The sequence below is a fragment of the Prinia subflava genome, chromosome 6, assembly GCF_021018805.1.
Source record: "Prinia subflava isolate CZ2003 ecotype Zambia chromosome 6, Cam_Psub_1.2, whole genome shotgun sequence".
NCBI classification, from domain to species: domain Eukaryota; kingdom Metazoa; phylum Chordata; class Aves; order Passeriformes; family Cisticolidae; genus Prinia; species Prinia subflava.
This window is the reverse complement of record NC_086252.1, coordinates 5,619,436-5,906,812: the sequence shown is the minus strand read 5'-3', so window position 1 is coordinate 5,906,812 and position 287,377 is coordinate 5,619,436. Positions and strand designations below refer to the sequence as shown.

Genomic DNA, 287,377 nt, shown 5'->3' with positions numbered 1-287,377 from the left:
GATGCAAGAGCCCCTTGAAGTTGGTGTTGCAATCCAAAAAAAACATTAAGAGAAGCTTGACCCTTCCAGCCATTCCTGAATGCTGTTGGAACACCCAGGCTGGCTTTGGATTCACCTTTATATTAGTGGGAAGCCCTTCTTTCCCAATTTAACAAGGCCGGAAATGGGGCAGGAAAAGGTGAGGAGAATGAAATATTTCCCATGCTTTGATTTTCCAGTTCATGAAACAATATTTTCATTTTTCCCAGCCCAGTTTTTTTAAACTACAGTTGCTTCTGCTGCAGCCACATTTAATATTCCACCTTCCAAAAAGAGGGAAAAAAAGAAAAAAATTCCCACCCGTGGATTCCCGGGGAGATGTTCCACTCTGATTTGCAATTAGTGGTGGCCTCAGGCAAATGACCTAAAATAGAAATGTTATTTTTGGAATTGTGATAGCCACCACTTTTTGCTCTCCTGCAGAACACCCGTTCTTTCTGCTGTGTGCTGTCATTAAAAGCAGAATCCACAGCGGCGACGCCTCTGCCTTTGGGTTTCTTTGCTGCTGCAAGGCAGACACTGCCAGCCCTGTGCTGCCAATGTGGGAGATTACACGGGTTTCTCATCTGGCCAGAAATCCGTGATCAGGTTTTCTGCACCCCATGCTTGAGTCAGAACTAGGCCTGGCCTAAATTCTCCTCATCCCACTGACAGTGCTGCAGATGGGAATGGGTCCCCAACAGCTTCAGGCTTGAGATCCCAACCCAAAACCCGGAGAAGACATTGCAGATCTCCTTTCTTATTCCAGAGGGGGAGAAATTCAGGCCTGACTTTAATATATCCATATCTTTAAACACCTGCCTGTGTCCTACAGGAGGTAAAAGGGCTCAGAGGCTCCTCTCCTCTCCAAGACATGCTCCAGTGGGGCAGCCATGGCTTCTCCGGGCCTCACTGCCTTTACAGGGAAGGATTTCTCCCCAATATCCCATCTATCCCTGCCCCTGGCAGTGGGAAACCATTCCCTGTGTCCTGTCCTTCCGTGCCTTGTCCAACATCCCTCTCCAGCTCTCCTGGAGCCCCTTCCAGCCTCTGGAAGGGGCTCTGATGTCTCCCTGGAGCCTTCTCTTCTCCAGGATGACCCTTGAAATTCACACCTTGCTTGGTCAAAGCTTGGATGGAGCTGCCACCTTCATAAAGGAGATGGACAAAAGGTCTGTGGGCATTTCCTGGGAGACAGGGACATCCAATGGGAAAATCTCAAAGTCCTCCCCTGGTCTTTTTTTCTGTCAGCCTCCTGCAAAGCCTTGCTTGGAAAGATCCCTATTCCCAGGCTCCTCAAGCACCAAGCTGAGGGATCCAGGTGGATCCACCAGAGCAAGGAGAGAGCTTCTACCGCCCCTCTCCTCACAGGGGGATCCAAACGCACACCTTGCCACATTTATTGCCAGGACAATCCTGCAGTGGGAATCGCTGCCCCGGGCCAGCCTCTCCTCCACTGGTCCCGCTGCTCCGGGGCTTTGGACGGGGAGGAAGCAGAAGGGAAGAGAGGGCACATCAGCTGGTAACAGTTCAGAAACAGATGTACATTCCTGCACAGAACTCCGGCCTGAGCGTATCCAATTACTTTGGAACCGCGCTCCGCTCCGAGCGTCTCATCCCTAAAGCCCCGCTCCCTGCTCCTCCCGCCCCTTATCTGCACCGCTCCTTTGCTTTTGATTATGAACTTGTCACCGCAGGGGGAGTGCTCTGGGGGACACACGGGATGAGAGAACAAAGCCCAGGCACCAGAAGTGGCAGGGACAATCCCGGCTGGGGCTGCCGAGGCTGCCAAGGGGAAGGTGCTTGCACCGGGTCACTCCCGGTGAGTGCTGCACAAGCACTAAGGAATTATCCCTAAAAAAAAAAAAAAAAGAGGGAAAAATGAATCGGCTTAATCAGATCTGGCTGTAGTAGAGGTGGTTCGATGCTGGGTGCGATTTGGGAGTGGAATGTTTCTGAAAGGAGAAGGGATGCTCTCCTCTGTAGCAGGAGGAGGAGGAGGGCAAAAAGCACAACAGCGTCTGGTTTTCCCCCAGTTTTTTCTCCAAAAATTGGCATTCCTGGCGGCTCCCCCAGCAGAGGGGAGCTGGGAGAGCAGGCTGCATGCACTGAAAGGTTATTACCTGCACTGTCAGGGCACCCAATATTTTCCTGCTTCCCGTGACAAGCAGCAGGAGGGGTGGCAGGAGGCTAAAATCCAAACCTTCTCCTCTTCAGCACAGAGAGGCCAGAGGGTGATTTTCTGGCCAAACCCAGCCAAGGGGACAAGTGGACCACAGGCTTTCTATGGAGAACAAATCCCAACCCACATTCATTATTGCCGACTAAGAAAAAGATCTGGGAGCCTGGTAAAGGCAGGGGAACAGCATGATAGTGAGTGTCACATTCAACCAGGGCATTACAATTCCACCAAAACTATTTTTTTTTATGTGGCAGTTTTTATTTCCGGACATCTCTCCCGCCCTGCTGTGGTGGCAGGAAGGATGGATCCAGCCCAGCCCACTTTGCCAGCAGCACCTTCGTGCTGCTTCCCCCACAAACCTCCCTAAACTCCCCTTTCCTCCAGGGGTCCTGGATCATGTTTCAGCCCAGGCTGGTCCCCTGCGTTTGGTCTGCTCCAGGGTAGATATTTGCAGGATTGTCACCACTGGACTAAGTCCTGGCACCAAGCACTGCAGCAGTGGAGGGTACACACACACACAGAGCAGCTCCGGAGTGATGCTTGCTGGAGCTGGGCTCATAATTACCCCATGGCCAAATCCCACCATAAATTTCCCCTAATGAAGCCTGCCTGATACTAAAAGGCTTTGCACATTTAGAGGTTACGCATAGCAGCAATTCCCTTAGGGAGAAATCCTGCCTCGATCCTGCAAACACTCTTTCAGTCTCATTTGCTGAAGCGAGGCAGGTTTTTATTTAATTTATTTACTTAATATTAGCTGTTTAACCCAGAGGAGCACGGGGCTGCTCTGCTGCTGCTGCCGTGCAGCCCAGACAGGCACATCCCAAAATACCAGGAGCAGCAGCCACTCGGCTGGACCAGGATCACACCACCAGCTTTTTCCCAGTGTGATATGCAGGAGCTGTGGCTGTGCTTGTATGGGATTATCCCAAACTCCCTGCGCCAGTTGAGAATGGGACATGTTGAGATCCATCTGCACAGTCCAGAACTCCTCTGTCATTTGTAGGATCAAGTCCCAGCCCATGGAAACACCTCACACCCTAGGAGGTCAAGCCCTGCTTTTGGTGGTCATGGCAGGACCATAAAAAGCTGGAAAATAAATGTTGGCAGGGCAGGAAGAGAGGAGATGAAAGGCACAACCAGCAGCTCCACTCGCCCTCCTCACCAGCTAGGATCATCTTCCCTTGCCATTGGTGCTCTCAAACACAGCCCAAAACATCCCTGCTCCCTCCCTGAGCAGCTTTTTGTGGGTACCTGCAACCCTTTTGGGCAGAGCAACCCAGTAGTTCAGCTCTGTATCCCACCCTACCCTCCTGTGCTCCATGAATCCCTCCATCCCCACTGCCGTCCTGTGCTCCATGAATCCCTGCATGCCCACTGCCCTCCTGTGCTCCATGAATCTCTGCAAACCCACGGCACCTTGCCCCCATAAATGCAGTGCCATGGGCTAGGAACCTGTTTGCTGGCAAAAACAGGAATGGTGCCCCTCCAGCCTTCGCTGATGGCTTCCCTCAATACTTGAGAAGGATCCCAGGCACTCAGGAGGCTCCTAAATAACCCACACACAAATCAAATAGCCCTCACAAGCAGCGGCATCTGCTGTGAGGTCCACAGGGCTGGTACTGGTACATCCCAGTCCACTTGTACTCATGGAACTCCAGGTTTCGGATGCTGGAGCAGCCCTCAGATCCAGCCCAAAACCCTTCTGGGTACGGGGATTTGGGGTGAGAGCGGGAGCAGCGCCCGCCCTGCCCGGCTCACCGGGGTCTTAAATTGGATTAAAAATCTATTTGTGGAACTGCCTCACTTTTGGACTTCTGTGCTGCACCTGAAAGGCTTTCCTTTGGAAAGCAAACACAGGCTCTCCCCGGGGGCTGCCTGGGGAAGGCTTTCCACTATAAACATTACCTACCAGCAGTGCAGCCAGCCCCAGGCAAGCCAAAAATTCCCTCTCCTACCAAGGAACACTTTCCAATCAAACCAGACATTATTTTTTTCCATTAATGAGTGTTGATACCTACTGGAAAACTTTGCAAAGAAATCCACTCCTAAGTAATTCTTCTGATACAGCATTGATGTTTGTCCAGTTTCTTTTGTCTTGTTTCTTTTTATTATTATTATTGTTCTATTTTATTTCCCTGCTCCGTATTGAAAACATGATCTTTGCCACTCAGGAATGCATCTGTTCCTGCAATTTGGGCTATGACTGAAATCAGAGGTCCAAATCCGATTTTCCTCTGCCTTAGCTCCACGGAAGCAAGCGAAGTTTTCCCACATTTCCCGACATGGTGTGATGCAGAGGGAAAAAGAGACCTGTTCTGTTGGATAGATCAAAAATCCTGCTATCACAGTTTTTGTGTGCTGGGATACTGTAAATTCAGCAGTAGGATATTCTGGAGGAGGAAAACATGTCCTCCTACCCTTGGCTGCTGATTCCCTAAAATGTATAGTTTAGCATTTAATCGAAGGGGGGAAAGCAGGGAGCAAATGGAAGTGCATGGCCAGTGTTGCCTCTCCAGGCTCCTCTCCATGGGTTTTTCCACAAACTATTAGCTTCTCTCCAGCTGATCCGTATTTTGGGTTTGTCCAGGAGGAGTTTTTCCCATGCCCTCCACAAATAGGGGTTTAGCCCCCTCGCCCCCAAGTAAGTCTCCACTGTCCCCATAGCCACTCTGAGGTCACCCTGTGGGATGAGGAGGCAGGTCCCCACCCCATCCCTGTAGGACAGGGGGTTTGCAGGACCCCCAGCACCAGGGGGCTGGAAAACAGGGCCCTATTCCATAAAAACGGGGCTCGCTCTCGTGAGTGGAGGGGTCGCTCCCTCTGCACCCTGATCTGGGCATGGATTCTCTACAGCCTGGCCACGGAGCTGGGAATGGGACTCTGGGCAGTACCCCCAAAAACCTGGGGTGGCTGCGGGGGATTGTCCTGGAGGGGTGCTGCAAATCCAGCATCCCCGGGGGCGAGTGGTGGCGTTCGCCAGCTATCTTTGATTCGAGGTGCATTCCCAAGATTTTAGTTAAGTGTAACATAAAACTGTGAAAGTTTAGCAGGGGAAAAGCCTTCCTCCCACCGACCTGGCCGGCCAATCAGGAGGGAGCCCCGCACCTCCCTCACTTCTGACAACTATTTAGCAACTGAGCTCAGCTAAAGTTTCCAAAAAGTTAGAATAACTTCCTCTCTCCAAGACCTCAATTTTTTTACACAACCTCGGTCCTTGAAATAAGAGCCCTTCAAGCAACCTGGAAAACGTTTGGTCAGCAAAAAAAAAAAAAAAAAAGGGGAAAAAAAAAAAGAAAAAGAGAGTCCTCCTGTTTTTCCAAAGGATCTGTCTCAGGAATTTAAAGCACATTTAAGACATACACACACTCACATAACATAAGGAGGGGGGGAAAGGCTCTTCCCCTCCCCTTCTTGCAGAAAGCATGGAAGAAAGCTCCAGTTCTCCTGTTTCCCCTGTGGATAGTTTGGGGACCAGTGAAGAGGAGCTGGAAAGGCAGCCAAAGAGATTTGGCAGGAAGAGAAGATACAGTAAGAAGTCCAGCGAAGATGGCAGCCCCAACCCCGGGAAGAGGGGGAAAAAGTCCAGTCCCAGCTCCCAATCTTACGAAGAACTACAGAGCCAGAGGATCCTGGCCAACGTCAGAGAGAGGCAGAGGACTCAGTCGCTCAACGAAGCTTTTGCCGCCCTGAGGAAAATCATCCCCACACTGCCCTCTGACAAACTGAGTAAAATCCAGACGCTGAAGCTGGCGGCGCGGTACATAGACTTCCTCTACCAGGTGCTACAGAGCGACGAGATGGACAGTAAGATGACGAGCTGCAGTTACGTGGCTCATGAGAGGCTCAGTTATGCCTTCTCCGTGTGGAGGATGGAGGGAGCGTGGTCCATGTCGGCCTCCCACTAGCCACCGCCCAGGCCGGGCCAGCCCAAGGGGTAGGTACCCATTTCTCTTCTCCTGGATGATGCTCTGGGTCTGTTTCCTTTCCTTAGCCCTTCGTGGAATTCTGGGGATGTTGATGGGTTTGGGGTCACCAACCTGGAGGGCAGCATAGGCACATCCAGTTCCTCCCGCTCCCCCCGCACCGGTGGAAATTCAAATAAATGGAGCTTTCCAGGAAGGCAAAAATGCCCCAAATTTGTGGGGGAGGAGGGCTGAAATAATAATCAGCATGCTTTTGCTCTGTGGGAATGTGGAGTAAGAGGGGGCTGGTGTTGAGAGCTGGATGATGAGGGACAGAGGGGAAACCGTCACCGCATGAGATTAGCCAGAAAGCGCTGCTTCAGAGAAGGACTCGGAGAGGAAAAGGTGATGGCCACAACAGGCTGACAAGGGGATCCAAAACAGCTGCTGCCCCACTCCGTGGGTGTCTGCACCCCAAAAACCCCAGTGCTGAACCCTGTGGTGGACACAACCCCTCCCAGCTGGGGGGCCAGGGGGTCAGCAGGACCCACGCGGGGCTGGGCGACGGGTTCGCCGCAGGTTGTGTTTCTCTTAAAAGAAACGAGCAGCAGATGTCGGCTGCAGTTCTGGGCTGTGCCCCTTCCCCCTCACACAGCAAAAAGCAAACAGACATAGGAGAAACTCTGCTAAATTATTGGGTTTGTCCAGTTTCCCTTCCCCAAAGTGACAGTAAAGGAGCGGCTGGCGTTAGGCGCAGTTTCTTATTTACTCTCCCCACCAAACCCTTCCTCGTCTCTTTCCATTAGCAGAAAACTACTTCCTCTTCAGTTGCCTTTGTAATATTTGGGGAGGGAGGAATAAACAGTCAGAAAGGAGGGGGAAAAAAAGCCTTTTAATAACACCCTCATCTCCAGCTAATTAAGCAGAGCAGCTCTGCATTGTGTCAGCCAGAGTTTGGGTCTGGCCAGGCGCTGTCTGGGGCTCCATACATAAAACAGAGCCCACAAACCCATTTCACCAAGCAAACACTCCAAAGGGACATTTTCCCCTGCCACCCTTGTGATACAAAAATAAAATAATTTCATCATGTGCAGAGTTGAAGAGGAAAGTTTATCCCATTGCTCATTTGCCTCTCTAAAGAGGCAAATCCATCTTTGTTCAGCCAGCAATGAACGACTCATTTGAATACATAAAATACAGAACCAGGCAAAAACCTGATGCAACTGCATTGCCTCAGTTCAAAAAGCTAAAAAATGTGAAACCAGGACTTAGTAGTGGTGTAGAACAGACTTTAAATCATTTTAGATGTAAATGTTTCACTTGCATCCTGAAATGGTTTCTAATTTGCAATTTGGTGCTGGAATAAGCTTTTCTAGTGATTTCCCAAAATATGAAAAAAAGTCTCAAAATTGGTTATTCTACCCATTGCATGAGCTGCCTGTTGTTTAGCTTTATTTTAATAGGTAACACTGTTGTGATGGCTGGCATTCTTATATTTTGCAAGTCGTGCCCCTATTTCAACTGCAAAAATCCCAAACTGAGTGGGTATTTCAAAAGCTAAACCCTCCGTTTATAAAACAGAGAGCCTTTTCCCATGCTAATCTGGCTAAAAAACTGCAGCAAACAGATTTAAAAAAAAAACGCAAAAAAAAATCCACACAAAAACCCAGGCTTCTTGTCAAAACCAGATGTAAAATGTCCCGAACACATATTTCTTCAGCAGTTTAGATTGGCTGAATAGGAAAGTGCTGGGCTGGAACAATGCATTGATTCTGTTGTTTTCCAAATGATGTGTTGCCATTAGCCAAGGATGGTTGGAAATCTGTTATCTAATACACAACCACTCCTAGCACATGGGGTAAAATCTGCCTTTTTTAAACAGCATTTTACACGCCACATTGATTAAATTATTATTAACGTTGCTTTGATGAGGCAGACTTCATAGGTAGGTGCTCAGATTGTCCCTATCCCCCCCAAAAAAAGTGACGATATAATGGAAAAACAAGATTCAGAAGCAAACCCTGGCATGTTTTGGTTTGATTTGGAATAAATCAGAATTCGGCTCCTTCGCCGTAACCCAGCCGCCAACCCAGCATTCTGAGGTGGCTCTTGCAGAGGAAGATCCCAAACTTTCCCCCTTTCCCTGTGTGCCTGAGTTGTGCAGGAACACGCGTGTGGTTGGACTGTTGAAAAGGTTGTTGACAAATGGCCTGGTGCGGTGCGGTGTCAAATTCTATCGTTTATGGCGACAGAAATTAGGGCTGCCGGAAAATAAAAAATAAAACTACAACAAGGTCCTCAAGAAACCCTTGAAAACAGGCAAGTTTAGTTGGGTGGTGGGACTTTTTACAGGTAAGAGGGGAGCAGCCTGTGCTGCCTCAATGGACAAAAAATCCATAAGAATTTGCTGTATGGGTTTGGGATCTGCCTTTCCTAGGGAGTAGGAATTGCAAAAGTGGGGTGAGCGCCGCTCGGGCTGGGCTGCCACTCTCCGTTTTCCCAAGGTTTTGGGGCGAGAGAAGCAAGGAAATGTTTTCTCCTTGGAGGGCTGCAAGCAAAACAGAAATCAGAAGAGCTGTTTGATTAGAAAATCAGAGCCTTGGGAACTGGGAAAATGCCACCTGGCCCCTGCGAATGCCAGCAGGTCACTGCTGCCCTCTCCCCTGGCCACGAGACCTTTTCCTGTTCTGCTCCACGGAATTCCAGACAACTGACTCCGGGAGTCGCAGGAGAAGCAGGCGCAGCTTTTTCACCTCTAGGACTGCAGCGGGGTGTTTCAGCCTAGCCTTCCTCCCCCCGAAATCTCCCCATCTTCACCGCCGGCACCTGCTCCTCTCCCCTCACAGCCACCTTTACCTTTTGCTTTTGAAATGTTCCACGGGCTCTAAACTGAAAAGAACAAAACAGGAAAAAAAGACAGCATGTTTGCTGATATTCCTTTTAGTAGGGAACAAACCTGTCCAGCCTGGATGGCAGGACCAGCCAGCAAAGTGTGAAGGAAAACACAGCCCAGGACCCTGGACCAGTATGACCAGTCTGCTGCTCCTTCCCACTCACTGGGGATGAGCTCTTAGCCTGCATGGGCTGGCACTGGCACTGGGAAACTCTTTTCCCACCTTTTTCATGCTGGAGAAGCCCCATTTAAGGCATGTGTTTGATCCACAGCCCTCATCCTATCGCTCATTCAGACTTGCAGGGCTTGCTTCCAGTATAAAACACTAGCATCCTATTTCATTTTCTCCTTAAAGAAGCAAGCAGATGTTATCTCTGCTGGCCCTGGGAACAAAACCTAATTCTATAGTGTCTGAGCGCAGCACAGTTAACTGGGGGTGTAGTGACACTGGAACGAAGCCCTTTTTTGTCCCAAAAGCCCCATTTTTTTATACGCATCCTTCAAAAAATGTAAATAACTTTCCTTGACAGGAAGGATTGTAAAGTTTGGTATTTACATTAATAGCCTTGTAGCGGTGGGGAGGGGTGGGGGGGTTTCATCTCAGTGCATTTAAAAAGCCCAGCAAAATGCATTTTCGATCCTCTGTTTACGTTCGTGTCTTTCCTTGGGAAAGGATAAATCTGTTACCCAGCAGACACTAAACACGCTGCAGTCAGCCAAAAAACGCTCAGGCTCAGGGATCTTTGAAAAAGAGGGTGCAAGGAAAATGCTCCGGAGAAGGAGACATGCAAAGAGACAAATCTGCCAGGGGCTAGACTCAAATAAATGAATTACCCATCAGAAAGAGATGGAGACACGCATAGCGCAGGGAAAATGCTGGATCGAGTCCGAAGGAGCGCTTAGAAAAGTGGTAAAAACATGTTATTACTTAATCTTCTGGAGGCAGAGCTGCGGTGAAAGTCCTATCGGGAGAGATGTGCGTTGAAGGGTCATTAAGGGAACAATCGAGGCAGACATTTCGGCTAAGTAGATCTAATTTGTCTCCAAATTAGTCATCCTCACACTGCTCAGCTCTGCAGAGCGGCCCTAATTTTCAAAGCATCCTCGTTAAAACAAAGGCAGAGATTGAAACGCTTCTCCTGAGCAACCTCCCCTCACATTCCTTCCTACAGTGCTTTTTGGGGGCATATTTTCTGCAGTTGTAGGTAGCAGTGATAAATGAACCCTGGAGATCACAGCGGGCTCTTACAGAGCTGGGACAGATCCTGTAACCACTGCTGAGATCTCTTTTGGGGACATTTCATGTCACTCTTTCCCCCGGCAATATAATTATTTTTATAGCCGTAGCCCGGAGAATCATTTCCATGTGCTTCAGCACGACTTTGAAATCTCCGAGCCCAAAAGCTCCAGAATTTATGTCTTGCTGGAGAGCTGCAGGAAGGGTTTGACGAGACCACGAACATGGAAAGGGACAGCACCAGAACCCCGAAACACAGAGCAAGCTGAAAAAGCCATCAGAGAATTACAGCTGGCAAGGGAAAGCAGATATTTCGGGGACCTTTTCACCTCTCCTCCCAGGTTTTGCAGAAAACTGGGAAGGGGTGTAAAAAAAAGCAGATTGCTCCTTGCAAGATGCTGATCCCACCAGACACCTCGGTGGGTTGCTTGGAAAATCACCACAGCTCCTGATTCCCTTCTTCAGGCAAATTGGGAAGTGAGGAAAACCAAGAAACCATCCAGCTGGATATTAGCAGATTCGTACTAATTAATGATCGGTTCTCGAGAATTAAAACAGTAGAAATATTTGCCAGGGATTAAAACAAAAAACAAAAAAACCAAAAAAACCCACCACACCGAAACAACAAAACACCAGAGCAACACTTGGCATCCTGGCATTAATTAGATTTGTAGTTGTGGAAGATGACCACTCAGCAACAACAACTAATCACACACAAAGAGCAAATTAACTCAGCCAGCCCATAAATCAAGGCGAGGCAGCCCTTGCCCTCAGACCCATCCCTTTAACCACTTCCACACCAGGCCCAGCCAGTCCCCCAGCCCCAATGTCCTTGTCCTTCTCTTGCCAGTGGTGCAGCAAAGACGGGGGAATCAGGGCTCTGGGAGCTCTGCGGCATGTTCTTCTCCTCCTGCCTTAGAACAGGGATTTGGCAGGTAAAATAGAGGGTCTCTCTTTGAATTTTATTTCTGATCTGCCACCCAGAGCCCAAGGTTTTCAGTGTTTAGCAGTAAAGAGGGTTTTCCCTCGGGAATGGGGAGGGAAAAAAAAAATCAGTCGTTCACGTAAAGGGAAGGAGCGTCAGGAATTTGGAGACAGGTTCCTTGCAGGAGGAGGGTGCGAACAGGACAGGGAGGTTTGGTTACCACTTCCATAAAAATGTTAAATAAGCGACAACAACTCCTAAGCCCTGCTGATAACAGAGGTCTCAAAGAGGCCATAAGATCCCTGCATTCTCCGGATTTGTTCCATGACTTCTCCGGTGGCTCTCCCCGTGGTCTGAGCCTTTTGAGCCTTTTGGAAAAGGTGTGTTGATCTAAAATGAGCACAGGAAAGGCAGCAGGGATTCTTTATTCCCAAACCAGCGGCCAGGGGGTGTCTGGCAGTGCCCAGGGGCTGGGATCCACCCAGATCCAACCCCTCTTTGTTATAATTATGTGATTCGGGATTTAAATTTTTTTTTTTTTTTTTTTTTACACCTGTGGTTTGACAAGGGATGGGATTGAGGCAGATCCGCTCTCCCCCAGATCACAAAAGTGGTCAGACATCAAACCAGAAAATAATCCTTGTGCCCTGCACTCTACGGTGAGCAACAGTCTCTCCTCTTCCTCCCATCTCCTCTCCACCTTTCAACCACAGCTTGGAAAACAGAAAAAGGAGGAGGTGGGGGCAAGAGAAGAGACAGATGTCTATGGGTTCAGCTTGCTATATATTTACTGGAAGACGTCCAGTAAGTCTGGCCTAGCTTTAATTGAATTCCTAATAAGATAGTTTTGCCTTGTTAGCTGCCATCCCCCAAGAAGTGTTTCCTTAAGAGATATTAGACCTGCCAAATGCATGCTTTAAAATGCATGAATTAGGTTTGGGGTGAGTTTAGCTACCAAAAATCCTCATGCAGTCATTTATCTGATTATGCCCTCCATTTCAGCTGTTCAGGCCTCCTTTAAAAATCATATGTTTGTGCTTAAATGTAAATAAACCAAATTGCTCTGCTGAAATGGGGGAATCACAGCTGAGCTTCCTATTAAAACTAATTAGTTAATCCAGCTTAGAAAATTCAGTAGGGTGGGATGGAGCCAGGGAGAAGCTTTCACAGAAAACCCAGTACTTTGGATGGCTGGGGATATTCCCCAAGGCATCCATACCCACTGTCCCCAAAATCAAGTTCCTCTACCAAATTAACCTGCCAGAGACACAAAAATGCACATTTCAGGCTGACCCTCATGGCAAATTTTGTGAACACCACGGTGAAATTTCTCCGTATGACGTGGCTCCTTAGGCAGAATTCCTGCCTGGGAGGGGAAGCTCAGAAATGTGAGGAATAAAACAATTAAAATTGTGGACTCAGGAGGAAGGCAAACAGGGAGATGCCTCCCAGCAAACAACTTGGCATTGATAACTGAAGGTAAACCACCTTGTTAAGGACAAGAAAGGAGCTTTTAGTTTAATCCATCCGCACAAAACCCACCTGGGCCCACAAGAAACCCCTTTACCATCACCCACAGATGCTGTCAGGACCACGCTTGCTCTGCAGCACAAAAAATCCCACCCTGAATATGGCCAGGACAAAGATGCAACAAAAATTTTTAACGACCTATTAATCAAAGGGGTTTGGATGGGGAAAATAGGTTTTCCATTTGTCCTAGCTGAGCACCTGCCTCCCTGTCCTTCTTATGTGTATCCCACCGGGATGCCCATCACCACCTCCACACCACAACCCCCTAAAATTCATCCCACAGGAACTTTTATGCCAATTCTTGTGAGTTTGAGTCTTTCTTCCCCCAAACACACAGGGGAGCTCACCCATCAGTGGGGTCCAGGGCATGGGATGTGTGGCAGGAATTGAGCCTCTGCATGGAAGCAGAGCATTTTCACCCATGGCACTGCCTCAGGGAATACTAGGGAATCACTCCCATGGAAATTTCTCAGTGAGAAACCAGGGCATAAAACCACATGATTAAAACAGGCCGGACGAGATAACACCGTTTTTTCAGATAAGTGCTCTGCACACAGCATATTAACTTGTATTTTTGCATATTGGATAAGATGGCTATCCTGCATATTTTAGTTTATTTTGCTTAATTATTTTGCCTGATGATCCCAGGAAATTTCTGATAGCACCAAGCTCTTTCTGCAGCAGTAATTGCAAGCACGACGCTCCGAGCGCGGCCCCACAGTCCCAAAGCTCCCTTCCAGCTCCGTGGGGGTTTGTGCACAGAACAACCTGACATTTTACAAGGGCTTTTTCATCCCTGGCCACGAAAGGGGCTGTTTAAGAGATCCCTGTGATTGCCAGCACTAAATAATCTATTTTATACCGGATGGGGCTGAAATGTTTGCTGTTGGAAGGGAGCTGGAGTGCGGCGGAGCAGCCACATTCTCGCCTCCATCGTGATGCGATGAGTTTCTATTTGAGTTTTGGGACTGAGAAGAGGTTCAGGCTTTTGAACTGTTTAAATCAGCTTGCAGCTCATGAACAGGGGTGATCAGAGATCTCTTTCCAGTGATTCCCTTGGAAGCTTTAAAATCAAACAACCTAATGATCAATATTTCTCATTATAATGCGTGCAAAGGAATAACTCACCACTGCTTTCCCTGCTCGTGCCAGGGAAATTGGTAGTGGAAAGCACATCAAAAAGACCCTGTCACACCAAAAATACAATTCCAGGCAACCCCAGGGCAATGCCATGTGCCCAGAGCTCTGAGGGTACAGAACTGGGAGCTCAAAACACGCTGATGTTCAATAGGACCGAGTTAATCCGGAAGTTTTCCTCCTAAGCTCTGTAACTTTGTAAACCAGGCAATACTTTCACTCTCAACGAGTGGGAAAAGGTAAATATTTTAAAGTTGCCGAGGGAAACAGACACGGCTTTGAAAATTGTAGCTATTCCTTAGCTGTACATATTTATGGAATTATAAGATTTTTCAGGCTAATAATGTCAGAATTAGTTCATGGAATCATATGATTTTTCAGGACAATCATGTCAGAATCAGAAAGAAAAATGCCTGGCCTTAAATGCAACAGTCTGCAAATCTATTGCCCCTTTTGCATACTGGTTTATTGTTCTCATATATGCATCACTGGCTAATTTTCAGCTGCAATTATCAAGGTTTCCACACTCACTGCAATGCCCGAGGTAAATGTACAAGTCCCAAGGAGATCAATTCTTAGATCTGCCCACTCATCCCTGCTCCTCCAGAAAATAAACCTCTTGTTTAGAGCACATTTGGAGCTATTTCCTAATGCCATCATTTCACCAGCTGTGAAATGTATTTGTGTCCCCCAGTGCTGTTTTTCCTTAATCTTTCGCTGAAATGCTACTGCACAGCTACAGCCACATTTGTGTTGTTTGAAGATCCAAGAAAGCTCTTTTGGAGAGGAAACCCATAAGCCCCCCTCCCTTGAATTACTCATCCACTGCACTGCTCAGGCTGCCTTGCAGCTCCTCTGAAGCTCAGGCACATCTTTAAAACTGCACATGGGGCTAAAATATTCCAAAACCAGGAGGGTTTGTGTCATTTCTGAAAGAGGTAGAGGAGGAGATGAAGGTTTCCTGGAGCTGTCACAGGGAGCCCAGGCCAGGAATCAGTGCCTAAAGCTTTTCAAGGGTTCTGGCTAATGGGACAGTTTGGGACTTGGGAGTTTGGAGCTGCTCCATTGAGGTGCAAACAGGGGTAGAGAGGCACTTCCAGCCCTGCAGCCACGGCAAGAGAAGGGAAGAACTCAGGAGAGTTGTTGGCCCAGTGGTGAGCTCGCTTTTACCCCCACCTCCAGCTGGTTACCTTCTCCCAGGGGTCTGGGATTGAGCTGGGAATGCCCGAGACAGGAACACCAAACCACCCCCAACCACAGCTCCAGCCCTGTGCAGGCTCTGCTGGGATCCCAACCCTTAACCCCCCCAGCTCTTCAGAGCCAGACAGGAGCCCTGGAATTTGGGCTCTCCCTCTCCCTAGCTGCCAATATCCCAGCGCCACGGAGGGATGCAGGGACACCAGGCTTTACTCCAGCAGGTCCAGGAGGCATTGGATGGGGCTGGGAGGCAGATGAGGCTGCTCCATTTCCATTCTCTTAGGAAACTTAAGAATTTTTATAAAAAACCGAGCGAGGATTTGGCAGTGAGTGGAGGGTGGGGATGCCTGCCAAGGCCTGGACAGCTGTACCTTCTTCACTAGCAAGTTGTGTGATCAGCAAGGGCTGTGCTGAAAGCTAAGAGGAGTTACCAGAGCTGCCACATCGCATTTGGCTGATCCTCCCTCTGGGAGACACCTTAAAGAAACAAACCCACCCTAACAGCTCCGCCGGCGTCAGCACAGCAAAACCAGGGGTCACCTCACAGGCTTCGGGTGTTGTTCTGGTGTTCCCCCCCCGCGCCTTTCCCCAATTTTGGATCCAAGACGAGGGGACAGGAGGAGGAGGAGACTTATCCAAGGCTGTTTTTCCATTTTTTCTTGCGTACCAAAGCCCTGCCTGCCCCTCCCATGCACGGCTGGACCTTCCCGACAGCTTGAAATAACCCAGGAAATTGTGCAAAACCTGCGGCGGGTCCCGTCCTGCCCGGCTGGAGGGACACCCAGCCCAGCAGCCAGCACCAAGGGGTGGCCTTACACTCCAAATTCCAAAGCTTTGGTCTGTTGGGGTCTCCAAAATAGCAGGAGGATCACAGCAGAAGGAGGGAGTGTGGTGTGAGAGGTTTGGAGGAGATTTGGGGAGCACTGATGTGCCTCCAGACCCCAGGCAGTGGCTGGGGGAGCCTCCCCTCCCAGCAAAGAGGGTGACCAAAGGCTCTCAGATGTCTCACATGTCTTCTTAAACAGAAAATTATCCCCCCTTTCTTTCAAGAGAAAAGCAGGAGATCTATCTCAAGGTGTTACCCCATCCCCTACATCTCCAAGCACTTCCCAGGCTTGAAGATTTCATTTTCAGCTCATCACTGAAACAACCTCCTGGCCTCCAAAGCCTCCCTTTGCACAGCCTGCCACGTGTATTCCCATTTCCCTCACAAAGCTCATTTTCCTCCTTGCAAACATCTCCAAAAGGTCCTTCCAAAAGCAACCGTGCTCACTCCAAAGCTGCGCTGAGGTACCCGTTCCCCACACACCCCAGCGGTGCACAAATATTTCTGGCCAGATTTCTTCATCTCTCCCACCCTGGCAGCCCCAGCAGCAGCAGATTCCCAGGCTGGGAGCTGGAAAAGGTGGAAAACGGCAGGAGCTGCTGACTCAGCACCTGCTGGCACTAGAGGGCAGGGTAAACTGCATTAAATAAAGAATCAGGTGGGGTTGGGGTTGCATCCAAGGGGAATACCTCCTGTGAGTCCAACAGGGAGAACATGGAATGTCTGGGAGCAGCCAGGAGCTGTCTCACTGCCCAGGAAAAAGGAGAACCAAATTTTGCACTGGGCATATCCCACATCAGTGATCATCAGGAAAGCAGATTCCCAGGTTATTTAATTTAAGGTCAGAGTGTGGCACCAGAGGTGCTTCCACCTTGCAGTTGCAGCTGTCTTTCTGATAGGAAAACTCTTAAAAAAAAATCTCATTTCTCTGCTGTGTTTTCCCGAGTATGTGATTAACCCTGCCCTGTCCTCCTCTTAACAGGAGATTTTAAATTAGCTCCAAACACAAAAAACACAGGTCTACTCCATTCCTTTATCAACAGCCACTTCAATGAACAACCTAAATTTTAAAAGACGGCTCCAAGAGGGTTGGGCAGTGCAGTCTTCTCATGCGGGGAAAACCACACAAAGCTGGCAAGGCAATTTGTGGCCTGAACACAAGGAAAGAAAAACCTCCCAGGTCAGCCCTAATCCTGCAGGACAAGAATTCTCCAGAGCTGCTGGTACCCACAGAAAGCATCTTCCCTTCCCTGAGGGACTGGAGTCCTTAAAAATCTAAAGATTGGGGTGCATGAGAAGCGGCTGGACCCCAGAGAGATGTTCACCTCAGCACAGGCCTAGACCCAGCTGAGACCCCCAAAAGCTGCACAGGAGAGCTGGCAGGGCCATCCTGAGGATCCTGGGGCAGGGAGAGGTGAGGGACAAACTCCCAAATCCAAGAGATTCCCCGGGTTCCTTAGAAGACAGTAGCTAAATGCTGCTGGGTAGGGGAAATGCAGGGGTTTGGTTGCGATTCGGGCGTTGGGAAGTCTCAGGCCTGCTTTGCTGCTAAGGAAGAAGGGTCGATCTGTAACTCTACGCCAAAAAAACAGAGTTTGAAGCACAGCAGGTTGCAGAGGTGATGGGCGAGGAAGGAGCCCCCAGCTTGCTCCCACCTGCTCTGTTCACCCCCAGCCTGTTTCCCACTGGTTTTAGCAGGCAGCAAAAGTGCCATGGGATGCTGGGGCTCTTTCCAGCTCATGCTCCTTGTGGGGACACCTCCCACCAGAGCTTCCGGGCTAACTGAGAGGATGACACCTCCCCTGCGGCCATGGATCATTTGATAAGGTGGCAGCAGTGGGTTTTGCTCTCCTTGCATCCACAGCCCACCCTGGGCTCATTTCTACCATGCCCTTAAACCACCTTCCCCTGCAATTTTGGCTGCTGGATGGTGCCTCAGTTTCCCCTCCAAAAAAAAGCAAATGTTAACACTTGCAGTGCCCACCTTGCCACCTCCCCAGCAGGCAGGACCCTGACCAGGCTGGATTTACATTGAGCCCTTTATACTCCTTTCACAGCTTCTCGTTTCAGAGATCTGAATTGCAGATGTTGCTGCGCCTCAGATTTGGAGAGGGACAAAAACGGAAGGAAAAGGTTAAGCAGCACTGTGAGTCACTCCAACACACAACCTACTGTTGATTTAGAAACCTACCTCGGCTGTAAATACAGAATAAGCTTCTCCAAAGTGTTTAACCTCTTATTTTCTGGCCAGAAAAACTAACAAATGAGAGCAAAACATCCCTCCTGAGTCACAGAAGCAACAAAGCTGGAAAACCCTGCCGTGGGGTCAGCACTGAGAATAAAGTGACCCAAAACAAGTGACCTAAGGAGGGAGAGGAAAAATAAAAACGAGGTATTAGTGGGGCAGATAATGAAGAGAGCAGGCTGTGCTGCTCTCTGGGATCTGCTCCAGGCAGCAAAGGCGGGGAATAACTTCCCAAAGAAGCAGAGACAGGCTGTGCCATGAATAAAATAAAATACAGCTCAAACCAATAGCGGGACTCTGGTTCCACAGGCACCCATTTGGTGCACCCAGACTCCCCTTGGAGTTGCACAGGCTCATCACATCCATCACGATCCCATATCATTTTTGCACAGGCTGCTTTTGGGGGGCAAAGGACACCTTAGCCTAACTGGGGAAGGGCTGGCAGAAAAATTGCAAACAGGAGAGTTAGCTTTGCTACGGGTCTTGCCATGCATCAGTGCCAGGGCAGCTCTGGAGAGGGCAGGCTGTGCATGGAAATGTCCTGATTCCAGCTTTGGAAAGCCCTGTGAGTTTTGGAAGGCAGCTGAACCATCCAAACTCCCCACCCCCCCTTCCAACTTCAAATATCTTGTTGAATCATCTTTTGTCTTCAAAGCAGAGGGTGTAGCAGCGGAAGGAGAGCTTTCCCTGGGATTTGAGGCACTGAGTGGGAGTTGAGAGAAAGGCCAGCATCTGCTGATCTCAGGGTACCACCAGGAGAATTCTGCACCAGCATCCTGAGGAGGTCACTTGGGCCGGAGCCATCCCAAGGCCTCCGGTTCGAGCAGGATCCTGCAAAGTGACCAAGGGGGGCTGGTCTTCCAGCCCTTCCACCAACAACCCCACTGATTAGGGGAAAGCTGATGAGCAAGCAATTCCAGCATAAATCAGGCTCACATTAAATATTTAGGCGTGATTTAAACCAGCAGAGCTGTGGTTCACAAACCACCAGGGGTTTTTGTAGGGATAGGGATGCTTTAAATAAAAATAAAAGTCACTGTTCTGGTCAGCACACAGATGTAAAACTCAGGGCAGGAAAAACTGCCTGGGTAGTGCTGATGGATAATTCAGGCCTAAATACCTCTTGGAGTAATTTTCCTCCAGTTCCTCCCCATTCCAAGGCAATTTCCAGCCCTAATCAGACACGAACAGAGGCAGGATTCCAGAAAATGTATTTTAAGCTCTTTTTTGCTAGTTTAGAACTCAAACATTATGTGCTCAAACTTTTCCACCTAAAAGCCAAAGGCTGGAAATTTACCCCATTAAAAATACTACATTAACAGAATTAATTAAGTTGATACTCTGTTGGGGTTGATGATGAGCAGACTGAAGCCAAAGAAATTTAGGGCCCCTCCAGAGCTGGGAGTTTTTTGAAAGACACCAAGTTTTCTTGATCCTTTTGAGGACTCCAGCCTAAACTCATATCCAGCAGCCTTTATCATTTAGTTACTTTTTGGGTCTCTCGGAAAAATTAAAATCCCTAACACACAAGAGCAGCATAAGTACGAACGAAGCAGCACTGTCACATTTGGAATACCCAGCTCAAGTCAGAGTGATGGCACAAGTTGGTTCAGAGCTGTCCCCAAATGTCCTGGGCTGTCTCCATGCCTGGTCCCTGGACTAGGCCTCAGCTCCTTTTTCCTGAGAAGGAAAACCCCACAGGCATTCCCTTGCTCAGCCAACAAGACGACTTGGCTGGATCCCATCAGGGGGCCAGGCAGTGAGTCCCCCCAAATTAAGCCAGTCATCCCCAGCCCATGCACACAGGGAGGATCTTGGCATCCATGGAAAAGGGGAGCAGATCCCCTCAGAGCAGATACAAATGTCCAATTCCTGCAGTCAGGGCCCAGCTTGTGTAAGCAGGCACTGGAAGGAATAAACTCAAAGATCTTTAAGGTCCCTTCCAACCCAAACCAATCCATGATTAATGGAGCAGAGATGGAAATCATTTGGATGGTGCTACACTGGAGAAATCCAAGAGCTTCATTCCCTGGACTTAAGGCCATCCCAAAAGCATGGGTGGAACAGCCAGGTGAGGAGACGGGAGCAGAATGAGGATATCTCTGGAAGGAAAACCAATGCCAGCAGTTCTCCTTAGGTCTCTGGAGCTGGCAAAGTCCTGCCAGCCTCCTCATTCCAGCCCTACCTAGTTCGGGAGCAGCATGCAAACACTTGGAAGGGAAGGAAGAAAGCATTTAATAAGTCTGAAATAATTTTTTACAAATTCATTAGCTATTATTTCAGCTGCATGACCTCCTGAAGGGACTTTTTAGAGGGCCAGATTATGCAGTCAACTGAAAATATAAATAAGTATGGAGAGGGCAGAGATCACTTTGTTCAGCCAAACCGTGTGGGATGTCAGGTTAAGTTTCCTGTCGGGTGCATCCGTGCGCTTCCAGGAGGGAAGCGTGGCCCAGCATTTGCATTTCTTCTGCCAACTTCAGGGAAGATTGTCTCATTTATTGGTGTTGATTTCAATCACTGCTGCTTTTAGGGACCCTTTAATCTGAATGTCTGTGCAGATTCACACTGACATTTGCTGATGGGGAAGTGCCGTGTTAGGGGTGCGATGTGTAGTGCACGTATGGATACAGACCTTCCCCATTCCTGGGAGTGTCCAAGGCCAGGCTGGATGGGGCTTGGAGCAGCATCTCTGCCCATAGCAGAGGGTACAGAAGATGAGGTTTAAGGTCCCTTCCAGCCCAAACCATTCTGTGATTTTATGGTATGATGAGGCCCATCTGTGCCTGTGTAAGAATGGCAACTAGAAACTTCAAAAGTAAACCAAAGCATTTTTAGTGGGTAAAAAGCACACAGAGGAGTGAAAAGTTCTTAATTTAAGTCACCCCAGACATCCTTTACACTCAGCTATTTAACTGAATCTGAGACCACAGATGATTCTGTGTGTTGTGTGCAGAAGCGCAAGCACATTTCTCTAGACAGACAGATCCAAGCTTCCCTATTCTCTCCCTGCATTCAATCTGATTCCCTAATAAGCCTCTAAACCCTCATTTCAGTCACCAAATGTAACACCCAGCCTCTCTCCCTTCACAAATATCACACGCCTGTTTAACCTGGAGAATACGAATCTTAAACATCTTGTACTGCAAATAAAAAACGCATGTAAGATGCGGTTGCACAGAGCAGAAAAGCTGTTCAGCATCAACCAGAGGTTCCTTTCACCCCTGGAAAATTCCAAGGCCAGCTTGGATGCAGCTTGGAACAGCCTGGTCTAGAGGAAGGTGTCGGATCAGACGACCTTTAGAGGTGCCTCCCAACCCAAACCATTTTGAGATTCCCTGAGCTGCAAACCCGAGCAGAGAAGCCCATCAGCAACTTCCGAGCAAGCCCCTGACTCCCAGGAGCAGCAGCTCAGCTCAGCTGTGCCCGCTGTGGAACCCAGGGAGGAGCAGCACTGCCAAAACCCAAGCAGGGAGCCTTTGTTAGGAGCAGATGCTGCGGAGAGCTCCTCCAGCTCGCCCCCAGAGCGGGGATTGCATCAGTGCCACAGGTTATTATCCCAGCGGGAACCTCGCAGGGGTCACTCGCCGAGGTTCAAACAAGTCCAGCTTTTGCAGCTGGCAAACCTAAACAAGACCAGCCAGCTGCTGCTGAGCTGAGTCAGCCACACTCACTCGCCTGAAAGCGTCCACTTAACCCGTTCGTTTAATCACCCAAACCCCCAAAACCTGACAACTGCAGACAGGAAAACACACATCTGCCCTTCTGCAGCATGACAGGCTGGAAAAGACCGTGGAAACCGATTTTCCAGGGCTTCTTTTTTCCTAGGCTGCTGAGTGCACGCCGCTCACAAATCATCTTCCTGGGAGTCGCTGGCTGGGCTGCTCTGAGTCAGCAGAGCATGTGCTAAATCCCAGCCCGGCCAGCGGGGCAAGCAGCACGCATTTAAATATTAAACTTGTGATTAAATCCTCTGCTAAGCACAGGCAAGCTGGCCTGTTTGCTCTTCGAGCAGAGAGATTCCACCTCTGCACACTCCTTCCTCCGAAAATTTGAACTTGCTGGAGCAGGGCTGTTCGTTCCCCTTCCAAAAACAGCAGCAAGGGAAGTGATAACTTTGTTTTACCTCTCGTGAAGCCATAAAATCTAGAAGTGCGATGAAAAGGTGACACGGGAGCTCTGAAGGGGATAATTTATGGATGGGAAAGGAATGTGGATCAGCTGCACGGACAGCAAGCAGAATAAAACAAGATTTTAGAAATCATTGCATGGGGAATTAAACCCCTCAGGGTGCTCATCTATGGCAGTGGAGGCTTTTGGAGCAGAGCAGAGGGTTGGGAAGCTCCTGGCGCTATCTGGGCTGGAAACTGAAGAGGTTGTGAGTAAGATCTGGCTCCCTGTCCCACTCCCCGTGGTTTGCCTGCCCGGCATGACCCGTGGAGAGATTTCAGGGAAGCCCATAAAGCAGCTGGCCAGCCCCATGCCAAGTCCAAGGCAGTGATGCTGCGTGTCTTGGAAAAATGATTCATGGATGCTCAGAGCCCTTGGATGGGGGACCGGGGGTATGCGCTGACCACGCTGCTGGAGGAGGATGGCAGCATCCAAACCCACAGAAATAAAGACAAAACATCCCCACCCTGACCAGCCCCCAGGGAAATTCACAGACACTCTGCTGTTACCTGCATCAAGTCCAGCCCCTGGCCCTGCATAAGAGACCCCAAGGAGCTGGGCACCCCCAGGAAGCCCTTGGGAAGGGACTGGCAAGGAGAGGAGGAGGAAGAGGAAAGAGGGATAGAGCTGATTATAAACACCAGAGCAGGGAACGGGCTTGGAGGGCAGGGAACCTTAGAGGGCTGGGGCTGAAATCCACAGGGCTTGGTTTAAGAAGACTAGTTTAAGAGCTTTAAACCATGCTTAAAGGGGGTATTCTGTGATTCTAAGCATGGGCAAAGCCATCTGCAAGGAAGGCAGCAGCTGTAAAGTTTAGGGAAACAACCGTACTGTGTGGTACTTGAATTAAAGGCTGGAAGAAACATGGGACTGAGAAGTCCTGTGGGACCCAGGGTGGATTTTGTGCCGTGCTGATGTGGCTGCCAGGCCAAGGAAAAAGGAGAGAAAGACCCCCAGCCAGGAGGAGATAAGGAATACAGGGCAAGCCAGGCCTATCACACCTATTCAAATTCCAAGCCACTGTCATCATTCCCAGGGTGCCAAAGCTGCCAATCCCAATGACTCACCCCAGCCCCACAAAATCCAGAGTGGCTCACTCCATGCCAAGGATTCCTTCCTCCCCCGGCAGAATTGTTCACCATATAAAAATATAGCTCCCTCTTCACGAGGGCAACACCCTCTAACCCCAGGTATTTTAAAGAGTTGAGTGATTCTTGCCATAAAAAAAAGATCAGAGGGCCTTTATTGACTGCAGCAGGGTTAAGCTGGTTTATTCCAAGTGAGAATTTGGCCCCTTGACTTCAAGGAAGCCGTGCTGATTAATCCCAGATGGAGACCTGGCCGGGTACAATCCCTTCCCAAAGTCCTGGGAGTGAATCACCTCCATTGTTCAGAGCCTGTGGGGTTACTGAGGAACAAGGAACAGCACCTGCCCTGTGGGAAACATTGAGGACATGGACAGGGAATTGGGACTGGGGAATTCTGTGACCTCAGGGTGTGCTTTATAGTGGGGGGAAGATGCCAGAGTAGCATCCTTTCTCCTGCAGACATCTGGGAATGTCACCTGGGATGGGAGTCCAAAACCTGGATGTTGGGCACAGTGGGCAAGGAGATGGGGAATTTTCCTGGCTTCTTCCCTCTAAGGGCTTTATACAGTGCTCTGGGAGGATCCATGAGTGCAAAAGCAGGATTAGATCCATCCGTGCTTCAGGGAAGAGCCCCAGCATCTCTGGCAGTTTTGAGAGGCAAACACAGCTCCATTCCTACTCCAAATGCCAAGAAAAAGGATCTTTTCTCAGCAATCATCTCCAAGGCTAACTCAGGACACGCAAGATTTTGTTTTGCAAGAGTTGTAGGCACAAGTGCCATACTTTTTTGCAGGAAAAACTAAAATCCTTTACACGTGTGCCCATGCAGAGATGGCAAAACTGTGGATAAACACCAGAATACACCAATTCCAAGGCAGATGTTGATGGGTTTTTGGGTCTGAAACGCAGAGGGAGTGGTACCTCCCCCACCAGGTCATTCATGCAGAGGCATTAAAAATTCACAGCTAGGAGATGCCAGTGTGTCTCCCCAAATTTCCCCTGAGGGTCTCTGCCCCAAATTTTCATCCTGCAGGCCAGGGAGCCTCTGAGGGCTCGGCTTTGCGTGCGGAGGAGACTCCTGGGAAGAGGGAAATGCCTGGGCTCGCAGCTCCCTCGCTCCAGCCCGGCCTTCCCAGCCGTGTTTGTGAGGGCCAGCATCTGGAGCGGGGTGGGAGCCGAGGATGGATAGGCAGCAGCACACGTACAGCTGTGCACATCTGGCCCACAGGTGTCTCAGCTGCTATTTGTCAGGGACATGAAAAAGCACCCCGAGCTCCCGGGGCAGTTGTACCTGTCCCATGGATTGTTCCCAGAAGCCTGCAGAATTCTATGGATTTTATGTCTCTGCTTTTTAGTGGGTGGCCCCCATTTTTTTATTTGTTTGTTTTTCTGTTATTATTTTATTTGAAAGAAGGAGTTTAAACCCTAGATGCTTTTAAAACGGGGGGGAGTTGTTGTTATTAGTTCCACTGGCATTAATCCATGAAGTTGAGTCAGTCATAATGGATGGTTGTCATCCTTCCCCTGATTTACTCCTAGGAGCAGAGGTTACTACAGAACCTTTGTGCTCACTGATGAGAAAAACTGAGGCTGCTCCTCCTTGTGCTCAGCCACAGGTACAGCCAGACTCGCACGCAAAGTATTTAATCTATGCAAGGACAGGTAAAGTGGGGAAACAAGCAGGAAAAGGCTCATCCGTGGGGTAGGAACATCCCGGAGCAAGCATCCCACGGGGATCCTGCCGCTGCTAAGGTTTGGGAACTGCAGCTGCACACAGGAAAACTGTGAGAGCAGAGGAGCTGCTGGCTGAGAGGGCCAGACCAACAGAGTTCCCTTGGAAAAAGAAGAAAGCCACAGATGTATATGTTTATTTTTAGAGAAGGTGTCTTTCCTAGAATTTGTATTATTTTGGCAGGAGCGCCGAGTGGGAGGAGGAAAGGTTTCCCTTTGGCCAATGATATCTGCTCTCCTAAAACAGGGTGGAGGCAGGAGTGTGTTCTCACAGCCCAGTTCATATCTCAGTTGTGTTAATCCCTGCAGAGGCAGACAGGGACCAGAGACCATGTCCCAGTGACTGCCAGCTTCATTCTAAATTAAATTAAATTAAATTAAATTAAATGCCTCCTCGGCCTGCAAGTTGTGTCTGTGCAGGGTGGGATCTGTCATTGTGAGCATCTCAGCAGAAGTGGATGGGCCACCTGCGACAACTCCATGCCTCTTCCCTGATTTGCACCCATTCCCACTGTTTTGGCCCCATTTCGGGTGTGCATTTCATGCAGTGCCTGCCCAGAATTGCTGGTGCTGTGGCAGCTGGAGCCCGTCTGGCTCTGAGAAGGCTGTAGGATGTGGGACTCAGGAGGCAGAGGAAGGTGGGATGTGGCTGCTCTCTCCCTTGGTGCGAGCCTCAGAGCTGCTTTCTAGGGACACATCTGTGTCTGTGCAAGCTCTCCTCCCCAGCCCTGGGTATTTTTTCCCTGGAGCTGCACTAGGAGAACACCTCATTCCCTGCCTTTCCCCCTCTTTGTTCCACACCTTTCTCCTATGGCTTGTGTGGGGGAGTGGATTTGAGACAAAGAGATGATGAGCTCTGCTAGCCAGGAGGGCTGGTCCTGCTTGGCCTGTGGAGGAGTGCAGGGCTGGGGGAAATATGACTTTGCTGTTTAAAGCTTTTTTATTTTTTTTCCCTTGTTGGTTTAAAGCTGTTTCTATGTTTGTTTGAATTTTCTGTCGAGGGAGGGACACACCACCTTAAGGCAAACATTCCTGACTGCCCAAATTTTGCTGCAGGGAGGCAGAACCTAACAGAGCAACTCTGAGCATCCCAGCAGCAAAATGGTTCATTTTTCAGCATTCCCTTCTCCTCCCTGTGGTGAGCACAGCCCCACAAAACTGATTTTACCTGGGCTACCACCTGAAATGTTGAAGAATTGGCTCTTTCTAGGTGTTTTGGGCCCCAAAGGACAAGTTTTTCCATGGGAAGTTGTTGAGCCCACAGGTAGAAGCCATTGAATTCCTCTCCTTGGTTAGCAAACCTCTCTTCTTCTCAAGGGGTCCTTTCCTTTCAAGGCCAGTTTGGATGGGGCTTGGAGTGACCTGGGATAGGGGAAGGTGTCCTTGCCCATGGCAGAGGATGAAACTGGATGAGCTTTAAGGTCCCTTTCAACCCAAACCATTCTGGGATTCTACGGACACCAATAACCCTTTTTGTGTGAGGGGAAAATATATTTAAAGCAAAATTACAGAGTAATTTCTGGCAATATGTGAGAAGAGCACTCACAACTGGAGCTTTTTGTCCAGTCCCCAGCCTCGTGGCCATGCTCCATCCTGCTCCAATGGCTGGGAGCAGACCCAGGCAGGAAGGACCAGGGCTCTCCCCTTGGCTTCTTCTTCTGGCATCATCTCTTTAGGATCCTCTGTTTTCCAGGAACAGCGAGGTGTCAGCAAACCATGGGCCTTCCTCAGTGATGCACAAGAGGATCTGGAGAGGGAGAAACACCCTCAGGGGGGAGGAGAAAAGGCTTCAATCTCCATTTCCTCATGCCACATTCCCATTGAACTGCTCCTGATAACAAACTGGGGAGCTGCAGGATACAGGGAGGATGTTTCACCTCCAACCAGTCATGGGCAGATAAATCCCCCAAGCTCTGGAAGGGCTGGGATGAATCAGAAAGAGGCTGAGGAAGGGTCTGAGGGGGGCCCCACAGCTCAGGAATGAGCCTCTGCCAGGGATGTGTTTTGAGATGGTTTCCCAGTTGTAAGATGCACATAATTGTGGCTTTCCCTTCATCTGGGGGACTTCAAGAGCGGATGGTTGATAAGGGATTGTAGCAGCAGAGGCAGCGCAGCTGAGCCAGGGGATCTGGTTTCAGTCTGTCCCTACCCGCAGCATTAGATCTGATTTTGGCCTTCTCTCCACCCCCTCTCACCGACACAATTATCTGAATTCCTTTCTCTGCTGCTTCCTCCCCTCTGAAGCCTTGCAGCCTGGTCTTGCTGCCTTTTCCAGGGCTCCCTCCTTTCCTGGTTCATGGAAATCAAGGGATTTCTGCTGGGTTTAGCCTTCCATGGTGGGAAACACCCCAGAAAATCAAGGAAATTCTGCTGTTTAAAGGTGCCTCTTTTTGGTTTGTTTTTTTTGGTTTTTTGGGGGGTTTTTTGTTGCACCACCCAAATTGTGAAAAGGTTTTACATTTAAACAAGGACAGGCTTAAACTGAAACAGGTTTATACTTAAATTAAACAAGCATAAATTTAAATAAATTTGAGCAATTTAAATTTAAACAAGGCCAGATTGGATGGGGTTCTGAGCAACCTGGTCTGATGAGAGGTGTCCCTGCCCATGGAACGGGATGAGCTTTAAGGCCACTTGCAGCCCAGACCACTCTATGAGGTGGCTACCATCAATTTTGGCTCCAGGCACGGCTCAGAACTCCATGAAATAATTGGGGAACATCCCAGTCATGGGGATGCCGTCAGCAATTCTGGAGCACGGCTGGTTTCCTCTCTCCCCATACCCTGAAACAGCTGGGCCATTTGTTTGCCCAGAAAACAAAAACAATGGCAAGAAAGAGGAATCACTGTTGGGCATGGAAAATTTTCAGCTCAAGCAGCAAAAGTTTCAGGAGGTTTTTGAGCAGATCACACCCCATGGGGTGCCGGGAGGCAGTGTCCAAACCTGACTGTGGATATTTTTATTAATCCATGCCATAGGGCTTTTTAGAGGAGTTATCCCCAAAACAGCTGGGAATGATGGCCCCTGGACTCAGAAATGGGATTTTAGTGATTTTCTAAAGCAGGAGCATCGCCTTTTGTGCTGTAACCCAGCATTGCTTGGAGCTACTGGTGGAGCTACTGTAATTTTTACACTAAAAAGAGGAGAGATTGGGTGAGGAGGAAAATTCTTCACTCTGAGTGTGGTGAGAACTTGGCACAGGGTGCCCAGAGAAGCTGTGGCTGCCCCGGATCCCTGGAAATATTTAAGGATGGGGCTTGGAGTAACCTGGGATAGTGGAAGGTGTCCCTGCCTGTGGCAGGGGTGGAACAGGATGAAATTTATGATTCCCCCCACCTAAACCATTCTCGGATTGGTTCTATGAATGTCCCATTTTCCTCACCTTGACGTGTTTGCTCTGTCCCATCTTGTTCAGGCCTCACCTCCAAGAAGAAGCAACTCCACATGGGATTTCTCCTTCCCCTTTCACCCTAAAATATACCTTGGATGTAGGGTGAGAAAATAAAAAAGGCCCTGGGAGCAGACCCTTTTTTCTACACTCTCAGCTTTAAAAGAAGTTGGAAAAGCTACCTTAAAAAAACCAAAATAAAACAAAACAAAACAAAACAAAAAACCCAAAAACCCCAACAACAACAAAAAAACCCCACCCAAAACAAAACAGCAAAACCCACCCAAACCAAAAAACCCAAACAAACTCCAACAGTTTTCCTGCATTTCACATTTTATTTGCACTCTTGGCCATGTCATGGAAATGATTTCAATCCTTTTGTAACCAAACCCATCCCAATCCTATATAAGCAAAGGCCTGGGGGACCTGTTGCGAAATTTCCTGCAACCAGGGCCGTGCTCTTGCTGTCACCTTCCATCAGGCTAGCAGCTCTCTGCTCCTGTGATATCCATGGAGAATGCTCCTGGAGGGGCTGAGAAATGCTTCTAAAGCAGGGAAAAATGGATCAGCAGGGCCTCACACAGAGGGAGCTGGGCTGGGTTTGCACCAGGGCAGCACATCACAGCGCAAGAGAAATGCTTGGAAACCCCCCAGAAATCCCAGGAGAAAGCAGTTCTGTGGATAGCCCCCAGAGGTTTTTTGGGGCATTTTCCCTCTTCCTCAGCCCTTCCTTCCCCCTTCAATACCCGAAGTGCGGCAAGCAGGGGCCAGGTTGCTGACATGAGGATCACGAGCCGGATTCGGTGTCTGATTTCAGAGCCTGATTTCGGAGAATCACGGCACGGTTTGGGCTGAAAGGCACCTCAAAGCCAGCCCAGTTCCACGGACCTGGCATGAGGTGGAACGTGGCAGAGCCACTCCCGAGCTCTGGGAAATCTGTGACCCTCAGGGCAGGCTGTCACCATCGCCTCACCGTGACAGGGAAGAAAATCGGCCTGTTAGTGTGGAACTGCTGCAAAATTCCCAGTTCTCCTGCTGGAGCTGGAAACCAGAAAGAACCAGCGGGAAGGAGAGGCCTCAGGGCAGCAGCAGCCAGAGCAGGGGGTCTCAGCCAGGGTTAAAGACGTCAGCTCTGCCCTGGGAGCAGCTTTGTGCTGAGCTCTCTGCTCTTGGGTGGGATTTAAAAAAATCCCTGGAACTAGACCAGCTTTTTATCTGGTTTTACCTCGTTTTCATGTCAGCCACATTCAGAGAAGAGCAGGGCACGGCAAAACCTTGTGTGGCCATCCTCCACCCCTTTCTTCTGCTCACTGGGAAAAAAAAATCAGCAAATTCCTCCTCCATGGATTTTATTTTCCTTTCCTGGAGCCCTCCCTAGGTGGGGAAAGGGTCAGCCTGTCATCTGTCAGACGTGGGCATCCCCAAACCACCGGGAGAGGTGGAGCTTTCCTAAGTGGTCCTGGGCAGCCTGACAAGTCCCTGAGCTCGTCTGCAGAATGTGGTTGTAATTAGATAATTAATAACTTGGAGAGGGAAAGGAAAGGAAATCAGCTAAATGGAAGCTTTCCTCGGTGGGAGGAAATAATTATATCTGCTTTTTGATATCTGAGCTGAGGTGGCTTTGCTGAAGGCAGGAACAGCACCTTGCCTGCAAAGCCATCCCTGCCTTGGGCGGGATGGGGGATCCCGTGGGCACTGCTGGGCCGTGCAGTTTGTCCCACAGAATTTATCCAGTTCCTGGAAGTGTTCCACACCAGGTTGGAGCAACCTGGGATAGTGGAAGCTGTCCCTGCCCATGGCACGGGGATGGGATGAGATGAGCTTTAAGGTCCTTTCCAACGCAAACCATTCTGGAATATCAGACTCTGAATTCAGGCTGTCTATCCAAAAGTCTAAGGAATTGTGCTTCCACTTGCTCCTGGCACACTGGATCTTGCCCAGTGCCTGGGTTAACGCCACACTGCTGGAACCAGGGGCAGGATTCAAGATATGGTGATGAGCTACGGCCTGGGTTTGTAGGGAAAAACCCCTTTCCTACACAAGGTATCTCAGAAAGGTGCCCTGCATTCGGTGTATTTATTTTTCTTCTCTTTTCCTTTCTTTTTCCTTTCTCTCCAGACTGCCCAGTGTCTGCGACTGAAGTGGAATTGGGATGTATCCAAGTTTGTAGCTTCTGAAACCTTAAAAACCTCACGAAAACTGGTCCAAAAGACCCCTCTTGACCTCCCTCGCTCTGAACTCTTGCGGAGCATTTTAGACTGAGCAGCAAAACAGCACCGAAGAGAAGGGGCTGAGACTTTGCCACATCTCTCCCCAGAATGACTGACCAAAGAGAGAAGGAGAAGCAACATTCCTGGTTCTTTGTTGTTGTTGGGATTTTGTGTCTGTCTGTGTGTGTGTTTGATGTTTTATAGCTTTTTTTTTTTTTTTTCTGGAAACAATCTTAATTCAGGAACACATTTATGAGGCATCTTTGGGTTTGAGTTTTACTTCCCCTTAACTGTATTCTTCTTCTTTTTTTTCTTTTTTTTAATTTCAAACCTGATTTCTTGTGCAGTCATGGCAAAACTGGACCAAGGCTCTCGGCAAAAATAGGAAAAGAAGGAAAAAAGCCCACCATGCCCCCAGCTCCCTGCATGATTTGTTTCAAGAACAGCCTGGATTACAGACTGCCCTCCACACTCTGCCACCTCTCCCTTATTGCTCTAAGATTTGCTACCACTCATCCCCTTCCTCCTTTTTAATTTTTTTTAAAAATATTTTTGTTTGTTTTCATTTTCTGTTCCAGTGTATATGTTGCTTATTTGTTTTATTTATTGAGATATTTTTAACGAGCTAAGACACTGCAATGTCGCTGTGTATACTGCTTCTCTTGCCAGTAAAAATAAAGATGTCATGCAGCTACCGGGGGTTTGGGATTTATGTTCTTGACTCCACAGCCCCCAGCAGAGGCTGAGACTCTTCCTTGCGCCCCACAGTGTTTTGACACTCAGAAATTTGGCTGAAAACACTTTCCCAGGGTGGGAAGTGGGGTGATGGGGTGCAGAGGGTGTGAGCATCACTTGTCTGGGCTGATGTCTGCATGATTTGGCTTGGAATGGGCCTTAAAACCCAACACAATCCACTAGACTGGGATCTGGAAATACGGGGCTAAATTGTCCCAAATGACCTTTTCTCCCCATCAGCTATGGGAAGAAAAAAAAAAAACCAAAACAAAAGACTCCCTGCTGTGGTGTCTAGGGCCATTAAAAAATAAATCATGTCATTCCATCCAAACCAGCTTCAAGGGAAAACATTTTAAGATGCCAAATCACGGGCCTCTCTGCGTGTGCATCAGATGCATTAATTCACTGATAGGTTGCCGAGACCCAATGTCAAGTGTTTATTTTAAAACAAGCCTGGTTGCATGGAGGAAAATTCATCACATCCATTAGAAGCTCTCACTTAAAAGTAAATGACATCTCAGTCTGGGCCCTGGGTACCAGCAGAGCCAAAAACACCATTTTAAGAAGGTGAATTTAACAGCTGTCAGATGATGCAGCACATGGAATGACTTTTCCCCCTTCTGAGGAATGTGTGGGGTTTTTTGCATCAGTTACTGCACTTTTGGGAACCTCTAATGGTGCTCCAGGTTGTGATTTCACCACACAAAGTGACGTTTTTCCAAGCACGGGCACCCAAATCCCGCTTTTCTGGCGGCTTGTCAGGGAGCCTGTGGTGCTGCTCTGCTGTGCCATGAGGTGCTCAGGAGCAGGAGGACATGGCTGGATTTTCCCTAGGATCTGTGCCATGTGCCTTCCCTGCTGCTGCACAAGGTCAGGGCTGCTCCCCCTATGCTCCAGTACCATGCATTTAAGGATCTGCCTCAGTAGAGCAAAGCCTTTGACCTCTCCCTGCAACTCTAAACAAAAATCAATGGTTGCAGACACCTTTGGAACCTCTTCCATGGATTCTGGGGGTTAGCCAAGGTTCCTGTGGGTGTATGGCCTTGCAGAGGTAAATCTGAACCCTGCAATTAGGATACAATTTTTGTTTTCAGGCAGAAAAGGGAGTAACTGTTCAAATGATCAGGAGAGAGAGGTGCTGTGGGGTTTGGATGGAGAGTTCAGCTCCTGAGGAGAGAACCAAGGCCATAAAATGCTCCAAAAAGTTTGGGAGCTGTGAACTCTCCAGGTAACAGATTTTTAGCAGCAAACACACCTGACTCCATGAAGAGGGAGGCAGGCAATCCCATCAGCTGCTGGAAAGGCTTTTTTGAGCTTGGAGTTTGTGTGGTGTGAGCTGGGCAGTCAGGAAACCCAGACCCCAGACTGCAGCTGTGTCCTCATGGCCAGCACATGGATATATTTATATTTTCTTTTCCATACACAGCAGTCTTTTCCAATTTATTTAGGGCATCTATCACCCCTAATTTCCAAGGGGATTGAAACTGTCCTTCCCAATCCCATCTTTGATGCCACAATGCCCTGTGAGAGATTAAGGGATGTCACCAAGGGCAGGGACAAGGTGGCTCATGCAGAAGAGGATGAAAGAAAGAGATCCCTAAAAGCAGCAGGATCAGATGAGTCCCAACAATGGGATTTCTCCTCCACAGCAGCACACACGCCCATGTGGAGCCTGGCTAAATACTGGTCCTGGATTGCTTGGTGTCTGTGCACATGAAAGGCTACAAAAAACCCCCCACAAATCAGTACAAACTATTCCAGCAAACCACAAAGCGAAATATTCACTGGAAAGAAGCCAAACACTGAGGTGAGGATGCAAAACACATTGATTTAGGTAGGTTTTTTTTTTTTAATAATTTTTTACTCAATCCTAGCTCAGCTTAGCACCTCTACCCCTCCATTTGTAAAAGGGTGGAAAAAAAAAGGTTTTTTGCTTTTTCAGCCAAAGTCCACATGAAAAAATAACTATAAAAAAACTTCCAAACAAATCCAACCTCCAAGTCTCACCCCTTGGGATGTCTGTTCTCCCTGGCTACCCCCAAGGCCACCCCGTTTCCACATAGCCAAGGAGTGCTGACAGCAGGGAGGGATGGGGAAAGGGGGGAGCCCTGAGGATTTTTCCCAGAGATCCCTGTGAACTTGGAAGCACTGGGACCACCCAGGCACCATTTCTGGGATGGCAAATCCAGGCCCCCCTAGCAGGGTGACAGCAAAGAGAGGTCAGTGTCACCTCAGCACTGACATCTTGGCTGGGGGAACCTGCATCCCACACAAACCTGGGAGAGGAAGGAGCCAGGGGAGGACCCACGAGCAGCTGCATGCTCAGGACAAGAATAAATCCTCTGTTTCCTGCTGTTGGGAAGTGCAGTGACAAAAGGACCTGAATCAGAGTTAGGCAGAAAGATAAAACCTGAAATCAGACGTGATGTGAAAGTAACTCACTAGTCCTGGAGGGATTCAAAACCCATTTGGGGACGGGAATTAGTGGTGGCCTTGGTAGTGCTGGGGGATGGTTGGACTCTGCTCTTAGAGGGCTTGTGCAGTCTAAAGGATTCTGTGATGCTTCAAGCAGACAAAACCTGCTCCAGCAGCAGATGGACGGCTGGGAAGTGATGGAAAGCAAAAGGAGAGAGGTCTCCTGCTGGTCTCCAGCAGGAGACCCAGCCCATCCTTTGTCACTCAGACACACTCTCTTTTCTTTACCATTAAAAAGTCACACACTTATGTCCCGTCTCTAAACCTTTCCCCCACTTGCAGCACCAAAACTGGGCAAAAGCTGCTCACCTAAACCACAGAAAGAAGCAAACACCACAAACCGAGGCCCTGGCAGAGAAAATGTTGCTGGAATCCCTGGAAGTGTCCAAGGCCAGGTTGGACAGGCCTTGGAGCACCCTGGGATAGTGAAAGGTGTCCCTGCCATGGCAGGGCGTGGGATGAAGTGAACTTCAACCACCCTTCCAACCCAAGCTGCTCCATGGTTCAATGATTCCATTATTGCCAGCCCTTTGCCCATGTTTTAACAGAGTAATTCCAGGTTTTTCAGCTGCACCTTGATGCTCTTTGTGGTCTTGATGCCATTCCCTCGCCTTTGTAGTCTCAGGATTTGTTTGGAGCATGGTAAAGTGCACTCAGCCCTTTTATGATTTCCTGTCCTGTTTCAGAGCCCTGCATTGAAAGACTTTAGTTGCCTCCTAAATCTTTTTCCAGAACTCTCCTGTCACTTTAAATATGGGCCAGCATTTTGTTAGCTTCAAGACTTTGAAATAATATCAAAGTAAACCTCAAAGGAAAATAATGCAGTAAAGGGGAAGGTTGGGGCTTAATTCATATTTAAATAAAGATCCTTCACTTCAGCTTGGGTTACTGTGTAAAACGACTGGGAGCAAATGGAGCTTTTAAAGGCCTTATTCCCCCCAGGGGTCTATTTTAAAATGATCAGGGAGCCTACCAGGCCCAGGAACGAAATTGCCTTCCCAGGAAAAATTCCCTACCACTGGGAAGAAAAATCCTTGAAGTTTTCCAGAACTTCTCGAGCCCAAGATGGGCTTTTTTCCTCCCTTGCCTCCCGAGCTGTGACCCAGAGCAATGTTTGTGAATGGTGGGAAGGAAGACAGGATCCCTTCTCCAAAGGTCAAAGCCTTTGGAGAAGGAGACCAAGGAGCTCAGGAATGATTTGCATGTGATAACATGGTGCTTTTTTCTCATTTTCTTTTCATTTTCTGGGCTAGCCACACATAGTAACAGGAGACACTGCCCTTTTCCCCTCCCAGAATGCTGGTTTCAGGAGAGAGAGGAGGACCTGAGGGTCCTGATTTCCAACAAGCCCCAGCAGCTGGCAGGGATTTGTCCAAGTGTCACAATTCCAAGCTGACTGCCCGGCACAGGTACCTCTGCAAGGGCAGCCAAGCACTCAGCTCTGCTGGACTTTATCTGGGGATCTCCTTTGAAATTCTCCCCTAAGCTCCACATCCTGCGGCAGCGCAGAGCGGGAGTGGTGACGGATTTAGCCTTCCACATCCCCTCTGCCTTTATTCCCTATTTCCTATTCCAGCCCCAGGAGCAGTGGGCGGGAGGGACAGATTTTGCTAACGCCAGCAAACTCCAGATCTGCCAAAACCCTGAACAAAGGCTGTGAGAAAAATATTTCTGCAGGAAGCACTTGCTGAAACATGATTCATTTCTCCAAGATAAGTCATATTTGCCCCGGCCAACACTTACAAAAGGGTTCTCCTCCCTCATCCCTGCTCTGGCCTGGATGATGGATACGGCCTGAGCACGTGCTTCCAGTTGAGGGCTGTGGATTTGCTCCCATGCCAAAGCAGTTTGAGGCTGGGGAGGTGCATGGTTCACTCTGGCTTTCCCTCATTGTCACCCGTGTGCTCTTCCCACTCCACACCCCCATTCCCGGCTTCACCCCACCACTTCCAGCGTCATTGTTTTCCAGCCGGGTGTGAGATCCCTGCCTGGCCGCTGTGGCTTTGTCACCAGCTCCTAGAGACAATGGGCTCCTCGGGTCGTTTGCAGTTCATCACGTCTTTGGAGCTGTCCGGGCACTTGGTTGACAAAAACCCCCATTCCTGCTTTGCACATGGCCGGGAGATCCATAATGGAATTTCCTAACATCCCTTATTGCAGAAACCCTCGTTCAAGAGGGGCCTGCCAGACCATGGCTTGCTTTCCCAAATTAGTGATCAGATGGGAATTCAGTAGGACTGGGCGAGGAACCAGCTGGCATGGCCTGGTGACGCATGGGACAGCAGCTCATGGTGGGAAATGTCCATCCAAGCATCAGGCATGGCAGTCCTGGTGGGGTGATGGACCCAAAATGCTGGGCAGGGACCTCCATGGACACAGTTCTTCTCACCAAGAAATCATGGAATGCTTTGGGTTGGAAGCGACCTTAGAGGTCATCTCATTCCACCCCCTGCCATGGGCAGGGACACCTTCCACTGTCCCAGGCTGCTCCAAGCCCCAGTGTCCAACCTGGCCTTGGACACTTCCAGGGATTCAGGGACAGGCACAGGGACATTCCTAGGACACAACACCATGTGCCAAAGCTGGCAGAGTCCCCCCACGGGGCCGGATATGCAGCTGCCACACCCAGGGTGAGCCACACACAGGCCAACCTTGGCCGCCCTTTAGATCCATCCAAGGTGGTCTCCTGGTGCCTCGTGGCATCCCAAGCCCCCCAGGTGGGATTCTGTCAATTGATTTTTTTTTTCCTTTTTCTTGTTTTCCCTCTGATGGAGTCAGAGGAGCCGGCTGGAGCATGAACATGTTCCCATGAGTTATTGCCTGGGTCACTCTCCCTGCAGGCATCGTCATCGCCATCAGCAACATCCAAGCATCCTGTGTGTCACCATCACCTCTGAGGACATTGGAACAGCTGGTGGTCCATGGGCCCCTCCTGCCATGCTTTGGGCCCGTGCCTCATTTGCCAGTTGCCACCACAGAACATCCTGGTCTGAGGAGACAGAGATGCTTGGACAACTTGGACCAGGTAAAAGCCAGCAGAAGAATTAATATCCCTCAGATCTGGAGCCCCAACCTTCTCACATAAGGGCTGAGGTGATGTCTGTCCCTCCTGGACACACACCACAGGAAAAGAAAAAAAAGGAAGCAGGAGTCTGAAGGAAGAAAGAGGTGCAGAGGAAGAAGAGGATTAACATGAAGTACAAGAGGAAGGAAGGCCTCTTCCAGACCACACATGCAGACCTCAGGGTGGAGATGGAGGAGTCGTTTTCCATGCATCCATACTTCAGGTGACCATTTCATTCCTGCTGAACTCTGCTGCTCTGCACTGGGACTTGAGCAGTGCCTTGCTAAACCCAGGTTTGTTAATGCTGCTTTAGAATAGAACTAAATCAAAAGGAAAGTATTTTTGTTGCAAACAGAGCAGGAGCATCATGTTGGTGAGAAGGGATTTTATGTTATTAGAAGCTGCTCTTTCCTGCTAGAAATTCACAGAATCACAGCACAGCTCAGGTGGGAAGGGATGTCAAAGCTCATTGCACCCCACCCCCTGCCATGGGCAGGGACACCTTCCACTGTCCCAGGCTGCTCCAAGCCCCAGTGTCCAACCTGGCCTGGGACACTTCCAGGGATCCAGGGGCAGCCACAGCTTCGCTGGTCAAACTCCTCAACACTCCTTGAAATGTCCATGAGATCTGCAGGGCTTTCACTCCACATACTCCACAACTGGGATGAGCAGAACACAAAGGCAAAAGCTCAGATCTGAGAGGTGGCTGCAGGACACAGCCCCTGCCCTGTCAGACCACCTCTGGCACAGCTTTGTGACCAGATCTCAGCCCCTGAACCTCATGCTGTGACATGTTTATACAACCAGACCCTTTCCCCTTCATTAGTGTTGGGGTCGGGGGAGCCAAAGGTCAGGCTCGGAGCCGATGATTTCACTTCCAAACAAAACCTCTGCCTCCTCCACCTTCCTACTCCTCCTCATAAATTTTCATTTAGTACCACCAAGATGACTTCCCCCCTACTTTACATTCTCTTTAACTAGAGGGACATTTCATTCCCCAAAATCAGATCGTTCTTACCCCCAGTCCCAATATTTTTGGGATGTTTGGCCAGGATCCTGCCGCATGCCTCAACTTACCAGTGCTAGAAAAATAAAATAAGTACTAGAAAAATAAAAGTGGCAGAGATGGGAAATCCCACAAGTTGTCTCTTGGTCCCACTGCCTGGTTTTAATGGCTCTGCCACCTGTGTTCCCACAGGATCAGGGCCCCGTTTGACGTGCCAGGGGCTGGAAAGTGCAAAACCAAACCTCACTGCCCAAAACATGTGCTTGTTTTGCTTTGGAGAGAAAACAAGGGAAAAAAAGCAGGAGATGCAGCTGGCTTCCAGGCTGGCTGCCTGCACTTGTTCATGCCCTGGAAAAGGGCAACCCAAACTGCACAAGACAAAGTGCAAAGCACCATCTGTGTTTCTCCTTGTTCTGGACCCCTCTGTTTCTGTGGACCTCTCTGAGACTACCAAAATCTGAGCCCCAACATTGTTTTACTGACCTGAAATCTCTTCCAGAACTTTTCCAGCAGTGGTTCTCAGGGCTCTGCCCTCCTCTTTCCAGGGAAATTTCAGAGCTCAGCTGTTGTGGGGAAAGAATTTGGTGATTTAGATAACCTCAGGACAGGTTTAGAGATTTGGCTGCTCAAATCCTGTCAGTGGGTGATTTCTAAGCTGCAAGGTTCATGTTCAGGTTGGAACAGGGCTTGGAGCAACCTGGGACAGTGGAAGGTGTCCCTGCCCATGGCAAGGGGTGGGATGAGATGGGCTTTAAGGTCCTGTCCAAGCCAACCCCAAACTGTTCTATGATCTTCCCACATCACCTTGGCCAGGGAGTAAACTGTTGCTTTGTCTCTGCTTTTCCAGCCCTCTTGGATTGGTGTCAAGGAAACTTTGCTCCCTCTCTGGGTCATCCCCAGCTCCCCTTCCCAGCTCAGCATGAAGGACAGTGCCTGGGGGCTGGTGCCATCGTGTGGATACAGCTGCAATGAAGAGGAGGAAGAGGAGGAGAATGGGAGGCACAACGCTGGGAAAAGGACAAACCTGGCATTGTGCAAGTCCAGATCTAAATCAGGTTCCCTCCTAGAGACACCAATGGGTTTAAGTTCTGCTTCCTCCAGCAAGTGGATAAATAAATCAGTGAAAGGATGTACCACCTGCAATGTTTCTACCCCATGAAGTTTCTTGGTGCCACAGCAGATCCCCAGAGGGAGCTTTCCCTAAGGAAAACAGCAGTGGTTGAGATTTAGATCCCTGCCAAAGGTCCAGAAACTGAAACCACTGTACCTTACTCTGCTTTCCTGCTGGACATGGGGCTGGAACATAACCCATGCATGTCTCATCCCCTCCAGGATCTCCGGGACTGTCTGGTCAACCAACACAAACACACTCCTGAACCTGGAGGAGAATCAGGCTGTGGATTTTGGCCACTGGCAGAGGGTGGGCTCTGCACTCTGGGCTTGCATCCTGTCCTGGAAGTCACAGAGTCCTCAGCCTCCAACTCTCTTGCAAAACTGAGGAGCAATCCCAGCCCAGGATAAAAATAAAGGGTCCACGGGGCCCTGCCGCTCTGGGGTCAGCTGACACAGTGGATGTGCAATCAGGATCCTTCATGTCATTTTTTCACTGCCTTTTACAGCCTGCAGCTGAAGCGGAGCCAAATGACAAGCAGAGGGGAGAATGGATCAGGAGCCTGGGGTTTCCTTTGGACAGTCAAAATCCCAAGCCAGGCCCTGCTGGCTGGGATGTTCCCATTATCCTGCAGAGTGGAGCACTGAACTCCAGTGGGCTCCTTCCCAAACCCCATTGCCTGGGATGGAGAGCAACCTGCCCCGACTCCTTCGGACACATGGATGTGCGGATGAGCTTGATCCCACAGGAAGGCAGGAATCCCCTGAGGGCCCTGGCCAGGCTCTGCCCAGCCTCCCTCCCTCCGACCCCTGCACCTCCCACAGGCACTCCAGGCCTGTCCACCCCTGCCATGTTTTGGCTCCCCCACCTCCCTGCCCTGCTCCCACTGCCAAGGTCTTTGCAGAGCTCTTGGCAGAGTGATTTCCCCTCAGAGTCCTGCTGGCTCTGCCAGGATGGCTCTGGATCCTGGCTCTGCAAGAGGCACAAGGGATGCACCCGGTGGTCAGGGCTCAGCCACGAGCCCTCAGTGGCTCTGTGCTGGCTGTGAGGGGCTTGGAGCACCCGTAGGTGCAGGTGGGATCCCCTGGATCTCTGCTGATCCATCGGGGCACATCCTTTCTCAGCGAGCTGGTGCCCCGTCCCAGCCAGGTTTAGCAGCACCTTCATCCAAAATCCATGAACAACTCCAGCTCCACGGTGCTGCTTCAGATGAAATGGTTCCCATTGTTATTTGGGAAATGTCTGAATTGTTCCCATCTGTCTTTGACCTATAAAACGAGCATCCCTCAGAACTGAGAGGTTATTGCCAGCGACGACGTGCTTTCATTTCTGGTCTTTAAGCACATTTCATGGCTTGCCAAGACTTTTTAGGAGGTTAAGACTCAAGGCCTGGACTCAGCAAAGCGCTCCCAGCACGTGCCAAATAGGATTTAGGTGCACACTTGTCTCTGAGCACATGTTACAGGCCTGTGCTGGAGGGAGATGTTTGCCCAAAGTGATGCCAAAAATCATCTTCATTAACTCCTCAACTCTCCAATTCTGTCCTGGGCTTTACTCACCTACAGGTGAAATTTGGCTGGCAGATGTGCAGCTCCTGTGCTGCAGGGAGCAGCTCACTATTCAGGGAATGCTGGCTAGAGATTCGGGAAGATGGGAAATCCTGGGGAAGTAGAGGTGGGTGATGCTTATTTTAAAAGGCTGGTTTTGAAATCACAGCAAATTGCAGAAATTTCATGGAGTGTTTAACAACAGCAAAACCGGGCAAAAAATTAAGAAGGCATATTTGAAGTGCCTCTAAATGAAAATTCTGATTTAAAAAGAAATTTTACAATATAAACCACTCTTCAAGTAAAATTTTTAACTTCAGGCTGACTCAAATATCTCTTTACAAAGAATGTATTTCCCTTCTCTCCTTTTCTTTTTTTTTTTTCAATTTTTTTTTGCCAGAAACTTCCATCATTTCATTTTTCACCCCAAATCATTATTTCAAGTTTTTTGGAGCTTTGCTGCTAGAGAAGTCAAGGCTTGTAAATCTGAGAACTGAAAACAGAGCTGGATAAATGAAGAGGGAACACAAAATTCCGGCTCTCAAGTTTGTCTTTAAGAACTTGCCAGTCATCCCGGAGGAATTCAAGATACCACGGGTATCAAAAGACACTGGAATCTGTACTCCAGTTCCAGGAAAGATACATTTCATCATCACAGGGAAAAATACCGGATGGCAACCACCCCCCTCTCAGCATTCCTACCTGCACTGCTAAATCCCAAAATCCAGCCTTTTCTGCAGTGTGCCTTTTATCTCAGCAGCCCTGCCCTCAAATGCAGATTGCAGAGGAAAGGCGATGCTAGATTTCATGGGAATTAAACTTAAAGCTTTTAGCCCAGCAAGGCAAGGGTCAAACAAATTTATTTGGTGAACCTCCCCATCAGATCTGCCTCATTCTCTCTCTCCTGCCCCATCTCTGGGAGCGTCCAAGGCCAAGCTGGACAGGGCTTGGAGCCACCTGGACTAGTAAAAGGTGTTCCTGCCCACCTGAGTTGAGCTTTAAGGTCCCTTCCAACCCCAAACCATTTGAGATTCAATGCACAGAGCTCCCATCAGCAAAGCAAACAGAGCTCTTCCACCCACACTGCTCTTACAGAACAAGGTGACCAGCAGAGAGTGGAAAAATGCTCAAAATCACTCTTTTTTTTTTTTTTTTTTTTTTTAATATCCTTGAAATGATTGTTTAATTCTGAAAGCAATTAAAACTGAGGAGGCTTTAATAGGGAGTTGAAAGCAGCAGTGGGGTGCGTCACTCGGGGTTTGTTCCTACTGTCAAATGGTGAAACCATCCTGTTATTTAAGATGTCAAAAGCCTGTGAACCAAACAAAACAAAGGCCAAACTTCCCAGAATCCGACCACAGCGACACATTGATGCACACCAGGAAAAGGGCTGCAAGCACAAACCAAGCAAACCTCCCCGAGCAGGGCTCTGCCAAATTTAAGGGGAAAAGAGGTTACAGGCTTTTTGTGGGAAACGCCGCTAAGAGGGAAGGATAAAAGAGACCAAGAACAAAAAATAAAGAGGAGGAAAGAGCAGAGGGAGAAAGGGCTGGGATAGGGCCGTGCCAGTCAGGAGGGATTTGGCCGGATGATGGTTTTACTGCATTGAAATGTGAAAGACACACTTTGATTAATTCTAGGAGACTTACCCCAAAGTCATCCTCGCAACTCCCAGCATGCTAATTACGGAGGAGAGGCGGGCAGTGACTCATGCTGGAAACTTCCCAACTTCCAAAGGGGAAAAAGGGAAAAAAAAAAGGAATTTCAGTTCTCAAGCAAACACAAAGGTCCCTGGCCCCGTGCTGGGAGGAAGGCTGGGGACAGCGTGGTGGCAGGGAAGCGACCTTGGATTGGGTGATCCCTAGGAGGGCTGGCAGAGGAGCTGCCCCCAGGGAGGATGAGGAGGATGGGGAGGAAGGGGGTGACAGCTATGGGTGCCTCTCCAAGGCTGGGCTTGTCCCAGCACCTCCTTGTCCAGGCAGGACAGTGTTTTCCCATCCCTGGAGGCAGGGATCTGCCATCCCAGCAGAGACAGCCGTGGGAATGCACCAAAAAAGCTGCTGCCAGCTGGTGAAACATAGGAGCAGGAGCTGTGGATCACTCTGTGTCTCTCCACCACCACCTGAACCAGCTGGAATGCTGGCACCATGGTCTGGCTCTTGGCTGAAGCCCCCCAGCTCTGGGGTGCCTCAAATCCAGGTCTGCTGGATCACAGAGGGGAAAACAAAGTCAGAGCCCCCGTGTCAAGTCTCGGGTGTTCTGCTCCCTCCCCTCTGCTCGGGGAGTGCTCAGCAAGGAGGAGACACAAGCACAGAGATGTTTGCTGAGCGAGGATCAGCGCCAGCTCCAAGAGAACCTCTTGGGATGACAGCGGAGAAACTGAGGGGGGTCTTGCCTGATATTTATTATCCCATCTCAGCTCCGTTCTCATCCTCTCATTTTCAGCTCTCCGGGTAGCTGACAGCACCAGGAACTGAGACCAGAGCATCAGATTAACAACATCTTTCTTCTGCAGGCTCCTGGTCACCTTGCAGTTGGCTCAGCCCACAGACAGAACCAACACCCTGAAATCTCACGGGCTCACGACAGAGGAGGGGGAGATGGTGACAACAGGGTTAATGCCCTGTGGTCATTTTGTTTTAGTTTCTCTCTTTAGAGAGAGAAATATTTTTTAAAAAAATTTTTTTTGTAAAGAAAGGAAGGCTCAGGGTGTGACCCCCATCTGCACCACCCTGCCTCAGCCAGGGTGGGTCACACAGGCTCACGCCTCTCTGGCCCTGAGCAGGAACCTGTCTGTGCCCTTCAGATGGCATCAGTGATGGACAAAAAGCCACTTCCCTGCACCACCAAGCTCCTCTCTGCCTCCCTGGCTCCACCACCGGCTCCATAACCACTAGAGGGGAGTGGAAGGTAACGAGTTGAGGAGATGGTTGTGTCCTCCTGGGAAGCACAGTGCTGGTGGGATGGGAGGTTCTGTAGCTCTGGGTGCCCACCACACCCAAAATTCACAGCATCCACGTGAGGTTTTCCCCATAACCCCACGGCACCAGCAGGATGCTGGAGCAACCTTCAGCACATGTGAGGAGCCACATGGGATAGGAAAATTGTTGTCCAGATCCTTCAGGCAAAAGGAAAGCACCACAGGCCTAGGAGAGAATGGGTCTTTCCCCCAGCAGGGAAACAAGGCCATCCTTCATCATGAGCTGTGAGAGGCCAGCTGCAGGTTTTCCAGACCCTTAGCTCACCTTTTCCCAGCAATATCCAATGGCACAGGCTCCACAGAGGTCACTGTGGTCAATCTTGGCTTCTTCAGGGTCCCAGGTCTCCATGGTCCCTCATCAGAGGGGATATAAAGCCACAGGGTAGCCCAGGAACTCCTCTGACCATGGGATTCACCAAGCAAGGTTTTGCCCAATGTACTCCCTCAGGCAGAGCTTGGGCTCCTTGTCCTGTTGGCATCGTAGAAATAAATCAAGAAAAAGGTTCAAATGAACTCTAAATGAAGGCTTGTGCTCATTAGAACAAATTTCCTTGTGGAGGAAACATGGAGAAAAGACGGAACACTTTTTTTTTTCCCCTTAGTCTGGAAGCCCTTGAAGTGATTTTTATTTTTGCTCTCCAAATAATTTAGTGTGTGTCTCAGTGTGTCCGAGCCAGCCCGAGCACAAGTCACCAGGAAATGCTGGGGGTGGTGGAGATGTACATTATGTACAGGGAATTTAGTACCAGGCCTGGGACACCAGGAATAGTTCAGCTTTTGCCATTGGGAAAACATGGATTTTACGTTTTACTGCCCTGAATCCCCAGCCCACAATGAGGCCATTATTAAAGAACTACAATATTAAGACATAAACCAAATTTAACAGTTCCCTTTGCAGAAATGTGGTGGGGAAGGGAGAGTTATCCCATTCATTTGGTATTTTTGTGGAAATGGGAAATGTGGGGGCTCCTCCCAGGAGGATCTTTCTTTGTCCACTGGGGAACAGGCCAATATTTTGCTTGTGTCCATCCATCCATGCATCTATTCAAGGCTGGATGGGGCTTGGAGCACCCTGGGATAGTGGAAGGTGTCCCTGCCCATGGCAGGGAATGGAACTGGATGAGCTGTAAGGTCCCTTCCAACCCAAACCATCCTGGGATTCTGTGATCCCCCTTAGGTCACTGCAACATTTCATTTATTACCTCCTCCCCGCTCCCAGATGGAAAGGGCTCCGTTTATCTGTGGAGGTGATGGGCTGGGCTCTGTCCTGAGCAGACAGCTCTCCCTCTTATCTCTCCCCAATCTGTCCAAGCAGCTCTGGAGTCCATCAGCCCCGTGATGTGATATCATCCCTTGGCACAGCCCCTGCCTGCTTGCCTGCTGCCAGGATGGATCCTGTGAACGCTCACAAGGAATTGCGCTGCTCCCGAGGGGAGAGCGCTGCTTTTCTCCTCCGGAGAAAACAGCCCATCCTTCACCCTTCATCCCTCGTAGCTCATCCTTCTTCCTTCACGGCTCAGGGAGGGAGAGGAGGAAGTGGAAGCTGATGGGAAAGCAGGAGGAAGGCTGGGGATGGAGAACCACATCGTGTTTTTTCCAGGATGACCTCGGCGACTATGGAAAACAAACAGACCTGGGGAGGAAGGAGCCAGCTGCGTTCTCTGCCAGTCACTTGACTTTTAGTTGTTTGGTTTGGATTTGGTTTTTTTTTTTCAATCTTTTATTTAGTTCTGCTGGTTGAAAAGGCTTTTCCTTGATGTGTCATGAGTTCTGTGGTGCAAGGGGGCAGCCAACACCCAGCTGGGACTGAGCCCAGCCTGGCAGCCTGGGGCCGGTTACTTAAGCAGAAGAGATTTTGGGGATTGTATCTGTCCGCTGGTTTCCTTATCCCTGCCACCCAGATAACTCCTGAGCCCATTCCCTGCTCACCCTGTTCAACAAGGGCAGCAAAAGATCAAATTTCTGGTCGCCTCATCTACTAGCCCAGGTTGCTCCAAGTCCCATCCAGCCTGTCCTTGAACTCTTCCCAGGATCCAGGGGCAGCCACAGCTCCTTGGAGCTTCCATCCCTCCCAACCCTTCCCATGCAACGGGGAAAGGAGACAAAAACACCCCAAACCTCTGAGCACCATCAAGATTTTATTATAAACGAACCTCTGGGAGCGTTTTGGGAGCTGGGGTGATTAACATTCCCTAATGAGGAAGGTGGGGGTGCTCAAGGGCTGGGGGAGGGCAGGCACAGCACCCTTCTGAGGGTCCCACCTTCCCACCTAATCCCCCCGTTGCCATCTGGCAGATTTACTGGCCCCACTGACGTGGCTCCCACTGAAATAATGAGGAATTGCAGGCTGGGCTGTATTTCCTCATGAATTTCGCTTCCCTGCCGGAAAAGTTCAGGGCTGGGTCACATTTTATACATATTTATGCATATAAAAATATATATCTATAAATATATATATATTTCTCCTTTCCAGGTGATTTCCACCCTTCCACACCCAAAGACTCATTCACTCTCATTTTCCCTACCCATCATGTTTTGTACTGTTGGGCTGAGTTTGGGTTAAAGAGAATAACCCAAGGGCCAGAGCCCACGTCCATCCCCTCCGGGGCGGGGATGCTGCTCGGTGCTGCTTTCCGTGGCTGCCACAGGAGCACCGAGTCTGCCCCCGCCCCGCTTCCAGCCGGGAAATGCTGATTTAATCAAACTCAGCCTCGCTTTAAGGGGTGGAAAGGGAAGGTGGGTGGCTGGGACTTCAAACAGCCCTGTCCCTCCTCCCACCCCTTCACAGGGTCACGATCAGAGAGGGACATCCCCCAGCATCCCAAATCCCTGCCCGCCGAGCTCCTCCAGCTTTGCTGCACCCACCTCAAATCCTCCTTCCCTGGCCATGGCCAAGCTGCCCTGCTCCACCAAGCCCCTTCTTTCAGGACAGCAAAGCCTCGAATGTGCTTCTAGGTGAATTTTGTAACAGGTACGATGTTTCTAGGTGAATTTTGTAATGAATAAAAGCTCCTGGCATGGCTGCTCTTGAAGGGCCCTCCCCTCTAGGTTTAGCCAGAGCCCTGTCAGGAGTCAGGGGTTGCTGGCACTGCCTCTGCTGCCTGAAGGCTTTAGGATGCAAATTCCAGGCACAGATTACTGAGGAACTTGCCAACCCCACTGATTTGGGGTTTCCCGGATCCTTTCCATGGGTCACCCTATTTCACAACCGAGAATTCCTGCTCTGCATGGAATGCAGTCAGGGTCTAGGAGGAGGTGAAGGGGGGTGTCCCATGGTGCAGGGGGGCCCAGGGGGGGCCCATGTAGCTCATGGGAACAGAGCTCATGGAAAATTTCAGATATAATCCTCCCCGCTTTCCTCTCCATGCTCAGAATTAGCCATAGCTGCCTGCTGGAGGGAGGCACCCTTCACCCAGGGGATTCTCCCATTTCTATCCGGAGGGGAAGGGAAGGATCTGTTGTACTCAAGGCACTCCAGCCCCTGCATGAGATGACTTTTTTTTTTAAGATCTTAGAATGCCAGAATGGTTTGGGTTGGAAGTTTTAAGGTTAGAACCTTAAAACTTATCTCATTCCACCCCCTGCCACGGGCAGGGACACCTTCCACTATCCCAGGTTGCTCCAAGCCCCATCCAGCCTGGCCTGGGACACTTCCAGGGGTGGGGAAGATAATCCAGCTGGAGCCTTTGCTTTTCCAAACCCCATCCCTGAAGCAGCCGCACACCTTCTCAGCAGAGGCTGCCTCTTTAAGCTGCCTTTTTTCCCACAATTTCGAAGTTTTACGGCCAGCATTCCTCATTTTCCATGTCATTAATCTCCACAGGCCCTGGCTCCAAGCAGCCAGGAAGCCAAACACTGCCAGACAGGTTCCAAGTGAAATCCAAGTTGTCTGGAAAAGAAGAAAATCCAGCTAAAATTTGGGAAAGCACTTGAGCCTCAAATTGGCCCTCCCCAGCCACCCAGCAGGACAAGTGCGATGCTGCTCAGTGGACAGATGGATTTGGTGGCAGCCAGGGCGTCTTTTCCCATTTCACTTGAGTTTTCCAGCAACCAGCCAAAACACAACGTGTTCCTTTGAGCTCACAGATTTAATTGTGCCCAAGGGGGGGGGGGGGGGGGGTGGGATCCACCCAACCCAAACGAAACTGGGAGATTATTTTTAAGTTTCTTTAGAAAGATGTTGCTTTGAGAGCTGCTCCTGAGCACTGTCAGCCAATGCATTTTTCAGAGCGTTATTGCTGCGAGTTCTCATTTTCTCATTTTGGAAGTTGCTCTGCTGTGAATCTTCAGCTCCCTGAAGTCTCAAAGCTGAGGATGACACAGGCAAAACCTCTTTCAGGTAGGGCAAGGGAGGAGAAGAAACCTGTCCTATGGCAGGACAAGGGGGAAGAGCGAAAACTCACCTGGCAGTCTCCAGAAATACCTTTAATCCTCCTGCAGGCTGTCCACAGGGCTCAGCTCTGCTCAGGAGGACCAGAGAATCCCAGAATGGGACTCCCTTCATTCCCTCAGGGAAGGCTTAGGTTGGATATTAGGGAGAATTTCTTCCCAGAAAGTGAGGTCAGGCATTGGCACAGCTACCCAGGGATACGGCAGTGGAGTCCCCATCCCAGGAGGAATTCAAAAGCTGTGAGGATGTGGCACCTGGGGACACGGGTCAGTGGTGGGATTGGCAGTGCTGGGGGAATGGTTGGACTCCGTGGTGTGGGACCAACCAAAGCGATTCCACGATAAATCCCAAGGCACTGCGTTTTCCGACTGAGGGGAGGTTGGGAGCTGCCAAGTTCTGTGTTTTTGTGTCACTTCCCTGCCTCCAGACAAAACTCCAGCATGGACCTGCGCCAGGGAGGATTGGCTGAGCAGCCCAGCATGGGCATGGTGAGCCAGGATCCTTGGGACCGAGGGCATGATCCAGCTGCCTCCCAGAGCAGACCCTGATGGAATCTGCAGACATTTTCCTGCTTGGATTCCTCTTCCCTCCATCCCCCTACAAGCCTCTCCTACAAGCAGAGCTGGGAAGCAGCCCTGGATACTCAAGCCCTCAGTCCTGCCTTTCTTGCCTCACAAAGGGAACCGAGAGGAATTGTTTTGGAATAACAGTGCAAATCGAATTTCCCGTCGCAGATAAAGGGGAGAGAGGTCAAATATGAGAAGGTTTTAGATGAAAGAGGAATTAGCCTGCAGCCCGCTCGGAATAACTCAGTTCCAGTCTCGTTTTCAGCATTCCCAGGATCTGCCACAGCACGGGGCCCCACTGAAGCCCAACACATAAACCTGGCCAAGGCAATTTGTTATCCCCAACGTGGAGCTGCTTCACCAACCACGGGCTAAGCATCTCCTAGAACGGGGCAAAGCATCCCAACGAGTCAGGGGCCACCGTCCATCAGCCCAGGGGGAGCCAGGCAGCCCTGACCAGCTTCCAGCCGGAGCTGTGGGAAGCCTCTCTGTGCTTTGGACGGGCAGATATTCCGCAGCCTCCTGCTCCTGCTCCTCCCAGGCTGCATCCCACGGAGGTGGGGTTGGACACCTGCCTGCCCCAGTCTGCTGACATTCCCCAAAAACAGCTGGGGGGATGCAGCCCCTCTTCCCTTGGCTGCCCCGGCTCTACCCAGCCTTGGCAGGGTTCGGAATGGACTCGGGATGCTCCCAGCGAGGTTTTCCCCCCACTTTTGGTCCCGGTTTCCCTCCTGCCGGAGTGCAGCACAGAAGGATTTGGGAGCAGCCTGGAGGCAGAGCTGCCAGGGCTGGGCTGGGCTCGGGGACCCTCAGCAGCGCCGGGACCCCCTCCTGGATAAATGGGCTCCAGAAATTCCTGTCGCTCAGCACCGGCTGAACCCGGCCGGCTCAAAGGCGGCTGCTAAGCCCGCGCTGGCGGCATTATCCACGGGGATTGGGGGGGATTGCAGGAATTGCTCTCTGCTCGTGGGGAAGGAGAGGTTTTTTTATTTATTTCCTCCCCTTCTCCCCTTTCAAATTCAAACATGTAATCGAAGAGTGAAATTCTGAAAGTTTGCTCAACGACTCTGGGTATTTAATCGCCTTTCAAGCCCAGGAATTGCTCCCCATTCCCTTCCTGATTTAATGGAAAATAGGTTTCTTGTTCCTGCAGGTGCTCTGAAGCTGTTGACCATTGGATAATTGTGCCTTGATACAGCACAAATGCACAGTTCTGTCTGCACCCTCACCCTTCTAAATACAGTAAAAAACTTTTTTTTTTTTTTCCTTTAATTGCACTGAATTTGAAGAAGTTCCTGGCCATGGCAGGGGGCTGGAGCAAGATCATTTTTAAAGTTCCTTTTTGTGACTTCATGATTCCAAACCTTCCCCCACCTTGGGGCAGGGGAATGAATTAATAAAAAAATAGATGAAAAAGACCCATAAATCAGATAAAGGGCACCTGTCTGTGGCTAGTGCACACTGATGCTCTGACTGTGTGATCCAATCTATCCAATCAGGAAATGTTTTCCCCACTTCTGCTGTGCAGCAGTGAGATTTTGGGGTGGTTTTGTGTCAACCCCAAACATTTCCTTCTGCTGCTGAATAATTTAATTTGCTGTAAACGTGGGCAGAGGTCTGCTTTTCCCTCGAAGGCATCCAGAAGATACCTGGCCCCTCTCTGTGTCCGCCAGCCAGGAGTTCTTTCCCTCAGAGCCTATAATTAGGTTGGGATTTGCTCCGTTCCTGCTGAAGCCTTCCATTAGCACAGCCACAGAATGGGAACATATTCCCCATCCTCAGCAGGAACTGGCTTTGCCAGCTTGTGCTGCTGGAAAAAGGCAGACTGTGCCTTCCCCACAGCCTGGGGAGCTGGGGGGTTTTTGCCACAATTCTTAAAATATATTCTCTGTTGCTCTGTGAACAGCCCTGCTGAGGAGCCCTGGTTTTTCAGGCAGGTTCAGCCCCTCCATGTCCCTCTCACCATGAACTTTCTCCTGCCTCGGCCCAGCTTCAGCCTTTTCTCCCATACCCAGACCAAAAGGGCCTAAATTCCTGGGTGTGACCCTGTCACTGCACCTTTCCATCAATGATCACAGTATTTTCCTCCAGGGGAACAGCGTGAAACACCTCCCAGTCTCTTCCTGCCAGGAACTCCTTGTCCCTTTGACATCCCTGGAATTTCACTCCGCATGCTCTTTTCCCCCTGCATTTTCTCTATCCCAGGGCAGCTTTGCAGGTTACACCAATGCATCACATCCAGGCAGGGACAACAAATGAGTTTCCAGGTCCCTGAGAGAGCCTCAGAGAATTCCCTAAGAGATCAACCCTAGGAGAAAGCTTCTACTCCCCACAGATCCAAATCCCATCATAAATCCAAGACATTTTGGTGGCACAGCCTGGACCCCTGCCCCCCATGCGCTCAGGTTGTACACTTAATATTGGACCCTTTTCTTCCCCCTGCAGTGCTCCCACTGCCACAGGTGTTCATCTAAAACACAAAGCCTTGACCTGCTGCCCAGACAGAGAAACTGCCTCTTCCTCCTTCAAAAATGTAAGGAAAACAAGAGAAATTAAGAGAATTAAGCCCAGTGAGGGTCCTGGGAAGGGCGTGGCAGTGCCAGGCCAGGCATCCATCCCTCACACCCAGCCATGGGCACACACTGGAGAAGCCATGAGGGAACCACCTCTAAATCCTGTTGGATCACATTCATTGCAGCACAACATCGTTTTCTTTGGGATTAACAGATTTCTGGCTGTAAAAGTTCCCATGGCTAAAGCAATGGGTGCCACAGCACTGAGGTCAACCTTCCCCTTAGGTCCATGTCCCTGTGAGCCCTGTCCTGCCCACGGTGAGCTCAGAGCATTCCAAGTGAGATGATGCCTGGCACAGGAACTGGGATCATGTCTGAAACAGCCCCCACCCCTCAAAACAAGGCCCCTGCCTCAGCTGGATCACCCAGCAGTGGGATTTCACTCCCAGAAATTAGCTCCCCCAGCTTGTGGGAGCTGCAGGTACTGTCCCAGCCAGACTGAAATCTTCAGATCATGGTCCTAAAACATCACCAGACTCACAATCTGCACACAAATACAGGCTCCAGGGAGACCCTAGAGCCCCTTCTGGGTCTGACGGGGCTCCAGTAGAATATGAGAGGGATTTGGGACTATAGATGGAGGGACAGGATATGGGATGGCTTCCCACAGCCAGAGGGCAGGGATAGATGGGATATTGGGAGGGAATTGTTCCCTGGGAGGGTGGGCAGGCCCTGGCACAGGGTGCTGTGGCTGCCCCTGGATCCCTGGCAGTGTCCGAGGCCAGGCTGGACAGGGCTTGGAGAAGCCTGGGACAGTGGAAGGTGTCCCTGCCCATGGCAGGGGGTGGAATGAGAGGGGACCTCCCAGATCCTGCCAACCCAAACCATTCCACAATTCCCATGCATCACACTGAAGCAGCAGGGGACCCTTCACTGCTGAGACACTCATGAGGATCCCAGGTTCTCCCTGTGAGCTCTCTCCTGCCCTCCCACGAGGAGCCCTTGGTGAGTGCCAACCTGCTGCTGCTCCTGGGCAGTCACTGGAAGGAGCCCAGAACTGAAGCGTGGCCTTCCCTGTGACCACAGGACAATTCCAGGTGACACTCATGGAGTGGATGGATTTTGGATGGTCCAGAGGGCTCCAGAGACAAGCAGGAAGCCAACTGGAGGGAAAACACATACGAAAAAGGCCGTGAAAGGTATAAAGGTGGAGCTGCTTCACCTGGAAACTCAACTGGTTTTTTGCAGGCACTTGTCAACATGCACCTGGGAGCCACAAGGAAACTGGAAAACTCCAGAACTTTTCCATGAACACTCCAACGTAGACATGGGTATATTTTGCCCAAAAAACCATCAAGACCCCCTTCCACAACACACCAAGAACCCAGTAGATGAAACATCCCATCCCAGCAAAGGAAGGAAAGAAGATCAGCAGCAGAAACCCGGGTGGTACTATAATTAACTTTTTTTCTTTTATTTACACCACAAGAATAACAAGTTGTCATAATGTGGTACAAAATACTGGACTCCTAATAAAGTTGAAATTGAAGTCGGTACTGTCAGAGAAAGACACCATTGGCCAGTAAAAAAAAAAAAAAAAAAAAGAAAAAGAAAATAAAGAGGAAAGAAAAAAAATTAAAATAAAATAAAAACAAAGAAAGAAAGAACAAGAATGAGAAAAATATTCCAACTCCACCAATTTAAAAGAAAGGACCATCGGAAAATTGAGCACGAAGAATGCTACCATCACTGAAAGTAGGGTCCATACAAGAAGAGTGAAACTGTGTCTAAATTACAGCGTAAACCGGTAGCTGCTACCAATGGTGACGTCATACTGAGCATGTATAAGTATAAAGTAGAATATAATATAGTTACAACTTTTTGATACTACATATCTGTAATAAGCTCTCGGGTGAATAATGTTTCAACCCCTTCCCCCCCTCCCCACCCCCACTTTTATATATATATTATATATATAAGTTTGTCATCCTCATAAATTGGAAAATAGCGCCTCCACTATGGAGCACAGAAAAAGTGTTAATTTATTTTCTTTCAATAGGATACTTTTTTTCTTTTTCATCATCAATATCAAAGACAAAGTGAAGATGAGCTGAGAACGAGCCCAACTTCATGACAATGAAGAAACACGTTTTGCCTTTCGCTGTAAAGTCTCATTTTTAAACCACAGTGTTGCACAGTACACGACTGCTTAAAGTGAAACCGAGCAATAATACATCATGTAAAAGTAATTTCTTAAAAAAGTTAACGCAGCTGTGCTGAAGAGTTAACTCTTTAAAGTCCTCCTCATCCATCCATCCATCTGTCCGGCTCCTCGGAATGAACGACTCCGTGTGTTGACACAAGGGTTGCATCCAACCTCCCCACCCAGCCTTTGAGAAATCAAAGCAAAAACACCAACCCAAGGGAAAATAATAATAATAACAATAATAATAATAATGACACAGGCAGTTTACTTGGTGTGTTCGGCGTAATTTCCCTAAAAACACTGTTTCCACATAAATACAATAAACTCTATTATTGGTTAAGTCACAAGTGCTAGATAAACGTCTTAGTTTTTTTTTCTTTTCTTCTTAAAATGAGAAATGTTTAAGTAGTCCTTTTTGTTTTTTATTTATTTACTCTTTTTAACAATAAAAAGCACAATTTCTTATTATTAAGTTCAGTAAGACTCCAAAAAAAAGAAAAAAAAAAGAAAAAAAAAAGAAATCCCACTCTCCTTCCTTGGGGTGTAGCTGTGTGGGTGAATGTGTGTGACAACAACATCCCAACCTTTAGTCTCCGCAAATGCCACGAGAGGAAAAAAAAAAAAAAAAACAAAACAAAATAAAACAAAACCCAACCCAAAGAAACCCCAAACCACCTCCTTTTTTTTTTGTTTGTTTGTTTTTGTTTTTTTTTCTCATTATCATTTTCAAAGCTGCCAAGTTTGGCGTGCAAAATCTGTATACAATATAAAGACATGCCAACCTTACAGACCATGCAACCTCAAGGTGTAGGAAACTTAAAAAAATATATTCATATATATTTATATATATATTTATATATATCAATGCCCATAAAAGAACGTGGGCCCAAAAAAGTTTACAAAAGGAAGTATGGAATGAATACATGACCGTGACTAATAAAAAAAAGGAATGTTTTGTATCGAAAGTAAAAAAAAAACCCAAAAAACCAAAAAACCAACCAAAAAACCCCCAATGGTTACTTGTGTACTGCAAACTGGGCCTCACTTCACTGTGAAGAGGATTGAAAGATGTTTCTTTTCTTCCCAAGCAGGTACAAAGGATGCCCTAGGCAGCACGTGCTGGGATGCGGGAGCATCCCAGGCTCCCATCCCGCTGGCACGGCTGCTCCATGGCAAAGTCATCTGAAATGAAGAAGCTTAATGGCTCAAAAAGGTGAAAAATCCCCCTGGAGAGCCTCAAAACGAGGGCTCCCTCCCCTCTCTCCGTGCCTGCACTGGCCCCAGAAAGCATGCCCGGGGAAGAGCATCGCCAGGTAAGGTCACAGCCCAGGGAAGAGCATTCCCAGGGAAAAGGGGGATGCTGCGAAACAAATCCGTGCTGCCAGGAGCTTGGAGGAGACGAGCTCTGTCGTCTTGGGAAAAATCTTCCCGTCCCGGCAAAAAGCTGAGGGAAAGGAAGGAAGGAAGGAAGAAAGGTGGCATTCCGACAAGCTCCTCCAGATTTTCCAAAGGAACTGGCTCAGCACGGTCAGCCAGTGGCTCCCAGGAACGCAAAAAGGAAGGAAAAAGCTTTGCCACGACCAGGAGGAGAAATGTCAAAAACCTTCTGGGGAGGAGCTGACAACACAAAGGGAGGTGTAAACATGGGCACTGCCCACGGCACAGGGAGCAAAACCCCACATCAGTGACCAAATTCGGCAGCCAGATGGATTTGAGATCACAGCAGCAGCGTGGTTGGATGGAAGAAAATCCCAAACCACAACATCCCCAGGTAGGCGGTGCTCTCACATGGGGGGATTTTTAGGATATGCCGAGGACGGGCCTTGCCAATGGGGCTTTTTGGGGTTTTAGGATGTACTTGGGTTTGCACAACTCAAATACTGTAGTGTCTGGTTTTGAAACTGCACTAGAAATGCAGAGGAAGGAAACAAAAACCTCCAGCGTGGGGTCATGCTCCCGATTCCTCCCGTGAGCGAGTCCTGAACAGAATGAAAGCGGCTGCTTCGAGAACTGGAAAGAAGAGAAGTTACTGGAAGCAACCCCACCAGTCCCCATGGGAACAGGATAAAAGAAGGAAGGGTGGTTACAGAGAAGCTGTGCTGGGACGAGGGATGTGCTGTCCTACACTGCTGGAGGAAGGCACGCGGGGAGCGCCGTCTCCACGAAGACGTTCCGCTCTCCATAGCAGGGCTCGCGGCCTCTCCCACCCGGCATTCCCGGGAGGCAATGACCTCCTCGGGGTGGGGGGGTGAAAAAAAAATGCCTCCAAAAACCCCTCCCAGGGCTGGGAAAAAGAAGAAGAAGAAGAGGGGAGAAAAAGATGGAGAGAGGAGGTGGGGAGTTTGCAGGCGTGTCCGGCGGAGAGAAAATGCTGGCGGTCCCAGAGTGTCCAAGAAGCCTTCCCGAGGGCAGGCAGTGCCAGGAGCCACAGGCCGGACAAAGGCATCGCCCACTGAACGTTACCAGGTAAGAAAATTCCTTATTTTCTTTACAAAGCTACTACAAGAGAGCTGAAGAAATATACAGTCGGCGGAATCGGTACAACAAAAGAGCCCATGGCGGTCCCTTCTCCTCCTCCTCCTCCTCGGTAAAACGCCCTTTCCCAGAAAAAAACAAACTCTGTCGATCTGCCCACAGTTCCTTACACCTGCAGAAAGCTGCTCACTGTACAAAAGAGTTGAGGAAAAGGAGAGAAAACAATACAGAAAATAATAATAAAAGAACTAAAAAAAAAAAAGAAAAAATAAAGGAAAATCCATGTATTATAAGCAAGAAAAGAGGGAGGAAGAAAGGTTTAGATGCTATTGCCATTCGGAAAGGAAACCTGCCAAATGGAAAAGAAATGTCAGAGTCACACAAACAAGGCTTCCGGAGGGTTTCAGGAAATATCCATATAAAAATTAACAGCAAATTCAGCGTCTTCGCTATAAAAAACTCTTTTTTTTCTCATTTTTGTTAGAAAAGGATCACAACTAAAAACCTTAAATTAAAATACAAATGCTTAGGGTAGTTGCCCAGTGGCTAAAGTGTTGGCTTTCTGAAAAATTTCCCAATCTGTCACCTGAAAAGTCCTCGAGTTTCAACCTGGATCCTTTTCCAAAAGCACCTTTGATGTTCCAATTCCCAAATCTGTCCCTAGGGAGCTTCCAATGGCTACTGTTAGAGTATGCATTTATTACATTTTTTTTTCTTTTTTCTATAAATGCATCATAAATATTTTTCTCAATAATTCATAGGAATCCGGTTTCTAAGCTTGGAATACATTTGGAATATACATTATACACATATATATATTTATACCTAACAATTTAAGCAATATCTCATGCTAGTTGCTTTTAATAAAAAGCATTCCAGTCTTAAAACCTGCATTTGTGTCTAATACATGCTTTGACAACCAAATTGATAAGTTCAATTACTAGATAATGTAGAAGAGAGAGAAAACATTTGAAAATTGGTTGTTAAAAATGGCTGAATTTCAAAGACCCAACAGTATTTGCCACTTTTTTGGCAACTACCTTAATTTTTTTCCTTTTTTTTTTTCCTTTTTTCCTTTTTTTTCTGAAACAGCAATGAAAGAAAACAAAACAAATCCAAACTTGTCGACAGTTTTTGGAGACACTCTGTTCAGCTGATGCCTGCTTCCCACCATCATGCCAGCACAAGCCAAAAAGTCTTCCTTCCTGATGGCAGTCCTTGGCTTTCCCAACCAGAGGAAAAATATTCAGGAACTGCTGTGTTCTTTGTGTTTGTTTGGTTTTTTTGTGTGTGTGTGTTTTTTTTTTTTAATTAATTTTTACTTAAGGCATTGTTCCTCAAACTTCAGAAAATCCAGCTGCACCAAATCCATCAATTAAAAAAAAAGGCACAAACTCATCTTCAGATGGCTTTGGAGACAATAAAGCCGACTCCATCTTGGCTACCATTCCCCACTTCTGCTTCCCTTTCCTTTAGGTGTCAGATGAGTCCCTCATTCCCTGTCCCTCCCCGTTAAAAATACAGCATCATCTCCCAACGTTCCTGTTCCGACAAGAGCTGTCGTTGACTCACAGGCAGGCAAGAGCTATTTCCAAATATCCAAGAAATGAAAGTACACGATGGGTTGAGTGGTTCAAGCAGAGATTGCTCAGTTGTGGGTAATCAACTTTGTAAGCACCAGTTTTATGTTAAGGTTTGTTTGATTTGTGTTGTTGAATCTTTGATTTCTTTATTATTCTTGTGTTTTGTTTTTGTTCTTTTGTTTGGCAACTCTGCCAAAGACTTCCCAGGCGTCGTTCCTCTTTCCGCTCCCGGTGAGGACCAGAGGAAGAGTGCCCAATGTGTCAGTCCTTTGCTGCTCTTCACCAGCATTTTTTTTCAGCAAAAAGAGACTCAAAGATGTGGAGAGATTTGGTTTTTTGTGTCGCTTGCTTTGCTTTACACCTGGCTGTCCTTCCGTGTTCAGGAAATAACCGTGACAGGACGCAGGAGTAACAAGAGAAAGCTTCTTGGCAGAGCTTCAAGACGAAGACAAACAGACAGGAGAACTCCAGCTCGAAGGTGTGTGCTACAGGGGAGGCTCCTCTTCCATGGGTTCGTCCTCAGGTCTGAAGGATTGCGCAGCCAGGCAGGGTGGGAGAGGGAGGGGAGACAAAAGGGTTGGGCATGACATAGTTAGACAATTCGTGGTGCCAAGTCTCACGCCTTACGTTCCCACCACCTTCCCACCTAGCCAGCTGGGATCACCTGGAATTAAACATGCCACCAAGAAGGGCTTTTGGACAACCTCACTTGGGAAACATTAACATTTTCCCAGCAAAATAAATTCCTTTTTGTGGCCCAAAACCATGTTTGGAGCAGAGGGCTCAGGCAGAGGGTGCATACACAGAGCTCATGGCTCTGCTGCTCTCCTACAGCCCAGGAGGTCTTTTGGGAACCCATGAAGGACAGGGCATGTGGGGAACACAGTAGCAGTGGCTGAAAGGAGAGGATTAACCTGGAAGGCTGCTCCTCCTGCCTGGGCAGACCTGGAAATGTGATGGGAAACCACTGACCTCTTCTCCGCCGGCTTCACGCCCACCGACAGTGATGCCATGGCCGTCACCGTCTCCGCCTCCTCGTTCTCACACTTCTGGGCCTCCACCAGGGAATATCCCACCGTGGAGGCGAAACGCTGGAGGGAATGCCAGTACTTGCCTGGGAGAGAGGTGACAGCAGGGCCATCAGGGCACCATCCCAGCTCCTTCTTTCCCAAATTCAACCTCCAGGTCAGAACTGCCCAGGGAACACTCATCTGATCCATACTCTCACTTTAAGGGCCTTAGGTGTTCAAAAAATAATTCCTTTTCCACTTCAAAACTCTCAGAAACTTCTAGACCTAAGGACGAATGCATCTGGAAATGTCTCTCTACCAAAAGATGCAGGAGAGGGAAGGATGCAGTCCAGGTCTGGATGTAACTGCTGACTGCCACGTGCTTTCAGTGGGCAAATCCCCATAGACTAAAGAAGTCCAAGGTCTATTTAGAGCCATTAAAGTTGGAAAAGACCTCCACAATCACCAAATCCAAGCTTCAACTCCCAATGTATTTTTTTATGTTGGCAGTTGGACACCCTTTTGCATTAGGAAGAGCACAGGGAAGGCTCCAGAGGAAAGGATTTCCAAGAATTTCTCCAGGCAAGGTTTGACACAATGATTTTAAACTTCTTGGCTAAAAAACCTAAAATACCAACAACTGCCAGCAAAACTCATGGAATATCCTTGGAAGGGACCTAGAAGGTCGAGTCCAACTCCTGCACAGGTGCTGCACAGGACATCCCAAGAATCCCACCTTGTGCCTGAGAGCCTGCTTCACTTCCATGCCTATCTGCTCCTAATCAATGTGTGCCACAGCACCCAACAAGACCTTGTGTCATTCAGAGATACTTAATTGCTTTTAAAGAAGTAAGGGCACCCTCTAATGGCAGGACACTCTGTCCTTTACAGAGCTTTTAGAGCTTTTAACTATTGCTGGGTTAACAGCTGGACCGGATCATCCTGACTGTCTTTTCCAACCTAACCTGTGCTCTGATTCTGCAATTCCCCCTAAAGGGCTAAAGCCTTGCTGGGCATGGCTCCATCCACAGCAACGCCAGTTTGTGGCTGCACAAAAACCCAGTTCAGGGTGCAGTGACCACCAGGAAACTGGGAAATGGGGGCATGAAGCTGGCAGAAGGACGGAGAAGCCCGAGGGGTGTCCCCAGGGAACGGCTGGGTCGGTGGCGCTGCACTCACTGTGGATCTCGATGACTTTCTCCATGGAATGCACCGCATTAGCATTAGCTCTCTGCTGGAAAACCTTCTCTGGAAGAGGGTCAAGCTGGAGAGAGAGAGAGAAGAACCCCAAAGGAATGTTACCATTGAATACCAGAATGGTTTTGGTGGGAAGGGACATTAAAGCTCATCCCATTCCATCCCCTGTCATGGGCAGGGACATCTCCCACTAGTCAGTTCTGCAGTGGGAACATGTCTGTGCCATCCCAGGTAAAGGCCTGACAACACCGCTGGAGGAATGTTTTAGGATTTATTTGATTTCCTTTAGAAAAACCCAAGAAGATGAGACACCTCTGCCCTTCCAGGTTCTCCACTAACAAATTAATTAATCCCAAACCCCCAAGGTGGGCTGTCCAAAACAAGAGACGCCCACTGCTGTTAACTGTGCTGAAAACAGCACTCAAGGCCCAACCAGGGATGTTCCCCAGCAAAGAACAGCCAGAGTTAGTAGTTAAAAATATCTATGGCAAAGTTTAACCTCTGTTCAAAGGCAAGAGTGGCTGCAGCAAAGACTGCTCTTACGAGCACATGGTAGCCATTCCATAGGTACTTCACGGGATGCTGCATTCCAGATTCAGTAATTATGGATTGCACTTTTTATTAATTCTCCACTCTAAAAATAGTTCTGCTCCAAAATGGTTACTGTATGACATTAAGTGAACGCAAAAGCAACTCTTGGATAAGTCTTTGAGCAAGAGCTTTCCAAGGCCTCCTGGTTGACACTGAGACAAAGCATGTTCCTGATTCCAGAGCACACTGCCCCTCCTGAAATAACACACAAACTGCCTCAGCCTGTGCAAAAGGGACCAAAAACCTCTGGGCATGAGGCACCTGGCTGTCCTCACCTTCTTGTTTGAAGGGCAGAGGCTGGTGATGCCCACAATGGACTGAGCAGCTCTGCAGAGTAATGGGTGAGGAACAGGGGCTAACTGGTCTGGGCTGCCAGCAGCAGACCTCAGAATCATGGAATGCTGGGGGGTGAAGGGATCTTAGAACTCATCTCATTCCACCTTTTGCCATGGGCAGGGACACCTTTCACCATCCCAGGTTGCTCCAAGCCCCATACAGCCTGGCCTTGGACACTGCCAGGGATCCAGAGGCAGCCACAGCTGCCCTGTGCCAGGGCCTCCCCACCCTCCCAGGGAACAATTCCTTCTCAATATCCCATCTAACCCTACCCTATGTGGTTAAAGTGGATTAAAACCATTCCCCCTTTTCTTGTCCATCAGGACCTTGTCCAAAGTTCCTGTCCAGCTCTCTTAGACATGCTTTAGGCACTGGAAGACTTCTTCCTGGAGCCTTCTCCAGGCTGATTAAGCCAAAGTCTCAGACTGTATTGAAGTCTCTTTCTGCACCAAACCCACCTCTGATTTCCACTGAAGCCCTGTGAGCTTTGCACACTTCTGCCACCACAGCAGTGCAGGTCCATACCCCAGCCCCGACCCCCTCCCCCAGTGCAGTAATCAGCTACACAGCCCCAGCTCGGGTTTAATTTCCTGGCCAGTTGGAAAGGAGCTGGCTCCTGCGCTCACCCCGTGCTCCTCCCGACGCGGGAGTTTTGATCTCCGCCGGTGGATGCCGACGCTCGGTGGACTGGCACCATTCCCCTCATTTCCTACCAGCCCCACTGGAGCTCCAGGACGGCTCCTGAGCCACTCCAGCTCCCTGCAGCCCGCCCTGGCCACAGCTGCCTGTCCATGTGTGTGCAGGCAGGATCCTCCGACACGCTGTAGATCAAACCGCATCAAAGGGCCGCAGCACAGAGCTGCAGCCGTTTCCCCCGACTCCCTTGCCTTCAAAAGGTTCGAGGAAAGACCTGGATAAAACCAGTGTTTCCTGCTTTCTGATGTGTGGGTAAGCCAGGGAATATTACCCTATCTGCACAGCCCACCTAGGAAAAGTGAGAGCAGGTCTGTGCTTAAGTGTCCTTGTATCCATGATTAAAATAATCAATGTTTTTTACCTTTAAGAATCAATATTGCCTCCACTCAATGAAACCACTCAGACAGCTCACAACATCCAAGGTATCCTGAGTGCTGAGCGCTCTCCACAGCCTTATACTCCCTGAAACATCCATGTCTTGGATCAAGCACTTATTTACTGCATGTGGTTGCAGTCAGCCTCCTGTGATCCTAGGAGCACACTGAGCAGGAGGAACGACATCCTCCAGGCATTATTCCCACTGCTTCCCTTTCGAAGTGCATCCTGCACTCAAAGGTGGATAGAGCCAGAGGAATTGTCTGTTATGGAATTGTCTTGAAGCAGATGGGTGCTGCAATAAACACCTCACAGGATCCCAGGATGGTCTGGCTTACAGGGTACCTTATAGTTCATCCAGTCCCAGCCTCAAGCCAGGGACAGGGACACCTTCCACTATCCCAGGTTGCTCCAAACCTCATCCAACCTGGCCTTGGACACTTTCAGGGATCCACGAGCATCCACAGCTTCTCTATGGATCCTGTGCGAGTGCCCCCCCACTAGAACCACCCTGTTTCCATGCTGGTGTGGCAGCTGCCTCCCAAGTTTTCAGCTGTCCTGAGGGCTGAGTGCAGGCTGGAGCCATTCCCCGTGCCCAGAGCCTTCTCAGAACTGCCTGGCCAAGATAAGGAGCAGGATGCTCCCTGGACACTGGGAGCTGGGATGCTGGATGATGGAAGCAGGTGCTTCTGATGAATCCCAGCTGATTTATCTCTTGGCCTGGCTACTCCAGCCTCCCCCTTAACGCCGAGTGAAGGCAGAGCGCTTCTCCGACAGGCTGGCAGTCAAACTGCTCCACACCTCCATGCAGATCCAAGCTCCCTCTCCATCTCTGCAGACACCTGATGGTCACTGAACTACAACCCTTCACAGAATCACATCCCTCTGGAAACAGACCCACTTCTTGTCTCCTCTGGTGCTGTACCTCAGACCAAACTAACCATACTCAAAAGCCCTCAAATATGATTTCAGGTTGCACCAGAGGAGGTTTAGGTTGGGTATTAGCGAAAAATCCTTCACTGGAAGCGTGCTTAGGCACTGAGTCAGCCTGCCCAGGGCAGTGGTGGAGTCACCATCCCTGCAGGGATTTCAAAGATGTGTACATGTAGCTTTTTTTCTTTCATCCTGCTGACACTAAAAGCGGCGGGGGGGGAAAGGCAAAAAAGATGGAGTATCTAAAGTTTTCTTTGTAGGAAAATAGCCTGAGTTCTTCCGAATCCAGCATCTTGCTGTACTTTTCTGTCTGGCTCTTATCTTGCAATCACCCTCCCTAACCTTTCTGGCCAATTTCTCTGACACAGCCAAGGTTTTTCCTACACAGCAACATGCAGAAAATAGGAAATTTAACTCCAAGGAAAAAATCCATCTGCAAACCATGTCAAGCAAGCTGCCCCATGCAGCAGGCACAGGCTGTAGGACTAGAGAGGAGAGCAAAGAGAAGGGAGGGCTTGCATAGCGAATTCAGAAATTAATTAAAAGAGGTTTTTTCAAAGAACACAAAACAAATTATTTGGAGAAAGAACAAACCCAAAAAATCATTCCTAGCTGTTTCCCTCATCACACGGACTGCAAAGCGCAGGTGGTTTTTAAGCATAAAACAAACACTCTTTAAAGCACCAAGTGTCTGAAGGACACAAAACAATGACAGGAACTTGGCAGACGGGAGGATGAGACGCCCAAGCTCGAGGGGGGAGGAGGTTTTGGGGGTGCCTGTACCTCGTTTCCCAGCAGGGCAGACACACAGGCCTCCGAGGCGTCGCAGATGGCCGTGAGGTCGTGGCCACCCTCGAGGGCCAGCACGACGCGGCCCCCGGCCAGGCCCATCAGCTGCTTCGTCAGGTACCCAAAGCCTGCAAGGAGGGAACAGAGGAAATGCAGGAGAAGGGCAAAGGTGGCAGCTGGAATCGGGCTCCTGGCGGAGGATCAAAGAATTAGGGAGAGGAATTACATCATATTAAAAACCCAGCGGGGATTTGAAAGGGCTCAGCGCATAACACGAGCCAGGTTGGGCTTTAACGCGCTCGCAGCGCAATTCCAGCCGTGGCTTCCCTGGGATGGATCCATGGGTCCCCACCAGCACTGCCCTAGCTGAGAGCATCACCATCCTCCCCTTGCCACCCCTCAGCACCCCAAATTAAAGCCAGCAGCCAACATTCCCTCTGGAAGCAGGGAAAGGGGCAGATTTCTGCTGGATGTTGCTCTGGGGGAGGGAGGAGGAAGGGCAATCGGCCCAGTTTGGGTTGGGATAGCAGCAGTGCAGTGCCCCAGAGAGATTTAGGTTTGACATCTCGTTCTCAGCAGACGGCTCTTCCCGTCCATAATATGCTATAAAAATTCCAGGGGCACCCGGCACTTTGATCAGATGACACACAATACATTTCTGCCCCCTTTAAACAAAACAGAACCAAGCGGTGAGGATTTAAAAAACGTGTCCTCAAAGCAACCTTCCCCCTTCAGGAGAAAAAGAAAAAAAAAAAATATCAAAAAGCCAAACAAAGGAAAAGCTGGGGAATTTCTACCCTCCATCCCCACACCCTGCTTTCTGCTTTGGAGCAAACCCCTTTGCGAGTCGGCAAATTAACAAATTAACAGGCAGAGAAAAATATCCACTGCTGAGCCCATAACTGGTTTTGTGAGAGGAGCAGAGCCTGGCAAATTCAACCAGCAGGTAAACAAGACCTTCCCTTTCCCAAGTGTTTCTGGATATCTCAAGGAACTTGTCTCTTGTAAACCTATTTCACTTTATTCTTATATAAAGTTTATAGGTTCAGCTCCCTTACGGGGTTTTAAAGTTCACTGTAGAGAACAACTTTCCTGGCTAGAACTCCTAAAAAAGAATAATAAAACCCTTTTTGCAAGAAAAACTGTCTTCTGGATCGATTTGAATGAAACAGTGCCAGGTAAACTCCACATAACCTGGTGGGGAATTTCAGTGCATCTCCCAAAAACATCCCCGACTCAAAGAAAAAGAAGGGTTTAGGGATCTCTGTAATTAATTCAAAAGTGGAGAGCAGAAGTATTCAGCTCAAAATTTTAATAAGGTATCCTGGAGAAAGAAATGGACCTGTGGTAGCAATGAGAGTGTTTACAGCTGGTATTGTCTTTTCCTGCAATTTTATATTAAAACCAGCATAACTCTCTAATTCAGTAGAGATGTGACTACAAATAAATCACACAATATTACATGTTGAATATTTCAAATTTGAAATATATAATGTTTCAGAAAAAAAAAAAGGCAAAAAATAAAAAAGAATTAAGACTTCAGCCAGGCCAAAATTGTAAAATGCATTATAAAAAGATAAACACCTTGAAAATTCAAAGAAAAACAATGGAAGTTTTGCCATTGAAATGAAAGATCTGAAATAGACCCCACAAAGTACAATCTGGGAACGCTGTCCTTTAATCCCTAGGACAGCAGCAGAAGCAACTTACACTTTGCACTTACATTTTGCTGACAGATTATATCCTCCGAGGGGTGTGGGGTGCCCTTCCACAGCATCAAAACCAGATGACACCAGCACAACGTCTGGGGCAAACTCGTTGGCAATGGGCATCACTACTGTCCTGCAACACAAAATATCCATGGCACACACATTAGGGTGGCTCCTGGGCAAAGGCAGGGGTGCTTAAACCCTCTCACCAGACCCTTACTCCATGGCAGCAAGGCCCATCTATTTCCCTACAAGGTGAGAGCCTGGCTGGAAAAACTCCTTGCACTCTCTGGGATTTCTTGCACCTCATGTTTTGAGCAGGGAAATGAGTTGTCACCACTTGTGTTTCCCATTTGGGATCATATCCTGATTTACATGCATGGGAACAAGGGTAAAATAAGAGGGCATCAGGCACAGGCTGCAAAACTACCTGGGAAAACTCACTCCAAGGCATTATCTCTAAGTCCTCCCTCAAAACATCTCCTCTAGGCTTTGCAAAGTGATTCCTGCCTCCGGAGAAGTGATTCCTGCACTTCTCATTTCCCACAACAAAAGGCTGGGAGTGTCCCATGGGGCAGCACTGCTTTAGAATGCAAATATCCCACCCAGATCCACCTCTCCCATCGATGCTTCCCCACCCAAATCCACCTCTCCCAAGGCCAGTTTCCTGTCCTCTAACGTTTTGTTCACTAAAAAATGGATGGAATTGCTCAGCATCCCCATCCTACGAATTGTTAAAGTTGTATTTAAATTAAATAAAGGGTTTGTGTCTGCAGTTTCTCACCGAAAGACCTTTTCCGCCCTCTGGTTTCTCTTTCTCCCAAACTCCACAATTTCTCCTCAAAACCTACACAAGGTTGCAAACATCCCATCCCCACATCAAGACGCACTTCCCAAATTAGGTTTTTTCCATTGTAACTGCACCTATTGAATTCTGAATGTATTCCTAGGGCAACCTGACCTGTAATTTTCTCATTTCCCTATCCTAGGAACAGCCACCAGCCAGGATAACTTTCTACAGAAGGAACTGAAGTTATTTTACCCACATCCCAAAGCACGGACCTGTAAATCTTTGCACACACGAGTACCTCACTTTATTGAGTCACGTCTTTATTTGATGCTCTAAAAACAGCCCAGGGGGGCCTGTTCCGTGGTGAGATGGCTCAAGTGCTATCAGGACGCTCATAAAAGTTCCCAGTTTTTGCCACTAGGATATTAAACAGCCACGTGACATCTGCCAGAATCAGCAGCTTGTGACATGCAGCTGAGCTTGTGCCCCTCTGCAGAGCTCATTTTTAATGGGGCATCAACCTCTGCCAGGCACTGAGCAAACCCATCCCCAAGTCTCCACGGTCACCACGGAGCAGGGACAGGCACCCAAACACCAAAAACCCACTCCCTACACCTCCCAGCTTTACTTCTTCCCCAACTGTTTGCCACAGCAACCCCAGAGCCTCCTGAAATCGCTGCTGATCTCCGCATGCAGACACGGAGACCTCTGCGAGAAAAAGGGCATGTGATTTTCCCTTAATCTGCACAAAATCTAAACAAGGAACTTGAATTTTCTCCTCTAATGATGTGATTTCTCCATTTTGTCCTTGGGGGATGATTCCACGAGGAAGACGACAGCACAGTTCTGGCTGGTGACTTTACAGTTTGGTGGAACCCACAGGCACTTTTAGGAGAAACCACCTCCCTCACTGAGGCCTGAAGCAGCAATTCCAGAGCAAGTGCAGTGGCTGAGGGTTTATTTTCCCTGCGCTTTGAAGTGCTGCTGAGCTCTTTCATTCCTAACCCAAGGAAAACCGCTCAAATCATCAGATTTATTTCCCCCCCTCCCCAAGTTACGACGCCGTGGGAGCTGCTTAGGATCTCAGTGGAAGTGTGGGGTCACCAGAGCCAGCCCAAACCTGCACCCTCAAGGTGTGGGGATGGTCCATGAGCACTGAGCAACGCCAGGAATCACAGATCCAGGGGGATTCTCAGCCATGGGACACAGCTCATGGAGTACAGAATGGTTGGGAAGGACAATCTCATTCCAACCCTGGCACACGTGTCCGATCCTGCCAAGAAGCTCCTGAGGAATGGGGCAGCTGGTGACGCTCGGCTGGAGGTGGCTGTGGGTGACAGTGACAGAGTGACCCCTCCAGCACTGCCACACGGCCCCCAGGGCTAACCTTGAACCCTGCCACGGGCAGTTTCAGGAGAGAAAAAGCCCTCCTCCTAATTCCAGCACGACACCAGCATCCCAAAGCCACAGCCCCTGCTCTGTTTGATGGATGTAAACAGCTCTCCATGGATGTAAAATTTGATCCAGGAGCGCCAAAGCCAGCACTCCCTCACTTTGCCTTTTTAATTGTAAGAAAAAAATGACAAAAATCCGGTGTGCTTCCGAGATTCCATCTGTGGACAACGTTTTGGACACGTCTCATCCAGCTTTTTGCTTTTTAATTTTCCCTTGTCTGCAAATAAAACCAGCCCCTTCGCTCAGATCCACCCAGTAAAGCCAAACTCTCCAGAGGAACAAGGAATAAACTGCAAACAGCCCTGTGGCTTTGCCCTGATGATGAGACTATAAAAAAGCCAGAAATTCAAATTATTACCCAGGAGATAAGCAGTTCTGCCTGGAATTGGGTCTTTTAAGGAATGGCTGAGGAGGCTGTAAAGTTATTCACTGAGGAATGAATATTCCTAACACTGAATATTCATCCAATCCATGTATATTTTTTTTAAAAAAACAAGGAAACTGAAATTTCCCAAATTTCAGAGCTTTGTTTTGCTTGCTTAAAATAAATGAAATACTTTTATTTGCCTGGTTACAGCTGAGCTAAACAGCTCTACACGAGAGCAAACTGATGGCTGCAACCAACAACCTCTCCATTGTGTTTTGCAATTGCTTGGGAGAGAGAAAACAAAAATAAATGCAATTTCAGATCTATTTTCCAGAAGGCTGAATGAACAATTTTTAGCCTGGCAATAGCCAATTCCCCAATTAAATGCCTTATAAACAACAGGCAGATGAAACAATCCTACAGAAGATTATTTTGGGCTTTAAATGCTCAATTGCAGTGAGTAAATTGGTGAAACTTAGAAGGCTGAATACTTTATTAAAGCCTTTTTCCCTTGCTTGGCCACATCTATGTTTTATACCTATCTGTATGTGTGCTATGTATATATTTATATACTTTACGTGTATCTATATTACACATATATTTATATATCTATTGATATATTATATATTTTATATGTAACTCGTATATGTTTCTATATGTGTTACGTATCTATAGTTTTATACATGTTATATATTTTATATATATAAACTAAAAATGTTACCCACTGCTCCTCAGGCTAACCAGCTTCCCGAAAATTCCGGTCTTTGCTTCTCCATGGTCATTTACTGTGTCAAAAGGGATTAAGAATTTGGGGATGAAATCGGCGTGGGGAGAGCATGAAATTGAAAATACAGCAACAACCGTTCCAGGCAAAACATCATCATCTCTTCCCCAGCCTCCTCTTCCTCGCTCCTGAAGTGGTTTATGGATTGAGGGAAAAACCCAAATCTCCCTCAAATTGGTTCCTGAACTTGTTTAATGCTTTTTGAAAGCGGCAGGAGGAGGGGGAAGCGCAGTCCTGGCTTTTTCCTTCTGGTTGAGGTGTTTTAAATAAAATCGAATGTGGAATTGTGCTGTACATAGAATTATGACTGTGGAGGAGACCTCGGGACAGGGGAAAAAATTCTCAGATACAACACAACTGCTGGAATCACCAGGAAAACTTCCATGCAGTAAATTCAGAGGGAAATTCCTGCGGATAAAACATTTTTAATTTCAGTAATTGCTGTTCCCGTGTAATAAGGAACCAGCCGGAGCCTTCCCATTTCTCCTGCAGGTCTCTTAGCTGGGTTTGCACCTGGATCAGGAGGATTGAGAGAGGCAAACAGGATTTCTGCTCTTGTAAAATGTTAGAGAAGAACAAATCCTGGTCCAAAAAACCCCTCCAAATTTTACAACTGTTTGTTTCTGTAACTACGGAACAACAGCAGAGACACAGGGAACGTTCTGAGGAGTTCAGGACTTTGGGAATGACGTGCCCTGCATTTTTCCCATTAAACTGACCCCACTGCTGCTTGACCTGTGAAATCTGGGATTGCCCACACGCTCCGGGGGCGAGTTCAGGCGCGAGATGTGGAGCTGACTCCGGCGTAGCCGCGGCTACCACGGCATGCAGGAGCTCCAGGCTCCCAAAAAACTCCCCAAATCCCTCTTATCACCCCCCCCACACACACCAAAACAGAGCACCCAACCTGCAGCAGGGGCAGGCAGTGATTTCAGCTCCAGGTTAGGAAGGTAACAAGCGACAAAGTGTAGGGAAAAGCACATTTTAAACTCTTCTTCTCACTTCTGATATGTCTGGTGGCATTAAGGACCATCCAGAGGTCAGGAGAGCTTGAGTACCCCAAGACTGGCGAGATGATGTTTGGAGACAGGATAAAAATCACTGATGGGAGTTTCCACGGTTTTTTTGGATGGAGCAAACCCACATTGAAACAGGTTTTCAGCAAGGGGATGAGTGGTTTCGCTGGGATTTATTTATTTCCTCACTTCTCTCGTTGAGGACAATTATCTCAGTTATTTTCATTTCTCAAACCCACACATCGTGTCTTCCTGAAATACACCAACAAAAAACGAGGAGCACATTGCTTTTTAAAATCTGCTCCTTTTACACACAGAAAGGACTTTTGTACCCTCAAAACAGGCAGGTATGTGAAGAGTTAAGGCTTGAAAAAAAAAAGAAAAAGTCTATCAGTATCTCTGCCTAGCTCAAAGGATTTCCACTGATTCCTCTCCAGACTTCAAAGCCTCACAGTTTGGCATTCGGACTGGTTTGAATTAAAGCTCAGTTCTCCACTGCGAGTTTCCAAGTTCATGGTGAAAATGCCTCCTGCTTCTGGAGTTCATTATGGCCAATTTTCTTATCTTTTCTTCATCTTCGGTTTGATCCCCAGCAAATGCAACGTGGCATTCGACGGGGTGGAATAACAAGGTGCTGCCTTGAAGGCATGTATTGTCTCAAGGGGCTAAAGCAAGAAAAGAAGGGGAAAAAATAGGATATATGACCCATTCCCTTCACTTTCTAACTCTCGGGGGGCTATAAATTGCAAACTTCAAAGCGTTATTTTACATTAAAATCAATAGAAAGATTCAGGGGGTGGGGATGAGGGTGGGGGGATGAAATGTTTTTCAAAGGAGCTGGTTAAGATTTAGAAAGGTCACTTGATAATGTATTGTCATGGCCAAACTTGCTGTAGGATGAAAAAAAAGCTTCTCCTTTAACTTACGGTTAAACTGAAGGTGTGCAGGAAGAGCATCCCTCGGCTCCCTCAAAACTTCCCAAAATAAGAGCTGTGACCAGCTCCAAAGGCTGTTCCCTAAATAGCTGCAGTGTCCAGTCAAGCAGACCCCAGGAATGGCTGGCAAAGGCTTCACTGTGCAGCCTGAGCCTTTTCCAGGAGCCTGGAAACTCAATTAGTATTTAATGTCCCCGTGTCCCCAGCTCCGGGTGGGTGCTCTGGCTAATGAAGAGATCCATCCTGGGCTAGCCAGGCTTCCACTCAGGAGCAAAGTGCTGCCTTCCTGGGCCAGGAGTGACACCAATGGCAGTGATTTGGTGTCATTTTAAGTCATGTGTGTTCTCTGAGGGCTTTTTGATGGCTGAATGAAGAGGAGGGAAAAGGCGCTTTTTGCTCAGCGTAATAGGACATAACAGGGAAGAGCAGAAAATAATGCTGCTGGATCTAATGCTGTTCCACGGAGGTGACATTCCAGAAATTCACATCCCATGTTCTGGCAAGGGTGTGCCTACCTGAATTTAGGCCCCCAGAGGTGCAGTAAACCCACTGTGAGGACAGAAAACCACTTCAGATTGTTAAAGGAGAGGCCAAGTGGACTCATGGCACAGGGGAGCCAGGGGGTGGGACAGGACAGTGTCTAAGAAAGATCACGGAATGGTTTAGGTGGGAAGGACACCTCAAGTTCATCCAGTGCCACCCCTGCCATGGGCAGGGACACCTTCCATTGTCCCAGGTTGCTCCAAGCCACATCCAACCTGGCCTTGGACACTTCCAGGGATCCAGGGACAGCCACAGCTGCTCTGGGCACCCTGTGCCAGGGCCTCTCTTGGATGAATAATATTAAAATTTTAAAGCTTATCCAAAGCAAAATCAAGGAGGATGGCACAAGGAGAAAGAAACCCAGCTGAGGTGAAAAATACAATTGTGAGAGGGAAAATTCAGTATTACCTGAAGGCAGTTAAATATTCTGTGTCTCCCATGGGCGGATCCAGGCCACCAGTAAATGCCATGTTAACATTGAAACCAACTCCTGCTCCTGTGCCAACCTGGAAAAGGGAAATGGGACTCTTAATTAGCAAATTCTGGCAACACATCTTTGCTGTTTTGATGTTCTCCCAGTTGAATTTGGATTTGGATTCAGTAGTGAGGTTGATGAGTCCCTGAAACAAGAGGGAAAATAAAAGCTCCTCCATGCTCAGATCTTTATGGAAGCTGAGGGCCAGTGTTGTTTGACTGCTGCTTACCCAAAAAAACCCACCCCATCATCAACTGCACCCTCTTGATTTTTTTACATCAGAGTGTTCTGCATGTAATACCTTTCCATAATTCATTTTCAGCTTGATTCAGGAGCTTATTTTATATTTCACTACAGTTGCAACTGGGGGATTTTAATCAGCGTGAGCTCCCCCTCTGCTGGAGAAAAACAGGATTCACAGAGAAGGGATTTTGGCTGCTTGAGGGACACGTGGGTGGGAGATGTAAATATATCCCTCTCCTTGCTTGTACTGCAAATGTCCCCATCTGCCCTGCCTGCAACTACCTGAGAGAGGGGAAAACTGAAACCATGGGTTTCCACCTTTTTTTTTTTGGCAAGAAAAAAATGTCTTTGCACATTAAAAAAAAAATTAAAAGTGAAAATTACCATGTTGCACAGCTGGATAAAACTGCATGGCTTTTATTGCACATTATTTCTCATACTGGTGCAATTATTTTTGCTAGAAAAACACAGGGGTGGGTGTTCATCTACCCACGGTGGTTTGTCTATCCATCGTTGGCTTAAATCAAACTTGTTTTTCATCCTTTTATTTGGTCTAAAGTGACACATCTAAAAAGGACTCCTTTTTTAAACCAGATTGCTGAAAAGCAGGAATTAAGCCTCACACAAAGGGCTGCTGTTCACTTACTACAACAGGGTGATGGAGCAGCATCACATCCCATTTAAGTTTCTTTAGAGGTTGAAATGGAAACATTGTTTTCTCAGTCAGAAAATGTAAAATTGACAGGGCAAAAAGTTTTCAGATGTCACCTGGAGAGTCTCAGAGCACTCTAAGTATTCCATAAAATTTCCCTTTGCTAAATCACTCTGAAGGACCATATTTCCTGACAGCCCAGAGGGAAAGGAAGGATATATCCATCCAGAGCTCAGCTTTCAGCTTCACTGGCCCAGCCCTCCTGCTGCAGACTGAGGACACCAGGAAAGGGGGATTTGCTCCAGCAGCATCTGTGACTGGCCCTCAAATCCCACAAATTTGGGGTGGAGGTGCAGCCTTGATGGTGGTGAGTGACGCCTGGGCAGGGCCGGGAGAAAGAAGAGGAGGTGGAGAAGGGCCAGGAGAAGGGGAGATGGAGAAAGGGAAGTGGAGAAGGAGAGGTGGAGAAGGGGAGGTGGAGAAGGGGAGGTGGAGAAGGGGAAGTGGAGAAGGAGAGGTGGAGAAGGGGAGGCGAACAGGCTCCATGGCTGTGCCAGGAAAACCAAGCGTGGGTGGTGCAGCCATGGCCAATCTGTTCCTTCTGCATCTAAGAAACAACTTCTGCCGAGGAAGGAGAAATCTGAACAGGACATGGAGTGCTGGGACAGCTGGCAGAGGGCTCCTCTGGAACAGGTTGTCCCACAGGGGCTGGAGAACTTAAATGCAGTGACTCATCTGCTGCTGTCCTGCCAGCTCCAGCCAGGACATGGTGCCCACGGCTGTTGGATCGCACGGACCTGGCGTGTCCTTGGATGGGAACACAAAACCCAGAGGAGCTCTGGCAAGGTGGCAGGAGCTCCTCTGAGCCCAGGATTCTGGGATCCATGTGCTCACCTCGTCCGGAGCGCCGCTGCCTGGAAAGAAGTTGCCATCATCGTAGCGATGTAGTGAGATATAAAGGACGTTGGGATCGTTGTAGAAGGCCTGCTGAGTACCATTCCCGTGGTGGACATCCTGCAGGGACAGGGATCACAGGAGGGAGGTTAATCCTTCAGTAAAAACATGGATTAAAGGCATCAGTTTGGGATTTGAAGAGGTTTTCCTAGCTGTTGAGCTTTGTTTCCTCCAACCTGGCTGAAGCAGTTTATGGGGAATGGGAATAACCTGTTTGGCACACCTAGTTTGAGATTACACTCCTTGTTTAACAAATGGGATAAACTCAATCCCAAATGTCTGTCTGTCAAACTGAGGACTCATTTACCTGGATGGAAAGAACTGGATTCACACCAGTCTTGGGGGATAGAGATACTGGGACATTTGTTGCCCCACATCTGCACCTTTAGTCAGTGTGTGGGGTGAGCACTGATACAAATAAAGCTCTGTTGGATCCAGGTTAAACAACACAACCCAATGGGAGCTCCCCTGTTGAGCTGCTGTGTGGTGCACAAGCACAGCTTGTGACAGGACAGGTATTCAAAATTCCCTCACACGAAAAACAGCTGGGAAGTGAGGGGAAAGAACATCCATCCAGTAGGTCCAAAAGAAAAATAAATGCATTTTAACTTCTGGGTTTAAGCCGTGGGTGATTTGTGGCAACGGAACCAGAACTTTTGGCTGATACCCAGTGACTCCAAAGCCTTCCCAGCCACATAAAATCTATTGAAAAATAAACATCTATACATTGCCACAGCAGAATCACAAAAAAGCCCCTTCCTTTTATTGGAAAATGATGGTCTCTTTAAGAATTTTTTCTCGGATTAGAACACTTTTATTCCATTAAAACCCCAAATTTTGGCTTGCAGACAACAGGCAAGAAGTTTCTCACTAACTTACAGAGCTTGCCCTTGCAAGAGGAAACCCACCCAGAATAATTGCCACCTGCTCTCCAAAAGGGAAAGAAGGGACATTTACTCACCCAGTCCACAATGAGGATTTTGCTCACGTTGAGCCTTTGCTGGAGCAGCTTGGCTGCGATTGCCACAGAGTTAAAATAGCAGAAACCCCTGGAGAGGGGAGACAAGAGGAAAGAGAGGTGTTAATTACAGCTTCCCATGGTCCCAGTGCATCCATGACCTAGACAGAGCACAGGAGGGAGGACACTTCCTTCTGCTCTCACTCTTCTTTCCTCCCTGGAAACATGGAAAGGCTTGTGTTGATCATCTTGTTCCATGGGCAGGGACACCTTCCACTAGATCCCATTTCCCATTGGAAGTGGTGTATTCCACACTTCCCAGGCTCTAAGGAAACAGGGAACATCCCACATTTGCCCAAACCCACTGCTGATGCTTGCTGGAAAACACCCTCTGAAAGCACTAAGCAGGATCTTACCCTGCTCCAGAGAATCTGGGGAGCTTTGGACACCACACATCTCATCTAGCAACAAACAGGAATTCCATAGTGATAACCTAACAGAATTCCTTTGGAATTTCCAGCTGTGGATCCCCCCTCAAAGGAGCTCTGGATGAAGTCAATGAGCGCCATACTCACATGGGTGTGCTCTCCTCCGCATGGTGACCTGGGGGCCGAACAACAGCAAATCCATTCTGCACATAAAAAAGGAGGAAAGCAAAAGGTCAGAGGGACAAGGATGGATGCAGGGGTTGCTAACAGGAGCCTTAATCCTGCTTGGGAACTCTGGAGTTGTTCTTGGTGGTTTCCTCACAAGATCAAAGCAGTGGATGATGCTTTCCTTTGTTGTGGAGGAGGAAAGGGTGCTGGAGCTGCTGCATGGCAGAGCCCTGAGCAGAGCCCTGCACAGAGCACAGCTGAGGGCTGTTCCCATACCTTCAGCTCTCCTGTGGCCACTTTGAACACCAGCTCGATGACACAGCCCACGGCCAGGCGAGCAGCGCCAGACGAGTGCACCTCGTTCCAAATGGTGTCACTGTCGACCTGATGGGGACACACAGGAACCAGGTGAGGAGCAGGGAGGGCAGCCAGGAACCAAGAGATCCCTGTCTTACAAAGACATCACTCACACGGGGTGATAGGACAAGGGGAATGGCTTTAAACTGAAAGGAAGGAGGTTATTTCAGGTATTGGGCAGGAATTGTTCCCTGGGAGGGTGGGGAGGCCCTGGCACAGGGTGTCCAGAGAAGCTGTGGCTGCCCCTGGATCTCTGGAAGTGTCCAAAGGCAGGTTGGAGCAACCTGGGCTAATGGAAGGTGTCCCTGCCCATGGTAGGAGATGGACTGAAATGGTCTTTAAGGTCCTTTCCAACCCAAACCATTCTGTAATTCTGTGACTGTGACCACAGAACCAGCATTTAACTGCTGCAGGAAACTGATCCCAGATGAAATAAAGAAGGTTTATGAAATAATTCAATGATTCTCTAAAATAAAAAAATCCACAAGAAAGAGGGATGTTTAGTGTGGGGCATTTAAAAGACCAGGAGTGACAGCAGCTTCCCTGGGGACCCACAAGCTCACCCACCCTGACAACACACCTTCAGCATCCCGTGCTGATTACACAGATTCGCTCCAACACTAAAGATTTGACAGAACCACCGTATTTCTCTCCCTGAAAATGTGGAAACAGGCCACAGGCAAGGCAAAGCACCCTGCAGGCAGGCCAGTGTTGCTGTTATTCCAGATCGTGTCACCAGGTAAATGGGACATGGCTCACTGGGAAGGATCACCAGCTATTTTTCACATATTACTCTGCCCTGAGTGTATTTATGGAAACAATGGCAAAAGGCACAGACAGGAAGAAAGAGATCATTTGTTGTGCCTGGCTCACTGAGCAGTGAGGAGACACAAGTGGCCCCACAGAGGCCTGATCCACCTCCTTCCCAGCCATGTTGAAGCCATGATTGGAAATGATTCTGGCTCTGTGATCATGGATGGTTTCTGGCAGTATCCACCCTGAGAATGCTTTGGAAGCCACAATAAACTAGATAAGCACTTGGAGAAGACCAAGAAGCCTCTGGAGAATGCTACTGCACTGTGGGAGAGCCCTGCAGTGAATACTTGTGGCCTCAGGGCTCCTCTGGACCCCTGTAAGTTTGGGCAGTAACATGGGAACAGCAGGAGGATGGAGTCTGAGTTACACATGACAGCTCCAGGAATCCTGGATCAGGACTGCACACATGCACAAGATGGGACTGACCTGACCAGGTCTCTCCAAAAACCCCTAAAGAAGTGGGAGGAAGCCCAAGCTGCTTCTCCTCCCCACTGAGCAGTGCACTGGGGCTCTAGGAGGCCTCCTGTCCCTGGATGTGACTACACGTGAGTGCATCTACCCCATCTTTGGGCATGTCTAACCCACCTTTGAGCAAACCTAAGCCATTTTTTTTGGTCTTTGGAAGAAAATACCTCAGGACACCAGCAGGGAAGAGCCTCCCTTCCTGCCTGGACACAGCAACTTCAGGGCTCCTTCCATGGGCCCTCTTCATTCCCTGTGTGGCACCAGAGGAATGGAAATGGAAAATACCCAAATTCACATGTCCTAAGGGGCCAACAGACGCTCAGATGGCTGCTGGGGCCAGTTTTTCCCATAAAACAGACAGGATTCTTCAGTGCCAGAGCCAAGCACTGCCACGTTCAGCCCTGTCAGGAGGATTCCAGGAAGAATGACCAAAATGAAACCTGAGGAGTTTTTCCTTCTTCATAATAAGAATTATAATTTCTTTACAATTATCTCCTTCCTTTAAGGAAAACTCAACTTTTTTTATTAATATCCACAATGAGACTCCTACTCACACTATAAATTCCTCCTACTCACACTGTAAACTTTCCTATCCACTAATGTGCAGCTATCTCGGAATTAAATGAGCAGCTCATGAAAGATTTCATTATTCTACTATTTAATTTAGCTGAAAAACTACACAGGTAAGAAATCAAGCACCCGGACAGCTAGACACAGGTTGTACCAGAACTCCAGAGCCTGCAAAGTAAAGGAGTTTTACTCTTCCCTCGCAGAGGAAGACACCCCACTGTGTCTCCTCCTGTTCTCAATTAAATAATCCTCACATTCTGTTCCTCTGACTCGCTAATTAGTTCCTCCTCATTTCCATTCCATGGAAGTCCTTTCTGTGCTCTCTGCTCTGCAAGAACTTACTTTGCTTGCACACTTAAAATTGTTGATATGCTGTAATCAAAGCCCTTGCACCCAAAAATAGAATCACCTACTCTGGAGGAGATCAACAACATAAACACCTCTGGAGTTTTTAGTACACGTGCAGGAAAATGATGCAGATCTTCAGATATTTTTAGAATGTGCACAGCAAAACACTACACAGGGAAGAAAACAAATTTATCAGCTATTCTAAAATGGAGCCTTTGAGTGTTTTGAAGAATCTGGACGCAAGTGTGCTGGGATGGTCTTGCAGATTTTCAAAGCCTAAACTCCTTTCTCCCAAAACCTTCTTCTAGTTATCCTGGATTAGGGAAAGCCATGGTGCATGGAAGTCAGACGTTGAAAAAGAGGTGTGAGCTGCAGAGGAGTGAAGCTGAGCAAAATTCCCACATGATCAGCAGAAAAAAATGAGAGATGTTTCACTCCAAGCTCACATCTGTTGATTTCAGTGCTTCTGTGCTTTTTTTCTTCCTCTCCTGCTAGCACCACACAGCTGTGGAAGTGAGAAGGCTTGTCAGCCATGGGAAGACTTCTTGGGATAAACCAATGAGGAAAAAGAGTTTCCAAGCACCCGGGAACAAATTTACCCTTTCTCTCCTTGATTTCAAGTCATTGAGACTTTTTAATTTAAAGAGAGTTTGAAAGGGGTTATGAGATGGAGGGATTTGCTTTGAACTGTCTTCCTGCTGCTTCACTCTAAGAGCTCTGGGAGTGTTTGGGCAATGCTCTCAGAGATGCACAGGGTGGGATTGTTGGGGTGTCTGTGCAGAGCCAGGGGTTGGATGAATGATCCCTGTGGGTCCTTTCAACTCTGGATATTGTGATTCACTCTCTTGCCTGTCCTTTGTCTTGCTTGTTGTTGAGGACAACTCATGCCTGCCCAAGCTCCATCCTTGATCCTGAGGCAAACCAGCTCTCCAGGGGCTCCTCCCTGCCAAAACTGCTCTGCACTCCCCCCCCCAGACCCATCCTCCCTTTTCATGCACCCAACATCCCTAAAGGAAGAGAGGCAAGCTGACTGCTTGCAGGAAAAGAACCTGTTTCAAAGCTTTCCAGCCCATATTTTCACACAACACCCTCAGCTCCTGAGTTCCAATCATCAGCCATCATTCCACTTTATCCTGCTCCAGTATAAATCCACAGGAGGACCTGTCCCACATTACTCTAGTGATTATTAATTTTTTTTTTCCTTTCCTTTTGACTTTAAGACATCATGTTTGCCATCTAAAAAATATGTGGCAAACAAAGGTTAATGGCTTCCCACTGAGAGACGATAGGGTGAGGTGGGACACTGGGAAGGAATTCTTCCCTGTGAGGGTGGGGAGGCCCTGGCACAGGTTTTGCTGACAGGATTGCTAAAACACTGCACCAAAGTCAGAAAATATTCAATATTAAGGGTCTGTGGATACAAGCAAGCAGCAACCACCATCTTTAATGGGAGCATATCAGAAATACCAGCACTGAGGCGTTTCCTGCCCCGATTTGGGATTTAATGCAAGACTTCTGGGCCCGTGCTGGGCTCAGACACTGTCTCTACTTGTTACCATTCAGTCTTCATTTGCAAATGATAATTTTTTTGCTTTGAATGGCATGCCTGACTGCAGGGCAGAGTAAATCCAAACCTTTTAAGCTCTGGCCAAAAATTTGCCATGAATTAGGCGACTGCAGCATATTTACAATACAAAATAAAATATCTCCACGAGTGGCGGTACGAATAAACGACGATTATTCTCTTTTTTTTTTTTTTTTCTGATGGGATAATTTTCAAAGCAGCGATTTTGCAAAGACTCAGGAAGAAAACAATTTTGTTTCATTTCCATAACAGAATCCAGACCTTGAAAATTCAACCTCATGAGCTACAATTATGCAGCAGAACTACCACTGTGAATTTTCAAACACAATGCCTTTTATTGTCTCTTCTCATTCTTTTCCCCTTCCTGTTCTTCATGATTTTCTGTCCTGTCACCCTCTACAGAAACTCTGGAGCAGAAAGCCCAACTTGAAAGGGAAACTTTCAAGCTTTCAGGCTTCAAAGAAAAACAAGAAAACCTTCAAAACAAGGTATTTGGGGTTCGGGGTTTTTTCGGCTTTATGGGAACAAACAACAGCAAAAAGCCTGATTATATGGAAATTTGACAGCTGAAAAGTGATGTTCAGCTTTTCTATGAGGGATGGAGGGGTATTTTAGTCACCTCCAAGAGAATCCAGTGGATTATCCTGGAGCTGGAGAATAAAAAGTGCCAAATGCTGTTCCATTCCAGGGCAGCGATGCAGCAAACTTGCTATTCACAGGAATATGGACATTCCCAAGAACTGTCCTATTCTGTGGCCACGTTTCCCACCTGCTGTGGGAGGCAGGCAGCTCTGGAGCCCCGAGACTGAGCACAGAATAGCTCCACAGCACGAGCACGTCCTGCATTCCACGGAGCAAAAAAATCACTTTGGGATGCAAGGGCTGCTTCCAAACAAGCCCCTCACCCTTAAACATCCCTGCCTGGGAAATGAGGGGTTTTTTTTCCTCCTAAACATGCCTCTGAGTGTCACACACTCCAGAACAGCTCCGAAATCCTCACGCTGCTTTTGAAGAAAGGCACGTGAGGCCGAGGCACCCCGTGCCCCAGGCAGGCCCTGCTCAGGGGCAGCATCTGGCTGCAATTACCCGCCCGACGGAATGCAAGGCAGTGATTTTTGGTGCTGAGGGGACCAGGAGAGAACAAACAGGACATTATTTACACATTAAAGGGAGTCACTCACCCCGACACCACCGCAAGGCAGCCTGACAAACATCGACGTTAAGGAACCTGTGGGGGGACAAGAAATGCACTCCGTGAGTCAAGAAGTCAGAGGTCACCAGATTCTGGGGCCAGCTTTGCGGCAATTCTGCAATCTTTCTGAGCACAGAAACACAAACTGGGCGTTTTCTTCCCATTTTCAGCCAGCCCTGTTACAACTCACACACACACACAATGAGCACACTTGGGCTCCTGCAAAAGCTCTCTATAAATCACTCGTTTTTAAGCAAGATTTGGGAGTTGTCTAATGTTTTGAGACTGTACATGAAGAAGATGCCACCAACAATCACTCAGCATGTCTTCTCAGATGAGCACTTTAACCCCTTCCCACTGAGGGAGGACAGGAAATCACAAAAACATCCCAATTATCACTCATCTGCAGTTACTAGATGACTTTGTAGAGCATGGGCTTCATAAAAGAGGAAGACAGAAAAATAAACCAGTGGCAAGAAAAGAAAAACATGTGTTTTGACTGGAATAGCAAAACCAACAAGGAGAATTTGAGAAAAATGGAGAAAACCATCTGCAGGGCTAATTTTGGATCTGTAGGAAATGTAACATTGCTTTCTGGGCTCGTGTGTGAGCAAATTATCCTCCATTCAAAATGCTGAGGCCCTGAGCAACCTGGTCTGGTGGAAGGTGTTCCTGCCCACAGCAGGGGGTGGAATGGGATGGGCTTCAAGGTCCATTCCCACCCAAACCATTTGGTATTCTGTTACTGAAAGAGGAGTTCATGCATCTGGACTCATCTGAGCTCAAAGTGAGATGCCCTCTTTGATTAGATCCACATGGAAGTTCTTAGATCATCCTACCTCAGACCTTCTGTCTCATCTCTCACTGTTAATCCACCCATTATTTCCGTATTTATCTTCTTGACAACGATTTATGATTGCTCCCGACAAATTAAAGGAGTCTTATTTGCCTAAGTTTCAACTTGTCCAACAGGTTCCAAGTATTTCCACTGTACAGAGAGAGATGAGTTTGTATTTTGTTACCTTGAAAGGACAAGGGGGAATGGCTGTAAACGAAAAGAGGGCAGGGATGGATGGGATATTGGAAGGAATTGTTCCCTGGGAGGGTGGGCAGGCCCTGGCACAGGGTGCCCAGAGCAGCTGTGGCTGCCCCTGGATCCCTGGCAGTGTCCAAGGCCAGGTTGGACACTGGGGCTTGGAGCAGCCTGGGACAGTGGAAGGTGTCCCTGCCCATGGCAGGAGGTGGGATGAGATGAGCTGTAAGGTCCCCTCCCACCCAAACCGTTCTGGGATTCTGTGATTCCATGAAGGCATATCCCTCTTTTCATTTGCAGAAGCTTAACAAGAAACATCCTGTGTCCTTAAAAGCCTTTTCCCTTTCAGGCTGAGGTTTCTCAGGCTTTTTTCCTCTTCACAGAGGTATCAAAGGCGAAGAGTTTACACGGAGTCATCAGCCTTAACAAACTCCCATTTGCATCCCTAAACCTCACACAAAGCTTTGCCCTCAGCCTTCAAACCTGTCCTAAACCCACCCTCTAACGTGCTTCAAAGAACTCCTCAAAGCTGGTTTGTAAATTTAAAAGCCTTTCAAACCCCCAACGGGAGAGGATGGCTGAAGGAGGTTTTTTTTTTACTGGCGTGTTCCTCTCTCCACATGGAGCTCTTCCCTGAGATCCTCACTCACATTCTGCCCTCTGGAAGCCATCAGGAGAGAAGGGGGTCATGTGGGTTGGCAGCCAGTGCCATTGTCAGCATCTCCAGGGTAAAACGGTGCCAAGTGGGCCTAACAAACCAGGTCTAAGCTCAGTTAAGAGCTACTGGACATTGTCTTCTACTGGAGACCCTCAGGGACCTGACCTCCTGCAGCTCCAGGGCTTTTCTGCCAAGTTGTATCCAAACAGGGAATGTTCTGTACTGGAAAGCCCCCAGGTGTTAAAATTTCTCCTCCCTACAGGATTAAACTTGATCTCTACAAACACTTTAAAGCGAACAATTAAAGCCACAGGGGGCACAGAACCACAGGAGCTGAGGCAGATCAAGAGTTGCCTCCCCCACAGGTTCTCTACAGAAACTATCAGGAATGGTTCAGCAGTTTGGGTGTCCCCCCAAAAATGCTATCCAAATAAACTGTATCTCCACAGGCATATGTGGAATTGTTGAGACAGACTGTGCCCAGAGTCAAGAAGGGAATGGAAAAGCATCCCAAGAGAATCTTCTCAGATCTCCCAGGGAAGATTTACGGAAGTTCCTTCCGACTGGCAGTTTTCCACTCCTGAGTATATGACATCATAAATTCCTGAAAGTTTACATCCTAATGGAGCTATCGTTCAGCTGGAGGTGTCTACTTTTGGGTTCTCTGGCTTTAAAGAGGTGGAAGTGAGCTATAAATACCGTGCTAATTGTGTGTCTAACTACTGGCTAATGGCTTCCCTCTCTGGGAGATCATGGGCACACTGAGCAAAATCTTTCCAGATTCTTTGCTGTGACCTCATGAAGGCCATGGAATTAAACCTCTTTTTACATCATCCAAAGTCAGGCTAATAAACTTTCTCAATGTCTAGGTTCCAGAACTGTCTTCTTTTTTTTTTTTTTTCCTGCTGATCCCCATGTGAGAACTTCCCAAATTGCCCCTCCAGCCTGCTGCTGCAAAAAGGCAGGAAGTAAAGGGAGGTGATGATGACTCCACAGAGATGCTACAATCCACGTTGTTTGGTTGTTTTGGAGGGTTGGTTACCTGAACACTCATCCCTTAGAATTTCTGCTGGGAAAATATTTTTGTCTGTATTTTACAACAGACACAGCCCTGTTTCAGGCAGATTTGGTCTCCAGTGAAAGGGATAAACAGTCCCACTCCAGATTAAACAAATGCTGAGGCCCCTTCATCTCTCTTGCTGACTGTCCATACAAACTTGACAGGGGTTTGTTGATGCCTGTGCAGCTGGCTGGGGGCTGCAGATCCAAATCTTGGGAGGGTGTTACAGCTCCTTCCCTAGCCATGGATAACTGTCTAACACACAGGGTGCCCAAGGATGAAACAAACTGCCTGAACTATCTTTTCTCCTCAGGAAAACATCCTTTTAAATTCTGAAGACATCAAAGAAAGGAGGTTTAAGCTTGTCTAGGGTTTAGGGATCTTGCCTGAAGAGAGGGAGATGGGAACAATCCTCTTGGAAGTGCACAGGGCTAAGGATGAAGGGAGCCCCAGCATGTCACGCAGCGGTCAGGAAGGGGCATTTCCCCCCAGGGAACAATACCTAGAAGCTTCTTGCTGTCCAGTTTCTGCCTGTTCAGAGGGTTTGTGCCATAGAGCAGCGTGTGGGCTTCCGAGTGAACTGTCTGCAGCTCCTCCAGCGTTGCCTTTCTGCCACGGATGCACTGGAAGGGGAAGGAAAAGGGTGGTGAAATCACTGCTGAACTGCTTGACTCCCTTCGCTGTTTCCTCAGCATGACATCAAGACAGACTGCAAAACACTAAAATGGGTCCTCAGGTGGAAAAATTCACATTTTGGGTTAATCCTTAACTCACAACATTTGTTTGCTCAACATAGAAAGTCATGTTCAGATTCATTCAAGATAAAAGGTGCTGGCAGGAGGCTGTGGGGATGAAGGAAAGGTGGAAGACCAGAGGGATAAGGGAGTGCATCCTGAAATGGTAGGGCAGAGCTTGAAGAAAGCCAGCAGGGAATTAAGGCAGAAATTTGGCATTTTTGGGAAAAAAAAGAACAGTCTGGTGATGCTGAATGTCACCGGTGGTCAGGAGGGAAACCAGGTGAAGATCAACAACAGCTCCCCTCATGAGAGCAACCAAAAGTACCAAGGTGAGCAAGGAAATTAAGGAAAATAAATCTTCCTTAAGGAAACCAACAGGAAATAAGGGCCAGTAATATTGCCTGGGATCTTACCATGATGAACTTATACGTTAGAAAACATCTGCAACACCCATTGAGGAAGCCAGGCAACTAGCAGTGAGGTTTATTTGGTCCCAAATAATCCTGAATTTCGATTAAATGGGTATCCACACACAAAGACAGGTTTGAAAGCAATAAAAGATGGCAGGATAGGGAAATTCAGGCAATGGCAATGCTGCCACCACGTGGATGTCTTATCTGATGGCTCAGTAACATTCCCAGCCAGATCCTGACTTTGATGAAATATTTACGCTCTGGGATTCAAACCCCTCAGGTGCTCACAGAATTGATGAACACAAACTTATACTCCCATTTATCACCACTGCTGTTAGTTGTAACTAATAACCACTTGTTAATTTTTATTATTAATCTTCATTCCTTTTGTCTAATATCTGAGCTTTTCTCTCCATTTGCTTGCTCTTAAAATCTAGCAAATAAATCTAATTTAACCTCTTGTGATGGAATGGTGCTCAGAGCCGTTCTCCTACCCCCACTCCTTTTACAGCATAGCTTGACCATTACTTATTAAAGAGCATAAAAAAAGTTATTAAACCACAGAAAAGCTGTGGCTTCACAGTTTTTGCTGGGATAGAGGTATCTACCCTATCTCTATCTAGAGGTAGATAACTAGAGGGATAAAAAATGAGAGGGCTACATCATATCTTGCTCTTTTCTTTGTCATAATATAATAACAACAACAATAGCAATAATAACAATAATAACAGTATAATATTGTATTGTAATAATGCAACAATAACAATAATGCAACAATAATAATACTACTAATAGAAACAGTAAGGTGGCCTTTTCTGGCATTTCACTCACCTCACACTTGCCCCGCAGCCCCGTCTCCTGGAGCCTGGACCAGATGCTCTGGATCCTGCCCGCATGCTCGGGGTGGCTGTTGGTGTTTCCACAGGTGCACTGGTGCTTCAGCATCAACGTGTCGTACACAAGGCCTGCAGCACAGGGGACAAAATTGCTCTCGGATTAAAAAAAAAAACAAACCAAAACCAAAATTTGCCAGTTATAGTGGAAAAACAGCACCTTGCACTTTGCAGTCAATGGTTCTAGGCCAGAATTTTGTGTTCGACCGGGAGCCCCAGAGAACTGAAAACCCAAACCTGCATCCACCCCTTCCCATGGAAATACTCAAGGGATATGAGAAGGAAATCTGTCCCAAGATGTGAAATTAAATGCCGGGGGGAGGTGACACCTGAAAGCACCGGTGTGACAGCACAGGAACAGATCTGGGGCTTTTCAACTGGCTACCCAAATGCCTCCAGAGCTTGGGATCAAACCCCAGAAGGACCAAGTCGTTCGCTGGCACTGTGCTTCACAAGCGGCTGTGCTGCAGTCTGGCACCGCGGTTATTCGCTAATTAAGGCCATTAGCGCCCACTTGGGCATCGTCATTGGGCTCGGCACCGAGGTGTTTAGCCGAATGAAGGGCTCGGGCAGCTAAATCCCCCTTCATTCCCAAGGATTTACGGCATGACAACAGCGCAGGAGGCTTTGATTCATGCTCCAGAATTGCCTGGGTACGATTTTGGAAGGGTAGCTGGGATTCCACAGCCAACCGGAGGAAAACGGCAAGTCCTCCCCAGTGACAGAATTGTTTCTCTCAAGCAAAAGACACGAACTCAAAAGTTAAATCCATCTTTCCTTCAGCCAGAAGCTCCAGGATACATAGTAAAAAACATTTGTTTGGGTTTTTTCCCCAAGAAAAAGCTTTCTTGCAGGAAGTATCTGTATGAAAGTTTGTCCAAGGGCTGGAGCCCCTCTGCTGGAAGGGCTGGGGGTGTTCACCTGGAGAAGAGAAGGCTCCAAGGAGACCTCAGAGCCCCTGCCAGGGCCTAAAGGGGCTCCAGGAGAGCTGCAGAGGGACTGGGGACAAGGCATGGAGGGACAGGACACAGGGAATGGCTTCCCACTGCCAGAGGGCAGGGATGGATGTGATATTGGGAAGGGATTGTTCCCTGTGAGAGTGGAGAGGGTCACAGGGTGCCCAGAGCAGCTGTGGCTGCCCCTGGATCCCTGGCAGTGTCCAAGGCCAGGTTGGACACTGGGGCTTGGAGCAGCCTGGAATAGTGGAAGGTGTCCCTGCCCATGGCAGAGATTTAAAACCAGATTAACCTTTCAGTTCCTTTCCACAATTTCCATGGAATGCAAATGTCCTGATGAGAATCTAAAGCCTCTGAAGACAGCAGTGGCAGGAGGTGGTTCCAGCTCCCATGTCCAAGGATGTGCACCCCAGCTGACAGCACTCCTGGGAAATCCCGGGTGAGCATAGCTGGATCTATGTTCCCATCTCAAGCACGGGATCACAGCACAATCTGGGACTTGCAGGGAACCCCGAGAGCAGCTGGAGCTGAGGCTGTGCCCCTGCACGTTCCCAGGCCTGGCTGCAGCTGCAGTCCCACCTCCTGGCTGGGTGTGGGCACGTTGTGCCACCGGGAATCTTGGCTGCCTGCTCCGGCCCTGGCACTCGCAGGTCTGCAGCCTCAGGGGAGGCGTCTGGCAGCTCCTCGCTCTGCTGTAGGTGAGTGCAGAGGGAAAAAACACCCTCCAAAAACCAAACCACGCTGGGTTCCAGGGAGAGAACAGAGCCCTGGTAATTGGCTGCCCTGGGGTCAGCCCAAGTTCACCTGGAGGAGGTTGTGCTGCAAAGCTCTCTCAAGGTCTCCCATGTTTGATTCATAGCATCAAACACCACCCAGAGCTGCTGGGCCAAGACAAGCTTGGAATTCACCTGAGGAGCAGCTTTCACCCCAGTCTGAGTTTAACTGAACTAGTCCAAGGTCTTAAATTGAAAGAAACTTAGATTGGATTTATGGAAGAAATTCTTCCCTGTGAAGGTGGTGAGGGCCCTGGCTGACCCATCCCTGGAAGTGTCCAAGGTCAGGTTGGACAGGGCTCAGAGCAGCCTGGGATACTGTGGGGTGTCCCTGCCTATGGAACTGGATCATCTTCAAGGTCCCTTCCAGCCCAAACCACTCAAGGAATCTATCTCACCCCAAACCTGTTTGCAGAACTTGGTTCATCAATGGCTTCTCCTTTCCCAAGGGTTCACTGATAACAGCAGTGTCTCAGTGAAGTTCTGTGCAGCAATCACGCATTATTTCTCTTTCCTAGAAACCAGTCCAGTGGAAAAGGGAGCTGTTCCCAGTTCCTTCCTGTGGCTGGGGACACTCAGCTGCACACACACACTCTCACACACAAAGGGAAGCTCGGCAATTTAAGCTGAAAATACAAAACTACACTGGCTGTTACAAGTTAATTGAAGTGGTGCTGGAAGCAAGACTCTTTTCAGACACAAGAACAATCATTTTTAAAGGTCAGCACTAAAGCAAAACCAACTGGCTTTTCTTGGCAGAACAAACATATGATCTGAGGTTCAGATAATTATATTGCTCTGCACAGGAGAGAATAAATGCCTTCATCAGAAAGGAAAAATCCTTTAATGCAGAACATCAGAATAATTTGTGGACCCATTTTTGCAGGAGATCAGAGACTGGATAATTGGAGCTATGCAAATTAATGGCCTAACCTGAGGATCCTTATTCAAGTGTGTAGAACAGGGCAGGCATGAGTATTCATTAAAGTCACGGGGCTGCTCGAGCTTGAGAGGGCAAGTTCAAGGACCGGCTTTCTGGGAGGAAGGAAAATTAAATGTCATGCTTCGGGACATCAAACTGATTGCTGGAAGGATCCAGGAAGGGCACGGCTTTCACTTTGATGTGGAGTAATGGACATCATGTTTGAGAGCTGCAGTATGTGGCTCTTTCCCCTGGACCTTTGAAGTCTCAGGTTTGGTCACCCAGAGAGACAGGAAAATAAAATATACATCAACCCCAGAACTTCCAGCTGTCTGGAGCTAACTCAGTCCAGGGAGAGCATCAGCTTTCTGTATTATTTCTGTAAAATATCACAAACATGAAAGGGAAGAACAATTTCTTTTTCTGCTGGACAAGGACTGATCTCTGAAGGGCCACGTTCACATCCAGAGTGATCATGATTGACTTAATTAGGGCCATTAAAGAAGTTTGCTTCTTGCAGCCCTCTCACCAAACCATCACACCAATTCCAATCCTCATTCCTCTGCCTTAGGATCACCCTCCAAAGCAGCCACTTATCAGCCAGATGGATTTTCTTCGGCAAAAAGAAGCCTGATGCACTTCAGCACTGCTTGCTTTTGAAAAACACCCAAGACTTTAATTTCCTGCCTTCCAAAGAATAGCTCAATCCCAGTGATTAAGCTTTAGTATCCACCTCCAGAAACACAATCTCCGACACGCCACTGTGGACAACTCCAACAAAACATGAGGCAATTTAACTCACACACATGCTCAGCAGCTGAAATGCCTTTCCCCTCCTTTCTCCTGCTTCCATGCCCATGGCAGTGGACTTTTTTTTCCCTGCTTCTCCTATGCAGGTTCATTAAAGCAGACCTAGGACTAGTTTTAGGACTAGTACAGAGGTCTTACCTTTATGCTTTGCACCTAAATTAGTGCCAGTGAATGCCTGATTTTATTGTGTTTTTCCTTCTCCATTCACCCAGCATAAATGCAGAGATGGAAGGGAAAAGTCATGGGAAGGGAATCTTATCTTGGATAAATGCTGTGATTTTTTTACAGGTGAACTACCTGGAGCATTCTGCACCTCATCACTCTGTGCAGTGCTGGATAAAAGCAGTGTGATACTCCACCTCTTATTTTAAGCCACTTTTTTAGTTTTTCAAACCCTGCCTCCAAGGAAAATAAATCCTGATACTGGAACAGCATCTTTTCCAAGCAGCACAGCTCTCAAATTGGCACTCTTACTGCAACCTGCAATTTTGAGTGAATTTCAGAGGCACAGATCTGAGTCAAATATAGATCCTCTGGTAGGAAATGTTATTTATTGTATGTTCAGAGTCTTGCATGTGATTGATTGGGCAGCTTCAATACCGGAAGAGGAGGACGAGGGAAGAAAGAGAAGGAATGAATAATCCCCTCAAGCAGGGCCAGGCTTCCTTGTTTTGGGGTTAAGTGTATTAGAAGCTCAAGTTTCAACTGCTCTGACCCTGAGCCAGGGGACTTTTCCTTGCATCCTTGGCAAAAGCCAAAATCTTTTAATCTGGCCTGAACTGACTGTGCTAGAAATGCAGCTCTGATGAAATTCTGGGGTTCAACATTAACAACAAACAGGGACTTTAAAGATCTGATTTGCAAAACTTGAGCCATTTCCTGGGTTTTTTCAGAGCTGACAGCACACGCTTCCACCCTGCCTGCAGCCAGGAACTGAGGAACAAAGTCACACCGAACATGCCACTATTACTACACCACCAGGGCCTGAAAATAAACCCGATTCACAGCACTGAGCTGAGTGATGCAAGAAGTGTAGGTTAAAAATGGAATAAAAGCAGAAGTGAAAGGGAAATAACATCATGAGTCGCTCTTATTTGGGCGTTGTGGATTCCCCCCCCGCTCCCTTTTCCTTTTCCCAGGGAACACATCACGTTGAAGACTGTTCATTCACAAAGTAAGAGCCTGACATTTGGGGAAGAAGGCGGACCTTGAAATCAATCCTCATCACCCAGCATAGGGCTTGAGGAGCTGCATGGAAAATCAACTTTCAGCTGTTGCTAAGGGCACTGAAGAAAGAGGCAGAAAGGATTTTGGAGAAGAAAAGTTGGCTATCAGGGTACAGGAAGAACAATTAAGTTTTTTGCTTTTAATCTTGGTGGGGAGATCACAGAATCCCAGGATGGTTTGGGTTGGGAGGTACCTTAAAGCCCATCCTGTTCCACCCCTGCCATGGGCAGGGACACCTTGCACTATCCCACGCTGCTCCATCCTGGCTGTGAACACTTCCAGGGATGGGGATAAACACCTATTTTGCACTTGTGCTTTCCACCAGACAAATGCAGGACTGCACTCATCATCTCCCTCCACACGTAAGAAAACACTCTTTGGTCTCTTTGAGATGAGTTGAAATCACCAGCTCACCTTGCTTTTCCTAACCTGCAGGCACAGAGTCCTGTGTGACAGGAGCAGGGGAGGCTGGCAGGGAGCACAGAGTGGATAACTGATGGCATGTGATTATGGAGGGACTGGAGAAGGTGGAGGAAACACAGCCAGCATTGCATTTGCACTCTGTCCTTCAGGAGCACTGGCTCTCCCCGCCTTGCCTCTAAATCAGCTCTGTCACAGCCTGGGACTTGCTCTGTCTGCCTGCAGACACAGCTCCAGGCTGTGCTGCTGCTGGTGTGTGCAGCATTGTGGTAGTTTTGCTCTGGGGAAGGGACAAGCAGGATAACAGGGGTGACTCAGTCTGCTCCTTGAGGAAGGCAGGATGTTATGGAGTACCCAAATGGGGATGAGATGCAGAGCCCACGCTTATGGATTTGCAGGGACAGGGAATCATAGAATCATCATCATGAAATGGTTTGGGTTGGAAAAGACCTTAAAGTCCATCTCGTGGGCAGGGCAGGGGCACCTTCCACTATCCGAGGGTGCTCCAAGCCCTGTCCAACCTGGCCTTGGACACTTCCAGGGATGGGGCTGCCACAGCTGTTCTGGGCAAACTTATCAACCTCACAGGGAAGGATTTCTTTCCAATATCCCATCTAATCCTACTCCCAGCCTAAATCCCATTCCCCCTTTTCCACGCCCTTGCAGAACAGCTCAATGTAAAACAACCCAGTCACCACAGCACCCCTGCAGCCCCCAGCCCCCCAGAAGCTCACCTGTTGTGAACCTTGGCTTAGTGGGTGGCTCCTGCACGGACATGGGGAAGGTGGCCGAGGCAGGGGAGGACTGTGCCCGGGACAGGGGCCGGTGTCCCCCGAAGGACACGGGCATGCCAGCCGCCTCCAGCGACGCCTGGTAGTTCCTCAGCTGGTGAATCCGCTGCTGCTCCAGGAGCAGGGCTTGCTGTGGGCAAGAGAAGCAGGCAGTTGCTGAAAGGGCCTTCCCAAAAGAGTTTTTGAAGGCTCTCAGGCTTGGACTCTTCCCTTGCACGCAGCAAAGGAAGGTAAGATGTTTGTAGGACCAAGTCAGGCAGGTACAGCACATGGAGCCCCAGTCCCGAGCCTGGTGCACACTGACAGGGTCACTGGCAGAGGCAGCTCCAGCCTCCCCCACAACTCCCTCATCTTCCTCCCTCCTTGTGCTCCCACCCCACTGCACTGGGACATTTAACAGTGAATCAGTCCAGGCCATGGAATGAGTCACACAACTGGATCCCAGGCTGGAGAGGAAGCTCCTAACTGAGCTGGTTCTCTGTGCATCCACACCATCACCTGGACAGGCTCCTGGTCAGAAGGGATGGCTGGCCCATCCCATTCCCTGTACTTATTCCCTCCTGCTTTGAGGCAAAACAGTTGCAAAGGAGACTACTTTAAACACTCCTGAGGTGTGACCACAGATTCAGGATTAAGGTGGAGAGCCTTCACTTTCAGAAGAATGGTATCACTGATAATGGTCCATCATCAGCAACACAGAATTAGAGAATCCCAGGATGGTTTGGGCATTAAAGCTCATCCCTGCCACAGGCAGGGACACCTTCCCCTATGTCAGGTTGCCCCAAGCCTCATCCAGCCTGGCTTCGGACACTTCCAGGGATGACGTGAGCACAACTTTCCTGGGCAAATGTAGCTCCTGGGCAACAACCCAATAACACTCCCGAAATGGATCAGCTCCATGTCAGGAAAGTTATTGGGTTACACTGTGCTCCCTTGCTACTGGATTTATCACCTGCAATCCACAAGCCTCAGGTGCTTTCCCTCAAAAGTGAGCCTGGCTGGAGGCTCCAGGATCTCTAATTGTGAAGCAAGAACACCCTCCACTTGTCCCCTGTTCCCTTACATGCAGTCTTTCTCTGGAGAAATCAGTTTTAAACCACTAAACCAAAACACAGTGTGCTGCTGGTGGCTAGAATCATTGTGGTGCTCTGGTGCTCAGAATCATTAGGATACACTTAATCTTCCCAAACAAACAGCCATGGAAGTGTCTCAGTAAACAGAGACTGTGTTCCATGCAGGTGATCCAGACTCTCCTCCCTGGGGTTTGTCAGCTGGCAGGTGACTCCAGGGAAGGGATCACCCAATTTTACATCGGGTTCCCGTAACCAGCCAACCCTTGGGAGCTGGTTCCCCTCAGAGTCTCCCCCTCGGAGCAGCACAAGCCCAAATCCAAGTTTTACAACAACCCAAGCGCCAGACCTGGCGGAAGAGCAGCTCCTGCTCCGCCTGCCTCTGCCCGGCCTCCAGCTCCTGCTGCGGCTCTGCCTCCTCCTCGTCGCTCTCGATGGGCTCCTGCTTGACCTGCACCACGCTGGCCAGCCCCGGGGGCTCCTTCTGGCCCGCGGCCCTGTCGCCATAGGGCTCCTCCAGCAGGGCCTGGTGCTCCCGCAGCTCCTCCTCCGTCTCCTCGGGGTGGCTCTCGTGCTGCCGCGCTGGCTCGGTGGGTTTGGAGATGATCTGAAAGAGCCCCAAACGCATCAATGAACTGCACCCCGCCTCTCCAGGCTGGCGGGAAAGAGCAGTTCTGAGTTATTCCAGCTCACAATCCAGGCCCCAAACAATCTCAGAGGAAGGTCAGGGCAACCTTGGCATTAAGGACTCCAAAGTCCTGGGTCCCAAGTAATGATGCCTCATTTTTTTCCACTTCATCTTCCCTCGGAAGGAATAAGAGCCTCTTGTTCCTGCACGCCTCCAGATGCTACTCCATTCACAAACCCACAGAGCAACCATCAAGATGTCTGGCAATTAAATTCTGAAAGAATACCGGGGACACAAACTCTCCACCAGGGTTTTTGCTGCCTGTTTGCTCAACATCACCTTGAATCACTCCCTGAATTTCATCTGTGAGGCTGAAGTAATGATTACTTGAAAATCTGCGCTCTTATGGAGCTGGTTAAGAGGAAACTCAGGACATGCAGCTGAGAGCAAACCTCAAGAGCAGCACTGTTCTAACCTGACCTTCCTAACCAGACACAGTCAACATCTCAGAGAGCAGCTCCTATAAACCAAAAGGAACAATTTAATTTTCACTGTAATTCACTCAGACTTTTTGTATGTTCTTTGGCAAGATAAAATTCACCGTTCTCTGTCTCAGACTGCTTATGATTTTTATTTGGGATAAAAAAAAACCCAACCCAAATGTGACCTGTTTTTAACTCCCTCATAGGAAAACCAATCCATTTCCTCCCTTTCAAAGAGCTCAGGCTGTCCCTGTTTCACAGGCTTATAAAGAAACTGCTGCACTTTGAAAGTTGTCAGGGTAAGGTTTAATGAGGATTAGGTCATTGGTATGGAAAACAATATTGATTTTAAATCTAATAAAGCTAAATCAAAACATGGTTATTGAACACATGCAGAAGGAGGGGCTATTTGTCAGTAACTTGCTCTTTGAAGAACAGGGGCTCCAACCTCGAATTAAGCCTTTTTCCCCCCAAAAGCAGGAAGGAAGGCTCTGCCATATAACCTAAGCAAGGCAGAGAGGCAGAAATGGAGCTGAATCTGGCAGGGCACATGAAGCAAGAAAAGAGGAGGGCTAAGGAGATCCTGGTGCCACTGCTGAATGAGGGAAGGCACCCAGTGCACATGAGATAGAATTAATGCTATTAATAAGAATTAATGTCTTATGTAAGACAATCCTTCAGGAATCCCAGGACTGACACCAGAGGAAAAGTCTTGACAAGGAAAACTTCCCTTGGTACAGGAATTACCAAGTTTAAGCAACACTTAGAAGACCTGGACATCATTAAGTCCATGGGACCCTCATGGGTTACACTCAGAGATGATTGGACAAGAGGCCAGGGGCACAAATTAAAATCCACAAAATTCCTTCTGAACACAATAAAACTTGGGTGTTTTGGTTTTGGTTTGGTTTTTTTTCTTTTTCCTGTGAGGGTGGTCAGACACTTTAACAGGTTGTTCAGAGAAGTTCTGGAGCATCCATCCTTGGGAGATCCTTGAGCAACCTGCTCGAGGAGGGACATTGCCCTCTGTGACCTCAGGAGGTCCCTGCAAAGATTCAGGGCTCAAAACCCCGCAAGGATTTTTGTCAGGTTGCCCCTGCCCCCCTAGTTTCATTCCTTATAACACACACTGAATAACCAAACCACATTCTCTAAAAATTCTTCCACCATTTTTCTTTAAGCCTTCTTAGTGATGAATATTATCTGTTTTGAAGATAATTTAATCATCATAAACCATCTGCTGCTTGTTTTTTGTTTTCTTTTCCCTCTTTGGATCAAAGGTCTCAAGCTTTTGAACTTAATACCTTTTGAACTTCTGAACTGCACGAGGTAATTGCTGAGAAAAATACAGTGCCATTGTCATACCTAATGGGAACAAGAGGCAGTGTAATTCCCTGGAAGTTTTAAATTATTCCTACTCCTTAAAAATATAAGAATGAAATGACAACCACGGTGAAGGTTGAGAAGACCAAGTGGTCGATGACAAGGACATTTCAGACATTCTGTCTGCAAAGGGAATGTCCTGGTCTGTCACCAGTTCCAGCTGCTGCAACTCTGCTCTTAAAGGAAGATTTTGCAGAGAAGACACTTTGTCACCAACACATTCCACGTAACACATCGAGTATCTGCATCCCAGGCCCATTCGAACTCCCTAAAACATCTTCCATTTGTGCAATTTTACAAGCATGTACTCATGCAATTTAAAATTGGAGGGAATAAAAGTGCGAGGGGCTGGCTGTAAAGGTAGCACTGAGAATGCCTGTAAATATATCTGAAACAGTAAGCACAAAGCACCATAAATAACCCCTCCATCCCTTAATTAGCTCTCTGGCTTCCTCTGCCACGAGGTTACTCCTCTGTTTTCATACCCAGTGGCCTGTGGCTGTCACAAACTGCCACCATAAACCTCTGGTTAAGGCACTGTCTCTCCAGCCTTGGGGAGATAACGACTTCACTCTGGAATAAATTACAGCTCTCTAGTCACAAGCATTTTTAAAAGGCTCCATGCAGTTGGCAAGATTTCTCCTCCACAGCTTTGATATACAAGGAACAGAAATTAAAAAAACAACAACAACAACAAATCCCACACAGCCAGGTCATAAATACAGGGAAAACCAAAGGGTTCATTATTTTTGTGTCGAATGTTTCATGAGAGGAAAAAAGCTGCATTTTTCTCTAGTGACATTTCAGCTGGCATTGGATTTGTCCAGCAGATGTGATAAATAGAACCACAGAATCATTAAGGTTGGAAAAGACCTCCAAGACCATCAAATCCAACCTCTGAGCATCACCATGCCCATCAATCCATACCATCTTTTTCAGAACACCTTTCTCCATAGTGGCAAGTTCCTGGGAGACAAGAGACCTTGAAGGTCCTTACAGCAGGTCAGAGACATCTATTTAGACATCAGAGATCAATGAGGAGTCCCCAGCAGGAAAACCATAGAATCCCAGAATGGTTTGGGCTGGATGGGACCCCATCAGTGGAGTGGCACAGGAGGAAGGCCAGAGGAAGAGCAGAGTCGGAAAGCAAAGGAGGATGTCAGCTCAGCCCTGACCATGCCATGACGTGCAGAAGCCAGCACAACCCTCCCTTTCCTCCCTCTGGAGGTGAAGGATGAACTCAAGGAAGAAACAGAACAACTCTGGACAGCTGGAGACACAGCTTTGATGAAAATGACGAAAAAACAGAAAAAAAAAATAAAGGATGATAAAGGCTGAACTCATTCAACTCGATGTGGCTCTTCCCATGTTCCCTTTGGGTTCTGATTTTTAACTTTTATAGACCAAGGAGAAACAAGAGATGCTACGGGATGATGGGGAGAGGCTGACTTGGGCACCAGCCATGTAGGGAGCTGGCAGAGCCTCCTGCAGCAGCCAAAGCCTACAGAAATTTCTTGATCTGTTTTTTTTTTTTCCCTTTAAGTGATGTGACACCAGGAGAAAAACAACTGTCTGAGGCAACCTCAGTCCTACAGCTGGAAGGACCAGGAGACTGTGCAGCTTCTGTGCCTGGAGGAGAGGGAACAACCCACCTGGCAAAGCTGGATGGAGCTTGCAGCAAAACTTCCTCTGATGTTACAAATCACAGAAACCCTAAGGCTGGAAAAGCCCTCTCAGATCATGGAGTCCAACTCTGTTCCCCCAGCACTGCCAATCCCACCCCAAACCCTGTTTGTCAGGTGTCACACCCACAGGTTGTCTGAACACTTCCAGGCATGGTGACTCCTCCACTGCCTGGGCAGCCTGTGCCAGTGCCTGAGCACCCTTTCAGTGCCAAATTTTTTTCTGATCTTTTCCAACCTAAACCTCCCCTGGCACTTCCCTTTGAACATTAAACATGCAAAAAAGGTGGGAAACAGAAGCACAGGCTGATGGTGGAATATCAGCTCAACGAGAATCACAGAATGGTTTGGGTTAGAAGGGTTCTTAAAGCTCATCCTATTGCACCTGTGCCAGGGGCAGGGCTACCTTCCACTATCCCAGGCTGTTCCAAGCCCCATCCAGGCTTTGGACACTTCCAGGGATCCAGGGGCAGCCACAACTACTCTGATGATTATTGTTACTATTTTTACGTAAAACTACACATTTTTCCTTAGTTGCCTTCCTGGAAACTGCAAGACTTGTTTGGCTGCAGTCCCCTCAAAAATTTCATCTGCTGCAGACACCTAACAGGGAACGTTTAGGGCCAAAATATCAAAGTTTGGAAAAATCACATGGAATTAAGAAAAGCCTGATTTACGAGTATATAAATATATAAAATACTTCAGAAGTATTATTTATGGGAAATCCACAAATAAAAAAATTAACAGGCAGTGCTATCGGTCCTGTTAATAATTAAATAATATTTTATTTTATTTTTAGTCCTGCCTTTAACTCTCCTACACACACAAGGGTCCTAAAATATCCTCACATCTGGGAAAAGTCTTTTCCCATGTCAGCACTTGGATGCTATCCCATGGGATAAATCTGCCACACGCATGCAGCGCTAGCACCAAAGTGATTTTAACTCGTGACTCCTATAAATCAAACACAGGGAAATCAGTTTAATTAAACCCTCTCTGACTGAATTTGCTGTGGAGAGTGACGGACAAAGCTGGAATTCAGAGTGCTCCAGTGGCTCTCCAGCTCCTGGGAGGTCCAGGATAAAGTCTGAATGAGCTCAGTGGGTACGTCACAGCCAAAGCTTTGGAAAAGCTTTAAAAATCTTCCTGCAAAAAATCCCTCCAGCTGACATTTCCCCAAACAAAGAACCCCAACTTGCTGCCCCACACCCCATGGCCCTGGTCCCGAGGAGTGTTTGGACGGGGGAGGAAATGGGATCCCTGTGGAGCAGCAGCTCCCCAGGGCCCCGTGTGCAGGGCTGAGCTGGGGCCAGGGCTGGCACCCGTGGTGGCAGCGCTCCAGGAGGACAGCATTGACGTCAGTGACTTGTGTAATCATCCTGCCTCAGCCTCGGCCCGTAGACACGGGTTTGGGGGTGGTGTGTGTGTGAGGAGAGGTTGTGGCTTCTTTCACTCCTTGATCCAGCCCTCGGTAGTTGTGTTTTCTCACAGGACTGGAACGGTGGAAATACTTGGAGGAACCTCTGCTGTCAATGAAACAGCAGTGATCTGAACAGCCGCCTGCCCCGGGCTCATCCTGAACTCCAGACCTGCTGCTGGAATTACTGCTGTCCTAAGGAAAGCCTCCACTGGAACTTCTTGAGAGGAGTGTTCAGAAAGCCTCCAATCTCAAACAGTACCAATCCCAGAATGGTTTGGGTGGGAAGGATCCACCACTGCATCGTAGAGATGATGCAGTGCCATCCCCTGCACAGGCAGGGACACCTTCCACTGTCCCAGACAGGCTCCAAGCCTTGTCCAGCCTGGCCTTGGACACTGCCAGGGATCCAGGGGCAGCCACAGCTGCTCTGGGCACCCTGTGCCAGGGCCTGCCCACCCTCCCAGGGAACAATTCCTCTCCAATATCCCATCCATCCCTGCCCTCTGGCAGTGGGAAGCCATTCCCTCTGTCCTGTCACTCCAGGGCTTTGTCCCAAATCCCTCTGCCGCTCTTCTGGAGCCGCTTTAGGCCCTGGCAGGGGCTCTGAGGTCTCCCTGGAGCTTTCTCTTCTCCAGGTGAACACTCCTAAGTCTCAGCCTTTCAGCAAAGGTTTCAGTAAATCTGAATAACTTCCATCACCAATACGTGCAGGTGTTATCATGCCTGAGAGAGGTCCAAGGATGAGAGACCCAGGGATGTTGGAGGTAGAGCCCACAAACACTCCTGCACTAGAGACTCTGAAATCGCATGCTTCAAGCTGCTGTGGAGGAAAAAAGGCATTGAAAGCTTTGTGCCTACCTTGTTGATGTGCAGCTGCTGCTGCTGGAATTGCTGTTTGTGTTTCTCCAGGAACTGCTGGTGCTGCTGCTGGATCACCAGCTGCTGGAGGGCCTGGGCGTTCTGGGGCAGGGGAGCAGACTGGGTGCGCCCGAGCGGGCGGTGCTGCCGCAGCTTGTGGATCGAAGGGGAGACCCTCTCTCCACCCACCAGGGGCTGTGCATGCAGGGGCAGTCCTGAAAGATACCAGTCTGAAGATAATATGGAGGAAAAAACAGCAGAGGAGAAACAAAAGGAAGAAGAAAGGAAGGGAGAAAACGGCTGTTGAGTAACGCTGACGATGACAGTGAAACCATGTCAAACCCAGCCACCTTGCTGGAAGTGCCTTGAGAGAGAGCAGATCAATTAATCACGACTGCACAGAGCAATGCTTTGCTTGTTTTGTGCCTGCTTGGTGACTCAGAGACCCTCTGGAAACATCTTATTTTTTGAAACCAGCAACACCTTACTGACCCTTCTGTTGCTACATGAGACCACAGTGGTCAGGAAAAGTTTAAACCTCACAGCTCACCCTGGTTTAGGGACTGATGCCAGGTTCAATTCAAACTGGGCTAGGGCTGCAGTCACTTTTGGGCAAGAAGCCCTCTGCTCTCCTCAGGCTTTGGTTTAGGAGAGGGAGAAGCCGCCCAGAAGTCTGCAGCCAGCTGGATGCTGAGGATTGGAAACACCTTGGCATTTGTGTCCCAGGATGTGACCTCCTTTCCCACCAATTCACAGAACTGCCCTACATGGAAGGAGCTGACTCATGTGAAAGCCTCTTTTCTCAGAAGACTTGCAGAGTTTCTCCCACTCTCTGCTTTTTCTGAAAGGCATCATGTGAAAGGGTATTTGATTTTATAAATGCATATCTCTGCAGATGTCGGTGTGTACACAGAGGTCTGCGTATGAATACATGGATAATTGGGAAAGATGTGTTCCTTTTCCCTGACAGCACAGCTTCTCCTCCCAAAAGTTCAAATCAGACAGCAGAGCTTGCACAGGATATTTTGGAAGACTACCTTCCTCCAAGGCAACAGCCAAGGTGCTTCTGGGAAAGCTTTCCAGGAGACACCATGTTCACAGAATTCTGGAACAGCTGGGCTTGAGAGGGACCTTAAAACTCATCTCATTCCACCCCCTGCCATGGACAGGGACACCTTCCATCATTTCAGGTTGCTCCAAGCCCTGAGTATGTTCCATCAGGAATAATGAACATCAGGACATGAAGGATACTACCCGGAGTAACCATTCCCAAAAGGAATGGCACAGCTAAGGAATTCTAGTCTAGCTTCCCAAACTGGCAATGTCTACCTTCCAGCACAGAGAGAGCCATCACGGCTGGATAATTCTGCACCTGTGAGGGGGACTATCTCCAGAGCTCAAGGCTCTCCAGCAGAATCCTAATAAACTCCACACTTTTGTTTCCAGGAGTTTCCAAATGTTAGCTGCAGCTTGGCAGCATGTGCACTCAAGGCTTTGGGGACCACGTGTGAGCCCGCTGCCTCTCAGCTCTGCCTCTGGAACATTTCTCCTTCTTTCTGTGTCCTGACTCCTTCTCCTGAGTGTTGGGTTTAACACGTTGTACTCGCTCAGGAAGCACTGCATGGAGCAGGTGGAGTAGAAGGAATTTGTTTGGAAGCAAACACAGTGTGCTGGAAACAGCAAGAAGCAAGCACCACACTTCTCTGCATCAGCCTCTCCATATCTACCTGCTCCCAAGCTTATCCCAACCTTGTGGATAATCCCAGGGTCTGGATGTACAACAAGCCATGGGTTGCAATGCTGCAGGGGCTGACACCTCCCAAGAATTTCCACTAGAAATGGAAGGAAGGGAAGGAAAACCAACACGTCAGCAACTGAGGCAGAACATCCTTTGTCCCAGCACCACACATAGGAAACCAGGAACGCATCTTAGTGGGAATTATTGCTTTGAATCCAGCCTATTTATAGCCACAGGCCTTCCCACAGGTAGTTCATTCTGAAAACCCAGCACCAGGAGTGACTCATGGCAATTAACATCCTGGAAAGGGAATGCACACAAATAAATACAATCTGTTGGGAGGCAGCTGATTTTGCCACGGTTTTGCTATTTATATTAATGATGGAAAGGAAGTGTTTTAACCTGTGATTTTCTCAGTGCGTGCCTTTCATACTTTCATAGAATAGAAACCATCCATGGAAAACAGGAATCGTTAAGATGCAATGTTTTTGCGCTCGCTTTGATCCAAACTGGTCAGAACTCTTAACAAATAGAGTTTTCAGCTTTTACCAACCAACTTTTGCTATCCTGATGGAATAATAGCATTTATTTTTATCTCACTAAAATGAGGTGGGAGATCCGACTTTGGAAAAGTCACCACTAATCAATGAATCAACAAACAAAGGTTTTGTGTTCTACCTGCGGGGTGTAGAGGTGATGCAGGACCTAGAGGCTGCCTTGAAAACAACCCAACAGATTCCTGCTGGGTTCCTCTCTTTTCCAGGTGCCCAAGTGCTGCCCCCGGAGCGCTCACCTGTGACCAGGGGCGTTTGTGCAGTTGGCTGTTCCAGTAGGACCATGTGCTGCAGGAGAGGGTTGTGTGCAGTTCCCCCATCCCTCTCCAACGTTGTAGTGCTCAGGTAGGGAGTGAGGTGAGTGCCAGGGAATAAGGAGATCCGCTGCTGTAAGGCTGGGATTGCGAGCCTCTCCGCGTCCTGCTGCGCTTGTCCCGCCTGCAAACGACCCACGGCACACGTGGTTAAGAGATATCCCAGAGGCTGATCCCAACCCCGCTCACATCCAGAGGCTGATCCCAACCCCACTGACATCCAGAGGCTGATCCCAACCCCACTGACATCCAGAGGCTGATCCCAACCCCGCTGACATCCAGAGGCTGATGCCAACCCCGCTGACATCCAGAGGCTGATCCCAACCCCGCTGACATCCCAGAGGCTGATCCCAACCCCGCTGACATCCAGAGGCTGATCCCAACCCCGCTGACATCCAGAGGTTGATCCCAACCCTGCTGACATCCCAGAGGCTGATCCCAACCCCGCTGACATCCCAGAGGCTGATCCCAACCCCGCTGACATCCAGAGGCTGATCCCAACCCCGCTGACATCCAGAGGTTGATCCCAACCCTGCTGACATCCCAGAGGCTGATGCCAACCCCGTGACATCCCAGAGGCTGATGCCAACCCCGCTGACATCCAGAGGCTGATGCCAACCCCGCTGACATCCAGAGGCTGATGCCAACCCCACTTACGCTGGAAGGGCCGGTGGCAGGCAGTCCTAGCGTGATGTTGGGCAGGGAGGGCGAGGTGTAGAGCGGGAGCTGCGTCACGGAGCCCTCGCGGTTCACGAGCCTGTGAGCCAGGCTGGTCTGGAAACGAGAGTGACCACGGGTGAGAGCCCATCCCCAGAGCCTGCCAGGACATGGCACTTGGCAGGACAAGGGAGCAGGAGAGGTCACAGAGTCTCCAGAACTGCACAGGCACCCCAACAATCCCACCCTGAGCATCCCTGGGAGCGCTGTCCAAAGGCTCCTGGAGCTCTGGCAGCCTTGGGCCATGCCCACTCCCTTGGGAGCCTGGGCAGTGCCCAGCACTCTCTGGGGGAACAATCTTCCCCTAGCACCGAACCAAAGCCTCCCCTGGAACAGCTACGTGCTATTAGTACTTATCCTTCTCCAGCATTTGCCTTTTAAAAGGTAAAACAGACTATCTTAAAAAAACCCACCACTTTACAATCGCTGTTTTTCTCTTTAGCAAATAACAGACAATTTATGTTATTTACTAGCGTGTGTTAGCATAAATCAGACTTAAAAATCCCATCCAAAAGCCTCAAGGTTGCATTTATGGAGCTATTTCCTGATTTTCAGGGTGAAATGCAAGACTTGCTCAGTTATCTTACAGACATTTGAAGGAAGAACACTTTAGTAAAAATACCTTTAATTTCTAAACAAGACTGATTTGAAATACGCACTAGAAAACCCATTATAAAAATTACAGTAAAGTGCCTGATTTTCCTGTTAGGAAACCAGTGTTCTGATCACCCTGAGGTCCCTGCAGGTGATTTTCCAACGTAAGTAGAATTTAGACTTCAAGAAAACTTCTACAGAAGTCTGTTAAACTCAGGTGCTGCCGTGAAAAAGGGGATTTTGTTTAATTCAAGATTCTATTATGGAGCAATCTGTACCTAAGTGGCTGTCCCATCCCTGGAATTGTTCAAGGCCAGGTTGTTCCACCCCCTGCCAAGGGCAGGGATACCTTCCACTATCCCAGGGTGCTCCAAACCCAAAATCCAGCCTGACCATGGACACTTCCAGGGATGAGGCAGCCACAGCTTCTCTGGGCAGCCTGTGCCTTTTTTTAACAGACTCACTGTAAAAAAACTTCATTTTTCTCTCTAATCTAAAGTGACTCTCCATGTGATTACTTGTACCCACACACTTCTCCTTCCAAGTGATTTTTAGCACTCCTGGCAATTTTGCTTTAATTTAAATTACATAATGTCAGTGTGCCATTGAAAATAAGATACTTATTGTCAGCAGAGGAATGAAATATTTTACTGATATCATAAATGAAACAAAACTACATCCATTTTCCCTTTGAACAATCAATACTCTGGAGTTGTGCCTCAAAGCCTCTCTGGGGATTTGATATAGAAAACAGAGGAGAGAAGAACACAGCGGCTTGATGCTCTCAGCATATGGGATTTGGCAGCATTATCATCACTTTAAACACACAGCTCCCATCTCTGGGCTGTGCACAAACAGGCCTGAATTGCACACAGCCCTTTCTGAATGCACAATTTGCAGCTGTACACAAGGAGTTTTTACAGGCTTCTACCAACTGCAATGGCAGTGAATGCTGTGTGCCTTTCAGAGAGGGGAAAACCCTTTAAAAACAGTATTTCAAAACAGGAAGCGGCTGTTTTAAAGGAGGCAGGGCTGCAGTCTTTCCCCACTGAAGGCACTCAGATAATGAATTTGGGTACCATCCTCCAGCATACCTGGTTCAAGGGCTGATGCAGCAAACTAAGAAGCAATGAGATATACTTTTCATTTAAAATAAAACATGAAGCTAAGAACAAAACACAACATTATCTTTTCAGATACACTCAAACATTTCCAAACATTTAATAGTGGGAGCATGGGAAATCCTGGTCCATTGGTATTAAAGGAATCTCCAACACCTGGGCTCCCAGGACATACAACTCATAGTGAAGAAGACGATTTTAAAGACACCTACTTATTTTTTCCCCAAATAGAGACCAGTGGACCAGCTAGGATCACATGACATGAATGCTGAAATAAAATGCAGAGTTGTTTTTCTTTGGGAAAGGGAAAGGCTTGGGCAGGACAGGGTTTTTTCTTCAAATTGTTTGCATTGCTTATGCCTCAGCCTGAGCATTACAAGCAGTAATGATGGAAAGACTTTTTCTTGTGGTCAGTGTCCATTTGATTGGGTGTTGGTGGTCTAGTCCCAGATGGTTGAAAAATCAAATGGATGACGAGGATGCTCCAGCTTCACATTCACCTGCAGGAGCTCACTCCAGCTTCATGGAATGGTTTGGGCTGGAAAGGACCTTAAAGACCACCTGATTCCAGTCCTCTGCAAGAACTTTGGGAAACTGCCTCCACTGCTTATGTCACAAAAACCCTTGTCAAATCCACTAGTTTTTCCATCAGCAGCAACTGGGAATTTGCAGTTTGCTAAGGACAGACAAGACTGACAGCTCCTGGATCAGCAAAACCAAAACTCAGTGCTCGTCCTCCTGGGGCAGGTGAAGCCTCCACTTCCCACCATCTTAATCGTCACACTAATTACCTAAATTTGTAAGGTTTGCTATGGACTAGAGTGGCTGGAATGTGTGCTGGATCATTTGGCAGGGCAGACGGTGAAGAAGGAGGCATGTTCCCCACATTAAATACTACACTACATTAGAAATAAAAACAAAGTGCAAATCTGTACAAAACTAGAATGCAATAAGGACTGACATTTCCACCATGAGAAGGCCTTTTCAATTCTAAAGGAATATTTGTGGAGAACAAGCCTCAGCCTGTTTTTGGAGCCTGGTGTTAAGACAGACTCTATTCATGGGGAGAACAGCTAATGGGAAGCTGGATAAAAAGAAATGCACCAGTAACATCAGACAACCACACTGGTTTCCTACAGGCACAGTTTATAGTGGGAGCCAGCTCACATGGCCCAGACCCCTTGGAAAAGCTTGGCTCCAGGATTCCTGAACACAGGAGCTGCTGTGCTCAGTCCAACCCCACCTCACCCAGGCCAACACCCTGCCCTGGGCATCCAGCGATGCCTCAAGTGATGGTGAAAGTTTATGGGATTATAAACCAGCACATGGCACCAATCTTTCAGATCCCCAATTGTGGAGGAAAAGTTTAAATGCATTCCCTTTAATCCAGTTATGGTTTGGTCATATTTAGACCAGCCTACTGCACACAATAAATCCACCCTATATACAGGAGTAAATTCTCCAAACATTAAAATACTTGCATTTGACCTTGCTGAATCACTTCACTTTTACTTTCTCCTCACTACGAAACCACTGCAAGTTACCACAAGCTGCCTGTGAGCTGGTTCAAACCAGATTTAATAAACAGATAAGGCATCCTGTCAGCCCAGGCTGAGAGGTAATTCCCAAAGTCTGCTCTAAGTCACAAGTCAGGGTTTCCTTTTGTGTGGTTTAGTCCTAAAACTCTCCCCAAGCTGATGGGTGTTAAAAACCAGAGGGAAGGAGGGCTCTGTACCTCTGCTTGGATACTCGTGACTGATCCTGCAATTCCATTCTCAGTGCTGATGTTGTTGGAGCTGTTGTTTGGAGAGCTGGGACCAGATCCAGGAGCACTGTTGCATGCAGAGTCTGGAAAACACATCCAAAAACAACTTTTAACATCAGAAACCATCTCTGTGATGGTATTTAGACAGATAACAACCCTTCAAGTTTTGTTTTGGATGAAAGCAGCCCTCCTCCTCCTCCCCTTCTTCCCCCTAAATCTTCCCAGGGCTCTTAAAATACCAACAAACACTTTCAAACGGTTTATCCAAGTACCTACTCAGCATATTTAAGTCTTCTCCCCATGGGGATTTCTCTTAGAGTGTATTAATAACTTGAATTATGATTGAAAGATAATAAAAGGCATGGAAGGTTTGAAGAGGTCAGACTGGAGGAGGTTGGAGTTGTTCTGCTTCATTTTTCTGGAAGTGCCTCACTCACCCTCTTTCCCTGTAACCCTAAAGACACCTCCTTGCATCAGGCCTCCCTCAGAAAGCCTCTCACCTGCTGCATGGCACAGCTGCTAGTGTTCCTCCTTTTATTTGGGAAGGTTAATAACATTCCAACCTTTTCTTTTGAACTTTCCTTGTCCCCAAGCATTTGCAGCAGGAGACTCTCCCAGCAGCTGCAATGGCTCAGGCTGCAGCAGGCTCCTCACTACTCCAGGAGGAATAAAAGCTAATTTTTACAAGGCCCTGGAGGGACAGGACAGGGGAATGGCTTCCCCCTGCCACAGGGCAGGCTTAGAGGGAACTGTAGGAAGGAATTCTTCCCTGTGAGGGTGATAAGGCACTGGCACACACTGCCCAGAGAATCCACGGCTGCCCCATCCCTGAAAGTGTCCAAGGGCAGGTTGGAGCAACCTGGTCAAGAGGACGGTGTCCCACCAGAACCCCCTGCACTCTTTGGGGATTAAAAATAATTTCTATTCCCCAAAGTAGGACTGTTTTCTAAACTTATTTTCCATTTTAAAGTCCCCTCTCACCATGACAACTCTGATACTTTTCCAACAGGCTCCAGGCTGGCTTCTTGAGCCCTGTTCATGCCAGTGAGAAATGGGAGCTTCTGCTGCCATTTCTGAAGTCATTGCAGGGAAAAATGATCAGCCAGCAAGGAGCCGTGTGCCATATAGCATTGTGTGAGTGAAGGAAATTGGATTTTCAGGTCTGAAAGGCTGCCAGAACTCATGGAGTGTTTGGAAAATGCTCTCAGGCACAGGCTGTGATTTTTGGGGTGTCCTGTGCAGGCCTAGGGTTGGACTGGATTCTCCTTGTGGGTACCTTCCAACTCAGGATGTTTTACAATTCTACAGCTTTTAGCTCTTGAAATCCTCCTTCCCCTCTGCAAACAGAGGGGCTCTGACAAGGAGAAGTGCTGAGGACACCTCAGGGTCTCCCAAAACTACCCTGCTGTCTAAAGAGAGCTCACTTTGAGTTTGATGGAGTGACGATCGTGGGCCTTGGAGTGAGACAAGCCTGGCAAGGCTGTCACTGGGTGGTACTTACACAGAGACATCCCTAGATGGTGCTAGGAATTAACTTTATGGTAATCTCATCACATTCTTTCCTCTGATCCTGCTTGCAAACGTTGGTCCTGGAAGGACAGGACTTTTCAACAAGAAACTGTCAGTTGAGTAGTCAAAAAAGAAAATTCATACAGCTGTATGTATAAAACCCCTGGGTCAAGAACCTTTTCCTATTTTCCGTCCTAACTGACACAGCTCCAGGTGTGTCCCTGGTCACAAGGAACAGAGATGGGAGCTGCCCCTCCTGAGGAAGCTGCAGGTGAGGACAAGGCCTGACCTCATCCTCCCCCAGGCTGGACAATTCCAGTGCCCTCAGCTTGGTTCCAGCACTGTTGAAGCACACGAAGGAGACAGGAGTGTGTTTCGGGAAAGGAGGAGGGGATGAAGAGTTGAGGAATTGTCGCTTACCCGCTGTGCCTGTGACGTCCAGTGGGCGCTTCTTGAGCGCGGTCACCACGGGCCCGTCCTTCCTGCGCAGGAGGGGGCTGCTCCTCCTCTCAGCCACCTTCTGCTTTAGTCTGGACCGCAGCTTCAGGTTGGGTTCAGAGGCTGGCCAGGAACACGAAACAGTGTTAGCAGTGTCTCAGCAGTGTTTTACTCAGCCTGCAGTTGAGTTGAGTTGAGTTGAGCTGAATTGAGTTGGCTGGCTACAGTCGAGCATTTGCAGGACGCTAAACTAAATTAAATCATTTGCTAACAAATATTTGGAACACAGATTTGTAGTGTAACAGGCCCCACCCCATGCAAGGTCTGGATTCAACAGCAGGCATTTGAATTAAAAATGTAATAATCATCCTGCAAAGTCCTCTCTGAACGAAGACGCAGACTTGAGATTAGTGCAGAGTTTCCCACCTCTGCTCAACTTGCTCCCAACCCAGTGACAAACTCAGCTGATGGGATCCAGGGAAGCAGCAGAGGAATGGCTGAGCCAGCTGAGATGCTGCTGTTGGTTATCACTGATGTGATATCACGGTGTTGGTTATCACTGATGTGCTGCTGGAACAGGCAGCTCCACACCTCAGAGTCATCCGAGCTCAGGGTGATCTGGCTCAGGGAGGGACGCCAGGGCAGGGGGAAAGAAAACACCAAAATTGAACCCTACAAGCAAACCAGGTGATTGTCTCCCTGCTGACTCCCTGTGTCAGCTGGAGCCAGGTCAACTCAAGGAGAAGGGCATGAGAGTGTGGCCAAGGAAAGCAAATGCCAGGGAGGAGGAGGTAGGTTTGTTTGGGAAGCATCTTGGGGTTACATCATCACAGCCCCACAGTTCAACCCTATCTAATGAGCACCTATCAGACACCTAGGAAGTTCCAGACTGCCCAGGGCAGGTGTGGATGCATTTCCTGTGACCACAGCCTTGTGTACACCATGCTTTTGAGAGACTCCCTCCAAAACCCAAATCCTGACATCCCAAAAAGCCAAGGCAGAGCTCCTGGAAAGCCCCAGCGCCCCTGGGGCCAGGACAGCTGGTGACAGCGTACACATTATCAAGTCTCCATCAAGGTAATGAAGCTTCAATTCAAGACTCCTCCTGCAAGATGATTTCCTCTGGGAGCTTTCTGATCTCCTGAGCCCTGAGTGCAATACCTGCTGTAGGGTTTGAGGGCTCCTGACAGAGCTGAGATGAGTGAACTGGCCCCATCCTTTCCCTTCCTCAACAACCCTGCTGCTTAATCCCTTTGAACCAGCAAATCCTGTGCTCACTCCATTACCAACCAACACACTCCAGGGTGAATAATCTACATTTCTTTAGAAGAATTAAAACAGGGTTTACAAACTGATTTGAATTAACTCAGTCTGGCTGCAGCTATATTTCCTTTGACCACTGTGTCACGTCAAAGATCAAGCCTGTCGACGTTAATTGCAGGGCTCAAAAAATCAGAAGGCTGATGAATTCAAGATCAAATCCTTCAAGTTAAGCCATCAACACAGTGCTTTGATGGAATTTTTCGGAAGAAGAAGAAAAAAATAAGAAAGGCAAAAGCTTTTTCACAAATGTTTTGGATAGAAAAACACCAGCAAGAGGTAACGGGAATACTAAAAAAAAATACTTCCTCAAGATGATGCTTCAAATGCTGAATGAAGTGCATTAGCAAGGGGGGAATTGTCTTAGAGAGACAGAATTTGCATATAAAATGCCAGGGGACTGAATGCAAATCTGCTCCCAGGGCAATATTAAAGACTGGACCAGCTCAAACACAAGCTCAGGCTCCAAGCAGCAACTTCTGCAAGTCCTCTTGAAAACAGAAGTTGACTTATGTCAAAAAAGCAATGTTTAAAAAGCAGTGTTTAGGTACCTCATCCCACGTCCTTACATTCTCAGCTTTAATTTGTCCCAATTTCTGAGCATTAATAGCTGCCTGGATGCCACACCTATGGCTGGAAAGAGATGATCTTTAAGGTCCCCTCCAACAAAACCACTCTGGGATTCTGCAGAAGTGGAAGGTGTCACAGATGGATGCTGATATATCCATTTTAAATCAAGGAAGTCTAAGCCTATGCCATAGCTGTTGGAAGGATCTGTCCTCCAACAAAGGAAAACACGGCAATAAAAATTTCAGCCCAAATTTTATTCCTGGTGCTCAGATGAGGGATGGTTTCTGTTTGGAACACACAATTACTTAGGTGGGTTTCAAATACAAAGAAGGAATGGGTCTGAAATACCTTAAAAATGGGCAGGGAAACAAAAGGTTTGGGGCCACAGATTACCTAACACATCCTATATTTAAAACCATAATAAAAACCTCCTTCCATATAGAAAAGAGGTGAACAAACATAGAAAATTGCCGCCTTAAAAGAGAAAATACCTCCAGCGTAAGTGATTGCCAAAGCAACGTATTGGAATTTGTCAGATTGAACTATTTTAAGGCAAAATCACTCTGTGTTTTCCCTTTCTGCTGGGGGATCAAGTTTCGAAACACCAAAAGGTCTATTTAAAGCCTTGCTCTGATTTTGTTGTTTATCCCTCAGATATAATCCCAAATCTAACATAGCATCAGGACCTCAGAGAGCATAATCCCTACACGGATTTAATTGGGTGCTCCAGAGCCCAAAGTAGGTGAATTAAAATTCAACACAGGCAGTGCAGTACAGCCTCAAATTCACAGAATTTACATAAAACCTATTTTATAGTAAAAGAATTTAGGCTTGTTCAGATGGTTTTTAAACTATTATATAATAAAAAGATTTTTAAGCTGAAGAGAGCTGTCTTTCACAAGGGTAAAACAGGAATGTGAACAACACAGAACCATCAATACCTGACAGTCTGTGCAGGTTCAGTGGACACCAATTCCTCTGGAAATCTCCCCAAATTCAGCGTGCCAGTCAATATGCCCAAACAAAGCCTTGCTAACTGGAGTACATTTAAAAACTGGAGACTAAATTACAAAACCTAAGTTAAAAAATTACTGCTTCTCTGCATCTCAAGACGAAATACTTAAAACAAATGCCATGAAATTATCAAAATTCCCCTCCAGCAAACAAATGAAGCCCATGCCCAAATCTGAGTCAGCTTCCACAAAGCCAGTGGGATTTCTTAAGCACTGACATACTTAATTTGGCCTATAATAAGGATTTATACAAAGAATATTTTGTTTTCCTGCAAGTAAATTAATAACCAGAACATAAGCCAAAAGCTCTGCTGGTTTTCACAGGCTTCAACCCAAGTTACCCCACTTACACATCATTGAGTGCAGCAGGACCCATGTAACCCAATTCTTCCAACATATATGTCATTCCCATTGTTTTTTTCCTAGAATTGCAGCCCCTAGGCTGCTGAACTAATCGGACATTAAGTCTGTGGAAGTCAAAACCTCACCAAGTCCTGGGCAGAGTTTGCCCTGTTCCCACTGCCCATCCACATTTGTGGAATAAAAATAAACAATGCAGCATGAAACCCTTGCTACCAGTCCTTGAACATCTTCATTTTGGCAGGTGGGAACTAGAAAGGGATTTTATGTTTTTATTATTATTATTATTATTATTAAGTTTCAGACTAAGTTTTACTAGTCAGGCAAAAGCCAACAGAATTACCTTGTCTCCCTTTTAACATCCATGAGAAAACTCCATGGGGAGAGGGAACTTAAGCTGAAGGAGGGAAAGGGTTAGATGGGATACTGGGAAGGAATTGTTCCCTGGGAGGGTGGGCAGGCCCTGGCACAGGGTGCCCAGAGCAGCTGTGGCTGCCCCTGGATCCCTGGCAGTGTCCAAGGCCAGGGTGGACACTGGGGCTTGGAGCAGCCTGGGACAGTGGAAGGTGTCCCTGCTTGTGGCAGGGGTTGGAATGAAATGGACTTTGAGGTTCCTGGGATTCTATGAACAGTGCAGGCTCCTGGCAGCCCCTGGGAAGCAGAGCTGGAGCTGGGAGGACCAAGGAGGAGGACAGTGGGTTCCTTGAGTGACTGGGATCCCCCAAAGGTGACACTAAACCAAAAGATTTTGTTTGATCTCCTCCTGCAAGAGGTTTCTCTTTTGGTGCACCACTCACAGGAAGTGTCTTAATGATTCCACAATTGTTAAGGCTGGACAAGACCTCTGCGATGACCAAGTCCAACCACCAATCCATCACCACCACAAACCATGTACCCCAGTGCCATGTCCCGTTTTTGGAACACTTCCAGGGATGGTGATTCCACCACTGCCCCAGGGAGCCTGTTTCAGTGCCTGACCACCCTTCTAACAAAGAAATCTTTCCCAGTATCCAAGCTAAGTGTTATTTTTGGATCAGACAGACTGACGTCCTCCAGTTGGAGCAGACAGGGTATTTCCAGCAGGGATTTCTCTAGGAGTCAGAGCCTCCTCTCAGTGCGTGGGTCTGTGGGAAGCCAGGCTTCCAACCAGGCTGGCTAGAAGGACAGCGTAGGTGGGAAGTCAGAGATGCTCTTGAACTGGAGTGACACTCCATACCACACAGAGCTCCAAGATTTCCTCTGGATTATACTCCCCTGTTCCACCAGGGTTTCTGACTAGTCTATTTTCCTCCAAAAAACCTTTTGTCCTAAAACAAACCACTCCAAACACTCCAATAATCAGAACCAGCTCAGAGGGACATTACGCTTTCCTTGACAAATGCAGCACCATAATTGTGGACAAATCCTTTCATTTTCCCTCTTATTTCTTTCTAATTGCAACAAGTTCACACCAATTTCACCTGCTTAGCTGCAAATAATACCCAAATAACTCCAGTTTTCTGCAATACCAACAACATCACAGGATGCTGGATGGTTTCGTCTCTCAGGCTCCTCTCTTTTGCATGGAAAAAGAATTATGGAGTCACGGAATCATTTAGGTTGGAAAAGCCCTCTAAGATCATCAAGTCCAAGAGGAAAAGCATGTTAAGAAGTGAAATAATTCCCTTTAAATCTTCATGATGGTGGTGGTGTCAGCTTTCTAAGTAACAGCATGTTCTAATACATCCACTGCTCGAGTTTCAGAAAGCAGGGAATGCCATCAACAAGCTTGTTCCTGGGAGAAAACGAGGACAGGATTCCTTGGAAATGCAAAACTGAAAAGCTCTGCTAAAACCCATTTCAGCAGCTCCAAGAAAGGTGTTGACAAACAACTCTTGGGGTTATCAAAACAGGCTGCCCCAACCCAGAGTCTAAAATCACTCTGTAGGGATTCTCTAGATATTTTCCTTACAGGACCCCAGTGCAGCACATAATGAATGTTATTTAATTTGGAAGACACCAACCTTGATCTAGGAGCAGAAAAGGTCACTTAAGAATTTCTCCTCTCAAAAGCTGTCAATAAAACCCTGACACTAAATCCTACACAGAACAAAGGAAACTCCCCAGAAGGGGAAATAAAAATCCGTGTGCTAATCCAGGTAATTTAACAGCAAAGGCAGGGGCAGCACCAACCAAACCAATCTTAGCTCAATGGAAAAAAAGGAAAAGCCCCAAAATGCTTGAAGAGAGGGAGCAGAGTAAAATTAATCCCCCAGCCAGGCTAAGAACAGGATTCAAGCAATTAGTAACTGCACCAGGAAAACAATTTCACGCTGAAACCAAACAGCCAAGAAACTGGAGCATAATTTAGGAAAACAAATCAGAGAGAGTTGGATTTCAGGGCACGGGAGGCATCAGGAATATGCTGCAGGAGCCGACTGTTGCATCTGCTGAAGTCTTTCAAGCACTCTGAAGAGATCACTCCTGCACGCCCTCCCTCTCCCATAACCTGCAACCATCAGGATGCTTGAAATAAGAGTAAAGACACAGAGTATTGCTAAAATGCAGGGAAATGGCAAATTTGATGGAATCATGGAATGGTTTGGGCTGGGAGGGAGCTTAAAGCTCACCTTGTTCCAACCCCCTGCCATGGGCAGGGACACCCTCCTCTATCTCAGGGCACTCCAAGCCTTGTCCAACCTGGCCTGGAACACTTCCAGGGATGAGGAATATTTATTCTTCCCAAAAATGTCTCAACCTGCAGGACACGCTCCCAGCTCTGCAGACTGGGAGAAATGATAATTCCAAATGCCTTCCCACCACCCCCTAAGCCACCTTCTCCCCAGCAATGGTGCTGGTTGGATTCCAGCCCTGGTAATCAGAGCTGTATTGTGATGGGCTCTGTTATTTGAGCTGCAAATATTTAATCAAATTTAATAAAATTGGACTACACTATATGGTGGTTTTAAATTACCAACACAAAGCCAGAGTGTTGCCTGGTGCCAAAAATCTGAAAAGCTCACCCGTAATAAAGAACTTTATTTAGGATGGGCTCCAGCCTTCCCTGCCTTTTGTTTACACCAGATTGTTCAGGAGCCTTTCTTCTCCAAGCAACTTAACATTCTTGGCACTGGGAATTCTGCAGGATATTGCTGTGCCAGAGCCTGACGTGCTGTTGCGTTGAAAGGAAAATAAAAGAAAACAATGAAAAAAAAATCTCCCCTGAACCTTATAGAAGTGAACTCGTTTGTATCCTAGACCAGTGCCCAGGAGATTAATGCTGGTGTCCAAAAAGAACAAGCACTAGCGTTCTGGGAAACCAAAATCAGCTGAACATCCTCCTGCTGGAAAACAACAATGAGTTTGGTGGCTTCCACTCTTTAATAATGTGATTAGCTCCATTTATCATCCTTAATTCCCTCTGTCTGACAGCAGGAGTTCATTCAGCAGGAGCTTTGGTGAGATCCCAGCTTGGGAAGCGGCACAGGTTGAGATGTGCAGATGTCTTCCTTCTCCTGCAGGAATTCCCTTCCAAGACCCTGGGAGCAAGAAGGGGGACTGCTGCTCAAAGCCAGTCTGACAAGGTGCCCTGAGGTGACAAGCCAGACATGTTTGGGAGCATGTCAAAGCCCATTTTTACTGTGAGAATGCTAACAGGGTAAGAACAGATCACCTGGCATCACAAGGCACAGGAAAGAGCTAAAAATCTCTTGGAATCAGGCTGCCCACAGGTCCTAAGCAATCGGTTTGGTGCCAAGGGATGCTTTCCCACGTGGAAATGCTGTGATTCCCCAGGGCAGCCTGGACGCTCTGCCATTACCCAGGGGCAGAGAGGAAAGGATGCCCTGTCCTTCAGCAAACCCAGTGTTCCAAGCTCATCTTTTGGAGCCCTCCAGGAAGGGCACAGTCAAAGGTACCATCCCCAAAGCAACAGGGGCACCTTTCCCAGGGAAAACCCACATCTTGGAGCCAATTTCTGACTGGGTTCCCATGCAGCTGAAGTGTTTGCTACTCGTCAAGCAACCAACCCAAGGGAGAACAGGAGAGAAAACTGCACAGATGGGAATCCATCCAGCAAGGCAGGTGCTATGGTTCCTAGTGAGAAATTCCCAAAAGGGGAAAATTTCATCACTGAAAGGCTGGTCAAGCATTGGACCAGGCTGCCCAGGGCAGTGGTGGAGTCACCATCACTGGAAGTGTTTAAAGAACTTGTGGATGTGGTACTTGGGGCCATGGGTTACAGGCAGCCTTGGCAGTGCTGGTTGAAGGTTGGATCATCTTAAAAGGGCTTTTCCAACCTTAATGATCATGTGATCTTTCCAGAGAAGCTTTTTTTGCTGTCCTGAAACGATTCCCAGCACGGCCAGTGAGCAGAACTGCTCCCTGAGCGAGGCTGAGCTCTCAAAGCTGAGCCGTTCCCCAAAGGCAGCAGCCCCAAGCTGGCCGGGTTGGGAGCCCAGGCTGTGCTGGCTCAGGCATGTGATACGGAGCTGAGGATCACAGCCAAGCCAAACAACCTGGTTTACATAATACAGGCTTGAGGAATAACTGACCTGCCCAGCCACCGTGCAGGGAGAAGCCAGACTGAGAGAGAACTGTCTAGGTGTGAACCAAACCCTCACAGGAAGCCCCAGTGCGCGCCCTGGCACAAAACTCCTTATTTACCTCAGGTACAAACTCGTACATAAAATGCAAATCCCCCAAGAAATGAACTTTTTCTTGGTACTTTTCTCACTCAGCAAAGCATACTTGGGCTAGAGACACGCAGATCTCTGTGCGAGCTTTGGGTTTGGGAAAACATCTCCCAAACTTTGACACGAGGCTCCGCTGTCTCCCGCGCTCCTCGCACACCCTGGAGCAGCACCAGGCTCCCTGGAATGCTGGGAGCACAGTGACAGGTGAAGGGGAAGCAGATGGAGAGAGGGCTTGGGAGGCAAAGCATGGCCTGGAATCCAGCTTTTTGGCAACATCCCTTCTTTTTCAGGAAAATCAGCTCAGAGGGCCAAGCGCGACGGCAGGGACGGCTGGCAGCAGTGCGAGAGAAGGGCAGCCTTACCTGTTTTTCTGAGAGGGAAGTCGTCTTTGGAATCGTACATCCCCAGGACTGGGTGGTTGTAGGTACCGGAGACGCCGCTTTGGGGTGGGGAGCTCTGGTCCAGAGAGCTGTGCTGGGTCTTCCTGCATGGAAGGAAAGAGAAGGGACAAGTTTTACACCGGTGACATGCAGAAGAGGTGAGCGCAGTGCCTGCCACCCCAGGGAGTGGGGAACGGGGCAAAGGCAAAGGGAAAGGCTCTGGCTTTCCTCTCTTGGGCACTCCTGAAAAAATGCCCACTGAAATCCAACATACAGGAACACAGCTTAGTTTTCAGTATGAGGCTCCACCTTGGCTCAGCTCATGCAGGTATTTAACCACGAGTATAAATTCAAGACTGTAACCTGGGCTGGCTTTTGCTAAGTCATGTTCCTGAATCGCAGCACAGGTGAAACCTCAACTTCAGCACAAGGGAACCATTTCCTTCCCCAAAATAAACCCCAGGCTTAGCAGACAGGGTCCAAGGCTGAAGCACAGAACCTGGCCAGCAGCAGCCATGCCACACAGGTGGCCCACTGCCTTTCCTCCTGCCTGTCCTCCCATCCGAGGAGCTCAGCAGAGACAGGGCCAAAGCACTCAGCACCTTTCCAGCTGAACTTCCCTGAGATGATAATTTATGGCTTTGTTTGAGCAGGCTGCTGGAAGTAAATTACAGTCTGTTTGCTGAGGATATTAAATAATGAATGAGTTTTCTCAGCCTCCTACCAGTTTGTTGGCTGCATCTTTCCTGCTTAATGACTTGTGCCCAGCTTTGCTGCTTCTCAGGAGCTCCACCAGCCTGGGAGAAGGCTCCAGTCAGCAGAGCAGCTCCATCAGCAGAACAACTGATTTAGCCATGCAGGTGACAGTCACTGGGCTCTCACAACCTCACTTTAAATAAATAGAATTTAAGCCCTGTATTTCTTCTAAATACTAAAGGATTTGGGATAAGAGAAAGCACTTTGTAAAAAAAAAAAAACAACGAAGTGAATATTTGAAATTTTATACTGCCTAAAAACCAAGCTGAAAATATTCTTGTACAAAAGGTTCTTAAAGGAACCAAAACAAGCCATTCAGAGCTGCAAATTGCACAAATTCATGCCGTTTCTCAAACAGTGCCAATCCCTTGAGTGGAAGTTCAACTCAGAAGCTGTCTGTTTGCTGAGATCCAGAGCATCAATTCCACTGCAATTTAAAGCCCTCAAAAAACATGGGGCTAATGAAATACTAGGAAAACACATTGAATTTTCCACATAACTACAAAAAACAAAAACAAAACCAAAAAAAACCCTCTGCAAATTTTATTTGAACATCAACATATTCTACTCCCACAGATCTTCTAGTGGGAGATGTCCCTGCCCGTAGCAGGGGGTGGAATGAGATGGGCTTTAGGGTCCCATCAACCCAAACCATTCTGGGACTCTATGGAAGTATGAATGACTGTGGTTTCCCCATCATCCCTCTTCATTATCCAGATTTCTCTGTACATAAAGAAAAAATTATTCTGGGGGCTCTTGCAGGGCTGCGTTTCCCACACCCACTCCGTGCTGTGCCACATCCCCGCCCCTGAATGCCCCCACGCACACTTCAATCTTCACCTGCAATCAAAACAGAGCCAAACTGAAATCAAAAAATAATCCCTCCTGGGAAGAGACGTGGCTTTTTCTGCCAAGATCTGCTCATTCCATGGGAAGGCAGCATGCAGAGATGTTTCATTCCCAGGAATCCTGGATGCTGTGATCCAAGAGCCCTGAGCCCCATCTAGTCACACAATGACATTTTTGGCTCTATATGAGCAACAGATTTTTTTTTTTTTAATCATGACCTAAGCAGCACAATCGAGTACATTGAAGCAATTTTCATCTCTTTGTCAGGAGAAGTGCAGGAATTCAAAGGGCCTGTTTAGATGTATCCCAGGGCTGCTGAATGACAGATATTGAGCTCTGCAAACAGGAATACATTCCCTGGCTCCAGGACTGGGGTCTGACGCTGCTTCCAGTAGCATGCACTGGTCTGCATGCCCCTTCAGGAATGTCAGAGCTCTGGGAGGAGAGGAAATTGGACACTGCACAGAGCTTGCAGGAATTCCTGAAAGCACATCCCTTCATTCAAGGCATCCCCTGTTCCCTGAGCTCCTTCAAACACCCATGTGCACAGACAGAAAGGTTGGAGTGATGACCTTGGAGGTCTTTTCTAATCTTAGTGATTTCATGATTTGATATTTCATCCTTCAATCATGGTCAGCAAGGTGCACTGAATAAACATTCAGACATGTGTACCTGTGCTGGAATGTTTTGTGCTCACACCCGTGGATGTTGGGATCATTCAATGTAGAACTTAATGTGTAATTTAAAGTATAACTTTCTACCTTGCCACCATGAAAATACCCAGTTAAACTCCCTTTCATGGCTACTAGCACATGGACTGGCTGCTTCCCAAGCACTGCTGACAGCCTCCCAAGGGAATCACAGCAGAAATTCCTGGGAGCTGGGCTGCCCGGTGGGTTCAGAATCCAGCAGAGGCACTGTCTGACAATGCAGTTCCAAAGAACCTCCTCTGCTGTTGCCTGTCATAAAATCACACGGTTGTTTGGGCTGGAAGGGACATTAAAGACCACCTTGTTCACCCCCTTCCACCATTCCAGGCTGCTCCAAGCCCTGTCCAATCTGGCCTTGAGCACATCCAGGGATGGGACATCATCCTAGAAGTCTTTTCCAGCTCTAACACTTCTGTGATTCCAGGCCAGCAGAACATTTTTCCTGTCACAGCCACTGACGTCACACCATCATAGTGCTCAATACCCTTAGGAGACTATTTTTTTCTCCAAGCAACGCTTTCCATTAAAAAAAAAAAAGGGAATTCACAAACCTTCATAAGACCAAGGGAAGTGCTTAAAAGCAGGCGTGTCGCTTCGAGAGGCTCTCCCAGCATCTGTTAGCACTTAATTGCCTCGCCTGCTCCCAGCAGGAGCGTGGAGTGGATCTCCTGTGAGCCCTGCTCGCGTGTGCTCAACCCAACCACCACCCAACTGCATCACAGCACAGCTATGTGGGGACAGCAGTGTCTCAGCTGGAAACCTATGTGATGCCATATAAATAAATATTAATACGTCAGGAATTTAAAGGTTGATTCTCCTTTTGGAAAAAAAAAATAAAAGAAAATTATTATTTTTTAAAAAAACAGAACGGAAAGGGGAAAAATCCCAAACTTCTGCCTTAACAAGTGAAGGGTGCTTTTAAAAAATTCCTGTGCTGCTGCCATCTGTCCTCCTTGAGGGCTCGGGAGGACAATTCAGCACTGAGAAAGAGCTGAGACACCCCAAGGCTTTGTTCATCTTGGCTTAGAATCCAGGACACCAATCTTCACCCCACCACAAATCAGATGGAAAATGAGTGGACAGCATGACCTGAAATCCTTGTGCAATGGTTTGGGAGTTGTCTCTGTGTGTTGGCATCCCTGGAGCATCACAGGGAAGGAGTGTTTGGATTAGTAAGTGCCACAGCAAAATCAAACCATGCATTGGTGCTCAGAAAGTTCTTGGCATCAGCTGAGGGAACATCCTGAAACCCCAAATGCAACATGGCTAAAAACCTGCAGCAGCCCTGGTCTTGCACCACAGAGAATCCCAGGATGATTTGGCTTGGGAGGGGCTTAAAGCCCATCTCACTCCACCCCCTGCCATGGGCAGGGACACCTTCCACTATCCCAGGGTGCCCCAAGCCCCAGTGTCCAACCTGGCCTTGGACACTGCCAGGGGTCCAGGGGCAGCCACAGCTTCTCTGGGCAACCTGAATTCTAACTGACCTTGTACCACTCCTGTAGCATTAACTGTTATTTTAACCAGCTTTTAAAGAAATGGAGGATCAGGATCTTCAACCACCTTTAATGAAATCCCCAAGTCTCAGATTAGATTTTCGGAGATGTATTAAAGCTGCTCGATCTCACTTTGCCTCCAATAACATCTGACTTCTTCTGCCAACTCCACTTCAGCATTTCTGTCCTGAGTCAGAGCTGGGATAGCTTTCAAATTTCATTGCAGCTCAGTTTCTGGAATTTGGAAACATCTTCTGGCTATGACCTCATCCTCCCTGTACACACGTTCATATCTTAAGACTTAAAACACTGTTAGTGCTTCAGCTTGAACACGAACTTCATGGCAAAATGAAATTACTTTTGTAACTAAAAATTTCATTAATTTTACAGTCACTAAAGCAAACATCCAAAGCACTTTGGTTTTTTATTTAATATAGATAGTGACAAACTCACAGCAGTGGAACCTTTCAAGTCACATCAAATTTTCTGATTGTCTTTAGTACAATGAAAAAGCTAATTTCTGAAATTGAAACTGAAGACCAACAGTTGAATATTTTCAGTTGAAAATGGAGATGTTGGGGCAGTTGTGACTAAAAGTGCAGACCACTGGATGTTTCCAGTAAGTGCCAAATAAACCAAACTTTCAATTCTGTGAGATTATGAAGAGCAGTAAAGTGTTAAAAGCTTTAAAATGCAAAGCTTAACTATCCTGAACTGCAGGAATTCACTGAATCACAGAATATCCTGAGTTGGAAGGGACCCACAAGGTTCATCAAAATCCAGCTCCTGAATGTAAAAAACTACTCCTCATCTGACTGAAGTTCAGGTTTTATAACACCAGGCAGGATCAAATCCTGGGTGAATAGCTGGAAGACTTATAAAAACTGATCTCTGACTGTAGAACTTGTGAGTTTGAATAATTGTAGACTACAGATGACACAAAGACCTCTCTCTACACACAGAGCACCATGACCATCAGAGCAGACACAAAAACCACTCACACTGGAACGCTCTGGAAAACGCATTTTGGGAATGCACAGTGTTCCTGTCACCACTCTGGTTCATGCCACAAGCACATCAGGTCCATTCCCTCAGGGAATTGGGGACAAAGGTGGCACTGGCTGAACCCTGCAGGAAGCCCAGCACCACTTACCCATACCAGAAGCGAGGGTCGCTGGATATGCAGTGGTTGAGATTCCGGTGGGCCAAAGCTTTCTTCTTGTTTAACACAAATTCCTGCAATTTCATCTTCACTTCTGTGCTTGCCACTGCACCTGCGATAAAAAAAAAAAAAAAAAATTAAAAAAGGTTATTAAATCAATTCACATACTTGAAGGAATTTTAAATTGCTGAAATAGATCCCAAATCAAATCTTTCATTTCGAGTCCAAAAAAAAAAAGAACTTTGCTTTCAAAGAGAGAAGAACAAAGTGCCTCCAGTAAGGAGCTCTTCCTTTTTATCCCTTTAGCTTGGCATAGGCTCACAAGTTATGTTTGAAAACACAGATGAAATTGGGTTTATTTCACCAGAAGAGGATGTTACACTTGCGTAAAAGCAGACTCAGAATAAAGCACTTGTCTGGGCCATCTTATTTCTCTTTGAACCAAAATTATTTAAGAAAAGGGGTCTTGTGCACCCTCAAGTTGTTAAATGTCACATCTAAAAGCAGAAGGGGAATGAGCCCAGTGGCTCATGTGTAGGTTTTGTCTCAAAAACTCCTGTAAACAGGGACCTCTTTGTTCCCAAGTCTCTGTGCACACCCCAACCGACGTAACATTTTGCTTCATTTACAAGCACACAGATCTCTCGCTTCAAATAGAAAACCTAACATTAAAAAAAAAAATTAAAAAAAGAGTCAGTCATTCTGCATAGCTAAAATGTCAACTGTGTAATCCCTAATCATGATTTCCTGCACAATGGAGGTTGTTCCCTTGCCATGATGGATCCCAGTGATCATTGGGTTGACAGCCCAGACTCCCAGGCAGGGCTCCTGATGGAGCAATGCATCCCAAGTTTGGCAAGGGGACACGTGGAAAATGATGGTTCATGCACACCGTGGCGTAAGGCAGGAGCTCCAATGGAAAATATCTGGGCTGCAAGGAAAGGAAAAGGCCAGGGAAGCTCCTTGCTCTGCTGGGAACAAGAACTAAAAGATCACCCCACCATGTTCTTGTGTCTTGCACCCTGCTTGATGATGAGGTGGCATTTGACATGCTGGGAGAACAATTCCTGGTATTTCCCCAAGAGCAAGGAGCTGCAGGATCCTCACAAGGCACTGCTTGGGGGTGTAAAATGGTTCAAACACCAAAGCGAGAAAATTCCCTTTTGTTAGAGCCCTGCATTTCTCACCAGCTCCACCAACACAGGTTTGGTGGAAAGTTCAAGCGAAGAGCTGGAGATAAACTCCTGAGTAGCAGAAGAGGTGACAAATCCATGCTTGAAAGCCTTCTCTCTCCTAAATGTGTCATCCTTAATGCATTAGCATCCCTAGAACACTCAAATCTGGCTGTGTTCTATCAGTTTGGCATAAACGTGTTACTTAGAAGACCTGAAGTTAAGGATTTTTGGAGTGTAAGGTTCACTTCCTTTACTGGAAGCTGAAAGGTATCACGGAACCTCAGAGAGCTTTGTGTTGGGAGGGACCCTAAGGATCATCTAATTTCAACTCTGTGCCACAGGCAGGGACACCTTCCATTATCCCAGGCTGCTCCAAGCCCCAGCGTCCACCCTGGCCTTGGACACTGCCAGGGATCCAGGGGCAGCCACAGCTGCTCTGGGCACCCTGTGCCAGGGCCTGCCCACCCTCCCAGGGAACAATTCCTGCCCAATATCCCATCCAGCCCTGCCCTCTGGCAGTGGGAAGCCATTCCCTGTGTCCTGTCCCTCCATCCTTTGTCCCAGGTCCCTCTCCAGCTCTCCTGGAGCCTCTCTGGGCCCTGGAAGGGGCTCTGAGCTCTCCCTGGAGCCTTCTCCAGGTGAACACCCCCAGCTCTCCCAGCCTGACTCCAGAGCAGAGGTGTTAACAAGGAAGGAGAACAAACTCCACCTCTCTCACGTTCTCTTCATGTTTCAGATCAGGACAATTTTAGCTTCCCTTTGCCAAATTTTGTGATGTGAGAAAAATAACTTAAGTATCCTTAAGAGCTGAGGTGCGATAATGATTCTACACCACAGCACTTCTTAAATAAAAAGTAACTTAAAAATAAAACTGTAGCCATGGGAACAGGATCTTCAACTTAACATCCCTAAAATCTGAGGTTTTTCCCTCTACACCTCTGTGTTTCACCCAAAAGATGCTATGCTCCCATTTTCCAGAGATTCAGATGATTTAATTTCTTTACAGATTACTTTAATGACTGGCCAGGTATTGGTTCTGAGGAGAGGCCCAGTGAAACTTGAATCAAACATCAACAGCTGATGGGAGCAGCAGGGAGAAGTGCAAATGCTTAGGGATTCTGAATCTCTGGTCTTTCTAGCACTTAAAATGTCTCCCAGACACCAGACTTTTACTACTGGAAAAGTTCTTGGACCTTTATCTTATTCCAAGTTCCCATGCAGCATCCCATCTTCCTCTCACCACTTCTCCCGTGGTGAAACCAGACCTGAGGAGTTGATGGCACAACTTGGGAAGGTATTTTGAGGCATTTTTCCCCCCATTCACTTGCAGAAAAAGCCTGAACAAACAGCCCGGAGTGTCTCTGATAAGGGACATTGTGAGGCCACAATAATCTCCTCAAGTGCATAATGACACACAGTGGGGAAGGCACCCACAAGCTGTAACCTCCTGAAAAAAATCCCCTCATGAATGGAAATGCTTCAAAAAGGGGAGAGCTGAGAACTGGGCTACGTCTTGAAAAGAGTGAAATTCAGAGCAGCAGAAAGAGAAAAGGAGTGCAGCGTGCATCTGGTGTATTTTATGGGCTTAATATTCTGCCTCCATTAGGAATGCTGCCAAAAATACTTCAAAAAATGTTAAATCAAGGGAAGAGAGGATACGCTTCCTTTTGAAAAACGCTAAAATGGCATTTAGTGAGACAAAAATGAAGATAAAGCAGAGAAATGCATTTCCCTCTTCCCCTCAATTCCCACAAGCTCCCTGTGCCCTCAAGAAGGTTCCTCCAGCTTTCTGAGGCTCCATCATGGCTCCCATCTGCCTGTCACCACCCAAAGGAGTGGTGCTTTGGCCACTTACTCTCTTTCCCTTTCTCTTTGTTTTTCAGCTGCTGCAGTTTCTGCTCTCGGTGCTGCTTCTCCAGCTCCTGCTCCTGTCGGTGCTGCTCCAACTTCCTCTGGTGCTCCAACAGCTCCTGTTGATGCTTCATGGCCAGCATCTCCTGCTGCTGCTGTGGAGAAGGGAACAGGGAAAAGGAGCAAATTAACACCATCAGCCTTCCCAGAGCCAAAGCAGAGGCTGCAGGCATGTGACAGTGACAGTGCTTCATTCACGGAAAGAAGGACAAGCATGGGCCTCCTTTTATCTCCACCATCTGATTTGAAATAAAACCCACTAGGGCACCCTCAATATTATTTGTGGCACAGAGAAAATGTAGAAATTGTGGCTGCCCCATCCTTGCAAGTGTTCCAGGCCAGGTTGGATGCAACCTGGGATAGTGGAAGGTGTCCTTGCCCATGGCAGAGGGTGGAATGAGATGGAATTTCAAGTCCCATCTAACTCAAACTATGCTGAGATTCCATGATTAACTGTAAAAAGAATTGCTCCAACAGATAAAAAAAAAATCCCCCAACAATTCCTCCAGGAAGTATTTTCCCCGGCCCTCTCAACTCACCCATATTCATGGGAATAATCAGGAGGCCTGATGTCTAATTAAGGTCTAATTTGCAAAGGTTCCATCAGATGGGACATTCAAGGCTGGAAGCACCAAAGGCTCCTGCCCCAGTGCAAGTCTCCCCCTGGGGTCCCCAAGTCCCATCAGCTGGGGGGTGTCAGTGTCCCCACAAACCTCCTGGGAAATTTGGGGTGCACCCCCCAGCCCAGAGCCCCTCTTTGGGTGCAGAGGGGTTCTAACACCGACAGCGTGACTTTGATGTGCCATGCCCTGGGATAGTGTGAGGGGATGTCCGCTGTCCTGCGAGGCTGCGGAAAAGCAGGCGACAAACAACAAGTCCCAGCAGCCTGGAGAGGAGCAAAGAGATCTCTGTGGCACTAAAAACTGCTTTTTCTTGAACAAGCAGAGCCAAAAGGACAATTTCCCACCTCGCAGTTTGATTTGCACCCTGCCCAGCGAGGCGCTCCTGGGCCTCCCGTAAAGCCCTGGAATGCCGGGGCCCTCTGGAGCCTCCAGAGCCCTCCAGAGCCTCCGGAGCACGGCGCCCACCCCGCACTCTTTACGTTGGCAGCTTATAAACCAAGGGATTGATCGGGAGCTGGCAGGCTCCAGCCTCAAAGGCCTGAGCTCTCCGGGGCTGTGCTTAATGGGGGCCTGTGCTCAGATACCACCCACCGCTCCTGCACAGCCCCCGAGGCGGAGAGGCAGCGGGAGCACGGAATTGTGGAATGGTTTGGGTTGGAAGGGACCCTAAAGATCACCCCATTCCAAGCCACTGCTATGGGCAGAGTCCAAGCCATGGCTGTTGATACAGGGAACCTGCTTTCTCCAAGAACATCTCAATCCAGCCTTCTCCAAACGCTGCCAGCTCCTGCATACAAGAGACTCCCACCCCAGTTTTTCCTTCTTCTTGAGTGTGTTTTCCTTTTAATCCCTTTAGCTGAGATTCTTGGGGTGTCCTGTGCACGGCTACGAGTTGGACTTGATGATCCTTGTGAGCTCCTTCCACCTCTGGATATTCTAGGCTCATCTGAATAATTTGTGGCATTGCACACTTGAACCGCCCAATGCTTCAGCCATGGATGCACAACAAATACAAATAAAATCACACCATTCTATATAAAGATGCAAAAAAACCAATCTAAGAGGTAATTATAATCTGCCTGACTATCTGCTGGAAACTCTCCATGGAGGAATCTCTGCTGCTGCCTGCCCCAAGCAGGCAGGCTGTTGTAAATAACCAGAAATCCAGTTATTTTGCAGTGACTGCACCTATGCTTCTCCTCCTAATTCAATTGAATTATATGTAAACAACTGAAAATCCACACTGAAAAAAAAAACTAGAAAAGGAAGAAAAAAAATAGAGGAAACCAGCTATTTTTGTTTTCTAATTAAGCAGCAGCTTCTACTAACACGTCTCCATTTGGGGAAAGAGTCTCTTTCCCGACTTCCAACAAGTCCACCACATGGTGGGCTTTGAGAACCTCGCCATGGAAAGTATGCAAATGAACAATATTTAATGCACAATATGGTAAAACAGGTTTTGTTATTTTTATGGAATCAGGAGCCTTTTCTCTCCATCTGCAGTCTCCTAGGCTCTGCGGGCTCTGCTTCCTGCGATGGTTTACATACATTAGGCTGCTTTAGAAGGAGCTGTGCTTTCATTGACATCTGGAGTGAAATGGGAATGAAAAGCCCAATTTGTCACTGGATGGTTTAGGGAAGTTTCATTAGGGATGTATTGTCTCTGCTCATTTTGACCCCAGTTTCCACAAAGCCTATTCTTAATATAGTTCTTAAATGGTTTCAAAGTTGAAAAAAAAAGAAATTTTTAAAAAATAGAATAATGAAGCCACGTCTCCGATTGTACCCATGAAAAATGAAAAGAAATCAGTGTTGGTGTCTGCTGTAGCCTGGGAAAACAAAAAGAAAACCCATCCGGATGTCTTCTCAGGGCTATTTCTCCACGCTTACCAGGAATGTTATGGGGAAACAAAAATTTAGACTGGATATTAGGAAAAGGTTCTTCCCCCAGATGGTGCTGGGCACTGCCCAGGCTCCCCAGGGAATGGGCATGGCCCCGAGGCTGCCAGAGCTCCAGGAGAATTTGGACAATGCTCCCTGGATGCACAGGGTGGAATTGTTGGGGTGTCAGGAAAAACATCAGTTTCTGGTTCATTTAAAGCAATCATGGCAAATTTGAACAGGCACTGCCCACTCAGACCCTGTGTGTTCATCACACAGCTGGAGCAGGGGGTTTATTCCTCAAGTCTATTTCCCAAACACTGAAATTTCATTACAAAGTGATTCACCGAGGGAAATCCCTGGATCTGAGACTAACTCAGCCTCAAGTCTGAGGAGCACCGTGTGACAGACACACACACCCTGCATTAGGGAGCTCAGAACATCTGAATTAGGTGCTCTTGCCAAAATCAATATTGGTAAATATTCATAACTATGGGGATTCCTGCATATGTTTAATGTCACTGCTCCCACTACTTCTGAAAACTGCACAAACGTTCAACTGTACCTGCAGTTAGCGTTGCTGGTGCTTCTTTAGCATATATTAATATTAATAAAGGTAACAGGGAGAATGCAGAGCATTTCCAGGTATTTATCAACCATCAGCCTACCGTGAAGACTCAGCGATCCAGAGGATTTTGCCACCACATTCCTCAATTGTCATCAGTGCTCCAGCTTGTCTGCCTGGGAGGGGGACTGACACCTTATCAGTAGGGAAACTGTCACAGAGAAACCTCTTTTTAAGGGAAATGAAGCTAAAATGGTTCTCTTTAGTCTTTGCAGTGCCCTCCCAGGAAGCGTGGAGTGCTGACACCAAGATCCCATTTCCCAGAGAGAACCAAGACAGATTTCAGGGAGACAAGTTGCATTAGGACTTCCACAACCAGTCCTGCAGCTGCCAAACAAGAAGCCAAGCACAGAAATCCCTCCTGCCCCTCCAGCTCAGACTGGCTCCTGGATGTTTGTAGGAGATATTTTGAATAGCTGCAATTAGTGGAAGGGAGAGCAAAATAATTGTGGAGATAAGCACAAGCCTGGGTGAACGGAAGTTGGAACACTTCTGGCTGATAAATATTCCCTGGCACCCAAAGTTGCTGCGTCTAGCTCCCAACTTGCATCTTAATCCACACCTGAGATCAGCTCCAGCACAGGGGGATATCAGGGAAGGGTTCTTCTGCCACCTGTCCAGGCCAAATTCTACAGTTTTGGCAGTTTAAATCAGGTATTCAAAATGATCTTTGGGCTCAGGCTCTGTAAAAATAAAGTCACAGCTGAGGATGAAGAAAAACTCGCCAAGAACATACACATCAAATCACCCCCCGAAAAACTCTTAGCTACGGGTGGGAGCAAAGCACAGGTGCTGGGATTTCTGGGAGATGGGTTTCTGGGAGCACTGCTCTGTTGGGTTGTTTCACAGTGATCCCAGCACTGGCTGCATTCTGTGCTTCATGTTCCCCCCATCCTGTTTACTGAAGTCTCAGGCTCTGGCTCCAGTTTCAGGATCCGCTCTCTTGGCTCCCTAGCAGCATGTTTGGGATATCTCCTGGAGCACCAGGCAGAATAAATCAGCTATGCTGGGAGACGGGGAGGGGGGAACATTGTGGCTTCCAGCAGCAGCCAAGACACAAAGATCTGGGAGAACGAGCACCTCTCATCTCTTTTCTGGGACATGCATCCCATGTGCCCTCTTCCCGCCATCGAGCAGCTGACAGACGGCTAATCCCATGTCAGAAATTCCCATGGGCAGGGAATTTTCTGCAGGGAAATGATCCCTCCCAGCCAGCAGCTCCCTGGGCAGGAGACTGATCTCGGTCAGACAGATCCTACTGAGCATGTCTGGTGCTCAGGTTTAGGAGGCTAAACCATCTCCAGGACCGAGAATGATGGTGAGGTTCCCTTCCTGCCAGCTCCGGGTGATAAGATCCCATGTTTTTACTTTGGCAGCTTTATATATGGATATGGAATTTTATAGAATAAAATACTGGAATGGTATCCCAGTCCTTTCTGCGCCATTACCTCTCCTAACAGGCTGGAAGCTCTCTAAGCCCTGAATATCTGCAAAGGTTTAGCCCCAGGAATGCTTTTGTATGAGCCTTTTGCTCCCTGATTCCCACTCCAGCCTAACTTTTCCTCCAGAAGCAGAATATCCAACAGCTTTTCCAGAAAGTGGCAAGCTCCATTTGTAGTACCTAGCATATTCAGCTCCTTCTCCAATTTTCCTCTTTAAAGCTGAAGGAAAATTCCTTTGAGTTTGCCTCTGCTGGGCTTTACATTGTTATTGTCAAAGGGGAGGGAATCAGGTGCAGGGAGTGCCCATCCCAGCATGGATGGCGATAAGTAAACCAGAAAATGCAACTTAAACCAATCCCTGTAAACCACAGAACCACCTAAATTCCTGTAAAGGAGGAGGTCTAGATGTTGATCTCCTAACACATAAGACTTCGGTCCTTGGAGGAGCAGTTACATCCTCTATGAACTGTTTTGGGGTGTTTTGGGTATTACAGGAATTCCACATTTCCAGTTCCAGGAATTCACACTGGATGTGAATGGATCAGCAGTGCTGTACATTAACAGGTCAATATTCCTGGCATAACAACAGGATCCAGTGGGAAATCTTTTTATTCCTGCCCTGATTCTCTGTGTTCTCCTTGACTACTCCCAATTATTTTCTAAGTTCAAAAAAAAGATAAAATTGGAGTTCAACATTCAGATGCGGGAACTGCCAAAGTATCCCTTCTGCTGCCATTTACTCTGAAATTCTTAACTGACAAAAAAATAACCGTGGCACCCCGCATGCATTTCACTCCTGAAAAATCTGGAGTTCCCATTGTGCTCCTTCCAGCCAACCAACCATGGCCCATCTCAGAAGAAACCAAAAAGAAACATTTCTTCTACCGATTTCCAGTAGCTCTGTAAGGCCCAGAGCAGACAAATTTCCCTGGATGAGCATTCCAGCTTCACTCCTGACACCACCAACAGTGCTCGGATGGCAGGAAGATGCCTGAATTATCCCAGCCTGATGCAGGACTCTTTCAACCAAGAGATGGGGTAAAAGGTGTCCAAGCTGCTCCATGGATTTGTTGACAGAACCCACTCCTCCATGTGCAGGTTTGTCCTCACCGCTCTCGCAAAAGATCCTGACTTTGAGGCTGAGGAAAAGTCACCACCCATCCCCTTCAAAGGGAGCGAGAGCTCTGATCTTCCAAAAGTTTTCCCCAGGGTTGCTTCCATCAGAAGTTAAGTTTTCCAGGATCTAAGGTGTAAGTTTTGGAGTGGGCTCGGTGTGCCAGAAAAGCAAGGCAAGGTCACTGAGAAAGAACAGGAAGCCGTCTGGAAATAGCGCGAGTTCCAAGGCGTTCAAGTAGTAACGAGGCACAAAATGTTCAGTCTGGCCTTTTACCACTGACTGTACCCAGCTGCAGCTTACTAAGATGAATAATCCTGTCATCCCAGAATCCAGACAGAGGCGGACACCTGGTATCTCCGGGCTTTTCAAGTTCCTCTTGAAAGGGACATGGGCTGCGAGGAACGTGCGCGCTGTGGAAGAGCGGCACAAAAATGAGCAGAGGGAGCCCCTCCATGCTAGCTGCTGTAGGAAGAGAGCACGGAGCAGACAGGCCCAGAAACAGAGCTGGGATATCAGGGCATGGGATGGAAGTTGGCCCTTCCAGAGCCCAAGCGAAGCGGGTGCTCTGCAGGAGCCACGGTGCTGCCAGCAGCATCCCTGGGGACATGGGGAAGGTGCCACAGGGGATCAGCAGATGACACCAGCCCCAGCAGCAGAACTGAAACACTCCCAGCTTTCCCTGCTGAGCAGGAATCAACATGCAATCATCATGGAGAGGTCACCAAAGAGAAGCTCTGGGCACTGTCAGGGCTATGCTGAGAGCAGCCCCACTAAAGGACGATGTGATTTGGTGAGCTACCATGGAATCATGGAATAGTTTGGGTTGGGAGCAACCTTAAAGATGATCCAGTTCCACCCCTTGCCATGGGCAGGGACACCTTCCTCCACAGCCCCATTCAGCCTGGCCTTGAGCAGCTCCAGGGTTATCCTGCAGGCAAACTTGACATTCCATGGGCAGGTGCTTCCACATGAAAGCAAGGAGCAGTTTCTCCTCTCAGCATCAGCATGACAACTATCAAGTCTAGACATCTTTGGGAAAGAATTACATTTCTTTACAGCACAGCAAAATCTGTCTGAAGATTCCCTGAAAGATTTTCACTCTCTGAGACCAAAGGAATGGCCCAAGAATTTCACCCTGTGTCTCTGAAGAAGAGGCTGATCCCTCAAATGTGTTACTATCCTTCACTCAATGTAGGAATTCATTCTGTCAGAGGAAAGAACAATTTCAGGATCACTGCACAGCAAACATCCTCACAAAGCTCCTTTCCCTGCTGCTGCTTCCCTGCCCATCCTGTCTATGTTGGATGCACAGCCCAGCACTCCCAGTGCTACAGATGCACAGTCCTTTCTCAGATGGTGGGAAAACTGGGAATGGGATTGCACACCCACAGGCGAGGATTTCAGGGCCACGAGGAGCTGGGAAGGCTCAGCTGCTTGCCTGTGCTGTTATCCCACCACTGATGTGCGTCAGCATCCCTGAGAAGTTTCCGGCTGTGGCTATAAAACAGCCAGAGCTGGGAAGAGCCCTGCTCCAAGCTCGGACAGAGGAGATGAACCACATTCCCCACGACGTCCTTCCCTCCCCACTGAGCTCACAGCACCCGAGGTGCCTCTGGCCCTGTCAAAGTGCCCATCCTGCCCCTCTTCCATCCAGCCCTTGACCAGAAGGGCAAACGGAAAAGTTTTTGGTGACTTCCAGCTGATCTTGGCTGGGAATGAGTGACTCACAAAGGAAAAAATTCCCTGCTGGTTCCTCCGCAACCAAAGGTCAAGCAAAGCTTGCAGCAGGACCTGTGGAGAGGCTTTCCACCATCTCACCCGAGAGCCAGGCCCCTTATTCCATCCTTGGTTTTGTTTAGGAAGGCAGATTTGAAGGCCATAAATATCATCCCACATCTGGCAATGCATGGAGGAGTGGAAAATCCGCCTGGCTGAAGGTGAGTGGCTACAGGAGAGAGGAGCAGCCGCCATTGCCTCCAGCCTCCGGTCTGTCCCTCAGTGCTTTCTGCAGTCAGGCCCGGGCAATCTGCAGAGCTGCTCTGGAGCTGTGAAAGAAACAGCCTGCCCTGCTCCATATGGTGTGAAGCCTTCAAAAGGCTCGGCTTATTTTCCCCAAATATGTCAGGGTTTTCACAGAATCGCCATGGGTTTTTGGGTTGGGAGGGACCCTAAAGCTCATCCCTTCCCAACCCCTTGCTGTGGGCAGGGACATCTCCCACTAGCGCAGTAGAGCAGTTTGTTCCAAGCCCCATGCCTCATCACTAATTTCTTCCTAATATCCAATCTAAACTTACTCTCTTTCAGTTCAAAGCCATTCCCCCTTCTCCCATCTCTCTCTCCATGCCTGTATTTTCTCCTTACCCTCCCACTCCTCCCATGTGCCAAGCTCTGTGTCCATTATAGAGCCCTTCCACAAATATTGTTTCACTCATTTCCTGGCTTGCTCCAACTTGCACCATCTTGGGGAATCTGGCACTTTCATGTGAAGGCCAAAACACAATATCTATAAAAGCAAGGACTGGGACACGCCAGGAAAAGGATCACATGTTCAGGCAGTCATCGCCTTCCCCTCCTGCACTAGGTCAGATGATTAAAACCGAGCTGATGGAAGTGAGTCCAAGCTCTGGAAAAAGCCAAAACTTCAGCTCTCAATAGGAAAAAGTTATCTACTGGGATAAAAAAACAGGAAAGTCATGCCAGCATTTTCCAGGCCAAACTTCACTCACTTAAGTGTTCCTCACACTCCTGATTTGTTTGAGGGGTGGATGGAGGGGTGTTCAACCTTTCTTAGTTCCTGTCAAGTCAGACCAGTTCCTCTGTTCCCACCAACACCACGGCAATAGAAGAAATAAAACAACCCAAATGATTCCTCCTGTACCAGCAAAGGAGTCAACACTGAAACAAAGGAGCTGTTTCAAAGCTTCACCAACTGGGAGAGCTGGGAGTGTTCAGCTGGAGAGGAGAAGGCTCCAGGGAGACCTTGGAGCCCCTGCCAGGGCCTAAAGTGGCTTCAGAAGAGCTGGGGAGGGACTGGGGACAAGGGATGGGGGCACAGGACACAGGGAATGGCTTCCCACTGCCAGAGGGCAGGGATGGATGTGATATTGGGCAGGAATTGTTCCCTGGAGGGTGGGGAAGACCTGGCACAGGGTGCCCAGAGCAGCTGTGGCTGCCCCTGGATCCCTGGCAGTGTCCAAGGCAGGGCTGGACAAGGCCTGGGATAGTGGAGGGGGTCCCTGCTCATGGGAGGGGGTTGGAATTAGATGATCCTTAGGGTCCCTTGCAACCCAAAGCTTTCAGGGAGTCTATGAAATAAATGCTGTGCACTCATTGACTATAATGGTGGAGGCCAGGCTGTAGGGGAAAAATCCAAACTAACCAATTCTAGACAGTACCACATACACAGAACAGCGTAGAATGCAGAAACTCTTCCCCCTTCACAGGAGCAGTTTCCAAAGCAATTGTAGGTTTAATATTATCACAGAATCACAGAATGGTTTGGGTTGGGAGGGCCCTTAAAGCTCATCCCATTCCCAACCCCCACCATGGGGTGTCATGCCTCTGTTCACATGGGATTAAAAAAAACCAAAAAACAAGTAAATTTCTCCAAAAAGATCTCTACATCTTCTCCCAGGACTGTTTCTATACCAAACTGTGTAACTCAAGTGCTTCACTTGCAGAGGATAAATGGATTTTATTTGCTTTAACATCCCTGCCCTGCTTTCTTCATGAGCTGGACAGCTCCAAGTCCAAATTTAAAGTTATATATTTTAATTCTCTGGGCAAAATAATCGCTTCCCTGCACTCACAGCCACTGGATTTAACACAGTTTCCAGTTCTAAGAGTCACCTAAATGTGGGCTGACTCCTGCACGCAGAGACAAGCAGGATGTTTTCCCAGAGAAAATGCACCACAGTCACATACTGGGGTAGGGTTTGGGGGTTATTTTCCTCATGAGGCATCACAGGGTTTATTTCAGTAAGGTGCTCTTTGATTTCTAAAGCACTTCTGGTCCCACTGACACACTTACTACCCAGAGATCACCTTGCAGGCCACTCTTTGGTAGAGGATTATATCATCCCTATTTTAAGGCTCTCATTTAGCCAAGCTTACATACGAGATGAAGGACTTCATTACCTAATGGGTTGAATGCACTGTGTTGTCTCAAAATTAGAGCTCAGCTTCCTCCTTACACATATTTTGAGCAGAGTCAGTCAGAGCTTTGACATAAATGAAAGCAAATATGTTCCTATCACCAGTGCTTCAAGCTTGGCCATTAAATGGGAACGAGACTGACTGATTTTTCATAGACAAACAACTACAGGCACGGGCAATTACAAGGGAATAATGGCAATATTTGTCACAGGAATTCCCCATCTTTCACCCCCTGCTTCTGAGCGGTTGTGACAGCTGTGAGCAAATATGGAACTACAGAAATGTGGGGATATGTAAACACTCCATACACACACCCAGAGATGCACACATTGTGCATCCATGTATAAATATATTCACACCCAGGCACCTCCTCACCTCTGCCCTGGCGACAGCACAGAGGACTCACCAAAGGCACAGGGGTGTTTGCTGTTAATCCAGCCTCAAACAGGGACACTTCTCATAAAGCCCAGCTCCTCTCTGTACTAAGAAGTCTGTAAATAACACCCCATTAACTTTTAATCCCATCTTCCCCACTCTGACATGCATTTTGTATTGAAATGAAAGTTATATAAGGTTGAATCGAGGTTGCTTTTTAATATTACATTAAGGCTATTTACCATGTGCAGCACTAATCCCCCTTTGAAAAAAGGAGCCCATTAGCAATTCGGAAAGCTTACGTTGCCATAGCAATAGTCCAGCACTGGGAAATATTTATATAATGTCTCATGTTTCCACTCTGCAACAGCCATCTTCACACTGGACTGCCCACTGACCCTGCCTGGCGTTTCCTCCCTATCCCATGCAGGGCACAGCACCTGCTCAGTGCCTAACTCTGAAAAATCTGCGTGTGTGCACACCCACCTGCAGGCACTGCCCCTGCATTCCCTACTCCCACAGTCCCACCACGGTCCACGTGCTCAGTTTGCAGCTTGTGCTGATGGCAAATGTCCAATGAGAAGTTCCTGTGCCACAATTCCCAAAATGTCTGACCACAGTAACAGGCAACCTCCTGCTGGGGTCAATTCCACGGAGGCATTTTTTGTGTCCAGGGAAGGGAACGGAGCTAGGAAGAGGCTGGAGCTCCAGGAGCGGCTGAGGGAGTTGGAAAGGAGCTCAGCCTGGAGAAAAAGAGGCTCGGGGGAACCTTGTGGCTCTGCACAACTCCCTGACAGAAGGGTGGAGAGCAAGGGACAGGCAGGGCAAGAGGAAACAGCCTCAAGTCGTGCCAGGGAAAGTTTAGATTGGAGATTAGGGAAAATATCTTCCCTGAAATGGTGGCCAGGCATTGGAACAGGTACCCCACGGCAGTGCTGGAGCCACCACACCTGGAATTGTTCAGAAGGTGTGTGGGATGCAGCTTGGGGACTGTGGTGGTGCTGCTGGTTGGAAAGTTGATGGTTGGAACGGGCAACCCTTGAAGGCTTTTCCAGCCTCAACAATCCCACAGTGCGCTCATCCCCGGCTGCCCTTACCTTGATGTGCTCGTGCAGCTGTGCCTCGTGCTGCCGGGAGAGCTGCTCGTGCTGCCGCTGGAACTCTGCGATCAGGATCTGCCTCTGGATCTGCTGCTTCTGCTTGAGGGCCAGCAGCTCCTGCTGCAGCTGCTGCTCCCGCAGCGTGGGCTCCGTCACTGGCATGGAGAACTGGTGGTCCAGCCGCAGGTCCATGGGCACCGAGCTCGGCGCCACTTGCAAGGGCAGGGCTGTGCTCACGTCAACTGCAGGGGAGAGAGAACACAAGAGCAGGGCTGAGTGAATTCCTCATCCAGCAAAGGATGGAGGAGCCATGGTCTGAATCAGGAGTAGCACCATGAAATTCACACCGTCCCTTTAGGTGTAACCAAGGACTACAGGAATTTGGGGATCAACAAGTTTTCCACTAGGCACCACCTCCTACAAACCCGTGTGTTTGCTCCAAGCAAAGAGCACCATGTGTGACCCATCTGTGCCTTCCAAACACACACACAGACACCTCCACTTTATTCATCCAGCACCACTGGAAATAATAAGGACAAAGAATAATCTGAGACTTCACAGAAAGGAATAATCTTGACTTGTTATGGATGAATTGATGGACTGCCCTGGTCAGGAACAGAAGGCTCTCCCTTTAAGGAACTCATGCAGGAAACCACGATGTGTTATAAAAGAAATCCCAAAATGGTTTGGCTTCAGAGGGACCTCAAAGCCCATCCAGTGCCACCCCTGCCATGGGCAGGGACACCTTCCACTATCCCAGGCTGCTCCAAACCCCATCCAGCCTGGCCTTGGACACTGCCAGGGATCCAGGAACAGCCACAGCTTCTCTGGGCACCCTGTGCCAGGGCCTCCCCACCCTACCAGGGAACAATTTCTTCTCAAATTCCATCTACCCCTGCCCTCTGGCAGTGGGAAGCCACAACCCCTTTGCAATAACTGAACTCAGCTTGTTCCTCCTAAAAAAAAAAATTACTAAATGACTAAAAATCTTTTAAATTCCACCTGAGTGCCAGTTCTGCCTTTCACAGGTATTCTGTGTTTGCAATATTTTCTCCCTCTCTCTCTCTCCAGAGCAATCCCTCAATAACTCTGCTGAGAGTTCTGAATGAACCTCAGTTACAGGATAACAAAGGCTAATCCCTCAGAAACACTGAGCCTCAGCAAAACAGGAAAATAAGGTGGGGTTTTTCTTCTCCATATCCTCTGTCAGGACATTAATCTTATCCATCCCAGGGAGAGAGTTTCATAGAGTTTTTCCCAAAAAGTCTTGTGGAGCAGAGGTCCAGGAGTGTGTTCAACCCACACTACATCCAGCTCAGCCAGGGAGGAGGAGGAGACTTTCTTTTTTTGATGGAAACATTTTCAGCAAAAGGTCACATTACTGGAAGTGTTGCTATTTTTCAACCCACGAGTTCTTCCTTCCACTTCCCTATTGTTTTCCTTCCTGTGGCCTTTTCTCCACTACCCTCTCTCTCCCACAGGACCAGAGTGAGGATTCCTCACTGCGGATTCCTGAGCTACAGCCAGGGATTTGAGGGAGAGCAGCGTACTCTGACCCACAGATAACCACTCAAACTCACCTCAACAGAGTGTTTGAGGTCTATGGGGGGACCTCAGAGCCCCTGCCAGAGCCTAAAGGGGATCCAGGAGAGCTGGAGAGGGACTAGGGACAAAGGGATGGAGGGACAGGACACAGGGAATGGCTTCCCACTGCAGAGGGCAGGGATGGACGGGATATTGGGAAGGAATTGTTCCCTGGAGAGTGGGGAGGCCCTGGCACAGGGTGCCCAGAGCAGCTGTGGCTGCCCCTGGATCCCTGGAAGTGTCCAAGGCCAGGCACGACAGGGCTTGGAACCACCTGGGACGGTGGAAGGTGTCCCTGCCCATGGCAGGTGGCAGATTGGACGAGCTTTAAGGTCCCTTCCAACTCAAACCATTCTGTGATCCCATGTGTTCCCGTTGTCCTGTCCCCCCAACCCTTGTCTCAAGTCCCTCTCCAGCTCTCCTGGAGCATCTTTAGGCAATGGAAGGAGCTCTGAGGTCTTCCTGGAGCTTCCTCTTCTCCAGGTAAGCACTCCCAACCCTCCCAAGCATACAAAACTCAACCCAGTTTCAGGTAGAAGGAACACCCTGCCACTTGAGATCCATTCCTCCTACTTTACTCCCCGAAAAAGGGCCTTAAGTTGCCATTGCCTGCTGGAAAACTTGACAAATCCCCCATTTCCCACCCAAAGGGACTCATCTCCCCACAGCTGCAGGGAAGAACACCACAATTCCCATTCAGGGCTCTGGCAGAGGCTGCGTCATCCCTGACTCTCAACTATTTCAGGCTCCAAAGAAGCCCCTCTTTGCCCTGCCGGGAGCTGCTGACCCACAGAGCCCTGCCGAGCCCCAGCCAGCCCTCCCCGCTCAATGGACACAGCCCCACAACAAAAACCCGCCTGTGTTCCAGGGAGTGTTTGATGGGACGCTCGAAAATTGCTTCTCTAGGTTCTGCCTCGAGAACGCACGAGCACAATCGGAGTTGTGACGTGAGCCAAGGCACAAAGACGACATTCAGGGCTGGCATGAGAAATGCCAAAGCCATGAATTAGGAGACAAGATCCTGATTATGAATAATAAACTATCTCACGGTCTCTCCTTCCTTTTTTTTCTTCCCTGTAGGAACAGAAAAACATTAATTTTTTCATTTCTTTTCCCCCCCACCCTTGGCATATAGGGAATTATTTTTTTCCCTGTGGTCAAGTTAGCTGATTTAGATTCCATGGTCATGTCACGATTATTTTTATACTAAGTTAGAACCACTCTGCTGGTGTTTCCCTTCCCAAATAAATAAAACATGGCTGTACATCAAAGCCTGCTTGCATGCTGCACGTTAATTAAGACCTAAAGCACTTCAGTCCCCCTCGGCTGCTGATGGAGATTGGAAATTTGACATCTCACAGCTCGTCCATAACACACTGAGGGGAGTAACCCAAAACACAGGGAAATGAAGTGACAAGCTCCGACCTAAAGGCAAAGTGCACATCCTACAAAAAGTATATTATCATGGAATCACAGGATGGATTGCTTTGGAAGGGGCTTTAAAGTTCATCCAGTGCCACCCCGGCCATGGGCAGGGACACCTTACACTGTCCCAGGTTGCTCCAAGCCCCAATGTCCAACCTGGCCCTGGACACTGCCAGGGATCCAGGGGCAGCCACAGCTGCTCAGGGAATTTCATGCCAGCCCCTCCCTGCCTTCACAGGAAAGGATTTCTTCCCAATATCTCTTCCATCCCTGCCCTCTGGCAGTGGGAAGCCATTCCCTGTGTCCTGTCCCTCCATCCCTTGTCCTCAGTCCCTCTCCAGCTCTCATGGAGCCCCTTTAGGCCCTGGACAGAGCTCTGAGGTCTCCCTGGAGCCTTCTCCTCTCCAGCTGAACACCCCCAGCACTCCCAGCCTGGCTCCACTGGAAAAATTAAAAACATTTCACTTAAAGGCTGTAGATAAGACATTATCAGGGGAATTTGTATGTTTAAATTCTTCCACACTCCAAAATAGAAAATAACTTCTCCCTAAGTCCCAAGTGTTTTGGAAGGGATTAGGGGAAGGTGATACTAAACCTGTGAATACACTTTTCAATAAAACTAACATCTATAAAGGAATTTTCTTCCCCTTACCTGATACAGCATTTTTATGCTGGTCTTTAAAGGATGGAAATACAGGATTGAGTCCTGAAAACACACTAAAATGTTAAAACAAAAATTCGGTATGAGAGGCACCAAATGAATATTTAAATTCAAACCTTGTTTCAGCATAACCTTTACTTAAGGTTAATTTAAAAATATTCACAGAATCCCAGAACCACAGAGGGGTTTACTGGAAGGGACCTTAAAGACCATCACATCCCAGGCCCCTGCCATGGCTAGGGACACTAGGGACTAGACATCAAACTGAGGAGTTTTTGTATCAAATGCTGTTGCCAAAATTACTCGTTTCCTTTTTTGTTTTTCTTGATCTTCTATTTTGTTTTAAATTTAAATTTAAGCAGCACAGAAAACTGCCTCTCACATTTGAAATCCAACATCACCTTCAAAGGGAAAGTGCAGGAAATGCTTTCCCTGAGCTCTCCCTCCCTCCAGCACAGAGCGAGTCCTGCTGAACACAAACAGCTCCTTCCCAGCTCCTCTTACTTCAACAATTCCCTTTGGAGAAGGGAAAAAAATCCCATCAACCTCCCCAAATCTGTTGCAAAACCCTGGGGATGAGAGTCTGGTCAACGCTGGAGGAAGAAAGCAGCTCCCACTCCAGGACACATCCCACCTGCCCATGACAGAGCTAGTCTAGGAGATTCCCAAAATCCCAAGAGAAGAGCATTCCAGCCTCTTCCAGTGACTCTCCAGTGCCTGGTGCCCTCCCAAATCGCTGCCCATCAGGAATGAGATGTTCCTTGGGCTGGCTGTGGTTGACCCTCTCCAGCCAGGCTTTCCAGAGCCCATAGACTCAGCTTCTTCCCCTCTCCTATCCTTTCTGGGATGGGAGAGGAGATAAATAAATAAAGCTGGGGCTTTATTCCCAGCTAATGAGTTTGCTTTTCATTACTGCTGTGCCAGCCGTGCCCTCGGGCCAGGGTCTGCCAAGAGCAGCACGTCAGCCTTTAGGCACCCACAAAAAGCACACACAAAGCCAGAGGATGCTCTTAGTATCCCAAACGCTTGGCTGCTGCCATTGGATCGTCCCCATCCCACTGAACCACCCAGTGGGGTGCTGAGGAAGTGTGTGCATGGATCTCTCCCTCTCAGCATTATTTCCAGCTCTTTCATCCCCAGGGAAAAGCAAAAAAATCCTGTGTTTATTCCCTGACTTTATTCCTCAGGGCTGTCCTCAGTGTCCAGCAACAGTTTTGGATTTTTAAATAATTCCCTGTGTTTTGAAAGATATTTAAGCACCAAGTTGCTGCCGGCAGGAATGCCTTGGGCACGTGGGGAGCGTGACAGCAGCTCCGAATCCTTCAAACACCGTTCCTATAACCCATCACCCCAATTTTCCTTCAGTCAGCCAGAAAAGGGAGGCGAGCGCCTACTGCTGACTCTGAGCACAGCCAAAGGAGCACTTGGGGTAGTTTATTCTGGCAGGAAGAAGTGTGTCAGTCAAGCATCACTGGATTATTGTGAATTAAATCCATCCCCCCTCCCAGCAGTGGCTGGAGTGCTGGGATCCCCTCCACCACCCAGCTGACCCAGGGATCCTTTTCCAGTGGGGCTCCCACTCCTCAAATTGCCAAAACTCCCCGAAACACTGTGAGACGGTGAGATCAGAGCTATAAATAGCACTGAGCTACTGCAGTATCTGACTGCAGTGCTGGGATAAAAGCAGCGGATTTTGTGAGGAAGCGGAATGAAGCCGCAGCGCAGCATCCTCAGAGCTGGTTCCATCTCCAGCAAGGTTTATGTCCCATACAGAAGGAGAAATGAATAGCAGAGAGGGGAAACAACACATTACCAGCTTCATTCAATTCTGAATTTTTGTTCTCTAGACAAAATTGTGCCAAGCTGGACTAGAGGAACCCCAAACTTGTCCAAGAGCAGGTGGTGGGAACAGGTCACAGCAGGGCAGCTCCCAGGACACCAACATCCTCAGGAGCACATCCCAAGCATCACTTGAGGGCAGGATGAAGGCACAGTCCTGCTCCTCTGTGGATCCACACCAAACTAAAGAATTATCACAGATTTACAGAATGGCCTGAGTTGGAAGGAGACTTAAAGATCATCTGGTTCCAAGCCCTTGCTGGATGGGACAGCAGGAGGAAACAGTTACTTCTTTTCACTCAGTTCTTACCTCTGTTATCCCATTTCCAAGGACCAGGATCCCAGGGAGGGTATTTTGGGCTGGAATTAGCCAAAAAGCTTGAGCATCACAGCCCAGCTGGAGCCTAAGGCAGGTCAGCACCCTGCAGTCCCTGGGAATTTTGGGACAGCCCAGGTGGGTGGCTGCAAAGGCAGCCTGGATCCTGTCTGGGAGTACAAGCTGGGAGTAAACAGCAGCCGAGGTTCCCTACGAGCTCCACGCACGCTGCAGCTCGGCAAGGGCTGGAGTCACTCCCTGCTCAGGGAATATTTCTTGCTCTGTGAATGGGAACCAAAATTAATCATCCCATCAGCCATGGAAACACGTCGTGAGGCACCACTCCGCAGGCAACAGATGGAGCTTTAAATGTCACTCACTCATTCATTGCAAGGAAACTTCTCCCTGATTACTACCGAGACCTGGAGACATAATAAGGGTGCAGAGATTCTGGATTTCTACATATCCAGCTTTCCTGAGCCTAATTCCTTCCCTGAACAGAGCTCATTAGCATTAGGCACCTACACAGAAATTTTATTCATGGTGATAAGGAAGCCAAAACTTCCAAGGGCAGACCACTTATCCTACTGTCTCCATCTTAGATTTAAAGCATTATAAAATGTCTCTTCACTTGAAGAAAGTGAAGCTATGACCACAACGGACAGAAAACAACATTTTCCAGTGTTTGCAAGGAATCCCAGAATGGTCTGGAAGGGATCTCATTCCAACCCCTCTCGCCTCAGAGCAGGACATCAGAGTTTGAAAAATTACAAACTCCCATGGATAAATATCCAGGGGTATTTCCTCAATGAGAATATGGAGTATTCAAGGCCAGCACCAAACACTTGATGGCACGGGCGTCTCCAACAGAGATGTCTCCAACAGATGAGCCTGTGCCGGACAGAGCAGCTCCAAAGGGAGACACTCCAGTTTCTCCACCTCCTTTTCAACCATTATCCCACTTCATCTCCTTGCTGGTTTCATCAGTGACATCTCTAACAAATGAGTGTCTCAGACAGAGCCAGAGCTTTCTGTGCAATTAAAGATAATGGAATGAAAGGAGTCAGCTTGGACTATTCCTCATTTCAAACTTCACACAATTGTGGGAAATCTTTCCTTGCACAGTTTCCTTGCACCAAGTGGATAAGCAAAACCCACTTGAGTTTCCATTGAAAAAGAAAATCTAAATAAATAATAAATAATAAAACTGAAAACAACAAAAATAAATGTATAGCTATTCTTAAAAGGCTCGGGAAGCTGTGGCTGTCCCTGGATCCCTGGCAGTGTCCAAGGCCAGGCTGGACACTGGCCATTGGAGCAACCTGGGATAGTGGAAGGTGTCCCTGCCCATGGCAGGGGGCGGGACTGAATGATGTTTAAAGTTCCTTCCAAACCAAATCATCCTGGGATTCTATGATTCCTGGGAATGTAATTTCACCTGCCTCTTTGTTTCAGGCATTACCCAGCAACTGAACCTCTTTGATGCATCTATCTTGCTTTCGGAACAGGAAACTTCTCCCCTCAGCAGAACCCCAGGACAAAAAGCGGAGTTGAAAGAAGCCCAGCTGCACTTCTGTAGAGCCAAACCCACGTGGATTTCTCACATGCTTCTCTCTAATCTCACTCTGAGCTTCCTTCAAGGGAAAATGACACTTTGGAGAAGAAAATTAAACATGGAAGAGATGGAGCAGGAGCCAGAAAGTCTCATCCTGAGATTGCACATGAAAAACTTCCCATGAGAAAAACAGTAATCCACCGGGTTGGGTCAGCATGGGGGAGTTGAGGGATTCCCAGTGAAGCTGGGGTTAGAAAAACACCTGGACATTCCCACTGATCCTCTGGAGTTTTCCCTGGAGCCTCCCAAGGGGTGAGCCCTCTGACAGCAGGAATAAAGCCACCTGATGAGCTGGTGGCACAGCATGGTTTGGGTTCTAAAGCCCATCCTATTCCACCCCCTGCCATGGCAGGGACACCTTCCACTGTCCCAGGCTGCTCCAAGCCCTGTCCAGCCTGGCCTTGGACACTTCCAGGGATCCAGGGGCAGCCACAGCTGCTCTGGGCACCCTGTGCCAGGGCATCCTCACCCTCCTAGGGAACAATTCCTTCCCAATATCCCACCTAACTCTGCCCTCCCTCCCTCAATTTAAGGGACTACTCCACTACTCTATGTCAAAAGAGAAGGTGAAGTGAAATTTTGAGGAATTACCTGTCCCGCTGCATTTCAAACAGCAAATAAATGGTTATTACTAGCAGGAGAGTGAGCTCACGTCTGTCACCAGCCAGGGGACTCCCAGCTGTCCAACAAGCCCCAAAATGTGCTACACCATCTCCTCCACCATGACAGAAATAAAGCAGCAAAAGGAACAGCTAAACAGCAAATTGTAATAGGAATGCTATTTCATAGCTCTTGAAAACCCATAGATTGCTCAAAGGCTGCAGTTTTGAGTAGAAATCCAGACTGTGGTGGAAGAGAAGCCCATCCAAATGGACAAGGAGCCCACAGCTTCCTGTGGCTCCTCTGGAAGGGCTTTACTTCCAAATAATGGATATACTCAGGTATCGGCTGTGTTAGGACCAGGATGCTACTTGTCATCCATTCAATACAATGAAGATGCACATGAAAATACAAAAAAAAAAAAAAGTCTTTAAGAGAGTGTCAAACACAGTCAGTTTCCTAGAGAAATTCAAGTAACCCATTGTCCTGGTTTGAGGGGGAAGTGAGTTTTCCAGGAAGCTGTGGGCAAACCAATCAGTGGTCAGGTTTTATGTTGGCACCTGGAGTAGCCACTGTGAGGTTGGACACGCCTCTGAGAACACAAGGAGTCGAAAGCAAGGACTTCCAAGGATTGCCCTCTCTTTGGGTTCCGGTTAAGGTGAGCACACATCTCTCCCCTTCCCCCCAGCTCGCGGGGCTGGGTGTGGAGGGGAAGAGCCATGAGGAGACTCTTCAGGATGGGAGGGTGGAAAACTGTGGAGGTGCCCTCTGTCCCCGTTCCCCCCTCCCCAGGAGAGAGACTGCTGCTTCGGAGCTTCGGAATTGATATTGGCGGCAGCCGGCAGCGGAGAAAGAGCAGGGGGGAGAAAAAGGTTCCTGGCTGTGTAAGAAAGTGCCGAGCCTGCAACCCTGCTGGGAGCCAGAGACTTTTTAACTCTTTCTTGGCAGAAGAAAACTCTTTCTAGACATTGTGGCTGGTGGTTTGTGAGAAGAGAGAGAGAGACAGCATGGGACTGAGATGATAAAGGAAGATGAAAAGAATCCCAGATGGGCAGTGATGAAGAGGAGTGGCTTTTTGGGCTGGACTTTTCTTGCATAATGTTAGCCATAGACTGAACTTGAGGCCCTTTGAACATAAACTGCATTTGGGTGGATGCAGCCAGCTCGACTTTGCTGAAGTGACTGACACTGTAGGAGTGGAGTGAGCAGAGAAGAGAGGAAGAGGGTGTAGTGGTGCCCTCTGCCCTCAGGGAAGATCTCTGTTCTTGGAACCCTCGGCCCCAGGGGAAAGATGGGGAGAGCTCGGCATGCAAGCATCCTTAAAAGAGCCCTGTATGCAGCTTTAGCCCATGGAGAGTGGTGAGAGCACTGGACATGGAAAGGAGGGTGTCACCCCAGCAGACTTCTCCGGGCGGTGCCACGGGTGACATGGAAACACATAAAGGGTGGACCCGTGTTTCCTGGGGAGCAGTCTGTGGTGCGAGAGAGACTCCTCTGTCCCTGGATGAGTTGAAGATTAGTTTTGTCTGAGTGGTGATTGTTTTGATTGAGAACCCAGGGTTTTGGTTTAAGCAAGTAAGATGGAGGGTAATGTGTAAGGGGTGGAAATTGGCGGAGGAGAAGAAAATGTTCTGAGAGGTTTTCATTTCTGTTTTTGTGTGTTTAGGGGTTTTTTTTCTTTTTTATTTTCTGTTCTTATGTAGTTTAATAAAGTTTTCTTTCTATTTTCAAGTTTTGGGCCTGCTCTGCTCTGTTCTTGATCACATCCCACAGTAGTTTTAGGAAAAGCATATATTCATGAGTGCATTAGCATCTGGCCAGTGCCAACCCATGACACCCATTCAAAGCCCTGGACAGCAAAGAGAAATGGCACTAAAGCACCTTTGTATTCTGGCAGAACAGGCAGGGGTTGCCCTTCCTGGATGCACACACCAAAACACACACCTGAGCTAAGATTTCTCTTAGAAAATAGACATTTTCCACTTTTTTCCCCCCAGGACCCACCAAATGAACTGAACACATTAAAACCCAGAAGCCTGCTACCCAAATCCTAAAGGATGAGGGCAGCTGTTCCCTGCATTCCCTGTGCCAGCAGTGATCCATGCATGACAAGGATTCCCCATGTCACGGATGGCTCTCCTCAAACTGAGCTTTCTCTTGGCATTTATGCCCAAACCACTGACACCAGGTGGCCTTTTAGACACGGCACAAAAACTCAGTGCTGCTTCTGCTGAAAATCTGCCCAGCCTGTGGCATTTTCCTTCAGCACAAGCAGCCAGGTGCTGCTCCTCAAACAGAGCCAGAGCCACACAGGGGTCAGCTTGAAGGTGAGTTTTAACATAACAACACAACAGGTTAAATCCAGGTGTGGTTGTAAAGAGTTTTAGATATTTCTCATAAGGAATCTCACTGGGATTCTCCATCTCTACTCTGCTCTGGCTAGAGCCCACCTGCAGAGCTGCTTTCAGCTCTGGAAACCCCAGCATAAGAAGGATGTGAAGTTGCTGGAGCAAGTCCAGAGGGTGCCAAAGGATGGAGCCCCTCTGCTCTGGAGTCAAGCTGTTAGAGCTGGGCGTGTTCACCTGGAGAGGATAACACTCCAGAGAGAACTCAGAGCCCCCTCCAGAGCTGGAGAGGGACTTGGGACAAGGGATGGAGAGACAGCACAAGGAGGAATGGCTTGCCACTGCCAGACAGCAGGGTTAGATGGGATATTGGGAAGGAATTCTTGGCTGGGGGCTTTGAGGGTGCCCAGAGTAGCTGTGCCTGCCCCTGGATCCCTGGAAGTGTCCAAGGCCAGGCTGGACACTAGGCATTGGGGCAACCTGGGATAGTGGAAGGTGTCCCTGCCCATGGCAGAGAATGGCACTGGATGATTTTTAAGGTCCCTTCCAACCAAAATTCTGTGATTCTGTGGTTCTCTGGATGCTGTTTTTCAACTCGGTTTGAACTCGCCTTCCTACGGAATAAACACCTCTATGAATGAACAGAGAACATCTTAATAATGTCCCTGGAACCTTCTAGACTTAAACCTCCCGTTTCTTCTATTAAAAGCTCTGAGTCGGGTGGTTGCCTGCTGAGCATGGTAAGCAGCTTCCCAAACCACAATACACCTACACTGCATCTACTACAACTACAGCAAGAGGAGAGCAAGTCCTCCCTCAGAAATTCTTATAAATTCTGGATTATCTTGCTTAAAAGTGCCACTTCAACTGCCAAACTTGGACCTAATACAGGGTTTAGGGATTCTAACAAATAAAATGGTGCCTGCCTTTTTCAGTGGGAGGCTACAACTCTGCTCCAGCTACGTTCAGGCACCAAACTTCCCTGCCAAGGAGTCGACTGCAGCCTGATCCTTCCACAAAAAGAAACAGGATGCTGTGAGAAGCTCGAAGGTGAGAGACATAAAATATCTATATAAGGATGGAGCTCCTATACGTACCCAAAATAACAGTGACTCACTTTTCAGAGCACTGGGAAAAGATAAAGGACTTGGAGAAGGAGATGAAGAGGGTTCAGGGATTCAGCTGAGGGAAGCTTAAGAGGACCCCACAGACAAAAGACACTGGGAAAGTTGGAAGGAAGAGATAAAAAGGACATCCAGGCAGCAGCTGAGGAACAGCTGCAGGAGGCAAGCTGAAGAGGAAGGCTTTTAAAAGCAAGCCTAAGGAGGTTAAATCTGATTCAGTGGTTATCTGGAGGCAAGCAGAGATGTCTTATCTGCTGCCTCCCTGAAGTACTACATTCCCTGGGCATTAGCAATAAATGATGGAAATGGCACATACAGGTTCACTTCAGCATTCCTGACCAAAACACTGTGTAAAGAAGCTCCAAAGAATACAGATAATCACTACCAAAACCTTCTTTAGGTAGAACTCCAACTTGATACCAATAAACAACTAATCCCTTCTCTGCTGAGCAAACCACACCTTACATTAACTGATCTTCAGGCCACTCTGCACTCTGCAGGGTCATCCCTCAAGTTTAGGAGTCCATTCTTCCAAAAGATTACAGAAACAAGTCATCCTTCCAGGGAAAACCAGACCAGCTGCAACATTCATAGATCAGAACAACGTGAGTGGAAGCACTACCCAGAGCAGCTGTGGCTGCACCATCCCTGGCAGTGTCCAAGGTTGGATGGGGCTTGTCCCATTGGCAGGGGACACCTTGCACTAGTCCAGGTTGCTGTATCCATATTTTCCATGTGAATCCCAGACTCTGCATTTCCCAATGTTCCAGAAGCCCACAGGACGTGATGCCTACGAAAGCCCCTCTGCTCTCCCAGCTGATCAGCCAAGGAGCCAGCAGAGGGAACAGCATTTCCAAAATGCCGTTATTACCATTTTTTTGCATATAGAAAGGTCTGCAAAGAGATGGATTGCTGTGCACGCCTATGTCAGACCACCCCTCTTAACAAGGGAGATAACGAGCCAAACTCCAAGTGCGTTAAATCCTGCGTCAGTGTTTCCATCCTGAAATAAAGCTGCCTTAAATCACCGCAGCCTAATCCTCCCATGATTTCGCCTGTTTTCATTTCCACGTTTCCACTTCACAGCCGATTTGCCTCAAGCTTGCTTCGCTCAGGGCAGCAGCCTTGAACTGCAGAGCCCTGCTTTGGCTGGGACCGTGAGACAGCACCAGCTCCTGGCCACAGATCCCAAGCCCTGGAGATTTCATAAGGGCTTCACTGTCTGTGCACGAGGTACTCAGGGTCCAGAAGTGATGCTTGAAAAATGAGGAAGGGATGAAGCTGCAGGAGCTGGACATCGAAGGGCTGGAGTGTGTCCAGGGAAAGGAACAGAGCTGGAGAAGGGCTGGAGCACCAGGAGAGGCTGAGGGAGCTGGAAAGGGGCTCAGCCTGGAGAAAAGGAGGCTCAGGGGGGACCCTGTGGCTCTGCACAGCTCCTGACAGAAGGGGATAGCCGGGGGGGGTCGGGCTCTGCTCCCAGGGAACAGGGACAGGAGGAGAGGGAACGGCCTCAGGGAGGAATTAAGAGAACTTTCTTCCCTGAAATGGTGGTAGGCCTTGGAATGGGCTGCCCAGGGCAGTGGTGGAGCCACCATACCTGGAAGTGTTCAAAAGCCATGTGGATGTGGCTCTTGGGAGATGGTTTAGAGGTGGCAGTGCCGAGGGAACAGTGGGACTCAGGTCTTTTCCAATTTTGGTGATTCCATGATTCTGGCCTGTGTGAGGAACTAATAGAAAAGAAGATGGACCAATTTTCAGAGGAAAATAACATGAACTGTCCAGACCAGTGCTCTTGCCCACAAGACACTGAGATGTTCACATCAGCAGAGGCAGTTTTAGATAATAACTTGATTTACAGATCTAACAGAACCAGACAAACCCAAGCCAACCATGTCCCAAGCAGGAAGAAACAAGAGGCTGAAGCACGTTACAGTCAGTTTGATCACCAGTGTGTATTTTAGAGGATGCAAAATTCATTCCTGACCTTACATAAACTTTGACTTCCCTGTACGATCATCACTCTGTCAGAAATGCCATCTCGGTATTTTTAGGTGACAGTACATTTGTTTGTACTGTACATTTCTGGTGAGAAAACTTGTTATGTTTTGTAGGTCACTTGGTTTTACCATCTGCCTTGATTTCTGCTCAAGGAAAGTGTTGTTTCTGAAATCCTTGGTGCCGTACTCAAACTGGGAGATGTCAGAACCAGCAGCAGCTTGATTTTGCATTATCCCAATGGAAATATAGAATACTCCTGGATAATGGGAAAAGGGCTCAGCAAAAGCTGGGAGATGGCCAGTGGGAAGCCATTCTCTCTTGTCCTGTCACTCAGTGTCCTTGTAAAAGGTCCCTCTCCAGCTCTCCCGCAGGCCCAAAGGTTTGACAATATTCTACAATGACCTTAATAAACAATAAAAAAGATATGAAGCTTATTAGTAAATGAAACCCGAGGTGGGAGAGACCCTTCACTGCAAGGCCTCTCCTCCCACTGCCAGGCCATCTCAGATGCCTGAAGGAGCTTTACCACACTGACAGCAACAAAATAAAGCACTGTGACAACTAACTGATCCTTGGGAAGGCAAACACAAAATTATTCAGTCAGGTCTTGGAATTTTATAGCGGATTTGTCCTTGTTTTGACCATAATCTCACAAGTGATGCCAGCAGCAAACCCATCTGGTGCGTGTAAGACTAAATATCTGCTGCTCGTGGAGATCAACGTCTCAAAATTAGCATTTGTGCCGAGATCTGGTTTGCAGTGGCTTAAAGAACAAACAAGTTCAGCTTCCTGCAAAATGCTGCACTCCTTCAGGTAGCTTTGCCCAGGCAGTCTAAATTTTTTTACAGAAAAAGGAGAACCTGGAGTGATGGGCTGCAAAGAATCACGGAATGATTTGGGTTGGGAAGGAAACCTGTCCTCAATACCTGCCATACCCACCCAGAGAGGCACAGCTCAGGACTTCGGATGTAAAGCAGCATTTGGGTAGAAACCAGCAGTTAATACTTAATTCCAAGGTGTAAACAGCAACCTGCATTATGTAACAGCACCTCAGAAGCTGAAATTCTCATCCTGTGCAAGAACTTCTTTTGTGGGATAAAAGATAAAGCACATTCTAAACTGCACAAAAACTTAATATCCACCATACTCCAGGACTCTCTGAAACCCTTGTTAAAGCTGCTTTGAAAGAACTAGAATTTGTCTTAATATGATGGTGATTTTTAAATCACCTGTAATTCTTATTCGTCTGTCATCTCATGCCCTCACTTAAAAAGTCATTTTTCTCTTGTATAACAGAACTATGATATATCCCCTGCACCAGCATCCTGACCAGCAGCAGTAACTTCGTTGGAACACATAGCCAAAACTCTGCACGGAAGCCCAAATTACTTAAAAATAATAATAAAGAAATAATAAAACTAAAAAACAAAGCAACCAGGAAAAGTATACACTGCTAAGCCTGGACGAAATAGTGCAAAAACCCCTTTTGCTTGGCAAAAGTCCATGAATATTTGAGCATATGAGTATTTACAAGCTGCAGGGATTTGGTGGGGTTCGGTGATGTACAGAGACAAGTTGCCAAGTAACTGCATTTTCTATTTCTCGCTGCAACGAGCCTTTCCCAACCCAGCAAAGAGCAGCACAACCCCAAAGCTCCCCCTGTGTGCCGAGGAACACAATTTCTGCTGAAACTAAAGAGAAAACAGAGATTATCCAACAAATGTGGAGTGGTTGAGATATGAGTAAACCCCACATTATTGACTCTGACAGTGTACAGATGGCACCTGCAAGCAAATATTTGGGAAAGGGAGAGGGGAATGGTGTCTTGAATGACTGAAATCCCCTTCAGAGTGGATTAATGCCCGTGTTCTCAAATCAAGAAGTGCCAGTTTTGGTAGTGGTTCTCAGTGCCCTGTTGCAGTGATGGAAGAGGAAAGGCTCCTTATGGACACACTGCATGTTTGGCGGCACATGGAAGAAGATGAAGTTTCCTGGCTGCTCACCCAGGACACCTGATACTGGTGTCAACATAGCCAGTACCTTCCCTGCCATGTCATTCCCATCCCTTATTAGCCTAGGGACACGGCCAGATCATGTCTCCGGAGTCCAAACAAAAGTTAAACCTTTCCCTGCGCTGCCATCCTGGAAAGGAAACTCTGGAGAATTCTAGAATTTCCTTCTCTGCAATTTTAATGTTTGCTCCATGCCAATGTGGGGTCACCAAGGTAAAGCCCTCAAATTCTCAAGAAGGATTTTTTTTTAAATCTATTTACTTATTTTTTAGTGACAGCCTTTTCTTCTGCCTTTTCCACAGAGTTATCTCCTAACCCACCCATTCTGATCGGCTTTGAACTCCTGAGGCTTTAGAGACTTTGTTACAGGCACAGCCAGGGATGGGGGAGAGGGATCTGAGTTTTGTTGAGCACTAATTCAAGACATGATAAATCCCTGGGACAGGGATTATACAAGCCTAATACAAATACATACACATATATGTACATATATAAGTATATACAAATCCCTGTATTGAGGATTTACATGGAATGTGAAGGGAATTTTATTTTTTCTGTCTGTAAAAATGTTTGATACCTCCAAACAAGGTATCAAACATTTGATACTGTGGTTAGGGGTATTTTTTTGACAATATTCCAGTGGTACTTTGCCAGCACAACATTTGGTCGAAGGTCAGGCCTGGTGTTTCCCACCAGGAAAAGCTGGCGGCTTTTCAGACCCCATAGACTATCAAAGGCAGGACAGGAGGACAAGGAGCCGTTCCCTCTGGAACATTTCAGCTGGCGTTGAAGCCCTAAACATGGTTTGTGAGGTTAAATGCCCTCACACACACAATTCCACTGCAGTGGCAACCTGGACACCATGGTCTGGCTGAGGTCCAGGGACAGAACTGGGAGCTGCTCCCAAGATCCTGCTATATCCCCACTACTTAAGCCATTGAGCAGAAGAAGGGGCAGGGTTAGATGGGACACTGGGAAGAACTTATTCCCTGTGAGGGTGGGGAGGGTCTGGGCGGAATTCCCAGAGAAGCTGTGGCTGCCCCTGGATCCCTTGAGGTGTCCAAGGCCAGGCTGGATGGGCACTGGAGCTCCCTGGGACAGTGCAAGGTGTCCCTGCCCATGTAAGGGGGGTAGGATGAGATGAGCTTTGAGATCCCTCCCAACCCGAAGTACCCTGGGATTCTGTGATTTCTGAGTGTTTGGAGGTACCCAGTCAATGGCTGCTGGACCCCAGGGCTCACAAGCCAGCCACGCTTGTGAGGGGAACCTGTCCGAGTGCTGCAGCATGTTGTGTGAAGGGAATTCCTGCCACGCTCTGAGCTGAGTTTTACCAGCAAAACTCTGCTGCTCAGCTCAGCAAAACCCCTCTGATCCACCCTGGGCTGAGGCAGACAGGGCAGGCTTAATGCCACCCTAAGAAAGATCCCATTTAAGTGACAGGCACAGCAGCTCCCAGGATCACTGCGGACGGGCAGGAGTTGGCTGCACTCACATTCCCCTCTCAGTGCATCACAAACACCTTCCCAGACCTGCTGCTGAGCCCCAGAGCTGGTCTCAGCCCCTCCTGCCAGCAGAAAACAAACAGAAAACCCCACTGCTTGTCACAGGAGGGCTTCAGAAATGGAGGGACCAAAACCCACCTGTGCCTGGCCAGAGCTGTATCATTGGAGTCCAGCACTCCTTGGGCAAACGCTTCCAACTCTGCCCTGTTAATATTTTCAAAAATGTATTATTGCAACTGCTTCATCTGTTTCTTTGAAAAAAAATTGTAGTAATTTACTTAATGTGAGGAACAATTTGCACACAGGTGGCAGATGACTATCCTCAGTGAAAATAGAAAGTCTCCCATATGTCACTTAAGCAGGACAACTCAGGATCTTCAAGAGATTCATTAATATCATGACAGTGTGACTGTCTACAAGCAGGATTATAAATGGGTCAAAAAAGGCAAGTTTTGACCCAAATTTCACTGTTTGGTCATTCAGTGCAACTTGGAGAAGTCTATAGTAGCTTGGGAGTTCCTCTCTCCAATGGAAAACATCATTGCATTTCATCAGAAACTTTTTTTAAAAACTCAATGTACACAATTCACTGGCAAGAACTGTCAAAGCTTTAAAAAGTACCTAGGAAAAGTATCATCAAAATATGCAGTACATTTACTCTGCATATTACAACTGCAGCTCCAAATCAGTGATTCCAAAGCCTTTCATTAGATCATAAAAATTTCAGGCCAGCTTATAATGAAATCTCTAATCAAATATGAATGAATCATCTGATATGACACAATTCCTTGAATGAGAAACAGATGGAAAAGTAGTGATGATTAAGTGGTTTGGATCACAAGATATTAGTTAAGCCAAACCAGGAGATACTTCATCACAGAATCATGGAATGGTCCGGGTTTGAAGGGACCTTAAAGCCCATCCGATTCCAACCCCTGCCACGGGCAGGGACACCTTCCACTAGCCCAGGTTGCTCCAAGCCCTGTCCAGCCTGGCCTTGGACACCTCCAGGGATTCAGGGGCAGCCACAGCTTCCCTGGGCAACAAGGAAAGGTCTCTTTAATGAACCATCAGCAATTCCCCAAAGAAGCATCTGGAGACTGCTGCTGTATTTTAGGCATCGCTGCACAAAACATTCACCTGATATTCCCTCCACTGCCCAAAGACAAAGCAGAGCCAAATATAGCCCTGAAAATCAATATACACTGGGGAAGAGCCTCCAGGATCTTGATAAACGTGTGTTGTACTAGAATAGGAATTCCTAAAATCCTGGGAACGCAGGTGGCTGCTCTTTCCCCTTCGGCAATAAACTACCCCCAGTTAATTTTGGCAGAAAGCACCCTGGGGAGCTATGCAGTGCAAGGCACAGCCATGGAAAGGGCAGGCAGACAAAGGAAACATGGCCCCTGGAAATAACGAGACAGTCCATCCTCATCCTCCAGCCAAAGCTCACATCCATCTGTCAGGGGAAGCTGATGGAAAAGAGGAATAGAGTACAGGGTGTGTTGGAGCACTACAGGACGAGTGTTACCCCGAAAAAGTGAAGGGACTGAGAATGAAACAAAAAGCAAAACAACAAAGATTTCACCCCAATTACCTCTTTGAGGTTGCAAACCCAGGTAAAACACCCAGGCTGAAAACACATGGCAGACATGATGTGGCCTCCAAGATCCCATCTGAAGCACATGGAATTTTTTCCCCAAGGAAGGCCTCAATCCATGATCAATTTCCATTAAACATTTATCCCTTTTCATTCACCACACAGTACTGTTATTTTTAGCAAAGCCAGAGGTAATGGGAACAAGTTCCTGACTAACCATCCAAGGGAGCCTTTCCCCGCCTGCTTGCACCCTGCCATCTCCTCCTTCCCTAAGTTTTCTTCACAAAGTTTTAGCATTCAAAGGCTATTCCCTTCATCACCTACTTTTATAAAAATGAAAAGGACAAAATAACCTTTCCTGTGGTAGGGAATCAGTGAGAATTCTTATTTTTGAAAATGACACTTGATGAAGAGTCAGGACTAAGAGAATCCGGTGAATTCCAGAGCTGATCGGTGTGAATTAACGAACTAAGCAAGGTGAGGGAAGAAGAAAGGAAAACAGCAAGTTGGGGCTTGCAGCAGAGCAAACTTTCCTGCCTTTCATCCAGGAAACCAGGGCTGCATTCAAGAGCTTCACATTTAAGTGCCGCTTTCAGCTGTTAAAAGAGGGATAATCATTAATAATTCATGCCAGCTCCTCCAATTGATAACCATTTCCTCATGGGTAAGAAAGGAGACAGATAAATCATGACAGATAAATACGTTTTCTGAGACAAAAGACAACAAAGCAGAGTTGAGGAGCTGTGGGCTTCTGCTTTTCCCAACCCACAAGGATCAGGATATCCACATTCTGGGCTCCAGCATCAGATCAGTTCAGAATGGCCCCTGGGTCCCTGGAAGTGTCCAAGGCCAGTTCAGACAGGGCTTGGAGCAACCTGGGCTAGTGGAAGGCGTCCCTGCCCATAGGGTAAGGGGGGTTTTAAGGTCCTTTCCAATCCAAACCACTCTGTGATTCTCTGATTCCCAGCTTGGATAGAGGAGTGGTTTAATTCCATGTGGAACATGGATGTTGAAGTTGAGACAGAAGCGGCCAAAAAGCTCATCCCTCTTCCATACACCGCTGCACATGCACAAAGTGCTGAGGCAGAGTTAGAGGGTCATTAAATTATCCCATGACCAACAAAACATGAACTTGGGGACAGTATTAGTCCAGAAAAGAGGTTCTGAAGCTTGAACTTCCCTGCGTCTCTGCAGGGAGCTGCCCAGAGCCTCTAGATGTGGCAATTCCCTCCCCTCTCCTGCATAAATAATCCCAAATTTACTGGCTGCAAAGGCATTTTAATAGAAGCACAGAATCCTCTGTGAAAATCGGGGAGCTGGCTGAAGGGCTGTGCAGGGCTTTCCTTGCTGAGGAATGGCTCTGAGGCTGGGGTCCAGGAGTGCCTCCAGCAGGTGAAACACTCCTTTTATCACCACAGCATGCACAGTTTCTCCATTTAGCTTAGAGTAGGAAATGAAAGACAAATATCAACAAATGATAAATGTTGCAGGAAATATAAACTTGAGCTGATTTTAACCCTCAAGGCTTTAAGCTGCAGTTCCTCTGTGACCCCGCAATCATGGAATAGTTTGGGTGGGAAGGGACTCAAAGCCCAACTACTGCCATGGCCAGGGACACCCTCCACCAGCCCAGGTTGCTCCAAGCCTGGCCTTGGACACTTCCAGGGATCCAGGGGCAGCCACAGCTTCTCTGGGAATCTTATCTTACACCAGAGCATCTAAATGGTGGCAAAATTATTACACCAAGGCTGACAATAAGAGCCACAACCTTTTAATAACCTAACGAGAAGACAGGACTGAATCTGTTTAGTGTACGGTTGTGACATCAAAATGTATTTTTCCCAGAACTCACTTTTGATGATAATTTGGGGGGTCTGGATGGATTTCTCCCCCATCCTGGGCTTTGTGTACATATCCAGATTATATATCAGGATATTTTTAACACTAAAGGAAAGCCTTTCTAAGGGTAACTACTTCTGGCGCACGACAAAACCTCATGTTGTTCCTGAGCTGACACGGATTAATCTCTGACTGCAAAATCAAGGGACAATATTAGTTCAGAGTCTCGTACAAACCCATTTATTCCTACATACATCAACATCTTTTTTTTCTTTTGCAAATGACTGTGGAAGTGAGAGTGGATAATTAGATCTGGGAAGCAGAAAAAGCAGCTGGAGGCTGAAATCTCCCACTTAATGCTCTGTTTTGGAAGGGACCTCAAACCTTTCCAGCCCCTTTCCACAGGCAGGGACACCTTTCAGTACCCCAGGCTGCTCCAAGCCCTGTCCAGCCTGGCCTGGAACACTTCCACAGATGCAGGGACTGCCACAGCTTCTCTGGGCACCCTCTGCCAGGGCCCCACCAGCCTCAGATTATTTAAAAAAATAAGAAGAATTAAGGGGAGCAACGTTGCTCAATAAAGTTAATTTATTCCTTTTCCTCCCCCGGGCCAAAGGCACAGCAATCCTTGGGAGCCTGAGGCAGAGCAGGCAGAGTTATCAAACTGGTGATTATTGTACTCCTGAGCAGGATGTGGGCTGTGGGGGCTTTGTCTTGTTGTACTTCTGCAAGCACCTCAGAAATTCAGAAGCGCCAATTACAGGTGATACGTCTTTGAAAAGGGAAAATGTTTCCCTTCCTCCAATTAATCTTTAATTTACACAGAAAAGGAGATAGAAATAATTTCCACTGACGATGACTGAACTCAGTTCTATTCAACCAAATTCACTCCTAAAAACCATTTCATAAAACTGCTGTAAATATTTCTTGGTTTGGAGTTGAAATGCTCTGCAGGGCAGAGGATTTTTATAACTTTCTCACCATTTCACATCAGAGAAAAACAACTAACAAGGGTCAAACCTCTCTTTCACTTAGTTCTTGGTGAAGAGAAAAACATTTTGGTTTCCTACAAGCACACCACAGTGATTTTATCTGAAATAGAAATGCAGCATAAAAGCTCATCAACCACTCAAGTTTATTCAACCTTACTGTAACCAGGGCAGGAGAATGTTTTAAACAAAATATACTAAGACATAATCAAGCAATTTTTTTCCCTATGCTGTTTTTTAACACCATTATTTCAGTCATGCCTGAGACTTGGAACACCACCCGACAATCCCACACACAACTTGTTTTTCCAGAGCAGTGCTTGGTGTTACTTCTCCTTTCTTCTCTCAGAAAGATCTGCAGCAAACTCCTAAAGACAAGAATGATAAAAACCGGATATGGCAATCTCAGACTGGGTTGGGTGGGAAGGGATCTTCAAGGTCTTCCACTGTCCATGGGAAGGGACACCTTCCACTGTCCCAGGCTGCTCCAAGCCCCAATGTCCAACCTGGCCTTGGGCACTGCCAGGGATCCAGGGGCACCCACAGCTGCTCTGGGCACCCTGTGCCAGGGCCTGCCCACCCTCCCAAGGAACAATTCCTTCCCAATACGGCATCCATCCCTGCCCTCTGGCAGTGGGAAGCCACTCCCTGAGTCCTGTACCTCCACGCCTTGTCCCAAGTACTTCTCCAGCTCTTCTGGAGCCCCTTTAGGGCCTGGCAGGGGCTATGAGCTCTCCCCAGAGACTTCTCCTCTGCAGGTGAGCACCCCCAGCTTTCCCAGCCTGAATTCCTTTCCCACAGTTCAATTACTGGGAGAACCATTTGACAAAGAGGCAGTGCTGCCCATCTCTCATTCCACCCACTTCACACCAGCACAGCTCCCCAGGGATCCCTGCCTCATTGTTTTCCCAAAAGCACAGAGGTGAGCTATTAAAAATACTCAAAATGGAATCCAAACAGCAAGAACTCCCTAAATCCTGCTCCATTAAACAGCCTCATTTCACCAGGGGAAAAACAGCCAGAACAGATTCTACCATCAAGTCCCCAAGCTATCAACCAGCACCAGCCTTTGGCCTGAAATACCTCAAAAAGAAACTTTAGACTTAACCAGCAAGCAAAATCAATACCAAAATAAAGGGATAGAAGACTCAAACCCATCCCTTCCACAGTCCTGGCCAATGATCCACAGAGCCACAAAATCCAGCCTGGCTCACGACCAAGGTGGGCAGTAAAACCTGTAAGTTGACCTGTAAGCTACCACAGTGACTTTAAAATGAGAATCCCTCTGAGCGTTAGGAAAATAGAACCTCCCTTACCTGACAGACATGTTTGGGAGCACACGGAGGGAAGAGGGATTTCTCAGAATCTGAAGCCAAATGCCCATGCCTGGTAAACAACCATCTCTTCCTTTTTTCCCCCCAATGCAACAACTCTATCTCCTGGAAAGTTTCCTTCCCCAGATAGGCATTTAAGTCCACAGAAATCTAGGTTAGGCCACAGCCCACTTTTTCTCTCCCCCTCCCAGCCTACCAAAGTTGTTTTGAATAAACTTCGTTTACATCTTTCCAACTGGCATTACGAGAAGTGTTCAGATCTTCTGCGAGATCTCATCCTTAATAGAAAAGGGCCTGAGGGTATTTTGGAAAGCAACAGAGAAGGGAAAGTTGGGGGTTTGCAATATCTGAGCTGCTCCCTGCAGAGTAGATAATGTTTGCTATATCCTATCACCCCTGGTATAGATATCTGCTTGTACGTGGAAAAGAGAAGGGGGAAACACAAAAGCCAGCAGCAGATTGTTTCCCACAGAATTCCATGTACTGGGAGCAGAACTTTGGTTTCCATCACTTGTAGAGCTGCAGCCTTGAGCTGTAAGAGCTCTCCCAGCTCAGCAAGGAGCAGCCATGATGACGAGCAGGAGGACAAGCCCCAGGAGATGCATGGCAGGATCATTAGGAAAGGGAGAACAGCAAACAGCCCAGAGCCCGGTGTGACACGCTTTGATCAGCCTGGCCTTGGCTCCCTGTTCCTTCTCCCTAATGAGAGCAGCAGCTCCAAAACCTCCTGGGCTGGGAAAGGACTCGTTCAGATGCTGCTTTGTTCCCTTTTCCTCTCCTTTCTAAGGCAAACCAAGCATCTCCCACCAGGCTGAGCTCCCCTCAGTCCCCTGCAAGACTCCCAGGGCTGCTGTGCTCCATTCCCAAATCCCACTATCCCAGCCTGGGAAAGCAGATGTGTGCAAGTCCTAACAGACTCTGTTCCAGCACTCGGCATTTGCATTCTGCTCTCCCACTCTCAAGGCAGAGCTGCAGAGCATTTTCCTGCACCCCCCAGAACAGAACCAGGTTTAATAGGAGGTTTTTTTCTTACCAGAGCTGGGCATGTGGTTCACTCGAGGTGGATTCAGCAGCTCCACTGGCTGGTCTCTGCCAGAAAGCCCATCTGGAAAGAGGGGAGGGAAAAAGAAAATAAAATCACATCAACACTTTGGGTAGCTGAGCTATTTTTAGCCATTCCAAGCAGAAAAAAAAATCAGTAACCAATTATCAATGCAGATCAGAAACACAAGTAGCACAAATCAATGGAAATGAGAACATTCCCAAGACAGCTAAAGCAGAAAATAAAGGAGACTCTATCCCAAATGACACTCAGGGTTTCCTGGTCTTTAAGTCCACAAATGGTGCTCATCCTAGGCTGAGGAAATAGGCATGTCAACTCACAAACCTTACCAGATAACAACTAAACTTTGATTCCTTCCTTGCTGGGAGAACTCAGCTAAGACAGAGATGCAGCCTCACAGAGCAAAGTTGAAGAATGGCTGGAATATGCCAGGGAGATGTTAAGGAAAACTGACAAATCACTGCAGGAGATTAAAATGCAGAGACATGCATAACAAGCTCCATTTTGCATAAGTTTGGATTTCAGAAAGGCATTAAAAACATACTTTGTAAATGAGATGCACAAATCCATCTTGCTGAAGCAGTTCCCTATTTAAAATATTTCCAAGATTGTATCTTGCATTCAGGTAGAGTTAAATAGAACAACCAGTGTTGGAGATTGCCACACCTGAGTTTCTAGTCACCCGTTCCCCTCCCAGAAGAGCTGAAGCAAAAAATTCTAAATTATGTTTTCAGTGTAATTATGAACCCTGGGATACAGAAAATTTATCTCAAACCTATTTGTTCCACCTTTGCTAGTCTGTCTCACTTTTCCCCTCCAACCCCTTTCTGTGCTGCACCTCTGATAGGATCAAGCCAAACCCTGTCTGGAGACATCAAAGAAGCCACCCCATCTCTCTCAGGCAAAGGACAGTGTTAGAAAAACATCAAGATTTGTTTTCTTCTCCCTGCTTTCTCCGTTTTTCTGGAGAGAAAGCACAGCTGGGGACTTCTCCACATCTTGCCTGGGTTCACCTCCAGTGACCATACCCAGATGGAAGGGGAAGAGGAAAATATCACTATTTTGAAATAATTGAGCCATCGGGTGCTTCAGAGTCAGTGGAGAGCACAGCCCAGGAAAATAGCCAGTTTTCCTGGGGAGCAGAGTATTTTCAGTTTCTCTGCTGACCAGTTTCAGATAAAGATGTTCCTTCAGAGAAGAACCCATGGACAAAACAGAGCCCTGTAGCAGCACCCAGGTGCTCTGTGAGACAAATCCCATTTGGGGGATTTTTAAGACTTGTTTAATTCTAAGAAATAAAGTACATGAATTTTTCCACTCATTTAAAAAACACTCAAACCCACAAACCAACACGCTACAATCTTTATTGCAAAATGAGTATTAACCACAGCAGACCATTAGGAACATCTTTTAAAGCACAGACACCTGAAACACTTGAAGCAAAACCGAGCTATCCAAGACCAAGTTTTGTCTTTGCTGTCCAAATAAAGATAAATAAAATAAAATATATAAAACAAAATATAAAGTTCTAAATCTCTGGCGTTCTCCCTCAGCACAAGGATGTGCAGTGCTGGATCAATGCAAAGAGGTCAAACCATGAAATCAGGGTTTGACTCTTCTCACAAGCCACAAACCCTGGTTTGAATACTGAGACAGCCCAGACAAGCTACAAAATATTCCCCAGCTCTCTGCTGGCCAAATTGGTCCTAAGCTACTAAACAGAATTGGCAAGAAAACATGCTCTCAAATTGGTTCTGTGTGAATCAGCCTGATGATTTCCCCAAAACTCTGCGACAAAGTGCTCTGTCCACCGAGCCTGGAGGGAAGCAGACACCAGCCTGGCTGATTCATGGCTTGAGTCAGGGAACATTTAGTGTAGCTTAATTTCCAGATGGGCATTTCTACTCATTAATTAACAAGACGAAGCCATAATTCATTGATGGAAACTTGAACACTTTGTTTTTTATCTTAATCTGTTCCAAAGAGTTGTTTAAGTTATTCAGAAAATATAGCTAGGACAGGTTTGGAAGTAGCTGAGCTTGCAGGATTTAAAAATGTTGAAAATAGCAAAACAAAGGCAAAGTGTTTACAAGTTCAGTCCAGAATAAACCAGAAACATGACAGATAAAAACCCTCAGAAAAGATGAAGCAGAAAAATTAACAATTTTACAGAACCAGAGAATTGTCAAGATTAGAAAAGGCCTCTGAGATCATCAAATCCATCCAGGGCAAAACCAAACCGGACGAGGACAGGGAAATACAACTTCACTACTTAAAAAAGACAAGAAATGAAGAGAAATGGAAGGCTGAAACATTCAATGAGGTCTTAAAGAAAACTGCAAGCAGCCCGACTATAATTAACTCTGATGAGCTTAAAAATGAAGGGCAGAACTGGGAACGAAGACGTTATTTAAATAGTTTTCCATGTATTCAGATCTTTCAACCTGATGCAAATCACCCTGGCCTACCTGAATTCCTGGAGCAAAGTGATGAGCAACTAAAAATTATCTTTAAAGGACATCCAGAGTAGAGCAGAAGTTCTACAGAGGTGCAGAGGTAAAACTTCAGGAAAGACAGGGAGAAAGGCAAGAGCAAGAGGTAGAGAAAATCAGCATTACTGACTCAGATTTGTCCCTTTGGAGCTTGAAATGCAGAATTAAAGCTAAAAAAAAATCAGATGGGAGTTGCAGTGACAAAGGAGTAAAATCTTCCCATTGTGATAATGACAGAAAAAAGTAAAACTGCAAATGGGAAATACCTGGTCAAGCAAGGCCAGAAGAAGGAAAAGCCAAAGGATTTCCCCAAACCAAGCTCTCCCCATTCAGTGAGAATGTAGAATATCCAAGTTCCCTCCTGGATATGCCGACAGGGGCATGTGCAAGGTCAGCCCTTGGGGACATGGCAGCCTTAGCGGGCAAAGTTTTAGCTTCAACACCTGAAGATGAACTGTGGGCAACCAAGGAGAAATCTCAGAGAGAAGATTTTTAAAAATGAGACAGAGGGGCTGCAGAACTCAATTTTGCCAGCATCAGCTTGTTCTCCATTGAGGGAAGACAACCGAGTGGCCCAGAGATGTTTTTCAGGATGAGCAGTTTTCTATTAACGTTGCAAGTTTTGAGACCACTCGACCAACTTCTGTCTCCTTTGCTCATAAATCTTCTGGACAGCACCCCACTGCACAACAGCAACCAGGGGCTTCTGAGCAGGCAGGGAATTTACTCAGAGGATGGGGAGACCCTGGCACAGGGTGCCCAGAGCTGCTGTGGCTGCCCCGGATCCCTAGAAGTGTCTGAGGCCAGGCGGGATGGGGCTTGGAGCCCCCTGGGATGGTGGCAGGGGGTGGAACGAGATGAGCTTTGAAGCCCCAAATCATTCTGGGATTCTACAAGCCAGCACAAGCCTCATCCCCTTCCATCAGGCTGTTGACAGACAGGCCCAGGCTGCAGCACGAGAGCTCCTGGCTGGTCCTGGCCCTGCCCAGCAGTTCTGTGCTGTCTCCATTACACATGTCAGCCCACAGCAATTCCGTGGATCTCTTCCAGGCACAGGAACGTGGGGTTTCTTTCCCCCCTGCTCTCAGTATCCACAGTCACATTTAAAAAGCGCCTTGCATTTTGCACCTGAGCTGGGCTGGGGGGAAGGACGATGTGCAAACAGGATTTCTCTGCGTTACTTCGTGGCAGGATTTGGGGAGGGTCTGTGGGTGGCTTTGCTCGAGCGTCTGGCTGAATGTAAAACCCAGATCATGCACTGCCCTTGGAGCCTTGGGATGCCAGAGAGCTAAAACAGGCTGGCTCAGGAATAAAAAGTCTCCCCCTGACCCTTAAGCACAGGCCACTGGAACACCCTGACTTGCATATCGAGCGTGTGTGACAAGTTACAATATTAGTAATGAGAATGCTAATTATCACGGACGCGTTATTTATTTGTCTGCTCACTCAAAATTTATGGGGGGGGGGGAAAAATCCTTCAACATTTACAAGAAAGCAATTAGGGCAGCAAATGGATTATTTCTCTTTAAACCTATGAGAAAATGCTCAGTGCATATTTCCTCTCTAATTTGTCTGCACTCAAGGATCTATTTTTGGAAGTCTCCCTAGACTGTATTGTAGCACCACATGTACTGTAATGGCATTTTAATTAGCCCAGAGAGCTGGAAGATGCACTCTGCATCCGAAAGAGAAGCAGCCTAACAAAATGAGAGCATCCTTCTCTTCCCTTCTTGGAGATTTACAGCAGCTATCAAGCCGAAATACCAATTATGGCTTCAACTGGAACCGACTGCGAGTGCTGTAAAAACCCAGCGCCTCAGCCCGGCCCATTGGAACTCCACAGAAGCAAACCCGGGGTTTAAGCACTATTTACTCATACTTTAAAGGTGCATGGTAAAAATAAAAACGCTGCAGCCACGCATGGGCAGAACGGGGGACAGGAGGAAGGGAGACAAGTGAAAAAGACACAGATCTGTTAGAGTTTAGAGTTTCACCCATTTAGATGAAAGTTAATCCATATGAGGTATTTTTTTAATTATTAGGATTACTACAACTACAGCTAATACAGAAATGAGCCACCTTGCCTTAACAGTGGGTGACATCGTGCATCACCATCACCAGGATGGTCTGGTGTGTATATATATATATTTAATTTGCTTTCATTCTGACTCCTTGCTTTGGATGCGGTAGAAAGTAGGTCAGTTTGGTGGCTTCCTCAGTTTTGGAAGAGGCTGGCACACCTGGAATAGCACATTCCCCCTCATGTCGTTGACAATCCTGATGGCTCCAGAGACATTCCAGAGTCCAAATGTCAGTAGGGGGGTTCCACCAAAGCCAGGAGCCCATCCCAGCACTCAGCACCTCATTAGAGAGCACCAGGATGGGGTTCAAGCCTTCTTCTGCACTAGAATCTACACAAACACCTCACAAGAATCTGAAGATACTCAGGTGCAATATTTACAAAAGCTTGGTACTGCTCTCCTACCCTGGACCTTGTAAAGATAAATCCAGCAGGTCACAGTTTGGTTAACATCAAGGTAAAAGCAGAAAAAGAAAACTAAAAAAGTTCAAGGCTGGGCTGGATGGAGCTCTGAGCAACCTGATCTAGTGAGTGGTACCCTGGCCATGGCAGAGGCTTGGAACTGGATGGTCTTGAAGGTCACTCCCAACCCAAATCCTCCTGGGACTCTAATGTTCAGCAGCTGTTAACACAAAAAGCAACATTTAATTTATTACTAGGAAGTTATCCTAGAAGCCAAAATACCTAAGAAGCGTTTAAACAGGAAGCTGTGGTCCTCAAGGTGTCGACAGACTGATATCCAAATGACACCACTTCTCAAATGCTAAACCCTGGAAGCATTGTGTTCCACTTCCTATGCCATTATTTTCCTTAATTCTTTGCAGTGGGAGGATAAAGCAACTCCTCCTAAACATGACAATTTTCAGCCTCCTCAGCAGACTCCGATGACTTCATCGCACAAAACTGAGGAGATGTGTCACTTTGGAAAGCCACAGGAATAGAATAATACTTTACATGCAAATGCAAGTGAGCAGAGGTTCCGAGTAACCATCCATCCCATCAAAGAGGTTAACAATCACTGGCATATTACAGCAAGAAGCAGGAGCTGCCCATTCCAGGAGATTTGCTTCCCTTCCCCTTTGGGCAAGGAAAGCCAGAACCCCCCAGAGCCAACCTTCCCACGGCCCCCCACCAAAGAATGCAGGGAAGAAAAAATAAAACACCTTACAGAAAGACATTATTTTCTTTTTTCTATTTTTTCTTCCAAGCAAAAACCCCCTCACATATTTAATGCTGGTTTTCATTCCATTTTACTATAACTGGTTTCAAAATCAGCTCGTTTGGTCCACAGGAAGTAACCACGGGAAGCCAGGTAAAGTTAGGGCTAAGCTCAAGCACACACCTGAAGCAACAACTTCCCGATCACCTCTGGCACCTTGGACACCGAGGATGGCTTGGGAAAGGCAGAAACCCAAGGAATTCACTACCCCACACGCACCTGGCAAACACAGCCTCCCACAGGGGCGTGTGGGCCCGTGGAGCAGCGGTGTCCTGACCATTCCCCAAGACACAAGAGCCGGGGTTCAGTCCCTCCCTGGGCGCTCTGCTCCCGCTCAGCCCCAGCCCGTCTGGCTTCTCTGGTGTCTGGCAGTGTTGTGAGCTCTGATTTCCCCTGGCAGGCAGTGCCCACGGAGTGACCTTCCCAGGCATGGGGCTGTGTCCCAGACACGGCTCTATTTCAGGCTCTCTCCTGTGGACAGTGCCAGAAGGCCTCTGCTGGTGGCCACTCAACACCTCCTCCCGCCCAGTGCAGAGCAAACCCCAGCACACAGCTCGGGGCTTCCATTGCCATCATTCCCAGGGTCCCCAGGGCTCTGGGAGACTCAAGGTGGGATCTGCAGCATCCACTGTGCCCTGATGTTCCATCAGTCTCAGGTGAGATGTTGTCTGCAGGATCAGCCTGGCACTTTGCACAGCTCTTCCCCCTTATCCCAGCCTCATTCCATAGAGAGCCAATCAGGATCAACACCAGGCAGCAGGAACAGCATCCCTATCTACCTGTTCCTGACATAATTTCCTTATCACAAGGGCTGGAGCCCCTCTGCTCTGGAGCCAAGCTGTGAGAGCTGAGAAGGCTCCAGGGAGACCTCAGAGCCACCTCCAGGGCCTAAAGGGGCTCCAGGAGAGCTGGAGAGGGACTGGGGACAAGGCATGGATGGACAAGACACAGGGAAGGGGGCACTGTCAGAGGGCAGGGACAGATGGGATATTGGAGAGGAATTGTTCCCTGGGGGGGTGGGGAGGCCCTGGCACAGGGTGTCCAGAGAAGCTGTGGCTGTTCCTGGATCCATAGAAGTGTCCAAGGCCTGGGCTTGGAGCAACCCGGGATAGAGGAAGGTGTCCTTGCCCATGACAGGAGGGTGGGACTGGATGAGCTTTAAGGTCCATTCCCACCCAAACCCCTCTGGGATTCTGTGATTCCACAATACCTGCCATTATCTGCCAGCTTTAGATTGTCTGTATATATCATCTTCATGTCAATTATGTACAGATTTCTAAAATTTGGACTTCAGATATTTTTAAATCCTGCATAAAAAAAACCCCAAACCAACAGACTCCCATTTCAAAGCATCTAAAAGTAGATTTCACTTTCACAGACTTGGTGGAACAGCAATTTCCCCACTTGCAACGAAGGAGCCGACACTCCGCTGTTCATGACTATAAATATATTCATAGATATTTTCCCTGGCACAAAGCACTTCAATTTTAAAGGCAAGAGATTCATCAACTCTTCTGGAGAGCTTCATCCTTTTGCTGCTTTGATTCTGTCAGTGAGCACACGCTCCTGGCAGGAGTGGAGGAGGGCACAATCTGCCACCATCTGCAGGGTGCAATCCATCTGAAAAGGTGACTGTCCTCAAGAAATTAGCATAGTCCAAGCATTTAACTTCACTCTGGAATATTATGTTCAACCAACAGGCTCTTCCCAGAGCCATTCTGCAAAATGTTCCTGTTCCCTGCATTGTGGTGGGTTTTGTTTTCTTTTTTTTTTTTTAGTTTTAATGCAGCCTTTTCACAAAAGTGGGTAAAATTTCCCATCCTTCTCGGGAGGCGAACAGGGTAAAGGCAGAATTCCACCCTCCCAGTTAAATGTTTCTCCAGGAGATCAGCGTTATCAAAGTGAGGTGTTTAATCTGCTGAGACAGGTCCTGTGAACTTGAGCACAGTAAAAAAAGCCAACTCCCCAGGACTCCCTTGGCTTTCTGCAGGAGAGGTGCTGCTGGCACCCGGCCACTCCCCAATCACCCACTATTCAGAGCACATGGATTCCCATTGGAGAGACACAAATCCACAGACAGAATGCCCCTTTGATCCAAACTAATATTCCAGCAGGTTTTTCAAAACTGATTGCTGATACAAGAATGAAGCAAGGAAAGAGGGGGGAAAAAAAAAGGTGCCGTGAAATTATCTGCAATTGTCAGCAGCGGGAGAGAGGCGAAGCACATTTTCGAGGCAGGAGAGAAGGTTCAGTAACCTGCTTAATTTTCCCTTCTCTCCGGATGAATAAACTGTCAGGAAGAAATGCAGCTGAAAGATAGCCTGGCTCTTCCACAGCTTCAAATGAGGCTTCAGCTCCTGCCCACACGCTCACAGGACATGATGTTCAAGCTAATGAGATGCCACGGAAAGAAAAGGTTTCCCTCCTTCCAGGAGGGAACAAACTGTATGTGATGGGAAGCAAAGAGTATGGACTGTCTTCCAGGCCTGTGCTTGGCTAGCACACGAGCTAAATAAGGCTGATCCACACGAGTGATGATTCTGGGGAGGATTAAGATGGATTTTAGGAAAAGGTTCTTCCCTCAGAGGGTGCTGGGGTACTGCCCAGGCTCCCCAGGGAATGGGCACAGCCCCAAGGCTGCCAGAGCTCCAGGAGCATTTGGACAATGCTCTCAGGGATGCACAGGGTGGGATTGTTGGTGTCTGTGGGGCTGGACTCTCTGATCCTTGTGGATCCTTCTAGCTCTGGAGGTTCTGTGACTCCATGAGCTATTTCCAATGCAGGCACCATCCAAAGGTTCTGATCCTGTCCAATGCAGAAAAGGGAAGTGAGGACACTTACTCAGCAACCCATTACACTCATGCTAACCCTGGAAAAATTCCTGGGTGCAGCAGAGAGCAGGGAGAACAGAGGCAAAGGAAACTGAGGCTTGCAGCCCTCCCTGGACACTGCTGGCAATGGGAACCATCCAGGATTTCATGAATAAGCAGATGCCTTCTGGCCTTAGGAGCTGCCTGAGCACATGGCAGAATTGGAAAGCGCAGAGGGAAAAACGGGGAGATTTTTCATCAAGGAAAATAAATATGGAGACATGGAAACAGGATGCTCAGCAAACAGATCAGGCCTTGGGTTTGATGGAGCAGTGGCTGTCAGGCTGCAAAGGCTTCCAGCCCCAACCTTTCCCTGTGCTCCATCACCCTTTCTGCTGCACTCACCATCTTTCAAGGTGGAAAACTTGGAAATACCACACCCAAGCCTGTAACAGCATAAAATCTGTGGCTCACCAGGGAAAACTACTTTTGGCCTAACGTTTTTAAGATCACAGGCCAGCTGACTGTGCTAACGAGCACCCTGAACTGCAACCACCCTACACCTGTTGAATGACATGTTCAATGACACTCAACAATGACATGTTTGAGTGCCACCCTCACCCTCAAAAAGGGAAGAGGACAAGTTTTCTCCTTGCTTTGCTCAGACATCAAGCAGGTGCATGTAAACATTGAATAAGTTTGTGTACAAAGTTAGGACCAAAAATTACTGGCACCTAGAAATCAAAATCCTGTCCCAACACGCTAATTCAGGGTGCTCAAAACAAAACTGGAGATAGTGCTTGGTCAAAATCAAAATCATCAGTTCAACAATCCTGGAAGTACACAAACAAACAGCAATTAAAGCAATCATGCAACTAAAACCAGTTATGTCCAGAGTGACCATCTTCCAAACTTCACGATTGGTTCTTCACCCTCAAAAGAAACAAAGACTCCAAAAGTTCCAAGCACCAAAGGTTATTTTTAACTAAAGATTAGAAAGTTCAGTCATTCATCAAAACAACTTTTTTACTGTAAAATACTCAAAGTATTTCTGTGGGAATTGCTGCCCTTAAACTAGAGCCATGAAGAAGTTGGACACTTTCTACAGAGAACTCTGGATGGAGACTACCAAATCCCAACCCAAAGGACAGTTCCCAGCACCTTCCTTCAGCACCTCCTTTGACTCATCCTGATGACAGCAGAAAGCTCCAACAGAGAAAAATGTCACCACTGCCACCAGAAGGGCACAATCCACAACTCCCTCACACTCAAAAATTCCCTTGATTCTGGTTCTATGGCATGTAAGGGGTTTGCACAAGCTGAAATGCTCCTCTAAGGCATAATGGGTTTTCCTTACCACAATGGATCATTATTCCATGGCAATCTAATATAGTAATAGTAGATAATACCAGTAATATGGATTTGCTTTAGTAAAAGCACTTTAAATTGCATTAAACACAGTAACACAAGAACGGCACATTTTGAAAATGGGTATTTCTAATTCCTGGTCTGTAGAGGAGCAACTCCTGTTTTCAAGCCAAGGAGAAGTAAGTCCATCTTAACCCAAGGCAAATCCAAAATCATGGAATTACAGAAAAGGTTGGAAAGGCCCTCCAAGTTCATCAAGTCCAACCATCAACTCAGCACCACCGCTAAACCTTGTCCCCAAGTGCAGCCTCAATGCTGGACTTTATGTTCAAAATAGTGTGACAAAGAGGAGAAAAGAAATCAAAATGCATTTTAATGAGTATTATTGTCTGTTCCTTTAGGGCATAAAACCTTTACCCACAAGGTGCAGCCTTCACAAAGGGCTGAACAGCACCAAACCACTTCATGGGCTGCACTTCCATAAGTGGATTGCTCCAGGTGTGTTTGGAGACAGCCTTCATAGCGAATCAGGAACGTCAGGAGCTGCAACACCCAGGGGACTTCTGAGTCCCTGAGGATCCTTCTAGTGAGCATGATGAAATGCTTTTTGTGTGTTACAAAAGAAAACAGATGTTCTAAAAAGGACTCAGCAGAGGTCTACAGATGAAATTGTGAGTAGGTGGTTTGGGCTGGACATTAAAGCTCATCCAGTTCCAACCTCCCTCCACCTTCCACTAGGCCCAGGTTGCTCCAGTTCATCTGAACTCATTTCTCTGTCATTATGTTGGGTTTTGCATCACCACTGCAAGTGGAAAAGTGTAAATTAAGATACTTGGGTTTACTCCTTAAAGGCACCATTTACTCAGAAGTAGTAAGGCAAAAGAAGTGATAATTTGGGGTGTTGTTTTCAGGGCTTTTTTCTTAATCTGGAGTTATTTCTCTCCTATTTCTTGCCTTAAGGCCATGCCTCCCGTAGCCTTCTGTGTGCCCCAACCAAAATCCAGTTGGTATCTCTCAGAAATCCACCAGAATTCCTTTAGAGCTTTGGCAGCCAAGAGGTGCCTGCTTATCATGGGAAGGGAAAAACATTACAAATACAATCAGCAAATGGAGGAGTGGGCCCCATATAATTAACCAGAATGTGCTGGGCCTGGAGAAATAGAGGCTCAGTTTCTCATACCCTAGAACCACTGCATATTGTGAGCCTGAATATATTATCCTACCTGGATATTATTTGAAATAGGAAACCACAGTGACTACAAATTTGCTAAATAGCAAATAACTCCATCAGTTTTGGCTGCATCCTCCTGTGTTTTACACCAACAGCTACTTCTGGGTTGCCTTCCTCCAGCCACTGATGGAGAATCCATCCCGTGCCTTTGCTGGCCAGAGGCAGTGCAGTGATGACATTCGCATCAAGCCAGCAGTGCCAATCAATGTCCTCCCCTCAAAAAATCAATCCTGGCCCACAGTTCAATCCCCTCCCCCGCCCCAACACCCAGCCAGGCAGGAATTGTTCATCCTTTGTGCACCACGAGCAAAGGAGCAGCTGAAAACACTTGACATTTGTCAATGCGCATGAGATTCCCTCAGCTCTGGGTACGGGTGCTCACTCCTGGAATTGGAAATGCATCAAGGCAGAGCTGATCCCAGCATCTCTGCAGTTCTGTACAAGGACTCGTCCAAACAGAAGCCTTTCATAGAGCCAGAGAACATCCTGAAAGGAATCCACAAGGATCCAGTCCAGCCCCTGGCCCTGCGCAGACACCCCAACAATCCCACCCTGTGCATCCCTGGGAGCAGTGTCCAAACACTCCTGGAGCTCTGGCAGCCTCAGGGCCGTGCCCATTCCCTGGGGAGCCTGGGCAGTGTCCAGCACCCTCTGGAGGAGAACCTCTTCCGGATATCCAGCCTCACCCTGTGGTTTGATCCCTCTCTGCTGCATGTTAAAAAGTCTGCAAGTAACACAAATAAAATCCTCTAAAAAACACAAATAAATCCTCTTTCCCTTAAACTCCTTCTCGATACCCAAGGCATGTCCTTGGACAGGTTTTTTGAACATCTTGTTCTTGAGCCAAGGTTTAAAATTCACTGTGCCCCTGCATTGCTGTCATCCTGTTCTCTTGTCTCTGGCATACATGAGGTTTGACCTTTTCAGATTTACATTTACAGTGTCCACAATCCTTGTGAGCTTTGCTACAGACAGGAAAAAAACGAGCTGAGAGGAATTTCTGGAATGGTGACTGGACTGCTGATGTTTCCTAAGGCAAAACACATACTGCTTCAATTCCAGCTTCCTAATACCCTGGTAAACAAGAGAAAATTGATTGACAAAGGAACCCTAACTAGCTGGAATCTTCTGGAAGATGGAAAACAGACTTCCAGGGCTGCCCACACAAGTGAAGAAGCTTCGGCAGTCACTATTCAAGGGTAGCACAAACAATGCTCCAAATGAAGAATGCAGCAGGGAAAAAAATGCAGCCCAGCAGCTGATTTCCAACCGAAGGAAGGAAAGCCAGGCACTTCCAAAAGCATCCCACCGCATATGCAGCCTCACGCTTCTCCCTTCCCTTTGTGCTGCAGATGCCATGCTTGTTTTCCTGGTATCCTTGATTTATGTGGATCCCTTCCACCCAGCTGTCTCGGCACCACACAGAGCCTCAGTGTGTTCCCAGGCTGTGGGAACCCACAGCCTGGAGCAGATCTTCCCCTCCCATCCAGCCCCCAGAGGGAGTCAGGCACACTTCTCCTAACACATCCAGCACTTACAACACACGCACAAACCTCAAAGCTCCAGATTTTAACAAGGCTTGGAGTGACAGGACACAGGGACTTCTGTGTGGGTAGGGCTTCCCCACTGCCAGAGGGGAGGGATAGATTTGGTGGTGGGAAGGAATTGCTCCCAGTGATGGCAGTGAGGCCCTGGCACAAGGCTCCCAGAGAAGCTGTGGCTGCCCCTAGATCCCTAGAGGTGTCCAAGACCAGGTTGGATGGGGCTTGGAGCATCCTGGGGTAGTGGAAGGTGGTGGAACTGGATGAGTTTTAAGGTCCCTTGCAACCCAAACCATTCCATGATTCCATGGCTTGCCAGCACTCCCATCCTGTGAGGCCATATGAGAGCAGAAGCAGGCTCTTGGATAAGGATCATCAGCTCTGGGTAACAATGATCCTCCTCAGACATTTGTATTCCTGGGCTTGGCTCGTGAAGGTACCACCAGCTTTGGCTTCCTGAGCCCTAAGTGCCCTTCAGTGCCACAGAACACCCATGCCCAAATTACCCCTTTCGATGTGTCTCATTTTTAACATGGAAAATAACAGGCATGAAGAGGAAAGGCTGAGTTCAAGGAATGGCAGCATTTCCCAAGCCACTTTTCCAGACCTCCTACACCAGACCTGCCACCTGTCAATCACTGGTCTCCTACCAAATCATGGAATCATTAAAGCTGGAAAAAACCTCTACAACTAAGCCCAACCATTCCCCCAGCACTGCCAACTCCATCACTAAACCATGTCCCCAAGTACCACATGCACAGTCTGGAATAACTTTGCCTCAAAATAAATTCACCTGCCATTTAGAATGAATGTGTGAGATCCAAAATATTTTATATTTAATCACCTGTTGATATTTCCAGCACAAAACATCAATGTGCTTGTACAACACTGTTACAGATCAGAAGCATATGGCTCCATTTTTAGCAATTTTATTTCCTAAAATGCTCCCACTATGCACACTCCATCCATCTTGTCCACCACCAATAAAATCCATTGATCAGTGTCAGCCACCAAAGCCCAGCAGAAAGGTAAGGAGAGAATAAGGAACTGAGAGCTGACTGCAAAGGAGGCTGCTCCTGGGGCAGAGGACACGGAATTACTGTGAGAAAGGAGATGGGCAGCACAAACTTTAGGAAAGGTGAAAAAAAGTAAGAAAATAGGACACAGCTGGTTAAAACATCTTCCTAATCCTGTTTGGGGGTAAGAGATGGATTTCAGCTTTGCTTGGGAAGCTCTGCCTGTGAAAGGGAGACTTCACAGTACCCACAAGTTTTTGAGCAAAGCAGCCAAAGAAGTGAGAGCCATCAGCTGAGCTTTGTTCCACCAGAGGGGGGATCACCCAGGGACTGGCTGCTCCTACTCTCCCCTGCCCTTCCAAAAACCAGGCAGCAGAACAGGTCATGGGGGTTTCTCTGGCAGTTTGGGATATGCTGTGCACACAGTTCTCTCAATCCAGTGCCATCTCCTGCAAAAACGCAGCAGGAAGCAGAAGCAGTACCTTGAAGTCTTGAAAGGATGGCTAATTTTTTCACCCCAAGAAATTAAAAACTGTAGTGTGCCAAGAAGAGCACAAAGTATTAACAGGCTGCCAGGTTACTGTACTGCTTCTTAAATCATGATTATCACCACAAATTCCATCATCTGGGGCTAAGTGGAGCTCCGAAGAGATGTGTGGGATTTGAGATTGGTTCAGACAGTTTGAATTATTCCCTCCATGCTTGGAAGGAAATGTAGAAGAGACGAGAGTTTGGGGTGGCTTTTTTGAGTTTGTTTAGTGTCCTCCAGCCTGGTCTCTCCTTGTTTCACTTCATTTCCACTCAAACAAGCCCTGCCTGTTCATGGGTAGGATGGACTTTGCAGGACATGAAGCTGTGACCACACGGGCCAGCTCCATGGCTGGAGACACCAAGCCCTGCACTGTGCCTCAGCTAATGGGGGAAGGGCAGTGCAAAAAAGGCACCAGGAGAGGGGCACAGGAATGGGGGTTTACAGAACAGGCCCCAAACCAGGCCCCCAAGTGCCACATCCACACACCTTGTCACTTCCAGGCATGGTGACTTCACCACTGCCCTGGGAAACCTGGTCCAATGCTGGACCACCCCTTCAGGAAAGAAATTTCTAATATCCAATATCTTAAACCTCCCCTGGCCCAGCCTGAGGCTGTTCCCTCTCCTCCTGTCCCTGTTCCCTGGGAGCAGAGCCCGACCCCCCCGGCTGTCCCCTCCTGTCAGGGAGTTCTGCAGAGCCAGAAGGCCCCCACTGAGCCTCTTTTGTCCAGGCTGAGCCCCTTTCCAGCTCCCTCAGCCTCTCCTGGGTCTCCAGCCCTTCTCCAGCTCCGTTCCCTTCCCTGGACATGCTCCAGCCCCTCAGTGTCTCTCTTGTCACGAGGATCTGAGTGTGCTTCCCAGAGAGGGGGAGCTGAGCCAGCTCCCACCCGGGGCAGCACCTTAGGCAAGGTTCCCTAAACACACATCATAAACCATGAACAAAACCACCTGAGGCAAAGCTGGTTTTACTCTGTGGACACCATTAGAAACACAAGCTGGTGGGTTCTATTCTGCACACACAAAATTATCATCTCCCTACCCTCACAGGGAAGGATTTCTCCCCAGGACCTCATCAAAACCTGCCCTCCTTAGGCTTAAGGCCAATCCCCCTCAGCCCATCACTCGGTGGCTTTGTGAAAGGTCCCTCTCCATCTTTCTTGTAAGAATCCTTCCCTTCCTCATCTTGCTCCTGCATCTCATTTCTGCCTCTGCAATAAGTTTTTGATTGAAGCAAAACAACTGTGCCTGCAGACCAGCAAGAGGATTAATTAAAACAAAATAATAATAAACAACTCCTCTCCACATAATCTAATACAATCTAATACAAATTAAAACCCATATTCTGAAGTACCAGGACCAAGTCAGTCAGAGCTGAGTTTGTATTTCCAAAGGACAGAGAGCATTTGCAAAGATTCTCAGAAATAAACCATTTTAATTTCAAGTCAAAACCCCAGCTGGAGATTCTAGTCATACGTACATTGCCCAGAGCTCAAGGAGCGTTTGGGAAACACTCTCAGACACAGGGTGGGATTGTTGGGGTCTCCTGTGCAGGGCCAGGAACTGGACTGGATGATCTTTGTGGCTCCTTTCAACTCAGGATATGAGATTTTATCATTTGATTTTTCACCACGTTTTGTCTGTCTAATCCCTGGGAAGAGCAAGGAGCCAGGCTCCAGCCTGCCCTCCAAGAGCACTCCAGCAGCTCTGCTACCAAGGGGTAACAGGGTTCTTGAAGCATCTGCAGTTCTCAAATCAAAGGGAACATCACTCACTAAATGAGCATAAAACAGAAGGCCCTGGCCTATGGATTCCGTGTTAATATTGACAGGTTGGAGCTCAGAAGTAGCACTTAGAAGAAGTGAAAGAGTAAAGAAAAACCCAACACAAAGACGTTTTGTTGTGAAGAGCTTAAAAAAGTTGAGGAGCAAATCAAGGACTCAGAAAATGGTGAAGAAAAGCAGAAACATCCCCAGAAAACTTCCAAGTGTAGTCCTAAGTTCCAGAATGACAGCATCCCGGAGTATTTAACAATTTCCACTTAAGTCAAGTTAATACAAAGATTGAACTTTAATTTCCACTGAATTACTGCCAAAAGCTTTCCTTTAGTCAAGGATGGAAAAAGCATTCTCCCTCCTGCTTTTTCAGCTTGTGCAGGATAGACAGCAAGGAAAGGAGATTTTCACAAGGGCACAGAGTGACAGGACAAGGGGGAATGGCCTTAAGCTGGAGGAGGGCAGGGTCAGATGGGATTTTGGGAAGGAATTTCTCCCTGTGAGGATGGAGAGGCCCTGGCACAGGGTGCCCAGAGAAGCTGTGGCTGTCCCTGGATCCCTGGCAGTGTCCAAGGCCAGGCTGGACACTGAGGCTTGGAGCAGCCTGGGATACTGGAAGGTATCCCTGCCTTTTTGTGACAGGCTGCCCTTTTCCTCACTCCTGAGCCTTAACTGCAGCCATCCCCAATTTCGAAATGCAGCTGTTCATAAACCAAAGGTCAGCAGGGGCTTCAAAACAATCCAGTCCCTGCAGCTGTGACTGCTGAGCTTTACAGCTCTGGTAACTTCTGGGCAGGGGTGCAGCAGCAATCAGTCTGGGCAGGTCTCAGCTCCTCTCTGGCTTTAGGCTGTGTCCTTGAGGCTTGGGGAGCCTGCAAAAGCAGTGTTAGGTGGCCAAGAACCTGTGCAAACACTGGGGGAGATTAAGCAGCCGCTTGTCCTGCATGACAAGGTGAGTCAGAAGATGCTAGAAATCCACTTGGGTGCTTCATTAAGCAATTAGAACTTGCTGAATAACCCACAAACCCGAGCGGAATTTCTGCCCTAGAGATCCACCTGACTGAAAGGGCTTTCCTGTCCCGTTTCTCACCCCAGCCAGGCTGAGGAAGGGCAGCTCCCTGAGGGGCTCCTAAACACCTCTGACACACCTTTAGACAGAGACAAGGATCAGTACAAAATTCCAAACAGAGAAAAGACTTATTTGATAGAACCATAAATCCCCAAAAAGCCCTCTATGATCATCAAATGCGCATTGCTAAGGCCACCACTAAACCATGTCCCCAGGTGCCACATCCCCTTGTCTTTTAAATCTCTCCTGGGATGGGGACTCTGCCACTGCCCTGTGGACAGCCTGTGCCAAGGACTGCCTCCAAGGAGTAAAACCAGCTGGAAACAAGATCCCCAAGTGTGGAGAACAAGGCAGTCGGCCTGTGAGTGTTCATTTCCATGGGGAAACTCTGAGGTCGTCCAAAACCTGCCAAAATTAACCATCAGAGAGTCCAGAGCAGGAAAAGATGGGTGGAGGGGAAAAACCCTGCATGCTCTCTAGTGTTTTATCAACACTTACTGATTTATTTTAAAAGCTGGGTGGAACACAGGGAATTAATAGACCACCATATGCCCATGTGCTGCATCTGCTACAGTGATTTATTCTTATAGTTCTTTTATTACCTTCTTTGGGAACTGAATGAGAGAAGGATCAGCATCCTGACACTTAGAAATTAGCTCGTTTTCACTACTGTCAGCAGGAAAGCAGGAATTAATCCTCTAATTTCAGCCTGAAAAATAGTGAGAGCAAGCCCAATGAAGAAAGTAAAAATAAAAATTGTTTCTGTGTTTGTAAGAGGAGGGGAAAAAAAGTGCTTGGAAGAGCAGTGGCCTTATTATGCTGGCAAGGCTACAGCCCATGAGATCAATGTTTTGATGAGCACAAGGACTTGTGCCAGAGGGGGACGGGAGGCAGAAGAGACTTCAATGGGCTGAAAGCGCAGAGAAAGGAAGAGGCAAGAAAGTGGTCTGGGAATGAACTGGGTCAGGGGTGCATGCAGGACAAGGGAGAGCAGGGAATGCCCAGACAGGGACATGGGAGTGGGGCAGGAACTCAGCTACCCTGAAGGCTGGAAGGAAAGATGAGAGGAGGGAATGTGGTCACATTCACCTACAAGTGAAAGGAGGATACTCAGAGGTGGAAAAGAAAGCAGAAGGATTTCCAGTGGACTTAGCACACAACAAGAGAAGCACCATCTGCCCAAGGTAGCCCTCATCAGGCAGGCTTAAAGGGAACCCACTAAACCTCAGCCAGCTCCCAAGAACAGCTCTGTATCCACTTTGGAGACCTCTCTAAGGTACCAGAGCTTTGAAGTGAAGAGCAGATAAGACTCTTGTGAGGTTTGGCTGCTTTTTGGCATTTTTAGCACCTCTCCAAAAGCCTTCCTGCACAGCAGCAGCAGCATCAAGTCGTGTCCCACCCCAGGATTGAGTTTGCCAATGGGATTTATTTCTGAGCTTGCAATCCCCCTCAAGCTGGGAGCTGCATTTCGGTGCTGCCTTTGCCTGGCTCGTGATCCCATGGCAGTCACAGTTTCTATGTCAGAAAGAGGATTCTGCTACAATCACAGAATTTATTCAGTTGGAAGACACTCACAAGGATCATCCAGCACCTGACCCTGCACAGGATAACCCCAAGAATCCCACCCTGTGCCTGAGAGCGGTGTCCAAATGCTCTGGAGAAACTTTAATTCGACTGAAATTCTTATTAGGGAAAAACAAGAAACTGAAATCCACGAGTGATGAAGTGCAAAGACAAACTTGCATCCCTTCACCCAAAAACACTCATCACAGCAACCTTGGGCAGAAACCCTGCACTTCCACACTGAAACCTCACAGATCAGCCTCTCGAAGCCCAAATGTGGGAATTCCAAGATGAATTTCTGCAGGCAGCATCCAGCGGGAGAGGGCTGGAAGGGAAAGAACAGCAAGAACAGCTCTCCTTTAAAGCACAGGCTCTGTCTCCGGAGCTTAGCCCGGGCTGCCGGAGAGGAGCCGCTGGAAGCAGCGCTGCCCCGGCCTGGTGTTCCAAACTGCGAACAAAGGCGCCCTCAAATGCGGTCTGATTGACGCAAATCAGGAGCCGAGCGGGTGATTCATCGCTGTCAGAGCACAGCCGGCGCTTGCACAAAAGCAGCGCGGGGACAAACGCCGTGATGTGCCCCGACAGCAGCACGGCCCGGCCGCCCTCACGCCGGGCCCCTCCAGGGAACCGAGGGGTTATTCCCCCTCTTTCTCCCCCGTCCCCAAAGACAGTCTGGATTTTCCCGGGTAGAAATAAATCCTCGGACACAAATGCGTAGTTAGCAGCTCGCTGTACCTTCCCACAGCTCCGCAGGGAAGATCAGTGTGTCAAATAAAGTAAAGGCATAATCTCGGCGGAGCTGAGGGATAACCCATTGCCACACCCCACCCCATTCCTGCTGTTTCACCGATGTGCTCTGACCTTTCCATGCCCATCCCCAGCCTACTCCCTCTGTCTCCATGGTAAATACACTTTCCCTCCTCTTTTCCTATCCCCTGAGCTTCTCAAGAGCGGGGCCAGGCTGGTTTGGGGCTGGCACACAAATGTTTCCCCCCATTCCAGAAGGCGGCCTTTGGAAAGAGCCCTGAACTGCGGCTCTTGTGCTGACCCCGAACTGGCCCCACTTTCCTTCCCCTTCCCCAAGCTCTGCACAGGGATGTGGACAAAGCTGGGATCACAGAATGGGTCAGGCTGGAAAGCAGCACCGGCCTGGAGCACACTGCACAAGGAATACTCTGTGAATCTCAGTCCCACGCACCTAAAGGATTTCCAAATTTGAGAGAAACAGCACGGATCACAAACAGCTAGTTCTCCTAGCTGGAAATTGAGGGAAGAGCTGCTGGGCCGCAGGAGGGTCCCTGCCACCAGCAGGCTGGGGCTGTGCTGCGGCAGCTCGCGCACCACACACAAAGACAGCAAACAAACTTCTACCATAATTAACTCATGAAAATGACACCATTATGTTCCTGCAAACAATTAGGAGACAAAAGAAAATGTACAAAGATCCTGCCAACACCACAAAATAAACTGAAGACATTGTTTCATACTAATTTTCTCATAAACCATTTCAAGACAAATGTGACTGTAGGTAAAAAAATTCCAACAGCCGTGACTTCTGAGGTCACTCTTCAATCCAAGGAGCACCTTGGAGTGGAAGAGTGGATTTCAGTGGATTAGGGGTGGAAAAGGGTGTCAAGATAAGATCAGCCTTCAGTTCTGCTAGCACAGCAATCCAGGCCAAAGCCTCTGGATCCTGAGCTGGCTTTGATGGAACAAGCTCATGTTTGCACCTGAGGTTCCCAAAGAGCTGCCCTGATCTGTGCATCACTCACAGCCCTCTGTCCCGGTGCTTTGAGGCCTCTCCCAGCACCACCTGGATTTCCCAGCCGCTCATCTCTCATCCCAGTGGGAATCTGGGCCCAGCTGCCCTGTAGTGACCCAGGGAAAGCAGCTCCATTCAGGACGAGCAATGGAAGGGTCCTCCCTCCCAGTTCCACAAGGCTCACTTCCTCCCACCTCTGCCTTATGCTTAGCTGGATATAAACCCTAAGCCAAGCTGGCAGCAGCACCCAGGATCCTGGGAGAAAACAGACTCCAAGCAGAGAGTACCAGAGGCAGGGTACATCCACAGCAAGAGCTCCGCTCAGTGCACTCCAGACAGACAGCTCCTGGGACATGGCACCTACACCGTGCTCTGCTTTGTGTCTCAGGGCTTGGGCTGGAGGATCCTTGTGGGTCCCTCCCAGCTGTGGAGATTCTGTGGTTCTACAAAACAGAGCTACTCCACTAGGGAGGAGAGATTTTAAATGAAGGGCAAAGTCAAAAAGAGCTTCCAGTGACACACAGCCCTTCCAGCTGGTTCAAAAATGCCTTCAACCTCTCTGCGCTACTGCAGCTGGAGCAGCCTAAGGAGAAGTCATTCCATCAGCTCCAGCATTTCAGAACTAACTTCTGAGGGTGAAAATAGAGAGGGGGGGAGCAGAACACAAGGAGAGATTTCTCAGAAACATATTACCACAAAAGAGTGAAGTACACAAAGTTTAATCCCGCAGCACTGCAGTTGTCACCCCTTCTCAGGTTCTGGCTTAGTCATCACTGAAAAAAAACAAAACCCAAATACGACTCAAAGACAAAACCTTCCTGAAGTTTAGACTGTCCAGGCAGTCCTGGCAGGAGTTTTCCCCCCGGCACTGCTGCCCAGGAATCTGGCAGGACGTGTCCTCAGCTGTGCTCTCCAAACAACAGATCACTTCTTATCCTTATTTCAGGAAGGGATTCTGCAGGCAGGACCCTACAAGCAGCTGCCTGCAAGAGTCAACAGCTGGAAGCTGAAGCAAATTACTTTAAAAATAGAGAGGGCAGCAGGAGATCAACATGTGAAGATCAGGACAAGGTGACAGACAAGAGCAAATACATTCATATACAGGATAAATTTCTATAGCTCTCAGGGTCTGGGGCTTAGGAAACTGTCAGCGTGACTAACATCTTTAGGAAGTCCAGAAATGAAATCTTGCCTTGTTTTTGGCTTAATGCAGGAAATCAGCTTTAATGACAACCTACAGTTAGCTCTGGAGTAATTTTCTTTCTGCTTCATTGACATACATGACAAGACTTTATTAGCAGGGCTAAAATTAAAAACAAAACATTTTTCCCAGCTGCACAGAATGCTTAATGCACACACTGACACCTCAAGAAGAGAGACCAAAAAAATTATTTCAAAGCAACTCCATCACCTCTTTGTATTTCAGCTTTCCTTAGTATTTTACATCAGAAGTTCTGCATTTTGCACAACCAGATTTTTTTATCATCAAGAATAACCACTGCCCAACTTGTTTGCATGGAATCCCAGAATGGTTGGGGTTGGAAAGGACCTTAAACCCCATCTCATTCCAAGGCAGGGACACCTTCCACTATCCCAGGCTGCTACAAGCCCCAGTGTCCAACCTGGCCTTGGACACTGCCAGGGATCCAGGGACAGCCACAGCTGCTCTGGGCACCCTGTGCCAGGGCCTGCCCACTCTCAATGTAAAAAATCCTTCTTTTTTATATCTGATCTAAATCGATCCACTTTTAGCTTAAATCCCTTAACCCTTGTCCTATCAATATTCTACATATCCTGCATTCTTCAACAGTGTTAAACTTTATGATGTAAGCATTCAAAAACTTCAAATTCATGAGGAATCACCTCAAGTTACACTCTGTTAAAAAGAATCAAGTCATTTAAAAAGAATTTTTAAAAATCAACAGTTTTAAAAACAGGGTTTTAGGCCAGTGAACTAGTTTGCTGTTTGGCACCCAGTAATCTTTCCACAATTTTCCAAGTGGAAGCAGCAGGTCCCAAAGGTTTCATCCTGACAGGCATCCCTTAAACCTAGTATGGTTTCCAAAATCTTTTTGCACACAATATTTCCTAAAATATATTCTTATAAGAATCCTTCATCTATTCAGATGCTTCTTCTAATGATAGGACTTGGATTGTGTGAAACGCTGAAAATACTGAGCCGATTCAGGATCCGTGCTGCCCAGTGGGTTTGGGTGGTGAGGCACTGCCAGAGTCTGCCCAGGGAAACTGTGGCTGCCCCCGAATCCCTGGCAGTGTCCAAGGCCAGGCTGGATGGGATTTGGAGCACCCTGGTCCAGTGGAAGGTGTCCCTGCCCATGGCAGGGACTGGAATGGGATGGGCTTTAGGGTCCCTTCCCACCCAAACCATTGTGGGATGCCACAGGACCGGTCTATATAACAGCCACATTTTAAAATTACAGACAATAAAATGTACTCTCTCTAAATATGAGAAGTCTATTCAGGATGCAGATATTTTTTAGGGTGTTCCATAGCACCACCTTAATTAACATTAAGAGGTGGGGCAGCACTAAGGGGTCTAATCCCACACTGGATGTTTCATGTAAAAGACGCCAGCCCAAGGAATTGTACTCACACCTCTGGAAGAGCCCATGTGGATGATTTTCAATTATCCAATCTAAAATAGAAATATGGGTTTGCTTTTTGCTTTCTTTTAGAAATTTTAACCAAGAGAGATGGTTGAAAAACTTCAGGAAAAAAAAAGGAAAAATGCAAAACCCCTAAAAAATTTTGCTTGACTCTGTCCAGCATTAGAGAAGAGAAAGGAGAGGAAGAGAGAAAGAGTAAGGAATTATGATTGTCGACAGAAAATTTGTTTTTGCTAAGCTGTCAGAATGCTGCTGCAGAGAGGAGTTACCCAAAGAAGTGATCCTGCAGCACAGCAAACCCCTCCCAAGACTCCCCAGTCCACCTCCAACAGAAACATTCACGTAAAAACCTCCATTATGGTAAAAAACACAAATCCTAATTTACAGGAGGTCAGCAAGAGCAGAGTCCTTGACACGGTCAGCAGTGTTTTCCCCTGGCTCCAAGGAGCTTCTCCTGGAACTCCAGCTCATGGCACGATCCAGGAACAGAACTTAACTGCCTGTGTAATGAGTGACCAGACCACGAGAGGAGCATGGGATGAAGCCATTAAAGCCCAGGGATCACCACAAACGCCGTGGCTCAAGGCTGCAGTACCTCGGCTCTGCTCTGCACAGCTGAAACACTCTGTACAGGTTTGTTTGTTCACTCTGTGCCTGCTCTGTCTGATTAAAAACATGTCAGTCACCCAAATAAAGCAAATATTGCCATCACCAAGCAGGAACTGTCTGCAGAGCTGACCCCAGTCATGTTCCTGATATGCAAGGCTTTGACTGCGATATAAAGAATCACCAAGTCCAAATATTTACACTTAAAAACTGCACAGAATTTTCTAGATACGTCAGGGATGTGATTCCCGAAAAGCTTTGGCTGATCAATCACTTACATCACTTGGGTACCAATTTGGCATTTAGGGGAAGGAGAGAGCTGGGGGTGTTCACCTGGAGAAGGGAAAGCTCCAGGGAAACCTCAGAGCTCCTTCCAAGGCCTAAAGGAGCTCCAGGAGAGCTGGAGAAGGACTGGGGACAAGGCATGGAGGGACAGGACAAGGAGGGGTGCCTTTAAGCTGAATGAGGCTAGATTTAGAAGGGATATGGGGAAGAAATCCTTCCCTGTGAGGATGGGGATGCTCTGGCACAAGGTGCCCAGAGAAGCTGTGGCTGCCCCTGGATCCCTGGCAGTGTCCAAGGCCAGGCTGTGTGGGGCTTGGAGCAGCCTGGGATACTGGAAAGTGTCCCTGCCCATGGCAAGGTGAGGAATGGGATAAGTTTTAATGTCCCTTCCCACTCAGACTGTTCCACAATTCCCTGAAATTCAGTGCAGCAGAGATCCAGGTAGGGAAGGGGCACTTTCCCAAAAAAATCCCCAAGGAGCAGGGAGACTCTGAGCCCCTGCTTTCCCCGCAGCAGGAATCACTGCCAGTTTACAGAGCAGTTTTCCACCCCAGCAGAACACAAAGGCCCTGGAGCTGGCCCTTGGAAGAGGCACTGGAGCTATTTATAGCAGCTCAAGGTGTGTGCTGCCACTGCTGCTGCTGCAGACAGGGAGCAGCTTGTTTTCCCAGGAATTGATCTGCACGGGCGGCTTATATAAACAGTTGTTTCTCGCTCATTTCCACACCGCCGGCATCTCCCGGGGTAAAAACGTGCCTGTCAATACAGCAGCTGCTCGCAGGCAGCGGAGCTGGCAGCAGCTGCGACGCCTCGAGCTGGGGATTCTAGGTGAGCTCGGGAAAGATGTTCCAAAAATACAGCTGCAAAAGCCGTCACGTGCAGCTGGATGCAGGCAGAGGAGAGCCATAATCTCCTTCCACGCTGTTCTGCTGTTTAAAAAACCCTAAAGCCAATTCTCTCAGTTTCAGTCACCATAAATCCTTGTTTAAGCCTATCTGCATGAGCCTTTTGGATGATTACTATGGGAAGCTCTGTATCCAGCTTCTGTTTTGGGAAAGTCCAATTTCTCTGAAGGCTATTCCTTCTACTTCAACAGTTACTTGCTCCTGCCTCACTGCTTTCTCCAGCTATTCTATTGGAGCCAATGAAGGCTGGGAAGCTGCTATAAACAGGTAGAGAAGCAATGTAAGCTCACACATGTGAGTGCTTGGCTTTATCTGGCATCATCGAGGGCACACCTCATCTCTTTCAGGTTAATCAGATTTTCAGAGCAGGACCCAAAAGCTGCAGTTTAACTCCACGGTATGAGGAACGTTCCCTGCACAGAGATTCCTTATCGCTTTTCCATTTTAAAATTTAATGACAAACTGGAGGAGAGAGCCAAGGCTGTGGCCTGCTTACTGTACACTCGGAGCTCAGGGCCCTGAAACTCACTTTCATCTACAGCAGAAGCCACTGGAAAAGAGGGGAAAAACCACCATGAAGCCTTTGTTTTCCCTGCAGTCATGTACCCAGGTTAATTCTGCTGGTTGTGCATTGCAAAATCAGCACTCACCTAAAGGGCTGCTGGGCTGTTGAGCAACGCTCCAACCTCTGTCACAACTGCAGAAGTTAATGCTGAGCACAGCTAGAGAAAATTCATCTCTTCCAGTTGAGGCAGCAGTGTATTGCATTAGGGATCCCAAGGTTCCACCTGAGCAGCTGCTTTAAAACCCAGAGAAGCTCAGCCAGCACCAAAACAGCAGACCCACCCCGACAGAAATCCCTAAATATCCATTTACTACACCCTCTGAGCCTGGAAGAGCCTTCCCAAAGAGTCATAAACCCTTCGACCTCCAGGCTAACACACCACACACGTCCTGCTGCCGCCTCAGCAGGTGGGAAGGCACTTTCCTCCTCACATCTTAAGAAGCGCCCAGGAGACCTTTTTCATTTCTTTAGATACAAAAAAGGCAAGCTCAAGTCAGCCTTGGCCAAATGAATGTGAAATATTGTGTTTAACCAGTGCTGTCCTCACTGCTGACTGCTGTCCCTCTCTGGGGATGGAGACGACATCATGGAATCACAGAATGGTGTGGGTTGGCAGGAACCTTTAGGATCATCTCATTCCAACCCCCTGCCACAGGCAGGGATGTCACCCAGATGCTGCTTTCTGCACAGGAGATGCACACATGCATTGGTATATTTGTGCATAAATATCCATATTCAGTACGTGTTTTGGACATACAAGCATATTTAACGCCAGTAGAAATTCCCATTTATCAAACTCCTGTACTACTGACTGACCTTGCAGTCTTCATGCAGACACTTATGAAGCAAGACACAGGAAAAGCTGGAATTTGGGGGGATGGTGACAGGGAATGAAAGCAAGTCCTCCCTCCCAGCATGGATGCCACCAGACAGCAGCTCCTCCCAGCTCCCTTGTCTTTTTAAGGGAAGATTACAGAGGTTTAGAAAGGAGCAGCTGCCTCAGGTTGAGATGTGAAACAATCAGCTTGACTCCGTGCCATGCTCCAGCTCACAGAGAAAACATCGTTTGCAGCAGTGGCAGCGAGCCTGCAGGTGAGTGCAGCCCAAAGAATTGCTATTTGGGGAAAAAATCTCCAAATACAGACAGGTTAGCAGCAGAGATAATGGCATTTCACTCCACAGGTTTCATCCACTATGAAATTGGGGGAAAATCTGTTCCACACGTACATTACCAGCTGCCTGAAACCAGCACCAAAATGTACTCCTGTGCCAGCAGGCTCTGTGTCCAGGATGTTAATTAGTGCTCCTTTCCCTCCTGCCACGGGATGAAGGCCAGGTAAAAGCTCTGCACAAGCCAGTGTGATTAATCTGCCGAATCCATGATTGGCTGCCCATCACGTCGGAGTCCCACAGTTAATTCACAGCTCCAGAAGACACTAACACATTTCATGCCTTCCTGAAGCCAGCCAGCATCAGCTGCCTCCTCCCTGCAGAGCTGACAAGGCTCACGGATTTAAACCCACGATTCTTTGGAAAACAGACTGGAATAGTCTCATAAATTGGAAAAGTCTGCAAGTTAATTTATATCAGCCTTTAATTAAATTCGTTTCTAGAGGTTTCCCTTTATTATTGTCTCTGTGTCAGGGATAAATTAAATGTTATTCCAAGTGCATCCCCATAAAACAGGCACAGCTTTGAGAGCACTTGACCAGAGGAGCTGTGGCTGTCCCTGGACCCCTGGAAGTGTCCAAGGTCAGGTTGGACACTGGGGCTTGGAGCAGCCTGGGACAGTGGAATTTGTCCATCCCTGCCCATGGAACTGGATGGACTTTAAGGTCCTTTCCAGCCCAAACCATTCTGGGATTCTATGGAGACTTCTTTTTGGGAAACCTTATGCTCCAGGAACCGGATCTTAGATAAGAGTGCTTATAGAAAACTTAGTGCTTTCTGCTGCTGTTGGAACAGTGGGGTTTGGGGCCAAGGAAACCCCAAGAGTTATAATTAAAGCTTTTAAAAAAGTGAATTACAGCAACTACGCTGGATGAAAACATTCAATAAGTGACAGAGAAATACACTACACTCAAAGCTATGCTGGGCTGAAACTATTCATGCTTTTTCCTTCCTTTTTCACACTTTGTTCACTTGTTCAGGATCTATTATCTATAATACCTATTTGGAGAACATCCATTACCTGTCTATTCATGGAGCCATCCAGCCTGGACCCACCCAGGCTCATACCTGATGCTTTACCAAGTCCAAGTCAAGCTCAGCATCTTTCTGTCCTTCTCAACTGAGCCATCATCATCATCATCATCATGCCTGGACCTTCATGGTAACATGAACACCTAAAACAACCCTCCAACACTTTGAAAAATCCCCATTGCAGTATGGAATGAAGCAGCATGGGAGAGAGGCAGAGTTCAGGAATATGGAGGGCAAGGACACGACTGGGGCAGAGCTGTTGCTTGTTCCCCCCACAGTGGACAGAAATATCCCCATTTGTGTAAATACAGCCTTAGTCAACAGGGCGACAAATCCCTACAGAGATAAATGTCACCTGCTGACGTCAGTGCCACAGCAACCTAATCAAAGTACAGCCTTCAGCTATTTTTAAACCATAGTTCAAGTATTTTTCTTTAAAAAGGAAAAAAATTTGCTAAAATCCATCTTAAAGAAAAAAAAAACCAAAACAAAAAAGAAAAACAGGGAAAAAAAAAACCTCTTGAAAAGTAGATGTATTTAGCAGTAAAAAAGAGGTGAAATATTCCTCTCTGGTGCTGTGGCCATACCAGCAAAGCTTTACCCAAGCCTGAAACTTGCTGTTCCATCTGATGCGTCAGTGCACTAGAAAGCAAAAGATAAGGATTAGGGAAAGCGAGCACATCAGATTGGCACTGGCCTTTGTATTGGAAATTTACCCAGACAGGTTAAAAATAACATGGGGAATGTTGGGAGCCATGCTGAAGGTCGCTCTCGGCGGAGCTGCTGTTTTTATAGTACGAGCTGCCGGTGACATGTGACCGCCACTGCCAGTATTTGTGTCCCCAGCACACAGCGGCATCCCCGGCTCACGGTTACAGTGCGGAGCCTGCTCGGGGCCAGTGCAGCAGAGGAGCTGAGCCCAGCGCTTCCTTGATGGACCCGTTTTCCTTCTCAAAACCTGTGACTGACACTGAAGGGAGTCATTCCTGTCCACTGGCCAACATTCCTGTTCTGCATTGCCATGGTTTTAAGGCCTGGTGTCAATAACGCGGCGCTGTTTACGCAGCACTCGGCACAGAGCTCCCCAAGCTTGCAGAGCTCCATGAGAAGAGCACCACAGACACCGTGACCAGCCTGAGGGGACGTCCTCCATGGTGACCACATCTGGGGTCTCTATGGCCTCCATTCAGAAAAAAATCACAGAATCCTCAAGGTTGGAAGAGGCCTTCAATATCGTCCAGTCCAAACACCAACACAGCACCAACATAATTGCCCCTAGTCATACCCCCAGGTGCCACATCCAGGTGCCTCTGCAATGTTTCCAGATATTGCACTAGCTCCCTGGGCAACTAATTGCAATGTCTGATCACCCTTTCTTTTTTTTTTTCTATATCCAATATTCAGTATCCAGTCTGAATCTCCCCTGGTGCAACTTGAGGCCACCTCCTCTCATTCTTTCACTTGAGGCACGGCAGAAGAGTCCAACCCCCATTTCATCACAATCTCCTGTCAGGTACTTGTGGGGAGTGATGAAGTCTCCCCTGAGTCTCCTCCAGAAGGAGAGTTGGAAAGGAAGCAATTCCAAACTGGGAACACCTGATTCTGGACTTCATGGGTGCAAGAGGCTCTGCTGCTTCCTTGCAGTTGTGAAGTTTTCTCTAAATGCTTCATGTGGAGGAAAAGTGTCTCCAACAGTTAAATCTTCAGTTTCAGCTCAGACTCCACAGGCAACTTGCAGAAGTCACTACTGGGTGTTGGCAGAGTTGAGCAGTGACCAATTGTCATTCACCCCAGTCCTCTTTCCATGCTGTCCTTGAAAGGAGAGGTGGTATGGATTGGATGCTACTGGGATGGCTGTCAGCAAGTATTCACACTGATCTCATCTCCTTGTTTGCTGGTTTTAAGGGAAGAACCTTGCTGTTTAGGAGGAGCAAGAATCTTTCATTCTTCCTTCAACTGGAATGTACAACTCATTTAAGGGTTTCTTGAAGTTAACAGAGGGATGCCCAAACTGGGTTCTGCTACCACAGAAAAACTGGATCTCCAGCCCCTGTGGCCTCACCCAAGCCCAAACTCCACCAGAAAGGTTCAGCTGGGCTTCCAAGCTTAACTGGACAGAAGGAAATAAATTTTCAGCAGCAAAAGAACAAACATGAGCGCAGGAGGATGAAAAACACAAGGGAAGAGAAGAGGAAAATTCCCGTCAGCTCCCACTCGATGAGATCACACACACGCCTCGACTCATGAAGATGCACGTGAAGACCAAGACAGATGTGCATCAATCCCTCTCTCAACAGAGGGCTTGCCTTGTTTAATGGAAGACAGCAGAGATAAACCTCTGGGATAAACTAGCAGTGGAAGAATCTATTTCCCCACCAGAGAGAATCAATGATTATCCATTTTCCTTTTTATCCTCCTTGTCGTACGGCGAATTGGAGCAAACGAGCTAACTGCAGCTCCCATCTGCTCCCCTCCCAGATGTTCCTCCAGCTCCAGAATCCCCGGCAGAGCCTGCACCAAACCTGTTCTGATGGGATTCTCTTGCCAAATTTAAACATGACAAGCAAAGCAGCTTCCCTTGGAATGCTAAATTTAGTGCGGCTTGACCGTGTAACCCACAGAGCCGGACACACAGAGGGGCTCTCCCGGGACTCAGCACTTGTGTCCAGCTCATATCAAGTTGGGAACAGACTGGCTCGTGGATCTGGAGTAGCACACAGACTCTAATGACATAAAGGAACACAAGTAAAGAATAACAAAGTCTTTAAGCAAGAGCCATGCTGAGAGCTCCGAGGTCCCCTGCAGCACTTTCCCAAATAAAACCCCACATTCGGGGAGGGGGGGAAGGAACACAAAGTGCATTTACTGTAACACTCGCAGATGAAAAATTGTAATTGCTCTGCCTTGACATCTGGTTTCTATTTCGCTCCCATTCTATCAGGTTACATAACAAACAGATGATGCACCAGAGCCCCGGAGTTCTTCAGCAAGTCTTGTGCGGATTTGGTGTTTACATTCCTCGGCATAAAAATTCAAGCTATGCCACACACAGAGGCATGTTCGAGGCAGACAGAGCGCTCGAAGACAAATGAGCAGTTTGCAGAGGAAAAGTAAGGCTGATTGGGGAGTGTGGGCGTGTTTTTAATAGAAGATTCCGAACAGAAAATCCTCTGCTGTCCCAATCCAGTTCAGGAATTGAGTCTGCACACGACAGTGCTCGCAGCTGTGCAGACGGAGTTTACAGGAGCGAGCCACAGGGAACGCACGAGTTTACAGCCAGGCGAAACACTCGGGTGAAGCCAGTGCCAAATTTAATGATGCAAACACAAATTCCACCCTGCCCTGTTATCTAACCAAGCACGACCTCTGGGGCCTTCCTCCACCTTCTCATTTGGGTTTGTTTTTTTTTTTAAAGAAAATGGCACTTTTCACTCACTTCTGCTGTAACAGTGATTCACTGCCTCAAGAGCACGCTGAAACTCAGGCATCCCCTTTGCTGACCCTGTCCCCAGACATCACAGACTTTCTTCTGAGTCAACAGCACATCCTTCCTCGGCAGCAATTCAGGAAGTCGTGCAGTGCTAATAAAGCTGACTCAACGTAGCACAGGTTCCAGAGAATCCCCCTTCCTTCGCCAAAACACCGGCATGCAGGAATGAATGCACCAAGAGCTGGGAAATCACAGAGCTCACGATGCTCCAGTGCTTCTCTCTGAAATTTGATCTGCAATAATCCCGAATTATTCAAAAACCTCATATTAACGGAAAATTTCGCTCACAAAATGTTTTCCGTGGTTCACACATTGTTCACCAAGTGTCGCCGAACTTTAAGTCTTCCCCAAGCTTCCCACTGCACATTTAATTGCCAGCTTGGCCTTCTTTACCCTTCACTTTTTGGGCCAGCAACAGCACCAGATTAGCAAGCACCAAAATAGCCATAATTATGAATTCATCTCACATACTATTCTATATTCTGTTCTCATTTTGGGTTCTCTGTTTTGCTTCTTAGAGGCCATAAATACCTTGTGCATCTCACCGTCAGAACACTGGTCAGGGTCAACATTCAGCTTCCTAAGGTACAACCCAGTCTAGGACTGGATTTATACCTTCAGGGTCAACCAATTCCCATGGGGACTTGCCAACCTCACCACCACAAGATATTTTTGAAGGAAGTGAGCATGGGACTCTCTCTGAATTGCAATGCAAGTAAAATGTATCCTGTAAGAGGGTACAAGATCCCCGTGCTGTGTTTGTGAAACGCCTGCCAAGGCTCCCTGTGGATGGGACCTCGCCGAGCAGGAGGTCACTGACATTTAAGCTGGAGCCAAATATGAAAATAATAAAAGCCCTGATGGACATTGCTGCAATGTCTGCTGGTTTCCAAAGACCAGTGGCTGGCTTTTCTGCTCACATCACCCTCACACCAATCTGCACACATCCACGCACCGTGGTGCAAGGATGACACCAGAAATGGTGCAGGCATTAGTCAGGGGCAGGCAAGTGGAAAAATGCTCCAAAATGCCAGGTTTCAGGAGGCCTGTTCCTCAGGTACTACAAGTATCTCTCCACTGCCAGCTCGGGCAAACACAACAGCAAAAAGGACATTTTCCTGGTCAGAGAACCACTTCTGGCCACGTCTTAACAAGTTTATCATTAAGCAGCAAGAAAGCAATTAATAGCATTGACTTGGAAGAAAAACATAGCACTACTTACTATAGTACTACTTACATAGCACTACTACAGCACTAAGGTGCATTCCACTCCTTACCATGAGGTGTTTTTCCCTGTTTCCACCCTGGACTAGGTCCTTAGAAAGCCCACAAAGCAGCAGCTTAGGAGAAGAAAGAAGGGAAAGGGAAAAAACAAAAGGAAAAAAACATCCTAACAATGTCACCTCCCATTACAAGACTCAAACAGCTAAAATACTTAAGATGTCCCACGGAAATTCCAGGGAAATTAAGCACAGAGGACAAGAGCAAGGAGCAGAGGCAGAGCTGCTGTAGTCAACAGTCCCAGCACTGAGACCTCAAGGGAGAGCAGTCCCTCACTCTGCTGCTCTTGTTCAAGCATGCAAATTAATGTGTGTATTCTTCCATTGTACCTCCAGGAGATCATCAGGTGTCCATCCACTAAAACACATCAGGGATTTAGTCCGTGCTGATGAGATGTTTACAGCAGGTGAAGGAGTTCATGGATTGTGCTTCGGATATCTCCTCCTGCTGCTGGGGGGCAAACCAGTCACCGAAGGGGTCCTCTCCAAAATCAGCACACAGCACAGTCAGAACGTGTCCTGGAGCATGCCAAGGGCAGAACAGGGAACCCCTCAGGGACAGCAGGACAGGGAACCCCACAGGGAGGCCAAGGGATGTGGAGAGAGTTTTAATTCCCTGCTTCCCAACACCTGTATTTCAAGCATCAGGCGACACTCTGAGTAAAGGGACTGCAAGACTGACTAGCTCAGGGGCCAAGATGGAAAAGCTGTTTCTCCAGCACCAAAAATTTTAAGTGCTTATTCATCCCCACTTGTCATCTGTAAGCAAACTACTCCTCCATTCACTACAGACTGGCAGAATGCAAAGGCGTCGCGCAGGAGCCTTCACTTTTACTATTATAAATGATGCTATTTTTGCCTTTGAGCCTCCAGTATCACAGATCCCACATCCTTCACATGCCTCACCCCAGCTCCCTGCACTCTGCTATTGTGTCTTCCCGAGCCGGAGGTGTTTTCCTGCCGTAGCTTCACCTGCTGAGAGCAGTGCAGTGCCATGTGCCTGTTCCGTGTACAACCGCTCATTTAGGGACAATGCATCCAGGGCCACACATGCCCAGCGAACCCCGGTCCCGTTTGGGCTGCACCCCCCGAGCTTTTGGCACTCATGGCACCTCTGGCAACTAAGGGAAGAGCTGCCACGGCCATGCCAGGCACCGCTGGCCACCCCAAACCTGGCACGTGCCACACATTCTGCCCTCTCAGCTCTTCCCACCAGCACCAAGCTCTCCCTGCTGCCAGACAAAACATCTCCCAGCTGCCAGCACGTGGCCGGGCTGGCACGGCCAAGGGCACTCGGCAGAGGTCAGCAGCTCCAAGAAGCCACACAGCAAGGCATGGGATGCTTGGAGTGAGCCCTTGTTAGATGTCACAGCATTTATCATCCCGCTCCCACAGCAGCATTTCGTGAGCCCAGTGCTGAGGGGTAAAACACCCCACACACTTCAGTTCATTTTCCCAGCATCTAAGAAAGGGCTTGAGCTGAAAATTACAATTTGAGGACCAGAGATAGCACAGCTCAAATGCCTCTGACTGCATCCAAGGCCTGAGCCAAGAGGTGTGGAAGCTTCAAGTCAGAAACGTTCTAATTAAAGGATGACCAGTGAAAATGGCCAGTAGTCTCCACTAGTTTCAGTTTGGGAGGAGGAAGAGGAGGGAGGAGAAATATCCCGGGCAGATTTTTCCTCCCTGCATCTTTCCCTGTGCACAAAGGTATCCTTAGTCAGGGAAATTATTAACTTGGAAGAGGCAGAGCGGTAAATAACACGGATCTAAGCAGATAAATCACGGAGAATTTGCCAATACTGAGAATATATTAACAAACCGAGATGTTATTAGCAACTAGCAAATGTGACAAAACCATCGAAGCTCGCAGACACGATGGAAACACAGGCTTGGTGGGAAATAGTAAGAAAAAACATTAAAAGAGCAAATACTGAGCATTCTGCTTTTTCCAAAATCTTTGAAAGCTGTTGGTGAGATGGTATCTTTGGCAGATACAACCTCACCAGCAACGGTTCCTAAACACAACTTACTGCTTCTTATTGCAAAATAAAACCAGTTGAAGATTTTGGGGGTGAAAAACCCACTGATGTTCAAAAGAAATAGTGCCACAGTTGTTTGTTGCAAGAGGAAAAAGGAGTTTCTAGCAAGACAGAACTCATCTCCCAGCACAAGTGTGTCTCATACCTCTGCCTGCTCAAGCCACAAATGTTTATGTGCCTAAACCAACTACTGCATCATTATTTCTGAATAAAAACAAGCCCCTTCTGCAGAGCTCTCTAGTTTCAGGAGCCTGAAAAGCCAAACGAGACACCACACTCCTTTATCCCAGCCCACCTTCCCTGGTGGGAGGGCTCATCCCACGGCAGAGCCGGGCTGCTGCGACTACAGAACTCGGCTCTGGGGACTGCTGGCTCCTGAAGGGACTCTCCTCCCTGCCTCTCCTGAAGAAAGCAGCCCCAGCAGTGAAATACAAACTGAAATAGGAAGGAAATAATTAATTTTAGAGTCCACATTTTTTTTTAATACTTCCAGGGATGACGACTCCAGCCTGTTCCAGTGCTTCACAAGAAAAACAATTTTACCTCAGGCACAAAGGAAGTCCAAGACTTCTCAGTGTGGCATCCCAGGAGCTCCAAGAACCAATCCTCACCTCCCTGGGGGGAAACAACCACCCCACAACCCAGCCTGATCAGTGGGGATAGGGGATCTCCAGCTCTCCAGGACCCACATCCTGGGGGGAAGGAAAAGCCAAGCACCCTGAGCTGACACAGCTTCCCTCAGCAAACTGCAGGTCTGTGTTTACCCCAGCATCACTCAGTGCCCACAGCATGCCACGTGATGCTCTGTTCAGAGGCAGACAGACACCTGAGATGGGAAAATGAGAGTGTGTGTGTGTGTAGGATCAGCAGGCTCCAACACCCTGACCTAATGCCAGGCTGTGGAAAAGCCTAGCCCCAGCCCAGCATGGCCCTAAGGAATAAACTCTGGCTAGTTCAGACAGGAGGAGCCTGGACAGACACACAGCAGCCACATCAGGGGAGCGAGAGCTGCTCTGTGCCCGCTGCAGAGCCAAAACACCACCCTGGCATCAACAGTAAGGAAGAGAAAAGCAGGGAAAGCCCACACAGCCTGCACCCCGACACAGGCATGGGCAGGCAGCTGCCAGTGACACAACCATCGCTGCCTTTTCCCACAACCTCAACCCCTCGTGGCTCCTCCAGCACTGCCCTGTGCATCGCAGACCAAGGAATAAACAAACTGATCAGGAAAACACTTTTAAACCTGGACTTTCACTCTCAAGCCTTGAGCTCTAATGGGAAAAAAGGGCAGGGGGGATATTCATGGCACACATTCTGTGTTTTGGCCAAAATCCATAACTCTCCTAGTGAATATTAGTTCGCAGCTCCAGACAGGAGGAGGAAGACCAAGGGAACAAGAGGAGAAATCCTAGAAAATACAGAGTATATCACATCCCCACATGAGGCTGAGAGCAAGCCATGCTCTCCTTTCTGTCAATGCAAGTCATCTTTGAGCAGACAGTTTTCTGCTCAAAACAGGTGTTCTACCTCTGTAATTTCTTCCAAACCCAAATCACATCAAGGCCTGCCCTCCCACTGTTGATCCATTAGCATCCACAGGCTGGTTGTTTTTCAAGGGACAGAAGGAATATAATAGAAGTGCAGAAGTTTATAATGAAACAGTTTGGTTTAGAGCAACTACAGCTGGTTTCTCAAAACTGGCAAAAATACCTGCCAAGGGTTTCCATCCACAGGTGGGATATCGAGGAATATTCCCCTGCCCCTCCACCAGCATTTTGTGTTTGTATTTAGGTGTAGATTAAGAGAATAACAATAAAAAAAAAGACATTTAAATTTTAGAAACATTTCTAAATCATTCTTATTCCCAAATCTGCTCAACTGCTCCATTTAGAGGCAGGGCAGCTGCGGGGGCAGCCTTGCCAGTGGGAGGAGGAACGTGCTCCAGGAAAGCCCAAACGAGCAGTTTCATTGGGGCACTCTCCAAGGAGAAACCTCTGGAGAGAAACAGCAGCTTCCATCCCACTCCCTGACTCAGAAGCTGCCAATGGATGGTCCCAGCCTCTCCAGCAGCTCCCTCAAGCTTCCCTGAAAGAATCCCAAGTGCAGAAGGATGACCCACTTTCCAGGTTTCTCACCCCCCTCCCCATTTCCAGCAGCATTCAGCACCTGGTTTGCACAACAGCCGTTCCAGCAAATGGCTTTGCAGAAAGTTTCTTTCATCTGATGGCTGGAACATCTAAAGATCAAGTCCCCTGTTGCCCAATGATTTGGGCAATCACTCCCAAAACATCACGTTCTTTTGTGCAACTGCTATCCACGGTTTCCCCAACAAAAGCAAACACCAGAATTACCAGTAAAAAATAAATAAATTTTTAAAAAATTAATAAAAAAGGGAGTCTGAGCAAGCAGCTTGAAAAGGAGGCTCCCAAGTGATGGGAGGTGAAGCAGTGAAATGAGGGCTGGGAGTCACTGAGCAGATCGCCCTTGATCACAGCCACAAACACACTCCTGTTTTCCTAGCAAATCAAACAGATGCACCCCAAACCATTATGCTCTAAGCTACAGAATAAATGCCTTTATAAATAGAGTAGAATTCCAGAAGCTAAGAAGTTAAGGAGGAGTGGGGGGGGCAGAGGGGCTTGCAACACGAACTGCTGCATCTCTGACACCCCAGCCATGCACTCTTGGACTTGACCACCCTGCAGCTGCAAAATTGGCAACCTCTGGCCTACTTGGGGGCATGTTAGAGTCCAACTGTATTTACGCTGACAGAGACAAGCGAAGGCTGTGACGGTTTATTGACGCAAGAGCTATTTTGTGCTCCATGCCAGAAATTAATCAGTGGAGGAGGAGGAATTCTCCTTAAGCGCTTTGGTGAGCTGCTAAAAACAACAGGCTGAGGTCTCCCATGACAAACACCATCGAAAAGACAGGAAAGAGGAAAAAAAAATTAAAAGGACAACTTTCACAGAGCAGCTTCTTTAGAAAGACTCAGGGATCAGCCAGTGCCTGAGCAGAACCTGCCCTGCGTTAACTTTCCTTGTGAAAAAGAAAATACATGAGAGGATTAAATCAGAGCTTTCCCAAACATCTGTCAACACGACCTGGTGCTGTGTTTGTTCAGGTCAACCTGTCTCAAGTTTATTTTGGGGAGGTGGAGGTGATGGTGAAGGTGTAGTGACCCTTCAGGTTGGCTCTACCTGCTGCAATTCCAGATAAAAGAAGGAAACCATGGGCAACAGTCCCATCACCTCCTTGAAAGAGCTACTGCACAGAGCTCCCCTTTGAAGGGAAAAAATAAAAAAGAAAAGAATCTTTAATGCAGGCTGAAGGAATAGCATCAGCCCTACCTGCCAAGAAGACATCACGATAAACCTGTCAAGAGTTACGAGCCTGCAGAACAGGCCTTGCACCTGCTGGAAGGGAAAAAAAGGAAGGGAAAAAGCTATCTAATGCCAATCAGATTTCAGATTCTTGCTGCTGGCAGGGAAGAGATGCCAGAGCCCTTCTCCTGGGTTTGGTAAGCTGTGAGGATCACATGCTTTCCCCTGGCAGAGGTTCTGTGAGACCACTGGCACCTTAGTTAGAATAAAGCAGGTTCTGGGAAGTTTTAGAGATTTTTCCTGAAGCGACAGACATCAGGGATTCAGTGCTTGGATGGACTTGTGAAGTTTGGTGCACAATCTTTTTCACTGTTTCAGATGATTTTATGACCAGAGAAGAAAGGATTGGTCTAGTTCAGGCTTTTATGTCTTCCCACAGGAGCAGCTGAAGCATTTTCTAGATCAGGAGTGAAAAAAACGTTTAAAACTGTTTCTCTTTACAGGCAGCATAAAATAAAGGTCACAGTTAACAGAGGGGGTTAAGCCCATTTGAGTAGAAAGTGCAAGTTTTGAATGCTGAAACAGAGGAGCAAAATATCATTCTCAATGGATTCTTTTAACATCACCAGGCTTTAAGGGTTTCCTGCCTGAAGAACAGTCAGTTGATCAGAACCAACGAAAACACCTTTCCAGCAGCAGACAAAAACCCACCTGCCCTCAGATCTCTGAGCAAACAACCCACCCGAGGCAGCTTTTCCCATCTCCCAGCTGCTCCCGATTTGCGGGCCGGCCGCAGCGCCCGTGCGGCCGAACACCCGCATTGATCCGGGGCCATTGATCACAGCCCAGACAAAAAGTCACCACATGGGAGTTCATGGACAGCAGCAGCTGTTAAAGAAAAACTCAGAACCCACAGCACAGCAAGCATAGCCCACAGGGGGCACGCAGAGCCCACGGCCCCTCGCCCTGTGCTCCGTGTTTTTGATCCTGCTGGGGTCACACGGCCTCAGCAGCTGCCGTGGAGGACAAAACAGGTACCTGAGGCCAAGGCTGGCAGTTCAAAGCTCCCAAAGCAGACCTCGCCCCCATCACAATTTGCCCCATAAAGCTATTTATGTGGTTTGGCAGCACAATGGCTACAAACAGCGCGAGTACACGGGTTCCAGAATAGCTAAAGGGTCAGGATTGATTTTTTCTTTTTAAAAACAAGTGATTTCTTTGAATTCGGCTGCAACTTCTCCAACACGCTGCTCCCAGCACTCCCACAGAGAACAGGGGGTTTCCAGCAGTCCCCTCCACTACAAGCAACTCTACCTTGGCTGGAAGCTTCTCCTGGAGGAGATGCACTCTGCTTGTTCACGGGCAAGTCAGCAAAATAAGTTGTTTTTCAGTTCTGGGATTGTTCAGCCCGTGGTACAACCAAAATGACAGAAAAGAAACCCCCCAAAAAACCAAAACAACAAATAAAAGTAAAATTGACTCTTATCAGCCGCGCCAAAAAATCCACATCACACATGAGCAGAAATTGAGAGGGTGTACTTAATGGCTGTTGTCACAATCCTGCCTGTCCTTCCCCCCTTGCCCAGGTATCCACAGGTTGCTGTGGTCAGGCTCCTGTCTCCCCGGGCTGACCTTGCCCAGCCATCCTGGCAGAACCTCCTCACGCTTGGCAACTCAAGCTTTCAAAACATTTGTTGCTACATCAAAGTGGAGCAAGGCAGCTACAAACACAGGGAAGGTCAAGTCTGGCCTGTGGATTCCCTGGCAGAGCCTGTGCTGCCAGGGTGCAAAGAGGAACCAGCAATGCCCCACTGAACTCCAGACACAGTCAGGGGCTCCTGGACACTCCCACAAGCACTGCTGCCACCAGGAGTGGCTTCCAGCTGAGACAGGAGGGCCTCAGAAAAGCCCACCTGGGGTTATTCCCGTATGAAATTCACTTTTCAATAGGTGTGAAGTTTAATATCAGCCTCATCCTTCTGAAAGGCTAAAAATCTGCTTAAAAAATCACTTGAGCAAATCAGTCCACCAAGCCGAAGGGTGACAGCAATCCCCAGAGGGAACCCCAAGAGCTGTTGAGCACCTCAAAGCAAACAAGGGCATTGCAGCTAAAATTTTCCCAGTAACTGATGAAACAACAGGATTTTGGGTTTGGCTATGGAAACAAAACCTTTAAAAGAACTGCTGATGTATTAATTTTAGTCGTCTTAGCGGAAGAATAAATTGTGTGCCCCATTTCTCGGTGGTTTGACTGCTTCACCTGGCACCTGAAACCATGCAGGTGTCAAGGGTTGCCTGTGTGAGGGGGAATTCCTGGCACATGGCAAGCTACAGGGAGAAAGGGTCTGGCAAAGCCTTTACTGAAGGATGGGAGAATTACCAATTCCACAATTGTTCATTCTCCAGTCAGGCACCTGCTACTCCATGTTCACTCACTCCTGGCTATCCTCTGACTGTAAAGGCAGTTTCTGCAGATGTCAGAGGATGAAAAAAATATACTAAACACTACACTAAAAGAAGAAACGTCATTGCAATTGTTTATCCGCTCTTCCGCTAACAAATTGAATTTGGGGAAGTATGAGACGCAGGGCAAACTGGGGTTGACCAAAAATGAGTAACAAAAATGGGATAACCTCGTGGAAAAGGGTTTGTCTCCTTTCCAAGAGAGACACAAGATCCCAAGGACTATCTCAAACATTATTACAGAATCACCTGAATTTAAAGGTACAACCTTTCTTATATCCTTTGCCTACCCTGTACTTCATTCAAAATAATCCAGAGTTCTCTGCCTCTCATCACAAGTACCTGCTTCTCATCTTTGCACTGCAGGAAACATCACAGGCTAAAAAACTTACTTTAGAAAGAGGCTTTTAAAGAATTCCTAAGTGCAAGAACTGCATTTAAAGAAAAAGCAGAAATGAGAAGAATGTACTTGGCAGGGACACTGACCTAGCAGGGACTTCAGCTTGAACCCCAAGTTGAAGCACAAAACAATTCTTCTCTTTTGAGGGTACAATCAAACCCTTGCACAGAAAGTCCCAACTATTTGATGCTCCAGAAAGTGAAAACTTCACAGGTTTAGTGGGAGCAGACTTAAAACTTTCAAGGTCCTTAAAATGACACCATTCCTAGGGAAAATCCAGGACAGGCTTAACTCCCACATGCGTAAGAACAGGAATGAAGTGGAATAGGTGTTCTGTCACAGGCTGGAGAAGGAAAAGTGAATGGAGACATAGCCAATTCCATCTGCTGGAGTTTTCAGCTCTTCTAACCAGAGCTTGTTGCTGAGTTTACCCCACAGCCAACCCCAAAATCCCCACCGAAACTGAGGGACTAGGCTGCTCAGGAGAACAGCCTCTGAATTCCCAGTCTAGAATTATCCAGTAAAACCAGAGCACCAGACTGCTAAGGGGAAGCAGGGCTCCCTAGAAGTGTTCCAAGCTGGGATGGACGGGGCTTGGAGCAAACTGGGATAGTGGAAGGTGTCCCTGCCCATGGATGGAGTGGGCTTTAAGGTCCCTTCCCACCCAAACCATTCCATGACTCTGTGATACACCATGTCCAGGTGTTCTTCTACAGCCACCAAGTACCTGCCACAGCCTAGCCCTGCTACAGGAGGGCTGGAGTTTACCCCCAGAATCCTTGTGTTTATCAGAAATGATGCTCTTGCCCCCAGATAACTTCCCCAGACAGCCTCATTGCTGACAGAAGGTAGGTCAGTGTCATTTAAAGCCGCCTTGAAATGCATCTCCACAAAACTTCTTAATCTTTAAAAAGAGAATGCATGAAATATTTATCGGGCGGTGCAAAACGTTGGGAGATGCTCACGGGGAGAGCTCTTCTGTGTGTGCTGCATGAAATGGCTTTCCATGCCTCGCTGAGCCATGGAGCAGGGCAGGAGAGTGGCTGGGTGCAGATAAAGCCCCGTACAAAAGTCCTTATCTGCCCAGCAAATCACAGTACGTGACTCCCCAACTCGTTCTCCCGGTGCCATGTGATCCTGGAGCTCTCTGCTTCCTCCGGGAGCTCCTCTCAGCCCTAATGATCCCTGCTGCAGATTTTCCTCTATCAGCCAGGCAGCTCATTCTCACAACTTCAATATTCCTAATTACCAAACATTCAGCACTGCAAAATGTAGCTGAAATTTGCATCTCTGCAAGAGTGGCTCTGAAGAAAGGATGGAGCATTTGCATTCAGACTGGTTAATTCCTGCAAGATAACATTTCATAAACAAAATGCTTCATTGAACATGGAGATTTTAAGCTTTTACAAAGGAAAGTGAACTTTAAACAAACACAAATCAGTTGAGTGATTAACTTTAAGTGTTTTGGTTTTTTAAAACTAATCTTTATGTATAACTAGTATCAGCAGAACAATCTTTACTGATTAAAGAAGAGAACGATACTGAAACTCAAGCCATTGAAGATTAAGGGGGGAAGTAGAAGGCGACTGCAAGGAATCATTTAAGGTCAATAAGAGAGGGAAAAAAACCCTAAAACATTTTTAAAAAGCCTTTTAAAAACCCCCACACCTATTCATAACCCAGTCAGCCCAGGTAAGGTGAGCACGACAGGTTATGTAAGGCAAGTTTAAATTGTGGCTAACACGAACAGGTTAAGGAGTGAAACTAAACATGCTTTTCCCCCGCCCCCCCCGAGCTTTGTCATAATCCTAAATGTTATCTTAATTAGCCTAATTTTCTTAATTATACTTCGCAGCAACTTGAGCCTTCACAGCACAATTTCAGCGTCTTTTTTTCCAGCTTTGTTCCACCACTGGAAGAGGCAGCGACTCCTCTGCCAAAAGCCAAAGGCCACGTGACGCCTCCCAGGAAGTTTTCTCCTACCTGGGTATTCTTCTTCTCCAAAAGCTATTTCTTATTCCCTACGGAATCTTACTCCAAAAGACAACAAAAGAAGAGGCAGTGATGGGGGAAGAAGTCACACTTTTCTTAGTCAACTTAAATCTTCTCCTTATTTTTCCACCATGTTTGGTGAGAAGCCCTCGGTGCCCAACACTTCTCACAAAAGCTTTGCAGAGCAAAATGAAAAATCAAAAAAGCACGGAAAAAAACCCTACCCAAACCACTTCCATTCATCTATGCCGCAACAATTTCATGGCACTGCTCCTAAAATATCCCATTAGTGCTGGCCTTGGAGAAGATTAGAGAAGAAAGCTTGAACCCACTGAAGCACGGCTTAATAGGCTCTCGAGTTAAGCCAGAGCCTTCCCTTAAACAATGCCCATCATTAAGAATAATTACCTGTAGCTGTATAATCAACATGGCTATGATAACTGACATGAGAAGTCCAGATGTCATCTTTGGCAAGGCTTGAGAAATATTTCTGCTCCTTATTATACAACTGACTCTTGAAAGAGAAGCAAGCACCGGGACTAAAAAGCCACCACGAAATGCTGCACAATTCCAGAAATACAACCAAGAGTGAGAACCCAGCCCCCAGGAAGGGCACAGGGATATCCAACACCATCCTGCCCAGCTGCCACACACCTGGGTTTTGAGCAGACTACCCTTCTCAGCACCATTCTAGACAGGGTTGTTAGAAAAACAAAGCTCAAGCTGATTTTTGGATCTACAGAAATGGTGAGCCAAAGCAGCAGAAAGAGGCAGGAGAAGCAAGTGTTCAGTGATGAATTATGAAAGGAAGCAAGGCAAACCAGCATGAGGCTTCCTCTGCATAACAGCCCAACCAGGAAGGACATCACCACTTCCCAAACCTCTGGAGAGCTCCTCCTTAAGGAGCCAAGAAATACCCATGGTTGGGTTTGGACTGCAGGTGGGTGTTTAAGGTGTCCCACCAGCACAAAGAGAGAAAAGCAGGTGGCCAAAGCTGCCCAGCCTCACTCCTGAGTCATGGAAACACTCAAACAACAATTACCTGTTATCTGAAGAACAGAGCTCCTGAAAAACACCACTTGGCATTTGTATCTCCAGTAAACACCTACACTCATACAAACACACTTAAGTTTCTCAACTCCTGATTGTACCAACAAATTTCAAAATCCAAGAGAGTGCTACATTATGGAAGCAGAGGCCACTTTTTTTTTCTTTTTGATGATTCTGATGATTTTAGAGACTCATAAACTCATTTCAGTTGCAAGGAGAGGGTCAGGTCTACCCCTGCCACCCATAGACTCCAGCATCCCTATTTATTGCAGGTTTTCTTCCCCCCCAAACAAGCAGTTCCTTAAATCTTAGGAGCTGTTCTCTGGCTTTTAGCACTTCAGCCTTAATTGTTAACCCCAACCTGATTAAACTGAAGTCACAAAGTAATCTCTCAGAGGCAGAGTGAAATAAATCCTTCCACATGCCTTGTTGTTGTTGGATTATTTGCTTCCCAGCAGCCAATTCTGTACCATAAACTGAAACAGCTCAAATACAATTAAAATTCCTCTTACAAAGCTCTGCCTAACACAAAAGTTGCCCCAAACTCCCTAAAAACAAATGTGTGAGACATCTTTAAGCTGGAAAGCATGTAACTGAACAGCTACAGATCCTCCTGACAGACAGAAATGCACAGTTTGGTAGTGATGAATCATGCCTCAAATTACAAGACACATTAGGGATAATCCCCCAGACAGCATTGAGGTGCATCAATTGACTTTTGCTCCAGCAAAACTATTCCTTCCTATTAAAAAGTACTTTAAAAGTCCAAGAGTTTTCTTAAATATCAATAAAGGCACCAGCAGAACCGTGCCCGTTCCTTGGAGGTACACTCCGTATCATTAAGGGTCATCAGCACAGATTTAACAAATTAAACATCTGGTTAATGACTCAGAAAATACCAATTCTCACCAATGCAACAATTAGAAACGCAAATTTTAGAACCATCAGAAACCTGAAACAGTCTAACTTCCTTGTAACTCTTGGTGACAGTGACAGCACTTTCCACCTTCACACAAAGGTCTGACAAAAAAGCAGGAAAGGAAGGGGGTCTGCATGATCGTTTCAGCACGATTAAAAGGGGTGTTCATGCAACAAACTGCATTTTGGGGTCACTGCTGGGACTCCAAGTGGCCTTACCCTTACCTGGATGGCTTTGGGAGCTCATTGCTGGCAATGTCTAGTCCTTGGGAGAAGGGATTCGAGACAGATCAGTTCCCACGGGAGTAACAGCAGCTCAGAAGAGCTCCAGTGCTTCACCAATACATAGGAGTGGGAAGTGGGGATTAAATCATGGCCACCTTGTAAAATCCAGGGCACAGTGACATGCTGAGTCGTATGGGAAGTAATCCAAGAGGGTGGCAGAGTGTCTTCCAATGGCTTTTAAAATGGGAACCTGCAATTAAAGAAAAAGATGTCTGCGTTAGCAAATGAAGATTACCAGCCATTTAAATTGTACATTATATAACCTATTTATCCCCAAGATTAAACTACAATGCTATTTTGGGCATTGAGGGCTGCAGAGAGAGTAATTTTCAGAGTTGTAAATCTTACTTTGATTAATAACCATAAAGATGCAGATTAATACTTAACATTAAAAAAAAAATTAAAGAAAACAACTTTCCAACAACACATTCAAGTCTCAGCAACCCAAAATTCCGTGTTAATTTTCATCCTCCAACAGCACCATATGAAGCCACTTCAGTCCAACAGCTTCCATATTTTAAAAGCCATATGTATGAGTGGTAACTGTACTTCATGCATCTGTTCCCCAAAGAAGTCTAAAGAAAAATTCCTCAGTGCCAAGAAGTGGTCTTGGAGCAGGAAGGAAAAAAACCCACACAATCAATTCCACTCCCACTCTACCCAAGCCTCCAGCAGATTACTAAGAAGCAGCTCCATACTGCCCCAGGGGAAAAAAAATCCACCATTCCCAAATATTTTGAAGCTGTGTATTAGAGGGAGGGAGAGAGAACAAGGGGAAATGACAGAGTCAGCAACCCCTGGCCCTTGCTCCCCAAAATATGGAAGAAGAAGTAGATACCCTGGCTTGGAGAAACCCCACCTGACACCTGTGCTGCACTAACCAGCCACCCTTCCATCAAAAGAACTTGCTCAAGTTCAGTTTAGGCAGGGGGTGGGGGGGCAGGGGAGTGTTTCAGGGGGGTTTTTGGCACTATACCAAGCGACATCCAGTATTTCCCATTCTTGGAAGTGTCCTAGGCCAGGTTGGACACTGGGGCTTGGAGCAGCCTGGCCCAGTGGAAGGTGTCCCTGCCCACAAGGGGGTGGAATGGGATGGGATCTGAGGTTCCTTTCACCCGAACCATTCCGGGATTCCTGAGCATCCCTGTTTCACAGGCAGGCTATCTCAGGGACTACATTGTGCCACTGGCACAAGCTCCCACACTGAAGCCAGTTGTGTCCTTTATGCAGAGTATCCCACTGCCACAGGTGATTTCCCTTCTCTGCACCATAAAACACCAGAGAAGCAGCAGCCCAGCCCTCCTGAGTACCCAGGGGAGCTCCTCCTGCCTGGCCACGCATCACCCAGCGCTGGGGTGAGGTCACCCTGCTGGCAGCAGCCAGCTCCAGCCCATCCCCACGGATCTAGCTGACTCTGCTCACCCTGAACTGCTCTGGCAGCAGAAGCCAAGGAGTGGTGCCCTGCAGCACCGCTGGGGCGGGGGCTGGCTGCGATGGGAGCTGCCACGGGGACTGCTCCTGCCTTGCACAAGGAGCATCTGTCCCCAGCGTGGCTGTGCCACAGCATTCCAGGCAGTGCCGGCTATTCCTGGAAGAGCTCTTAGCAGACTCAGATTGGAGTGTTCCTTTCCAAGAAGCAAAACCAGGTCTGAGATTTCCAGCGCTGGCACAGTGGCTCGGGATGGGCTTTCTGAGGTTACTGCCCTGATGTGCAGGAAAATGCCCTGGCAGGCACTGCTGAACACAGTTCCTTCCTTGCTATGCTTCATTAAAAGCCCTCTTTAATAGGCTGTTTCTCTGCAGCCCAAATGTCTCAACATCACCACTCTCCAAGTTCCTCTCTGCCCATCTTGCATTCTTAGACACCTGGAACTTGTTCCATGTTAAGCGACAAATTCGAGAGAAAATCACTTAAATGTCATTTCTAACCCCTGCAGGTCTCTACCATCCCCAATGTTCAAGATGTTCCAGTCCCATTAATCAGCCCATCCTGTTAAACAGAGCTGGGTCAGCTTAGACCAGGCATTAGCAAGATACTAACATAATTTATTTCCATTAAAACCAGCAGGTACTGTTGTAACATAAGCCATCTCAGCTGTAGACAAGAAGGATTTGGAGTGGAGTTACCAGATCTCTGTGTCCTCATTTTCCCAGCACAAGAATGAAAATGTGAGTGTGAACAGTGGAAAGTTTCCTAAAGAAACTGGGCTGAATCAGTAGCAACTACCAAATCCACTCAAGAGCACCTGTCTATTCCTGCTATTAATCTTTTCCTCCTTCTGCCCCATCCCTTCAAGTGTCCAAGGCCAGGGGTGTGGAGCAGCCTGGGATAGTGGGCAGTGTCCCTGCCCATGGCAGGGGGTGGAATGAGATGGGTTTTAAGGTGCCTTCCAATCCCTCTCTGATTCCATGATTCTTTCCAGGACACAGCAGTCACATCCCAAATTACCTCCCTCCAAACTGTAGTTACCAGGTAGCCTTTGCACTGATCTCCATGCAGACCAATGCTGCCAGGCCTCCACCTGCATCAGTTCTTCTGTACATTTGTCCTTCTGCTGTTATCTCAAGGAAAATGCTCCTTAAATTAAAAGGAGCAAAACGCTTTCTATCCCTATGTCTCGGATATCAGGAGGTCTAGAGGGTTTTCCAAGAAAATTATCTTGGAAAAAAAAAAAAAGATTAAAAAGAAAAACAAACCCGACTTTGTTTAACTTCTGCCTCAGTGTCTCCCAGGACAAGGACAATCACCTCTGACCTGAGGAACAGCGAGTCCACCACGAGCATCATTCCAGAGGCACGTTCCCATCTGGCACGGGCAGGGGCTGGCTCAGGGCCGCCTGCCCACTGCCATCCCCACACAGGAGGAACCTCAGGCCCCACTGCCTTGGCCAGATGGATCACAGCAAGGCTCACCCCTGGCTTTTGGGGGTCAGGGGCACTTCCAGTTCCACTGGGCTCCAGCTGGGAGCAGAGATGGGCACAGGCAGCCGGAGCGTGCCGTGAGCCTCAGGATCACCTGTCAGCCATGGGAACTGGCCCAGCAGACAGCAGCAGGACCACGGGGACCCTGCCAGGATTGGCACAGCCCTAGGCACAGAGCAAAGGAAAGGCAAGGGAGAGAATCCACGGACAAGGCAGAGGATGGCACTGCAGGAATTGCCCAGCAGAACTGCAGGCTCAAAGGAGCAGGTTTATCCAACACTATTTAAGCAGGACTGGGATCATCAAGTTTCCTTCCATACAGGAGAATTTTCAGAGTCTGGTCACTGCTGGATTTTTAAAAATCTCAGGAGCAGGCACACAAGAAACCACTATTAATGCCTGTTTATTTCAGCCTGCTTCTGGCAGGGCACACCTGAGAGCACAGGCTCCTTAAAACCACGGGGGCTGGTGCAGCAGCAGCTGTATCTTCATCACATCCCTGGATCAGAGGGTGACAATGGTCTGAGAGTGCCATCACCCCCTTGTCACAGCCCCAAACGAGCCTCTATTCCTGCAGGACAGGCTGAGGGGCTGCAGCCCCTGCCAAAGAGCCTTGTTTCCCCCCTGGTTTGGTGCCTCAGCAAACCACCAACCCTCGCAAGGCGCCTTCCCTGGATTTAAAGTAATTCCAGATCTTCTCTAAACCCAACAGAAACTTTTTTTTTTTTTTAACATAAGAATCTTACAGTTCTGCCACAAGAATGATTTGTTGATTGGACGCCTGGAGCAGCTCCCCTACAAAGACAGTCTGAGAAAGCTGAGGCTGTCAGCCTGGAGAAGAGACGGTCGTGTGTAGACCTCAAAGCAACATTCCATTATCTGAAGGGGCTGTGAGGAAGCTGAAGAGGGACTCTGCATAAGGAACTGCAGTGAGGGGACAAGGAATTATGGGTTCAAACTTGAAAGAGTGGGAGTTTAGGTATTAGGAAGGCATGTTTTACTGTGAGAGTGGTGAAGCACTGGCACAGGTTGCCCAGGAGTTTGTGGATGCGTCCCTGGCACTGTTCAAGATCAGGCTGGACAGGGCTTGGAGCAGCCCGAGATACTGGAAGGTACAGGGGAGCAGGACAAGATGATCTTTACGGTCCCTTCCAAACCCTTATGGGGTTGTGACTCTGTGGCAGCATGAATGTTCACCTTTCTCCTCCCAGCCCCTTCCAGATGTGCCTCTGTCTCAAGTCCAGATGCGGCAACCACTAATGACAGTCACCACAGAACTTTATTTACAGAGCTTTAATTGCTCTTCAGCCCCGATAAGAATCTTGGCCTGGGGCTGGGGCTTCAGAGCTGAGTCAGACGGGTTTCTCCAGGACCAGGAGCTCTGATGCCCGGGCTCTCTCTGGCACAGCAGCAGCACTGGATCCCTTGGAGCCCTCTGTGGAACAAAGGGATGCTAGAAGGCCTTCCACACCCTGGCTCTCCTCCAGCAGCACTCCAGGGTTTGCTCTCCAACACTCTCCAAAAGCCATGGAAACACCACCACCACCACCTTCCAAAAGGTGTCACCGCCAATCCTGGCTGGCACAGATCAATTACAATAAGATCATTACTCTTTTCCTCCAAAATCACCTCCTTCTCCACATTTAGAAGCAAACAGCCCTGAGTTTACACAAACACACTGACCTGAAGGGAGGCACAGCCTCTCTCAGAGCTTTATCGATTAAATCTCTCCTTTGACAAGAGATCCTGCACTTTAACCAGAGGGGGGAAAAGCTGCCTTTGCTTCTTAGGGTTTGTTTATAAAATGCTGCCAATAGAGGATCCATACATGAAAAGAGGAGGGAAGGAAAAGGCTTCTTAGAGGTGCCTGGAAATAATTCACTGTGACCACAGGGAGATTTACTGTGTCTTTATTTAGAATGATGGAACGGCTTGGGCTGGAAGGGGCCCCAAAGCCCACCTCATTCCAAGCCTCTGGTATGGGCAGGGAGACCTTCCACTAGGCCGGGCTGCTTTATTTAGAGCAGAGCCAGTGTGAAACAGCCTCCCGAGCTCGCCTCCCCTCCCGGGACCACATTTCCCAGCCACCACTCTGCAAGGTGACAAAAAACAGTGGCAGCAGTCCCCAGGACCCCCACAGCCCTGTGACAATATCCCCTCACCTCCTGTTTCTCCATCGGGATACAGCTTCACTGGATCTGTCCCAGGAGAGCAGGTTTCACAACCACTGCCCACTGCCCAGAAGTGCTGCTTTTCCTACAGTTCCAGCAATACTCAGACCTCTTCCAGGAAATATATTTGCAAACCTCAAACACCATCAAACACCTCCTTCAAAGGGTTTGGAGTCTCTACTCAGTTTTCTGTCTCTAAACACACACCGTGAGAATAGCAGGTGACACCGTAAAATCTACTATTACCTTAATGCTCAGCTGTGGCCCGAAGAGCAACTGGATTACCACGAAATAATGAAAAATAAGAACAAAGCAGCAAATCTGCTGCTGTGTCAGCCCTGTTCCTCCAAAACCACACATATTTTGTGCAGATCTGGACATTGCCCCTCCTTTTTCAAGTAGGTGGTGTAAGAGTTTCAAAAGGGTAAGAAAAACACCATCTCAGGTGTGGTACAAATTCTTCATGCAGGTGAAGCAGGTTGTAGTAAACTTGCAGCCCAGGCAGAGGCAACTTAAAGATATCACAGTGACACAGAATCATGGTTAACACAGACAAATCATTGATCATTCCGCTTTCCATCTGTTTCTGCCAGAACTAGAACTTTTTCCCCTACTTTTGCTGGGTGAGAAGCTGAGTAGACCCAGGAGGAAGGGAAGGGTCCACAATTTGAAGTGTGCTCTCCACATTACCTGCTCCTCCTTAGCTGCACTGAGAAACTCTGACTTGGGGTGCTGGAGAAAACAAAAGTTCTCCTGAAATCCAAAAGCAAATGGACAAATTTCTTATGAATGAGGACAAACACCAAGTGCACACAAGGCAAGGAAACCCATGAGACGAGTCCCTGTTTGAGAAGTGTCACCACATGCATGTCCTGTTGTGAAAGGCCTCCCCAGGTACATCCTCTTGGATGCAGCTGGAGAACGTGGCAATCAAGTACTTTTAACCACCTTAAAAAACCTTAAAATCTCACCTGGACACCAACCTACAGTCACCAAACCAACTCAGCTTTGCGTTGCCCCCCACAAATATGGCAGCCCCATCTCACAAAATATAAATTCTGCTCTGTAAAACTTTCTATATATTGCACTGAAATCACATATCAGATTCTTTCCAGTTTCCACACCTGCACTCAGTAACTTAAGGAAAATACTGGCAAATGGAAGAGTTGACACAAAACTCAGGAATCCTGATGGAAAGGGGACAGGGAGCACAAGCAGAGTGAGCACTGAAGCCTTCACTACAGTCAGAACTGTGTAAGTAAGGATTAAACAGGAAATCCAGCCTAGTCCAGCTGCTACCAACAGCTCCTCTCCATGGGAGCACCAGGTACAAACATGCCCCGGTGAGGAGGATCCTGACTGACCAGTCCAGCCCTCTCTGCCAGGACATCCCACCTTTGCCAAACTCGTGGTTTCCCTGCAGCACGAACACCAGAGGTGCCTGCCTTTGAGATCAAAGGCTCAGCACAGTGATTCAAACACAGAGCACCTCAGAAACACAGCAGTACTTCAGGGAATCAGTCCTCGGTGCATTTGTTTAGCAAATGCTGACATTTTCCTGCCAGCCATCAGAAGAGGTTCTCTCATGACAGCCCAGAGCTGACCAAATGCTGTGCTTCCACCTCCCTGTGAAACTTCCTTCCACTCTCCAGCTCACACACACACTGAAGATGTGGTGTTCACACCAAACACTGGGACCTTGTGACAGGTTCTGTGTGGTGCCAGGGTCAGAGATCCCATCTCTGAGCACATTTATCCTGTGTGTTAAATTACAGTCTCTGTGTGTGTGTGTGTGTGTGTGCACACCAAGAATCCAGGACTAACCAACACCTGCTCTGAACTCCCCTAGTCCATCCAGGACCTTCCTGGACCTGCCTTTGGGAGCAATCCTGCCACTGTTCCATAAGCAAGTCCCTGCAGTGTAAGCAGTGCTCGGTGATTGAAGTCACCGTCAGAAACAAAATTAACAACAGCCACAAATAGCAAGACACTGTTAACTAATTATGAGCTGCTTCATTAATACGCAACTAGTCCTAGGCAAACCTAGGTGGAAATAATTTATCTAATTACACGTAACAGAAATTCTCTGCAAAAACAATCAAGGAAAATGCTTTCTACAGTTTCCCATCCTTTTGCTTCTTATTGTCAAGGAATGCTCCACAACTGATTTCCAGGGCATACAGATTCCCTGAGTAAAGCTGCTTTTCCCAGGCTCTTTTCCCAGTTGTGTCTCAAAGTTAGGGACTCAGACTGATCTCTGATGGCAGTGCTATACTTCACCTCTGGATATCCAAGCGCTGAGACACCAGCCCAGACTGAAAACGTGGTACCTTAGACACACTTTGCCCATTTCTATGTTAAATTAACACAAAACTGACATTACTGAGCTCACCCCTGGCAGTATTTTCCTCATTAAGTTTCAAACTGAGGAAATCCCTCATGGTACCTTGCACAGACGCTTTTGCAAATCACCACCCTGACCAGCACTTACAGCTGCTCTGCAAACCAAAGGTGCCTCCACAGCCTAGAAAGAAAAATCTTCTGGTGGACACCCAAAACCACAAAAGTTTTGTGCCCCTTCTCCTTCCTTGCTAGGAATACATGGGAGTCTCTACACGATTTCTGCTTCCACAGATTTCACAGCAATACCGCCTTGCAGATCTCTCATCAGTTTTTAGACCTCGACAAGTACTGATGTCGAAACCACTGCAGGTATCGCAAATACACAGAGAAATAAAACCACTTTGGGAACAACCAAGTCCGTGAGGAGCGAACCTAAATCCTCCCAAGCATCACCCAAGATTCTCAACAAAAGATCCTGAGCAAAATTAGAAATACCACCTCATGCTCACTCCGTGGGAGCTCCAATTTAAAGTGGCCAACAGCTTGGAAATTATTTTTTTCAGAGTCAAGCAGGAAGAGCTGCAGATTCAGAAACGCAAGCGACTGTTTGAAACCTGGGACTGTGCGAATCTGCAGGAATACAGAGCCCTCCTTGACTAGCAAGACTCTGGCAGAGGGTCTGAAAGAGCAGGATGCTTCTGAGCTCGATCCAGTTTCTCAGCAAGAGCAGCAAGAACAAGCAGTCTCACAGATGGATCCGCGTGGGAGGGAGAAAGGATAAAAGTCTGCCTCGGGAGCCTGTTCCAGCTGCTACCGGAGCCTCGCAGGAGTCGGCACAAATTGGGCAGAGATACCTATAAAAATCTACGGTCTTGGCTTTTTCTGAGGCCCTCTGCTTTCCCAATTCCATGTTTTTCCTCCATCCTACTATTTCCACATTTGAAGGAGTCCAAATCAGATAGCTGAAAGTAGTGCTTGACAGAAGGTAAATGCAGACTGGGAGTTTATCCCATTTCTTCATCCCTGCCTTGCAGATCACCCTCACTACACACACTCAGAAGCAGAAAAATCCAAACTCCTTTTAAGTGCTTGACTGAGAAGTGATTAAAAATGGAATATTCGAGGTCAGGTTGGAACCTGAACCAGTGAGAGGCAGCTCTGTCCATGGCAGAGGTATAGAACTAGATGGTCCTTCAGGTCCCTTCTGTCACAAACCCTTCTGTAACTCCATAATTCCATATTATTTTTAGCCAGAATCCCCACAACATTTTTCAGTGCCAGGAAGAGGCTGTGGCTGGCAGATAGGGAGCTCACCTCACTGGCTGAAAGAAATTCTTTACCTGGGGTTGTTTTTCAGCTCCTCAGGTAGGCAAAAGCAGAGAGAAAACATTTACCTTTTCTCTTCACGTACTTGAGCTGTTCCAGCCACATCTGAACTTCTTGTTCCTTCTGACAAAGAATCAGAATTACTGGTCACTAGCTGTGCCTAACCCATCTGGTCTCCCAGCATAAAATAGTTGAGTACATGTGTCATCAATCACTGTTAATTACTTCATTAACTTGGAAGAAGAATATTGACTTTTTTTAAGAACAAACATTGTTTAAGGTCAGCCTAGTTTTCTCTCTCTCTTTTTTTTTTTTTTAATTGAATGCTATCTGATTACCAAGAGAAAATAATTTGGTCTGAACACTCAAGCAAGCCTGCCACACAACTCGTGCAGTTCTTTTGTCTAGTGAGACGTTTCCTCAAGTCTTTTTCTGGAAGGGCCAGTTTGATCCAGAAGCTTCATGCTGCTGTCCAGTGCCCCGTGTTAACCTCGCTGCCATTTCTACCTACTGCCCCCGTGGCTTTGGCAGTCCTGACCTTTGGCATGCTCTGGGAAAGAAACATGCCCCAAGGTCTCCACAAACACGTTGCATCACTGTGGAGTGGACATTTAGCCCTCTGCTGTCGGCTGCAAAACAGTGGCACAGACACAGAGCGCAGCGGTCTGCACCTTCTCATCTGCAGCACAGCCGCTGCCAGCACGCCACACCAGTCAGGAGCCACCCAGTGCCATGCAAAGCTCCCCCTAGACTGTCCCCCTGCTCCAGAGGCTGACTGGCATCACCTTGTGAGCCCAGCAGGAGCTCAACTTCCTTCCAGGCAGAGGGGTGCCTCTCCACACCTGCTCACAGAGCCTCGTCCAGCCACGCTCTCTGGAAGAGCCACTTTACCTCAGTGTTTATTACATTTTTTCATGCCTCAGTTACTTGCTCAAACACTGTCCACCTCCAAAAAGCTATTTTGTTTGAGGACATTCGGTGTCACTCCTGTCCCCCAGTATCCCCTAACTCTGCCCCCCTGACCTGGGCTGTGCTTCCCAACCCACACTGCAGGAATGTGTGTGGAGCTCAGGCGAGCACCCTCAACCTTGGCTGATGCCCAGCTCATCGGGCACGGCACACCCTCACCCACAAAAGCTTTGGGATCCCAGCACAGGCTCCAAGGTTTACATTTCTGCAGGTTTTATTCCTCCTGTCTGGCACTGAATGTCAGTAACGATACCAAAACACTGCCCTTCCCACAGCCACCCAAGCAGCCAGACCCCAGTCCCAATGAACTGCATGGAATCATGGAATCCAGAATGGTTTGGGTTGGAAGGAACTTCAAAAAGCATTTAATCCCAACCCCAACGTGTGGTGCCATTCTGCCATTTCTTCTCCTGAAGGGCCTGTTTTCCTACAATAAAAACGTCTTACAGCCTATGAGTGCATTGTGCACTTGTGTATCTTACTCCAAGGATCTTTACCTAAATCCAAATTTTACATAAGATCATGAAGGATAATGCACCAAACAGAAAGCAACAACTCACAACTTCACCTTTAAAGTGCAATATAATTTGCTTTTGTTTGCTGGGAAAACCTGTAACCACTCACAGCATCCCTCTGCAGATGGGACCATCCCTCAGGACGCAGGGCAGCCTTGGACACTCTGTTCAGTCCCCAGCTCCTCTGCCAAAGCTGCTGAGACTCCAAGCCCCAGACTGCTGATAACTAAACGGGCAGGAATCCCCACAGGAAGCTGAAATAAACATATGACATAGTATTCACGAGGGTTCCACGATTTCCAGTTCTAAATTACAGTTAACATTTTCCAGCCACATCCCTGGCCAGGAGAGAAAACCAAGTCAGTCATCACAAACCTGTAGGTTCCTCTGTTGTACCCCTCTGAACAGGGCCATATTTTTCATTACCAGCATCACGTTTTAATGAAAACTACAATCTTCAGGCAAATATTTCAGTCTTAAAAGCTGACAAGCAAGAAAAGCAAGGAAGGATCAACTGGCACCTCTCAGACTCCAGGTTTCAGGTTGTTTATTATATATTTATCTGTTTTATAACACCATCAAAACCAAAGAGGAACAAAATCTTTTAAAGAAGTACCTGCAGGTTACCTTGACAGAAAAAGGCCAGCAAACTTTTGGGAACTTATTTCCCAGGTGTTAATCCCAACATCACAGTGGTTCTTCAACTCGGTGTGAAGGAAGGGCTCAATTGACTTTAGGATTTACATTTTATATGGCCCATTTTGCCTGTTTGCTCAATGTGAACACAGCAAGACAAACTGGAATTGTTCTTGGAAATAAGAAAACTGGACTGCAAAGCAGCTGGGGCACCTCTGCAGGTGGGGTGTCACCTGTGTGGGGGCAGAGGGGCAGAATCTCCCCTTCCCTGCTGGTCACAGTTCTCTGGATGCAGCCTAGGATTTGGGACTTCTTGGCTGCAGAGCACTTTGCTGGGTCAGGCTGAGCTTCTCATCCACCAACACCTCCAACCCCTTTATGGTTTTTCACACTAAACAGCACAGACAGAATACTCCTCCCAGCAACACACTCCTCTTTCAGGGTGGGAATGAAATAAAGTAATTTACACCTGCTTTTGTCCCTCTTCAGCCTTTTTAAACATCAAAGCCCAACCTTGGGGGGGGGGGGGGCGGGGGGCGGTCTTTTATTTGCTTTCCTGGAGCTTGGGATTTTGCACCTTTGCATGCTCCTAAATCTCCTCCTGTAACTTCTGGCTAACAGCTCCAGCCTCCCAACCAGGAGGAATTGCTCGGCTTTCAAGATAAGCTGCCATTAGTCACCAAAGCTGTGCTCTGCAGGGTCTCCTCTCACCTTATCCATCTTATCACCTGCTGCTTGGGATACTCTGAAATACATGAGCAGGAAAAATACAAGGTGAAAACAAATCCAAAGACTCTGTATGTAAGCATTCATCTGGATCCATCTTGTACCTGACAGGAGCTTATACTGAGGTGGGGTTGGTCTTTTCCCCCTGGTAACAAGTGACAGGACAGGAGGAAACAGCCTCAGGTTGTGCCAGGGGACGTTAATGTTGGATATTTAGAAAAATTTCTGCGTGGAGAGAGTTGTTAGTCCCTGAGCAGCAGTGGAGTCCCCATCCCTAGAGGGATTTAAAAGCCACATGGATGTGGCACCTGAGGACATGCGTTAGTGCTGGGGGAACTGTTGGATTTGATGATGTTACAGAACTTTTCCAACCTAAATGATTCTGTGTTTCTATGAGCATGATTAATAAGTTACATTATGGCAGAGGGAAAAAAATGGCCTGACAGCCAATGCCTGCAGCCACCTCCAGCCAAGTGCAGCCCCTTCCTGAGGGAAACCATGCACAGCCTCAGCACACTCTGACAGACAAACACCTCCTCGGGATGTCAGGCGGCTGAAAATTTACATTTCAGCACCAGTTTTACATTCAAGCAAAGCGCGGGGCCACTGCAAAGCAAACACGAGTCCCATTACCTCAGAGCACTCGGCATGCAAAGCACACTCCAAGGCTGGGGCGGGGGAAGGAGATTGCAGGAATTTTTTCCTGAAATGGAATGGCGAGATAAGATCGAGTGAAAAGGAGCAGAGGCTGCTGACATATCTAGACTCCCAGAAGCCAGTAAATATGCAAATGGGCTGCCATTTCTGCCAGTAACATTCAGAACCAACTTTGATTCTGCTAAAATATATCGCATTAAACAAGGGAGATAAGCCCGGCACTGAATCCACACAGAGCAGCTCCCTTTGACCAAGACAGCTTTACTTCTCACTCCAGGAAATCCTGAACAAAGCTTTCTATTCAAAGAGTCTCCACTCTGACTGTCACAGTGTTTATGAATAACTTTGGCCATTTACCTTTCAGCAGTCTGATTTGCAAGTGCCATTAAAGACCTCTACATTAAGCCATAAACCACCCTGGCAAAGCTGCCCCCATCCAGTCCCAGTCCCAAACCCTTCCCCAAACCAGGAAAGGGCTTCCTGCCCCGAAGCCACAAACAGCAAATTTCACACGAGATGTCAGACAGGAGAAAAGAAAGGGTGTATTGAATGTGCGTCCCTGGAGACAGAGATTACAGAGCAAGAACTGAAGTTGATGTGACCTGATAGCAATGATAAACTCTGGAGATGATAAAGGCATTCCCTGGATTTTAATCCATCTGTTGTCCTTGGGGTTTTGACAGACACACCAGGCAGAAATACGGATGCATGAAAATATTAAACATAGACATGATTTGTTTTCATATACATGAAGTACATACCTGTGAAATAAACAGATGTATATTCAAACACCAGAGGCAAAGAAAGCATTTCTTATTTTCACTCCATTTTATCTGCCTATCACCTCTGAATCAACAAGATGAGCTCAAAGGCCAGTGCTGGCCCTAGTCTGAGATACATTATTTTGTACATTGCTAAGCAAGAGCAAAAGCAGCTCTACCCTGCCATGGCAGGGGCTGAACTCAGCCTCAACAACCGATTCCATTCAATGAGGCTGTTCCCTAACACAGGGAAAATAGTACAACCTGCACCTCTCCTCGACAGCCCTTGGCTGCTCTTCCGAGACTCCAGCACACAGCAAGAGCATCGAGAACTTCAAGCAACCGCCAGCATCAAAAAATAAGCATGTACAGAAGCTAGGGAGATGTGAAAAATAAAACCCAGACCTTTGCAGGCTGAATAAGCCTCCCACGTGCAGCACAATACCACAGGAGCAATTTCTCTAGCAATGCCAGGCACTGCAGGGAAATGAAAGCAGGCTTCAGCTCTCCAGGAGCAGGACCTGCAGGCAGCAGGGAGGCCTCAAGGGTTCTGAGGAGCAGGAGCCCAGCCCCAAACCTGTGGCAAACACAGCAGAGAGCAATCCAACAGGAGGTCACTGGGGAAGGCTCCCAGTGCTGCAGGAAGGTTATGACAAAGCAGCTTTGCTGGCAGGCAGGAGAAGCAGAGACACGGACAGGGCTGCGGGGGCCAGCTCCAGGAGAGAAGAGCTGAGGGAAGAGGGAATAGCACAGCAGCTGGGAAATGCCAGCCCAAGGAACACCTGTGCTCACTGGAGCTCAACCCATGCCCCTTCCATCGCAGGCAGCCCCAGCACTGCCCTGGCAGGAGAACACCAGGACCTAGCCTGGCTTTGCCTTGGTTTCTAAGCCATGCTCACTGGCTGGCTCCAGCATATGCTCAGAATTCCCTTATCCCTATTCCGAGGCTGCCATAATTCCCATTTTTGCTGCCAGTGCTAGGAAGGAGCCTCAGAGCTATATGCTGAGGCCCTGGAATTTAAATATACGATAACACTGTAAATAAAAGGAAACAAATTCCTTAAGGAAAACCTTTTCATATGCCAGATCAGTTCCCAATAGTAACTGCTCAGCTTTGACAAGAGATAAATATTTACAGTCTGAAACAGAGAACACCTTGTGTTGCAATACTGGAACGCAAACCTTGTCAGTCCTGGTATCCTGAAGAGAGGGTTTTGATATTTTAAAGAAAAAAAATTTAGAAATAAACCCCCAAGCTGAGCACTTAGAAGCACACACACATTATTGTGCTCATTTACCCCACCAAACAAAAACCTGAAGGTAGTCACACAGAGAAATTGTCAAACATGCTGAATCCAGAACAGATTTTCTCAAAAGGAGACCTCATCCCCCAGGGAATGTAGACAGTTTACAGCAAAAGTCTAAATTATTGCCAAGAATATGCTGCTTTTTATTTATTTATTTATTTATTTATTTATTTAAATATAGTCTAAGTTGCTCCCCTTAGACAGTCCTCTAGCAAATGCAGACATTGAAGATTTTTCCTACTGGAGCTCCTACTGAAGCAAAAAGGTAGCAAGGAGGATCAGATGTCCATACCAGCACCTTGGATTGGGGCATCCCACACCAGGAATACTCTTGGGAAGAGGGAAGAGAAAGCCCAACAGCTAAAGCCTGAGCTATCTCTGAGCTTCCAGCATGACTCCCAACCTCCTGGCCTGATCAGCTCCTTCCAGCTAAGGAAAGAATGTGGGGAATGTCATTCACACTGGCACTGGAAGATCGAGGAATGGGAAGTGTACAATGGCTGGATATCCCTGTCCTGGGGAGGGCTGATAAGCCTGTTGCAAGGAGATGCTCTCATCTCTGCCTGGCTCAGGTTGCTCGGGTTTGCTGCCATTTAGACGAGGTAAGCATCTCATTAAACATGAGTGCTTTTTTTTTGCTGCACTGTCTGTGCAGTGCAAACTCCTGGTTCTGAGAGGACCCACATGAGGCCAGCCTGGCTGAGCTGCTGTGCAGCAGGATTTCATATCTGAGGTGCAATTTTCCTCACCCAACTGCTGTTGGGGCTTTTATGGCCCGCTCCCTTTGAAGTGGGGCAGCCCAGTTGCCAGCGGCCGATGGGAGAGTTCAATGTCTACCTGCCACTCTCAGTTCCTTACTTCCTCATTCCCTTCCCAGAGAATTATTCCCCTGGGCAGAACTTTCCTGCCTTGGCCTGGCTGCTGCTCCATCATCCCATCCCTGCAGTCAGCCAAGCCTTATGTTCCGTGCTCAAGTTCTCCATTTGTTCCCCTGCTTCCAGCATCCCTGCACAGCAGTTTATTTTTAGACCGGCATTTTTAGAGCAAAGCCCAGAAGCAGCACACTTTCAGTGCCAAAGAGAATTCAATGACTCTAATGCTGTCAGCTGACAGGAGGACACTTGGGTTTGGTGGCCACACCACACTGGTGTGACTCTGTGGCTGCCACGCAGGGCCACTGCTGGCCCCTGAGCTCTGCCAGCTGCACACACCACTGGCCCTGGGCTACCACAAGGGATGGTGACTGCCGCGCCCTGGGCTGCTCCTTTCAAAGCCTGACAACTCTTTCAGGGAAGAAATTCCTCCTGATGCCTGCCCTAAATGTCTGGACAGAGAACTGTGCTGGCCCAAGAGAGCCCAGAGCCTCCCCCTTGGGCCCACATGCATGTTTGCAATTTGGGGTCACTGCTCACAGGCAGCTCAAGGCAAAGGGGAGATCCCTGCTGCCTTTACCAGGTGCTGGATCAAGCCCTTAATCACCAATACCGACAAGGAGAAGTGCCCCAATATACAAAGTGAGGCTCCTGCCCAGCTTTATCATCAGTTTTCTGGGGTCAGAGGTGGTTTTCAAGTTCTAAATAGTAATATTTGCCTTCTTTTGACTACGGCTTGTTGTTTCAGTGCAATTATAGAATAATAGAATCAGAGCCAGCAGGTACCATCACCACCTTTTTCTGTTGACATAACACAACCTAGTAGAGGCAACAGCAGCAAGAGACACCCAAACACAGCAGCTGAGATGAACAAGACCGTGCAATCTGTGTAAATCTACCCAAAATCTGCAAGGATGGCTCAGAAAATGGCACAGTAAAAGCCTTTTCTCCTTTTAACAGCTTACAGAATGTCCTCCTGAACAAGATTGCAATGACAAGGCCATCTTCTCTAAGGCACAAAGCAGCCAGTGACAGAGCCACACTTTGCCCTGAAATCACATCAAGCCTTTTTGCCCACTGACCCAGAAGCCTCCAGCTTTTCTGCAGGTTCGATAATTTATAACACAAAACCTCAGATTACTTTTCCCTGTCACGAGTTGGTGGTTTTTGCAAAGCTTAAAGCAGGAAGTGTTTTTCCTAACGTTAAATATTTCATTCACTGTTATGATTAGGCCCATCCTCAAAGGCTCCATCCGAGGCACCGAGAGCAGACAAGGCAGCAGGGATGAACAAGGGGATGAAGAAAAGCCTGACAAGGAGAGGCAAACACAGCACCCAAAGAAGCATTAGGTACCTACCATGTACAATCAGAATAAATACTCCTTTCTAGTCCTCTCCCTCCTCCTTTGATCATGCTTCCAGGTCAAGATCTTGTGAGAGGCAGTCCTGACTCAAATGCATCCTTCAGTCTCCACCAAGATCTGACAGCAGGTATCAGTTGTGGCAATAAATAAGTAAAGAACATTTCCTCCCAACCAAAGCACTGCTATTTGACTCAAATAGGAAATCTGTCTTGGGTAGGAGAAATGCACAACAGAATCCTCATAGAGAGTAATTTATTTTGGGAGGTTGGACTGAAATGTAAATGCACATCACAGTAGCCAGTTTCTGTCCTGGCCCACTGGAAGGGCTGGTCACTCACAGGACATCCACCACCAGATCCCAACATACCTGACTCTGTGTGGCGTCTTTGCCTTGCCTTTGCTTCCTCTTTGGCACAGACCAAGGACAAGACATGAAGTTTTAGCATTCTCACCACCCAATACCCCAAGGCCCTCCTTGCCCTGTAGAGTAAGAGCAGCAGCAGCCCTAAAGCATGGAAAGTTCGGGTGATCTGTGCAGTAATTCCCACCCACAGCAGGGCTCAGGGGCATAGAATCCAGAGGCTGGTTTGCTGACCAACAGCAGAAAGAAGAGTGTCAGACCAGGCTTTCTGCTTTGCATGGGGAGCAAAGGCGGGCTGAACTTTGCAACAGCCCAGCAGAAATCCTGCTCACATTTATGGAATGATTTAAGGTTGGAAAAGACCTCTAGGATCATTGAGTCCAACCATTAACTCAGCCAGGTCTGTTTCTCTCCCTACCCTTGAAGATGTTCCAGCAGCAGAAGCCACACTCAAGCTGCACCATCTCCCTGGGAAGGCAGCAGGAAGCTGCACTTCACTGTGTTCCTGCCCTCTTTAAAAAGGTGCCAGCCCTTTTTTAAAAAGGTGTCATCCCCTCCACCAAGACCTCCACAAGAAACATGATCCAGTATCCTTTGAGTTGTTCCAAAGCATTCTGTGCTCCCTTTTTCCCCAAGCAGACTGAAGAAATAAGCCAGGCTTCCCTGCAGGACACACACCCCGCCGTGCTGCACGAGGCCAAGCTCGGTGTCACCGTCCTGGCGACCTCGTTCAAGCCATGCCTGGGACAGGTCCCCTCTCCTGAGTCACCCACAGCACTGGGGACAGCAGTTTCTTTTTATTGCAAGTCTCTGCTGGCTGCAGAAAAGACTCTTCTCTTGAAGAGATGAGCTCCCCATATGCAGTGCTGTAAAACATAACCCAGCCTGCAGGAAAGCTCAGTTTCACCTTCTTCCTTCAGGACCATGCTGATGAAAGTCTGCACACAGCTCTTCCCTTTCCAATGCTCCCTGGGAATCCTGTGATCTGTCTGCAGTTGGACCCACTGCATCCAAAGTCAAGGCCAACAGCCCATCTTCCATCTCATCCCACCTCCTTCTAAACCAGCGTTCTCAAATACCTGCCCACTTCTCCCTGCCCTGAGCTCCCAAGGCTGAGGCTCACAGACTGCTCCAGTTTGCACAACCCTCACTGTTATAAAGGTGTGGAAAATGCAGTTTTTCTTCACTCATTATTTGAGCAGAGAAGCAAATCTCACCACTCTACATGCACATGAAACTGCAGCAAAAGGCAGCCCATTTTTTTGGCTCTCTAGGAGAACCACCTGTATTGAGGATTTTACCAGAATCCACCACAAACAGTAACAAGAACTAGGTAACTGTAGCTCCCATGGGAGAAAATGTAACCTCCCAAATGCTTTGAAAAACACTTCTTTTCTGAGAATTTCTTGGGAACAGCACACACCAGGATTAATTCCTTGTTTCAGGCATGCATTGAGGACCCTTTTTTTGAAATAATGTTTTGTCAACACAACCCCAGAACCAACCCGAGCATTATTTTCCCTGAGCAAATGCAACATAAGCTGTTGGAGCACATGAGGAAAATCCAGGCAGGAGAAGGATGTGAAGTGACTGGTGACAGCCCAGTTATGAGTAACTGCTATTCCTCAAAGTGGAGTTAACACAAATTCTATCAGCAAACCAATGCTCCTGCACACACGTGACAAATGGAAGTTCATTTTACACGGAACAAGACACACTGTACTAATGCTCCTAGAATTTAACTGTAATTAAGTCTCGCTGACAGACACCTCATTAAAGCACCACTTCTCCAGAAAAATTAATAAAGTGACTTATTTCCTACGTGTGAAATATCAGGGTTTTTCACTGCTCATGAAAGATACATGGAGTTCAGTTCAGCTGGATGTCAGTGCTCCCCGGAATGAAGGAGTGACACGCTTAAAAAGACATTTAAAACAACACATTGCTGTGCTGCCAAAACCCAGGCTGAGATGCTCAGCCCCTGCACGTTACTTTATCCTGTGACGGCAGAAAATAAAACCCCTAAAATACAATTCTTCCTCCGGCAGACACAGATAGATAGATAAACAGATAGATGAAATAATTATTAGAAAACCAAACTAAATTAAAATAACCTAATTTTGGCCAAACTAAAAACAAAACAAAACAAAACAAACAAACAAAACCAAAAAAAAATTCTCATGACCCAAAGATCCAGTTTTCAAATTGCAGCTTTTTGGGGTTTAAATGCTTCTTATGTGAGGAACAAAGGTTCAGTCATTGATGAGGGGGCAGAGGGCTGAGTGTGCCCAGGACCACGAGCCAATTCCTCTGCACTGGGAGATGGCTCTTTGAGGCATATTTTAATCAAACTTCTCTGAGGTAATATCCAATGCAAAGATGAGTTAAAAGAAATGAAGTTGATCAAGATATACCCAGTAATGAATGCCAGAGAAAAGGCCTGGATTTTCAGAGGGGAAGGCCAAGCTGTAATTCCTTGCAAAGGGAAAACCACAGAAGCTTTCCAAGAGATTTTACAGTCTTTTTCTAATTGTTCCCTTTTTCAACATCATTATGCAACCTCCATGTGCTTTCCTGCTTCTCTACCCCCCCTTTATTTCACCCATTCTCCCCCCACCAACTTCTTCTAAATGCTGTGAGGCAGCTCCTTTAAGACAGCCAGAAATACAGTGCAGATTTTTTTCTCCTCCTCCTCCTCCTCTCAGTTTAAACTGCCCAAATCTTTCCGGTGAAGAAGCATTGCCCAAAATCTGCTCGCTATTCAAGCAGCCCTGGCAATGACAAGCAGCACTTCATGAATCATCTGTTATATATTGCCTTATCAACATGGTCCACTGCAGGAGAAAGTAAACCTGGCTCACTTTGGGCTTGTGCATAACACAGTCAAAATGCAAGTGGCATTAATTACAGGAGGGCTCTGAGGAGTTCCCTCATTCAAGGATTCAGTATAGGCTATATATATTTATATGTATATATATTTGAGGCAACCTAAATCAAACCAAAATGTTAACAGCTATTTCCTCCCCCACCACATACAGCTTTTACTTTAATATTTTAAAAGACTATTTATCCCTTTTGCTGGTTTCCAATATTACCACATTTCTAATTATTAAATCAGACAGCTTTAGTGTTTCTGCTGTTTGTCAGCTTCAGCTATTTGAGACAAATACACATATTTTTATGGAATTTTTCCCCCCAAGCCAGACCTGCTAAGCTCAGCAAGTGAGGGGAACCTTGCACTGCTCTGGAGAATTGGCATGCTTGGACCTGGAGAAGCTGGGAGCAAAGGTAAATGGAAGGGAGAAGCTATCTGTAAGGGAAGGGGGCTCAAAACTGAAAAGCAATTGTGAATTCAGTGACAGAACACATCCCATTGGCTTCTCTGCCTAGTGAAACACACCCTTACAAAAGCGCAAACTCAAGGGGTTCCAGCAGGGCTCTGATAAAATCTAAATCCATGTAGACTCAGTAGAAGGATTGAAAAAGATGATGGAAAAGTGATGGCATAACTGGAAACAAGCTAAAGGTGAACTGGCAGAGCAATGAAGTAGAATGTGACACCTCTGAAGAACCAGCATGAAGAATACTTGGCAAATATTTAACAAATGTCATTACCAGTGGCCCAATAACATGTTCAATTAATATTTCCTTGTGGTTTGTGACAAGCTCTGCCATTTGGAACAGGCCAGCAACAGATCCCACTGAGCAAATAAACTCCTCTGTGTATACTCAACCATGGGTACGAGAGGAGTGAAAAACAGTCCCAAGAGCTGGGGTTCATTTCTTCAGTATATAAATCCACAATGCCAAGGAGTGCACGAACACTTCTTTAGCTGGAGAAGAACACCAAAGAAGCGTTTTAACCCCAAGATTAAGCTGGCACAGCTCAGCAGGGAGCACTCAAGTTGTCAAACCCTGAAGGGACCATCAGGTAACCTGCACAGACCCAGGGTAACCTCGACAGCACATGGGGACAGCGGTGACAGTGACCTTATGAAGGCACAGCCTGGCATACCAGCAAGAGGGGAATGCTGGAATATGAAGGAAAAGTCTCTTGAAATATTTGATTTATGCCATCTTACATATTTATGAGCAAGTTTTAGTCTCAACACTTCATCTGCAATGTGTTTGGGCACTTCAGGTATAAAAAGTCTGCAGCTTCCCCTGATTTGAAACCTGCAAATGAACCTCAAGGACAAGTTTCAGGCACTGCAGCAAGTTTCTGGATCACAGATACACCTCAAGCTGGCTTTAAAAGGTCTATTCCCCAAAAAGCACAAAGCATTTGAAAGAGAGATAAAGAGGGTGAACTAAGCTAAACTCAAAGGCAGTTTTAACCTTTGTTGCAAACAAGGCCTGCTCTTCACCCCTGCAGTCCCACAGGGGATTTAATGTTTAAGACTCAACTCTAGCTTTTCAGCAGGCTATAAACAGGCAGCTCCTGTGCTTCCACATCTGCCCATGGAAGGAAGGAACCCACCCAGGAGGGTGGGGAGGCCCTGGCACAGGGTGCCCAGAGCAGCTGTGGCTGCCCCTGGATCCCTGGAAGTGTCCAAGGCCAGGCTGGACGGGGCTTGGAGCCACCTGGGACAGTGGAAGGTGTCCCTGCCCATGGCAGGAGGTGTCACTGGATGAGCTTTAAGGTCCCTCCCAACCCCAACCATTCCATGATTGTATGGCCAGGAGGAAAACAGGCACTGACCATGGGGGCTGCAGTCACTCCACTCAAGCCGCTGCTCTCCAGGAGTGGGCAAACCACAAGGCTGGCACATCACAGGCTGCTGCTGAAAGCAGAACAACCTGACAAGTTGGGCAAAGCCTCCACCCAAAACCATCCCTCAGCTAACACAGGTCCGTGGGACTTCCCAATCCAGATGTTCCAAGGGCTCAGGAGGCTGTCTGGAGTTCAAGCCCTTAAAGATTTGGGCAAAACACGTTTCTTCAAGACAACCCACTGCCATCTGCACCTACCCAAAATATTTCCTATCAGCTCCTGCTACCAGGTAACTTCTTCAGGAGTTCATCGACCTCCAGGTGTCTGTAAATACATTACTACTAGTTTAAGAAAAAAAAAACCTCATTCATGTATTTACCTGTTCTTGTATTTACCTTTCCTGCTGTTACTGCACTGCTGGTTTTTATCTTTTCTGCATTAATGGGACGTTGCCTGTGAAACATAAGCACAGCGGAGAGTTGCATCTTACACAAGATTACACAAGAAACTACTCTTACTGTTTTAACCTACTCTTGGAATGGTTTGGGTGAAAAGGGACCTTAAAGCCCATCCAGTCCCACCCCCCTGCCAGAGGCAGGGACACCTTCCCCTATCCCAGGTTGCTCCAAGCCCCGTCCAACCTGGCCTTTCTTTATTTTCCTGGTGATTCACCATCAAAAGACAAGCGAGAAAGTGAAACTAATTTCCATTACGGAGTTCACCTGCACCCCACACCATGACCTGGGTCTCCTCCACCTGTTATCTCCCACCCTAGATTCTCCCTGGGCTTCTCAAGAACTTGGTAATTCACACCTGGCAGTTCTCCTCTACTTTAGGGTGGTCTGCTTAGGAGATTTTAGGAGATGGTAGCACACAAACACATGCTGCCCAACAGACATCTCCTCTCAAGGGAGTACAAGCTTTTCATGCCATGCTTGTGCCTTCCTTCCACACTTCATCCTGCTGAGCAAATTCTTCTGGTGTTCTGAGCTGATTTTCAAACTGCTTTCTCTAATCTGTCTCCTTTCTTAAAGCTAAGTCCTGAAGCAAAACAAACAAACAAAAAAAACAAGGTGACAAAGTTTAAATTGTGAAGATTTAAAGATATTTTTCCCTAAGTTTAGACCACCAAGGGCACTTAATATCAACACTGGGAATCTGTCAGATGCACATGCTAAGGCATGCCATCCAGGGACAGAGGGAAAAAGCAGAGAATCCTGGAAAGCTGCATCTTCCACATTTCACTTTACCCAGAAAATCTGCAGTCACTAAAACTTACTCTTTCTAACTGGGTGGCATTTTACATTTCCAAATGTAATTGAGTGAGCGTGTTGCCATGGCGACAGCAGGGTTCTGCAATAACTTTGTTGCTTTGTAATTGCTGTATATTTGTATACAAGCAGCTGAGCTTTCTTTAATTCAATGCCCTCAACTCTTCCAGCAAGGCTGCAGAGCGACGGCGGCAGCTTTTTAGGCTGAGAACTCTGAACAGTGGTGCTGGAAACATCAGAAATGATTAAAACTCAGCGCCGCGACCGACCGCATTACACACACACACACACACACACACAAAAAAACCCCACCACGAAACCCTGCCAAGAACCAGATTATTATATAAACTTCAGAGCTCCTTAGCTTTTAAAAATGTTGCCGTTACAACAACAACAACCAAGAAAAAAAAGCACAATTCAGATAATTAACTCCAGGTATATTTGGCAACGAGCAAAGCACTTTGAGGGCAGGGAATAAATGCAGCACGAGTCCCATTTATTGACAGGGCATAATACCAGCAAATCAAAACGTGTCGGCCAGGGGATTATTCACTCGCTGTGGCTCCCGAGGCCAAAATACTGCTTGCTCCATCTCCCCGGCCTCAAATCAGCGCTGTGAGGACAAGGGGATGCAGCTGTGGGAAACGAGCACGGCACCGAGCTGCCTGGTGGGGAAGAAGCGGGGCAGACAGCAGAGAGCCAATGCCTCGCCGCACGCCCCATCCCGGAGTTTTACAAGGCATTTGCACACCCTGAATCCACCCACACCTTACCGACACCAGATCCCCACTCCTTGGGAGCGTTTTCAGAGCTGTAATCCAGCCCGGAATATGAGGCAAGGCTGGAACGCGAAATCCGCTCGTACGGGCGTTAGCGGCGACGAGCCCGATGTATGCAAATCTGCCTAAAGAGCTATTGACGGGCAAAAACGCCACCAAAACCAGCACCTTCCCCTGCCGCGGAGTGGGCGCACAACACAATTACGCAAGTGCTTTGAGCGAAAGGCAGGTTCCCTTCCCCTCCAGCCGCTGCCCAGCGCCGAGCACTGACAGCGTCAAATTATTGTTATGTAAATCCATCCGCTCCGCCGAGCTGTCACAAACACCCCGGAGAGCACATCTGGGCCAGCGGGCAACATTTTGGGGGAGCGCCGGGATCGCGCAGCATCTTCCCCTGATAAATCCCTGCAGCAAAACCCACACGCGGCTGCCGGGCAACACCTCCCTCTCTCCGAGCTCCTCCGCCAGCCCCAAACCTCGGCTTTTTCTGCTTCATTTCGCCCCGCGCAAGCCGAGGCTTGAGGTTTCGCAGCGGCACACGTGGTGTATGCCCCCTGGAGCCCCCAAAAACGGAGTTCTGGCAGCGAGGCTGCAGCCCCCGGGCCTCGGACCTGTCATTGCAGCGCCGGGCTCCCCGAGAGCGCCGCGCTGCCGAGGGCAGCACCCCTTATTTTCTCCTCCCCGGCACAAAAATAAAAGGCCATGCTGGGGCTTTTTTTCCAGGAGGAGGTGGGTGCCGCGGGCCCTCGGCCGAGCCCGGCAGTCGCGGGGAGCGGGGCGAGAGGACGCAAACTTTCCCCAAGTCCTGCGATATTCCCAGGATAAGGACAAGGGAAGGAGGCGCGAGGGGAGAGGATGGAAGAAGCGACCCCGGGCCGCGGCCCGCCCGGCGCCGCAGGGCCCCGCTGCGGGCGTCGCCCCCGCCGCAGGGCCGCGCCCGCCCCGCCGAGCCGCGGGGCCGGGCCCCGGCGCGGCGCTGCCCGCGGCTCCGCCGCTCGCTGGGCCCGCCGGTCACTCACCGCTGCCCGCATCGCCGCGCCGAGCCCCGCACGGACCGAGCGCCGCCGCCGCCGGGGGGGACGAGGCGGAGCCGCGGCCGCCCGGGAGGGGCGGGGCGGGCGCGGGGGGCGGGGCCGCCACCGCCTGCGGCCCCGCCCGCCCCATTCACAAAAAACCGGGCCCCGCGCGCTGAGTGGGCGGTGGCGCTGCCCGTCACGCCCCCCGCGCACCGCCCACCCCGCCCGCCGCGCCCGGGCCGATGGCACGCGGCGGCCCCGCCCCGCCCGGCGCACCACCCAATCAGCGCGCGACCTGGGGCGCCGCGCGGCTCAAATCCGCCCGCCACCGCCGCGCGGGCGCCTCCGATTGGCTGCAAGAGCTGCCCGTCACCGCCCCCTCCCACGGCCGCGGAGCAGCGGCGACCAGCGGCCCCCGGGAGCGGCCCCGCCGCGCTGCGAGCCCGTCGGGCGGGGAGGCGAGCGGCCTTAAAGGGCCCGCGCCGGGGGCTGCCCGGGTGCTGCGGCGGGAGCGGCGCGGCTCGGCGGCGGCGGAGCGCCGCGTACTGACCTGAGCGTCGGGCGAGGTGGGGACGCTGCGCGGTGATGGCTCCCCCGGCGCGGAGCGCGCCACCGACGGACTCAGCCCGTGACGGGTTCCGCCATCTTGGAAATTTTTTTAGATGGGGGAGTCACGTGGTGCAACCATTTTTTCTCTGTGGCCAATCAGCGGGCGTGGGTTATTTATAGCCTCGCGGGGGGAAGGGGACCTAAGCGGGCCCCGCCCCTCGCGCCCCGGCCACGCCCCGTGGCGCGCGGCCCGTCCCCATGGCGACCGGGGGGCGGGGCGGAGGCCGCCATGTTGGCGCCGAGCCCGCGGCCCCGCCGGGATGGGGATCGCAGGACCGGGTTCCTGACCCCCCACTCCGAGGCCACAGCGACTGCGATCCGCACCGTATAGACCGTATTGCGAGAAAAGGTGGAACTTCGGTGGATTTTAACCTCCCGGTCTTCCGCAGCCGCGATCCCGGTCCCTCATGGGCCGTTTTGTGTTATCCGTCAGGTATCGTCTGTAACAGCTAACAGCTGAAGCGAGGGGTAGACGACAGAAAGGGCACGGCATGGTTCAACATATTCGCCTGAATTACCGAAAGGAAATAAATAAAAATAAAAAGGAGTTGTCCAGCATGCTTCCCTCTCTCCCCGTTTTCACAGCGACCATTCAACATTGAATTATTTTTTAGTTGTATGTGGAATTGCCCCGTTGAACTGATGCATCTCGTTTCATTCATGTTCTGTTGGTTCACGCAGTGCCCAAAACTCCCCAAGTCCTGCTCCCAAGCATCCCAGACGAGTGGAAGGAAAATGTTGGCAGTGCTGGGTGCAAGGAGGGACAATCTGAGGGGAACATCCCACTGGCGAAGTGTTATTGCACTATTTCTGTTTCCCAGAGAAGCTGTGGCTGCCCCATCCTTGTAAGTGTCCAAGGCCAGGTCGGATGGGGCTTGGAGCAACCTGGGGTAATGGAAAGGAGATTTCCTGCTAAGCTTCCAAGGAGTTTCTTCCCATCCTTGCCTAAGGCAAGCTGAAACATGACATTCCTTATTTCGGCAGCCATCCCAGCACGCTGCTGTTGGGTTTGATTAATTGGCTCTTGCTAAATTGTTTTTAAAACTTCCAGATTTCCCTTTAAGCAAAAAAAAAAAAAAAAAAAAAAAAAGAACTCGTGTCGTTCAGCCATCTGGATTTACATAAATTCTGGGACCTGATGGGAATTGCTAACAACTTTGTCCCTCTCTCAAATTCTGCGTATACATGGTAGTATATAAACACTGCTGCTTTTCTCTTTTACCTTTTTGGAGATACCACCTACGTTTTCATTTAAAAGGGCCACCCTTTAAAAATCCTTGGCATATTAATCAGATCCTTAAAGTTGGAGGGTTTTTTTCTACATTGTCAACAGGCTCCCAGGAAGTGGTCACATTTCCCTGGAATACACACCTGAGAGCACCACTGGCATTAGGAACACCACTTCTGCCTAAAGCCGAAGCCGTTTTTGTTTGATTTGCAGCTTCTTTGGGCTCGTGGGCTTGTTTGTTGTTCTTTGGCTGGTGAGGTTTTGCAGAGTTGTTCTGCCCTCTTCACTCGGGGCCAGCTTGTGTGCTCGGATGGATGGGTGAACGTGTCTGTAAATAACCTCCCAAATTATTTCTGAGTGTCGAGAGACCTGTGGCTGGAAGGGCTTCAGGGCCAGAAGGTTACCAAGGCAGGGCAATATTTGCTAAGGCAACAGATTTGCTACTGGTGGTTGGTGCATTGCACGGCTGTGACAGCCAGGTGAGTGTCTGCCCTCTCCTGTGGTCCCCATTTCTGCTCCAGCTGGGGGGCGGGATTTGGTCCCAAACCCTTTAAATACTGGGTTGCAACCAACCCAGTTCCCTTCCCTCCCTGCACTGCTGGAGCAGTTTGGAAACAGAAAACGAGGGGAGAGAACAGTGCCCTGAAAGTTGCCATGGAGTGTAAGTTCTACCTTCAGGTTTTGATTGATGCTGTACCTGTGGCTGTGGGTGTGAGTACGTGTCTCTATTAATACCCAGTCTAGGCTAACCTGTGCATAATGGCAGAAAATTAAACCTTTGTCGTTTTTCATGGAAATTAGACCTCAGAGATTCACAAGGGAAAGGCTTCTTGCTATATGTTAAATTCAACATATTGGCTATAGCTGTATATAGTCTGTTTTTACTGTATTTGCAGCTGAAAAACTTACTCAGAAGCCAGCTGAAGCAAAAAATAAAAATCTAAAATAAAAACCAACACCCTGGCAGAGCTAATTCATAAAGATTTAAATAAAAAGCAATTACAGAACTTCCCGCCTACCTCCACCTCATCTTTAGCTGAACTCCTTGTTTGTCAGGAATGATTCCATTTTTTATGTTCTCAAGCAGGAAACAGCCATCACAACACTCCAGCTAATTTCCCTCGCTAGTCACAGGGAGCTGGTGAAAGTAAATGGGTGCTTCAGCTTTCCACTCCAATCCTGCCACTCTACAGCCTAAAAAAAAAGGAGAATAAAGTTAGGAAGAGAGCCAGCTCGAACTTCCTCTGGAGCCTGGACACCAAGGATGTGCTGGTGCCACTTGGTTCCATGGAGGCAGTAGAGCCTAGACACAATTTCCAACTTGTTGATGGCTTCCTCTTCTTCCTCCTGATCATTCAGTCTCCATCACTGACCTCCCTTGGTTTTCCTGCCCCACCCATCACCCTTCTGGTCTGTATCCCCCATTCCCTGTTCTCCATCTTTCCCACAGTGGACTGGTTTACTCCTTTTTGCCATCAAAGGGAAAACCCCATCAAACCCACCTAACCTACAGCACAGCTGTGATGGGACAGGGAATGTTAAATTTACATTGCCCCCTCCTGTGTTTTCCTCCGACATACCTTTTATTGTGGAGTTGTATTTTGTTACTGTTTTTTTTAAATCCTGGTGAGTTTTGTTTCAGCTGGAACTCCTCATTCTCTCCTTGCCTCAGCTCACTCTGAGACAGAACAAGGTGGTTCTCCCCCACTGCTGAGCCCCCCACGCCCGTGTTTGGCTGCAAGAACTGCTTCCCAGCTTGTCTGCACACCCAACACTTCATCAAGTCTGCAGCACTCAGGGCCTTGAAGAGCTGAAATCCTGAAGCAGTAAGAGCCAGACACTCAGAAACAAGTCATTGCTGTTGCTTTGGGCAAAATCAAGTCCCTGTCTCCCACTTGGGGGTGGGGGGAAAAACAAGTAAGTGAAGTTCAAAGTGGAGGTCACAATGTAAAGTTTGCTTTCTTTTCTATATTTACACTTTATTTTGCTGATGGAGATACATTGGATTATTGTGGCAGTCATTTCACAACAAATGAGGACAATATGCTTTTAAAATTAAACTGCTTGCTGAATTTTGTTTTCAATATTTTTCTGGATTTCCATAATCTTCCTAGTTATTTAGCAGCTATGCTCTCAGCTATATTATGGAATATCCTGACTTGGAAGGGATCCACAAGGATCATCATTCCTACTGCAGAGAGAAAAATTATTCTGTGGCCATTACAAACCACTGCCCAAAAGTTTTTACGGTGTCATCATCTCTCCAAATTGACCTGAAGAATTAAAAGTATGAAAGAAATCTCTTTTCCCCCTCAACTGGTTTTTTTTGGTTTTTTTGATTCAGCCAATTTTAGTAGTACACTGAGGCTTAAATTTAGATAAAAAGCAGAAATAAGTGTAAGACGAATATGGAATCTTTGTGAAGTTGAGGCTAGAATAACTGCTGGATTCACTTCGTTTATCAGCGCTCATTTTCCGGTTGTTAATATTACAAATAAGGGAAATGGGTATCAATTTAATATATTTACTTTCATCCATGGCAGCTGCTGGGAGAAAAATGTGGGGTGTGTCTCTCTATAATGGGAATGTTTGAGGAAATATTGATCCATTTTTCTATTCTGTCTCTTCCAACCCGGTAAAACAACAACAAAAAAAAACATTGTCCAGGGTGAAAAACAATTAAAATCTAAATAAATGTAAGAAAAATACAACAACAAAAAAAAAGAAATAGAAATAAAAAAAATTTGCAGCCTGGCCCCTGAAGTGAAGATACTGACTTGCAGCTGAATGACGAGTAGGATATTTTTCTACTGAAATATTGATAGTAGATTACACTAAACCACAAACTATCTCCAGAAAGCCCATCATTTCTAATCCTAATGGTGTTTTCTTTCCCTTGGCTGACTACTACATTCATGAGATGATGGCTTTATTCTATCTGGGGGAAAAACTTTTTACCATACAGCTAAATTAACTTGTCAAAAGACTTCAAACTTCGGAAGCTTTTACAGCTCAATTCAAAGCTATTATTCAGGATTGAATGAGAAGGCTGTGGACTGTAAAAGCTGGCAAAAAAAAATAAAATAAAAATTTCAGCAGCATTCAGGAGCTGAATGGAGCGCTCACTTTTTGTTCAGGTTGTGTGTGTTTCATTGAGCTGTCTCAGAAAGAGCTGGATTTTTTGTGTTTTAAGGCAAAATGCTTCTTTCTGCTGCTCTGGAAGCTGTGACCCAGTCCGTGCTCTTTCACACACACTTGGTTATATTTAGTTTGTGCCAACCTAAATAAGTGTCAACCAGCTCTCCAGAAATGTGGGGAGCACAAAAGAGAACGGCCAGCAGCTAAATTGAGGCAGAACGAGAACACAATTAGACTTATTTTTATCCTTTTCTTTTAAAACCAGATCACAGACTATCTTACAGTCAGCTACAGCTTTCTCATGCAAATAAAAATGCCTGGCTTCAGGAGCAGCAACTTTGAGATTTTGCAGACGAGGAGCAGCTGGCAGAGCTCGTGCTTGGAGTCTTTCCTGTCGCAGATCCAATCTACTTTGGGACAAATGTGGACTAAAAAGCCAAGCTGACAATTGCAGCCCCAGGAAGGGAACCCAGGGCTCTCTGGGACAGTGTGTGAACACCGAACACGCTCAGGATGTGGCAGGATGGGATCCAGGGCACGGGGAGTGGCCTGGATCCGGCGTGCTCTGAATGCAGCTGCCCAGGGCTGCTCCACAGGGAGCGCTGAGCACAGGAGCAAGCCTTAAATACAGCTTGTCACCAAGGCCTGCAGGGAGGTGCTGCCACCCACCAGGGACCCACAACTCACTCTCCTGTTGAGAAACTGAATCAGAGTTCCTGGAATGTTCGTGGAGATGCCCAAAGCTGGAAGCATATTGAAGTTCTGAGCATGTTCTGGAAGCAACCACAGCATGGGGGATCTAAGTCCACATCCACTCTTCTCCATGGGCAGGGACACCTTCCACTATCCCAGGCTGTTCCGAGTCCCAATGTCCAGCCTGGCCTTGGACACTTCCAGGGATCCAGGGGCAGCCCCAGCTTCTCTGGGCCGCCTGTGCCAGGGCCTCGCTGCACTCATACTAAAGAATTTCCTTCTAAATCATCTTCCCATGATCTGAGTTTAGGTGGGTTTTGAGGGAACCAGCAGCAGAGCACTGAGGTGTTTTAGAGCTTGGCAGTCCAGAAGCCACTTAGTTGCTGCCTTCATAATAGGGTTCCAAGGTGATCTCACGATGGTAAGCACTTGAGACTAAAGTAGCACTGATAGGTGATGTGTGGGGACCAAATTGCACAGACCTTTCAAATTCCCAGCTTTTCCCTCCTCTGTTTTGCTGCTATAAGGGTTGTTTAATCACATTTCATGTGGGTCACAGCATTTCCTGAATACCAACATCTATTAAAAGGCACCTGTGCTTTGCATTTGGCAAAACCTCCGTCGACATCTTTTCCCTTTCCTATGGCAAAACCAAAGCCACAGCCAGTTTCTGATTGGAATCCACTAAAGCACTAAAATACCTCAGATTTTGTCTATCTGTTTGTCAAGGAACAAAGAGTTTTCTTCCTAATGCAAGATCCCTGAATGTGATACCTTAAAAACTCGTGTTCCTTACAAGCACCTTCACTGAGTTCTTAAAAAGCATCACAGCAGAGCAAGATGTGCCAGCAGAAGTGTCCGGAATAGCAACAGTGGCATTGAAATCACGAGAGGAATGTCTGAGAAGTCTGAAGGGTTATACTCAGACCCTGTTAAATAGCTGGGTGGGACTCTGGAATCTGGGCCTCACTTGCAGATACGTTGTTTAATAGAAATGCAAGAAGTGACTGCTGGCCCATTAATGATAAAAATAAAGTTTAGAATGTATGAGGATGAGAGGTCAGAGGAGTCAAAAACCTCTGCAGCCCTAGAAATGTCTGTGTGACTATAAAACACAGGCTGAAAGGAGAGCTACTTCCCTCTTCCAGGATCACTAGGCAAGATCAGGCCTGTAAAAGACCAGGAGGTCCCTCTAGCTTTCTTCCACAAGAAAAAAAGAAAGAAAAAAGGCAGACTTCCTATACTGCAAAAGAGCAGATCACAGAAACCCCGTGGTGTCCTGGACTAGATCCAAGGACAGGACTGAATGCGACAGGATGGAAACTCAAATGGAAGAGTTGTTTTAAAAAAAGCTGCGAGGCCATGGGGAGCAGCCCAGACCTGGAATGTGAGGAGCTGATACATGGATCAATAACACAGAGCGAAATGAGGGCTGTGTATCCCTCCTTTTGGGAAAGGAAGGGTTTCCATAGGCTTCTCTAGAGGTGATGCTGCAATGGGATGTGTGCGCAGCATTGCAGTGGGATTGGTTTAGGATGTTCACACTGCGGTCCAAGGAGGTGAGGCACATGGGCCTCGATTTGTCCTTATCAGGACCTGCTTATCAGGTGGCCTGTTGCACACTAAAGACTGAGTTATCAGCAGAACCTTTGTCTTGCATCAGGACAAGGAGCAGGACCTGTTCTGCTCATACACAGAGACCAAGGAGCAGCAATCATGTGGTGGCAAGTGTGGTGGTCCAGAGCAGGGATGTACTAGTGTCTAACTGGGGAAGAGACAGAAGGTGTTGGGGCTTTTTTTCCCTGCATCTCTGCTCAAGGGAACCACAGAACCCCAAAATGGTTTGGGTTGGAAGGGACCTTAAAGCTCATCCCATTCCACCCCCTGCCATGGGCACAGACACCTTCTACTATCCCAGGTGGCTCCAAGCCCCATCCAGCCTGGTCTTGGACACTTGCAGGGATCAGGGGCAGCCACAGCTTCTCTGTGCCAGGGCCTCACCACGCTCACAGGGAAAAATTTCTTCCTCCTGTCTAATTAAAATCTATCCTACATCAGTGGGAAGCCATTCCCCCTTGCCCTGGCACTGCAGGCCCTTGTCTCAAGTCGTCCTCCAGCTCTCCTGGAGCCTCTTTAGGCTAAAATGGGCTCTAAGCTCTCTCCAGAGCCTTCTCCCTTCTCTCCAGGGTGAACACTCCCAGTGTGTCTCCATAGGAAAGAACACTTTTTATCACCTTGCTATTGGTAAAGCCAGACAGCTCTTTCAGGGGAGATTACTTGTTAAATTATCCACAGTGCTGCAGATGCTCAGCTCTTTATTTTGGTCGTATATTTCAAAGAACAGTTTCTCCAGCAAACAGTGCAACAGCTGTGGCTGATAAAACTCCTGGGTGCCATCATTATCCTTTTTCCTGATAGACTGTCACAGACTTACCATTGAGTTTTGGCTTAGAGGCTGGTGCCCTACAGCCAGCCAAAAATAAAATGGAGCTGAACAGCCTTAACATGGCAAAAGAAGAATTCCCGAGGTTGGAAAACTAATGGAACTGCAATTATCAGACCAGAGGAAAGAGCTGTGTCCAACACAGGTACAAGAATATAGTTTGGATATGACAGAGATCTGCAGTGATACATTCTCCTGTGCTTAGCCATAGGGATCTTGCCATAAGACTGAGGATTTTGGAAGGTGGACTCCTGCCATCATGAAAGAAGAAGTTCTCTGACGATCTCTTACATATTTCCCAGCTGAACTCCTGGAGCATCCATCAGTTTGGGGTGCCTCATTTACTGACTGTCTACAAATCCATCTCTGAAGTCACACTTCAAAAACCTCTCCTGAGGTTTCTCCTTGTACAGAAACCAAAGTCAGATCTGGAAACCTCATCAAAGGCATCCTCAGTCTTTAGCATGCAACTGTACAGAGTGTGAGGTCACACCTTTGGCAGGATACACACCTGCAGCTCCTGGAATGATGGAATCACGAAGGTTGGAGAAGAGCCCCAGGATCATCAAATCCAACCCTAAACCCAGCACTGCCAAGCCCACCACTAACCCACAAGTGCCAGACCTGCACGTTGTTTTAACACTCCTAGAGCCAGCGATCCCACCACTTCCTTGTGGCATCACTGGTTGCAAGGCAACTTACCCCTGGAAATCAACTTTCCAAGCCATGAATCCCTCACTCATCTAAGATGCAAAGCTGACAGCCCTGGGTATTTGATTTCCTCTGCTGCCTCACGGGGCAAAGCCAGCTCCTGCCGCCTGCCTCCCCAGCTCTTCTCAGCATCAGCCTTCAAGGCTGAATCCCAAAACTGTAGGGCTGTTCCACGGAGTCAGTGGGCTCTGTGTGCTGGGGCTGGTGGCAAGGATGCCAGGTGAAGTGCTGGTTTGGGGATGCACAACCCTGAGCACCGGGAGCGGGGCCAGGCCACCGGGGAACCACGGGAGCTTTGCTGCTTCCCCAGCCTAAATGGGACTCACACCAGGAGCGAAGTGATCCCTGCTCCCAAGGCATCCCATCTTCCGTGGGTTTTAATGAGCCAGCAGGACAGGCCCCCTTACAGAACAACAGCCTTACAGTTGGGTTTAAAGAAGCATTTTTGCTCTTCTGGACTGGAGCCCAAATTCCCGCTTGGAGTAACTCACATTCACGTCAGCATAACTACCCCAGCCAAACAGAAAGGGTTTTTTTCTAATTCCCCCTTAATTAAACTGTTATTCTCTCAAGTCAAATGTAAGCATTCTCCTCATTCTAAACTAAGAAAGATCACAGGTGAATGCTGCCAGTGAAATTAAAAACTGACTTGAGACAGTTTTGCTTTTAGCAGAAAGTACCTTTTTTTTTTTTTTTTTTTTTTTTTTTTTTTTTTTTTTTTTTTTTTTCTGGATGCCTCTTCACCAAGCCAGCTGTTAGAACTGAAGTGGGGCAGGTTTTTAGGCTATCAAGTGCAAAAGATGTTTTCTCTCTGCATTCCTCCTTCAGAAGAGATGAACCAAGCCCAGAGAAATGAGGATGCTGCAGCTCCTCATGTCATGGAGGGGTGGCCATGCCCAAAACACCCGTTACCCACAGCTACTCCCTGTGTTCCTCCCTGTCACTGCTGGACTGCTTTGATCATACCAGGTAGTGGCATTTCCAATATTATTCGTGCCCAGAAGGCCCCAACACCAGAAGAGCAGCCCTTGCATCCAGCCCAGCCACCTTGAGGTCACAAAAGAACCATTTAGGTTGTAAAAGACATTTGGTACCACTGAGTCCAGCTGTCAACCCAGCACCACCACCACATTCTCCACCAAACCACATCCACACAGCTGCTGAACACTTCCAGGAGTGGTGACTCCACCACTGCCCTGGGCAGCCTGTGCCAACTCTTTGCAACCCTTCCCATGAAGAAATATTCCCTTATTTCCAGTCTAAATCTCCCCTGCCACAACTTGAGGCATTCCCACTTGTCCTGTCTCCTGTAACCTGATTCACACCTGGCTGCTTCCTCCTGTCAGGGGTTTGTGGAATGCTCAGCTCCACTAGCCCTTAAAACACCTCTTGTTACAACCCTTAGCAATTTATTTCCATCCTGCTCAGGTGTTTTGCAGAGAAACCCTGGAGAATGACAGAAAACAACAGAGTTAAAAGAACAGAGTGGAATTACCCATCTCCTGCTCATTAAGTGACTTCAGATAGTACCAGCTTGCTGGTGTTTTTTCTGCCTGTCTGGCAGGGAATGTTTTATTTGCTTAGTAAAGTTTTCACATGCAATATGTTGTTGCTGTTTTGTTTTGTTTCTGAAATCCCTTACCTATATATTTATTACAGACAGATATTATACCCTGGCAGTAAAGAAACACTGCAAAGTGCTAGTTAACTTCTCAGAGCTGCCTGAATAATTCCATAAATACGAGGGGACTGAAATGACAACAGTAAAGGGATCTGTACTTTGAACAATGAATATGAACTGGAGCTCTGCTTTGGATTTGAGGCATGTTGCAGCTAATAGGTATTCAGCTTGTGTGGGCCACTGACATTTAAATAAACACATGTGCAGTCCAAGGGGGTTGGCTGCAGAGCCTCTTGTCAATTGAATCCAGCCCTGGGAACACTCAGAGAGTGGTTCAGGATTGCAGGAATTCCTGGGCTCTAACCCTCTGTGGGATCTCTCCTGAAACCAGAAGATGTCCTCCATGGGGAGGGGGGAAAGGGGGTGGGGAGGGACACAATGGGAATGAGGAGGGAGGGGTGGAAACCACCCCAAAATATGTGGCTTCAAAGAAATGCTGAAAATATTTATAAGAAAAATGCCTGGCGGGCTGCCCGTGGCAGACTGAAGGAGAACTCAGCTCCTCAAGCTGAGATAGCTCAGCAACCTTAACAGCATTCCTACACTGCTCTGGGAAAAAAAAATCACCTCTAAACAGGCCCATTTTATTTGAATTTGCAGAGCCAGGCCAGAGGCCTGAAAACTCATTCCTGATTGGAGAGGCTCCCAGGCTGCAGCAGGAAGGATCCTGGGACAACACCATTGTGCAGCTCCTGGAGCCTGCAAAGCCAGCTTTGGTTACAGTGGCATCATCTTTTCTGCAAAGGTAGCCCCAAAAACCAAAAATTATTTGGCAGCATCAGACACACAGAGAGGGACAGGGGTACATGATGTTTACCCTCAGCACCTCACACCAAAAACTGGAAGGCCACAAATCATCTCCAGCACTTGTTTTGTGTGATTCTCATAAACCTTGAGCATTCCCAGGTCAAATGTTCTCTCTCAGTATTGCAGAAAGCATAATTTCACATCCAGGTGTCACCTTTTCCATCACCAGGGCAATTGAAGGATGACCTAGGAAAAAGGAGACATCAGCTCTCTGGCTGTCAGCCTCAGAAGGAAGAAAGTGTTTAAAAAATAAAATTCAAAACCCTTCAACAATCAAACAAATTTTAGAAAACTCCAAAGAGGAATTAATTGAGCTTCTTATCACTGAGTTTAACACCGAGCAAAGCAGTGGAAGCTGTGTAACAACATTACAGATAATTGGAAAACTGGGATGGAAGGAAACCATCCATCTGGTAGCTGGAATTGTGGCTCCTGGGGAATCCTTTGTGGCCATCAATGCATGCAGAATAGGGGCAATTTACTTGGCACCGTGTACTCTGCTTCCTCAAAAGCTTCCTCACCGGGGGAGGGCGGGAATTTAATCTCCCCTGGGATTAGAACAAACCTTCTCAAGTGAATTCCAAACTGGTAGGAAACAGGAAGAGACAGGTAGGAATGAAATGGTTATTTTTCACAGCAGAGGGAATCCCAGTGGAATCCCCAAGCAATTTGGGCTGTGGCATGTGTTGTTCTCAGAGCCTAAAGGATCTGGAAAAGGGGTATTTGGAGCAATTTGCAGGAGATTAAGAAAAAAACCAGTAACTCAGAGTAGCAGAAACTAGTGAGAGTGAAAAAGAACTTCAAAGGACAGTGTGACATGGTGGTAAAAGAGAGCCCCAGGGGCAGTAACAGAAAACCAGGCTGAGCTCACCAGAGCCCCTCCCTTAGTTATTGCCACTGAGCAAAGAGAGAATCCAAAGAAACCCTCAGGTCACTCCTACACAGTGAGCAAAGGAATGGACAGTGCAAGGAATTCATAGAATTATGGAATGGTTTGGGCCGGAAGGGACCCCAAAATCATCCACTCCCACCATGGGCAGGGACACCTTCCACTGTCCCAGGCTGCTACAAGCCCCAGTGTCCAACCTGGCCTTGGACACTTCCAGGGATCCAGGGGCAGCCACAGCTGCTCTGGGCACCCTGTGCCAGGGCCTGCCCACCCTCCCAGGGAACAATTCCTGCCCAATATCCCATCCATCCCTGTCCTCTGGCAGTGGGAAGCCATTCCCTGTGCCCGGGGACTGCAGGCCCTTGGGAATCAGGAGGTGTGTGGTGGTGGCTCCTTCTCACAGTACCACAGCACTTCCACTGCACATTACTGAAATGATGCTTATTGAAAACCCAAATAAGGCCCTTTTCCCATGCGAATTATGGACTTTTTTTTCCATATATGCTTGTGGAAGGTAGAAAAGCAAGCACTCTCCAAAGGCAGTCAGAAGGCAAACCAAATGGAACCATCTAGAAAACAAAAATAGAGGGGAAAAGCCTAGTTGAAAGAAAAGCTGTGAAGCTGCAGCATGCCAGGAGCCAGCATAACGCCTGCTTTTATTCCATTAAACATCCTCTTTCCTCAAGCATCCCTTCGAGGCAATGTCAGGGAGCAGAGCCACAGGAGTGCCTGGCCAGTTGCTCCTGTTTTCACGGATTAACCCTGGGTCCAGCCCTAATTGGGGCAGAAAGGGAAAGTCTGATAGGAGGCTGGGAGAGAATGCCCAGCATGTGTCCCTAAGGCAGCCAGGGCTTCCAAAACAGCTCCTCCAAACAGAGCTCCCAGAAACACCCTGATGGCAGGAGGGTTTAACATGGGTGTAACTTCCAAGGCATGCTGCTGGGGTAAGGAGTCTTTGGAGAAAGGGGATTTTTTTTTTTCCCCCAGAACTTTCTTGCTGGAGGATAATCAGGGAGAGAATCTTGTGTGTTAAAGTGTTTTGGAAAAGAGTTTAGACAGATAAAACAAACAACAGAGTCACTGGAATCAATTACTTCTCGTTAACAGAGTAATTTGTGCCATGTAAAGAAAATAAGAGATGAAATTATTGAACTTGTAAGTGGTCACCCTAAGCTTGGGTCTTCTTCCCAAATTTTGCATTTAAAAAGGGAAGGCACATGGAAGAACAGGGACACAGCCGTGGACAATCAGCACCATTCCTGTAAAGGGAGGTTTTGCCTCACCAAACCGTGGTGGTTCATGAGGGAGTTGACACCTGGACCAGTTCTGATCTTCCTGGACTTCTCAAAATGTTTACAGTCTTTTTCAGTGGGGGATCTGAGGTGCCACGGAATCAGGTCCCACTGGTTAGGTCCTTGGCTAAAAAACCTTTTTGGAGTATCACAGCTCCCTGGAGTGAGATCAGATTCTCACCTCTTAGAGTATAATGTTCAGATTATTTTCTTTCCATGTTTTACCATACAACCCAATTTCTCCATTTTTCTGCAGTGGCCAGAGAGCTGGAATTATCTCAGCTAGGGGAACATTTCCCTCAAGAACTGAAGAGAGCCAAATGCCCCCAAAAGATCATTTCAGCCCTGTGAGAAGCTGCTGTAATACCTGCAATATATTTTGGTGATGTACTGCTGCGCCTTGGGTTCTGTTTAAAGAGCTGACTCGTGTTGGGGAGCGTTATGTAGATTTGTTTGCACTCAGCTGAGTTATTGCTAACCAGGAGGCTCTGCTAGGAATCACAGGACTGTAATTCACTGTGATGGAAAGGTGATACCATTACAGCAACCCCTTTTCCTCTGATGGGATGATTGCTGTTACCAGGGAGTCCTGTGATCCCTGCCCACAGGATAAGATGCTGTTGTACAGACCACGGGAGCCAAGAAATTAAAAATAAGGCTGTCTGCCCTTGAGAGAATTGCTCCTTTCTGTCCTCAACAAGATAGCAAACCAAATTTAATGCAAGTCAGAATTCCCTCACAGAGTGGCTGCAGCTGACTGCCTGTGGGAATTCAGGAAATTATGCTAGAACTGAGAAAGGCTTGAATTTGGGGACAAGGGGTCAAATGAATCCATTGTATGGGATTGAGATGAAACCAAGGAGCTGCAAGACTTTAACTTGGCAGGCTGGGAGGGTTGGGAGTGTTCACCTGGAGAAGAGAAGGCTCCATGGAGAGCTCAGAGCCCTTTCCAGGGCCTAAAAGGGCTCCAGGAGAGCTGGAGAGGGACCTGGGACAAAGGATGGAGGGACAGGACACAGGGAATGGCTCCCACTGCCAGAGGGCAGGGATGGATGGGATCTTGGGAAGGGATTGTTCCCTGTGAGAGTGGGGAGGCCCTGGCACAGGGTGCCCAGAGCAACTGTGGCTGCCCCTGGATCCTTGGAAGTGCCCAAGTCCGGGTTGGAAAATAATCCCCCCTTCAGAGCTGCAGCAATCGCATTTGTTACAGGAGCTCCGAGGCAGAGAAACCACTTTAGAAGCTGAAAGCTGCAGAGCAGCACTTCTCTCCAAGTTAATTTATTTCCAGCTTTTTTTCTTTTTCTTTTTTTTTTTAATTTTTTTTAAGAGGGATTCTCCTGTGATCAGTTATTCCTTGACAGTTCCCCGCTTTCCATAAGAAACCAGGCTCCTTCAGCAGTCCCAGCTGGCAGGGCTGAGAAACAGCCTTTTCCTGGCAAGTTAATTATAGGAGAGGGCTGGGGGCTGCTGAACTCCTTCCTCAGGCAGCCAGCACGGGAAGCTTGGCCACAGAACTTGGGAAGAGCAGAGGGATAAATCAGGGGATTCACGTGGGAGCGTTGTCTTCCCCATTCAGCAGAGCTGTTTAACTCGCAGCCACCAGCCCTGACTATTTTTTACCAGAGCTTCTGGCCACAAAAACTTGTGACCTCAAAAAAAAAAAACCAAAAAAACCCCAAAAAATAAAAAAACCAAAATCATTTCTAGATGGTCCCAACAGCAGAAAATACACAAAGCCTGTATGGACCCTGATGTACCTGGACTTCCCTCTTAAGGATAAAGAGATGAATTTGCTAAGATTCGATTTACTGCTGAAAACTCCTTCCCCCCCAAAATCAATTAAAACTACAATGAGACACACTGCTATCTAAAAATATGAGGGGGAAAAAAATCAGATTTCACATTAGCATTTTGGTTTTAGCGGTTCAGTAGTGAATCTGTAGATTGTTCAAACCACCAGCAATTGATTCTTTTATTACCAGCTACCTGCTGAGAGCTGCCTGTGTTGATGTTTCACTGACAGCAGAACACTTCCTACCCTGTTATTACCTGAAACCACTTGGAAAAATAACATATCCAGGAGGCTGCCATGAAGACATCCTGGAGGTGGGAGCTGCCATTGGTGATGCTGGCATTTCAGGGTGTATTTAGGACACCACGTGTGGTTAAACCATCTGTAATGGTTTAAAACAAGTTCAGTCAATCAAATCACTGGGAGCCACATTGCCTTACAGCAGGTAATGGTGCTTTCTGTAACTAGATAGTGGAAATGGGGTCTTTATGGACACCCAGATCACACTGGGACTGGCTCCCTCCTCTCTGCCCAGCAGGCAGCCAGGAGAAGACAAGCAGGTGGGCATCCAGGGAAATCTCCTTGGGCTCCCTGAAGCCAAACTGAGCCCACAAAACATCTCCATATCAGCACAAGAGGGCTCCCCCCCAGCCTCATCAGAATTGCCATTTACCTGAAGAGTTTCTCACGAGGTGATTGAACAGAGGTTGTCTCCACAGGTCCCTGGAGATGTCCCTGCTCCAGACAGATCTTCAGGATGCTCTTCCCTCCAAGAGCACACCAGTTGTAGCTGTAAAAACAGGCAGTGTTAGCTTAATGGTTGGACTCAGTCCCAGGAGCCTTTTCCAACCTTAACGATCCTGTGGTTCTACAAAGAGTGGCCTATGAAGGAGTTTCTGCTCCTCTTTTCCACACCTGTAAATTCTGTGGGCTAAAGGACCAAAAAAAAAAAAAAAAAAAAAAAGAGCAACAGAGAGAGCCCAGCTCCCCAGCACCACAGAATTCCCACAGAAGCTCTTGCTGCAAAAGGGTGTGAGCATGAAGTGGACACAGACTAGAAGCAGGAGAAAGATGGAAAAGCAGGATTTTTCCAAAGGGAATGGGGTGAGAAGGGTTGCTGTTGCCAGGATTATACACCTGAAGCAGCCAACATGGTAAGAACAGGCTGGAGTGGGCTGCAGTGGTACTGGGCTCTACCAGGCCCATGGTGGGAAGGGGTTTGGCAAGACAGAAACACTCAAGGTTAATCCTGAATATGCAACAATTCCTTTGAAAATGTTGGCTTTGGGGTAGAATTCCTGCAAACGGAGATCTCTTGGATCACCTGCCCATGATCCAGGACTGATGGACAATGATCTCACCATACCTCCTGAGGGCCAGATCCTCATGAACTCAAGAAGAGAAACAAGGAGTGATGCCTTTCAAAGGGAAGAGCTGCCCTGGTGAATGGTGGGTTGCATGATGTGAACCAGAAGCAAAAGATCTCCTGCCTTCTCATCCTGCTTCAAGCCCATAACTCTGTAGGACATCAGCTCCCAGCCCCACAGGGAACAGCTCAAGGTCACACAGGGAAATTATGCACATGCAGGAAGGCAGGAGCAAGGCAGGAAAAGAATAGGGAAAAAAATAATTAAAAAACAACAACAACCAACCAAACAAACAAAAAAAACCCCACACCAAAAAACCCAACAGACCAAAAAAAACCCCACAAGCAGCAGTGGTTCAGTGTTTCAGCTACTTTTCCCTCAGGAAAGAGGAATTCCTGAGACTGGAAAATGCTCCAAGGAGCAGGAGGAAGGCCTGATCCTCTCAGTACTGTGGAAAGCCTTTGGAGCCCAGGAACTGATTCCAGCTCAGCCTTTCAAGGCATGAAGGGTCCCAGGTAGGTCCCTGTCCCCTGTTCTGCTTTGGGGGGCTGCTTTCAGGCAGGCAGGAGATGCACAAATCCTGGAGCTCAGCATTCCCTACCTCCTGTCCCTCAGGTCAGTGGGACCATCACCTGCACCTTGTCCAGCCTGAGCACACCCATATTTCACAGGCAGGATCAAATCACCCTCAAGGGCCCCAAGCCTGGCATGCCAGAGAGAAGGAGGAATCCTCTCATCCCAGATATGCTGTTGAGGACCACTACAGCCAAAAAATGAGTTCTTGAATTCAGCATCTCCAACTGGAACCACCAGGAGCCATGCAGCATGTGGAAGCCTCTTTCCTATCCTTCCAGCATCTGCAAGAAGTGGAGGAGAGCCACAAGCCACCTGGACCAGTCCAGCACGGCTTGGAGTCCGAGCTTGGTGGCATGAGGGACACCAGAGCTGCACCTGCAGCAGCCCCAGCGGACAGAGAACCTAGAAAGGGGTGGGGATGCTTTGGTGGCTGTAGAGAAAACAGCTCGGAAAACTGCCTGCCCAGAGCAGCTTTCCCTCCTTCCTCCACCCCCTTCTTTCTGGGGATGGCGGAGCTGGGTTTATTCATCCCCTCTCGTCGACGGGCGTGCGTCAGCGGCTGCACGGGTGTGGGAGGCGCGAGCGTGCCTCAGTCAAATCCCAGCCTTGCAGCTTAACAGCACCTCAGGGGGCGCGGGCCCGCTTCCCCTGGCACCGAGAACAACAGCAGGGAAATGAATGATCCATCAATATGAACCGAAAAGGAAGGGGGGAAAAAAAACACCAAATAACAAACCCCACCCCAAAACCTCCGCAGCAGGAGGTGAAGAAGAAAACAACGCCCGGAAAAAATACGTCAATAAATAATTGAATCTCATTTTCTTTGGCACAAGGCAGATAAATCTCAGAATGGTTGGGATTGGGAAGGATCTGAATCTCATCCCATTGCATTCCTGGCCGTGGTCAGGGTCACCTTCCACTATCCCAGGGTGGTCCAAGCTCCATCCAGCCTGGCCTGGGACACTGCCAGGGATGAGGCAACCTGTGCCAGGGCCTCGCACCCTCACAGGGAAGGATTTCTTCCTAAAAAAGGTAATTATTAAGGATGGATGGTTGATGGTGAGGGTGCTGGACCGGGGATGCTAAGCAGAACCACAGGAAAAGGGGATTGGGTGGCACCAGTCCTAGAGGAAGGCCCGTGCCACCACACTGCACACGTGTGCCACACAAAAACACACAACAGTGGAACCAGCCATTGACCTTGTGATGAACATCCCAAAAATGCCAGCAGTTTGCACCACAGGAGAAGGAATACAGGGAGTAGAGGAGAGCAGACATTTCCCATGGGATGGGGGAGAGGATGCCAGCTCCCATATACACAGGATTCCTTTAGAGCAGGAGGGTGGTAACCATCCCTAAACAAGGAGCTTTTACACCTGAGTGGCCTCAAGAGGAGCACCACAGCCTGGACAGACCCACATCCCCAGCTGGGGAGCCAGGAACGCTGGCAGGAGCCCGTTCGTCCCATTATGATGAATCGCCCCAGAATTTGGGGACATTCAGCCACAGGAAAAACTGTGCTTTGAGAACAGCACTCAGCAGGAAAGCACAGGCCTCGTGGAGGTCATAAAACCCCTCCACAGCAAGACTCTGCCGGCTTTGCCCCTGCCCCTCATTGCGCAGCAGCGCCAGCTCCGCAGCCTGGGCTCGCTGTCCCTGCTGGAGCTGGGACGCTGCCGGCTCCAAGGCAGAGCCCTAGCCCAGCCTGGGCAGCAGGCAGAGCCCGAGGCTGGCTCAGGGCTCCCCGGGTGCTGCCACCCCTCCCATGGCCATCCACGTGCCGCCGGGCGCTGGCTCCCGTGCCACGAGGCGCCCGTGCCGCGCAGCCCACGCTCCGGCAGGCAGATGATGTTTTTCTGAATGCATCCCCATCTATAATGAGACATTACTCACAAGCTGCGGAATAAAATGGAATAATAGCATCTCTCAGCGTTAGTCATGCTTTAAATGCGTACCTTTCAGAGCAGGAGGGGATTTGATAGGATAATCTTCCAAGAGACACGTAGGAAGCTTTCATTGAGGGACACGGCCCCATTGGCAAATTACAGCTTGCTGCTCTTCCTGCTGCTGCACTGAATGATGCTGTCAGGGGGGGCCAAACGTGGGGCAGGGGGGCCCACGACTCCCTGCAGAGCAGTTTGGGGCAAGACAACAGGATCTGGGAGTTCTGCCCACTGCAGGTGCCACAATTCTTTCAGCTCTCAGTGCCAGGCCATGCCTGACCACAGGCACACAAGGGCTTTTTCTTCCCTTTGCCCTGCTCTCCGACTCCAGCATCCTCGGTGGATGTGCTCCCTACCCAAACAAACCTTGCATGGCTGGAAGAGAACACGGGCTGCTGCAGAAGAATAAACTCATTTTGCACACGTGGAACCAGGCCCCAAACCTCTGCGAGCAAGGAATGCTGCAGCCTCCCGCCAGCACCACGCCCGGGATGCCTTACCAGAAGGAGCCGGGAGTGCTGCAGGGAAGCTGGTTAGGCTGGGAGAACACAGTTTTGCCCCCAAACCACATCTGTTTGGGTGACCCCCTGACAAAAAGCAGGAACCCTCTTGCTGGGAAAGCCCAGCATCCAGAGATCTGCCCTTTGGGGAGCCCAACTGGCTCAGCACTGGCACCGCTGTGCTTTGTTTGGGAGAACTCATCACAGGATCCCAGCCCTGTGACGAGCAACTCATCCCTCGTTTCTTTACCCATGTTTGAGGCACGATAAAGACTGCCAGGCAATCTTTCCTGTGTGCTTGAGGAGATGGAGAGGAAATTTGGTTCCCAGTCAGAGGCTCTTAACCAATTTCAGCCGTGGCGCAGTGAGAGAGGAGCAGTTTCACACAGCAGTGCAGGGATGTTCCTGCAGCCTCCTGCCAACCCCGAGAGGCTCCTGTGAGGGATGAACAAAACATAGCAGAGGAGCTGGGGTAACGCCCAAATCCTCCTGTCCTGCCCCAGGTGGGACCCCCTCACCCTGCCTAAGGGGAGTTTGTTCTTAGTGGCTGCCAGCCCCAGGGCAGCGCAGTGGGGCCACTCAGGCAGCTCTCACCCTTCAGCTGGAAGTGCAAAGGCTCCAGCTCTGTTAAAAAACACAGACAGCCTCCAGAAGAGCAAAAACTCACCCATGCTCTTCCCCAGGGGCTTCTTGTATTAAAAAAACCCCAAACAACAAAACCACCACAAAAAAAAAAAAAAAAAAAAAAAAAAAAAAAAAAAAAAAAAAAACCCCACCACCACCACAACAACAAAAACCAACCCAAAATACGATAGGGAAAAGCAAAGAGGGAAGGGAAAGAGTCACATAAGGATGCTGCAGTTCTCCTGAGGAGGACCAGTTCCTCAGTCACAGGTAGGATGTAAGCAAGCCTGCACACCTATGTGGCAGGGAATGAGGTTTGGGGATCTCCCAAAGCCCTAGAAGGGATTGATGCCACCCTCCTTCACATGATGAACCCATAAAAACACATAGTGTACAACTCAGGTCCCTTCTGAACCTCCAGTGGCCTCAAGTCACCCTGACGAAGCAAAAATCTCAATTTTCCTATGGCAGTTCTACACCTGCTACAAGACCAGTGCAAAAATTTGGAACAGCAAAATGCAAGATACTCCCTCTCTCCTTCTCTTTTGCATCCAGATAGCGAATTAATTTGGAACAGCAGCAGCTAATTGATGCCACAGAGAATTTAACAGCAGCACTGATGACCCCTGCACACCTCCCTGGTCTCTGCAGGCACATCAGGCCCTGGTCCCTGCTGCAGGAAGCAGGTGGGAAAGCAACAACTTCCCTTTTAAACTAAATCAGGGTGAAAGCAAAAAATGAGAAGAGTACCCTGCACGTTTTCAAGCATGAGACTCCCATACAAATGATCCCCGCAATGTTTAAACCATTTGGGCTCCTTCCTTATGCTGTTTCTAAGTTTGAAGAATGCCTGCTGGGGATGATTAATATTCCTCCTCCTACACTTACCCGTTACTCCTGACAGCAAAAATTAAAACAGGAGCTTCTCTTCATTCAACCCCGGCCCACAGGAACGTGGTTACATGGGGAGAAGCTGCTAATAAAAAAGGGGGAAGGTTTGTAAATCTGCTGCATTCACAGGCGGGAGAGGTGTGGCTCTCATTCAGCATCCCCGATGGAGGAAAGTTCCCTCACCTCCTCCCGGCGGGATGCTCGGCTCGAGCGCTGCTCGGGGAATTTTTGGGCAGCGCGGTGGTCCCGTGTCCCCGGCACGGCCGGGATGCCCTCGGGATCCCTGCAGCCCCTCTGGCACCATTGCTGCTGCCCTGGAGCAGCCAGCGAGACGGGGAACGGAGAGGAGCCCCCCAAATTCGGCTCCTTGCCGCGCGTTTCTCCCCTCGGCTGTGCTGCTCCTGCACGTTCCAAGTCACCTTTCCCCGGTGACTGAAGGCTCCTCCTCGGCCGCAGCCCTGCTGGCAGGAGTGCCCTGCCAGAGGGGTCGCACCGGGGCAGAAGGAGAGGGAAAAGCTCGGTACCGATCACGGATCAGCCCCGCCCTCTGCATCCGTCTCTGGGCGCGGCATCCGGCGGGATGCAGGGGAGACACTCAGAGCTGGGTGTTTTCCCCCGATCCCGGAACAGTCTGGGGTGGAAGGAGCCTTTGAAGCTCCCCCAGTGGCACAGGAGGCTGACCTGGACTGCTGGGCTGCACCTCAGTGACACAGGAGCAGCTTTGTCACCCAGGATCTGCTTTCAGAGAAGACTTGTCCGGGATGTGGGGTGGCCCTGACCTGTCACTGCCACAGAACCTTCATGGGCTCCACCTCAAACGCATTCAAAACCCATCAAAGACTCTTCAAGGTTGTCCAGCATCCTAAAAGTGAATGTTGCAGGTACCCCCTGCCATGCTCAGAAGGGTTTGTGCTTATCACATGCAGGCAGGGACACCAAGTCAAAGCCCTCAGCTCCCTGTAGAAATGGTTCCCCATCCATTTGGCCCATTTATTTTTTTGGCTGGGATAGTGGTTTGCCTTTCCTTTGTCCTCCTTGCATGAAGGGCTGGGAAAGTCAATTTTTCCCCCGTGCTTCACCATGTGGCTTGGCTACAGCAGATCTCCAAATACCAGAGGGCAGAGTTAACTCTGAGTCTGGAAAGCTTCAAGGGACATCGTGCAAGAGACACTTACACAACCCTAATGAGCCAGAGATGTCCTCAAGAAAAAAAAATTACAAGAAACCATGTTAATTGCAGCCCTTTCCCTTCAATTAGCTTCCCTCCTTTCAAAAGCAGGAATGAGAGATCAGAAATCCCAGGCAAGCCTAAGAAAACGGGTGTTCCACAGCAGCTGGACGGGGCTTGGAGCACCCTGGGATAGTGAAAGATGTCCCTGCCCACGGCAGGGGATGGAGCTGGATGAGCTGTGAGGTCCTTTCCCACCCAAACCATTCCATGATCCCGAGTGTGCTGCCCTGGGAAGAATGAGATTCCCCAGCCCCATCCCCACCGTGATATTTGGATGCCCTCAGACTCCACAGGTCTCTAACAAATCGAGTTAATCACTGCCTCACACAAAGCACCTTCACGGGGCGGGTGCAGAGACAGCGAGGAACAACGGCGTGCCTCTTTAATGAGGATGAAGATCAAAACGAAGTCAATTAAGTCTGCCGCTGGTGACATTTGTCTAAGCACATGAAAATTGGTAGAAGCTGAAGCAAGACAAGCTGTTTGAACTTCGTGGGCAGGATTATTTCTCTTTCTTCTTTCCCTCCCCCCCCCCCCCTTCAAAATTAGTTTTTCATGATGCATTTCAATTCTGTTTCCCTGCGTTACTGGGTAGGTTCAAGGGACATGTGGGACAGATTCCACTCGACAGTTTGTAAACAGCTGACGTGGGAGGGAGAGGGCACTCGAGCTATTGGAATTGTTTTCATTCAAAAAATTTTGTAAATTAATTCCTCCCCCAAGTGCCTGTTCTAAACAGCGCGGAGCCGCGTTCCTCCCCTGCGAGCGGCGCACGCAGACAGATGTGCCTTCTGTTCCCTCGCAAACATCGCGGCTGCCGCGCTCCTGCGCAAATGTCAAGGTGCTAATTAGCTGTAGCAGGAGTCAGGCGAGGACAAGGCGGGGAGCCGGGCGGGGAGCGCCAGGAGGAGCTTTCCAAAGGCTCCTCGCAGCACGGACAGGAGTGGGAATCAGGGCTGAGGTGTGCGGGATGCCCAAGGAACAGCACCCACAGGCTCCCACAGAGGGACCTCCGTGAGCAGGGACAAGGGACGTGCGTGTCCCGCCCCTGCTCCTTGCGTGTCCCTCCCCGCTCAGGATATTCCGTGGTCCCACGCCGATCCAGCCCGCGCTGGGATTATAATCTCTGCTTCTGGCCCCTTGCTCTCCAGGGTGGCTCCAACAAATCGGATGTTTCCTGCTGTCCCTCAGGGAAGCCAGAGTTGTTACATCCATCACACTTCCATCAATACTTTCCCATCTCCATTTCTCCCCGCCTTTACCACACCGGCACATTTTAAGCCTCAGGACAGGAATGTCGCTTAAGTCCTCTTTGTTTAGACAGTACCTGCTGACTACTTAGTTAAGAGCAATTGCCACGCGGTAATTACAGGGTAAACTTCCATCCAGGAAAGTGGAAGGTGACACGGTGGAGGTGACTCCAGGGAGGTGCCCGGCTGCAGAGCCACAGCCCCCGGGTGCCAGCACCCACCGCGGGGAGGGCAGGAGCTCAGCTTGGGCACAGCCTTCCCCTTGCCACATCCTTGCTGTCAGCCAGCAGGACCCGAGTGACCATCCCGCAGTCCCAGGCATGCTCCAGCCCCCATTCCTCAGGCTGGTTCTGCACCTGGGCAGGAATACCCAACCACAGCCAGAGCACGATCCCTTTCCACCAGGCATCAGAGCTCTCCTCTCCCAGACTGGTGGGAATGAGAAGTAATTAAATGTTATTTCTCGCTATTATTGCTTCCCCTGCCTCTGTGAGCAGCTGTCTCCTGGCTCTCTCTCGCATTTGGAGCTTGCTGGCAGCATCCCTGGACTGCCCTTGCTGCTCTCCAGCAAGCTGCTTTTCCCAAGGACTCCCTCCTGCATCTCCCTGCAGGAAACACAGAAAGCGCTGCCTCCTCCACTGACTCATAATCCTTTCCTCAAACATACAGATTATTTAAACATAAGGAGGGATTTTGTGCCGGGTTTTGGAATGCCAGGGGCTGGAGAGCACTAAAATCCACCCTCTTACCCTCGGCATGCCCAGTCCCAACACCCAGAAACAGAACCACAGAGGAACAATGGCTCTTCCAGCCTGGAGACGGAGCCCAGCACCTTCCCTTCAGTGGGGAAACAGAGACATGGCAGGTCAGCCAGCTCTTGGAAGCAAAACCCAAACCTCTCATGGCACTGGGCTGTAGGGTCACTTCTTTGACACCAAAAAAACCCCTAAGCCTGCTGAGGTTGTACCGCGGTGGCCCAGGGCTGAGCTTGCCCTTTCCCGCTACTTGGCCTCCTGGAAGTCTCAAGAGAGCCACATTTCATCCATACCTGTCAGCAGGCAACAGTACAGGGATCCAGATCCCCAAGAAATAAACTAATGGGAATAAATAAATAAATATTTTTTAAAAAAATTGAGAGCACTGTGGGATATCCCCAATTACAAGATCCGGGCAAACACCCTCTGAGACACCAAGCAGCAAACACTCTCCATTGCACTCCCCAAACCTCACCCTCCCAGGGAGCCCATGGATCAGCCCATCTCCACCTCTCTCCCTGGCAGGTCCCATCTTTCCCAGGGAGCCCTTCCCCTCTTACCATCCTAAAACCCCTGACAGGACTCCACACCTCTGGCTCATGGGCTCTAGCAGAATTAACAGGCCCTGCTGACACCACAGCACCATAAAACAGCCCCCAAAGCCTTGCTGCAGCCCTGCCCTTCCTTTTAATTCTTTATTCAACAGTTTTTCATTGGCACTTGATTACAGCCGGGGCCAGCAATGAGGCACCTGATTAACCCCTTCCAGCCAGGAGCGAGATGGGATGTGCCCACCCTCCTGCTCGGGGTGAGAGGGTTTTCCCTGCTCTCTTGTAAATCCATCTCTGCCAACACAGCAGCCCCACCGTGGAGGGGTGGGGCTGTGGTCTGGCAGCTGTGGCTGGCTCCCGGGCCACCAGACCTGATGGGATGGGGTGCAGGACACCAGGGAGTGGTGTCACAGCTGTCAGAGCCCGCATGCCCCATGGCGTGGCACAATTTTCAAGTGAAAAGAAGGAAAAAGCACTGAGGTCTGCAGCCAGGCCATGCTGCTCACTGTGGTCACCATCACTCATCTCTGAGCTGCTCTGCTCCAGCACCATCATCTTCATTCCCTGGGAATTTTAACCTGTGGAAAGGTCTTCACATGAAAACCATCTGTAAGAGGTCTCCTCACGTGTGTTCTGTCAGTCTGTCTTTATTCCATTTCTGCCCTCCTTTGATTCCACCCAATCAGCCCTTCACAGGGCAGCTGCAGCATCCCCTCCCCTAAGACAGGGACGGTGCTTTTTCCCTTCAGCACCTGCCTTTTCTCTTCAGCAGGTTTTTCTCGTGATTCCAGCGCGTCTCCACCACTCCCTGACTCCCAAAGCAGCCGCCCCCCTCCCGGCGCGTCCCTGCACCCCATCCCCTCGCTTGTGGCACCCTCCAACATGGTCATTGTCACCCGGCTCCAAACCCAGCATCTTTATTAGCAGGTGCTAAATTGCCGCTCCAGCTGCTGAATGGTAACAATTAACTCAATTAACATCTAAACAGATGCAATTTTTGAGGAAACGAACAACATTAATAACAACCAAAAGGGGGGGAAAGCTGCAATTACAAATGTGAGGGGGAAAAAAAGCCCTTCGCAGCTACAGGCGGGCGTGAGCTGTTCCCGGTGTCCCCTGGCGAGCTGTCAGAGCACGGCCCTCTCTCTTGGAGGGCTGGCAGGACGTGCAGCTCGGAATATCCATCCTTCCTGCCGAGGGATGTGCCAGGGATGCAGAGCCACCCGAACTCATCCACGCACCGGCTCCTCCACAGCCTCTCCCACTCAGAAGGCGTTTCCTCGCAGGCAAAAGCTGCAAACCCCAATTAGAACAGATCTTTGCCTTGCTCCAGCTCGGTGACCTTTGTCTGCCAGGAGTGACCTCCTGCCTGAGCTCCCTGTAGGACACAGGGACATCTAATGGCAGGAGAACAACACTGCGAACGGCGCAGCTTAAAAATCACGGCGGCGGCAGCCAAAAAATTGGGTGAAAACCGTGAATTCCCAGCCTTGCCCACGCCCCTGCAGCTCCCAGGTCCTGAGAATGGTTGTGGAAGGAGATGTTGCCGCCCCAATCGTTCAGGGAAAGGGAGATTTGCGCTTCCAAAAAGCCTTTATTTTTATATCCACAGCTACTCCCTGACAGCTCGAGTCTCCAGACTGCCCTCCTGGCGTGTTTGGGTCATCACCAAGCAGCTTCCATAGAACCGTGGAGTCATAGGGTGGTCTGGGTGGAAAGGACCTTAAAGCTCATCCAGTGCCACCCCTGCCACGGGCAGGGACACCTTCCACTGTCCCAGGCTGCTCCAAGCCCCAATGTCCAGCCTGGCCTTGGACACTGCCAGGGATCCAGGGGCAGCCCCAGCTGCTCTGGGCACCCTGTGCCAGGGCCTGCCCACCCTGCCAGGGAAGGATTTCTCCCCCGTTCATGGACCCCTTTTCCCAGCCAGCTGGGCTCCCCACAAAGCAGGGACAGCATGGGGCAGAGCTGGGGACTCTGCACCCCACTGACAACAGGGCAAGCCTTCGGCTGAGTGCAGCTCTCTGCTAGGTTTAATGCTCAAATAAAATTTTAAAGAGCATTTAATTGGCAATCACTCTGCTCTCTCCATTTCTATGCATCTCCCTGGGCTAGTGCTTTTCCACAGGCAGAGGGGAAAGAAGAGGGTTGGCAAACAAACTTGATGGGTCTCCCCTCAAAGCCAGGACCCTCCTCTCGGAGGGGCTGGGGAAGTTCTGTGTTGATTTGTGAGGGATTTGCCCTGATTTTGTGGGTTTTGGAGATCAACTGTTTATGTGCATCTGCATCTCATTCCAGATGTTGGCACGGGGGGAAGGCAAAACCCAGACTTGGGCTTTCCACGTTCATTTTCCTTGCATTCAGGAGGAAAATAAAATTTACCAGGACAAGTAAGAACATTCCGCTTTTTTATTTTTCATTCCAGCCAATTCTCAAAATTCTGTAATTACCATTTAGGTCAGGGGTTTCTAAAGAAAGCCAACCCCAAATTCCCATGGAAGGAAGGACTGTAGCATTTCACTCTGCCAATAAATCGGGATTTCATCCCAATAATACCTCCCCAGGAAAAGACTCCACTTCGGCCCAACAGCAAGAGACTTGGCTGAAAAATTTGGGGTTAAGGGTACACAAAGAAGCTAGATGGGGCCTTGCCCTATCCCCAGTTTATCCCTGTCCTTATTATGGTGTAAATAGGATTCCTGGAGTGCTGCCCTGGGCCCTGCAGCCCATATCACGACAAATCCAACCCACTGGTCACTGCCATCCTCTTGTTTAATTGTTAATTCCCTGTAATTAAGAGGTCTACTGGAAGCAAGGCAAACTTGGGGATAAAAACTGCACGGGGCTTGGTGAGGCAGCATCTTCACCCAGGATTTATCCTGGACAAGGGAGCCAAAAGAGACTCAAGACCTTTCCCGATGCAAATGAGAGCATCGGTCTCCATTTCATCTTTATTTAGACTCCCGTTCAGCTTAAGTGTTATGGACTGTTTGCAAAGTGCACATCCAGGCACTGCTCCTGCTGCATCCTACATTGCAGGATCTTCAACAGTATCCCAACTGAGGGATCTTCAGCAGCATCCAGGATTCAGGGATGCTCTGCAGCTTTTCAGGCAACACACAGAAAAACCCCATGTCCTGGCACTGTGCTCCAGGTGCTTTGGGATTCTTTTTCCCAGTGGCAGTGGGCACTGACTCCTGAGCAGTTACTTATCCCCAGGCAAGGTTTGGGGAGGGCTTTTCCGGGCCACAGGTCCATCCTAATTTCCTTCTGCATGGGGAGGTGGAGCCTTAACACCAAGATTTCCCAGGGCAGGCATCAGCCTCCCCCTCCAGGCTGGCAAACACCAGCCCTGCCCAATTTCCCTCCCACTGGAATATTGGCAGAACCCTGCAAGGTAAGAAATGCTGCTTGGTGGGGGCCGAAAAAATTCAGGAAACATTGGGATTTTGGTTTTCCAGAAGTAGGTGCTTGGACAGGCCTCCCTGCTGGCCCTACAGGCAGGAGGTGCAGCAGCATCCCTGGCTTGGCCTGGACACAGTGGATGAGTTTACCCCCGTGGCATCCCAAGCTCATTCAGCCTGCTGGAAAAGAAATCAATAAGTGGAATGAAGGAGGGACGACTTTGTGGCCAGGTGTGGAGCTCCCCTAAAGCCTGTGGGCCTGATGGGGTCAACCCACTCAAAACCACACAGATTCCTGCCTTTCCCCCCACAAAACCTGCTCCCAGCAGAACCCAGGAGTGCTGAGGAGCTGCTGGGTTAAAATCTGGATAAAACAACCCTGTCCTTCAGCAGGGAGTCTCCAGCACAGTGGTCTACACAAACACACTGACAAAACTCGGGTGCTTTTTCAAGCAATCATGAAGGTTGTTCAGGATATGAGCCAATTCCCATCTCTTTTAGCATCCACTTACTCTCCACGCCAAAGCTTTTTGGAAACCCTTAACTGGTAGCTTTGAAACATTTGGGAAAAAAATGGTTTCCCTACTTCATTGATGTACTGTCTCTTTTTTCTGCCAAAACCCACTTTTTTTTTGCCAAAATAAAAACCCACTAGTGTATGAAAGCAGAGCTCATCCCCCAGGGAGGGCAGAGCTAGCAAGTAAGAGCTGACAGAAATAGAATAGCTTCCAGGAAATAATATCTTCAGTGCTGTTTTATCTGCTCCATCATTCTGCAGTCAGGAGAGATTTTAGCAGGGTCCAGATGAGTCCAATTAAAGCTTTCTGATTTCCACAGACCTCTCCAGAGAATATGTGGTGTGCAGAAGTCACGGAGACCTTGTGGAGGCTGCACTGGTGCTCACTCCCTCCTCTGGTGATGGTGACAAGCCTGGCTGTGATTTGTTGTGCCACACACTGGGGTTTATTCCAGTCTCACATTGCCCTCAGGAGCATGGAGGTGTCCACCAGACCAAAAAAACATCTGCAAGAAATTCATCAGCTGTCTGTAGTTCTTTAGGGAGGGACTTGAGCAGATCTTTCCTGCCAGGTTTGCAGAGTAGGGATGGTAGGATTGACCCCGTTTGGTTTGGCTGGAATTTTTGGGGCTGAGAAAGGAAGCACCCTACGGACATCCAGCTCTCCAAGGCCCTGCAGGGCTCACCAAGATTTTTCCACCAAGGGGATCAGAAGGGAAAACCCAAAAGAAAGCCCCTTCCACAGCATCAGGGGCAGTCACCTCCTCACTGACTTGAGGACTCCAGGCACCCACAGTCCTGGTTGCCCACAGCTTTTCTGAGCACCCATCCCAGCAGGTCTGAGCTCTCCAGAGGAGGCAGACAGGCAGGGTGCCCCTTGCAAGGCAGATGTCTGGGAGGTGTTTGCCACCAGCTCCTTCCCAGAGGTATTTCCTGAAAGCAAAGCCAGGCACACAAGCGCCTTAGGGCAAGAAGAGCTGACTCAAAACCCCGAAACAACCCCAGCCCAACTTTACTTTGAGCCCACAGCTTGCCGAGGGTACAGAGGTGAGAGGGGGAGTGGAGCCGTGGGGACACTCACTGCCCTCCTGCCCTGCCCTGGGTGTGCAGGGGGGTGACACCAGCCTGGGGACATCCCAGTCAGCCCAGCACATCCCCCAGTCCCCAACACCAGAGCGGGAAATCTTGCAGCCTCAGCTTTCAATTAACCTTTCCCACAGGGAAACCCAGAGGTTTCCAGCTTCTCCCTGAGCAGGGACTGGGAAAAAACCTGGCGAGTCTGACTTACAGATGCTGCTGGCCTGATTTCGGAGGGTGCCAAGCCTGCCTCCGTGCCTGGTGCTCAGCCCAGGGGGGTGAACCCCCTCTCCACGACAGCTCTCCACCCCAGGAGAGGCTCTCTGGGGAGATGGGCAGCAGGTTGGGCTGGGAAAGTCTTGCTAGGACATGTGTGATCCTTTATGGCTCCAAAGGGAACATTTCTCATTATCTCTGCTAGCAATTTAATTAATCTGCATTCAGTAATGAACCTTGAAATTTCAATTAAAAACATCATTACTAATCAGGACAGGATTCAAAGCAGTCAAGGGCTCTTGATAGCTGTGCAGTGGCAGGAAGTTTGGGTTTGTGTGCTCGCATCTCCTCGTTTTGGACACGGACCCACGGTGGTTTGCGTCTCCTCTGGCACTGGCAAACCCAGGCATGGGGAGGCACAGCTTGAGCTCCCTTTCTACAGAAAACCAGGGGGCTCCAAAATGAACCCAAAAGAGGGGGAGTCACCCCAAAAATCAGCAGAACAAATAAATAAATAGATATTTTCCACGAGATATCCTTGTCTGCGCGATCAAAATCCGGGGAGAGGGAGCTCTGCGTCTCCTCAGTTAAGGAGGCGCGGGCGGCTGGCAGCAGATCACAGGAGCGGCGGGATGCGAGCGCTGCCCCGGGAGTGTCGGGACACCCTGACCCGCGGGGACCATCCCTCCCCACGCCCCACAGGGACCCTCCTCCGGCGGGGCTGCTCACGCCCTGCTGCTGCCCAGTTTGTCCTTCCAGCGCCAGCCTTGGAACATCACTCCCGTGGCTGTAAATCCTGAGGTAACGCAGCCCTTCCCCTGGCTCTAGAAGCAACTGGATCGCGGTCATAAATCCATGGAAAAAATAGCGAAAGTAAGCGAGGTAGGAAGGGGCGAAAGAGAAATTAATCCTGTGTACCCCGAGTTGCCCGTTATTATTTCTATTACTCTATAGAAAAGAATAATAAATGTGTTCTTTGGAAGAGAATAAAATGAATGGTTTTGGTTTGTTTCAAGGAAAGCTACACTTCCATCAAGGGTTGCTGGAGAATGAGGAAAGCTCAGGGGGCAGGAGACACAGGAATGCCAAATGTCCTGGCAGTGCAACCTTCAGAGGGAGAACCAGAAAGAGGAAGGCAAAGCTGGATTTTTTTATCAGCACCCCCAACTTATGGGCTGTGGTTTTCATTGCACGGCAGGTGTGTTATATCCCAGATCCACCATCCCATGCTGACTGTAGCTCTCTGCAAATCCTAGCAGACTGAATTATCCCTCCCAAGAGGTATCTGTGGGATGATGCTCCCCTGGTGCCCAGCACTGCACCAGCCCAAAGCCCTTTCTGAGCACTGAACTCCCACACAGGAGCACAGACACAGATCATTCCCTGAGGCCTCTCCACAAACAGTTCAGAGGTCTGAACACAGAGAGAGGATGGAAGCTTGAGCACACTCTATGAAGTGCAGGTAAAAAGCCCCATCACCCCAGCAGCCTCTCTGAGGCAAATGGAAAAGGGTAAATGGCAAGTCTGGAATAAAACACCATTTATTCCATGTGCTGTTTCCAAAGCCTGGCCTGTGTGCAGCTGGGATAATTAGATTTAAGCTGCAGAGGTAAAACTCACAAAATAAATTCTTAATCATAGGTTGTTTGCCCAGGATTGAGAGAGAAAGGAGGGAGCATTCTGAAAGATCTGGGAGGCAGCAGCTCATTTGTGCTGCATCCCCAAAAGGAGAGGAGCAACACAGGCACTCACAGCTCCAGGATGTTCTCCTCATTCCCTGCCCTGCTCCCTGGGGTCAGGTGGGGGTGGGAAGATGTCCCCTTCATGTGCAGTGTGTTCACAAGCTCGGATGACACCGGATGGAGTGACAGGACAAGGGGAACGGCTTTATGCTGAAGGGAGGTTAAGGCTGGATTTTGGGAAGAAATGCCCCCCTGTGAGGGTGGGCAGGCCCTGGCACAGGGTGCCCAGAGCAGCTGTGGCTGCCCCTGGATCCCTGGAAGTGTCCAAGGCCAGGCTGGACACTGGGGCTTGGAGCAGCCTGGGACAGTGGAAGGTGTCCCTGCCCATGGCAGGGGGTGGGATGAGATGGGCTTTGATGTCCTTTCCCACCCAAACCATTCCATGACTACCAGCATGGTTATGCCATGGCTATGGAGGGAGCAGGTGCCTCCCAAGTATCTGCCCAAAAATCCCAGCTGGCACACACTGACCTTGGGGGGGCCTTGGGGGGGTTCAGCCTGAGCAAGGTGGGGGGGAGGGGCAGTTCTAAGCCCACTTGGGGGTCTCTGCAGCTGCTTTGTGCCTCTGGTTATGCCCGTGTTTAATTTCCTGCCCACCCTTTCTGTGAGCCTGGCTGGGCTCAGGGCTCAGAGATGTTCCCTGGCACGGAGCACTGGGGCAATTTTCAGTGGGGCCCACACCCAGGATTATGGCTTTGAAAAAGGAGGAAACACAGGAGCTTGGCTCAAAGGAACACACTAATTACCTGGGCAGGAAAAAAAAGAGCCTTTTCTTTCCTGGTAGAAGGCATCTGATAAAAGCCTGAGACCAGTGGTATTTATATTAGCAGATTTTACATCCTCCTTGTGTGTACTTGGACTGTGAGATATAAATCAAAGCAGAGGTTCATTCCAAGAACAGTTTATTTTTATCAGAGAAGTATGTGCTGGCAAACCAGATATTGGTATGTTGATTCTGTTGGTTAGGTGTGATTTATAATAGTTCCTATTGTTTTATGGTGTGTTTCACTTAATTTATCCGAGTCGTTGGTTTAGGGTTTTTTTGTTTTGCTCCATTTAATGTATATTTTCTTATGGGTGGTTTTGCATTTTAGTGGTTGGCTGCAGTCTTGGAGTACTTTAATGCGAAGGAAGAGCCTGAAACCATGAAAACAAATCCTAAATGGGTTTGCAATCAGATGTCTCCCTCTCCAAATGGATCCGTGCGAGGCAGAGAGCAAAGCAGCACAGAGTGCTTCCCTGTCTGTCAGTGCTCCTTCAGCAGGGTGAGTCCTCAGCAGCGTTTGGGAGCATCCAGAGGCTGAATTCCCTCAGGAGGCACCTGCAGCAAGGGAGGTAAAACCACAGAATCACAGAATATCCGGGCTGGAAGGGCCCCACAGGGATCATCGAGCCCCACTCCTGGCCCTGCACATCCCTCCGTGAATGACCAGGAAGGGAACAGCCCAGAAAAAGGCTGAATTCACAGCACCCAGGTGTGCCCAGCATCCCCTCAGCTCTCCCTGCAGCTTAGAACCAGGATCCTTGGGAACCTTTTCAGCAGAATTTCAGGAATTTCAGCAATTCCCTAAGCCTGGGCTCTGCTGCCAGCTCCGTGGCAAGCAGAGTGTGCCCTGTTCATTAGCTCAGTGCCTGCGGCTGGTAATTAAAGCAGGGAACAAGAGAGAAGATTAAAAAAAAAAAAAAACCAAACCAGAAACCAGCGGAAATATCACCTTCTTCAAGATTTATGAGAATATAAACTCGGAGCTGAGATGTTCCTATCACCACCTACGAGGCCCAAGGGACAGCTTTGCCTTAATGCCAAGTCGGAGGAATCCCATCAACAGGCACCCCAGAACCTTTTATCTCCCGATCAAAAAGAAAGGTAAAATAAATAAATAAGAAAAAGCAGCGCCAAGGAGGAATTTTTTAAAACGCAGAAACAGAAACATGCAACTCAAAGACTCCACATCCACTCTGGAGCCAAAGCTTCTGTAAGCTGCTGCAAACTTCCAGTAAAAGCAAGGAGAGCCTTTCCCATTTCGGGTTTCTGACCCTCCACGGGGAGCCCGCCCGGCCCTCGGAGTGAGCCCCAACTTCACTGTGGAGGAAAGAGCCACATCCATTCCAGTTAAGGTAATCTCTTGCCTCAATAATTCATGGGCTGCTTTCAGGAGAGCTCACAGCTCCAAGGAAAGCTGAAAGCTTCTGTGCACATCTGTCAGCAGCACCAATCAGTGCCTACCTCCAGAACAGAATAAAAATCACTGAAAGCATTTTGATTAAGTGACAGGGTCAAGTATTGACTCCTTCCAATCTACAGAAATCACATCTGGCTTATTTATACATTTTTTTCCTCCCCTAAAGACACGAAACAGAAGCATAATGCTGAAAAGAAGAGGAAGATCTTAAGCTCAAAGCTGTGCTACCTGACAGATACACTTTTAACTCTAGAGTGCCTTGTGGAGATTGTTCCCAAGGAGTTGTCCTCCCAGGGAAACATCTCCACGGATGGTTTGCATGCCTGCTTCCATATTGTCCCCCCTCTTTACCCTCATTCCACTCTTTACTTGTCCTAATTGCATTAGTGCTGGTGGATATTATTCCTGGGGAGCCTTGGATCTGTCAGGTAACCTGGCAGAGCCTAAAGAACACAGCTGGGAGGCTGTGAAATGGCAGAGTTCATGAGGGTCCAGCTACACCAGCTCCAGGCCTGACCCTTTACTATTCAAAGACATCCTTTGCTGTGAAAAGGTCAGACTGGGCAGGGCTTGGAGTAATCTGACCCAGTGGAAGGTGTCCTTGCCCATGGCAGGGGGTGGAACAAGATGAGCTTTTTTTGTCCCTTCCAACCCGAACCAGTCCAGGACTCCTTGTTGAGGATACACCTCTGCTGATGGGGAGGTGCTGGTTTCTCCCCTCCTAGCCCAGACACTCCTCTTTTCATTTTCTCACCACACCCACCCCTTTTCTTTTCACACACCTTTCCCCATTTTACAAGGAATTCCGGCTTTCAGCGGGGTTTTGTAATCCTTTATGAGCCTGGGCTGATTTAACAGGATTCTCAGAGATGACTGAGGGATGGAGACAGGCATCTGGCTGGGAGAGGGAAAAGTCCTGTAAAACAGCTTCTGGTTGTTTGAGAAGCTGGGCTGAGTACCCTCCAGACACAGGCATGGCCTGACGCACCATCGGGGCTCTGGCATCCATATTCCAGGGGTCAGGAAGATCCCAGGCCACTGTCCCAAAGGATGTTGGTTATGAAGTGCAAGCAGCTCCAGAACTGCAGCAGCCAGGAGTGGCACAGGCAGAGCAGCCTTTGAAATTCATGGGAACTCCTCTGAGATCCTCCCAGGAGGTTTTCCCCATCAAGATCCATCTCCCAGAGTCCCTGCCCCAGGACAAATGCCATGCTCCTACCAATCCCCCAAGCTCCCAGGCTCCAAGACCTTGGTTGCTGTCTGCTAGCCCCTGATGTCCCCGCCAATGTGGGATTTCTGGATGCAGCATGCCGTGGCACAGGGATAATTGTGTCTAATTACACCAAAAGCCTCCACCAACCTCTCAGTGTGGCTCTGACTCCGTGTCACACTCGCAGACACTGTACTTTTATTTCAGGCAGCAGAGAATAATCCTGCAGTCAATTACTCCCACTTTCGGCCTTTGTGCACTGCCAGGTATTTCAGACAGCATGAAAGACACTCTTAAAATATTCTGAATGACTGCTCCAGGCTGTTGCAAGCAAGCACTTAATACAATGCACAGGGAAAAAAAATAAATCTCTCTTTTCACTGAAGGAGTCAGTGGGCTGCATCCACGATGAGGCGGGAGCTGATCCTGCACAGCACTCGGGCTGGGGCACGAGGGGGCTCAGCACCAGGGATTGCTGCTGCTGGAACAACATCCACTGACACTGCACAGCCCAGGGCTACACTGAATCAGTGCAGTGATGGTGCTCCTTTTTCATTTCACCTGCGGCAGAGGCAGAAAAAGAGCCAGGAAAGGAACAAATAGCTCAGAGGCCGCCAGGGCCAGAGCGGGGAGGTGCAGAATCCTGCGGCCACAGCCCCTATAAACACTGATTTTTATTTTTCCAGGCAGCTAAAATCACTATCACTGACCTCCTCTCCCAGCAAAGGCAGGGAGACACACGACTCCACACAGGACAAGCAAGGAACAAATGCAGAGGCACAAATGGCTTTTTTAGCAGAAGATGCAGCGTTAGCTGGTTGGTTTAGCACCTGCATTCCAGCCGCGCTGCTGGGAGCCGGCAGAGATGGTGAGGCCACCGCTGTGCCACCAAATGAACCCAGGCTGCACGAGCCTCCCATCCAGTGCTCTCTCCATTGATCCCCACTGCTTTACCACCTGCTCCAGGCACAGATGTCCCAAAGCTGGGGTGGGGATGCAGGAGGGTGGGATTGGTCACACAGCAGCTGTTAAACCTCCCCTTTCAGACCTGACACCTTGTCCTATCTGCTTGTGATGAGGAGAGGGACCGAACATGTGGCATCTTGAACCCCAGCCAGGAGCAGGTCTGACCCCAAATTATCCTTCAGCCCCCACCCCTCAAACACACAGCAAGAAATTCCACAAGGTCAGCAGCAAATGAGACCTTTCCTTTTGAAAGGAGGTGGGAAATTTCAGAGGCCTTTCAAAGCGAGCAGAAAATGTCTACTTTGAAATGCCTCTTGCCATTACTTAAAAGAAAATACTGAAGTGTCAGCTCCATGGCACATACAGATAACCTCTCACGCCATCAAAACCTTCTGACTCCTGCCCCAGGATGCTATAAATAGCTGTGTGCACAATTAGCAGCTTTCAGGGCAATCTACAGAAAATCATAATCCATGTAAAATCGATAGGATCAGCTTTCCTAGCTGCAACAGCAGAGGTCAAGGGGAGATGAAAGCAGCAGGAGATCTGACCCCTGGGAAGGGTGGCAGTGGCAGCTCTGCAGCCTGGCAATGCTCCAGGGTACCTGTGCTTCTATGGGGTGATCCCAAGGCTGTGGGTGTGGGCAGCCCCTCCCCAGCTGCCTGCACCACCCCACTGCAGGGGCACACGTGCTCCTCTGATTAAAAATGCACGGCAGCCGCCGTGGCTGAGGCTCCCCAGCCGTGCATTTCATGTTTAATCCGTGCTGGCTGTTTGACCAGAGAGGATCTGTTACCTGCCTCTCCAGCTGGCCGCTGCCCCAGAGCTGGGATGACACAATCTGACAAGGAGTTTTATCCTTTCTCGCCCCTGCAGCATCCAGGACATGGAAAACTGACTTCACAAGCCAGTTTGCCACAGCCTTAAAACACTTTGGGGACCAAAAGTATGGACGGAGGCTGAATCATAGAATCCCAGAATGGTTTAAGTTGGAAGGGACCTTAAAGTTCATCCAGTTCCAATTCCTGCCATGGCAGGGACACCTTCCACTGTCCCAGGTTGCTCCAAGCCCCAATGTCCAACCTGGCCTTGGACACTGCCAGGGATCCAGGGGCAGGCACAGTTTCTCTTTCTGGTGATCCCCAGTGCCAGGCAGCTGAGCCTAAAGCAGTTTCTTTCTGTAGTCGTTCCAAGGATGAGCTATGTAGATTTGGCTCAGGAGAGCCTCAGGAATTTATGTTCTTTGAATTCCCTTCACGGCTCTTTCTTTCTTGCATCACCAGGTCATAAACTGGATGGTGCAGGCAGCACTGAGCTGATCTGAGTTTGGCACTGTTGGAGATCACCAGTGGCAGGGCTGCTCTCAATACCTTCCTCCCCCATCTCCTACTGATCCCAAGGATTTCCCCAAACCCCCAGAGAACTCTCTGTACGTGGGAGAGACCAGTGCAGGCCTGGCCTATTCTTCCTCTTGAACCTCGGCTGGGCCAGGGAGATGGAGCATCCAGCGTTGCTCAGGAAGGAGAGGGAAGCACTCAGTCAGTGCTGGCTCACTCCAGGGTGTGTGCTCCAGACAGGAGAGCACTCCCCGTGCACCCAGCAAGGGCTGCAGCTGTGGCGGTGGAGGCAGCGGGAACGGCAACACTTCCAGGACCCAGATGAGAGGGGACAGAGCTCAGCCCATGCTCTACTCAGAGCCCATCAGAGCCACCGTTCTGCCTGAGAAAAAGCAGGAAAGCAGGTTTAAAATAAAAGACAATCACTCCAGAAACACCTTCCTGGGATGGCTGGGATAGGCCTGCCCACCGCACCAGGCCGTTTGAAGAGCTCGCTGCTCGCAGGGCCATGCAAGAGCTCGCCCTGCCAGCCCTTCCTTCCTTCCAGGCAGAATTCCTCTTTACAAATGCCATGGAGGGGGTCGTTTCCCTGGGAGGTTTCCCGCTGATTTGACACAGAAAGCCTGGCATGTGCTTTTTCAGGGGGGGACATTTGGCATTGGAAGGCGCTGGGGAATGGTTTGCAGAGGTGAAAACCCAAAGCAGGGCAGAAAAGGCCCTGCTTAGGGAACACACCAGGATGGGATGATTTCCAGGGCAGGTGATGATTCTTCAAGTTTCTGTCCCCCAAAAGCCAGAGGATTTTGCTGTGTCATCTCCAAGTGTTTTGGAGGCAGTGGAAGTTTGTGCAAAGCTGTTTTTAAGCCACGAGCCTGTCGATAATCAGGTGCTTCATTTTGGGTGGAATGATCTCTTTTGGTTCTCTAATCTCACCATATTCACCCTTCTCTTTCCACACCTTTAATCTTCTCACCCTTCCAAATAAGCCACTTTCCATTCAAGTGTCTCCATCTCCTTCCACGCAAAAATGTGTCAACCTAACGACTAATGAACAATTAATGCTCATTGGAACGCTGCAGTTGAGTCTTCTTTACATCAGAATCATTCACTACAAAAGGCACGTTACCCTGTCCATTTAAAAAGCAGGTTATTCTCTCTTTCTCTGCTGCTTGCAGTTCTTTTCAGGCAAACAATACGAGCTCAGCCTCATTTCTGGCCCTGGTGTGCACATCCCAGTGGAGCATTGCATGAGAGGAGCGACCTGCAAGTCAAAGGGAGCAGATGCCTATTCTCTGGCCAGAAGCAGTTACCAGGAGAGACTTGAGCCTTTGAGACTTGGAATAAATTGTCATGCAGAAAACCGAATGCAGAGAAGCTCACAGAGAGCAAAGAGGAGAATGCCTTTTCCTGGTGTCGTGATGGGGCACAGCAATGCTGAGCCCTCCAAGCGCTTGGCAGGAGATGCTGGGAGGCTCTGGTTGAATGCAGGCCATGAGGAGGTGTTCAGGCTCATTGGAGGTTTGGGAAGTGGAAAATGAGTGAAAAATAACTTGTCTGAGATTTTTCTGGTCATGAGAAGTCACGAACTTCCCAGCGCTCCAGAGTTTTATGTATTCCACGCTGGAAGAGGCAGCATGGCAAACAGCTAAGGTCATGTGCACAAAGTGGAGGCACCAGAGCTGGATAATCCTTTTCCTAGACCGGACTTGCTCCAAGGGAGTACTCCCTTTAGGTACTCCCAGAATTTGTTTGCTCACTGTTTAAGCCCCTTGGTGGAGTGACAGTGAGCTTCTCTTAACACAACTCCAAAATACTGGGATAGTGGGAAGGTGGCATTTTGGAAACCACCAAAGTGACTTTAGAGCTGCAATCTGGCTTCCAAAAGCCTTTTAAACAATCAACATTTGGAGATAGTGGGCACAACACTATAGGCCAGGTCTTCTGGATGTGAAACTCCCCAGTGAGGGACTCAGTGTCCCCTTGCTGAGGGGTGACAGAGGATTCCAGGCAGTGCCTGCAGTTTATAGAGCAGGGAAAAGAAGGGTTGAGCTGGGCATGTCTGGTCCTGTGCTCCTGGATCCCAGACTGGAAATGTCCATGACAACACAAGACAAACACAGCAGCAAATAAGTAAATACGTATGTACTCTGCTGGGTACTGCACAGAGCAGGGAAAATGTGGAACTGTGGTGGCACTTTTCTCTGGAAATTCATGAAAACTCAGGGATTTTCCACTGTGGATGGACTGGGAGCCTGCAAATCTAAAGAGAGTGGGGACAACTGCTGTGGGGTAAAGATTCTAAGTGTTCAATGTGGGGAGGAGATTTGCCTGTCTGTATATTCCTCCCATTCATCGGCTTGGAAACATGACCTCTTAAAGGAAACCTTAGAAATGCAATTGCTTCTACATTTTTAAAAAAGGGGAGGAAAAAAAAGGGAGGCGAGGAGGGGGGGAAGAAGAAAACAAAACCAAAGAGAAACCAAACAAAAAACAAATCACAGAACCATTTATTACCATGAGGCATCTCTTCAAAATGTGGGTGTTCAGCACCTGGCAGCCTATTTTCCAAGGATATACAGCAGCACAAGGCAGGATTGGCTCTGGAGCCACTCGAAGGGGGAGTGTCAGGACCAGGCTGCACTGAAAAAAGGGAGAAGAGAAAGGAGAAAATGACGGGGAAGAATGGCAGGGCGTCTAACACTTTGCATCTAATGCCTCCACATGGCTGCAAGTGCCGTGGCAATTTGGCCCCGATAACACGGATGGAGGGATGTTGCTAACATATTGCTTCCTTGTCAAATGTCTCACTGGTTTTGCAGCCAAGTCTCCTGCCAGCGAGGCCGCAGCAGCGCCTCTCCGCTACTTTCATATGCAAAGAGGTTGTTAACTCAATTGCCAATAAAATTCTAGTGGGTGGAGAGGAGGACATCTGCCTGTCTAGTCCTGTGCTTGCCAACATGGTTCTTTTATTCCTCCAGAAGCCGCGAGCTCCGACTCGAGCTGGTATTTTGACAAGCATTTCTGTTTTCCTGACACAATGGGCAAAGTGGGCACAGATCTTGCGTGCCACTCGGAATATGTTTTCGGCGCCGTGATTTGCATCCCTCCCCGGATGCAGCAGCTTGGACAGTGGGGTTTGGTCTGACATGGAGATGAGCCGCCTCTCTACTTGCGACCGTGCAAGGGCAACGTGGGGACGATGCTCTGCAGGGGCCACGGGGCTCGGAGGGGCTTTGGAGGAGGGAGGAGAAGGGATGGGGATGGCGCCGAGGCAAACGGGTCATCGCATCAGGAGCTGCGCCATCCCGTTTGTGTCAACGCCACAGCTTCGGGCTGCTGCAACCCCAGGGGCCCAACTGAGCCAGGCTGCAGCCCCCTGAGGATGCTCCTCCAGAGAAGAGGGGGCTGATGGGGCATCTGTGCTCTTGGCACAGTCACAAATCCGCCCTCGAGTGAAACTGCGGCTGAAAACGAAAGGTACCCACTGACTGGAGGTGGTAGCCTGGTCACTAGGAGTGGGGTTGGCGGGCTTCATCCCCTGGGACTCATAGCCAGATTCTCCCAGTGCTTTCCAGGCCTAAATTCCACATAACCTCTGCTTTCCTGGCTAAGGATGAGCCACCCCCTTTGGGACGTGGTTCAGCTTGCCAGAGGAGGCCAAGCAGCCGCAGGGATTTCTGTGGAAAAGGCTTAGGCACATCAGACTGTACAGATGGCCAGAGCCAGAGTCTCTCAGGTATCACACAGGGCACAATCAGCTCTCCTCCACCCTCCTCCTCCCCCAGCTCGCCCTGCGTGCCAACCCTGCTGCCAAGCCTCATAAATTATCCCTCAGCTCTCCGAGTACTGCGCCATGGAGGGTGGGGAGCCACGGTCCAACTGCTCCTGCAGCTGCCCAAGGGCACAGCAGCCACACTGCTGCTCTGCCTGCACCCCCAGAACCAGAGCCCTCCTCTGGGGGGGACCACGGGCCAAAAGGACGGCTAATTTCACGCCTTTTAAACCAGATTCCTTTTAGCATGAAAAGAAAAATAACAGAGAAGTTCTTGTCTCCCTGGGGAATGTCTCGAGACTGGAGCTGTTTTATTATCAGGGTTAGTTTGACATCTGAGAGGAGAAGATTGTGATCTGAAATCTGCAATGAGAAGGGGCTAGTCCTTCCCTGAGTTCATAAATAAATGACCAAGAAGAGATACATGTCACTTTGTTTTCATTTATTGGGCTGAAGGTTCATCTCGAGAACAAAAGATCAGGAATTTATTGTCTTGTTAAGTGTCTGGAGGCTTTTAATAAGGTGCTGTGTTACTCTGACCATCTTACCATTCTGGAATTTGATTATCCAGACGTTCTGGTTCTTAATTGATAATTAATTTGAATAATGTGCAAAGAATTGAATGATGGAAGGGAGAAAGAGAAACAGATGGTTGGTCTATGTAGCTAGAAAACATTTAACAGGGGAAAAAACCATCACATTTGGAGCATAACAATATACTTTGTTCATCTCTGGGAAGAGACAATGGCATATGCTGTGGCTCATGTCTTCAAACTTCTGCCCTGGTAAGAGAAAGGAAGGGGAAGATGCTGAGACTGCAGCATGAAAAGGTGGATGGCAAAACGTGTGAGGAGTGGAGAGCTGGCAGATGTGAAATCTGGCATTACTGTCCCTGGGAAGGGGAGATCTGGGCCATGCCATTTGTTGGACGTGGTGCTGGTGTGGACAATCTCAAATTCCAGTTCTCCTTTAATGTGCAAAGCAGTTGAAGAGAGGGAGATGCAATGCTGCAGCATCAAGGGCTCTGTGTGGTTGTTGGGAAGGGATCTGTGTATTTCATGTTCTCAGATTAATTCTTTGCCTCTGAGGATGTTACAAAGAAGATTCAACTCCAGGAAAGGCAGAGCAGGGAAAATGGCACTGAAATGCCACCATTTTCCTTATCCTCTGCAACACCACCCCCTAAAGCCTCGCTGCCCCTCACAGGCCCTTCATTTCCACCTTCAGAAATCCCACCAACCTCTGGATAGGATGTGGTTTCTGCCAGGGTTTCTGCAGAAGACACAAGTTCCTGCCAAGACCTGTGCTCAGGAGTTCATTCCAGCAGGGAGCTGTGGGCAGCTGCTCCTGATATTCTCCCTTCACCCCATGACATTCCAGGCTCCTGACTGGGTGTTTTTCAAGCCATGGCCTCCAGAACTCTTCCTTCTGGGATTCCTGGCTATCACATGGCTTAGGCTCCTACAACTATGAGCTTTATGAAAGCATCTTTTCCTGGAACCTACACCCACTGTTTTGAATTTTTTTTTTCTGAAGGGTTGTTACTTAAATGTATTCATTCCTCCTTCAAGGGCAGACTGTACTTATGGAGACAGCAGAGAGAGTTATGGCAGAAGGCAATTCAGATTCTGCGAGGGAAATAGGAACAAACAACCAATGTATTTTCTCCCATCCACCCACGGATGTCAAAGGCCCAAAGCCTTTACCTCACAGGAAAAGTGAATCAGGTGCCCACAGACACATTTGCTTTATTCCGTGGGCAGTGCCACGCTGGTTCTGGGTCTGAAAGCAGCAAAGCTCTCTGCAGAGCGCTCTTCCCTTCCCTCCTCCAAGCTCAATCACGTTTTGCATGTGGAGGATGTGCAGGAGAACTTATCCCCACACCCTTATGTCCAATTCAGTAGCCTTACGACTCCAGCACCCAAACTAGTGCCCAGTGCTCCATCTCTATCCACGAGCTGGGATTTCAAACGGGGTCCAGCCGAGGTGAGCAGGATGGCAGGGGGATGCCCAAGGTCAAACATCAAATGCAATCCGTTTTGGTAAGGCCTACAGAAATCATTCCTTCCATTTTTTTTGGCTTTCCAACCCCTCCAGTGGAGTAAGGAACCAAAAAGACCTGATTAAAGAGGCTCTCATCGATGCAAATGGATTGCAACGGTTTTTAAAGGAGTTAAATTTGCAGCCTGAACTACTTGGCAGAATCTCTGAAATCATTATTCTTTTATTCATAGCAGTAATAAATAATAATAAACCTAAACATCCCAATGGTCCCCACACCTCCTGCATCTCCCTAGCTGCAGATCTCAAACATGAATAATAATTACAGCTTATCAAATCAGGCCATGATTAGAGACAACAGAAAGACATTTCATATTGTTAACTTCCTCACACAAGAGGGGAAAAAAATCAGGTCATAGGGGTATTAAAAATTTATATCATAGCATTTGACTTGACTCATCTCTTAAAAAGGAAAAAAAAGCCAGCATGTATTATGTATTTAGGCAATTCCTTTTAAACCATCTCCCGAATGAGCACAAGACAGGCCAATAACTTGATAGATGGATGGTTCCATCCAGCCTGTGTGCATATTTTATACACACACGCACGTGCAGACACTTACCGGGCACTCACACCTATATAAAACATCATATACATACACAGAGAGTGGTATAAATCTATTTATAGCCCTTAGCCGAAGGCAGACGCAGAGCTAATGTTAAAAAAAAAAAAATCCCTATGCAGAGATAGCATCTTATTTAAATCTGGCAGCTTTGGAAGAGCAACTTTTTTGCCAATTTTTTGTGGAGTCGCAGCAACCTCTGCACAGCTTGGTTCATTAGCTGCCTGATTCCTGTTTGTGTTTGCTGCTTGTGTTGTTTGTTTCTCTCTCCTTGGGTCATTTTTCTGGCTTTCGTGGTTCAGAAAATACCTTGACAAGGGGAAAAAGCAAGTCCTTGATGCTATGGAGCACAGAGGAAGGAGTGGAATAAATCAAGTCAAGCAAGAGGCTGAATTCTTATCTCATCTCTCAGGAGATTGTGAGATGGAACCAGCTCCTGCCTGGATGATTTTCAGAACCCCCATTCACCTGCTGGGGCTGCACTTTTGCTTTGGCAAGGGAGCCCTGCAGAGCCGGGGTCCCTGTGGGCACATCCCATCCCTTCCCATCCCATCCCACCCCATCCCATCCCATCCCATCCCATCCCATCCCATCCCATCCCATCCCATCCCATCCCATCCCATCCCATCCCATCCCATCCCATCCCATCCCATCCCATCCCATCCCATCCCATCCCATCCCATCCCATCCCATCCCATCCCATCCCATCCCATCCCATCCCATCCCATCCCATCCCATCCCATCCCATCCCATCCCATCCCATCCCATCCCATCCCATCCCATCCCATCCCATCCCATCCCATCCCATCCCACCCCACCCCACCCCACCCCACCCCACCCCACCCCACCCCCTGCTCTGCCAAGGCTGTGCTCAAGCACCTGCCCAGTTCAAGGGGAAAATGTGACATTTCAGTCAAAGATGCCCAAGGCTGCCTTGATCTGGGTGTCTGCTCCAGCTGATGGAAGGAGAAGCCTCCAAATCTCGCTGGATGCCTCCTGGTTCCTTAGGTCCTGGGCCAGAGTTTTCACCAGCCCATTACAACTGTTCTAAAACCCAACCAGAATCCTCACACTGCTCAGAAAAATCCTTCCATGTGTTTCCATGTAAAAATTCCCTTTCTATGAGAGGCATGGTTCTGTGTCCAAGGGTGTCAGAACCACATCTCTCCAAAATGCTGCTGGAAATCTTGGAAAGGCAGAGCCCACAGAGTGCTGCAGATAATGTCTCTGTGCACATGCCCTGGCACCAGCCTGCTCTCTTCAGGAGAGGTCAGCACACTAACATTAGATGCTTTAATAGAGCAGCCACCAACATCTCCTAAGATATTTTGAAAGCTTAAAAAAAAATTTTAAAAACCCCAAACCCTCAAATATATTTTTTTCAACATCTGCAGTCAATGAAAGGAGAGATGCAAATCTGCTGTCATTTGCATGCAAATTTTTTTACATCAAATCAGTGACAGAATGCACAATAAACACACTTTAAATTGAAATATTCCATGTTCACTTCCTCCTAGCCTTGCCTGCAGCTGGGATTCAATTTTCATGCATGGCTCCACACAGGTGACCGTCCTCCAGTGGCTCTGAAACCAGGAAGAGTGTGGGAAAGATGGAATTACAGAGGCAAAGTAATTGCAACCAGCTCATGACTCAAAACCCAGCTGTCATGAGAGAGAGTAAAGATGAAGGTTCTTCAGAAATAAATGCTGTTGAAAGAGTCTGTATCTGTCTCAAAGCCTAAAGCATCCTTTATGATAATCACTAACATTTTGATCACAGGGAAATATGATAATCGCTCGCCCTGGAGTCCATGCAATCAGGAATAATAGCAAATATCTCTGTAAGGCTTGTTTGTTCCAGGCTTTGAGCAGCTCAGCCTGTACAGTACGGCGGCGCTGCAGGGGAGGGCAGCACTCCCAGCGTCACTGCAGGGCTGGGCCAAGCTGGGCAGCCAGGGAAGGGGCTGGCTTGGGCCGTGTGGGGAGAGCAGAGGGGCTGGCACGGAGCTGAGCTCCCCCCAGGGCCCACAGCCACCCTTCTGTGTCCCATGGCCAGCCTGGGTCCAGCTCCAGGCCCGTACATCCCCACTCCCCATCTATTCCCATCCCCAGCCCCAGCCCCGTATCAAGCCCCAACCCCATCCCCATCCTTGTGTCCATCCCCATCCCCAACCCCATCCATCCCCATCTCCATCTCTATTCCTATCTCCATCCCTCACTCCATTTCTATTCCTATCTCCATCCTCATCCCCTTCCTCACCCATACCCAACCCCATCTTCATCCCTATCTTCATCCGCATCCCCATTCACTTCCCATCTCCATCCCCAAACTTATCTCCATCCCCATCCCCCATTCTTCATCATCTTTCATTTCCCCATCCATCCCTATCTCCATGCCCAATTCTATCCCCATTCCTATCTTCATCCCCTTTCTCCTCCCATCTCCACCCCTATCTCCATCCCCAAACTCTCCTCCATCCCTACCCCCACCTCTATTCCTATGTCCATCCCCATCCCCAACCCCATCCATTCCCATTCTCATTCCCATGTCCATCCTCATCCAGCCCCATCTCCTTCCTCCACTCCCTCTCCATCCCTTCCAGACCCTGCTGGTTTCAGCAGCATGCTTCAAGCTGTAGCTGGTGCTTTACTTTTCCTACCAGGGAAAACCCTTTCTGGTGTCTGCCCAAAACCCTTCCTGCTGAAAATTTAAACTCTCTCATTCTTGTCAAGCGTGGTCAGCTGAATATTTGTCTCCAGCAGCTCCCAGCTCCCCTCATCCCCATGGCACTGCACATCCCTTGAGTCCATCCCAGCTTTCCCAGGGAGTGCCCATTCACCAGGAGGGCAAACCAAAGGAAAAGCTGGCAAATCAATCCTTTGTGTTTTAACAGCCCAAGGCCAGCTGGGAACCCTTGGGATGCCTCCGTGTGTTGCTCCCTGATGCTGTGGGAGCAGGGCAGGTTGCCAGGGCTGGTCCTGGACGCATGGCTGGAGGGGTGGGAGCGTTTGGAAGTCGCCTGGATCTGTCTCGGCCCCTCAGCAGCCACAGCTGCTCAGCAGAAAAGCTTCACCGTGACCCACACGCTGTTAAGAGCCACATTTTCCCCCAAATTGCTCTGCCCCAGCAAGGCTGCAAAGGCACTTCAGGCCGGCTGGGGAGATCTCCCTGGAAGTTAAGCACCGAATCCATCTGCCTGTGAGATATGAGATGCCTTGTGAAATCCAGCCTCGGGCACTTCTGAGCTCCTCCTGACCCAGCCCAGGTAACCCTGGACACAGGTCAGTGGAACAGAGCTGCACGCACCTTCCTGTGCTCACTGCTGCACGTGGCAAAGCCTCCGAGCCCCGGGAAGCACGGAGGGCATGCAGCGGAGAAATGTCAGTGGAATTCCCCCAAAACCCCACTGCTGGTGCCCACTCATTGCATGTGTATTTTGAAGGGAACTTCTCCAGACAGTCAGAATTGCTGAAAAAAAACCCCAGCCCAGAAAATGTCCCAAATTTGCCTGATTCCTGGTTCTCTGCAAGAGGAAATGTCTAGGATAGAGCGGTGAGGAGTGAAGGAGCATCACCTACCCCTGTGGGAATGCATGTGCTCTCCTGTGCACTTGCTATCCAAAGGCCATTTAAAATACAGAATGGCTGAGCTGCTTCTTCTCTCCTTTTCCCTTTTTCTCTCCCAAGGAATTAAAAGTCCTGTTTGAGACCCACTTATCTGGCAGGGGAGAGGATAATTGGAAATGCCCTGGTAGAGCTGACACATCCGGAGATACAGTGAGGAGCAGCAGAAACACCTCGGAGACACGCACAAACTTAATAAATGTTGGGGGGGGAAATCTAATAATCGCTTTGCTGTCTCAACAGCTCCTTAGCTTAGAAGAGACACTCATTTTTCACTGCGTGTCCACTGTTCTTTAACCCTGTGAGAGCTCCCATAAAACACCCACGCTTCGACGTGTCCTGAGTCAGCAGCACATCTGCCCAAGGTCTCCTTGGCAAACCTCGGCAGCTGCCTCTGGAAAAGCCTGGACGCTGCCGGCTGCAGGTCAGCCAGAAAATATTTCCTCCCTGGCTTATGTGCCCAGAGGCTGGAAAAATGCTATTTGTGACCATCTCCCACCTCTTCTGTCAAAAATAAAGCTTGAGCACTGTTCAAGGCTTTCTGGAAAACATTCAGGAAAGCACAGGCACCAAGAATTTGGAGGGAAGCAGGCAGTGTCCATCTGGTGTTTCACTCCTGTTTCCATTTCCCCTCACATTTTTTTGGGCAAGAGCCTCCAAGGTTGAAATCCAGAATCTGGGTGCAAGGACAGGTCCCCAGCACAGAGATCCCATGGGACATGGTGGGCCAAGCCCTTGCTCTGGAGGAAATGTGCCAGCACGGGCAGTTGTTCCTCTCCATAAAAGCAATTCCAGCTCTATTTCCTCATGTGTGAGCAGGTTCTCCTGCCCTTTGGCCTCCCATGGAGTTTGTATTTTTATGGTAAAGCTCTTAAAAAAAGTGGTTGCACAACCTCAAGCACGAGCCCCTGGCTGGCTTGGGGATGGTTTTGCTGGTTATTCGTACAGAGGCTGTGGAAAATTCCTGGATGGACCTGTGGAGGATGGACACAGAGCCACGCAGACTTCCCCACCACTCATGGAGCCACCCTCCACGATGGATTTGAGGTGACCAATGGGGATATTTTGGCTCACAGGTCCCCAGTCTGTGTACAATGCAGGCTCACGGTGGGTATGCTTGCATAGAATCATGGAATCACTGATGTTGGAAAAGGCCTTGAGCCCCACCATGAATGAGCACCACCATGTTCACCAGTAAACCGTGTCCCCTAGTGCCACATCCACTCATTTTCTGAGCTCCTCCAAGGAATGGTGACTCCATTCCAGGTCCTGCACAATCCCTGCCTGCATCCCCCATGGACAGTAGTGAAGAGGCAAAGCTCAGGGTGGAGAAATCCAAGCAGCTGGAGCAGAGGAAAAAAAAAATCATCTCCCCTTTTCCAGGAAAGTGCTTTATAACCTGACTGCTCTTATATTTGTTTATTAAACACAGGTTTGGGGAGGAAATGCCTCGCTGCAGTGACAGGCCGCATTTCCAAGGTTATCCCGGAGCACAAGGCAAGACAAGAGTCATTTTTCATCCCCATAATTAGAGAGAGCACATTAGCAGATTAGCATTAAGCAACATTTACATATTGTGATGTGGCCCTAACCAAATTAAGGGCTTTCTCTGTCACCCTGCTCAGCACCTTGCAGCAGGCAGGGCTGTGCTCACAGTCCTACATCGGGTTTCTAGGATTTGTTTTCCCTGCTTCTCATCGCATCCCAGTGGTAAATTTAAGAACAACCTCCCTCCACCACCTGCGTTTCCTTTGGTTTGCTCATCACTGGCAGCAGTTCAAATCCCAGACCGGGATGCCTGGCAGGGAGTGGACATGGGATGGTCACAGAGCATTCCCAGGTTCCTCAAACCACTTTCCATGAAATGCTCCACCTTTCCCCCCCCACAAAAAATCCAACCCTCAGCCCAGCCACTCCCAGCTCCTCCACAGCCATTTCCCAGGTTCCCAGACTCAACTGTCGAGGCTGCAGACACATTTATTATCTTTTTTTGCTGTGCCATCTGGCATTTGTGTATCAGAAGAAGATTATATCTGTGTCAAACAGGGGGAAAAATATCTCTCCCTGTAACAGTTGTAGAAGCAAGGGGGAGAAAAAAATGCATTAAAAAAAAATTAAATCCCGTGGACCATATGGAAGATTTTTTTTCTTAAGTGATCTATCTTGAGCAATTAGGAGGTGTCACAGCAGATCCTGGGCTCGCTGGGAGAGGAGCAGGGTGGCAGCGTCGGCCTACCTGAGTCACTGCCACTGCCACTGCCTGAAATAGCCCGGGGACATGAACTACCCCCCTCTCCTCTCCCAAAATGGGGGCAGAGGGGCAAGCGAGAGGAGAGGGAACAAAGCGGGACAGCTTGCAGCACGCCGAGTGAATCAGAGCCATGGCCTTTCTTTGCCTTTCGGGGTTTTTATCATCGCGCGTCTTGCGAAAGCAAGAGGTGTGAACCCGCCGTGGAGCACGGCCAGGTCTGCAGCGCCTGCTCCGAGCCTCCCGTGCCCGGGATAGTGGAAAATTACCGGCTTCTCCTCCCGGGGCTGCCACACGGGCCCTGGCAGGGCCAGGGGACCCACCGCTGGCACGGCCCGCTGGGCACCGACAGGAGCCACCGCATCCTGTGGGTGTGCCGTGGGGACCGGGGGCTGCCGTGGGGACCGGGGGGTGCCATGGGGACCGGGGGGTGCCATGGGGACCGGGGGGTGCCGTGGGGACCGGGGGCTGCCGTGGGGACTGGGGGGTGCCGTGGGGACTGGGGGGTGCCCTTGGCTCGGCAGGGTGGGCACGGCCCCTCCTGGCTTAGCAAGGTGGCTCCATGGTCACCTCCTGACCGAGAGCATCCCCTGCAGCACTCTGGCTGCATCCTCCAGCTGGCAGAGCGCAGGGAGGGGAAGCACAGCCAGCACCACCCGGGAAAAGTCCTGGTGGGAAGGCAGAAGTGCCAGCAGGCGATGTGCAGGTCCTCCTTTCCCGGCCCATGGCTGGCAGTGCCTCGGTGAGCAGGAGAGCAGCTCCCGTCGGGAATGCAGGCACCGCCGTCCCCAGCCTGCAGCCGGGCTGGGAAAGCGGCTCCCACCACGCCCTGGCAGAGCAAACGGGCTCAGACCGACACCGCACAGGCAGCCCGGCCCCATCCTTCTGGGACACACGGTAAACAAAGGAAATACCACAAAATCAAACAGCATCACTGCCCAGGGCCAGCCGTCTTCCCCCACTCCTCTCCGGAAAGGCTTCTCGCCGCATCCCCTTTTTCCCCCCTCCACCGTCGGTGCTCTTCCCTCTGGGAATCAGTCCGGCCCAGTATTTATTCTACCCGCAGCCCCCCAGAATTCCCCCTGGGTTTTGGCAGTGCCAACCAGAGCCATTCCCTCCTTGCTGTGATTCACACTGGCCCGGGCAGATGTTTGCTGATGTGGTAGCGGGAGGGAGTGAAGCTCCAGCTGCTCTCCGCTCTTCCTGCTGTGAAAGTTTATGCCGTGGAGTTATTTTTACCAGGAAATCCAGCTGTGGTCAGAGCTCTTTTGGCAACTGCCCAGCCCTGAGGGTGAGGAGCACCAAAACCCACTGTTCCAGCACCCCACACCATGCTGACCTCCCTGCCGGGTACCCTCCCTCTGCCCCCCACATCCCCCACGTCAGCATCCCTGCAGAACGTCCCATGGGGCAGGGAGGTGCCAGTGGCAGCCCCTAGGGCTGCTGTCCCTGCCCATCCCACTGCAAACAGCCACAGCGGCATCTCTACCCTGGGCCGTGTGCCACTGACAACAGCAGCGGGCCTGAGTCACCCAGGATGTCTCGTTGGGGCTTGACCGCATCACCCCGGATTTTGGGGAGAGGTGGAAAGCAGCCAAGGGGCAGAAAGGCAGCTGAACAGCAGCAGGATCATTTAAAGGGCTCCAGCCTCCTCTGCTCTGTTCTAGGAACACAGGAGCCCCACACTGAAGGGTATGCCCCCCCACCAGCCCACCATTGCCCATGTGCTTACAAGGACACGGGAGTCAGCCAGGTGGGGCAAAAATTTCCATCCATGTCTTTTCATTGTGTAAATCCCTCTGGAAATAAAGAATAAGCATGAAGTCCTGCTACCAAGCCAAGACTGGCTGTGATCTATCCTGCACCCAGGGAGAGAAGATCCCTGCTGGGGTGCACCCAGTTAAAACTTCTCCCTGCATGTCTAGGGCTGAGGAAGGGGGGCTGCCAGGTTGGCTTAGCAAAGCTGGTAAGAAAACTCTCAAAAACAACTTGCTAGAAGATGTGTCCCAGCAGAAGTGTTCCTTGTGACTTGCTTGTTTAGGCTTCCCCATCCTCCCCAAGGATGCACCTGGAGCCTGCTCCACGCTCCAAATCCCCCTCTTTGGGGTCACTTGGAGAACTCTCACTGTGGAGAACAGGACACTCATTGCTGCCTTGACCTCTCTGCAGAAGCCTCTCCAAACTCGCTCATTCCTCTCTTTGGTTACATTTACCAAAGTTTCTAGTGTTTCCCATCCCCAGTTTGCTTTGGCAGCCCCAGCAGTGAGTTCCCTGTCCTTCTACATCCAGATTCTCCTTTTTCCACCTGGCCTCTCATTAGAAAAGCCCTCTCCTCTGGAAAATCCCAAGCTCAAAAATCCCTGGCTCGAGCTCCTTCGGAGTTCCTGCAACTCTGCAGTTTTGGGCAGGAGGTCTTCCCCACCAGCATCCTTGCTCTGCATTGGAACTCCCCATCCTGCACACCCAGGAGTTGAACCCCAGTTGAACCCAGGCCTGTGAGTCCTTGCTCTTCAGAGCTGCTGTTCTGCAGGAAAATAAGGAGATGAGAGAAATGAGAAGGGATGAGAGGAGGATGGATGCCAGCTTGGGAACATCTGAGTGGAAATGAGAGCTGGCAGTCAGTGAGGATCCCAGTTATTTATCTGCTATCTGTTTCATTAGGTTTTATTTCTGTTCCAGAAAAACTGGGGGGGAAAAATTTATATCTGAAGTCAAACAGAACATTTTCTTTCGCTAAAAGGGAAGGATTTCACCTCTGCCTCAACATTAGAATAATTTCCATTTCAAAAGTGGCCTGTGATTTTGAAATGAAAATTGAGACCGTCCCATCCCCAAAGGTTGAAGTGGGATGTTTTGACAGACATTTCCCCTTTTTTGGTGTTTTTTTGGTTGGTTGGGGTTTTTTTGTTTTGTTTTTGTTTTGGTGGGGTTTTTGGGGGGGGGCTTTTTTGGGGGGTGGGGGTTTTTGTGTGTGGGGGGGGGGGGTTGTTTGTTTGTTTGTTTGTTTGTTGTTTGTTTTTTAGCTCTAGGGCCCTTTTGCCTGGAATCAATATATCCCTGCAGCGAGCTCTGCATTTGACAAGCAGCAACTTTTCACCAGCTGAACATCCCCTTAAATCTTCGTCAGCTGAGGACAAGGCTCACTGGTGCAGCATTCTTGTCGAGGTCCCTCTGCCCTTGGATGCAGCATCCTCCATCCTCACCAATTCCTCAAGGATGTCACCTGGCAATCCCCACAACTCATTAGCATTTAATACGCAGCAAGAGGAGCTGGTACCTATTCCTCCCATCCAAAATAATCTCCCAATGTTTGAAAATAAACAGCAGAAATATGTCCCAGCAGGTGTTACCTCTTCAATGTTGTCTTGTTTGTAGCCAGTCACAAGACAACATTCCCATAACGCCAGAGGTAAGCAGATGGCATTTATTAATTTACATCGTAAATATGCTCTAATGTGTACACTGAGAAGCCACTGCTGTGGGAGGCAGCTCTACCTGGCTTACACGGAACATCACAGCCCAAACACTTCACCTGAGACCGGGAACAGCGGTGCCGTGTCCCTCCTCTGGCTCCCCACGGAGGCTCTGTGCCTTTCTACAGCAGCACTGGAGCAGTTCTGCCTCTTCCCACAGCTGCCAATTGGTTGCCCCAGGCACCAAACTGGAGAAAATTACACCCAAAGTTATTAGAGGCAGCAAGACTGCAGGCAGCATCAACACAGCATATGTCCCAAAGTAAACAGATTGCGTGGAATCTTCCTGAACGTGCCGAGGGGCCGCGGGTGCCGAAATCGCTCTTCCCGAGATGCGGAGCTGCCTGCGGGGAGGGGAACGTGCTCTGGGAAGGGGCTGGGTGCTCCCCCCAGGGCCCAGACCTGCAGCTCTGCTGGTGGCTCTCCTGGAGAGCTGCTGACCTGCCCTGCTGTGGGCAGGGACGCGCTGGAATAGGGAGCTGGAAAATCGTGGAAGGTGCTCTCCTGGCCAGGCCACCCGGCACATCCGGGAATGATTGGGACTGGATGGAGAATTATCAACGCAGATGGGTTTGCACTAGAATAGCTCTGTCTCATCTCCTCCTCCCAGACCTCCCCTCCTCTCTTCTGCAAAGTGACACAGTCAAAAAGTGGTGAGTTTTTAATATTTTCCAAGATTTTTTCTTTTTAAATCTGGAAAGAGACACAAATAAATGGGCAGCAAAAGGAACCCAGCATCACTGAGGGATCTAAAAGATGCAACTTTTTTTTGCTGAAGGTGGTTCTGAGCTGGGGGAACACCAGCCCACCCTTCTTGCAGTGGACACTGTGGCTGCAAAGGGCTGTGGCACCAGAGAAGGAAGGACATCCCAAGGACCGCAGCACAGCCTCCAACTCCAACCTGCCAGGAGCATCCAGCCTGCCTGGAAATCCCTGTCTGTGTTGCCTAATGCAGGAGCTGATCCCAAATCCAGCTGCCACCCATCCTGCTTGGAGACCTTGGGAGTGTTGCTCAGAGGCCTTGTCCCCAATATCACCTGAGTTCAGCAATGGCTGAGAGCACTGAGGGTAAAAAACCCAACCAGAGCACATCAGGAGGCTGCGCTAAGAGATTTGTGGCATAACGTGATACCTGCAGGATTTAAAATCCACATGCCATCAGAGCTGAGCAAGGGGAGCCCCACATCTGGTGCAGCACCTGCCCAGTGCCCCCTCCTCCTGCACCACCCCAGAGCCCACGATGAGGGACGGATGCAGGGGAACATCACCCACACTGCAGAGTCTGCACTGGGGGGAGGAAACTCGCTCCAGCTGCCAGCTCTGGCTGATAAGACAATCTCCTTTCATCTCTTATTGCCTCTCACTCCACCCCTTCATTCTTTATTTTCTTTTTGGTTGCACCCAAAGGCCCATGCTGCCCTGGGTGCCCTGCGTCACACTGACGTCAGGGAGGCAGCCAGGGCCCCGATCATGGGGCTTCTTTCACAACCTGCCTGCCCTGGGGACTCTCATTAATCAAGATCCGCAGATAAGGGCCCTGCAGAGCACTGCCAGCAGTCCCAAGGGAGCCCACACTGGTTTTTCTGCACAGCCGCCCTGGCAGAGCGGGAACAGGGCAAACATGCTGGGAAAGGAGGCTGGAAAAGGGCAGGTACAGGGCTGGAGGGGCTCCAGTTGTGTGCACGGTGGCAGCACTGGGTTTGGGGAACCCTGCTCCAGTGGAAGGTGTCCCCCTCCATGGCAGGGGCAGGGAATGGAATGAGCTTTAAAATCCCTTCCAACCCAAACGCCTCTGTGATTGCTCCAGGGTTGGGACAGGACCTTCTGCATCCACCCTGGGACAAAAAAAAATATGGATTTGGCCACAAACCTTTGGCTTGGGCAGTTCTTCTATTTATCCATCCCATCCTGCTGGCTCAACACTTGGCTGTGGATACCGAGCATCAGCCCCATCAGGAGACATCAGTCATCCCACATCCACATGGCAGTGAGAGGAACAAGTCTTCCATTTTTCCGTCTTCTTGGAGAACTTCAAAAGAGAAAACGAAAAAAAAAATACTTTTAAGAGTCTCCCAGCCCTACCTCCTTCTCCTTCATGCCTGCTACTCGGTGGAAAACAAGGGTTACCTTAGCTGCTGGATATCTCTTGCTCAAGGATGATTATTTGCAATCACTCCTAGCATGGCTTTGTGCTAAGTGCTGGCCCAGCACTGGTTTTGGGAAGAGGGCATAAATTTAGGTCTCATTTTGAGCCACAACCCTCATTTTCAGAATGTGACCCCTCCTTCTTGCATAGTGAAAATCCATTCTTTGCCTTGGGGGAGTTCATTATAGGCAGAGGAGACCAGCGTGGTTTGCACATGGAAAAGAATTACTATGAGACACTTCTTAAACCATTTTTTTTAATTGATGTGCTCCCAGTCTCCTGTTTGCTGGTGGGTAATTAAGTCAATTAACAAGCATCTGTTTATTTATTTCCCTCATTGATGGATGTAAGCAGTTTGGGTAGCAGTTTGTAACAAGGGCCTGCTGCAGCTTGCTCGCTGATCCATGAATATTCAGGCAATCACCACACTCCATCTACAGGACCTGCTCCTCCACCTCCAGGAACCTGGGAATGAGCTCCAGGGTGGCCAAAGATGGGACAGACTGTGTCAGCCTGGGGCTGGGGTCCTGCCCTTGGCTGGACAGGGCTTGGAGCAACCTGGTCTGGTGGAAGGTGTCCCTGCCCATGGCAAAGGATAGAACCAGGTGAGCTTTAAGGTCCCTTCCATCCCCAAACAGTCTTTAATTCTTTGATTCTAAATTCCCTCCTAATCTGCATTCTGGCTGAGTCCCTCAGAAGCTCTCAGAGTCCTCTTTGGGCTGTTTTTGTGTCCCTCCTGCAGACCAAGGCTTCAGCATCCTTCAGAAAGCGTTTGAGGGCAGCCCATGGAGGCTGGAAAACAACGCCCACCTCAGCCCACGGGGAGACAGTCGGCTTTAACACCTCACCCCGAGCACTCCTCCCCACATCCATGGGCTTCCCACGGCTGGGGAGGAAGCAGCAGCTCCCTGGGAAATCATCTTATCTTGGGATCATCCACGTGGCTCTCCACCATCCCTGGAGGTCTCCCCAGGAGCTTTTTGGGGTCACCAGGGACACCACTGTCCCCATCTCGTTTGTGAAACACGCTCTGCATGCCTGGAGCCACAGGTTACGGGCCCGGCCAGCGGCATTCCCACGTGGACCAAACAACTCCCAGCGCTGCCTTCAAAGAGTTATTTAATCACAGGCAGCACAATTAAGGAGGCCTCGGAGCCAGAGGAAAAGGGATTAGCAGACTCTGAGCAGAGCATTCATCACGGCGAGCAGTTTTGCAGGGGCGCATCTGCTGCTGACTCCTCTCTTGCAGACACACCGGTTTTATTGCCGTGTCAGCAGCATGGATGTTTACTCCCTCCTGGAGCCGAAACCCTGCAGCGCTGAACACGCTTGTTTTCCACGAGCTGGGGGGGGAAAGGGATGCTCCCAGACCAGGGAATTGCCATCAGCAGCTCGGAGGAGGCTGCACCAAAAGCGCTTGTGGGGCTCCCCACCCCCTGCCTGTGTGCCAGGGAGAAGGGAGGGCAAGGCTCCTGAGCAGCCTTTCGAAATTCCTCGGGTTTGGTAAATTAATTAGTTTAAATGAGCAATTAGAGCTCGATTTAGCACTAGCTCTTTGCGGCTCTGCTGGATGGCTGCGCCTTCCCCTCTCCCCCTCCTCAAATGAGAGTTTTGGGGTTTTACAGGAAAAATTGCTGGGGCTGGGAGTGAAGTCAGGCACGGAAGAAAACAGGGATAGCAGTGGGTGAGGGAGGGAGGGTCATCTCCAGGGTGCAGGGAGGTGGTCAGCCTCGTTTCTCCACAGCACTGGAGATTTGACCAAATCCCGCTGTTGGACATCTCCAGGGTGGCTGGAGCTGGTCGGCCTCATTTCAGTGCCCACAGAAATCTGCCATTCACTTTTGAGACAACTCAAAAAAAGTCCAGCAAGGGTCCCAGGAAAACACCTCCAATTTACAACAAAGCAGGAGGCATCATAATAGCAATAATAACAATAATGATAATTGGATGAAAATTTGCTGTAATGAACTGGCTGCAGCCCAAATCTGCTTGATAGACTCAATTTCCATGTGACAACCGAGTGAAGGCACTGGAGAAATTCACATCCCATGGCTTTGCTGATAAACTAAAGATCCCTTCAGGGCAGTGCAGAGCTGGGACCCTCTTCCACCCCTGTTGACCTCAGAGAAGCCGCACTCTGTCGTTGGTGCCCCACCCCTGGAAGTGTCCCAGGCCAGGCTGGACAGGGCTCAGAGCAACCTGGGATGGTAAAAGGTGTCCCTGCCCATGGCAGGGGATGGGATGGGATGGGCTTTGGCATCCCTTCCCACCCAAACCAATGTGGGATTCCAAAATTTCACAATAATTGTAGGCTCTGAGCCCTCCTTTAATTCTTTTTGGAGTCTCTGGAAGACAGCTGATGAAGACATCATTTTCCTGGGCAAATGAAATTGTGTTCTTTCCCCCCGAGGACATAATTTCTATTCTGCACCTTTTCCTTAATCCCACACAATTTAAGAGACATTTGATTTATAGGTTTCAGAGGCTCCCTTTTCTCCCACTGCTGCCAGAAATGAAATGGATCATGCCCATCCCACCCTGGCTGAGGTTTCAGGGCATGTGCCAAGCATTCTCCGTGTCCCCCACGGACAGGGCACGCAGGGATGCGGGAGTGGAGGATTTCAGACAGTACCTGGGGCTCCAAAGATGGCACGGAGGAGGCGGATCCTGACCACAGGAAGGGGTACTTGATCTGAATTCCAGAGAGGAGAAGGAAAAAAGGTGGATGGTTTTGGAGGCCTTTACAATCCAGCCCAAATAAGGTCACTCTCACAGTTATTAATTACCTCTGCCTGATGTCCTCCTCTCCCCAGCCCTTTACACATGGAGCCAACCCAGAGCAGAAGGGAAGGATCCAGCAAGGATGAGACCTCTGGAAAACACAGAGAGAGACAGGGAGAGGAGGTGAGATATCCCATCACTGCATCCCAGCCAGAGCTGCATCCTGGTGTTCATTGGGAGAGAAACAAACCTCAACCAACCAGACAAAACAAACAAATAAAAATCTGCTTCCCCAGAAACAAAAACAAATAATAAAAAAACCCCAACTCTCCTCCTACAAAAAACCCCAAAACTCTAGCCTCCTCAAAATACAGAGCTCTCAAAGAAACAAACAAGGAAAACCAAATAAAAACAAATACACACCCCCCCCCGAAACCCAGCCCTCCCTAAAAAAATAAAAATAAAACAAAATGTTAAAAAAAAATCCCCCAAGAAGATCCTCAAACAACCCTCCCTCAAAAAAAACCCAAAAAATGAAACGAAAACCCCAACCCCCCAAAATCGAAAAAAACCCCCCCTAAAACAAAACACAAAAACCCTAAAAACAAACAAACAAACAAATGCAAAATGAGACCAAACCCCACCCCAAACCCCACCCCAAAACCCCCTCAAAAATAAAAACCTCCTCCAGAAACAACCCCACTCCTCAAAACACCAGAGAAACCTTCAACACCGTGACAAAAAATAACAGGCTTTGGTTTGAACATGGAAAACTCTCCGCAGGGAAGGGAGATGCTGCTATCCACATCATCCTGAACTTCCCAACAAACTGTCCTGGGGGAGCACCTACCCTCGGCCAAATCTGTGCCTGTCCAACACCCCCTGGTTTTATCATCCTTTTCAGCACAGCACTCCCAGCTCCTGAATAAAACTCTCCCATGGCCATTTCTGGGGGACGTATCCATCCTGGAGCACG

General features: G+C 48.5%; 3 protein-coding genes and 1 pseudogene across 10 annotated transcripts; 2 read left to right on the top strand and 2 right to left on the bottom strand.

Moving 5' to 3' along the window:
* The first annotated feature begins 4,905 nt into the window (after positions 1-4,905).
* On the top strand, positions 4,906-31,377 carry TWIST2 (twist family bHLH transcription factor 2). The gene is made up of 2 exons (XM_063399990.1): positions 4,906-6,137; positions 30,591-31,377. The coding sequence occupies exon 1, from the start codon at positions 5,626-5,628 to the stop codon at positions 6,106-6,108; it is 483 nt and encodes a 160-aa protein (XP_063256060.1). The 5' UTR covers positions 4,906-5,625; the 3' UTR covers positions 6,109-6,137; positions 30,591-31,377.
* A 20,307-nt stretch (positions 31,378-51,684) lies between these two features.
* LOC134551873 (uncharacterized) lies at positions 51,685-56,904 on the bottom strand (annotated as a pseudogene).
* Positions 56,905-57,047: 143 nt separating this feature from the next.
* On the bottom strand, positions 57,048-231,181 carry HDAC4 (histone deacetylase 4). 8 transcript variants are annotated; one of them, XM_063399989.1, is made up of 27 exons: positions 228,723-231,181; positions 203,403-203,652; positions 158,546-158,617; positions 134,727-134,971; positions 123,356-123,503; positions 120,317-120,437; positions 115,335-115,456; positions 107,019-107,159; positions 105,060-105,172; positions 101,550-101,666; positions 100,818-101,016; positions 98,287-98,501; positions 92,183-92,440; positions 90,707-90,893; positions 84,803-84,936; positions 83,324-83,444; positions 80,060-80,106; positions 75,014-75,121; positions 74,717-74,772; positions 74,145-74,232; positions 73,124-73,243; positions 71,268-71,365; positions 64,984-65,102; positions 63,255-63,388; positions 59,523-59,607; positions 58,306-58,447; positions 57,048-57,858 (listed from the first exon to the last, which is right to left on the bottom strand). In XM_063399989.1, exons 2-27 carry the CDS (start codon positions 203,422-203,424, stop codon positions 57,819-57,821), a joined length of 3,252 nt encoding a protein of 1,083 aa, XP_063256059.1. In that variant the 5' UTR covers positions 203,425-203,652; positions 228,723-231,181; the 3' UTR covers positions 57,048-57,818. The 8 variants fall into 8 exon arrangements, with proteins under 8 accessions (XP_063256059.1, XP_063256057.1, XP_063256056.1 ...); XM_063399987.1 differs by having other exon boundaries at positions 123,356-123,506; positions 228,723-231,177; XM_063399986.1 differs by having other exon boundaries at positions 98,287-98,516; positions 228,723-231,177.
* Positions 231,182-277,108: 45,927 nt separating this feature from the next.
* On the top strand, positions 277,109-283,559 carry LOC134551872 (uncharacterized). Its single transcript, XM_063399855.1, has 5 exons — positions 277,109-277,126; positions 278,130-278,428; positions 278,658-278,958; positions 279,729-279,814; positions 281,085-283,559. Exons 1-5 carry the CDS (start codon positions 277,109-277,111, stop codon positions 281,434-281,436), a joined length of 1,056 nt encoding a protein of 351 aa, XP_063255925.1. The 3' UTR covers positions 281,437-283,559.
* The last annotated feature ends 3,818 nt before the right edge of the window (positions 283,560-287,377 follow it).

Excerpts from the sequence above, each read along its gene's own strand:
- HDAC4 (XM_063399988.1), bottom strand. The coding sequence starts at position 164,646 with ATGGTCAGGACACCGCTGCTCCACGGGCCCACACGCCCCTGTGGGAGG. Across the intron at positions 115,457-120,316 it reads GACCCTCGCTTCTGGTATGG|GAAGACCCAGCACAGCTCTC; the intron begins GTAAGTGGTGCT and ends CCTTCCATGCAG. Across the intron at positions 58,448-59,522 it reads GAAAGTCATCGAGATCCACA|GCAAGTACTGGCATTCCCTC; the intron begins GTGAGTGCAGCG and ends CCTCTCTCCCAG.
- TWIST2 (XM_063399990.1), top strand. The coding sequence starts at position 5,626 with ATGGAAGAAAGCTCCAGTTCTCCTGTTTCCCCTGTGGATAGTTTGGGG.
- LOC134551872 (XM_063399855.1), top strand. Across the intron at positions 278,429-278,657 it reads GACAGGAGCCACCGCATCCT|CACTCTGGCTGCATCCTCCA; the intron begins GTGGGTGTGCCG and ends CATCCCCTGCAG. Across the intron at positions 279,815-281,084 it reads AGGACACGGGAGTCAGCCAG|CTCTAGGGCCCTTTTGCCTG; the intron begins GTGGGGCAAAAA and ends TTTGTTTTTTAG.